Below are 288,358 nucleotides of genomic sequence, written 5' to 3'. Positions count from 1 at the left end.
TCAGCCAAGTCATGACTCACCTCATGTTGGTCCCCCTCAGACGATGGTCCTCTGCCATTTTGATCAGAGGCCATCTGCCCGGAGCACTGCGACCTCAAATGCCTCTTGATATCTCCGGAAGCCTTCATTTTAAGTTGTTCTGGCATCTTACACAGACAGTAACTCTTTAGAGCTGCAACAGTGATAAAATAGACTGTGAAAGCGAATTTTTAAACGATAATTATATACCACCGGCATGGATCACTGTTCTAAGCAGCCATCTCTGTCATTGCGTCACGTGACTCCTTCCCAAGAACATCTTTTTTTGTGTTGAATAACTTGTGAATCTCACGGGTCATCCTGATCAAGCTAGAATCTTTTCAGAGAGTTAGTTACAGTGGGCATCAGTGGGTTCCAGACACTCTGGATACGCTGGACCTCCTGTTGCTGGTCTGAGGAGCATGTTTCTTGCAGGACCTCTCTCCTACTGCAACTCCCTAACTTTCCATCCTGCAGCCTAGCCCAAACTTCAAAAATCTCCCAGTAAACCTTGGGGGATATCTCCCTACCTGATAATGCCTGATGCTGGGCAGTGTTGGATCTCCTGTTAGGGAATGAGATAGGTCAGGTGACAGAGGTATCTGTTGGGGAGCACTTCGGGTCCAGTGATCACAATGCCATTAGTTTCAATATAATTATGGAGAAGGATAGGACTGGACCCAGGGTTGAGATTTTTGATTGGAGAAAGGCTAACTTTGAGGAGATGTGAAAGGATTTAGAAGGGGTGGATTGGGACAATTTGTTTTATGGGAAGGATGTAATAGAGAAATGGAGGTCATTTAAAAGTGAAAATTGAAGGGTACAGAAACTTCATGTTCCTGTTAGGTTGAAAGAAAAGGTTAAAAGTTTGAGAGAGCCACGGTTTTCAAGGGATATTGGAAACTTGGTTTGGAAAAAGAGAGAGAGCTACAATAAATATAGGCAGCTTGGAGTAAATGAGGTGCTCGAGGAATATAAAGAATGTAAAAAGAATCTTAAGAAAGAAATTAGAAAGGCTAAAAGAAGATATGAGGTTGCTTTGGCAAGTAAGGTGAAAATAAATCCAAAGGGTTTCTACAGTTATATTAATAGCAAAAGGATAGTGAGGGATAAAATTGGTCCCTTAGAGAATCGGAGTGGACAGCTATATGCGGAGCCAAAAGAGATGGGGGAGATTTTGAACAATTTCTTTTCTTCAGTATTCACTAAGGAGAAGGATATTGAATTGTATAAGGTAAGGGAAACAAGTAGGGTAGTTATGGAACTATGATGATTAACGAAGAGGAAGTACTGGCGCTATTAAGGAATATAAAAGTGGATAAGTCTCCCGGTCCTGACAGGATATTCCCTAGGACCTTGAAGGAAGTTAGTGTGGAAATAGCAGGGGCTCTGACAGAAATATTTCAAATGACATTAGAAACAGGGATGGTGCCAGAGGATTGGTGTATTGCTCATGTTGTTCCATTGTTTAAAAAGGATTCTAAGAGTAAACCTAACAACTATCGGCCTGTGAGTTTGACGTCAGTGGTGGGTAAATTGATGGAAAGTATTCTTAGAGATGGTATATATAATTATCTGGATAGAAAGGGTCTGATTAGGAACAGCCAACATGGATTTGTACGTGGAAGGTCATGTCTGACAAATCTTACTGAATTTTTTGAAGAGCTTACTAGGAAAGTTGACGAGGGTAAAGCAGTGGATGTTGTCTATATGGACTTCAGTAAGGCCTTTGACAAGGTTCCACACAAAAGGTTAGTTAGGAAGGTTCAATCGTTAGGTATTAATATTGAAGTAGTAAAATGGATTCAGCAGTGGTTGGATGGGAGATGCCAGAGAGTGGTGGTGGATAACTGTTTGTCAGATTGGAGGCCGGTGACGAGTGGTGTGCCTCAGGGATCTGTACTGGGTCCAATGTTGTTTGTCATATATTTTAATTATCTGGATGATGGGGTGGTAAATTGGATTAGTAAGTATGCAGATGATACTAAGATAGGTGGAGTTGTGGAAAATGAAGTAGGTTTTCAAAGCTTGCAGGGAGATTTAGGCCAGTTAGAAGAGTGGGCTGAAAGATGGCAGATGGAGTTTAATGCTGATAGATGTGAGGTGCTACATTTTGGTAAGACTAATCAAAATAGGACATACATGGTAAGTGGTAGGGCATTGAAGAATGCAGTAGAACAGACGGATCTAGGAATAACAGTGCACATTTCCCTGAAGTTGGAATCTCATGTGGGTAGGGTGGTGATGCTGGGCTTTATAAATCAGAGCATTGAGTACAGCAATTGGGATGTAATATTGAAATTGTACAAGGCATTGGTAAGGCCAAATTTGGAGTATTGTGTACAGTTCTGGTCACTGAATTATAGGAAAGATGTCAATAAAATTTAGAGAGTAAAGAGAAGATTTACTAGAATGTTACCTGGGTTTCATCTCCTAAGTTACAGAGAAAGGTTAAATAAGTTGTCTCTTTATTCTTTGGAGCATAGAAGGTTGAGGGAGGATTTGATAGAGGTATTTAATATTAAGAGTGGAATAGATAGAGTTGACATGATAGGCTTTTTCCATTGAGAGTGGGGGAGATTCAAACAAGAGGACATGAGTTGAGAGTTAAAGGGCAAAAGTTTAGGGATAACATGAGGGGGTACTTCTTTACTCAGAGAGTGGTAGCTATGTGGAACGAGCTTCCAGCAGAAGTGGTTGAGGCAGGTTCGATGTTGTCATTTAAAGTTAAATTGGATAGCTATATGGACAGGAAAGGAATGGAGGGTTATGGGCTGAGTGCAGGTCGGTGGGACCAGGTGAGGGTAAGACTAGCATGGACTAGAAGGGCCAAGATGGCCTGTTTCCAAGCTGTAATTGTTATATGGTTATATGGTGGTTTTGGTGAGTCCTCAAATTGCAAGTACAGATACCACCATGAGTGCCTGAAACCCAAGCAACCTCTGTCTCTGGTGCTGGGAGTCAGGGTTCAAAAATTAGAAGAGAAGTTAGAAGAAGACAGCATTGAAAACTGATGCTTTGTGCACACCAGCCATGATATTGACTTCACCCAGTGAGGTTTTGATGTTGCAGCAAAATTAATGGACACCAGTCTCTATTGGACAGACACATTAACCTAAATGTTTTTGCATCTATGTATAAGAGTTCAAACATTCCTCCTTAACTTGTGTTGACAGAACCCCTCTGGATTTAAGCGCAAAGGCTCTTGATTTAGCAATAACAACAGAGACATCCTGAGACATTGCAGCCAAAGATTCTTTGCTTTAGGAAATTGCAGATAAAGTCAATAAAATGATTATGACAGCTACCTTCTGATAATTATCCAGTTATAGATATTACTATGTACCAAATTCAACAATTAAGGTATTTTGTATTTTATACTTAAGGAAGTAATGGTTATTCAAACTACGTCCAAGAAAATTCAACTATGATTTTTCTACAGACACAGTTAATCTAAGAGTCCATTACATAGCATTGCAGAGAACAAGTTGCTACCGTAATCCTCTCTGTAGCTTTTATTGTCGGATTCAAGCTACAAAACAAGAAAATGATACAGATGCTCAGCATCCATAGGGAGACAGAGTTATATCCTGTCATCAGAACCAGGATAATTCAGAAATCATGTTTTGAGTTAGAGAAGTGTGAGAAGGGCGTCAAGAGAGCAAAAGTGATGTCTGTGATAGGGTGTAGTCACAGAGAGAGAGAGAGAGAGAGAATTATTTAGATAGTGCCGGTGTCAGCTGAGAGGGGCTTATTAATTAAAACTCAACTAAAGGAGGTATGAATAATGAATGGACGAGGGCAGAAGAAAGATAATTAAAATCAAATGATGTTGGAACTGAGATGCTGAACACTACAGTCGTGGGAAAGCTAAAATGGAAGAGAATTCTGGAGAAGAAAACAGGTCAATGAGCATCCATGGAGAAAGGAAGATTTAATTAATGTTGCAGATTGATGACCTTTTATCAAAACTGGACATTGCTAAACAAGCTGGAAGGGCTGGCTAAGTGAAATTTGTTGAATTCATATAGAGATAAGATCAGGAATACGAAAGGACAAGTTGAGCAGTTCCACTAAGCAGTTATCCATTGCGCATGTGGTTTCTCTAAGTCAAATTCAAAGTACATTTATTATCAAAGTACGTATGCAGTGTTCAACCCTGAGGATTTAAGGAAAGTTAATTAATCTGAAATATTAGCTTGGAGTTTTTCCCCTTTCCACAGATGCTACCCCAGCAATTGCAGCTTTTCACTTATTTGTTAAGTTGCATAAACTAATATTGTGGTAGATATCAGATAACCTTTAATTCCTGAGTGTTCTCCCCATAACCATGGCGATGGAACAGCTAAAATACCAAAACTCATAATGAGAAGGTGGATGGAAAATGAAACCTCTGTGCTTTGAATACATTGAATTACACAACATGATGGATTCAGAGTCTGAAAAATCATAGCTTGCTAATAAGATGTCAGGGCAGCCTCTGTTTACAGATAATTCATTAAACTTGTTACCCGAGTAAAGAGAAATTTCCAAAGGCAGGTTCTTCCTTTCCAATTTTGGACAAAAAAACTGTTGTTACTCCCAATTATCCCGTGACGCATTTGATCCTCAGCCACTCTTACTGATACAGGAAGTCTCAAATGAATAAGCTATTAAATCATTAGTTAGTGACAGTAAATACGGCCAAAAAAAAGGGAGTTACATAGTGGTTTGGAAAGAAAGAATCTTAAACGGACTAGGTCATGAACAAGAGAGGGGGCCAGAATGGGTACTTTATATGGAGAAACTCACCACAATAAACTTATTGGAACAAAAGCTCTGTTTTTGCACTGTAATGTCCTACTTTTACTGGGTGCCTAGATCAGCCTGTTCATATTGGCTTCCCATTATATTCCCCAGATAATTTTACTTTATTAAATTGTCATTACATGAAAAGTGAAATTCTGGAAACCAACGGTAGTTCTAGTGACAAATTGTAGGCTAATGGGAACTCGTACATTGTTACTAGCCCAGCAACTTCTTCATAAATCTCCAGGATGGTGCTCACCATTGTACATATATAATGCCCTGGTTAAGGTTTCTACTGCTATGCTGTGAGGTATTTTATTTTAGCAGTTTTCTGTAAAAGCAGTGTGCCCTGCTGGCAAGAGTGTTTTGGCTTCAGCTAAAGATAAGGAGCCATGCTGTCCAACTTGGGAATGTTGTGTCAGCCAATCAGGAGCGGGGTGGCATGGAACATTCCCGAGAGCTGGGCTGGAGGAGTTTTCTGAAGGACAGTAGTCTGGTTTTGGGTCTTTTTGGGTGGGAGGTGCAGAGAGAAGAGCACCGAGGAAGACGCCTGGGGGATCCCATCTGAGGGGAAACCCCATTGCAAGGAGTGCTTCATGAGGTGGAGGGTTTCAAGAAGGGAAGTTCTACCTGTGGTTGCTCAGGAGAATTCAGTGCCGTAAGCAAAGCTACTCCCAGCAACTACAGAAACGAGCTCAAACGTTTATGTGCACATTTAGACTAGCTTAACTGTAATGGGCCCTTTAAACTTTTTTTTTCTCTGTTAACTGTTTGATAAAGTTAAAAATTAGTAAATATAATTCCTTTATAATTTTATGCTGGTATACAATCTTGCATTTCTGGGCTACCAATAACTGTGTATGAACAGTATTTACACAGCATTTGCTCAGAACGAGGTTCCTTTAATTGGAACATCCTGACGTTCCTGTCTGGTTGACTCCAAAATCATACCGACCCGAGACATGTATTGGTTATGAAAGGTGGCCTTCTCACCACTGAATCACATGGCTGTTAGCTGATGAGCCAAGTTGGTCTACGAGTCCACTGAGAGGGTTGCACACTTAAGGTAAAAGTGGACTTGCATCTTGCTCAAATAGTTCATAGGTACTGAAGCTTGACTCTAAAAAGGGTCACAGTACATGTGAGGTAGAGAGGGGGAGGGGTAGTAGATAAAAAAAACAGTACAAGTATAACGAAAACTTTGGATTGGGAGCATTTATTCTAGGATCCAAAAGCTTTATGGAAAGCATTGCAGCCAAAGTTCCTTCCCTGCCCTTCAGTCGTCCAATGGGAAGCTACTGCAGCGTAGAAGGAAATGCGATGCTACCAAGCGGACCAATCACAGTTGTTGCGGACTGCGTTGCCGTGACACGTAGTTACATTTTGGGAGAGGTGCATGTCAGGTTATGGCATAGGGATCCATGTAGGCACTGTGTAGGTTTCGCGGCTACGCCGTACCTATGGTGTCGATTTGACGCAGAAGTGTAAATTAGCCTTTACGGGGAGAAGGCAGGCGAATGGTGTTGAGAAGGGAAAGGGTCAGCCAGGGTGAAATGGAGGAGCAGACTTGATGAACTAAATGGCCTAATTCTGCTCCTATGTCTTATGGATTAAATATTAATCATTTCCAGCAAGCTTCTCACTGAAACAAGTCTACAGGACTAATGGGAAATTGTTCATGTGTCTCCTATCCCAAACCAAGGTCACCCAACCTCACAATATACATCTGGCACCCAGTTGAGCTCCAAGGCATTGTCAACTTGATCAGTGTTTGAGGAGGACTCTCCCTGTGGCAGAAGGCAGGGTGATACCAATCAGCCTCTTCCTGTGAAAATAGAAAGGGGGAAAGGTAGCTGCAAAGGTGCCTCATTGTCCTTCTCCTCAAAACACTGACAACCACAGTTCCACAGGCAGCCCCCAGGTTACATAAGGGTTCCAGTCAGCTTTACTGCCCTTAGGCTGATTCCTCCTTAAATCATTTTCTATAGCAAACCTTATTGTACCACTCTACAAATAATTGATATAATTCTCTCATTTTATAAAATAATTAGCCAGACACTATCCTTAATTAAACTATTGTAAGATTTACTGTATCTAGTCACAAATCAGCACAATGAAATATTATTACTATTTTGAGAAATTCTCTAAAATCTACAGAACAATTTGGGTAGAGTTGGCTACCTATAACTCAGGTATCCCATAACGTGCGCCTCTGCCTGTACGCCAGGAACAGTACAGCAGGTGATTGGACATGCCAAAGTGCTGACACAGGATGGCACAGTAAGTGTTCTAGAGGATGGAGTTACAGTGGTCGAGTGTGTTGGTTCCTCTGGTTCCACAGCTGATATGTTGCTGGTGTTTAGTCTGAGACTTTTGCTGAAAACACACACAAAATGCTGGAGGAACTCAGCAGGCCAAGCAGCATCTGGGGAAATGACATTTTGGGCCGAGACCCTTCTTCAGGTCTGGGAAGGAAGGGGGAAGACGACAGAATAAAAAGGTGGCGGGAGGGGAAGGAAGATTGCTAGAAGGTGATAGATGAAGCCAGGTGGATAGAAACGGTAAATTGGCTGGAGAGGAAGGAATGTGATAGGAGAGGAGAGTGGACCACAGGAGAAAGGGAAGGAGGGGGGGGGACCCATAAGACCATGAGATATAGGAGCAGAAGTAGGCCGTTCGGCCCATCGAGTCTGCTCCACCATGGGCTGATCCAGTTTTTCCAGTCATTGCCACCCCCTGCCTTCACCCCATACCCTTTGACGCCCTATGTATCGCTGCCTTAAATACACCCAATGACTTGGCCTCCACAGCTGCTCATGGCAACAAATTCCACAGATTTACCACCCCCTGACTAAAGTAATTTCTCCGCATCTCAGTTCTAAATGGACGTCCTTCAATCCTGAAGTTGTGCCCTCTTGTCCTAGAATCCCCTACCATGGGAAATAACTTTGCCATATCTAATCTGTTCAGGCCTTTTAACATTCAGAATGTTTCTATGAGATCCCCCCTCATTCTCCTGAACGCCAGGGAATACAGCCCAAGAGCTGTCAAGCATTCCTCATATGATAACCTTTTCATCTCTGGAATCATTCTCGTGAATCTTCTCTGAACCTTTTCCAATGTCAGTATATCTTTTCTAAAATAAGGAGCCCAAAACTGCACACAATACTCCAAGTGTGGTCTCACGAGTGCCTTATAGAGCCTCAACATAACATCCCTGCTCTTATACTCTGTACCTCTAGAAATGAATGCCAACATTGCATTCGCCTTCGTCACAACCAACTCAAGCTGGAGGTTAACCTTTAGGGTATCCTGCACAAGGACTCCCAAGTCCCTTTGCATCTCTGCATTTTGAATTCTCTCTCCATCTAAATAATAGTCTATCCATTTATTTCTTCTAACAAAGTGCATGACTTTCCAACATTGTATTTCATTTGTCACTTCTTTGCCCATTCCCCTAAAATATATAAGTCTCTCTGCAGGGTCTCTGTTTCCTCAACACTACCCACTCCTCCACCTATCTTTGTATCATCGGCAAATTTAGCAGCAAATCCATTAATACTGTAGTCCAAATCATTGACGTACATCTTAAAAAGCAGTGGTCCCAATACTGATCCCTGTGGAACTCCACTGGTAACCGGCAGCCAGCCAGAATAGGATCCCTTTATTCCCACTCTGTGTTGTCTGCCGACCAGCCAATGCTCCACTCATGCTAATAGCTCCCCTGTAATTACATGGGCTCTTATCTTGCTAAGCAGCCTCATGTGCCGCACCTTGTCAAAGGCCTTCTGAAAATCCAATTACACCCCGTCTACTGCATCTCCTTTGTCTACCCTGCTTGTAATTTCCTCAAAGAATTGCAGTAGATTTGTCAGGTGGGATTTCTCTTTCAGGAAACCATGCTAGCTTTGGCCTATCTTTCCATGTGCCTTCAGATACTCCGTAATCTCATCCCTAACAATCGACTCCAACAACTTCCCAACCATCGATGTCAGGCTAACAGGTCTATAGTTTCCTTTCTGCTGCCTCCTACCCTTCTTAAGAAGCAGAGTAACATTTGTAATTTTCCAGTCATCCGGTACAATGCCAGAATTTATCGATTCTTGAAATATCATCGTTAATGCCTCCGCAATCTCTCCAGCTATTTCCTTGAGAATCCAAGGGTACATTCCATCAGGTCCAGGAGATTTATCCACCCTCAGACCATTAAGCTTCCTGAGCACCTTCTCAAAGTCAAGTCAAGTCAAGTCAAGTCAGATTTATTTATAAAGCACATTTAAAAACAACCCGTTGACCAAAGTGCTGTACAAGCCATAACAGGTAGCTAAAATCACAAATACATGAAACACAGATATAAACAACAAGGCACGCAGTTTATAGGGCCAAAATAAACAACACATGAGGCTAGACACAAGCCAGAAATCAGCCACACCAGGAAGATTCAAACGCTAGTGAATAAAGGTAAGTTTTGAGCCTGGACTTAAAAGAGTCAGTGGAGGGGGCAGATCTGATGGGGAGGGGAATGCTGTTCCACAGTCTAGGGGCTACGACAGCAAAGGCGTGGTCACCCCTGAACTTAAATTTAGATCGCGGGACAGTCAGGAGCCCCAAGTCAGCCGACCTGAGGGACCTGGAAGTAGAATAAGGGGTTAGAAGGTCTGTGATATAGGAGGGGGCCAGCCCATTTAGAGCTTCATAAGCAAACAGGAGAATCTTAAAATCAATTCTGAACCGTACTGGTAGCCAGGGGAGAGAGGCCAGGATAGAAGTAATATGGTCCCTCTTCCAGGCACCTGTCAGGAGCCTGGCTGCGGCGTTCTGGACCAGTTGCAGGCGGGACAGGGACGACTGACTAATTCCAGTATACAGGGAGTTGGAGCAGTCCAAGCGGGAGGATACAAACATAGAAACATAGAAAATAGGTGCAGGAGTAGGCTATTCGGCCCTTCGAGCCATTCAGTATGATCATGGCTGATCATCCAACTCAGAACCCTGTACCAGCCTTCCCTCCATACCCCCTGATCCCTTTAGCCACAAGGGCCATATCTAACTCCCTTTTAAATATAGCCAATGAACTGGCCTCAACTGTTTCCTGTGGCAGAGAATTCCACAGATTCACCACTCTCTGTGTAAAGAAGTTTTTCCTAATCTCGGTCCTAAAAGGCTTCCCCTTTATCCTCAATCTGTGACCCCTCGTTCTGGACTTCCCCAACATCGGGAACAATCTTCCTGCATCTAGCCTGTCCAATCCCTTTAGGATTTTATACGTTTCAATAAGATCCCCCCTTAATCTTCTAAATTCCAACGAGTATAAGCCTAGTCGATCCAGTCTTTCATCATATGAAAGTCCTGCCATCCCAGGAATCAATCTGGTGAACCTTCTTTGTACTCCCTCTATGGCAAGAGTGTCCTTCCTCAGATTAGGGGACCAAAACTGCACACAGTACTCCAGGTGTGGTCTCACCAAGGCCTTGTACAACTGCAGTAGTACCTCCCTGCCCCTGTACTCGAATCCTCTTGCTATGAATGCCAGCAAACCATTCGCCTTTTTCACCACCTGCTGTACCTGCATGCCCACTTTCAATGACTGGTGTATAATGACACCCAGGTCTCATTGCACCTCCCCTTTTCCTAATCGGCCACCATTCAGATAATAATCTGTTTTCCTGTTTTTGACACCAAAGTGGATAACCTCACATTTATCCACATTAAATTGCATCTGCCATGAATCTGCCCACTCATCTAACCTATCCAAGTCATCCTGCATCCTCTTAGCATCCTCCTCACAGCTAACACTACCGCCCAGCTTCGTGTCATCTCTTTGCTTCCTGTCTGCCAACCAATTCTCTATCCACATCAATACCTTACCCCCAATACCGTGTGCTTTAAGTTTGCACACTAATCTCCTGTGTGGGACCTTGTCAAAAGCCTTCTGAAAATCCAAATATACCACATCCACTGGTTCTCCCCTATCCACTCTACTAGTTACATACTCAAAAAATTCTATGAGATTCGTCAGACATGATTTTCCTTTCACAAATCCATGCTGACTTTGTCCGATGATTTCACCGCTTTCCAAATGTGCTGTTATCACATCTTTGATAACTGACTCTAGCATTTTCCCCACCACCGATGTTAGGCTAACCGATCTATAATTCCCCAGTTTCTCTCTCCCTCCTTTTTTAAAAAGCGGGGTTACATTAGCCACCCTCCAATCCTCAGGAACTAGTCCAGAATCTAAAGAGTTTTGAAAAATTATCACTAATGCATCCACTATTTCTTGGGCTACTTCCTTAAGCACTCTGGGATGTAGACCATCTGGCCCTGGGGATTTATCTGCCTTTAATCCCTTCAATTTACCTAACACCACTTCCCTACTAGCATGTATTTCCCTCAGTCCCTCCATCTTACTGGACCCTCTGTCCCCTACTATTTCCAGAAGATTATTTATGTCCTCCTTAGTGAAGACAGAACCAAAGTAGTTATTCAATTGGTCTGCCATGTCCTTGCTCCCCATAATCAATTCACCTGTTTCTGTCTGTAGGGGACCTACATTTGTCTTAACCAATCTTTTTTTTCACATATCTATAAAAGCTTTTACAGTCAGTTTTTATGTTCCCTGCCAGTTTTCTCTCATAATCTTTTTTCCCTTTCCTAATTAAGCCCTTTGTCCTCCTCTGCTGGACTCCCAGTCCTCAGGTGAGCTGCTTTTTCTGGCTAATTTGTATGCTTCTTCTTTGGAATTGATACTATCTCTAATTTCCCTTGTCAGCCATGGGTGCACTTCCTTCCTTGATTTATTCTTTTGCCACACTGGGATGAACAATTGTTGTAGTTCATCCATGCGATCTTTCAATGCTTGCCATTGCATATCCACCGTCAACCCTTTAAGTATCATTTGCCAGTCTATCTTAGCTAATTCACGTTTCATACCTTCAAAGTTACCCTTCTTTAAGTTCAGAACCTTTGTTTCTGAATTAACTACGTCACTCTCCATCTTAATGAAGAATTCCACCATATTATGGTCACTCTTACCCAAGGGGCCTCTCACAACAAGATTGCTAATTAACCCTTCCTCATTGCTCAATACTCAGTCCAGAATAGCCTGCTCTCTAGTTGGTTCCTCGACATGTTGGTTCAAAAAACCATCCCGCATACATTCAAAGAAATCCTCTTCCTCAGCACCCTTACCAATTTGGTTCACCCAATCTATATGTAGATTGAAGTCACCCATTATAACTGCTGTTCCTTTATTGCACTCATTTCTAATTTCCTGTTTAATGCCATCCCCAATCTCACTACTACTGTTAGGTGGCCTGTACGCAACTCCCACCACTTAGTGTTATGCAGCTCTACTCATATCGATTCACATCCTCCCGGCTAATGTCCTTCCTTTCTATTGCGTTAATCTCCTCTCTAACCAGCAATGCTACCCCACCTCCTTTTCTTTCATGTCTATCCCTCCTGAATATTGAATATCCCTGAATGTTGAGCTCCCATCCTTGGTCTCCCTGGAGCCATGTCTCTGTGATCCCAACTATATCATAATCATTAATAACAATCTGCACTTTCAATTCATCCACCTTATTACGAATGTTCCTTGCATTGACACACAAAGCCTTCAGGCTTGCTTTTACAACACACTTAGCCCTTATACAATTATGTCGAAAAGCGGCCCTTTTTGATTTTTGCCCTGGATTTGCTGGCCTGCCACTTTTACTTTTCACCTTACTATTTTTTGCTTCTACCCTCACTTTACACCCCTCTGTTTCTCTGCACTGGTTCCCATCCCCCTCTTGTGAACTAACCTCCTCTCTCCTAGTCTCTTTAATTTGATTCCCACCCCCCCAACCATTCTAGTTTAAAGTCACCTCAGTACCCCTCACAAATCTCCCCGCCAGGATATTGGTCCCGCTAGGATTCAAGTGTAACCCGTCCTTTTTGTACAGATTACGCCTGCACCAAAAGAGGTCCCAATGATCCAAAAACTTGAATCCCTGCCCCCTGCTGCAATCCCTCAGCCACGCATTTATCCTCCAGCTCATCGCATTCCTACTCTCACTGTCGCGTAGCACAGGTAGTAATCCTGAGATTAATACCTTCGCAGTCCTTTTTCTCAACTTCCTTCCTAACTCCCTATATTCTCCTTTCAGGACCTCTTCCCTTTTCCTACTTATGTCATTGGTACCTGTATGTACCAAGACCTCTGGCTCCTCACCCTCCCACTTCAGGATATCTTGGACACAATCAGAAATATCCCAGACCCTGGCACCAGGGAGGCAAACTACCATCCGGGTCTCTGGACTGCGTCCACAGAATTGCCTATCTGACCCCCTTACTATCGAGTCCCCTAGTACTACTGCCCTCCTCTTCCTTTCCCCACCCTTCTGAGCTACAAGGTTGGACTCTGTGCCGGAGGCACGGCCACTGTCGCTTCCCCCAGGTAAGCTGTCCCCCCCAACAGTACGCAAACAGGAGTACTTATTGTCAAGGGACACAGCCACTGGGGTATTCTCTAGTACCTGACCCTTCCCCTTCCCCTTCCTAACCATGACCCACTTGTCTGCCTCCCATGGCCCCGATGTGACCACCTGCCTGTAACTCCTCTCTAGCAACTCCTCACTCTCCCTGACCAGACGAAGGTCATCGAGCTGCAGCTCCAGTTCCCTAACGCAGTCCCTTAGGAGCTGCATCTCGGCGCACCTGGTGCAGATGTGGATGTCCGGGAGGCTTGGAGACTCCAGGACCTCCCACATCCGGCACCGAGAACAACAAGCTGCCCTCACGCTCATACTGCCCCTCTCCTCAAATAACAACAAAAAATGAATATCAATCCTTCCTCGCCTCGCCTATTTCCGCCTAAGCCCATTGAGCCGAAGCCCTTAAGCCTTCACTCTGCTCCCGCCTCACTCCGTAGCCCGCAAACTACGCTGCCCGCTGTATAACGCTCTGTTCCTTTTAAATCTTCCGCGCTTCACTGCCCAACGTCACACGCCTGCGCAGTCCCGCTTCTCTGAACGCCGATGGAAAAAAACCGAAAAATTCAAAAATGGCCTCCTCCGCACTCCCGCTCCGATTCTCAGACTTCCTTCTCCGAATTAATCCCAAATCAGGATTTCTGTCCTTTCTATCCCGAGATCTTTGAAAGAGAGAAATGACTTGATTTTGGCAATAGTACGAAGCTGGAAAAACAGGCTTTTACTACTGCATTAGCTTTCTTCCCAAACTTAAAGGCAGAATCAAATATCACACCAAGGTTGTTGACATGGGGTTTGACAAAGTTGGCAGGTTACCAGGGCTGTTGGTAATCACTTTGATGGAGTCAGGGGGGCTAAATAGGACAACTTCAGACCTGCCTTCATTCAGCTGTAGGAAGTTTTGTGCCATCCAACACTTTATGTCTTCAAGGCAGTTCATGAGGCTGACTAGATTTGACTGGTCGTTTGGTTTCAAGGAGAGACAAAGCTGTGTGTCGTCAGCACAATGGAAGGAAATGTCATGTTTTTGAATGATTTGACCGAGGAGAAGCGTGTATATAAAGAAAAGAATGGGACCTAGGATGTAACCTTGTGGGACCCTGCAGGAGAAATTAGCTGGAGAAGAGGAATATTTGCCTATGTTGATGGAGAAGCTTCTATTTTTGAGGTAGGATGTGAACCAGTTCAAGGCAGTGCCATCAACACCAACCCTGTACCGGAGACAGTCTATTACAATGGCATGATTGAATGTTGCGCTGAGCTCATGAAGAATTAGGATGTCAGGGTCACCTGAGTTGGTAGAGAGAAGCAGGTCATTGTACGCTTTCAGCAGGGCAGACTCTGTGCTATGATAAGCCTTAAAACCTGACTGAAATCTTTCCAAGATGTTGTTTTGATATAGGTAGGGCAGCAATTGACTAAGGATAACCTTTTCGAGAACCTTTGACAGGAATGGAAGTTTAGAAATAGGTCTGTAGTTACTAGGTAAGGCAGGGACTAAGTTGGGTTTTTTCAGGAGAGGCTGGACCACGGCGCACTCGAAGCAGGTTGGAATGGTCCCAGTGGCCAGGGAGCTATTAATAATAGAGAGGATGCTGGGACCCGCTATGTCAAAGACATCCTTCAGGAGGGCAGTGGGGACAACGTCAAGGGGGCAGGCTGCAGGTTTCATGGTGGAAACAATTTTTGTAAGGGAGGGTAGCGTGATGGGTTGGAAACAATCCAGTTTCGATGAACAGACCAGCGAGACGGTTAGGTCAAGGCCGGGGGGGGGGGGGGGAGTGTTCATTCTAATGTCTTCAGCTTTGCTAATGAAGAATTTTAAAAATTCTTCGCACTTAGCAGGAGACACATCTAAACTAATACTGGGGGCGGGACAAGTGACAGAATTTATAGTGCTGAATAAGACCTTGGGATTATGAGAGTTGTTAGAAATTAGGTCAGAAAAGTATTTTGCTCTCGCTGCCTTAACTGCATCCTGATATTTGTGAAGATTGTATCTCAAAATTCAAAGGAATTTGAAGCTTATTATGCTTCCACTTTCGTTCGGATATTCTGCACTTCCTCCTCAGGGCTCTGGTGGTGTCATTGAGCCAAGGCAGACCTTTAGGATTAGGCTTTCTGAATTTAAGGGGAGCAAGAGTATTCAGAATAGAAGAGCAGGTGGTATTAAATAAGGAAGTAAGTTCCTCAGTGCTGAGATGGGGAGGAGAAGCCTCAATTGTGCAGGTATCAGGAGCAGCCATGAGAGCCTTAGAGAACTTATTGGCAGTCAAAGACTTAATGTAACGAGAGCAACGTACAGGAAGATGAAATTTAGTAGGGGAAAAAGGCAGGGAAGCATCAAACATAACAGCACTATGATCCGATAGACACACATCAATTCTCAGTCGTAATTTTCACTGCACATACTTCACTTCCCTGACACTCTTGAATGTCCGGCATACTGCAGGCCTCTTCCACTGTGAAAACTGATGCATAATGAGACTGCTAGACACGTGTATGGAGGAATTTAAGGTGGGGGCTTATATGGGAGGCAGGATTTGAGGGTCGGCACAACATTGTGGGCCAAAGGGCCTGTAATCTGCTGTACTTTTCTATGTTCTATGTTCTATAATACACATTCAGTTCCTCTGCCATCTCTGCATCTCTCATTACAGGATCTCCTGCATCATTTTGTATTGGCCCTATATCTACGCTCGACTCTCTTTTACCCTTTATATACTTAAAAAAGCTTTTAGTATCTTCTTTGATATTAGTCACCAGCTTCCTTTCATAATTCATCTTTTCCTTCCTAATGACCTTCTTAGTTTCCTTCCGCAAGTTTTCAAAAGCTTCCCATTCCTCTATCTTCCCACTACCTCTGGCTTCCTTGTATGCCCTCTCTTTTGCTTTTACTTTGGCTCTGACTTCACTTGTCAGCCACGGTAGTGTCCTTCTTCCCTGTGAAAATTTCTTCAAAGTTTTGGGGAAGGTGATAGGCAGGTGAGAAGAGGTAAGGGGCCAGAGTGGAGAATAAAAGAAGAGGGGAAGGGGAGGGAAAAATATTTTCTTTACCAGAAGGAGAAATCAATATTCATGCTATCAAGTTGGAGGCTACCTCTGGTTGAAGTCCCCTGTAATGATTAGGAAGGCATCAGGGTGCAGCGTCTTGTGACTGCTGATCACGGTGCTCAGCTCCTCCAGTGCTAGCCTGACATTGGCCAGGGGTGGAATGTCCACTGCCACCAGGATGATGGCAGAAAACTCCCTTGGCAGATAAAATGGAATAGAACTTGAGAATGTCTATTTTTGGAGTCCAGTGAAGAACATGCAAATGTTCTAGCCTGCCCAATGGAGCAGAGTGTAAGTATGTCCACAATGCTCCAGCTGTTTGTCTGGAGAGGATGCAAACATCGTTTGCTTCTCGTTAAGTTGATTTGGAGGATTTTGCAAAGACTACTTTGATGATATCTCTTCTGTTCTTTGTGGGCCCTGCTAAAACATGTGGGTGGGCAGGGCTCTCATGCTGCCCAATAACCCATAAGTTTTGTGTCAGGATTGATCTTCAAACACTACCTTTCCCAGCCTGTCAAAGACTGTGCAGGTTCAATGGAAATAATGGAAAATGACATCATTAATGTCTGGCTTCAGAGAAATGGAAAGTGGTCATTGTTCCCTAGGATCTTGCTATTACGTTGGCTGAAGATCCGCATCTTGAAGGTATTGAGTGTATTGACAACAACCTGGCCCTTAACACCCAGAGGATCAAGGAGATCATTGTGGACTTCAGGCATGCTAGGAGCCGCACCCACGTACCCATCCACATCAATGGAGCTGTAATTGAGCGTGTATCAAGCTTCACATTCCTTGGTGTCCACGTTTCCGAGGATCTCACCTGGTCCCTGAACTCCTCCATCCTGGTCATAAAGGCACAACAGCGCCTTTATTTCCTGTGGCGCATCAGGAAAGCTCAGCTCTGTCCCAGGATACTGACGGACTTTTACTGCTGTACCACTGAGAGCATATTCATCAACTGCATCTCAGTGTGGTATGGCAATTGTCCCGTATCGGACCGCAAAGCACTCCAGCGTGTGATGAAAACTGCCCAGCGGATTGTCGGCACCCAATTGCCCACCATTGAGAACATCTACTATAAACGCTGCCTGGGCAGGGCGAAAAGCATTATCAAGGATGCATTTCACCCTAACCATGGACTTTTTACCCTTCTCCCATCCAGTAGGCACTACAGGAGCCTCCGCTCCCGCACCAGCAGACACAGGAAGAGATTCTTCCCTGAGGCTGTGACCCTGCTGAACCTCACATCACAACGCTAAGCAGTATTGCACCCATATTGTACTGTCTCAGTACTTTTATATTTGTGTGCTGTAGCACTTACTTTTTATTTGCAGTTATTTTGTAAATAACACTATTCCTTGCATTTCTGGTCAGATGCCAATTGCATTTCATTGGCTTTGTATCTGTACTTGACACAATGACAATAAAGTTGAATCTAATCTAATCTAATCTAATGTCTATCCTCTAAAATGCTTCAATGGTCAAGATGACAATGCCTAGAAGTTTGACTCCTGAATATGTACACGTTCAAGCACTATCTGCATATTGTGGCTCCCTCAAAGAGAGGTTGGAATGGAGGCACTAGTGAACAAATTCCCATTAGTCTTGTAGACCTTTTAACTTCCAGTAGGATGTTTGCAGGAGATGTTGTGCTATATTGGATAAAGTATTGGGGTACTGGTTAGTACTCTGATTGGCTGCGCTGTAGAAGCATTGGTTATCATCACGGATTGTATAGAGCAAATGTAAGATGGAGGCAAATTTCTTCAGACAAGCACAGTTGAGTGTGCTCCACAGTCCTTCCTAATAAATAATATCAAAAGCTTAAGTAAGGTATACAGTGGCTGATGCTGCTTAGAGCTGCTGAACAGTTCAGATCATGTCCATTGTGCTTCTAATCAACCAGAAGCCTCACTGTGTTTGGGAGAAGCCCTTCAGCCACCGGAAGATGCTTGAGGAGAACTGAAGCAACGACTTTTCCTGCAACACATAGCAGGACGGCCTATTTGTCATTACTGTAGATGGACTTCCGCTTTCAGAATCAGATTTATAGCCACTGACATATGACATGATAGTTGTTGTTTTGCAGTGACAATGCAGTACAAATATATAAAATTGATAAATTATAAAAACAACTAGTGCAAATTAAAGGTATGAGGTAGTGTTCATGGGTTCATAGACCATTTGGAATCTAATAGTGGAGGGGAAGAAACTAATCTGAAATCATTGAGTGTGTATTTTCCAGCAACCGTGCCTCCTTCTTGATGGTGGTAAAGAGAAGAGGGCATGTCCTGGATGATGAAGTTCTTCAATGATGGATGCTGCCTTCTTGAGGCACGACCTGTTGAAGCTGTCCTTGACGGTGGGGAGGTTTGTGCCTGAGATGGAGCTGGCTGAGTCAATGACAACCCTACAGCCTCTTTCGTTCCTGTGCATTCCTGGCATTGGAAGTTCCATACCAGGCTATAGAAACATAGAAAACCTACAGCACAATAAAGGCCCTTCAGCCAACAAAGCTGTGCCAAACATGCTCTTACCTTAGAAATTACCTACAGTTATCCATAGCCCTCTATTTTTCTGAGCTCCATGTACTTGACAAGGAGTCTCTTAAAAGACCCTATCGTATCCAACTCCACCGCTGTCGCCAGCAGCTCATTCCACACACTCACTGCTCTCTACGTAAAAAACATCACTGACACCTCCTCTGTACCTGCTTCCAAGCACCTTAAAACTGTGCCCTCTCGTGCTAGCCACTTCAGCCCTGGGAAAAAGCCTCTGACTATCCACACGATCACTGCCTCTCATCAACTTATACACCTCTATCAGGTCACCTCTCATCCTCCGTCACTCCAAGGAAAAAAGGCTAGGTTCACTCAACCTATTCTCATAAGGCATGCTCCCCAATCCAGGCAACATCCTTGTAAATCTCCTCTGCACCCTTTCTATGGTTTCCACATTCTTCCTATAGTGAGGCAAACAGAACTGAGCACAGTACTCCAAGTGGGGTCTGACCAGGGTCTTATATAGCTGCAACGTTACCTCTCTGCTCCTAAACTCAATCCCATGATCGATGAAGGCCTACACACCGTATGCTCTCTTAACCACAGAGTCAACTGCATAGCAGCTTTGAGTGCCCTATGGACTTGGACCCCAAGATCCCTCTGATCCTCCACGCTGTCAAGAATCTTACCATTAATACGATATTCTGCCATCATATTTGACCTACCAAAATGACCCACCTCACACTTAAGTGGGTTGAATTCCATCTGCCACTTCTCAGCCCAGTTTTGAATCCTGTCAATATGCCGCTGTAATATCTGACAGCCCTCCACACTATCCACAACACCTCCTACCTTTGTGTCATCAGCAAATTTACTAACCCATCTCTCCACTTCCTCATCCAGGTCATTTTTAAAAATCATGAAGAGTAGGGGTCCCAGAACAGATCCCTCAAGCCACTGGTCACCGACCTCCATACAGAATATGACCCATCTGCAACCACTCTTTGCATTCTGTGGGCAAGCCAGTTTTGGATCCACAAAGGAATGTCCCCTTGGATCCCATGCCTCCTTACTTTCTTAATAAGCCTTGCATGGGGTACGTTATCAAATGCCTTGCTGAAATCCATACACACTGCATCTACCTTCATCAATGTGTTTAGTCACATCCTCAAAAAAATTCAATCAGGCTCGTAAGGCACGACTTGCATTTCACAAAGCCATGCTGACTATTCCTTATCATATTATGCCTCCAAATGCTCATAAATCCTGCCCCTCAGGATCTTCTCCATCAACTTGCCAACCACTGAAGTAAGACTCACTGGTCTATAATTTCCTGGGCTATCTATATTCCCTTTCTTGAATAATGGATCAACATCCGCAACCTTCCAATCCAACGGAACCCCTCCCATCCACATTGATGATGCAAAGATCATCGCCAAAGGCTCAGCAATCTCCTCCCTTGCCTCCCACAGTAGCCTGGGGTACATCTCATCTGGTCTCGATGACTTATCCAACTTGATGCTTTCCAAAATCTCCCGCACATCCTCTTTCTTAATATCTACATGCGCAAGCTTTTCAGTCCGCTGTAAGTCATCCCTACAATCACCAAGATACTTTTCCGTAGTGAATACTGAAGCAAAGTACTCATTAAGTACCTCTGGTTCCGTACACATTTTTTCACTGTCACACTTGATTGGTCCTATTCTCTCATGTCTTATCCTCTTGCTCTTCACATACTTGTAGAATGCCTTGGGGTTTTCCTTAATCCTGTCCACTAAGTCCTTCTCAAGGCCCCTTCTGGTTCTCCTAATTTCTTTCTTAAACTCCTTCCTGCTAGCTTTATAGTCTTCTATATCTTTATCATTACTGAGTTTTTTTAACCTTTCGTAAGCTCTTCTTTTCTTCTTGACTAGATTTGCATCACCCTTTGTACACTACGGTTCCTGTACCCTACCATCCTTTCTCTGTCTCATTGGAATGTACCTATGCAGAACTCAACGCAAATATCCCCTGAACATTTGCCACATTTCTTCCGTACGTTTCCCTGAAAACATCTGTTCCCAATTTATGCTTGCAAGTTTTTGCCTGATAGCCTCATATTTCCCCTTACTCTAATTAAATGTTTTCCTAACTTGTCTGTTCCTATCCCTCTCCAATGCGATGGTAAAGGAGATAGAATTGTGATCACTGTCTCCAAAAAGCTCTTCCACTGAGAGATCTGACACCTGACCAGGTTCATTTCCCAATACCAGATCAAGTACAGCCTCTCCTCTTGTAGGCTTATCTACATATTGTGTCAAGAAACCTTCTTGAACACACCCAACAAACACCTCCCCATCTAACCCCCTTGCTCTAGGGACATGCCAATCGATATTTGGGAAATTAAAATCTCCCACCACAACACCCTGTTATTATTACACCTTTCCAGAATATGTCTCCCCATCTGCTCCTTGATGTCCCTGTTAGTATTGGGTGGTCTATAAAAACCACCCAGTGGAGTTATTGACCCCTTCCTGTTCCTAACTTCCACCCACAGAGACTCCGTAGACAACCCCTCCGTGTCTTCCTCCTTTTCTGCAGCCTTGACACTATCTCTGATCAACAGTGCCACACCCCACCTCTTTTCCTCCCTTCCTGTCCTTTCTAACCGGCTGGTGGCATAGTGGCATCAGTGCCGGACTTCGGAGCAAAGGCTCCCGAGTTCGAATCCAGCCAGCTCCCTTGCACTTTTTCTATCTGTGCTGGGTTGAGCATCGAGCTAGCAACTTGACCTCCTAAAAATAAGAAAGCCTGCTAGAAAAAGCTGTCATGACGGCGTCCCAATGACTCCACTCGGAGTTAAGGGCTTTCTTCTTCTTCTTCTCCTGTCCTTTCCGAAACATCTAAAGCCTGGCCCTTAAAGTAACCATTCCTGCCCCTGAGCCATCCAGGTCTCTGTAATGGCCACAACATCATAGCTCCAAGTACTGATCCACCCTCTAAGCTCATCCGCTTTGTTCATAATACTCCTTGCATTAAAATAGACACATCTCAAACCATTGGTCTGAGCATGTCCCTTCTCTACCACCTACCTATCATCCCTCTCACACTGTCTCCAAGTTTTCTCTATTTGTGAGCCAATCACCTCTTCCTCCATCCCCCCAGCAATCCTAGTTTAAACTCTCCCCAATAGCCTTAGCAAACCTCCCTGTCAGGATATTGGTTCCCCGGGATTCAAGTGCAACCCATCCAACTCCTGCCTTCTATTGGTTAACCAATCCACTATCCATGCCAATACACTTCCTCTGACTCCACGCATCCGTGTCTTATTTATAAGTCTCTTGTGCGGCACCTTATCGAACGCCTTCTGGAAATCCAAGTATACGACATCCACCTGTTCCCCACTATCCAATGCGCTCATTATATCCTCAAAGAACTCCAGTAAGTTTGTCAAACAGGACCTGCCCTTTCTGAATCCATGCTGCGTCTGTCTAATGGAACCATTCCTTTCTAAATGTTTCGCTATTTCTTCCTTAATGACAGTTTCAAGCATTTTCCCAACTACAGATGTTAAGTTAACTGACCTATAGTTGCTCGTCTTTTGCCTACATCTTCATCACCATCCAGGACATGTCTTCTTCTCACTACTAGCATGCCATAGCAAAGAATGTCAAAATACAACTCAGACCGAAACTGGAAAGTGATGTTACTCAAGAACGGCATTCCTCTTAATCTAGCCAAACTACTTTTCAATATGCTCGTGCACACAAGGAAGAACACAAGTATTATGGCAACAAATTTTCTGCAAATTCTGTGCCAACTGCTCCTTAACTTAGGAGCTTTTCCTGAGCGTCAAAACATAATCACTCACCAGCATACTGCAGCTGCAAGATGAGTGCATGCTCCCGGAAACTGATACAAATAGTGATGACAGAGAAGCCTATTCACAACTTTAACAGGAAGAGAACAAGAACACAATATCAAAGGGGACAGAGATAGGAAAAAGCACTATATCCAACAGCTAATCATGGCAATGCTAATAATGAGCTGGAGGACAGATATCTAGAATAAATTATTTTATTTTACTCTACTTTTTATTATTAACTGATCGATTGAGATAGAGTGCGGAATCAGCCCTTCCGACTCCTCGAGCGCGTTGCCCAGCAACCCCCGATTTAACCCTAGCCTACTCACAGGACAATTTACAATGACTAATCAACCTGTCAGCCAGTATGTCTTTGGATTGTGGAAGGAAACCCACACAGTCACAAGGAGAACATACAAACTCCTGACAGACAGCAGCAGGAAATTAACCCGAGTCACTGTTTTGCAATACAGTTAAAATACCGGCAGATGCCAACATCTGAGCTGGAGGCTATGAACGTCGGGTTGAGTATTAGGATGTTTTCGTCTCCACTTTTTATGACTCAACCAAGAGGCCAAAGGGAATCTTAGTTATGAACCAGTTTGGCCATTCTCCTCTGACCTTGCCACATAACTGCACGTTTTTTTGTTTCTTACACCATTCTCTGTTCTAGAGACTCCTGTGCATGAAAATCCCAGGAGATCAGCAGTTTCTCAAGAAATATTTAAACCACTCCACTTAGCACCAACAATTATTCTAAGGTCAAAGTCACTTAAATCACATTTCTTCCCTATTCCAATGTTTGGTCTGAACAACAACTGAACCTCTAGATCACACTGTGCTGCACCAATGGCTTTTGGGACCATCTGCTGAAGGAGCCATTGAACTAAGACCAGGGAATAACAATTTTAACAAAGACGAATGTCTCGCTCCAAGTAACCATAGGAACATGATTTTAAGCAAGGTGGGACAGTGGAAACCGGATTGGTTGAGGACTAACCAATCAGGAGGGAGGGACAACGGGAGGTGAGTATATACCACTGGACTAGGCATGCGTAGGCCTCCTCCCTGATGAAGGTGGCGGAGTTTGTTATCGAAATGTCATTTAAAATTGATGCTTGTACCCGGCTGGAAGCCCAAGAAGAGCGTATTCTTCTTGACCATGTCTGTACGATTTTATGCAATGAGTTTCTGCCACATGATTGGCTGATTAGATATTTGGATTAACGAGCAGGTATACCTATAAAGTGGCCACCGATGTATTCACTGGTTAGGATTTCCTTACTTGGTCTCAGAAATCTATTGTGATTGGTAAGAAATTTCCTTCTCATACATATACTTGAATGTTACTGGCTGAAGAAAAGTGTGCTGAGAAACTGAATCACACAATTTAATGGAATACTTTCCTCTGGGAACCAGCTAGTACTGTAACTGAATGATGGAATGAAAGCCTCCTGCTGCTGAAATTTGTCTCAAAAGAAATGAGTTCAGCAGTCCCAGTCAAAGAGTTTTCCATGAATCACTGTAGCTTGCGGCAACCTCACAAGTACTGAAGAATAACTGTGTCCAATGCTGTTTTGCTAGGGATGGGGTTAATTATATTTGGTGGAGAATGCTATAAAGTATTGCCCTTTCACCGTTTGACATGAGTTAAACATGTTTGCTGCCAAGACTGATATAAATGCTTTATTTTTTATGACTTCTTTGTAATAATTTCAAGATCATATGTTTTTAGCATTCCTTTAATGCAGGGGTTCCCAACCCAGGGTCCACAGACCCATTGCTTAATGGCATTGGTCCATGACATTAAAAAAAGGTTGGGAACCCCTGCTTTAAATTGAAGATAATTTAATTTAGGTTTGTGGTCAGAATGATTGTAACAAGGTCAAAGTTGTTGTGAAAGCAATTCAATTTTAGTAGAAAGTTTGCAGATTAAATCTAACAGCATTCATAGTTACTGTAGTTATTATGGTTGAATTCTACAGGAATGTTTTCAGGTCGTTCATTTTGTTGTTTTCCAGCATTTGCAAGATACCTTATTTTGTTTTATGAGATACCAGTTAATCTTGAAACGTGGGTGTTCCAAATAGAGAGGCTTCAGTTGCTCACAAAATCCCTTTGAAGGTAAGCTCAGTATTTAAAGGCTGAGAAGCCGCTTGCTATGCTGTACACTAGACCAGTGCTGACACGGAAGTATACCAAAAGATGAGAAACATTATAATTTACAGAAACCAAAACAATAGTAAATAGTAAAAGACATCACGCTGGTCAGGGCAAGCTTGAACCCAGTTCAAAGTTGGAGCTTACAATATGCTAATTGAAGATTGATGTTAAGATAGTGGAGCTTCCGTTTTCTGTTCTTCCTGCAGAGCAACTCCATACCAGTGAGGTGTTTATAGCAGGTAAGGTGCAGATTACAAACAGGGAAGTTGAGAATGAGAATTTCAGGATGACTCAGCCTTGCTTGATCCCACTTTGCACTGGGATTAGAACATAGAAATTTAAAGCACATTACAGGTCCTTCAGCCCACAATGTTGTGCCGACCATGTAACCTATTCTAGAAACTGTCTAGAATAAGATTAGGTCTATGATGTATCCATCGTTGAGAATCTCAGACTTCATGTCACCGTGTAGCAACTGAAAATGGTAATGAATTCCTGAGGGCAGCCAAAGTTGCAAAAGATTTTCTGCAGTTCCTCTCAGTTGATAAAATCAATGGTTTTAATAAGATCAATAAAGGCTGTGATCCAATTACCTACAATTTCCTTGGATTTATCCCACAGTGAATATTGTGTTAGTTATATCTTCTGAAGGACAAAATCCATATTGTGACATTGGTAGAGCGCTTTGGCCATAGGGTCAAGGCAATCAGGCAATCATCTGCCATGTGATAGCCAACTGAAACCACTTTCCCACACACACCACTTTACCTCTGACTTCCGAAAATGGATGTGTCTTCTTCCTTGCCAATGATGATTATTATATCTTGTTCTGCTTTGCCCAAATATTCTGTACTTCATTAACTGTCAGTTCGTGTTTTCATCCTCTTGCTGAACTGGCCCAGCACCAAGTACAGATAATATGCTCTAGGATAAGGAAAGGACATTCACATCAAAGACAAGGTTTCTTTTTTGAGGAGATTGTTGAACCATCTCTTACAGCAGGCATTGATTGACCCAAGTTCGGAAAGACATCCTCCTGTTTCTTGGCTCAATACAGTGACAAAATGTTTGGACTATAGCCGGTTTTCACAGAACTCAAGAATCCACACATATCATGGTAATTGGATAGTTGCTGGATATCCTGCCATCAGCCACCTTTCCTTTGGACAACGAGTTTTATTTAAAGTGGACTTTATAGCCAAACTAGCAGCAAACATGCATTTAACTACACCAACATTAAAGAGGGTGCTGTAATGTGAAGACCCACTCATAAGTCCTGACGACATATTAATGTAGTATACAGTGCAAACTCCACAATAAGCTTCTAAATCATGATTTGTAAGCTGAAAGTGCTGGAAAAGCTCCCAAACTAAATTTACTGTTAAAGTAAATTCTCAAAGTGCATATATACATTACCATCTATTATCTTGAGATTAATTTTCTTGCAGGCATTTACAGAAAAAAGAAGAAATTGAACATAGAACATCAGGGCACAGTCTAGGCTCTTCTGCCAATGGTGTTTGCTGACCTTATAATTTACTCTAAGATCAATCTAACCCTTCCCTCCTACATATCACTCCATTTTTCCATCATCCATATGCTTATCTAAGTGTTTCTTAAATATCCCTAAATGTGTCTGCCTCTATCACCACCCCTGGTGGTAGATAGATACAATAAAAGCAAGAGAATTTATGAAAAATCATACATAAACAAAGACTGACAAGCAACCAATATACAAAAGATAAACTGCAAATAAATAAAAATTACTGAGAACATGAGTTGTACAGAGTCCTTGAAAGTGAATCTGAAGGTCATAAAATCAGAGTTGTAATGACTGAAGTTATCCACACCGGTTCAGGAGCTTGATGGTTGTAGACTAATAACTGTTCCTGCGCCTGGTGATGCGGGACCCAAGACTCTTGTTCCCCCTGCCTGATGATAGTAGTAAGAAGAGGGTATTGTCCGGATGATGGGGGGTCTTTGATGATGAATGCTCCTTTTTTGTAGCAACACTCTATGCAAGCGTGCTTAATGATGGGGAGAGCTTTACCTGTGATGGACTGGCTGTATCGACCACTTTGTGATTTTTTCCATTCCCTGGCGATGGTGTTTCCATACCAGACAGTGATGCAACCAGTCCCGATTCTCTCCACTGAGCATCTATACAAATTTGTCGAAGTTTTTGGTGTCATGCCAAATCTGTACAATCATAGAAGAAAGTAGAGATGCTCTCCTGCCTTCTTTGTAATGGCACTTTGGTGCTGGTCGCCGGATGGATCCTCCGATATGTTAACATAGAATTTAAAGCTACTGACCTTCTCTGCATTTGTTCCCTAAATGAGACTGCCTGATAGACCTCTGGTTTCTTCCTCCTGTAGTTGATGATCAGTGCTTTGGTTTTGCTGTTGTTAATTGCAGGGTTGCCATGGCAACACTCAGTTGGATTTGCAATCTCCCTTCCATATGTATGTGATGAAGTTTAACTATTTTCTTCTCTAACCTTCTGCTTTGGCTCTGCCTGATTCAAGTTTTCAGCCTTAGGTCCACACAGTCAGTATTCATCCTCAAAACTCTTTGGAAATCTTAATGCTCTGATTGTTACTGGCATGAAACCCATTCAGAAGCTATTCAAATGCTGATAAATCCAGACATTTTCCTCACCGAAAACACATTCGAGGTAATTATCAATTTTATATAACAGAACACAATTACATTAATAACAATGGACTCACTAATTTGTGGTCTTAGACAAACAGGGAAAATTGTATAATCTACAGTAGGTGCAGTAAGAGATGCATGCATTTTCTGATGTATTTTACAACATAGAGTGCAACTTTGTGGATCTGTGTTCTACTGAAAGTCAAGTGTAAGGCTGACACAAGATAGACAAAGATATCACACTGAGAAAATTTCTTGCATACTCCTTCAGGTTTTCTGGAGATTTGAGAAACTGAATTTTCAATGTGTGGCTACAGGAAGTGGTGAGATCATGTGAAATTTAGCCGAAGTATAAAGAACAGGCTGCAAACACAGCCGACAGTTGCCAGGAAAAGTTGCCAGGGGAGTTTGCTTTGAAAGAAATGCTAAGGCATTACAGAAAGCTAAGGGAGACCTATTAATTACCAAAAGATGAGTCAGTCAACTGCATTTGGGAGAGGAGAGCCATCATTAAGATATATATTACTGGATTATTGATACATCGCAAGAAAACAGAGCAAGGATACGCTCAGAACCTTAGAGACCAGAAGTATTGAGAATTGTAGTACGTATATGCTATTAAATTGTTCCTGTGGCCTCTCGGCTTAACTAAGGATAAGTCACGCAATGAAAAGGAAATCCAGCTTGCCATAATTCATTGAAATGCTGGTCCAGACTCTTGTACTGCTACCCTCAGTGGGGAAACTCCTTCAACATCAAGGCCTTCAGATGACTCTAGATCTGTCCTCCCCCACACCATCCCTTGTAAGATGAGGTTTCCAGTCCCAGAAAGGCACATGATTGGTTTAATTCCCAGAATTTGAGGGTCCAGGTAAAAATTAACCATGCTAGTTAAAGGTTAAATTTGTTTAAACTAAACTTCATGTTTCCTGGTGCAGTAACAAAAAAAACCCCAAGAAGGAAGATGGAGGAATACAGTAAGATACTCTAAATCTGTTCTCCAATATAAGAAAATGGGAAAATTGGTGAAAAATATCTCAGATTCTTACAATAAGCAGACAAGCTGCCAAAATAATGAGTCAGTGTTTAACTTCCTAGGGAATTAAAGCAACCACCCATCTCACGGCATAGTTGAGAAAATCAATATTGCTATAACTTCTACCTCAAATGTGAACTTGAATAAGAATTTTTCCTGTCTGTTGCAAAGCACATTTAATCCTATCCTTATGATTGTTCTTTCTAAACTCAGTTGCTGGAAATTTTCTTGTATTGATAAAATATTAAGATTTATTGCATTGCCCCAAAATGTGAGTCACATAGGTGATTTTTAAAACATTTCCTTATTTGTTAACTATTGACTGTAAATTGCATTCCTCCAAAATATCTCTGCGGAATTAAGCCTAAGACTGTCCCCAGTATGCAACAATTTCTTTTATTTTGGATTCCTGCTACAGATTGACATCATACCTATATTGTAAGATGAAGACAAATATTTTACCAGCTTTAATATATTAGATCAAAGAGGTATCATAAGCATTCTACAAATCTTTCAAATCTGTTTAATTCTCCACTGCTGAGTATATCTTTAGAAGAAAAGCTTTGAAGATTTTTTTTTTTTTTTTTTAAAAGATGTAAACCAAATGTTAACCATAATCTTGACTTACTACAACTGTTCATAGAACTGTGCAGGCCATTCTGCCCATGACATTGTACTGAATTTTTAACCAACTCAAAGATCAATCTAACCCGCCCCTCCCCCATAGCTCTCCATTTTCTGTCATGTATGTGCCTAAGTCTTTTAAATGTTTGTAGCGTATTTATCTCCACCACCACTGCTGGCAACACATTCCAAGCACCTACTACTCTGTAAAAACTATCCATTGACATCTCTGCTGCATTGCTCCCATCACCTTAAAATTATGTTCCCCTGTATTAACCATTTCCACGCTGAGAAAATGTCTCTGGCTGTTTCCCCTAACTATGCCTCTTATCATCTTGGACATCTCTATCAAGTCACCTCTCATTCACTCAAGAGAATAGCCCCCACTCACTCACCCTTTCCTCATAAGACATCCTCTCTAATCCAGCCAGCATCTGAGTAAATCTCCTCTGCACCCTGCCTAAAGATTCCAATTCCTTCCTACAATAATGATTCCAGAGCACAAAACAATACTCCAAATGTGGTCAAACCTCAGTTTTATAGAGTTGCAATGTTGCCTCTTGTACTCAATCCCCTAATAAAGGCCAACACGCTATTGCCTTCTTAATCACCCTCTCAAATTGTGCAGCACATTTGATAGATCTTTTTAGGTAGAACCCAAGATCCTTCTATTCCTCCATACTGCTAAGAACTTACCATTAACCTTGTATTCTACCTCAACCTTCCAAAGAATATTGCTTGTCTGGATTAGAGTCCATCTGCCACTTCTCAGCTCAGCTCTGCATCCTATTAATGACCCGTTGCACCTTACAACAACCTTCTACACTATTGACATCTTTACTAACCATCATATCATCTGGAAACCTACTAACCTACCCTTCCATTTCCTTATCCAAGTAATTCCTAAAAATCCCAAAGGGCAGTGCTTCCAGTACAGATCCCTGCAGAATATTACTAGTCACCAGCCTCTAGGCAGAATACACTCAATGCTTTACTATCCGCTGCCTTCTGTAGGCAAGCCAATTCTGAACCTACACAGCTACGTTTCCCTGGATCGCACAGCTCTACTTTCTAGATAAGCCTACCATAAGGAACCCGTCAAAAACCTTACTAAAGTCTATGTACACTGCTCTACATCACTTCCTCAAAAGTCTGAAATTTACTTATTCTCATTCATCTTTTATTGTAATAGCCTGACTTAAAAAATAATTCTATCATCTATATCAATTTCAGATATTTATTAGATCATTAATGTATTGATCTGGGAAGGTTTAGTACTGTAGTGGGCAAAGCCACCACTATTTTAAGAGCACAGTGGTCATAGAAGCATAGAGCAAGTAAATAGGGCTCTGGCCCAGGGGGTCCAAAACCCTGTTTGTATCACTTTTTTTTTTTTGATTTCTCAAGTGCCTGCAATACCATACAGCCCTCATTGCTGGGGGGAAAGCTCCATTCAATGCAGATTGGCACTTCCATTGTATCCTGGATAATGGACCACCTGACTGGCAGACGACAGCATGTACAGTTTCAGAGCTGTAAGACAGAGATGGCTATAAGCAGCACTCGGGCTCCATGTAGGACTGTATTGCTCCTTTCCTGTTTACCCCGTATACTTTGGCCTTTAGGAACAACACTGAGTCATGCCATCAGCAGAAATCCTCTGACACAGCAATAGTTGGATGTATAAAGGGAAGATGGGAGGATGAATACAGGGCTCTGGTGGAGGACTTTGTCAAATGGTACAAGTTGGATCATCTGCAGCTCAGCATCAGTAAGACAAAGGAGATGGTGATGGACTTTAGGAAGACTAAGCCCACATTGCACCCTGTTACTCTTGATGAGGACATAGGAGTGGCAAGGACCTACAAGTACTTGGGGGTGCACCTGGATGACAGACTTGAGTGGAGCACCAACACAGAGGCAACACAAGAAAGGACAGATTCACCTTTACTTCCTGAGAAGACTGAGGTCCTTTGGAGCATGTGGGCCTCTCCTTCACATGTTCTACATATTCTGCACTCTATTGTTTTATCTTGTTCAACTTCAATGATTTGATTCGTATCAACAGTGTTCAAGTTAAGCCTTTCACTATCTCAGTATGTGACAATAATAAACCAATTCCAATTATCTAATGGGAAATTTACAAGTTTGATAACTAAATTAGGTTGAAATATTTTAAACTATGAAAAATGGTCATTTACAATGCCATCAATATTTATAAAATACACCATAACAGCTGTTTGTTTTCTGTTTCCTCAAATGTTTTCCCAGCTGAAAGTTTCAGCATGAATCAGCTCATACCAGCTTGCTCAGAGTATATCTACACACCCATCAACATTTGTCTGTATGTAAGGCTCAGCAGTCTTACTTATGCATTTTGGTCCAGTCCCAAATTAACATTTTTTTTTTAAAAACATAATTATTTTGACAAGTATTGGCAAACCTTAATACTTTGTCACATGGCATTTGAACAGGAGTCCTTGAAATACAGTGTGGAAAAAAAAAGCAGTATTTCTGGGTATTTTCCTGTTTAGGTAATCTATACTAATTAGAAATTTGAACCTTCTGATATAGGCAGGGATAGAGAGTTGGAGTACAGTTCTTGTCTTTTTGAAGGTGGTCTGGATAAGTATAACAAAATTCATTTTGTAGGGATACAAGTTACAATCTCTCAGTCATCCAGCCATACATTTTTTTTTAATATAAATAAATTTTAATCGCTGTGAAGATTGGGACTGTGTTGACTAGTTATCAAATATCATCTTCATAAAACCACATTCAATTTGATTGCCATTACTGCACAGTCCAGGGAACTACTGAAGAGCAGAGAAAGAGATTATCTAACATCAGAGCAACTGTAGCATCAACAATCCTAAATGGGTACAAAAGATTAGATTATACTATTGCAAACGAAATAAAGTGGAGTTATCCCCGGTCCCTTCACAATATTTATTTCAAAACCAATGGAATTGAAACAACTAGGCTATACTAACCTTGGTGCATTCATCCCACACCATGTGTTTTGTGCCTCACATATACCAATCTGGAAGATCATAATCTGCTTTGACATAGAAAACCCAAGAGGTGATGAGAGCTCAAGCATTGGAAACGAGCACCCTGAAGGGCTTCATTTCCAACGCTCTAGTCTCATTACCTCCAAGGATGTCCAGACTGCGAATTGACAATTTACCCTTAGCATAAGGCATGTGCCTGATTTTGAAGTATGTTTGGTAATCAGATATTTAACAGTTCTATTATGTTTAAATAAGTTACAAGAAACTGAAAGCACATAAAGAAAGAAACATGTCCTTCTAATCATGACTTGCTAATCCTATTCCATGGATCCTAAGAGGAAATTTTTTAGAATACCTAACAAAATGTCTTTTTAGAGCAGCTTGTGGGTGGCCATTCTGGGTGAGAGTTGTGTAATGAAAGATTTTCAGGGAGCTTAAGGGTAAAGGAATCTTTGGGAGGCAGGGAACAGAATGATAGAATTCACCCTGCAATTTGAGAGGGAGAAGATAAAAGTCAGATGTAGCAGTATTATAGTGGAGGAAAAAAATGGAATACCGAGGCATGAGAGAGGACTTGGTCAAAGTTGATTGGAAGAGAACACTGGCAGGGATGACATCAGAACAGCAAAGGCTGGAGTTTCTGTGGGTAATTTGAATGGCGCAGAATAGATACATCACAAAATTGAAATAGTATTCTAAAGGGGGGGGGGGGAGATGAGGCAACCATGAGTGACTAGGGAAGTCAAAGACAGCATAAAAGCAAAAACAATGGCACTAAAATAAGCCCAAAGAGAAAGATGAAATATGAAGGCAAGTTATCTAAAAATATAAAAGAGGATGCAAGAAGTTTTAAATACAGAAGTAAATTGTAAAAACTAGAGATGGGAATGGATACAGGATTGACCACTGGCAAATGATACTGGAGAATTAGTAACTGGGGACCAAAAATAAAAAAAAAAAAAAAAAAGGTGAAAGAGCTTAATAAGTATTTTGTGTCAAGTCTTCATGGTGGAAGACATTAGCAGTATACCAGAAGTTCAAATATCAGTGGGCAGTAGGGAGTATCATTGCTTTTACTAAGGAGCCAGTTCTTGGGAAGCAGAAAGGTCTGAAGGTAGATGCCTCACCTGGACCATAAGATATAGAAGCAGAATTAGGCCACTTGGTCCATCGAGTCTTCTCCACTATTACATCATGGCTGGCCCATTTACCCTCTCAGCTCCAGTCTCCTGCTATTTCCTTGTATTGCTTCATGCCCTGACTAATCAAGAATCTATCAACCCTTAAATATACCCGATGACTTGGTCTCCACAGATGCCTGTCGCGAAAAATTCTACAGATTCACTACTCTCTGGCTAAAGGGGAAATCTCATTAAAGCCTATTGAATATTGAGATGTCTCAATAGGGTGGGTGTGGAGAGGACATCTCCAACAGCAGGTGAGTCTAAGACTAAAGAGCACAGCTTCAGTAGAGTGACACCCACTTAGAACAGGAATTTCTTCAGCCAGGTAGTGAATCTGTAGAATTCATTTCCACAGATGACTGTGGGGGCCAAGTCATTGATTCATTGATAGTTTCTTGGTTGAGACACAGAGATTCTGCAGATTCTGTGTGTTGCTGTGGAACACATCTAGTTCCCCACCTCAGTTTGTGTTGTGTCACTAGATGTGTTGTGTTCAATTTTAGAACTGGATATCAAACACTGCAGCTGATGTCTAGTTTGCTTTTTTTTTTTGCACTTCACTGCCCATGCATGGAAATTAAGAGTAGCAGTGACTTGCAAGTAAGATCCACCAACTAGAAGGTTCACTTTGGCTGGTTTTCTGATTGTAATATTGCAATGGAGGCATTGGTTGTTACTGTTCAAAGTTCAGTTTACAGAATGGTGGCTGCAGGTTGGAGATGGCAAATGGAAACTAATTAGAAAAGGGGAAAGGACAAACCAATTAGACTAACTTGAACAGTGTGTAAAAGGATAGGCTACTATAAATGACAGAATACATATGAACAAAGAAGAATTCATGGGGTACAGGGAGATGAAGGGTCAGCCAGACTCCCACTGAATGGTGGAATAAGATCCAAGTGCCAAATGGGTTTTACTGATGTTCCATCTGAGTGTAAACTGATTTGTACATCTCGCATTAAAATAAAAATGAATAAAGCTTCGATGAACTTGGGCTGCCAGTTCCCTTGATTCTTAAAATTCCTCAGAACAAAAACATTTATTTTCTATTTCATTCTATTCTTGTCACCAGATATGATAGAAGGACTAAGTATTTGACTCTTCTCCCCCCCACAAAAAGACATTCATATTTGAAAGCTAAGATTTATACCCAAAATAATTTAGAATCATCTATAAGAAAAGTTATGTTCATCTCAACACCAGCCTGGTTTCAGAGTACAACTTTTGCAGATTTAAGTCTGCATAGTCTGGATACCAGACTGTGACTGAAATCATTTTGGTTGGTCTATATATAAAGAGGGTTCTATTCTGGATGTTTGTCTACCAGGCAACATCCACTGCAGAAGGGCGAGCCAACAGCCAGCCTGACTAAAACTTTGGCAATAGCCTAGTACACAAGCAGCAGGAGAATTACCACGATAAAGCTTTGCCCAATACACAATGACCAGGATACACCTGTGTACCATTCTTCTTGCAAACCCTGAACAGATTGTAAATCACAATCCACATAAAGGCTTCATTGCCAACTATTCCCACTCCAACAACACTCCAACTCCCACAAACATGACTCCTCTAAACCAAAACAGCCTCACCTGGAGCAATCTGGAATTTGTACATTTCTCACTACAGCAGGCAGTTAAATCAATACACCCCTACTTCAGTTTTAAATGCACATTTGTTATCAAGAGTAACTACGTAATTACTAGACAAACTTTAAGAAAACAATTAAGCATTATTCGATGCTCTGATAGATTACAAAGCTCAATAAAATGCAGGCAGCACAAATGTAAAGAAAGTAATTTTGGACTTTATTAATTATGTTTTGAAGTACAAGTTAAATTTTGATTATGTTGGCAAGATTCTCAAACATTGAATAAAATTAATATCTAACAAAACAAAAACATTTTTTGCAAGTTATTTTCAAATTTTGCCAAAAAATCCTGGACCTCAAGACAAATAGTTTTAAATATTAAAGACTTATTAAATTATAGAGAAGGTTGGTTGCCAGTTTGGAAGGACTATTTGTTGACAATGCTTCAAACATTTGTCCATAGATCATGACAAATCATGTCACACATTTTCTGGCTCACTTGCTTCAATGTGGAATGCTTCATTAAGGCAGTTTCACATGTAGGACATGGGAACAACAATGACAGACGGAAGCACAAATATAAAATTCCATGCACTTCAGCAATTCCATAGCTCCTTCATCAGGACCATGGAGCAGCACCTGAAGTTAAGACAGAAATTAATGGCCCTGACCAGTCAAACAAGCACAACATTTTACAAAATATTAAACTATCAAAAACTTGCAGAATTATTAATTCAATATATTAATTTGATTTGATCTTATAAATGATCTAAAGATCATGATTTCCAAAAGGTTTAAGCATTGAAAAAAAAATGCTCAAACTGGGAAGATTACACAAGGTTGTTACAGTTTCCCTTTATTTTTCCTCCCCCCCCCCATTATTTTGTCAGGTAAACATTTTACAAATTTGCTGGTCAATGGACTTCAGGAATAGCCATTTGCCAATGATTATTTTCAGGATTGTGCACAGCACTGCATGGTTTTCATATATTCCTAAAAGGTTAAGGACTGACATTCATCCAAATACCATGTCCACCATTACAATATAATCAGACAACAGACCTTGGTGGTTTCATTACTAGAACATCTACTGTCGAGTTTCCTAACAAAAAACAAGGGCGATAATCCACCTCTAAATGCAAGTTTCTTACCAAAATGGATTGTAACAGCAACCTTTTGGTTGAAAAGCTCAACTTTGAACTGACACAAGAAAGAGGCATCACCAAATTGCTTGCTTCACCTCCTACCCTTAGAAATGGCACCAGAACCAATAATCTTGCACTTAAATTCAGGTCAAAAAGATCCTTTATTTCAAATCAGAAACAAGGATGCAATCTATCTGGCAGCAAACCAAGTCAAGGGCAGGATCTCGGAAATTTGACTCCTGCTATTCATCAGCAGCCAAAAATCAATACTGTAATAAAATATCCTGATTTGGGGCAATGAGAATGGGGAATCTCAGTATTTGATTCGATTAATGTTATGCACAATTACAGTCAATCATTGAGCTATATTAAATCAAACACCTGTTGTCATGGTAGAAGTTTTTTCTTAATATAAAAGGGCTGGGATGGGAATGGAAAGGAACAACGATTGACATTTGGTTTGGTTTTAAAGTTAAAATTATTCCTTTTCAAACCGGAGTCTGAGAAATCAGTATCATTTAAGCTGCAAATCATTTTTGCTACATTAATTTTACTCCTATATCCTTGTCACCAAGTGCTACCTAGTGTCATTATTCAAATCACATTTAACCAGTCTTCTAAAGCTATTGTTTTCATCTGTAAAAATAGAGACAAGTGGCTCTCAGCCTCTGATTCGGGTCCCCTCTCTTAAAAGAACTCGGTGCCAATTGATAACTTATTTGTGGATGTTACAGAGTGTAAAAATAAACTTCAAAAATATACAATTCTTACTTTTTAAAAGTACCTTTACTCAGTTTATCCACACTCAAAACATAAGAGCTGAAGAACTCTCACCATACACACCAAGCTGATTCTAAACAATTCGTTCCAAACTTACACCAAATACCTACATTTCTAATGTACAGGGAAGTCTGGAATCAAGTTATTCAGTGAGATTACACATTTAGGTTTATAAAATATTTCTTGGCACAGATGAGGGTTCGGTTGTGGACAGTGTTCCACATCGTCAGCAAGCCCTTGGGGCTGAGTTTATGGATAACCACCAAATTCTTGTAGAAGCAGGGATCACTATTCATGGGGCTCACCCGGCGCTTGACGACCCCAAACGTCCTGAAGGCGTAATGCAGTTGTGGCTCGACGCCTACCTTCTGCAGGCACATGCCCAGGTACACGTCGTCGATGGGGTAGAGCTCGATGCTCTCCGAGGCGGCCACCAGGCGCCTGGCAAGTGGACCAGCCATGAGGAAACCGCCGCCGCCCGCGTACGGCGGATAGGGTTTGTCGTGCAATTGCTTGGGAATGAAGTACTTGCTCTGATGGTTCCTGATGGGCAGTGCCCTGAAAATGATGTCGCCCACGAAGAGGGTGTCGTGCTGGGGGCCGTCGGTTTGCGAGTCCAGGAACTCCATCAGGTTCTCGGTGTGGACGAAGACGTCGTCGTCACCCTTGAAGACGAAGCGGGTGCGGCGGCAGTAGATGTCGAACCACTTGAGGAAATTGACCTCCTTGAGGGTCAAATTGAAGAAAGTGTCCATGAAGTCCCACTGCAGGATGTCGCCGTACAAACGGTCCTCGTATTCCAGAAGCTTCTGCAGGTTGTGCTGATCCTTGCCGTCGCTCGGTGTGCCTAGCAGGAAAAGAGTCCTGATGTTGCGACCTCCGATGCTGCGTTCCCGGCCCCACGTTTCCCTGACGGCAGCCCGCCGGTCGTGCTGCTCGATCACCGACTTGACAACGATGAGGAGGTCGGTGGGCTCTGCGCACTTCTCGGGATGGTTGAGCAGCATGGGGAAGTAACGGCAGTGGCGGTACAGCACGTACGCCTGGAACTTGGCGTCCAGCGCCGAGAACCAGCTCAGGCCACGCACCGACTCATTCTGGCTGCAGTTGGTCACCGTCACGGTCCAGGTCCGGGGAGCGGCGACAGCGGCTGGGCTGCCGGACACAGCCGCCCCCGCCTCCACCTCCCCGCCTCCGTTAGTGCTGCCATTAGTCCGTGCCGGGCCGCTCTCGGTACCGTGCCAGGCCGGGATCAACCTGGCGTCCGCCGCCTCCCGCAGCCCCAGGCCCACCCCGTCACCCAACTTCAGCTTCTGGATGAAGGCTACGGTGGCGAAGAACAGCGACAGGCTGAGCAGCGTCTTGAGCAGCTTCCTCTTGCGGAACATATATTCCATGACCAGCGAATAACGCCCCTCCAGCCCCCGGCTGCGACCACCCGAGGCGGCGGGGCTTCTCTACAGCTGTCCAGGCACCGAGAGGTATAACTGTTGCCGTGGCGAGCCCAGCCCCGAGGCACATGGGCAGCTGAAACGGGGGCACATGGCCCTTGCCGCGGCGGCAAGACCGGGAGGTGAGCTGTTAACTCAGGAGACGAACCCTCTGTACCGGCGCAACAGGAGCTGCTCACTCGGGGATGTCGGCGATCAGACTGAAATAGGTGCCAGAAGAGGAGGAGAGACGACTCCTCGCAGCCCGACGGAGAGATTCTGTGCCAGCAGTTTATATTAACCCCTTCTCCTTTAGCAGTTCGATCTCACTTGTCTCCTCCCACCTTTAAGTGCGAGCAGCCTCAATGGAAATATACTCAATGAAGCAGCAATTTGTCACGCCTTCTTTGAACCGCCGCAGCTGCATCCTTAGCTGGACCTACCGTCTCCGCCCCTCCCTCCCGTTAATTAGCTCCGGACGTCGCATTTATGTGATGTGTAAATCTGTTTGTGGACCTGTAAGGGGCATATATATACACAGTTGCCTCCCAACACCACATTAAAACCAGTTACAATAAAGTCGTAGAACTAGATCGCAGGATAACACTCAAACGGTTAAATGAGCAACCGATATGCAGCTACGGTTCAAAAAAACTGCCTCCTACTGAACTCCTGCCTCAGCAAGGACCTGGACCCACTACAATTTGCCTGTCGCCACAATAGGTCAACGGCAGACGCGATCTCAATGGCTCTTCACACGGCCTTAGACCACCTGGACAATACAAGCACCTATGCCAGAATCCTGTTATCGATTATGGCTCAGCGTTTAACACCATCATTCCCACAATCCTGATTGAGGGGTCACAGAACCTGGGTCTCTGTACCTCCCTCTGCAATTGGATCCTTGACTTTCTAACCGGAAGACCACAGTCTGAGCGGATGGGTGATAATAGCTCCTCCTCGCTGACGATCAACACTGGTGTACCTCAGGGGTGTGGGCTTAGCCCACTGCTCTACTCTCTCTATACCCATGACTGTATGATTAGGCATAACTCAAATGCCATCTATAAATTTGCTGATGACACAACGATTGTTGGTAGAATCTCAGGTGGAGACAAGAGCGAGATCTGCCAACTAGTGGAGCGGTGTCGCAGCAACAACTTTAACGTCAGTATGACGAAAGAGCTGATTGTAGACTCCAGGAATGGTAAAACGAGGGAACACGAGCCAATCATCATCAGAAGTGGAGAGAGTGAGCAATTTTAAGTTCCTGGGTGTCAAGATCTCAGAGGATCAAACCTAGTCCCAACATATCGATGTAGTTATAAAGAAGGCAAGGCAGCGTCCATCCTTCATTAGGAGTTTGAAGAGATTTGTTATGTCAACAAATACACTCAAAAAACGTCTATAGATGTACCGTGGAGAACATTCTGACAGGCTGCATCACTGTCTGGTGGGGGGGGGGGGGGTGGCTACTGCACAGGACTGAAAGAAGCTGCGGAGGGTTGTAAATTTAGTCAGCTCCCCAAGTACTAGCCGACAAAGTACCCAGGACATTTGCAAGGAGCGGTGTCTCAGAAAGGCAGCGTCCATTATTAAGGATCCCCAGCACCCAGGGCATACTGTTTCTCACTGTTAACTATCAGGTAGGAGGTACAGAAGCCTGAAGGCACACACTCAGCGATTCAGGAGCAGCTTCTTCCCCTCTGCCATCCGATTCCTAAATGGACATTGATCCCGTGAACACTACCTCACTTTTTAATATATATATTATTTCTATTTTTGCACGATTTTTAATCTATTCAATATGCATATACTGTAACTGATTTAGTTATTTATTACTGTTTTCTTCTATATTATGTATTGCATTGAACTGCTGCTGATAAGTTAACAAATTTCACGACACATGCCGGTGATAATAAACCTGATTCTGATTCTGAAATAATTCGTAAGTAGCAGACGACTATGTAACAAATCCAGGGCAAGCATTAAAAAGGGCCACTTTTCAGCATAATTGTATAAGCGCTAAGAGAGTTGTAAAAGAGCGCCTGAAGGCTTTGTGTGTCAATGCAAGGAGCATTCGTAATAAGGTGGATGAATTGAAAGTGCAGATTGTTATTAATGATTATGATATAGTTGGGATCACAGAGACATGGCTCCAGGGTGACCAAGGATGGGAGCTCAACGTTCAGGGGTATTCAATATTCAGGTGGGATAGACATGAAGGAAGGGGAGGTGGGGTGGCGTTGCTGGTTAAAGAAGAGATTAACACAATAGAAAGGAAGGACATAAGCCGGGAAGATGTGGAATCGATATGGGTAGAGCTGCGTAACACTAAGGGGCAGAAGACGCTGGTGGGAGTTGTGTACAGGCCACCTAACAGTAGTAGTGAGGTCGGAGATGGTATTAAACAGGAAATTAGAAATGTGTGCAATAAAGGAACAGCAGTTATAATGGGTGACTTCAATCTATATGTAGATTGGGTGAACCAAATTGGTAAAGGTGCTGAGGAAGAGGATTTCTTGGAATGTATGCGGGATGGTTTTTTGAACCAACATGTCGAGGAACCAACTAGAGAGCAGGCTATTCTGGACTGGGTTTTGAGCAATGAGGAAGGGTTAATTAGCAATCTTGTCGTGAGAGGCCCCTTGGGTAAGAGTGACCATAATATGGTGGAATTCTTCATTAAGATGGAGAGTGACATAGTTAATTCAGAAACAAAGGTTCTGAACTTAAAGAGGGGTAACTTTGAAGGTATGGGACGTGAATTAGCTAAGACAGACTGGCAAATGACACTTAAAGGATTGACGGTGGATATGCAATGGCAAGCATTTAAAGGTTGCATGGATGAACTACAACAATTGTTCATCCCAGTTTGGCAAAAGAATAAATCAAGGAAGGTAGTGCACCCGTGGCTGACAAAAGAAATTAGGGATATTATCAATTCCAAAGAAGAAGCATACAAATTAGCCAGAGAAAGTGGCTCACCTGAGGACTGGGAGAAATTCAGAGTTCAGCAGAGGAGGACAAAGGGCTTAATTAGGAAGGGGAAAAAAGATTATGAGAGAAAACTGGCAGGAAACATAAAAACAGACTGTAAAAGCTTTTATAGATATGTAAAAAGGAAAAGACTGGTAAAGACAAATGTAGGTCCCCTGCAGACAGAAACAGGTGAATTGATTATGGGGAGCAAGGACATGGCAGACCAATTGAATAATTACTTTGGTTCTGTCTTCACTAAGGAGGACATAAATAATCTTCCAGAAATAGTAGGGGACAGAGGGCCCAGTGAGATGGAGGAACTGAGCGAAATACATGTTAGTAGGGAAGTGGTGTTAGGTAAATTGAAGGGATTGAAGGCAGATAAATCCCCAGGGCCAGATGGTCTGCATCCCAGGGTGCTTAAGGAAGTAGCCCAAGAAATAGTGGATGCATTAGTGATAATTTTTCAAAACTCGTTAGATTCTGGATTAGTTCCTGAGGATTGGAGGGTGGCTAATGTAACTCCACTTTTTTAAAAAGGAGGGAGAGAGAAACCGGGGAATTATAGACCGGTTAGCCGAACGTCGGTGGTGGGGAAACTGCTGGAGTCAGTTATCAAGGATGTGATAACAGCACATTTGGAAAGCGATGAAATGATCGGACAAAGTCAGCATGGATTTGTGAAAGTAAAATCATGTCTGACGAATCTCATAGAATTTTTTGAGTATGTAACTAGTAGAGTGGATAGGGGAGAACCAGTGGATGTGGTATATTTGGATTTTCAGAAGGCTTTTGACAAGGTCCCACACAGGAGATTAGTGTGCAAACTTAAAGCACACGGTATTGGGGGTAAGGTATTGGTGTGGGTGGAGAGTTGGTTAGCAGACAGGAAGCAAAGAGTGGGAATAAATGGGACCTTTTCAGAATGGCAGGCGGTGACTAGTGGGGTACCGCAAGGCTCAGTGCTGGGACCCCAGTTGTTTACAATAAATATTAATGACTTGGATGAGGGAATTAAATGCAGCATCTCCAAGTTTGCGGATGACACGAAGCTGGGTGGCAGTGTTAGCTGTGAGGAGGATGCTAAGAGGATGCAGGGTGACTTGGATAGGTTGGGTGAGTGGGCAAATTCATGGCAGATGCAATTTAATGTGGATAAATGTGTTATCCACTTTGGTGGCAAAAATAGGAAAACAAATTATTATCTGAATGGTGGCCGATTAGGAAAAGGGGAGGTGCAACGAGACCTGGGTGTCATTATACACCAGTCATTGAAAGTGGGCATGCAGGTACAGCAGGCGGTGAAAAAGGCGAATGGTATGCTGGCATTTATAGCGAGAGGATTCGAGTACAGGAGCAGGGAGGTACTACTGCAGTTGTACAAGGCCTTGGTGAGACCACACCTGGAGTATTGTGTGCAGTTTTGGTCCCCTAATCTGAGGAAAGACGTCCTTGCCATAGAGGGAGTACAAAGAAGGTTCACCAGATTGATTCCTGGGATGGCAGGACTTTCATATGAAGAAAGACTGGATGAACTGGGCTTGTACTTGTTGGAATTTAGAAGATTGAGGGGGGATCTGATTGAAACGTATAAGATCCTAAAGGGATTGGACAGGCTAGATGCAGGAAGATTGTTCCCGATGTTGGGGAAGTCCAGAACGAGGGGCCACAGTTTGAGGATAGAGGGGAAGCCTTTTAGGGCCGAGATTAGGAAAAACTTCTTCACACAGAGAGTGGTGAATCTGTGGAATTCTCTGCCACAGGAAACAGTTGAGGCCAGTTCATTGGCTATATTTAAGAGGGAGTTAGATATGGCCCTTGTGGCTAAAGGGATCATGGGGTATGGAGGGAAGGCTGGTGCAGGGTTCTGAGTTGGATGATCAGCCATGATCATAATAAATGGCGGTGCAGGCTCGAAGGGCCGAATGGCCTACTCCTGCACCTATTTTCTATGTTTCTATGTATAATTCAACAAACATTAAATCATAAATAGAAAAAAAAATCATATTCAAACTGAATAAGACCCCGGTTCAGGGGGATTCACAGTGCATTTTTCAAGAATTTATGAAAGCTGCACCAGACTATTGCTATAGAAAGTTAATAATTCAATTGTCTAGGAGCCAACATATTACAATTTACAGTATATAGATTACTAGTCAGATTATCCAGATGCTTGCCTTTGTCATGACATAAGTCCAGGATTGATTTTAGCACGGGTTACAATTGATTTGATAGGATTTATGTGTGCGACACAGTTTCGATTAACTTAAGTGTGTGTGTGCCTAGCCCACTGAGTACACACTACGCTTGGGCAATTTGCCGGTGGTCTGCCGCAAATATCTGATGACTGAAGATGATGGTGGGGGCGGAGAATACTAGAGTGGGAGTCTGACCCCCGTCTGAACACTTTGCGATCTCAAAAACTCATTCATGGGAGCTTCTTAGTAACTGCCGTTCAGAAGAATAGGTTTAACAACCCCTTAAGTGCATGACTCGCGGAGTTACGAATAGCACAAGGGAATACAAGGAAGTTATTATTTTATGAATAAGGAAGCCTAACATTAAATTATAAAGGAAGGTAATCGTTGTTGACACGTGAAAATCTGCAGATGCTGGAAATCCAAAGCAACACACACAGAATGCTGGAGGAACTCAGCAGGTCAGGCAGCAGCTGTGGAAGAGAGTAAAGAGAAAAGAAAACAGTCGACGTTTCGGGCTGAGACTCCACTTCATTATCGTAGAACGTTGTACTAAGTCATCAATAAAGAGGCCATAAGGAATCATTTAGCCAACGGACAAGAAAGTCGACATTGTAGATGGTGACTGAAATGCCGTGACTATGGGCTAAATGCTTGAAATAGGATTGATATTGTATAGCTGACGCACAGTAGAGCAAATATAGCGAGCCATGCTGTATGTCACCGCAACTCGAAAGAAAGGACTATGGCATAGTAACTAAATGTGTCAATGACACTAACGCAGCTAGGAATATATTGTGAAGAGCACAAGTTTCTAAAGATATAAATGTGTTTTGGGCAAATTCTGGCAGAGTATAATTTGGAAAAGTATGAAGTCATAGAATCCATAGATTCTATTTGTAAACTGAAGAGTGCAAGTGTTACCACTTCTGGATTAGCCTTCATTGAGGGACTTTGTCAAACACCTTGCTAAAGTCCATGTAGACAACATCAGTCTCTCTCATCACCTTGTCAAAAAACTCAATCAAGTTGGTAAGGCCCAACCTGACACATACTAAGCCATACTGGCTTTCCCTAATTAGGTCATGTATCCTATGCCTGTCATGGTCCAGATCGGGGTCCCTTTAAATTTACTTTGTTTATGTTACAATCCGGACCGTTGACTCCCTGTTTCCCTTTGGTTCCCTGTTTTCCCGTGTCCCTCGGCTTTGGTGATTGGAGGCAATTTACTCTCGGCTGAACTGGTAGTTTATAATCTCTGGCTTTCAGCCGTTCGGCGCGGGAGCATCTGTAAAGTCACCAAAGGTACGGTGTGCCAGTGTCATCTGGCCGGAGTAAGCCTAGTCTCTGCCCGAAGCGAGCGCCTTTCCTCACCACAGCAACCCTGCCAGGTTACCTCGCTAAAGCGAGCCTGCAGTTTCCTCACCCAGGTGGGTCCGTCAGTTAACCCGCCGGAGGGAATCAAGAATCGCTGTCTACTGTTCCAAGTTCTGAGTCAAGTTCTGAGTCAAGTCCTGTCCCTAGCAGCACCCACATACCGAGTCAGTCCTGGTCCTGGCGGCACCCATGTACCGAGTCAAGTCCTGGCCTTGGCGGTCTGTGATTCCTTCTCTGCCCCTCTTGCCTCTAGCCCTCGTCTGCAGCCCTCACCTGCATCTCGGTCTAGTTCTATCGCTGGAACTAGATAGGTACTGTCTGGTGTTCTTTCATGTTGGTCTTGTCTTGTCCTCATCTCTGTGGGGTAAGTCAGGCTGTCTTGCTGTTGCCCTGTGGGGGCCATGTCTTGTCGTGTCTTGTCCTCGCCTCTGTGGGGTAAGTCAGACCATCTTGCCATTGCCCGCGGGGGGTCATGAGTCCCAGCCCTATGTCTTGTACCCAAGGAGGGGTCCTGACTCTGTGTTCTACGTATGTGTCCATGGTTCCATGTACCTGCTCTCCTGAGACCAAGGCTCTGTTTTTCCATGTACCTCCTCTCCCTAGCCCATGTCATGTCCTTGCCTGGTTTTGGTGTCCGAGCCCGGGGCAAGACCCAGGTACTCGGTCCTTGCCCAGTCTCTGGCTCGGAGTCCATACCGTAGCCTCTTCATGTCGCCTCTAGTTTTGGGATCCGATTCCGAGTCCTAGCCCAGACCCTTAGTCCCAGCCTAGTCATAGTCCTGAGTCCTTGTCCAGTTCGCTATTCCTGCTCCTGCCTTGCTCTCCTGGTATTGAACAATAAACTCAATTTAATTAACCTCACAAGATGTGCCTTGCATTTGGGTCCACCCTTGCTCCCAATGCCTCACCATTGTGACAATGCCTAAGAACTTTCTCCACAAATTTCTCAATAACTGTCATGAGGCTCACCAGTCTATAGTTTCTTGGATTTTCCATTATCCTCTTCTTAAATAGAAGTACAATATTAGCCACTCGTCAGTCCTCCTGGACCTCACCTGTGGCTAGAGAGGACACAAAGATACTGGTCAAGGGGCCAGCAATCTCATCTCTTGCATCCTTCAATAACCTGGGGAAAATCCCATCAGGCCCTGAGGATTTATCCACCTTAATACACATTAAGAGACCCAACACTTCCTCCTCCTTGACGTCTAAATGTCCTAACATATTTATATACTCTACACTGATCTCCTGATCCTCTATATCCTTTTCCTTGGTAAATACTGAAGCAAGATACTCATAAGGTATCTCACCTACATTCTCCACATTGAAGCAAATGTTCCCCTTTATCCTTGAGTGGTCCCACTCTCTCCCAAGGTACCCTCTTGCTCTTGATGTATGTATAGTATGCCTTGGGATTCACCTTGATGCTACTTGCTGAAGACTTTACAGGGCCCCTTGACTTTCCTAATTCTTTAGTTCTTTTCTGGGTTCTTTATACTCCTCATGTGCTTCATGTGATACTAACTTCTGAATTTTTACTTATTTTTCCTTTTTCTTCATCATCTCTCTAGACATCCAAGGTTCTTTGATCTTTTTGTCTCTGTCCTTCTAACAGGAATATATCTTTCCTGTACTTCATGCAATTGATCTTTAAACATCCTCTACATGTCTGATGTGCACTTGCCAGAAAAAAGGTGTTCCAAATCCATTCTTCCTAGTTCCTGCCTAGTGCCCTCTTATTTAATTTGACCTATTCCAATTTAAAACTCTCCCACAAAGACCATTCCTATCCTTATCTACAGTTAACCTGAAAGTTGTAGTCACTGTTCCCTTAACTATTCACCCGCAGAAAGATCAGTCACCTGGCCAGGCTCATCACCCAACACTAGGTCCACTACTCTTCATATTGATTGGATTATCCACATATTGATTTAAGAAACCTTCCTGTATAGACTTAACAATTCTGCTCCTTCTGAATCCCTTGCACTAAGAAGGTCCCAGTTTCTATTAGGGAAGTTGAAATCCCCCATAACAACCACCATATTATTTTTACATATTTCCTTAATCTGATTACATATCTGTTCCTCAATGTCCCAGTGTCTATTAGGGCATCTGCAGTACAATCCCATCAGTGTGATTGCACCCTTCCTATTCCTGAGTTCTACCCAAATGGACTTGGTATCTGACCTTTCCATTAGTCTCCCCTAAATGCAGCTCTGAAATTGTCCCCAATTAGTAGTGCAATTCCCCCCCCCCCCCCCCACCGCCTTACCTTTTGTTTGTGGATACTCAGGAAGGTTGTCAGCAGGATATAGATCAGTTGGAGATTTGGTTGGAGAAATGGCAGGCAGAGTTTAGTCTGGACAAGTGTCAGGTGCACATTTAAGGAAGTCAAATGCAAAAGGAAAGTATACAACAAAATGGCAAGCCCCTTAGGAGCATTGATATACAGAGGTTTCTTGGTGTCATGAGCCCTGAAGGCCTGTGGCTAGCTGTAGAGCATTGAGCTTCTAGGTTTCTTAAGCACCTGTATTTACTAATCTTTATCTTAACTAGAACTGTTAGCTCTTTTGGTTTAATCTTGTCAAGATAATTGACAAGATACAGTTTTTTCTGCATTCCATGATTATTTAAAAAGAACTCTTGTTTGAAGTCATTGTGTTGGAGGAAATGATTTTACCTCATTCTTCAATCATTCCTCTGAGTCACTGCTTGCCCTCAGTAAGTGGAGCACTGAGTAAAAAAAGAAAGTCACACTCATGTTGCAACTGTATAGAATTTTAGTCGTGGCACACTTTGAGTATTATGATTTCTTGTGGAATACTTTGTTTCAGTTCAAACCACCCAACTCCTTTAACTCCTTTTCCAGTGGATCAACACACCACTGGTGTTGCTTCCTGTACTCATGCAAGACTCAAAAATTCTATCTCTTTTGTAATCAATTTCCACCCTGCTTGCAACTTCACGTGATCCATCTCTCTTTCTGTCTCAAGGGTTAGGCTAGTTATCAATATCCTTTTCAAGCTGACAGCTACCTTGGTTATATTTCCTACCACACTGTCTCCTCTAAGGACCAGTTCCTCCGTCAATATCACAATTTGCTCCAAAGATGCCTATGAATTATCTTCTTCCTTAATCGTGGGTTCTCCACTACATGGTCAATAGAACAATTGACTGCAACTCATCCATTTTCTGTAGCTTTGTCGTTTGTTGTCTATTTTAACAATCTGGATGTACAAGGCATGGTTAGCAAGTTTGCTGCTAAAAGGTTATCAAGATCAAGGAGGAATCTTCATCAGCTGAGTAAGTGGCCAAAGAATGGCAAATTATTTTAGTTTAGATAAGAGCGAGGATTGCATTTTGTAAAGTCAAATCAAGATAGGACATTCACAGTGAATGCCAGAGCTTGGGGAGTGTTGTAGAACAGAGAGACCTTGGAGTTCAGGTACAGGGTTCCCTGAAAGTGTCACAGGTAGAAAGGGTGGTGAAGAAGGCTTTTGGTGTGCTGGTCTTCATTGGTCAGGACACTGAGCACAGAAATTGTAAGGTCATGGTGAGGTTGCACTTGGAGTGTCTGTTCAGTTCTCATCACCCTGCTATTGGAAAAAAAATAATTAAATTGGATGGGGCCAGAAAAGATTTACAAGGGTGTTGCCAGTACTCATGGACTATAAGTTATAGAGATGGGTTGGACAGGCTAGGATTTTATTTCTTGAGGTATAGGAGACTAAGAGGAGACCTTATAAAGGTGTATAGAATGATGAGAGGCATAGATGGGGTGAACGCACTCAAAAGAGAAACAGTCTACTGGATTGAGGAAGATTGACATCAAAGTCATGCATTGGACCACAAGGATGTCTTTTCTACTGATGTTGGTTTCTCCAAAAGTACTTGCCACATTATTAGAGTGACTGAGGACACCCCTTTCTGAGAGAGGTCTTGCTGGTTACACCATCGGAGGTTAATGATCTTCGGCAGCACCTGCTTAAATTGAAGAAAGCTAAGTTCAGTCTTGGGGCGGGGTCCCAAACTGCCCGAAGGTATGAGTAATAGACGGGGGAAGGCATCTTCTAGTAGACAGGAAAGGTCACAAGGATTGGCTGAAGCTGGAGAAGCTTGTTAGAGTGGATTTCTTTTTGGGTAGATGATTTGTTTACACTTAAAGACTTTGGCCACCAGGCTTCTATTTTAACTGTTTGACAAAGGACTGTGGATTGAGTCCACCACAATGGGCTTCCTAAAAGATACTTCTGGTAGTTTGACCTGATGCTGTAGTTTCGAAGGCAGTATCGCCTATACATTATAAATATTAACTGTCTTCTACATTAGCACGGGAAATGCCAAATAAATGTATCGTAGACTTAACTTACATTCCTAAAGACTGTGGACACCAACCCAGACATGTTGACGTCAGAAGGAAAGGATGAAATCCGAAGGTGTGATGTTTGTATGTAGCTTCAAAAGGAAGCATTGTCTAAGTATTGTCTATAACTTTTAAGTAGCGATTGCCTTTGTGTTTAGCATATAAATATCGAGCCCACATTTTAGCTAGCAGACCTTTTTGCGGAAAGCGTCTCCGTCCGCATGGTGCCTACTGTACCTTCTTGTGTCTAATAAAGAAGCTGCTTTGTATTTACCAGTGACTGTCTCGCCGGTAATTTCATCCATGTTACAACATTTGGTGTCAGGAGTGGGATACCTTCGTGACCCGTCGTGTGGCCAGCGTTGCTAGCAGTCTTAAGCTGGTGAGTATTTTTCTAAAATAACACTCACACTAGGATCTGTTCGGTCGGTGGTGCACGGGTCACGAGGTAATCACGAACGTGGAGAGCTGAACTGGTAGATATAAAAGTAGTGTGTGCGTGTGCATGTGTGTTTATGTAAGTGAGGAATCTTTGCATGTTAACTTGGTTAACTTGGTGAGAGTTGGACCACCAGTTGCGAAAGGTGGTAACCAACGGTACGGATCGAGACGCCAGCTTAGGGGCGTGTATACTGCGTTTTAGTGTATGCGTTCGCAAGTGTGATGCAAAGGAATACAGTAGGCATCATGAGTTCAGGTACCCAAAATTGGCAGATTGTGGAATAATACTCTGTGGTTTTAAGTATGTACTGTTTTAACTGCTACCCGTGGGAATTAGTGCGGGGATATCTCGGAGAGAGGTTTTACCCAGAGAGATCTACCAGAATGGCACGTATTGAGGTCAGGCAATGTCAGGTTGAGAACCCTGACGATCCGAGCCAGCCCTTGACCTTGATTACGACTACTCATAAACTCTTCACCGCCGGGGAGAAACAGAGCATTTTGCCCGAGCTGCCCTCACTTAAAGTTGCCTGTGGGAATTCTGGCGCAAACTCGAGGAAATGGTTGAAATTCACCAGATGCATCCTAAAGATATACATGTGTTAGTGAAAGCGAAGTGCCCAAGGAATATGTGGGACAGAATGGCCCAGGGGGTGCGGGATGGTACATGGGCAACTACCGGGAGCGCCAGTAATGAAGAAAGATATCGCTCCTTTAAAGGGGAAGTGAGGCAGCGGCTGGGGGGAGGCGAGAGTAGCTGGGGAACGATAATGGCAGTGATTCAAAAAGCTGACGAGACAACCATGGATTAGGCAGAATGTAAATACCGAGTGTACGAGGAGTATTCCGGGTTGGATAATCCAGGGAGGGATGACAAAGTCTTCCTAAAAATGCTGAAAGAAGGCCTGAGCTCAGCCCACCAGGACGTTTTAGATTTAGGCATAACGGTAGGGTCCGACTACTCTGCGATAGTTTCATGGGCCAGTGAGATAGACCAAAGAAAAGGGAAGGGAAATCGTAAAGTGGGTATAGTGGATGCAGCCGCTGTGATGTCCCGGAGAGTTTGTTTTGCTTGCCAACAGCCAGGGCCCTTTGCAAAGGACTGCCGGACCAGGTATAAGGTAGTGAAGGAGTTGATATGCTACAGCTGTGGCCTATCGGGACATAGCTGGAGACAGTGGCCAAAAGGGAGGGGGAAAACCCAGGCGAAGGTGACGGCAGACACTCAGTCACCCACCCCATTAGCAACCAGTCTGACTGTTGATCAGATCAAAGAGCACCTCTTAAGGCAGAAAAGGATGTGGCAGCGGGCTCCATGGCCAGCTCTGATGACTCACGGATGTACATAACGGCATTGTTGGGGGACGGCAATGCAATACGTTAGTGGGCACAGGGGCATCGGTATCATTAACAGACTTGTCCTTACCAACATCTGGACAGGTCAGTTATATCAGGGGTGTAGGAGGGAAAACAGTAAAAGCGGAACGAAGCGAGAAGCAAATACTAAAAATCGGGGGGGGGGGTGCAGCTTCCAGTGTATTTCTGGGTATGTCCAAATAATGAAGGCATAATGATTGGAATAGACATCCTCAGGGAAACAGGAGCTGTTATAGATTCAGGAAAGGGAGAAGTAAAATGGACGAGTCAGGGGTAGCGAACGCGCACAACCAACAGAATACACGGCCTGGCTAGCATAGTCGCAGCTACCCCGATCATTAAAGACTGGAGCCAGGATGGTGTCTATGGGTTACCTTGTCAGCAGTTCCCAGCAGTGTGGGCTAGAGACAAGCAAGATTGTGGGCAGGTGAAGATAGACCCAGTTAAAATAGAGGAGGGTCTGTATAAACCCCTTAAGCAGGACCCAATACAAAATGACACACTGACCGCTGTTCAGGGTATAGTGAAGGAACAAAAACACCAGGGGATACTCAGAGACTGCGGCCACTCCAGAAACATAAAGTTTTCCCAGTTCCCTCGAGGGCAGACATTACTGCGAATAAAGCCCCAGGGTCAAGAGGCAATTGAAATTGCAAGTGTGCAGGAGGAAATGACAGAAGCCAGCTTAGTAAAATTATATGAAGAGGTAGAGGCAGAAGAGAAGAAAAAATGGAGGAGAAAAGGAGGAAAGGAGGGATCAGATGGGTGCTGGACACATGGGGAGGAAAGAGTCGCGGTGGCCCCACCCTGTATTAGACAGATACTACTGAAGTTATATCATGGGGCGATGCATCAGGGAGGGCAGAGCATGATCACAACCCTCCGGCAGGACTGGTGGTGGCCAGGGATGGGCAGGGATGGTGAGAAATTCTGCCGCCGTTGTATCATTTGTGCCCAGCATAACCCTGGTAAGGGCAGAAAGCTACAGCTGGCAAATCAGCCTCGGCTGAGGCCGAGGCGACCCTGGGAAAACATCCAGATAGACTTCACAGGGCCTCTGCCAAAAAGCAGGGGGAAAAGTTACTGTAAAGGACCGAGCGAAACAACAGCGAATCACTGATCAGAAAGAGCGAGAGGGAAAGGGGATAGTTCTTCCACAGCCCGGCGACCAAGTTATGGTGAGGGTGCTGCCAGAAAGGCCGGGGTTTACCCCCAGGTGGACAGGACCACAGACGGTACTCTTAACCAATGATACATGTGTCTGTGTACAGACTCGGCGAGGCAGCCAGTGGAAACACTGGACCCAGATTAAAGCATACGACTCACCCTCTTGTTGCTCCCACAGACGGAGTGGGGAACCAAGTGTACCCAGTAACCATGTAATTACAGAGAACCTAAGAGAGGAACACCAGCCGGCCATGTCAGACCTGACCACAGCTGATGAAAACATACCCGGAGAAAACGCTGAGAGCGTGGCAAAAGACACTGAGAACGTGTTGGAAAACCATGAATAGCCTGCTAAAGTGTGATGACGATGGTACTCTGTAAAGAAGGCTGATTGCTGAAGGTAGATGATTAATTTTATAGCATAGTAAAAAATATTTGGGAAATAGATGGGGAGGGATATTTGAGTTAAAGCAGAGATGGCAATTTCCACCACTCGATGGCATTTCAGACTGCACACGGCATCTGGAAGCAGTCACCCGGAGTCTGAGGAGCTGGGCCCTTTTCAGCAATTGAGCCAGTGATCAACGGAACAGTTCGGAAGGGGGTGCCACCGGGGAGAGATCCTTGCAGACATTTACGTAGAGGCCACCCCAACCCCTTCCTGTACATCGATGAGAGAGCCCATGGGTGCTCCTGGAAGGAGAGTTTCAGCGACCAGAGGATAAAGGACTGAAGACAAACGAATGTGATTAAGATGCAGTCAGCCTGCAGGGAAAGAGCAGGCACACCAAAGGAGCTGCATTCCTAACGACCTGGAACAGCCTCTCTGGTAGGTAATGCTAGGATAGATATCGAGGTACATAAAATTGGGGGGAGAATTTCGAGACAGGGCATTTTTGCTGCCCTATTTGAGCAGATCCTCCTAGGCTGGCCTTTCCTGATACAAATTTAATTTGTCCAGGAGGGCCAAGAGGGGAGACTGGTAGAGTGGATTTCTTTTGGGTAGATGATTTGTTTACACTTAAATGACTTTGGCCACCAGACTTCTATTTTAACTGTTTGACAAAGGACTGTGGATTGAGTCCACCACAATGGGCTTCCTAAAAGGTGTAAATACCAAATGCTTCTGGTAGTTTGACCTGATGCTGTAGTTTCGAAGGCAGTATCACCTATACATTATAAATATTAATTGTCTTCTATGTTAGCATGGGAAATGCCAAATAAATATATCGTAGACTTAAACTTACATTCCTAAAGGCTGTGGATACCAACCCAGACATGTTGATGTCAGAAGGAAAGGATGAAATCCGAAGATGTGATGTTTGTATGTAGCTTCAAAAGGAAGCATTGTCTAAGTATTATCTATAACTTATAAGTAGCGATTGCCTTTGTGTTTAGCATATAAATATCGAGCCCACATTTTAGCTAGCAGACATTTTTGCGGAAGGCGTCTCCGTCCATAAGATGCCTACTGTACCTTGTGTCTAATAAAGAAGCTGCTTTGTATCTACCAGTGACTCTGTCTCTCCGGTAATTTCATCCACGCTACAACAAAGCTGAATGTGAGATAAGGGGGTCTCAGAGAGATAAGAAACCCTGAGCTAGGCTGGCAGAAGATGCCCCTGGGAAACAGTCATTCCCATGGTGAGATGTGTCACTTCCTTTTACAAATGCACGGGGGGGGCATGAAACCACAAAGTTCATTTGAATACTCTGTTATTAATAATTGTTTAATAAGTTCCACAGCCATGAGGACATGACTATTTTTGGTGGGGAAGGAGCGTGTGAAATGCTCTGCTTAAAATTTCTTCTGCTCTGCAGGTATTTCATTCAGCAGTTTTCTGCAAAAACTATACCTTCACTGGTTGATAAAAGCTAAAGTTATCTTAAGCTGGGAGTGTTCTCTGCAGTCAAGCCCATACTCGATGGGGAAGAAGAGGATGAGGTTTGAGCAAAGCAGACATATCAGGTAATAGATGAATGGCAGTGCTCAGATAATATATCAAAACAGAGACCAGTTTGGCTAAAGATGAGAAACCTGTTGTAGAATTTAGGAATGTTGCATCAGCCAATCAAGTTCTGAAGGACAGTAGACCGGTTTGGGGAATTTTGGTTGGAGCTGTGGAGAAGGACAGAAGGAAAGATGCCACAGAATGCCATTGGAAAGAGTCCCTTTTGCAAAAAGTGGCAAAAAGAGGGAGGGGAGGGGAGAGGGAGGGAGGGGGAGGGGGAAGGTGGAATATATATATCCCTGAATACTCCAGTATGAGCTCCAATGCTTACGCACGCATTGGACTGGTTTAACTGTAATCGGTCCTTTTCTTTATAATTTTATGCAGTGTATGATCAGTTATTTCTTGCTGACTGATATTTGTATATGGGCAATATTTCTTTTTAAATCCTTTTATTAAATTAGTACACAAAAGGTAAACCACGTAGACACTAATACACTGTTGCAATCTAGATTTGCAAGAGATATTAATACACAAAAAAAATTAGTACAAACAGTGCAGTTTAGATATAAAATAACAAGGTAATATAATAGTATACTAATTTTCCATACATATCAATAAAGAGAAGAAAAAACCAAAAAAAAAAACCCACCGTGCAACTAATCTAAAAAGCAAAGCAATGGGCTAACTAGGTATCAAGTAGAGTTAAACAACTTAAAACAATCACGTCCTCAAACCCGACCTCCATCAAAAACAGTTAAAAAAGCAAGAAGGGAATGTAAATATGGCCAGAGAAAGAAAAAAAATTACATTAAATGAAAATGTTGAATAAAAGATCTCCAGGTCCATTCAAATTTAACTGAAGTATCATAAAGATTACTTCTGATTTTCTCCAAATTTATACATGGTATCGTCTGAGAAAACCAAAAGAACGTAATTGGGGCATTAATCTCCTTCCAATGTTGTAAAATACATCTTTTCGCCATTAAAGTAAGAAATGCAATCTTTCTACGGGCTGAAGGGGAAAGATTATTGGAAATTTTAGGTAATCCAAAGATAGCAGTAATAGGATGGGGAGAAATATCTATATTCAATACCTTTGAAATAATATTAAAAATGTCTTTCCAAAATGTTTCCAAAGTAGGACAGGACCAAAACATATGAGTTAAGGAGGCTATCTCCCCATGACATCTGTCACAAAGAGGGTTAATATGAGAATAAAAATGAGCTAATTTATCTTTTGACATATGTGCTCTATGAACAACTTTAAATTGAATTAGGGAATGTTTGGAACAGATAGAGGAAGTATTGACTAGTTGTAAAATATGTGCCCAGTCATCCACCGAGATAATAAAGCCCAATTCCTTTTCCCAATCTGATCTAATCTTATCGAATGGAGCTATCCTACGTTTTGTGATAGTATTATAAATAATAGCCATTACACCTTTCTGACATGGGTTAAGGTTAATTATAGTATCTAAAATATATGTAGATGGTAACGTTGGAAAAGAAGAGAGTATAGTACTTAGGAAATTTCTAACTTGGAGATATCTAAAAAAGTGTATTCTTGGTAAGTTATATTTGTTAAATAATTGTTCAAAAGACATAAGGGAGCCTTCTAAAAATAAATCCAAAAACCGTGATATACCATTAGTCTTCCAAATTTGAAAGGCACGGTCCGTGGAAGAGGGAGGAAAGAATATGTTGCCTAAAATAGGAATTGCAAGCCCAAATTGATTAAGATAGAAAAGTTTTCAGAATTGAAACCAAATATGTAAGGTATATTTAACTATCGGGTTACAAACCTGTTTGTGGCGTTTCAAATCGAAAGGAAGAGAAGAACCTAAAATGGAGCCACATGCATAACCTTGAGCAGATTGTAATTCCAATACTACCCATTTAGGAATGGATAGTGTATCTTGGTCAAGTAACCAAAATTTCATGTGTTGAATATTAATTGCCCAATAATAGAATCTAAAGTTAGGTAATGCCAAACCTCCATCTCTGTTAGCATTCTGTAGATGTATTCTACCTAATCTCGGGTTTTTATTTTGCCAAATAAATGAAGAAATTTTAGAGTCAACTTTGTCAAAAAAGGATTTTGGAACAAAAATTGGTAGTGCCTGAAATACATATAAAACATTTTGGCAGAATAAACATCTTAACAGCATTAATACGACCAATCAAAGTTAAATAAAGTGGAGACCTTTTAAATGAAAGTTGAGTAATGTGATCAATTAAGGGTAGGAAATTAGTCTTAAATAAATCCTTATGTTCACAGATAATTTTAATCCTAAAATATGAAAAATAGTTATTAACCAATTTAAACGGAAGATTCTGATATAAGGGAACTTGCTTATTAATCGGAAAAAGTTCACTCTTACCGAGATTTAACTTATAACCTGAAAAAAGACTAAATTGTTCTAATAAATCTAAAGCAGCAGGAATAGATTTTTGAGGATTAGAAATATATAAAAGTAAGTCATCAGCATAAAGTGATACTTTATGAGACTTTAAACAATGAATTATGCCAATAATATTTGGAGATTCTCGAATAGCAATTGCAAGAGGTTCTAATGCAATATCAAATAATAAGGGACTAAGAGGACAACCTTGTCTGGTGCCTCGAAAAAGAGGAAAAAAAGGTGAGTTTAAAGAGTTAGTACGGACTGAGGCCATAGGAGAATGATATAACAATTTGATCCAGGATATAAATCTTGGGCTGAAATTGAACATTTGAAGCACCTTAAATAAGTAAGGCCATTCGACTCTGTCGAAGGCTTTTTCAGCGTATAAGGAAATGACGCATTCAGGATCATTTTGTGACGGGGGATAGACAATGTTTAACAGTGTACAAATATTATAAAAAGAGTAACGACCTTTAATAAAACCCATTTGGTCTTTCAAAATAATATAAGGAAGTGCTTTTTCTAATCTGTTTGCTAATAATTTAGAAAAAATTTTAGAGTCAACATTTAATAAGGATATTGGTCTATAAGATGCACACTGAACAGGATCTTTATCCTTCTTTAATGTTAAAGAGATCGATGCTCTATAAGAGGATTCAGGAAGTTTACCAAGTTTTAATGAGGCCTCCAGAACCCTGAATAACCAATGGATTAATGAGGATGCAAAAAATTTATAAAATTCCGTGGTAAACCCATCAGGACCAGGAGCTTTCCCCGGTTCATAGAAAAAATAACATTCTTAATCTCATCAGTAGTAAAGGAAGAGTCTAACATAGAAGATATATCATGTGAAATCTTAGGGAAATCTAGGTTATCTAAAAAGTCATACATATGTTTAGAGTCTCGTGGAGACTCTGATTGATATAAGGAGGAATAAAAGTCAAAAAAGGATTGATTAATCTCAGCTTGATCAAATATCAGTTGATCTTTTTGATTATAAATCTGATTAATTTGAAATCTAGTATAGTTAGTCTTCAACTGATTAGCCAACAGTTTACCAACTTTGTCATTATGTATATAAAATTCACTTCCTGTTTTCATTAATTGATCTGCAATAGAGGACGAAAGTAATAAACTGTGTTCCATTTGAAGTTCAGTTCTTTGTCTATACAACTTCTCAGACGGAGCTGTAGCATATTTCTTATCAATTTCCTTAATCTTGTCCACAATAACCAGCTCCTCCTCCTTCAACCTCTTCCTCAAAGCAGCAGAATACGAGATGATCTGACGAAGAAGATAAGCTTTAAAAGTATCCCAAAGGGTGTTCATGGATATATCCTCTGTACAGTTCATTCATAAAGTTAACAAAATCCAAGTCCTGAAGCAACAGCGAATTAAAACGCCATTGTCTATTATTTTGTGTATTGGCCGATATTTTAATAGAAAGCTTAAGTGGAGCATAATCCGAAATGGTTATCGAGTCATATTCACATTTAACCACTGAAGAAATAAGACGAGAGTCAATAAAAAAATAATCAATTCTTGAATAAGAATGATGAACATGTGGGAAAAAAAAGAAAAATCTTTTTCCTGAGGATGCAAAAAACGCCAAAATGACGTCGATCCGGAATCTGAGAGAAATGAATTAATCACGGTTGCAGATTTATTGGGTAGAGTCCATAAAGGAGCTGAACGGTCCAATAATGGGGATAAACAAGTATTAAGGTCCCCGCCCTAGATTAGTGAAAACTCATTCAAATTTGGGAACAAATTAAATTATGATTTGTAAAATTCCGGACAATCCATGTTGGGAGCATAGACGTTAACCAAACCTACCTTTTTATTAAAGAGTAAACCACTAACCAATAGAAATCTACCATTTGGATCAGAAATAATATCGTGTTGTACAAAAGTGATTGAGGGATCTATAAAAATAGAAACTCCTCGAATTTTAGCATTGGAATTCGAATGGAAGTGTTGATTCTTCCAGAACTTAAAAAAACATAGTCTGTCCGCCCTCCGCACATAGGTCTCTTGTAAAAATAGAATATGTGCTTTAAGTCTCCGGAATACTTGAAAGACTTTTTTCCTTTTTATTGGATGATTAAGACCGTTAGTCTTCCAAGAGGCAAAATAAATAGTAGACTCCATAATCCCTAAAGTCAACCCTCAAATAAAGGAGGATTGACAATAGGTTTGACTCACGAACCCGGAAAGGGAACAGAATAAACAAGAGATAACGGGAAAGGGAACACGACCAATACTTCGGTAATATAAGTAGCCCAAGAAGAAAGAAAAACTAAAAAGTGAAGCCCCCCCCCTCACCCCGTACCCCCAAAGCTAAATCTAAGATAGACCAGCCAGAAAGAAGCGAGCACTAGAACTAGCCCCATGACTTCCGATAGACGCTCACTTAAAAAAAAGTGTATATATAAAAAGATCAGCTGAAGTTATAAAACAGTAAAGGAATAAAAAAAAAGTACACCAATTAAAACAAAAAACAATATAATACAAAGAAAGGACAGGTACATATAAGGAAAACCGTTAACCTACAACAGACCGTATACTTAAACAAGAAAATGAAATATTAGCATAGACTAGCCACGAAAACTACAAAAGGTACGTTTGAAAACTACAAAGTTTAAGGCCTCCAGGGACATATGTAAAATGACGCTGAGGGAATAGCCACCCAGAATCCCCAAGGAAGAAGAAAGGAATGACGCAGTTAAAAAGAAGTTTGGCAACCATATTAATTAAACCGAAAAAAAACTTCTCTGCCCTCATATAAAGCAAAAAAAATTAAACCCAACAGATGAACTGCCTCCGATCAAACAGAGATGATTTAATAGTGCGATTAAGATGTTGAAGGCAAGAGTTGATCCAGGTAACTCTGGGCTTCCAATGGAGAGTCGAAAAAACGGGAAGACCCATCAGACAATCGAATCCTCAAACGTGCGGGATAAAGCAACACTGGTTTTAAATCCATATTGCAGAATTCCGACATCACAGATCTGTAACGGACACATTGATCACGAACCTGTTTACTAAAATCTTCCACCAAATGAAAGCGAAGATCCGAGAAATCAATGTAACCTTTAGAACGAGCAAAGCGAAGCAACTTCTCCTTGTCTTGAAAATAATGAAATCGTAAGATAACATGCCGAGGTTTATCTGACTAAGGTGAATATAATGGGACTCTGTGAGCCCGATCCAATAGTGGTGGTTGATCAGGAAATAAGGTGGGAAATGAATCTTTTAAAAGTTGAGAGAAAAACTTTAGAGTGTCACCAGATTCAGCAGCTTCATGAATACCAATAATTCGAATGTTCTGTTGTCGCATTCTGCATTCTAAGTCAGAATTTTTAAAGGTCAGAAGGTCAAGTTTTTTCTTCATTACAGTAATTGTTTCTTCAATTTTCCCCATCTTGAGTTCATTTTGTTGCGTGGATTTTTGGAGGTTTGATATAGCAGTCTGATGTTCCCTGATAGATGTTTTCATTTTATCAATTTCATCGATAATTTTCTGCAGTTTAGTTGAAATTTCCGCACGAATCAGATCGGATATAGTAATTGAGATTTCCACACGAATCAGATCCAATATAGCTTGCATAGTTACCGCTGGTTCAATCAGAGGGGGGTCGGTAACTTTCGGTTTAACTGGAGGTTTGCCGTCTTTCCCGTTCTTAGACATGGCGGACCTTAAACGCATCCAATTATATAATAGCAATCCGCTGCAGGGTATTGTAAAAATCATTGCCTTAAAAGTTAGCTTAAACATAGCTGATCATAGGATAAAGCTCAGAGGTAATGGAGCGAGTCAAGAACACGACTTCACTCCATGAGCTCTACTGGAAGTCCTCCTATGGGCAATATTTACACAGCATTCGCTCAGAATCGAGGTTCCGTTAACTGGAACATCCTAACTTTCCTGTTTGGTTGAACCCCAAATCATATCAACCTTAGACGTATATAAAGAGATTTATATCGGAGATTTCAGATGCAGTTTGAATGCTGTTTTAAGATTGGTTAAGCAGTTTGTGTTTTTGAGTCAGTGTTTAAACTAGTGTCGTGGAAAGTGATTAAGGTACTTACTATGGATGCCACAGGGATTAAGGTTTGCTGTGATTCAAAGAGATTATACATAAATAATGCTTCTGTTCTGAGCCAGGTGGTTACTCAGCCTGAAATGTCATTTGTACTCTTTTTCTAGATGCTGAGTTCCTCCAACATTTTGTGTGTGGTGCTCGGATTTCCAGTATCTGCAGATCTTCTCTTGTTTGTTACCCAGAGTGCTGAGTTCTGCAAAAGTATTGGGGAAAGTTATGCGGATTGAACAGCATTTTGACCAGTCAGCTGGTACAGATGTCTTTGTAGTCCAGCCTAGCAGTGATGCAACTGAAGTCACGCTGCATGATATGGAGACCCCAGAGAGGTGGGGCCATGGGCAGTCCATTTTTTTTAGAGAGGAGGGGTAAAGGAGCTGTGGGCGAAGACTTTAACGACCAGTTGTTCTCATTTCTGTGAGGTGAGGGAAAGGAGTTGTCTGATGTTAAGGTCTAATGAATTCTTCAGTGGCTGATAGAAATTCTGAGCTGGTGTCGGCTATTATGTTGCTGGTTTGCAAATGTTAAAGTTATCGTAGGCTGGGAGTGTTCTCTGCAGTCTAGCCCACACCTGATGGGGAAAGAGTATGAGGTTTGGGTGAAGCTGGCATCTCAGATGATGGATGAGTGGCAGTGCTCAGAGACTGGTTTTGGCTCAAGATAAGAAGCCTGTTCAACTTGGGAATGTGTGTCAGCCAATCAAGATGATGGGATCTGGAGAAGGTTCTAGAGAAAGTAGGGCAGAGAGCGTTTTCTGAAGGACAGTAGTCTGGTTTGGGGAATTTTTGGCAGGAGCTGTGGAGCGGAACAGAAGGAAAAATGCCACAGAATGCCATTCTTGCAAAAAGAGAGTCCCTTTCGCAGGGAGTGCTTTGTGCAGATGAAGGTCTCCAAGGAGAAAGTGCAATACGAAGTGGAGGGGGAGGGGATGACCTTTGGTGGAATATTCACATGTCCTTCCTTCATAGGATTGTGAACACCCAACTCTCAAAGAATGTGTCTCTGCTGCTAATACCTTTGACTATCGCCTCTCCTTGTATTCCTACGAAACCTGGCTGTGGCCCATAATATCTTAGCAAATTTTCTACCTTGGAGCCAACAGGTAAGCCTTCAACTTTTTAAGTAATCTTATCTGTGTGCTCTTAATGTGTGTTCCCAAGGTTGTTGGTTTTATATTGTAAAATACTTCAGATTTATTCAATAAGATAAGGGCATTGCGCAAGCCCAAGAGCTATTGCATTTACTGGAAATCTTGAGCAACGCATGTAAAATTCTGGAGAGACTCAACCAGTCAGGCAGCTTCTATAGAGGAGAATAAATGGTGATTGTTTAAACTGAGACATTTCATCAGGATTGGAGAAGGGACAGAAGCCAGAATAAGAAGGTGGGGGGGGGGGCTGGCAGATGATAGGTGAGACCAGGTGAGGGGGAAAGTGGGATGAAGTAAGAAGCTGGGAGCGAATAGGTGGAAGAGATAAAGGGCTGAAGAAGAAGGAATCTGATAGCAGAGGTCAGTGGACTATGCATTCCTCCACTGCAAGCCTGAGGCCAAATTCAGAAGCAACACCTCATATCCCATTTAATTAGCTTCTAACCTGATGGCATGAACATCAATTTCTCTAACTTCCAGTAAGCCCCCTGCTCCTTCCCTTTTACTCTTCATATATCTGAAAAGCTTTTAGTATCCTGCTTTACACTATTGTCTAGTTTGCCCTCATATTTAATTTTTTCCCTTCTTATAGCTTTTTTAGTTGCCTTTTGTTGGATATTAAAAGCTTCCCAATCATCCAACTTCCCATTCACTTTTGCTCCCTTCTATTCTGTTTCCTTGGCTTTTATATAGTCCTTAACTTCTCTTGTCAGACACGATTGCCTACCCCTGCCATTTGAGAACAACTTCTTCTGTGGGACTTATCTATCCTGCGCCTTGTGAACTATTCCTAGAAACTTCAGCCTTGCCTTGGCATTGTCCACCACCATGATCCTTTACAAAAAAAATGCAGCTGCTCAATCAGGGAGCCTCAGTATTTCATTTCCATGTTTGTTTATAACGGCAATCTGGACCAATCTGCCTCTACCAGAGGCCCCAATGTTCATTTGCCCCACAGCTTGGAGGATCCCCGCGAGTAAAAGTGGTCAACTTCATTTAAACTAACTTTATAAAACAACTTCTTCCAAAGGACTACAACCTTGTCATGGTTTGGAAACTTGAATGCCTCAATATCCCAGAGATCCATGTTGATTGGAGTTAGGACATGATGCTTTGGATCTTGGTAGGGTCATCAACGCAAAACAGGTCAAAGAGTAGAGGCCTGACTAAGAGTGATCCTTCAGGTTCGGGGGTTAGCTCAGGGCTATCAACCTTGATTGGTAAAGCAAAATTATTACGGAAATATCAATGAAGATTCCCTCTACATCTGAGAGTCCACGGACAGACAAAGATGAAGGACCTTCATTGCTACCCTAAATGCCGCTGATGTCATGGGCAGTAAGTAATAATACAACTTGAAATTTCATAACGACATCCTGATCTTTGAGAGACAAATGTATTTGCACATACAGTGCCTATAAAAAGTATTCACCGCCTTGGAGGTTTTCATGTATTACTGATTTAAAACATTGAATCATTAATTTGGCTTTTTTGATACTGATCGACAGAAAAGACTTTTGTGTCAAAGTGAAAACAAATTTCTACAAATTGGCTTACATTTATTACAATTATTAAACACAAAAAACATTGCATAAGTATTCATCCCCTTCAAGTTAGTACTTAGTAGGTGCACCTATGGCAGCAATTACAGCCTTGAGTCTGTGTGGATAGGTCTCTATCAGCTTTGCACTTCTGGACCCTGCAATTTTTCCCCATTCTTCTTTACAAAACTACTCAAGTTTTGCTCTGTTAGATTGCATGGGGATCATCAGAGAATAGCCCTTTTCAAGTCCAGCCACGAATTCTCAACTGGATTAAAATCTAGACACTGACTTGGCCTGCTCCAGGCAGATTTACAGTTGTGGCATTTTCTTTCCATTTCTTGATGATTGACTTAACTGTATTCCAACGGATAGTCAGTGACTTGGAAATGTTCTTGTATCCATCTCCCAACTTGTGTTTCATGGTGTAGTTTTTGCCAGGATATTGATTCACCAGCAGTCGGACCTTCCAGATACGGTGTATTTTTACTACAATCAATTGAAATACCGCGATTACACACAGGTGATCTCTATTTAACTAATTATGTGACTTTTGAAACCAATTGGCTGCACCAGTGATGATTGGGTGTATCATATTAAAGAGGGTGAATACTTACGCAGTCAATTATTTTGTGTTTTATATTTGTAATTAATTTAGATCACTTTGTAGAGATCTCTTTTCACTTTGACACGAAAGAGTCTTTTTCTGTTGATCAGTGCCAAAAAAAGCCAAATTAAATCCACTGTGATTCAATGTTGTAAAGCAATAAAACATGAAAACTTTCGGGGGGGGGGGGTGAATACTTCCTTAGGTACTGTATTTATGGGTTTAATCAATCAAGATTTTCCATTTTGAAATCCTCAGTGACTATTCATTATGATACTTTCTATTTCTAGACCTTTTTTCATTTTTGTCCTTTAGTAGGAATTCTATTATTTTTTCCTACCACTGAAATTAAGTTTTATGAGGTTTATAGTATATTGGACATATCCCATACACCTCTCTTGTATATAGTTTTGTATTAGCTGTCTGCACATCCGTCACTTTGCCTGTTTCAGATTAGTTATTAAGAATGTTCATTAAAGTCTTTGCTAACTCTTCTCCAGGTTATTCTAAGATGAGTGTATACATCTGTATGGATTGTGTAATTTCTGATTGTGATTTTACTCCTTGAGTCCAATTACCATTCTGGTGTATTTGCAATATACTCACTCCAAAGTAAATAATTCTCTGAAGTGATGGTTGTCATTGTCATAGATCTTCAAATGGTTTCAATTTAATATCAGAGAACGTACAGAGTGTACAACCTGAAATTCTTGCTCTTCACAGCCATCCACAAAAAACAGAGAACCCCAAAGAATGAATGACAGAAAAACATTAGAACCTCCTCTCACACACAAGCAACAGCAAAGCATCAACCTACCCACTCCTCCCCACCCATTCAGCAAAAGCTTCAGTGCCTACCACCCACCAAGCAACAGCAAGGCCCCCAAAGAGAGACATTGCTCTGCAGTCAACAAAAAACTATTGTTTATCTGACAGTTTGACATGCCACAGGCGCGCGCGCTCTCTCACTCACTCTCACTGGACGGAGAGGTGACGCCCACTTCACGGCAAAAGTGGAGCATAACAGTCACTGTTAAGGTGTTACAATCGGCCGTGTCGCTTTTTATTTCGAGATTCTCCGACTCGAGAGTCGGCAGCAAACTCTTCCCCACCATCAAGAGAGAAAGCGGGCACGATCACCTGAGTACGGAGACCTCCATCTGCCGCCGCAAAATTCTGATGTTCCTCCGCCTGTGATGCCTCAGTTAGGATAACATGTCTTCAGATATGCTTTAACCAGAAGTTTATTTTAATGTTGCATATCACCTGTTTTATTGTTCTCCAACCTTCCTGACATAAAGCCTAACATTTTGTTAACCTTTTTGGTTGTTTGGTGCACCTGCCCATTGCATTTGAATGCTCCGTGGACCTGGATCCCAGGCTATTTAGAGAACAACTAATGGTAGACTTTAGCCATTTGGAAGCTAGCCTGTTCTGGTTTAAGTCCAAAGTGGATGATTTCATAATCTAGCTCCAGTGAAGTCCATTATAAAAATGTTCCTCACTTGCTTAATGTATTAATACGTCTATATTTTGTATATCTCCAATTTTGATTTTAATTTTTTTTTAATCCTGTCTACCCTGCTGTTGTAACACAATTTTTATTTGGTTTCGTTCAATGAGATGTGGCCTGTCAACCATAATGTATGCCTGGACATGATGCCATTGACTACCAAAGGTGGATGGTTAGTCTCCCTCTGGCTGAAGGTGAACGTTACTTGCCGCGTATCTGTTGCCCAGTTTTTTCTTGCATGTAAGCATCATTTTTTAAACAAATTACAAGTGAAATTGGATGTTGTGTAATCATCAGCAAATCTCCCATTTCTAAGTCTGGCAGAAATCAAACTGAGCAATTGAGTAATTTATTGCTAAGTAACCTCCACTTGACAGCATTGCAGATAACATTTCCAACACTTTTGATGTTAATTGGTATTGGTATTGTTGTTACATTACATGTACCAAGATTGAGTAAAATAACTTTTGGAATGCATACATAAGTTCATTAACGTCATAAAAAGGCAACTAGAATGCAGATTATCGTGATTCAGATTTAACTGATTTGGTGGCAACTGGCCAAATTTATTTTGTAGATTAAAAATGAAAGATTATCTATATTTGTTACAAATATTTGTACTGAAACATAGTGAAATGAGTCATTTGCAGCAATAACCAGCACAGTCCGAGGATGTGCTGGGGCAGCCCCTGAGTGACTTCATGCTTCCGGTATCAACACAGCATGCCCATAACTTACTGACCTTTTTGGAATGTGGGAGGAAAGAAGCACTCCCGGAGGAAACCCACATAGTCATGAGGAGAATATACAAGCGGTTTGTGGGAGCTCAAGTCCCAGTCATACCCTCCCCTTCCATACACAATTCCATTTTGATGTTTTGGAATTTTACATTTAATACCCCTTTGACTTTAGAGTTGAGATCAATGTACACTGATCATTAATAAGAGATTAACTAAATGGTGCCAAGAGGAATCAATTTACATTGCAAGAATTTCCATCGTATAAATTACAAGATCTTATCCAAAGATCACTACGGAATTGTAGTTGGAATTTACACTACAGACTCCTTTTCTATAGATGGATTTAATGTGTATATCAGGCTAAACAAAGTGATCTTATTTTTTCATTTATAAATTGAAGTTTATAAGAGAATCCTTTCAGCTGAACGAATTGGCTACAGAGAGAAAATAAATTGCTATTGAAAATGTAAAAATTAGATAAACGTAATGGAGATCGGAGTAGATACTAATAAATTCATTCCTGAATGAAACACGTTTAATAGATATTTCTGCTCTTCTAACTGCCATTAGAGTTAGCAATCAGAAATTTACATTTTTATTGGAATAATTTTAAATGCAAATATAAAAATGCACGAGTTACTTTTTTTGAGAAATTGCTTAGAATAAGATTAAACAATGAAGATCTGTTAAGAATCAAGTACTGTTCAGGAGGGGGAAAAGGAATAGGCAGCCAGTGCAGAGTATCCCTGTGACCGTGCCGCTCAATAACAGGTATACTGTTTGGATACTGTTGGCGGGGATGATGTAGCAGAGGAAAGCCACAGTGGTTGTGTCTCTGACACTGTGTCTGGCTCTGTGGCTCTGAAGAGAAGGGGTAGGGGAGAAGAGGGAAATGGTAATGATTCAGTGGTTAGGGGAACAGACAGCAGGTTCTGTGGATGAGAACGAGATTCCTGGAAAATATGTTGCCTCCTAGGTGCCAAGGCCAGGAACATCTCAGATTGAGTTCACAGCATTCTTAAGTGGGAGGATGAGCAGCCGGAAGTTGTGGTCCACATCACAGCCAATGATATGGGCAAGAAGGGTGACAGGACCTGCAAAGTGAGTTCAGGCAGCTGGGTGCTAAGTCAAAGGACAGGACCTCCAGTGTTGTGATCTCAGGATTGTTAGCCATGCCACCCGCTAGTGAGGCCAGAAATGGGAAGATAATACAGTTTAACATTTGCCCAAAGAAATGGTGCAAGAGAGAGGGCTTCAGATTTTTGGTTCATTGGGCTCTCTTCCAGGGAAGTTGGGGCTTGTACAGATGGGATGGTTTGCACCTGAATTGGAGGCAGATAATATCCTTGTGGGAAGGTTTGCTAGTACTGCACAGGGTGTGTTAAAATTAGAGTTGCAGGCCTATGGACAGAGCACTAGAACAGATTGTGGAGTGATTGTGGGGAAAGATGTTGTTAAGCCACCATACTAAATCAAAAGGTTGAGCATGGGGTGGTGGTGGTGGGGGGGGGGGGACTAATGTTTTGTGTTGTGTATATTTCAACACAAGGAGTACTGTAGGAGAGGCAGATTAGTTTAAGGCATGGATCAGCACGTGGGATTATGACATTGTAACCATTAGTGAGCTTTGATCACAGGAAGGACAGGAGTTCAGTGTTCTGGGATTCTATTGTTTTAGACATGATAAAGTGGGAGGAATTAAAGGGGGATGGGTAGCATTACAAGTTAGAGAAAACATTAGGGAAGTGCTTAGACAGCATAGACTGGAGAACTCATCTACTGAAGCTAGTTAGGTGGAACTAAGGAATTAGAAAGGGATGACCACGTTAATATTATAGATCACTCAATAGCCAGCAGGATTTAAAGGAGCAAATTTGTAGGGACATCACAGACTGTTCTAAGAAGCATAATGTTTTGATAATAGGTAATTTTAAATTTCCACATATTGACTGGGACAAAAGGGCTGGATGGAATAGAGTCTGTCAATTGCATTTGGGAAAGTTTCCTTAAAACATAAAGATCCCAACTACAGAGAGTGTGATACCAGATCTCTTATTAGAGAATGATACGAGGACAGATAACAAAAGTTTGTCTAGGGAAACACTTTGCATCTAGTGATCAAAATGCCATTAGCTTCAAGATAATTACAGAGAAGGCTAGGGTTTCGTCCTTGTGTTGAGATGTTAAATTGGAGAAAGGCCAATTTTGATGGTATCAGAAAGGATCTGGCAAGTGTGGATTGGGACAGATTGTTTTCTAGCAAAGTTGTGCTCAGTAAGTGAGAAGCTTTCAAAAGTGAAATTTGAGAGTACAGGGTTTGTATATTCCTGTCAAAATAAAAGGCAAGTCCAACAGGTTTAGGGAACTTTGCTTTTTGAAAGATACTAAGACCCGGATTAAGAAGAAGGAAGCAGTGCATAACAGGTATAGGCAACAGGGAACAAATGAGGTGCTTGAGGAGTATAACTTCCAAGAGAACCACAACTTTGTCGTGGTTTGGAGGCTCGTGTGCATCAATGACCCAGAAAGCTATGTTGGCTGGAGTCAGGGCTTTATCTTTGCCTCTTATCTTTATCTCACTCATGCCAAATGGTAGAGGCCAGACTGAGAGCGGTCCATCGGTCCTCCAGGTTCGGGGGGTTCAGCTTAGGGCTAACAGCCCAGACTGGTTAAACAAAATAGATATAGAAGGATTCATTTTTGTTTCTGTAACAGAGTGGCCAAGGACGGAGAAAGATGGAGGACCTTCATTGCTGTCCTTCATTGCTTCAGTGGCATAACGGACAATTAATAAGAAGTAAGGAGTAGAAAAAATGCAAAAAAAACACTTAAGGAGGAAATCAGGAGGACTAAAAGAAGGCATGTTTGCTCTAGCAGACAGGGTGAAGGAGAATCCCAAGGGGCTTCTACCGATATATTAAGAACAAAAGGATTACAAGGGACAAAATTTCACTTTGAGAGGACCAACCAGGGTAGGTCTTGCACAGTGAGTGGTCGGAGTGTAATAAAACCGGGGGAATCAGGGAATACAGTTCCATAATTCCTTGAAAGTGTCATTACAGGTAGGTAGGGTTGTAAGGAGAGCTTTTCGCACATCTGCCTTCATAATTCAAAGTACTGAATATAGGAGTTGGGTTGTAAGGTTGATATTGTATAAGATATTGGTGAGGCTGAATTTGGAGTATTGTGTCCCATTCTGATCATCTACTGTACCTACAGGAAAAATATCAATAAGATTGGAAGAATGTCGAGGAAATTTGCAAGGATGTTGCCGGGACTTGAGGACCTGAGTTATAGGGAAAGGCTGGATCGGTTAGGACTTCATTCCCTAGAGCATATGAGAATGAAGGGAGATTTGACAGAAGTGCACAAAATTAAGAGGGATGTAGAGAGGATAAATGCAAGCAAGCTTTTTCCACTGAGGTTGAGTGAGACTAGAATTAGAGGTCATGGATTAAAGGTGAAAGGTGAAATGCTTAAGGGGAACATGAGAGGGTATTCCTTCACTCAGAGGGTTGAGAGAGTGTGGAAGGAGCTGCCATCAGAAATGGAGGATGCGGGTTTGATTTCAATACTTAAGAGAAATTTAGATAAGTACATGAATGGAAGGAGTATGAAGGTTATGGTCTGGGTGTAGGTCAATGGGAATAGGCAGATTAATAGTTTGGCATGAACTAAATGGGCCAAAGGGCCTGTTTCTGTTCTGTAGTATTCTATGACACTATGATTTTAAGCAGTGCCGAAGCTGATACTGATGCTGCTTTTAACACGGATGTATGTATTCTCTTGAATTTACATAGTCAACAAATCTGAAAAAATAAACTGGAGGCATATGGTTAAATTCCAACCAGGAATTTATTTTTTCAGATTTGTTGACTATCTGTTCTATAATTTAACCCCAATGCCTCCATACCCTATTTACTAACTTCTCCCTAGCCTCCTCTTTTAATATAGAACAGCGACACTCACAAAATGCTGGAGGAACTCAACAGGCCAGGCAGCATCTATGGAAAAGAGTAAACAGTTGACATTGCCGGCTGAGACCCTTCACCAGAACTGGTGAAAAAAGATGGGAAGTCAGAGTAAGAAGGTAAGGAGAAGGGAGGAAGAAATACAAGGAGTAGATGATAAGTGAAACTTGTGCGGGGGGAGAGGTGAAGTGTAAAGAGCTGGGAAGTCAATTGGTGAAAGAGATCAAGGGCTGGAGAAGGAGGAATATGATAGGAGAGGACAGAAGGCCATGGAAGAAAGAGAAGGGGGAGGACCACCTGAAGGAGGTGATAGGCAGGTAATGAGGTAAGTTGAGAGAGGGAAATGGGAATGGGGAGTGGTGAGGTATTACCAGAAGTTCGAGAATCAATGTTCATGCCATCAAGTTGGAGGCTACCAAGACAGACTATAAGGTGTTGTTGCTCCAACCTTCGTGTGACCTCATCACGGTAGTAGAGGAAGCCATGGACTAACATGCCGGAAAGGGAATGGGAAGTGGAATTAAAATGAATACCTCAGGAAGACAGCAGCAACTACGTCTGTGACACCATTGCTTCGCCCTGCTGCACAGGAAGGAGGCAGTTACAGGAAGGGGAGGAATGTTTGGCAGAAGGCCAGAAGAGTTGTAGTGAAAGAAGACTTCATTGTAAGGGGAACAGACAAGCTCTTCTAGGGTCACAAATAAAATTTTTGAAGAAATGTTGCCACCTGGTGCCACGATCAGGGATGTCTCCAAACAGCTACAGTAGAAAAGGGGAGGAGAAAGAGACCGAAGTTGCATTGGTATTCACGACATGGGCAAAAAGAGGGGCGAGGTCCTGCAACATGAATTTGGAGAGCTCAGTCATAGATTAAAGAGCAAGGCCTTTAAGATTATATTCTCTGGGTACTTACCGTAGCACAAGATGAAGAATATAGTAATAAATAGAGGCACAGCTTTAGATATTTGAATCATTTGGTCCTTTCCTGGGGAAGGTGAGACCCGTATAAGCTGGGTTGGTTCCATCTGAAAAAGAATGGTTCTGAACTCCTTGCTGAGTTCTTTACTTGTGTTTTGTGTATGTGTGTGTGTGTGTGTGTGTGTGTGTGTGTGTGTGTGTGTGTGTGTGTGTGTGTGTGTGTGTGTGTGAAGAACTAAAGTAACTTAACAAAAACATAGTAGGTGTACGATTAAGTGTAAAAGAGGGTGGGTATAGGGAAATACATTTTTAAAAATACAGTAATATGGAGTCATAGAGAGATACAACACAGAAACAGGCCCTTTGGCCCACTGACCATGAACTACCCATTTAGACTTACCCTACAATAACCCGTTGTAATTCTCCTCACGGTTTCAACTTCCACCAGATTGTACCATAAATCCACACATTGAGGCAATTTAGAGAGGCCAATTAATCTATCAGTCAATATGTCTTTGAGATCAGGGAAGAGATTGGAAACCCATGCAGTCACAAAGAAAACCTAGAAATTCTGCATGGATAGTTTTGAGGTCAGAGTTGAATCCAGGTATTTAGAACTGCGAAATAGCAACTCCGTCAGCTGTGTCACTGTGCCATCTGCACTCTGGCAAAAAACTATAGACCAGGTGCTGTAAGGCTGTCCAGCCCACTTAGTGTTTCTTGGATGACGTCATTGTTACCAGTAAGGAACATCTCCAAAATCTCAAGACAGTGTTAAAAAGATTAGAAGATTATGGGTTCAGAACACAATACAACAAGTGTGAATTCTTTAAACCAAGCGCCAGTTACAGTGGTCACACTATTGACGCACAAGAATTACACCAGGGTGCTGCGAAAATTCAAGCAGTGGTAGATGCCCCAAGGCCAAAGGGTGTGTCACAGTTGTGGTCCTTTTTAGGATTTGTCAATTATTATAACAGGTTCCTGCCAAACCTGGCTACTGTGCTCCACCCCTTGAACTCGTTACTATAGAGCGGGAAGAAATCGCCATGACCAAGGCAGTGTGAGGTGGTTTTCCAAAAGGCAAGGGAAGTAGTGGCACTAGTCACTGTACTCACACATTATGACCCACACATCTAGAAAAAAGGTACTCAGAGCTGTCAGAACCACTTCCTGCAGTCGCAGAGTCAACTCCTACAATCAACAAGGAGGAGACCCCTGAGATTATTTCACAGCCGTGTCTCAGTTGCCAAGTAGTGATCCCTTTTGTCAGGAAAGACATAATCCAAAAGAGCAAGAAAGCCTCCACAGCAATTAAATCTTTATGCCTGGGGACTATTTAAATTTACTATGCTGTGGATGTCTGAATGATATACTGTGTATATAGCAACACACACAAAATGCTGGAGGAACTCAGCAGGCCAGGCAGCGTCTATGGAAAAGAGGACCTGAAGAAGGGTCTCAGCCCAAAATGTTACTGTTTACTCTTTTCCACAGGTGCTGCCTGGCCTGCTGAGTTTCTCCAGCATTCTGTGTGTGTTGCCTTGGATTTCCAGCATCTGCTGATTTTCTCAGGTTTGTGATACTGCGTATATCGTTGAAATGCATTCTATATTGAGTTGGAGCTTATAGCTGAGCAGGGAAGAGTGTTGTGTATTTAATATTTCAGAAGTATTTAAGTAATATTGTAAATATATTGTTTGCTTAAGAATTCTTGTTCGTTTAAATAATTCGTTACGGGTTATTTGTAAAAATAGGTGAATTTCATATGTCATGACGCTTCCACATTATATGTTAGCACTTTGCTTAAAGTAACATTGAAGTAAAAACAAAACTAAGACCTGTTCTCCTGGGCTGCCATCTTTTTCTTGCAATTAGATTCATGTTTTGGAGTTACAAAACAGAGCACCTAATAAAGCGTCCACTGAGAGTATATTCATGATCTTCTCCTGCTCTTAACCATCCATTTCAAGGTTCTGAAGAGGGGTCTCATTTCCATAGATGCTGCCTGATTTGCTGAGTTCCTCCAGAATTTTGTGAGTGTCACTTTAAGGGTTGACGTGTTGTGCTTTTAGAAATGCTCTTCTGCACACCACTGTTATAAAGCATGGTTAATTGATTTACTGTCAACTTTCTGTTAGCTTGAACCAGTACAGTCATTCTCTCTGACTGCTCTCATTAACAAGACATTTTTACCCACAGTGAAGTCATTAGACTTTCCTTTTGTTTTTCACACCATTCTTTGTAAACTCTAGAGACTGCGTATGTGAAAAATCCCCAGAGTTCAGCAGTTTCTGAGATACTCAAACCACTCCACCTAACACCAACAATTATTCCACAGTCAAAGTCACCTAGATAACATTTCTTCCCTATTCTGATATTTAGTCTGAGCAATAACTTATCTTCTTGACCATGTCTGCATTCTTTTATGCATTGAATAGCTGCCCCATGATTGGCTGATTTGATATTTGCATTTACGAGCTGGTGGACAGATGTAGCTAATAAAATGGCCACTAAGTGTTCATAAAACACAAATATCAAGAGGGATATAAAAAGTTGGTTAAGTGGTTAAATATATTGGTTAAAATATATTTAAACATATAAAATATATAAGTTCCAGAAATGAAATAATGAGAAAGTTTATTCTAGATAGCAATTCAATTGAGATCATGTAAGTATAGCTTTGGAATAAAAGGGGCAATTTCTGCAGATCTCCTAACAGACTGCAGGATAAAGAGGTTATAGATATGTAGACAAATCACAGAGAAAGGCAAGAGCAGTAGATGTGTATTAGTAATTGTACTTTTATTAGTAGCAGTAATAATTGGTGATTTCAACTAACTTTCTTAATATCAGCTGGAAACATAATAGTGTGAAAGGCTGGGAGGAATTGAAGTTGGTTTATTTATTGTTATGTATACAGAGATATAGTGAATAAATTTGTTTGTGTGCTAGCCGGCAGTTATGCCAAAAAATAAGTACACTTTTGAGATCATTTAAAAGAAAATAGAATGCAGAATATATGTACAGTGGTGCTAGAAAGTTTCTGAACCCTGTAGAATTTTCTTTATTTCTGCATAAATATGACCTAAAATGTGATCAGATCTTCATGTAAGTCCTAAAACTAGATAAAGAGAGCCTAATGAAATAAATAACACAAAAATATAATACTTGTTCATTTATTTATTGATAAAAATGATCTAATGTTACATGTATTTGTACTCCCTTCAAAACTAATCAATAAGCTTCAAGTCCTAGGCCTTAATACCTCCTTGTGCAACTGGATCCTCGATTTTCTCACTTGCAGGCTCCAGGGAATTCAAGACAAGTCAAGTCAAATCGCTTTATATTGTCATTTTGACCATAGACTGCTGGTACAGTACACAGTAAAAACAAAACAATGTTCCTCCAGGACCATAGTGCTGCATGAAACAACACAAAACTACGCTAGACTATAGACCTACACAGGACTACATGAAGTGCACAAAACAGTGCAGGGCAGTACAATAAATAATGAACAAGACAATAGGCACAGTAGAGGACAAATTACAATAATAAATGATGTAGATATCAGTCTAGACTCCGGGTATTAACAACATCTTCTCTACAATCTCCATTTACACTGGTGCACCACAAGGCTGTGTATTCAGCCCCTTGCTCGACTCACATTATACTTGTGACTGTGAAAATAAACACAGTTGCAATGTCATATTTAAATTCACTATCACTGGCTGAATCAAAGGTGGTGATGAACTCACTTTCAAGGACTCATCTCATGTTCTTGATACTTATTATTTATTTATGATTGTTATTTTGTTTGTTTTATTTATTTTTGTATTTGCATTGTTTGTTTACTTTTGCACATTAGTTGTTTGTTCATCTTGCTGTGTGCAATTTTTCATTGGTTCTATTATGTTTCTTTGTATTTACTGTGACTGTCCGCAAGTAAATGAATCTTAGGGTGACATAAATTTACTTTGAACTTTGAGAAGCAGTGGTGAGAGGTCAATAGGTGCCTTTTTAAAGAAATGCCCTGAAAATGTACATCGCATAGCCTCCTATACCAGTGTGTGGACAATGATGCAAAGACATGCTGGGACTCAATCAGAATTTTCATTATTTCAACATGCAGACCCAGAGTCACAGGTGCCTAGAAGCAGGGCAATAGTTTCAAAATAAGGGGTCGTTTGTCAGAACAAAGTTAAGGAGAAATTTCTTCACCCAGTCAGTAATAAATTTTTGTAATCCCCTCCGATGGACTTTGAGACTTGACCTTTGAGTATATTCATGACACGAATCAATATATTCTTGGATATTAGGGGAACGTGTGTTGGCATGTGGCGAAGTGGTTAAGGCGTTCGTCTAGTGATTTGAAGGTCGCTAGTTCAAGTCTTGGCTGAGGCAGCGAGTGTGCCCTTGAGCAAGGCACTTAACCACTCATTGCTCTGTGACGACACCCGTGCCAACCTGTTTGGGTCCTTCCCTTGGACAACATCGGTGGCCTGGAGAGGGGAGACTTGCAGCATGGGCAACTGCTGGTCTTCCATACAACCTTGCCCAGGCCTGTGCCTTGGAAACCTTCCAAGGCACAAATCCACGGTCTCATGAGATTGACGGATGCCTATATTAGGGGAATAGAGGGATATGGGCCAGTATGTTAGGGACTAGTCATGAGGGCCTGAATGGCTTACTGCTGCTTCATATTTTTATGTTCATCTCAGTAACTTAGTCGGTTCCAGAAGTTAACCAAATCACAATGAAGGAATTGCTGTTCCCTCATGAGCTCTTCTCCCCATTTTACTAAATCTAAGTTATCAAAACTATCACGTTCAATCCTTTCCAGCAGGATGCTGGCCAGTCTTGCTGAAGGGTCTTAGCCAGAAATGTTAACTGTCCTTTTTTCCCATAGATGTTGCGTTCCTCCAGCATTGTGTGTGTGTGTGTGTGTGTGTGTGTGTGTGTGTGTGTGTGTGTGTGTGTGTGTGTGTGCCTTAATAGTTTATTTTTTTTTTACTCCCTTCAGTTAGGTTAATGTATGAAATCCCCTCATACTTTGCCCATTTAGCCATTCTTTGTGCAAAATCTAAATCAGGTATCAGGGACAATGCCCCAGCTCTCACGGTGGATTCACTTTGGCAGGGGTTCTAGATACAAAAAAGAATGACTTAACTCATGTAACCCACAACGCCAAAGACGGAGATGAAAGAACTTCAGTGGGTTTGCAGTTGTTCTCTGTGTAACTCTATCTTACACCAGATACTGCATCACACACAGATGAAGGGGAGGCTGGATGGATATAAGAAGCTTCTTCATTCCACTTTAAACCTGTTATATTCTTTTTCTCAAGAAGACTAGAACACCTCATTTCTCTTTAAACTTTATTGTGGATATTTACAGAACAGCACAGATATTAAAAACAAGACAATTAATGTAATTTAATTAACATACTCAATACATATATTAGTTCTGTCATTAATACATAGTTAAAAGTCTTCTTTGTACAAATTTGAGAACAATTATGTCCATTTCCTCCTAACCTCATTTTCATTCAAATTTCATTTCATTGAAATTTATTATTCATCTTCCATCATTTAAAAAAAAATTCCCATTTTAAGCATTGTTAGTCAGTTAAAATTCTAATATTGTAAAATGAAGCCAGCTATGCTATAGTCTTCAATGGCAGGCTATGATAGAATTTGTCTACATGTCTAGCTCTATTCAACTTTTAGTGAAATTAATAATAATATATCTTGCAGCACCCTGAATGTACACAATTACTTTTCATGTTCCAATTCCTAGCCTCATTCCTTTCAGCAAATCTTATTGACTTTACTTATTTTCAGAAGATAGTTCCAAAGGTATCTGGCAATTATCAGGACAAGCATCAACTACAGAGAGAAATTTGATTCAGTTCCCATGAATCAACTGCATGCTACTTGCAGTAAGAATCACAGGATGTATGCCCACTTAATCTGCTCAGTCCCTCACTTACAGAGCTGTGACCAACTACAGCAGCCTAATGACTCTGATTCATTGGAGGTTAGCTAATTCATCTTCCTTCTCTTAATAGCTCATTATAAATTTTGGGCAGTGAGATTTCCTATCGGATCACCAAAGAAACTTCAGTAATCTTTGCATGTCTGTAGGTGTTGAATCAAATTCTACACAATTAAACACAATGTGCAGAGGGAAGGGTTAAGATGTCAGTGCAGAGTAAAGGCAAGTTCTTCAATATGACCATCATCTCTGGCCCACTGTGAAGACTCATGGTAACAGCTTACCTGAGCAGCTCATAAGGTTGTTATACTGCAGAAAATCCTGACAAGTCTAACACGAAGTTCCATTTAACAAACACAAAGTATCACTCGATTCTAATTTAGCCCAGCCCACAGCCACTAAAATTAATCTTATCAGCCCAATTCAACTCAGCTGATCATCATTAGCTCATGCTGATGATTAAACTTAAGAGCCTGTAAGCTTGAGAGTTCAATGTTACATTATGCAAAATATTTATCTGCAAAGTTATTAGTTAAACCAAGAAACAGTCATTGGTATCAAAGAGGTACCCAGAGAATGACCAATTATTATTTTTGAATGGAAAGTGCTTGTCTCTGTTTACTTGTAACAGCAAATACAAAAACACAGCAACAATAATTTCAGCAATGAGTGATATTGGCAAAGGCTTTATGCTGGCAGCAGTATTTGTGTAACATTACTAAAGGCAACAAATATATATCAGACTTCCTGCTCCTATTCCCTAAAGAATCATCGTAGTTAGCAGGAAGCATAGACAGTAAATTTTTATAGTTACAAGCCTTTCACTTGCTGTACACTTCATGACTGTGCTCAAGGCTATGTTCTTTTTTTAAACTATAGGTCAGCTTCAATCTCCAGTTTTTAATTTAAGTTAAAACAACATAATTTGTGGAAGCACCTCAGTGTGACAAATATGTGAAAAGTAGAATTGTTTACAATGATACAGCAGATTTAGAGAGGGTTCACAGCTTTACCTGACATAAGGTTGACAAAAACGAGACATACACATTAAGAGGATTGGATAATGAAGTTGGAAGTAAACTAAGGATTCCCTCTAAGATGTTAGATGCATATCAATTTCAAAACTGTGAGGACTGAAGCCAGAGTCTGGTGAAGAAAGGATGGATAAGTATGGGTTATAGTATTCCTAATAAAGAGAATGAAATAAATTTGTGTCTATTGAGGTTAAAGTAAAAATACTTCTTGCTTATTATTTTTTTCAGTCCTTATCCGAGGTCTGAGTGCCTGAGGCTAATTTGCACATTTAAGAAATAAATCATTGTTTTATCACATGAAAATCTATTCATGGTGTTTCATGCAACAATGTTACTTGTCTTGAAAACCTTTCTAAATTTGGCAATAATATTGAACTGTTCGATAACACTTAAAACAAATGACAGATTTCAGAAGAATATCCATTTAACATAAAGGTGAACCTAAGCATTTTGAAAGCTGGTTTGTTAGTGGGTGAAGTATGAGCATTCATTTTGTTATTAGAGGTGAGGATGAAGGTAATGATTTCTGTATGTAAAAACAAACTAAAGAGAAAGCCTGGAAACCTATAAAGCATTAACTGTTGATCAGAATTGTGGACAATTGACTTGCCAGAACCGAAAAAAGACAGCTACTGTTTTCAGAAAAGTAGGGAGGAGATTAACATGCAATAATTCAGTTATCAATCACTGAGAGGGAAATTGAAGTTTAAAATGTGTCTGATTTGGAAGCAAGTTTAGATTTCTTAAATATGTTATGAATAGTAATAAATGGTTTGAAGTAATTAAAGAGCAGAATGAAATAGAAGCAATTATTTTAACAAGATGTAGTAATGATTTGGTGACATTGAGATTGATAAAATATAGTTTTGATGACATGAGCTACATGGAAGATTACACTTAGAATTTTAACTTTAGATGTATTTAAATACATCTACAATAAGGATAGCAATATACAATATTGAGGTGTGTTGCTTTGAAAAGAAATGCTATATTAGACCACAATAGGACACAAGTCTCAATCAGTAACCCACAGACAACATCTCATACAGGAAAGCATTTGTAGGGAGGTTAAGACGCCATCTGACAAAAATAAGCCTTTGGTACAGTAGCATTAATTTTCTCAAACATCTGAGCGGTTGGTATTACAGCAGCATTGGGAGAGGTCTATGAACAGGCTTATGCCAGGTTGCTGTTTGCAGTAGTAAAAGCATAATGGAGAAGAACCTAACAAATACCTTAAAAGCGATATTTATTGTAACTGTTGTGCATCAGGCAGTGTCCATGAAAAAATTACTTTTGTTTTTCTTGCGTTTGGTTTTGGCAGAGGACGTATGAAGTTCCAGTGATTCCAAACGGAAAGGCCTTGGTGTCGGCATATCAGATGGCTGGGTTGGAGACACTGTATTTAGATTGGAGATAGTGTGGGAAGATGACCCATTGTTAAGAGACACATTATGCATAGATGTCTGATTGTGCACTGTTACAGGAGAGAATAAAATAATATGAAAAATTGTTTGATGCAACACAGTGATACTGATTTAAATAATCTTAGCCACACAAGTTGTTTACAAGAGGGAAAATATACTGTACATTAGGAGAGTTTGGCCATTTTAATTACAGGTGTAGTATTCTTAGCTAAGTTCCACATGATTGACTCAATTAATATAAATATAATCTTACACTGAAAAGTTTTCTTTTAAAAAAATTGACAAAATGATTTGGAGATTAAATCCAGTAGCCACATTGCTCATTTTATGTGTCAGCAGGTAATTTGAAATTGCTTAACGTTCAAACTTATAAATCTGCCAGAGAAATCACAAAACAAAAGCGAGTTGGTCACTGACACTTCCTTTGGGGATTTTAATATAATCCCAAGTCTGCTGATGAAAAAAGACATTACCCCAGGTCTAAACCAATCAATTTTGCATTTAGAACTGATGCACTTTTTCTTTTAACTTCTGGGAGAATTTATGTATTTGATATAATTCTAACATTAAAGATATGTAACTATATCACTGTCTGATTTTTTTTTATCTCGTGTGGAATTGTACACCCAATTTTTGCACATGTTCAGAGGGTTCAAAGGAGGTTCACAAAAGCAATTCCAGGATTGAACAACTTGTCATATGAAAAGTGTTTGATGGCTCTAGGCCAGTATTCACTAGATTTCATTAGAATGAGGGGTGACCTAATTGAAGCCTATCGAATGGTGAAAGGCCTTGATAGAATGGATGTAGAGAGGATTTTTCCTATGGTGTAGTCTAGGACCAGAGGACATAGCCTCAGATTAGAGGAGTGTTTTAGAACGGAGATGAGGAGCAATTTCTTTAGCCAGAAAGTGGTGAATCTGTGGAATTTGTTGCCACAGGCAGTTCTGGAAGTCTTTATGTATATTTAAGGCAGAGGTTGATTTTTTTCTTGATTGATCAGGGCATGAAGGGATACAGAGAGAAGGCAGGATCTTGGGGCTGAGAGGGAAAATGGATCGGCCATGATGAAATAGCGGAGCAGACTCGATGGCCAAATGGCCTAAGTCTGCTCCTGTATTTTATGGTCTTATAAGTGAGGACATTTGATGATCATCTGAGCTGAGTAAGTTTTAATTGTGCTTGAACAATTGTAAAAAGACAACTTTCAGTCTTCTAGTCTTCTATGTAATTTATTGTCATTATCGTTGTACAATTGCAGACATCCCACCTCTCTCGGAAATTCCGGGAGTCTCCTGCATATTGATGGCAGCTCCCTGACACCCGCAAATTATATACAATATCCTGGAAATTGATTTTTTTGAGAGGGACAGCAAGAGCAGGAGCAGGAGCGGGATCGAGAGTGGGATTGAGAGCGAGCATCCCGATTGGTCTCTCTTTGTGCTAAGTAGACCTATCAGTTTTCTCTGTGGGCGGGCTTTACAGTCGACCTCTGTCTCTCCATCAGTTCAGTCTCGTATCCTGCAATGCCATGGCAGAGTGTTTCAAAAAAATATACAAAACGCATTTCACCCCAGACTACACTAAAGTGTACCCCTGCCTAATAGGGGTCAAAAATAATGACAGTGTTGCTCACTGCACTGTTTGCAACAGTGACTTTTCTATTGCCCAAATAACTGTAAAAGACATGTTGAGGTGAGGTTAACAGGTGTCATTCATTCATTAGCATAGCTAACATTATTTAAACTAGCTGGCTAGCAGCTAAGGAACCACTCTATTGATGTCCTACGTGATGAGGCCAAACTCCCTGTAGACGTGCTTAAAGTTGTAATAGAATGAAAAAAACGACTCCATGACAGAGATAGCAGAGTGAAGGGATATGGGGAGAAGGCAGGAACAGGTACTGATGTGGATGATCAGCCATGATCACAGTGAATGGCGGTACTGGCTCGAAGGGCCGAATGGCCTACTCCTGCACCTATTGTCTATTGATAATGTAATATAAGTACAGATATAGCAAAAAACTATGGCTGCTCATCAACCAAGACAGCAGCTATTGTGAACATGGCACTGGAACCTGAATGTTCAGAGGATCTGCACAAGTTCATCCGGACAGAAAAAAGGCCATACAGTATTTTGGTTGATGAAAGCAACGATATCATGTGTGACAAGGAATGTGCCATTTTAGCCAGATATTAGAATGAAACACAGGATTAGGTAACAGTTGGATTTGTAGGCATGCCAGTGTGCAATGATGCCAAAGCTGAAAACATATTCAACTGTATTGCATCATCCATGCATGACAAAGGCCTTGAATGGTCTAGTTGTGTAGGATTTAGCAGTGACAACTGCAATGTGACGATTGGCAAAAACAACTCTGTCTTATCAAGAGTGAAAGCACAGGCCCATCATATTTACAGCGTTGGCTGTCCAAGTCACCTGGTCAACATTTGTGCCAAAACTGCTGCTAAGGAGGTCTCAATGTCACCTGAAGAACGGCTCATTGACATCTACCACTACTTTGAGAAAAGTTCCAAACGAAGAGAAGACCTAAAACAGTTTCAAGAGTTCTGCAATGTTGCCCAGCAGAGAGTACAAAAGCATTGTCCTACACGCTGGCTTTCTTTAGGAAAAGGTTTGGACCATCTGCTCCACCAATGGCCAGCCTTTATTTCATATTTTGAGTCAAAGAGTGAAAATCAGAAGTCAACTCATATTCAGAAGAGGCTGAAAGACCCCCAAATGAAAATATACACATGCTTTCTCCATAATGTCACACAATATTTTGATAAATTCAGTTTGATTTTTCAAAACAAGGCACCTCTCCTCTTCAAGTTGGATCAGAGTGTGGAAGAGCTCCTGCATGACATAGCGAGCAGATTTATTGAGCCAAAGGTATTGAGAGAGCAGAACATTCAGGAGGTAGATGTGAGTAACCCTGAAATTCACCACCCAGATGAGGAGCTTTTTACTGGGTACCTGGCAAGGAGGCAGTTGCTAAGCGAGGAAGCACAAGAGATCCCCAATTACAAGACAAAGCAGTTCTTCAAAGATGCCCGAGCATTGTATGTCAGGTGCTTTCAAAAATTACTTATAATTTAAGAGATAAATATGTAACATTTCTGAATATTTGGCGCCCTTATTTACAAAAAATAGGATGGCATATTTAAGTGCTCCGATAAAGATCTTGGTCCCTTGGGGAAAGTAATGAATAAGTATACCAAATTTATTTTGAACTCCATGGAGCATGTGGAAACCTTCCAACACCCAGGCGGTTCTTCTTTTTTTGCTGCTTCTTTTTTAGGTAGGACTATATGGGGGGGGGGAGGGGGGAGGGTAGACACTATCTTTTCATGTATTCATTTTGAAAATTCAATAAAAATTATATTTAAAAAAAATCTTGGAAAAATTCCCAATGAGAGACCAAATCTTGAAAAATCTGTCAGTGGTCAGTACAGAGAGCTAAGATGAGGTGAATCCAGAACAGATTTTGACTTTGGCAGAGAGATTTCCAAATGTGATCAAGGCAAATGCAAGAGAACAGCTCCACTTGGAAGTCCTGGATTATGTCTCAATTAACCTTGAAGGACTGGTGCCAAAGTACACAAGTTTGCCAGTTGAGTTCTGGGGGAAGCTGTTCAATGTAAAATCTGTGAGCACAGGGCAGTTGAGATTCAAAGAGCTCTACCAGTTGATGAAGCTGCTTTTGGTGCTGCCAAATTCTATTTGTGATGTAGAAAGGGCATTCAGCTTGGTGTGTCACATTAAGACAGAATTTAGAAGTCAGCTGTCTCACAAAACACTTACGAATCTGATGTCTTGCAAAATTAACAAATTCATTGACACAGACTGCTGTAAGGTTGAGACTCCCAGCAAAATGCTCAAATCTGCCAAGCAAGCCACATCACAGTGCAAGGAAAGTTTGCAAAAGAAATAGAAGAGCTATTTGCATCAGCATTTAGCTATTAGCATCGAGACTGCCAACAAAATACTCAACAAGGAATATATATATGTGAGTGTGTGTAAATAGTTTCAATATGCAATCAAATAAATTGTTGTGTTCTTTCATAATCAAATGTCCTGTATACATGCACCCTTGGAGGTTGACCCGGGGGGGGGGGGATATGTGGTTGCAGGGGGAGGAGCAGGGGTGCTTCCTCCCTGAAATGGTGGTGATACCTCCCTGAAATTAGTTTTTGCAGGGTGGGATGTCTGCAATTAAAAAGCCTGATTAGCCATTTCAAAAAGTAGGTACAGATGAACTACTTTGCTTTATACTCAGATTAAACTAAAATAACATGAGTATGCAGTTACATTTATGATGATTATGATCCCAGTAGTACCATTGTTATTATAATAAATACTTATTTCCAGATTTGTTTAATTAACTGTATTCTGGCTTGCAGCTGCCACAGCGGGATTTGAAATTTAAGTTTCTAGGCCAATGACAATATCAACATTCACTGTGCGTATATTCAATTTCAAATCAATTGGTTTATAAACTGTAATCTGAGCCCAATTCAGCCAGGTCTAATTATCAAGCATTAAGTGCTGGTAAAAATTGAAGACCATCTTTTTAGGAAGCAACTTTTTCATTCACCTCAAACCTGTTCAATTTATTTAAAAATTGACTGTCCATTTACAACAGCAGACTAAACAGGACACTGTGTAGGCTTACAGGAATGATATCAATAAGATGAGAAAATTTACAAGTATGTTGCTGGGACGTGAGGACCTCATTTATAGGAAAAGGACTTTATTCTAGGAGTGTTGGAGAATGAAGGGACATTTGATAGAGGTATACAAAATTATGAGGGATATAGTTAGGGGAAATGCCAGCAAGCTTTCTTTCACTGAGATGGGGTGAGACTAGGTTATAGGTTAAGGGTTTAAGATGAAATATTTAAGGGAAACCTGAAAGGGAACTTCTTCACTCAGAGGGTGGTGAGAGTGTGGAATATGTTGCCAGTGAAAGTAGCAGATATGTGTTTGATTTCAATATTTAAGAGACATTTAGACAAGAGGGATACAGAGGGCTATGGTCTAGGTGTGGGTTAATGGGACTAAACAGAATAATGGTTTGGCGCAAACTGGATAGGCCAAAGGTCCTATTTTTGTGCTGCAGCGTTCCATGGATCTTTAACTGTGTACACAGAGAACCACTCAATTTTAAATGGTATTGGCAGGAGAAGTTGGGAAACAGAATTCAAAGATTCAAAAGTACATTCATTATCAAAGTACCCATGCAATATACAGCACTGAGGTTCATCTTCCCAGGCCAGCCATGAAACAAAGATGTAGTGCAGTAAAGCAGGAAGCATACCTTGTGACTCAAGCAATCATAAAAGTTGCTCTTTATTTGTTCCCGGAATCTCAGCTTTAGTCAGATAGATCACCTGACCATGATTTTTCAGGACATTTATTTGTTTACATTTGGAAGGGGGCTATGTTCATGGGGCTTGCTGATTGCTGAACTGGCCACTTTAAATGCACTCACTTCTAGGTAATGCTGATCACCAAGTGAAATCACCTTTACACCCATGGTTGCTCTCACTATTCAACAGTTGAGTGCTGCTGAGAACTTTCAGGGTAGCAGGATGGCTGAATGGCAAGGGGAATATTACTATGTCAGAGAAACAATAGGCTTTGCAATGATCAAGAACAAAATCTATCTCTTTACAGTTTTTCTCAGTTGCCCAGACACTTTGATCAAGACAGCAGCACATGGGTCAATTCTAAACTCCATATGAGCAAAACAGCAAGCACCTCAGTACAACAGTCAATTATTTCTCACTACATGTACACAAGTCTCAATGCTAATGAACTTTCTGTAAAACACCAGATACAATAGACATCAGAAGACACAAAAATCAATTGGAAGTGTCAGGTCAAGCAAAGCACAATAAATGCCATAGCTGACAGCAATCAACCCCAAATTAATGACTCAAAGTGGTTCCATTTGTAAGGAGTTAATCAATCATTGCAAATCTGTGATACACCAACCTTGCCTGAGACAAGAATGTGAGGGAGGAATGTTGTAGGACAAAGAGTAACAGTCCAGGTACCAAATTCAAAGTAAATTTCTTACCAAAGTACTTATATATCATCATATACAACCTTGAGAAAAATTTTCCTGCAGGCATACTTAATAAGTCCAATAACCATGCCAGAGAGGTTCAAACTTTACCATGCGTGTAGCCATATCAAACACTGGTGGTCTGACATGCATTCCAGCGAGTAGGTCATATAACATCCAGATGGAATTTAATGCTGGGAAATGTTTCATTTTGGTAGGCCCAATGAAAAATGCAATATAAATGAGTGGACATTATATAAAAGGGGTCAAAGGGAGATATACGTGGACAGTTTATTGAAAGTAGAAGTAAGGATAAGGAAGTGGTTAAAAAATGTATCTTGGATCCTGCGCTTTATAAGCAGAGATACAGAGTACAAGAGACAGCCCTTTATTAAAAAAATAGATCTGACTACAACTGCAGTGGTGTAGTCCAATTCTGGGGGCCATGGTTTAGAAAATACATGAAGGCTTTGAAGAAAGTGTGTAAGGGATTTATCAAAATGATTATATGGATGATTGACTTTCATACTTGGATAGCCTGGGGAAGCTGTGCTCCTTAGCACAGAAAGGGCTTTCAGGAGATTTGATAGGGATATTTAAAATCATGATGGATATAGACAACTCAGAAACTATTCCCATAGGAGAAGGGAGCCAAGAAATGGAACAAACAATAAAGGCAGTTGGCATGAGGAAAAGTTTTTTTCTGTGGTGAATTATGAGGGTCTTTGATCCACTGCGAGGGGTGGTAATGGAAGCAGATTGAATTGTAGTATTCAAAAGGGGGCTGGATAATTATCTGAAAGGAAAGAAATTGCAAGGTTGTGGGGATAGGGTGGGGGAGATGGATGAGCTGGATTGAGCTCTATGAGCTGAATAGCCCCTTACCACATTGTAACTATTCTATGATTCTGTAATTCAGCTGAATTCTGTTACACTCTTTTACCACTATTCAAAATATTTTCTTGCTTAGAAAAGTGACCTGGATCTGATCCTGACCTCACATGCTGTCTGTGTAGAATATGCAAATTCTCCCTGTGCCCCATGGGTTTTCTCCAGGTTCTCCATTTTCCACCAACATCCCAAGGATGTGCTGGTAGATTAATTGACATATGAGTAAGGATAGGTAAAAAAAAGTTGGAGGGATAGTCAATGGGAATGCATTGAGATCTAAATATATGTCTGCCATACATTTACTGTGCTTGATCAGTGTCACAAGAAAATATGAGGAAAAAAAATCATTGTGAAAATATTTAAAAAATAAGAAAATATTCAAGATAGCTTGACTCCTCTGCCAACCCTCTAAGAAGGCTACCGGACCTCATTCTATCCAAATAATTCCCTATGTATTTGCAACTCCTGACTACTGCCTTGGTGATCCCTCAATATTACAGTTTTCTGAAGCCAGTCTGCTTACAAAACAAGACCAGAACCCAGAGTTGTCTGGTTCCATGACCAACATGATTGTCAGAGATCACAAGCATCGTCTACAGTAATTTCCCCACTGATACTAACGTTTACTCATTACAGTGTTCCCTTCCTGATGCTGGGGCTCAGTCATAATACCATTTGACCGCAAGCTCAATCATGACAAACCTTAAGTCACTTTTCCGATCTACAAAGTAAGAGTTTAATATAATTGTTATTAGTACCGTTTGTAGAACCACTCTATTCTAATTATTCTATATCAATTCAATCAGTATGGTACTGCAAATTGCTTGGGAGATGCAGCTATAAATCATGAGTTAATACAAATGCGAGGTAGATTTCAAACTGTTTTCAATAGCCTTGAAATTAGTTCAGCTGCATAAACAAACAGCATCATCTTTAAAGAAAGAAGACCATCGGCTAACAACAGATATAACAGCTAAGGGATATGTTTTGGAAATCTGCACGAGCATGAAATATTTGCAAAAGCATAGGACAAACTTGTAGACATTAAGAGCTATATTAACTAGACTACATGGAAATACAATCAAAGATCTTAAGATCATGTTAAGATCAGAGATCATGATGATTGGTGTCAGTGGGTATAGGTATGCTAGCAGCTAATCTGAAGCATGTGGGGACAGCAGCCTGGATGAGTGAAGTGTGGAAGATGTCCACCCATTCTTAATGTGAACCTCCCATGATAACACCTCCACCTACTAACCCACCCCACCAGCACTTTATCATTTCCTGTCAGTCACCTTATGTACAGACACTCCTGTATCTAGCATCATTGAATTAGATATAATCAATCTATGGAGCTAAACTATCTTGTGTATATATATATATATATATATATATACTTATTGTGTCCTTTTATTATTGTGTTATTTATCTTGGTGTATTTTTTTCTATATATATGCTGCCTCAGATCCAGAGTAACAATTATTTTTTTGTTCTTCTTTACACTGGAAGTGGCATTAAACAAACTTGAATCTTGAAGATGTTTGGCCTTCTTTGTGACAAAGATCAAGCAAGGTTCCCAACTGGTTATTTATAGTCATAGTCATACTTTATTGATCCCGGGGGAACTGGATTTTCATTACAGTTGCTCCAAAAATAATAAATAGTAATAAAACCATAAATAGTTAAATAGTGAAATGTAAATTATGCCAGGAAATAAGTCCAGGACCAGCCTATTGGCTCAGGGGTAGTCATGTTGGGTCAGTCATGTTGGTACTAAGTATCTAGATGGCACCAAAAGCTATAGACTGAGCACCTGATTTATGGAATAAATCCAGGAGGATACCCACTGGTTGGAGTGGATGAATTGGGCAGAATGGAGTGTTTCCATGCTGTACTATTCTACAACAATGACTATTCTCACATCTCATCTCTCCTTGAGTATTTGTGCTGAATAAAGGCTTGGCACATTCACAATTCCACTCTCCATGTGGATCATTAATAATCACAACAGACGTAACACTTCTTTAAAAAGTAAACTAGGATTATCATGCAGTGGTCAATCCTTCTGTTATTGTGGCCAACTAGATCTAACAATGTGCTACCATACAGAAGTCTACTTTCTCACAAGAAGAAAGTAAGTTGGTATACAGTTCAGGAAAATAAAGGGAATTTAGAAAGTGTCTACAGCAAAAAAAATAATCTAAATGTCAAACTAATGTTTTGCAAGTTACAGTAAGTGAAGTAAGCTACTTCACATTTTCAATAACATTTGGGCCAAAATTCTCTCGTTTTAAAAGCCACCTTCATCAATGCAATCATGGGGAATAGTAAAACAAAATTTGAATTTGTAATCATTAATCAGAAAAAAATTCTTCTGTTAAAGCGATGAGCTATCTAATTTATAATATTTTATCAGACTTCCACAGCTAACTTTTGACTTGATAGTTAACATTTCTGAATGTTTGGAATAATGTTTCATCTGGTACAAGTGGTTTAACTGTTTTAATTACGAACTGTAATGATACTTAACAGAGACTTCGCGCAGGATCTGTGTTCAAGATTTGAATGGCACGCTTTGACTTGAAATAGTTGTTGGCAATATTTTCACTGTCACTGCGGTTGAGCATTTGTCTGTAACGATCTTCTTCCTGTAAACCAATCAAGAATATTATCCACACATTTGTTCTTTATCTGAGCAGGAGCAATGGAGTCTCTGATAAAAATGCTATTTAAGCAGGAAGTAGTGAGAAGATGAGGATATTGTAGAGAAAAGGCTGACGAGGAGAAAGAAGAGGGACTGCAAAAATTTCAGGGACCCTTCCTCGGAACTGTAACTGAAGCTCCCTCTTTAATGCCGGACTGTATTCAAGGAACTATAGGTGCTCCCTGGGTTACTGACTTGACTTGTCAAAACTCAACTTTTTAAACCATTTTTCAAAACAAGAAATTTGGTTATAGATATGCAAACATCTCCAGGAGTCATGGAATAGGGATAGCAGCTATTTAGTTCAAAGGTCTTTAAAAATAATTCTACATGTGACCTCTTCACAATAATTAAACTGATGCATTGTTTTTCAGAACATAGCTGCCAGTTCACAGTGGGAGGCCACTGAAGAGATTCTCTTTGGAAACTGACAAGACACATCTCTTCTATTGACATTTGTAAAATATGAATATGAGGCATGTAATTCTATACCAGTGTAACTAAATAGGAGAAAGATAATAAATAAATGTCCTGACTTACAGAAAAAAATGATTTACAGACACTTCTCAGGAATGAAGCCACTATATAACCTAGGGTTTATATTTTAAATGCAGTATCACTAATCTTAGTGCTAATTCCCCAATCATCAAGAATCACATCATTCTCATCTTTCTTTTGATTCTTACTATCACTGTTCTCCTGATTATAATGTAAAAATAAAAGTCATCACAATTTCCACCCTAATATAAATTTATAAATGGAATTATCTCACATTGTATTACACCTTATCACCCTAGTATATCACTTTTGTGTCTGCCTGGTGCATTGATTTAATGGTTTTGCTTGTTGGAATTACACTGTGGAGTATTACCACAGTGGCCGCAGTGTGACTAGTGGAAGATGAATTATATTTGGATTAATGAGGTCACACTCCTGGTTTAGTCGCATTCTCTTTCTGCTGCTCTTTCAGTGTATCTGGGGGGCCACCTGGCTCCTTGCAGAATAAGGTCATCTGTGATTTCCAACAGTTCTATTGTTCAGTATTGTAAAGCGATGGTGCTTGCCCTCTCTTACATCGTAGCTTCCCTTTACTTCTTCCTAGGCAGTTCTTTGGGATCAGGAATGACTTCTTTCACTCTGGTTCTGTGAGTTGTCATTGGTTGATGAGACCAATGTGGGAACCACAGATCTACCCACTGATGGATAGGAACAGCTGGTTTCCTGTTATGAGGTGCTGTGCTCCTTCTGCTGCATATACAGGGCTCCTATGCACTTCTAATTAATAATAATCGAATTGAATTGACTTTATTTCTTTCATCCATCACATACACAAGGAGTAAAAACCTTTACGTTACGTCTCTGTCTAAATGTGCAATGTGCAATCATAGTAATTTATAATAAATAGAACAGTCAATGTAACATAGAAATACACTCAATCAGTGTGAGTTAATCAGTCTGGTGGCCTGGTGGAAGAAGCTGTCCCGGAGCCTGTTGGTCCTGGCTTTTATGCTGTGGTACCGTTTCCTGGATGGTAGCAGCGAGAATAGATTGTAGTTGGGGTGACTCGGGTCCCTGATGATCATATGGGCCCTTTTTAACACACCTGTCTTTGTAAATGTCCTGAATCATGGGAAGTTCACAATTACAGATGCGCTAGGCTGTCCGCACCACTCTCTGCAGAGTCCTGTGATTAAGGGAGGTACAGTTCCCGTACCAGGCAGTGATGCAGCCAGTTAGGATGCTCTCAATTGTGCCCCTGTAGAAAGTCCTTAGGATCTGGGGGACCAACTCAAACTTGGGGTAAGAGGTGAAAGAGGCGCTGTTGTGTCTTTTTCACCACACAGCTGGTGTGTACAGATCATGTGAGGTCCCCGGTGATGTGGATGCCAAGGAACTTAAAGCTGCTTACCCTCTCAACCCCAGATCCATTGATGTCAATAGGGGTCAGCCCATCTCCACTCCTCCTGTAATCCACAACTAGCTCCTTTGTTTTTGCTACATTGAGGGAGAGGTTGTTTTCTTGACACCACTGTGTCAGAGAGATGACATAATAATAATAAATACTTTATTGATCCCAATTGAGAAATTAATAGCCTTGAGGTCTACAATATCATCCTGAGTGCTCCCTTTTCACTTTGAGCAATCATGGGCCAAGGGTTTTCAGGAGTCAGTTGGTGATACTGCATTTCTTGAAGAAAGCCTTGAGTACATCATTGACTCATTTTCTATGCCCATTGGTAATGTCTTCTATTACAGAGCTTAAAACAAAATGTTTTTTCAGGGATTTAGCATTGGGCATATGAATGATATGGCTTGCAAAACATAATGGACTGAGTTTACCTAGGACCTCAGTGCTGGAGGTGCAACCTGTTTCACAGGTCCAAGGACCTGGGTTTGATCCTGATCTCTTCTTCAATTAGTGTCTTGCTATCTTTTGGGCTTACTTTAACCAAAAAAAAAAATAGGCATGGGAGTGCACACTTAACATTGCAATCAAAACTCTGGTGGCAAATCACCCCCTTAATTACTATATTAAAATCTCAGCATAGAGTCTGTTCTCAAGTCATATCATGGACTAGAACCTACAACCTTCTGACCTGATAATGTAAACTAATACTGAGAATTTTATTTTAGTATTGATGTTTTATTGGCTATTGATTTAATTTTGCATTTTCTGAAGTATTTTCAGGCAGCATCTTCTCCATCTAAAATCCTTTATTAAATAATCTTTGTACAATGGTATTTTATTGTTTAATTATTCATTCACAGTGTGTGGACATGGATGCTAAAGTCAATGTTTAGTATCCAACACTAATTGTCCATGAGAAGTTGAGGTGAGCCTCCTTCTTAAGACACCGCAGCGATGGCATAACAATACACATCTGGCTGTCCTTGTCCATGTGTCACTGAAAATTAATATTCAGCAAGCAATTGGGAAGGCAAGGGTATGTTAGACTCCACTGCAAGAGGATTTGTGTGGAGATATTTAGCAATGCTTATGAATAATGGTGTTCAGTAAAGTTTCCCAGACTGGTTCCTGGAATGGCTTGATGTAAAGGATTTGACCTGCATAACATTTCCACTAGCTGAAGTCTCTAGAACTGGGGCAGATGTAAGAAGAAAATTCTTCACCAGACAGTAGAGAAAGTTTAGAATTCTCTATGCAATAAGTCTGTGGAGGCTTAGTCAATTTCACAGAAAAATTGATAATTTTTAGTTAGTGGAGAATAAGTTAGTTCAGGAATGTGGTGCTGAGATTAAAAAACAGCTATGTTCTAATTACATAGTGGGGTGGGTAGGAAGGACCAACTCTGCTTTAGTTCTTATGTTCATCTCTATAACATACACAGTTACAGAATTTTAACCACGTTACCACCAAAGAATGGGAACACATTTCCAATACTGTGTGCAACTTGGAGGGAGTAAAATAACCAATGTAAAAGATACCTTTGACACCAGATGATAGCGGTCACAGACTAGAGGTGTGGTTGGAAAAAAAAACTTGTTGAAACACTCAAGTACAACCATAATGGGCTGATTATAATGAGAATAAATATTTAAAATGATGGGTCAGGTACTATCAGGAGAAATGTCAATACCCATCAGGCTCTAGGAGAACAGAACTGCTGGGAAGAGGGATGCTGTGATCCAAGAACAAAGAAACATAGGTGAAGGAATGGCAGGTCATGTAATCCACTGCTGGGCAGTATCAACATGAGAACATCATTGAGATACCTTTAGATCCCACTTGGAACTATCTGGAGAACAGAACAAATAAATGGAGACAAAGAAACAAGTTGTTGGAGGAACTTGTTGCAAGTTGTGCAGCGTTGGTGTGGGATGTTTCAAGTCAAGACCTGCCTCACAACTAAGAGTGGAGGAAGAAGATTAGGACTCTTAATCTTAGCTCAGGATCTTTTCCTGAAATGGCCACAGTTTCTTTCCCCCACAGATGCTGCCTGACCGACTAAGCTTCACCATTTTTTTTTTTGCTTCAGATTCCAGTATCTGCAGTCTCTTGTGTCTCTAAACAAATGGGGATATTTTGGTAACTGATATCTTGTGAAAGGGACAGTCTAGCAAATTGTGAATCATAAACAGACACTTTGGTAACTGAAGACCACGTCACTAAAGTGATTGGGGAATGGTATCAACAAGAATTTGAAAGTGTCAAAGCAAATGTTTAGAATGTATGTGAAGAAATGGATGAAGAAGTGGATCATTAAGAGAATCTGCACCAGTGACTCCAAATATGAACCGATACAGAAGTCATCCCCAAATTGGGGACTCGGAAAAGAACTCACCAAGATTGAACCCCAGCCAGCTTCATCACATGGGTGTTATCTGAATACAAATAAAGGATTTTGGAAGTTGTGACACTAAAGAGTTAAAGAGTTGTTTGAACTATGTAGTGAATATTTTAGTTGTTTCAACTAATCACAATAAAGAAGTATAGTTATTGGGCAAAGCTGCATGATGGGCTCCCCACCATTGAAGACACCTTCAAAATGCGATGACTCAGGAAGGTGGCATCCATCATTAAGGACCCTCACCATCTTGGAAATGCCCTCTTCTCATTATTACTATCAGAGAGGAGGTACAGGAGTCTGAAGACGCACACTCAACATTTTAGAAACAGCTTCTTCCCCTCCACCATCAGATTTTGGAATGGTCCATGGACTCAGAATACTACCTCACTATTCCTCTTTGCATGACTTACTTATGCTCATTGCAACCTGAAGTAATTTTATATGTCGTGCACTGTACTGCTGCCACAAACAACAAATTTCACAACATATATCAGAAATAATAAATCTGATTCCAACTCCAATTTGATTCAATATCTGCTGTTTATCATGTGCTGCATTTAATTAGCAACACAATCAATCAGCATGTTTCATGCTGGATAGAGTTCAGTTTCTTAAATGCTGGAGCCTCACTCATCTCAGCAACTGAAGACTTTTTCACTACACTTGGAGTTGTGCTTTATTGACAATTAGAAAAGCTTTGAAAATCAGGAGATGAGTTGTTAAATACTTGCTCTCTGATGTAATTATGTGGCTAGTCTAATCACATCTCAGGTTACTAATTTGGATTAATTAAAACTTAAACTTCTGCTTTAACATCGTAAATACTCAAATAAAATTAATCCCAATGGAGCTTAAGGTCAAGTTATTCTAATAGTCTTTAGAGTTTGAATAAATCTGAAACTGAGGCTTACCATTGAGCAATCTGTAATATCATTAGCAGAGACTCTCACCCCTTGCTTAGTTGATGCTGCACAGGAGCCAGCTGAAAAAAATATTAGAGTGTTAAAAGATAATTTGTAAATCTACTACACTTATTTTTTTTTAACCACTTAGCAGTATGGCATCTCTTTTTTTGCACCTGATTAAAAACAAATAATTTTCAAACTCTGCTTTGCAAGGTAGTCATATTCAAGCTCAATAGAGTCTCCAGTAACATTTCAAATTTTATATCAGGCATGAAGTGAATATGATGAAACTGGTTATCCATTTACCAATGATTTGGAAATTCCAGGTGATGTTTGCCGCTTCCCTTGTGCTCACTGGGGCCCTGGTTTCTGCACCGTCTTTCAAATCACTGCTGACCTGGTTCCCATGCTCCCTTTAAACTTACCTGGTTCACTGCAAAGTTAATTATAAAACTATTTAACATCCAAAATAATAACTAATGTGTAGGGGTATTAGGAGACATAGCTTAGCACAATCAAGATCCTGAGGATGGCAGATTAAACAAGGTTTACTATATTTCACTGTAAGACACAATCTAATTTACTGTGATCTTGGTGGCATAGATTTTATGAGCTGCCAATCACTTTTCCATTCCTAGGGGTAAAGATTGCCTTACTGCTAGATTGTTTCATTGAAGATAATACCAGCAGTTAATTCACTTTTTGGAATATAAATGAGAAGACAGCGCAAATCATCAGAAATATATTTGATTTACATATATTTTAAAGACATTGTTCGAACCATAAAAAATAATGCAGTGCAATTTTCAGAACCTTTCAGTTGAATTTTTGATGAAATTATCAATAGCATTGTATCTCTATAGAGTTTTCCCTACTGCTCCAATACAGAAAATAGCACCTGAGCATTGAAAAACTGATTTAATAATGATATTTCCCCAATGGACAGCAGTTCCCTGAGGAACACTGTGAACAGGATTGTCTTCTACTGGCATGGAATAATTAATTAGATTGAAGGAGCATGGGTAATGCTTCCTCTTCTCTTTACTGATTTAATTTCCTTTTGCTTTCTGACATATGTAAAAAGGCAACTGTGTGATCCATCAAGTTTTCTGAGCTTTCCATTTAGGTCTTATTAAAATTGTTTTTTTTAGGATATAATAATTGATACCCAGCCATTGAACTCTACACTTTAATCTTAGAAAGGCCACCCAAAAGCTCCAAAACTCTTTCTTCTTTATGGTGCTCCTAAGACTCTCCATAAAACCTGTCTCCTTTATGTTCCAATATCCCATTGTTTAACTCTTATAAAACAGTGAAAATATTTCTGTAAAGCCATAGTTGTTATGTAAATGCTAATTTTTGCTCGCTTTAAAGGTGAGCAAATGTGTAGAATTTAACCTGTGTACATGTGTTCAAGTTGCCAATGCTAAGTTAGTAACAATGGAATTTCAAATAATGAACCAATGTTTGGCCAATTTAAGTGCTGAACCATATTAAAAAGGTTAAGGCATCGAGGCCAAGGGTGGGGAATGGACTGGTGTTCAGCTCACTATTCCATGAGGCTTCACTTGCCTTAGTGTTGAACTCATTCTGCAGCTGTGGCCTGCGACCATTGGCACTCGCCTCAGCGCTGAACCTGGTTCTGCAGCTGTAGTATCTGCAGCCATCGGGCTCCTGGACTGGCTGCAGTGTTGAACTGGCTACATGGCTGTGGACTTACCTCTGGAGACTCTGCAGTTCATCTTCTGTGAATTATTTGTTTTTTATTATTTGCACGATGTGTTTTTTTGCACAATAGATGTTTGACTGTCTTTGTGGTGCAGAGTTTTTTTTGTGAATTCTATTCTGTTTCTTTGTTTTGTGGCTGCCCGCAAGAAGATGACTCTCAAGGTTGTATATCGTGTACATACTTTGATAATAAATGTACTTTGTACTTTAACCATAGATGTCCACTTACCAAATGGAAGAGAGATCTTTTGCAGAACCATTTCTGGTAGCTTCCAGCAACCACTTTCTTCATCCCAAACACTTTCCCGCTTCATTCTGTCTATATTACTGTAGTTACATTCACGTCGAATTAACGGCTGGATCCTTTCCAGGACTTGCTGCAGTAGAATGTTTTCTCGTTCCTGCCTCCTTATGGTGGACAGATAATCAATGCGCTCAAACTCAAACTCAGTTTGAAGATCAGAGATTTCTATCTCAGCAATCTTTAGCTTAAATTAAATGAATGATAAACAGATTAATACCCTGAGGTTGCTTATCAGCCATCATTAGAATAAATCAATTTCAGAAATTAATTCTTTCACTCAATGATGAGAATGTCACTAACACATGGAATAAAGGAAATTAGATACGTAATTCCATGCGGGGAAAACAAGATATATGGATAGAGTAAGGTAAAGTACAGTAGAGAAGAGCCATTTTAAGAGTAAAAACAACACTCTGTTTCTGTACTGTAATTTATATCTCATTTCATTTAAATGCAGTGAGATTATTCTGAATTTTGGTATTTTCAAAATGATTTGTTTTAAGACCCCACTTTATCTACATTATACATGACGAATAGATCGAATATCTATATACTACTAAAACTCTCATGCTCTGTCTGTCTGTTTGTCTGTTTGTGACCAATTAGCGCAAACGCTGCATTACACCGGCACTTTTTTTGGCTAAGTTGAATTAAAATGCGCTAACTTACAGAATGCAGGCAAAGTTCAGGGTTATAGATTCGTATAAAATTGCTCATTCGCCAAAAATCAACAGGCTGCCTTTCACCTGAGACCTGATCGGCCATCATGGAAATCGAGTCACCACAGCCTGAAACATGCGCACAGCCAGCCTCAACAGCGCCTCAAGATGCTCACAAAGCCACTTCCACCTTCCATGGAGACCGCGACGCCACAGCCCAACGCGTGCTCACGGCCAGCCTCAACAGCTTGGACGCTTTGGTGTTACTGCTTCCTATCTTCTATCAAGCATTAGGATAAAAATATATGGATAGCCTAATTATGCCACGTGGAAAGAGAAGGGGGACATTATGGTCAAGAAAGGACGCCAAACGTCATCGGGAAGCGGCAAGGAGAGATAGAGAACAACAATCGGATGAGGCCAGGGCCGCACGACTCCAGGATCAGAGAGTCAGGACAAAAAAGATGAGAGAAGACGAGACAGAGGAGGACAGGCATGCACATCTCCAAAATGACAACAATATGCACAGACGGAGGAGAGAACAAGAATCCAATCAGGCCAGGACCACACAACTCCAGGATCTGAGAGAAAGAACAAATGGTAGAAGAGATGAGGAGACGAAGGATGAAAGGGCTGCGCATCTCCAGAATGACAAAAACAGGCAGAGAAGGAGGAGAGAGGAAGAGACAGAGGAGAAAAGGAAAGATCAACTTGAGAATATGTGCCACAGAGTAATTATTGCAAGAGTTGCTGAAAACGACAATGGCCGCTTTCGTCGACAATACCTCGACAGAGAAGGAGCAAGGCAAGATGCACGACTCGTATGCCATCACATTTCTGCTGATGTTGGTTCGATAACGAGAGTATACCCTCACTGTCGTGCCTTCCTATTCACTGGAGAAACCACACACTTCTGCTGTATGAAGGGAAAGGCCAGGATAGGCAATTTGCAGCCCCTACCTAATGAACTCCTCAATTTGTACAGCAATGATGAACCTACTGCAAACGAGTTCAGGAAGAACATCAGACAATACAATTGCCTTTTCCAAATGATATCCTTTGGTACCAAAGAAGTCATTCCAACTAGGATTCGGTGGAATCCTTCTTTGATTATTCAAGGCCAAATCCGTCATTACATCGGACAGTTAATTCCACACCCGACCCAGCAAGCCCGATTCCTTCAAATTTACTTCATGGATATTTAATGTTCATTCTGGTCACATATTTGGCTTGCTATGCATCTTTCTTCTTTAATAAGCTGAGTTTTTCTTCTTTAACTTCCAAATCAAAGAGATAGCAATAGCATTCAGGAAAATTTAATGTTCATTCTGGTCACATCAGACTGCACTACCCTTCTCTCAAAGGGTGCCCCAACGGGTCACCCCGTTGTCTAGTTTTTCACTAAATCTAACATTGCATACTTCAACAGTAATTTCAGACTGAAGCAGGAAATGTTAGACGTGTGATGGGTACACTTTACATGATGCCTTTAAGTTGACAGCAGTTCGGAAAGCTGGCTTAACAAATCTTTATTAAGCAAATTGAACATTTTTTAGGCTTCTTGAGACTCAGTAGTATGGAAGTTGAGTGGTATGAAATATCTCATTGAAATATGGGGACACGCCGCAAACATGAATAACGATGCTTGTTAAAAACTCCACCACTAAAGCCAAACAGCATGATAATGAATCACCTTTTCATTTATTCTGAAGATATTTCAGTTCTGGTGCCTGAAACAAGCTGGAACGTGCTTCAGTTCACAACAGCCTGCATCTGCAGAATAGTCACGTGCAATTTTGAGCAGGAGTAAAATTTGTAAAAAGAGTAATAAGCAAAGAGCGTCCTAACGGATGTTGCAGACAGGGAGAGTAACGAGAGCTATGCACCCCATACTCACATTGGTGCATATGATGCCATTGGATTTGTTAATTCAGAATTAAACTGGTATATTTATATAATCTGAAATGCTTACTGACTACCTTCCACTTCAACTCTTCCCCACCCCACTTGTCACAGCAGTGACACAAAACAGTTCTACTGTCAACCAAGCACCTTATGAGTATCACTCATTGGTCCCACCAATTCTTCACATGACCTATCATCAAACAAGTTTGAAGAGCAACTGAAAGCAGCACCAAGAAAGGACATATGGACCAGCAATGTATTTTTCAATGCTAAATTATTAAGTAAAATATACATTCTATTGTTCCTGATCAATTATAACTATAATTTGTCAATGGCATCACTATCAAAACTGTCCACTTTTGCTCTTTTTTCCTTCTCAGGTGCAAGAAGGACAAATAGAGAAAAACAATGAAAGTTTTTGAGTAACACACAAAAAATGCTGGAGGAATTCAGTAGGCTAGGCAGCATCTATGGAAACAAGTATAGTCGACATTTTGGGCCAAGACCGTTTATCAGGACTCACAGAAAAATATTACCTTTCTCTGCAAGTTTTCTATATTTTTGCTTTTTGCTCTAACTTCATCTTGAATAGATTCATATACGTTGATCAGGATGGTAGGATCATCCATGTCTGTGTGTTTCAGTGCTTCTGCAAGCTGATTCTTTCGTTCATCAGCATATTTTTTCCGCCGTTTTCGTTTCTCCTTCAACTCTGTATTTTTGGCCTGTTCTCCCCCAACTACTTCATTCTCCAACATCTTCAGCCTATAAGAGAACAATATAGCATTTTGTTAACTTGTCTTTCACAAATAATTGACTTTGACTTTTGCATGGCCACCCTTTGGTGTACCTTAGTTTATTATCCATGTCTAGGATGAAGAAATAGCTGTTATTTTAAGATACCAACATCACTTACATTAGGCCAGGGAAATATGCTATGCCTGAGGCTTCAGTCTATCAATTATTCCACTTCTGGAAAAGGGAATAGACTAATGAATCTGTTTTATGGTATATCTTGAGTCACAAATGTTGGATGTGATACAACTTTCTGCTTTTCTTCAAATAGTGCCATAATATCATTTCTATCCACGTGGTGAGGGAGTCAATTAAACATCTCATCTGAAAGATGATACTTCCAACAGTGTGACAATTACATGATATCCTGTCAGTCTACATTATACTGTAGTCCACGAGTGGGATTTCAACACGGTCTTCTGAGGAATCAATGCTACATACTAACACTTTATCCACAAAGAATGACAATGGAACTGACACAAGAATCACACATGACTTTTATAGAAAGTAATCAAAGATCTATGAAGAAGAACCTTTCTTTTGACTGATCCCTGCATTCATATCTGCAGCTTAAAAAGATGGGAGATGATAAAAATAAGATATTTGCTATGATAAAGACATTAACTGGGCTGTTAAAGTGAACCATTTCAGTGGTGATGTAACAATATGAGAGTGTAACTTTAAAAGCCAAGTCATTTTAGGTTGAAGCCACTTTTCCACACAAGAAATTAATTCATGTTTGAACAAAGTTCTTCAAATTAGACCTGGAATAGAGCAGTAGTTGCTTCTGGGCATAATTTATAATATTACATACAATTTTAGAGGTAATAAGCATTGTTTGTAAAATTATTAAGTTGACTGAAAACAGATCAGACGATAGGCCTCTTCCAAGGCATTGGAAGTGCTGCATATGTACTGCATATGCAACATTTTCCAAAAGCAGAGTTATTTTATCTAGAAAAGAATGGCATACTTGGAGAACAGACCTTGCAAGTACCTCTTCATGATCTAATGTGGCAGGCGATGAACGTCCTGCTGCAATTTCGCCCTTTGACAGTTGCACACCTAATAGAGAATGTTGCTCTTCAGTAGGTGCTGTATCTTTCATACTTCTGCTATCTTGTTCAGTAATTTCAGGCTCTGGTTCAATCAACTTGAAAAAAATAATTTCAAAATAAAATTATTAGAACAATGTTCAGTAGTTGTCAGGAAACTGGATTCAGTTATTTTCACGCAAACACGAGGAAATCTGCAGACGCTGGAATTTCAAGCAACACACACAAAAAATGCTGGTGAACGCAACAGGCCAGGCAGCATCTATAGGAAGAGGTACAGTCAACGGGGCGGGCTGAGTCCTGACGAAGGGTCTCGGCCCAAAACGTCGACTGTACCGCTTCCTATAGATGCTGCCTGGTCTGCTGCGTTCACCAGCATTTTTTTGTGTGTGTTGTCAGTTATTTTCATATAGTATTCTAAATTTTAAAAATTGTATCCTATATACCAAGTCTGTATGTTCTCCAAGCTTTATGATAGTAATTAGTAAATCATTTATGTTAAAAAGTAAGGGGCTGCCGAATTTTCTTTAGCTTCTTTAACATTTATTGCTAACATTAATAGGCTCTAGAATCTGTGTAGCTATCTGGGATTGTTAGAACTCTCTTCATTAAATTAGCAGTGTACAGCAGTGGAACCATTGGTGATTTCTGGGCACTTGCAGACCTGTATGAGATGATCTTGTATAAAATAGCATGGGTCATATTTGGTCCATACAGAACGGCCTAAGTTGTCACTGTTTCGTTAAACATGCAGAAAATCACTTGCATCTTCATTCACAAGATTCCTCTTCAGGCTGTGCACATTTGCACTTGTATCAGAACCACTTTAAAACAATCATGTTTAAACCTATGCTCTGTTCTGGGATCTCTGCTATTTGTTTTTTTTAATAAATGACTTAGCTGAGGAAGTGGAAGAGTGGGTTAGTGGGTTTTGTGGATGACGCAAAGGTCGATTGTGTTGTGGATAGTGTAGAAGATTGTCAACGGAACATTGAAAGGATGTAGGCCTGGGCTGAGAAGTGGCAGATGGAATTCACTCTGGAGAAGCGTTAAGTGATAGACTTTTGAAGTTTGAACTTGAAGGCAGAGTACAAGATTAATGGCAGGATTCTTAGCAGTGTGGAGGAACAGTGAGATCTCGGAAACTACATCCATAGATCACTCGAAGTTGCTGCGCAAGTGATAGGGTTGTTAAAAACGTGTATGGTATGTTGGCCTTCCTTTATTAGTCAGGGAATTGAGTTCAGGAGTTGTGAGATAACGTTGCAGCTCTATAAAACTCAGGTTAGACAACACTTGGGAGCATTGTGTTCAGTTCTGGTCACCTTATTATAGGAAGGATGTGGAAGCTTTCGAGAGGGTGTAAAGGAGATTTATCAGGATGCCGCCTGGATTAAATAACATGTCTTATAAGGAAAGGTTGAGTAACCTAGGGCTTTTCTCTTTGGAGCAAAGGAGGATGAGAGGTGACTTGATAGAGGTGTATAAGATGTTAAAAGGCATAGTTGATTCCTTGTTCTCAGGGTGGCAATAAGAGGATATTAATTTAGGGTGATTGAGGAAAGTATAGGGGGGGATGTCAGAGTTATGTGCTTTTACACAGAGAATGGTGGGTGCATGGAATGCATTGGAAAGGGTGGTGGTGGAGGCATATACGTAATCTAGGACTTGGGGTCTCAGAGCACACCCATCAGTTCTATTCTCATACAACTTTGTTTTCTTCCACATTCCCCAATTCTTCTGTCACTCACCTGCATTGTGGCCAATTTACAGTACATATTTGGAATGTGGTAGGAAACTAGATTATTCTAAGCAAGCCCACATGGTCACAGGGAGTATGTGTAAAGTCCAAACAGAGTTCAACATCACGTCTGTGTCACTGGAGCTGTGCAGCAGCAGCACCAATTACTGCACCAACGGAACATTTACTTTAGCTGAAACTAGCTACCCGGGGAATGCCATTGTCTTGCCAAAGTCCTTTTTTTAATTTCTTTGTATGTCTGCTCAGCATGGCACATCGGAAGATGTGGGCATTCTCTGACACTGTGTGTCTCCTGCCATTTTATAGCACAACATCTTATTGCTCTACAGCACTAGAGGGGTGCACTCTAGCTGGAAATTCAATTCTCAGTTATCCAACACTGGTTCCATCTGTTTCAGAAGTCAATTATTAATTGATAGTGGAATATATGGACCTACTATATAATGCACTAATAATCTGAAGATGCTGATATGTTTTTTTAATTAACCACACACCCACTTTCCAGTACCAAATTATTAAATTACCTCCTATATTATTGACCTTTTATGTTCCTGCGAGGAAACAGCTTTGAACTTTCTTCACATACTTCATTACAGAGCCACTTTCTTTCACTTCACATACTAGTATTTCAAATATGTGCGTCATAAAAACGTATATAAGTGGTTGTATTAGAGAGAATTATGACTGTTAATATAACTACCTATGGACTAATAATGAGAAACACCTAATTATGCGATGGCTCTATCGTATTTCAAATTGGCTATCAGCATTTTCCTAATATTTTCTCAATTAATTAAACAGCAAAAGGACATAACAAAACTGTTACGTTTAATGACAGTTAAATAACAGTATTTACCATAGCGATAGCTAGCTTCTGTTCTACTTCACTCACATCCGCTAATTTAACATTACATGTTTGAGTTATCTCTGTGGCACGGGTGCTTTCATCAAAGGGAGGTGCATCTACGGAGACAGAATCATTCCGTTTGTAATGTTATTAATATGTATATTGGTAATCTGATAATTAAGTTAATTTATCATCCCCATCAGAAATGGGAGGACTCTATAATACGAGAACAATGTCAAAAATCATTCTAATATATTTGTTCTAACATGTTAGAACAATATCAGAAAGGCCTCAACTCTTAACAGTATACAGTCCCAACATAAGCACAGGCATGATAAAGACTTCACTGCGTACTGTGTACATTTCCATCATGAAACCAAAATCCTTTACCCAGCCAAAGTTTTGCATTCCCCCAGACAACCTGAAGTTACTTTGTATGTGCTTCGTTTCAATGTAACTAAACTCAGATAAATTGGAATACTTTTTGCACTACCAATGATTATTATTTTCTAGCTAGATAGGACAATGTTTTCATTAAGTTTAAAATAATTTATCTATCTAAATAAACATTAAATTTTGCTGTTGGTGTTCCAGTGAAGCATGTATCTTGGGAAAGTCATCTCCTGAAGGTGGTGAGATTCAGTTGTAAAACACAAAATACTTTTTAATAAAAATAGAAAATGCTACAAAACCCTCAACAAGTCAGGCAGCATCTGTGGATGGAGAAGTAAATAGATCATCAGAACTGTTAAACAGAGATTTTAAAAGACAGTTTTAAAATATGGAGAAGGTTGGGCAGAACAAATAGGGACATCTGTGAAATGGGGTACATCAGCATTCCCATGAGAATGATTTGTAGGGGTCCAACATCACGCAACTTGATTGTTAGCACTTCATTCTACCTCTGATTACAAGCATGACCCTCATTCACTAATCAATTTGGAAGCTTGACCCTCAGTCTTACCACTTGGCACCACTGCATATGCCTAGCAGTCTTTGTGCCAATGTAGATCATACAAGTATGGAACGACACCAAGTATTGGAACTGTACATAAAGGAACCCTAAAGAATAGCTGGCTTTAACTTAAATATTTTAAAAACCGCAGATGTTTGAAATCTGGAAGAAAAATTAAAATTCTTCTAAAACTCAGCAAATCAGGCAAATTCTGTAGAAAGAGAAATGGTCAACATTTCCAATACGAGACCCTTTTATTTAAGTGTTAAATTAAGTTCTGTCATGCAGCAGACAAACATGTGCGTGCAGAATTTCTAGAGCCTTTACCGAAAGATAAATTTTTCTGGCAAACAACATTTTTGCCCAGACAGTAATAATATCTGTAGCCTTAGTGAAATTGTACCATCTAATGCCTAATAAAAATAGAGTCTTGCAACAATCAGTCTACCACATTTGCACTGTGAAGTAATATTAATGGCATACAGTTTAATTCAATCTGTCAAAATGACCAATAATATATCACTCTAAACATTCTCTCATAGCCAAATAAAATTAGCCAAAATTTGGTAGATTAGTAAGCAAAAACATATTAAGGTTATCCTGAAAAATAACCATTTCTACCCCAATTCAATAAGACATGAGGAGTTCTTACATTAAAGATAACAGATGCAATGCACATTCCACATGAGAAGCCTCAAAACATTTGAAAATAAATAAATAAATCACTTGATCAAACAGATGATAGGATAAAAGTAGCAAAAGGACATAATTAAGATCACTTTGCAATCATACTATTGTAATTACAGTGCATATATATAGTAGACATCCATCATGTAGTGAATTCATTGGCTTCAATTTGATGTCCCAAGCTTCTCAGCGTCAGTGCACGTGACTCACACACACAGTATTGCTTATTTTTTCTGGAACATTCTGCTACAACTAGAAGTCACACTGGGTAGAGCACCCCAATAAAAATTGCATTGCATTGAAGAATTCAAACCCTGATCCATGCAACATACCAGTGGCCTTATCAAAAGCTTCAATGTGTGCCAGCTTCATTTCAAAAGAACTTCTTAGTTTTTCAATATCTTCTTGTAACTTAACATTGGATTTCTGTTCTGCTTCATAATCTGCTTTGATTTTTGATAATTTCTGCTCATATTCCTGTTGAAAAATTCACATTGCAATATTTGATAAAGAAAGTATTCCAAAAACTAATTTAATATCAACATTAACAGTAAATAGAAACACTTTCATAACAATTAGGTGTCCTATCTTTCAGGCACCCAGAGGAATACAAGGTTAACGATCTAGACCATTTCGTACTCACCAGCTACAGGATAGCTATCTTTCTTTTTTGTTCAAACTCTGCTTCATCAAGGGAAACATGCTTTTGATCTGATTATTATACTTTGTACCTTTTTGCCTGTCAGCTATTCACTCCCCTTATAAAATCAGAAAACACCCAAAAAACTTAGCAGGTTAGATTGCATCAATGGAAAAAGAAATAGTTAACCTTTTCAGATCAATAATATTTATATCAGAAAAGTTAGAGATCAAATATGGTTTAAGATACAGAGAAAGGGAGCACGGAAGAGACAAAGGGAACTTTACGATAGGATGGAGTTCAAGAAGTGCCAGCTGAGGGAAATAGTGAAGACAGTCAGAAGGGATCACAATTGGTAGGGAAAATGCAAGGAGACAGTGCACTGTTAAGGGCAAGATCCTTAACAGTGTTGCTGAGCAAAGAGATTTTGGGATCCAAGTTCATAGCTCCTTGAAAGTGCCTACACAGGTTGATAAGGTGGTTAAGAAGGCTTATGGAATGCTTGCTTTTATTAGTAGAGGCATTGAGTTCGAAAGTCCGGAGGTTGTTGGAACTTTATAAAACTCTGGTTAGGCCACATCTGAAGTATTGCATACAGTTCTGGTCGTTCCCCTATAGGAAGGATGTTGAGGCTTTGGAGAGGATGCAGAAGAGGTTTACCAGGATGCTGTCTGGTTTGGAGGGCATGTGCTATCACAAGAGGCTGGATAAACTTGGGTTGTTTTCTCTGGAACGCCGGAGGCTGAGGGGAATTCTGATAGAGGTTTACAGGATTATGAGAGGCATACTGTAGATAGAGTGGACAGAGAGTATCTGTTTCCCAGGGCCGAAATATCTAATACCAGAGGGCATGGACTGAAGTTGAGACGGGGTAGGTTCAAGGAGGAAGTGAGAAGTAAGTTTTTTAGTCAGAGAGTTGTGGATGCCTGGTATGGTGGTAGAGGTAAATACATTAGGAGCTTTTAAGAGGTGTTTGAATAGGCACATGGATGTAAGGAAGATGGAGGGAATGGACATGGTGTAGGTAGGGGTATTAGTTTTTTGGGCGATTTTGATTTGCTTTTTAGGTGGTTCGGCACAACATAGTGGGCCGAATGGCCTGTTCCTGTGCTGTACTGTTCTATGTTCTATGTTCTAGAAGCTGAATCAGTAGCAGATGAATGAGAGAAAAGTAAAATCAATTTTGCACTGTCCAATGAAAAATCTTGTGGTAGACAAATAAAAGGGAATTGTGACAAATAAAAGGGAAAGACAAATAAAGTGACAAATAAAAGGGAATTGTGAAAATGCTCAAAGGTCAGGAGGCATCTGTAAAGAGGGAAAAATTAAATTAATATTACAGGTTGTTGGTAATCCATTAGAATAAGTCAGTGCTGATATAAACCAGAAAAAGTTATCTGAAATTGCTAAATTCATTGTTGAGCCCAGTCAGAAGATGAGATGCAAACCTACAAACTCACCTTGAGGTTTTTTGGAACAACATAAGAAGTTAGAGGTAGAGAGATCAGCATAGGATCAGATGTTCTGCAAAGAAATAATTCAATCTGCATTTGGTTTTTCCAGTGGAGAAGATACCTCACTGTGTGTGTACTGAATATACTGTATTAAACGGGAAGTAATGCAAATGAATCACAGCTTCATCTGAAAGATGTGTTGGGTTCCTAAATAACCCTACAACTGCATGGGAAGGTGTCATAAGAAGAGGCATTGAATTTGGTGAAACTTTTTTTATCTAGTGAAAAACAAAACCATCTTGGTATCCCAGTCACAGGGCTATAGAAATACAGTTCTTTTTCATTTATGTAATTTATTGGGGTGTGGGGGTATTGCTGACAAAACTAGTATTTAATTGTCCTTGTCAAGATGGCGATGTGTTCCCTTTTTGAAGACTATTATATTCTTGGTGAAGGTAGACCCACGGTGCTGCTGTGAAGCATGTTTCAGAATTTAGACACAGTGAAGATGAAGAAATAATATACAGTATTCCCATATCAAGGTAATTAATCTGTAAGGGTGGTATTCCCGTTTTCCTACTGTTTTTGCCATTACTGGAAGTAAAGGTTATGGATTGGGAATTGCTGTAGATGTAGGGTAGGCAAGTAAGTGTAGTGCATTTTGTGGATAGTACATACTAAAGCCAGAGTACACAAGTGGTAGAGGGAGTGAATGTTTAGGGTTCTGGTTAGGGTGCCATTCTAAATGGCCGAATTTTCCTGATAGTATCAACTTTTCTGCATTTTCTCAGAGTTGCGCTCATTCAAGCAGATGGAGAGTAAGCATCATCATACTGACATGTCCTGTAGATGACAAAAAGCCTTTGTGGTATCAGAGAAAGGTCACAGACTTTATAAGACACAGCCTCCAATATGTTCTGGTAGCCATAGTATTTATGTGAAATGCTTCATTGGTCACAATGTAGTGTTCTTGACACTGAAAAAATAAAACTCAAACTGTTCAGTCAAACACCAATGTCGGCAAGAATTCTGAGTTTCTGATTGCCTGCCGATTTAATTCTCTATCCCACTCTTACTCTGAGCTCGCCATCTTCATGCTCCTATGTTGGTCCAAAAAATGCCCAATATAAGTTTGAGAAACAGTGCTTCATCTTCTGTTGGAGTAAACTACAGCCCTTGGAACTTAATGTTGAACTTAGCAATTTCAGGTAATTATCCTTTCTGTTTCTCTGTTCCCATTTTGTTTTGTTGTTTTTTCTCTCTTCTATGTCTAACTGCTGACTTCCAGTGTAATTGTTCATAGCACATTGAGTGAATTGAATTGCCTTTAATAATGTCTTCAGTAACAAACCAATTTGCATTAATAATGAGTCTTCAGGCTGAACATAGTTGTAAATATTCAACCTTGTCTTGGACAATCACATGTGGGGTCTCACTCTCACTTAGGATGGAAATGTTCCTGAAGCCTCTACCATTAATTCATGAACCAATATGGTAGTAGGACTGCATAACTTAGATGTGATCCATTGCTTGTCATTTTTGATATTTAGCATGCACATTGTCCTGCCTGGTGCTCCTCCTGGCATAGCCTTTTGCAGTCCTCACTGAATTAGGCTTGATCCCTGGCCAGACAGTAATGATACACTGAAGGTATACCAGGTAGAAGACTACAGATTATGGTGAAATTAATCCAAAAAGATTTCATGCTCTAAAATTTCACATGATTGCAATTATAACAAGCTGTTGGCTCACTCCTAATTTAGATGCAAGCCTCAATTCTCATGAAAAGTTAACATTGCATGTCCGAATCTCGTTCTTTGGTGAGATGACCTATCCAGTTTCATTTTTAAATCATTTCATTATTGTCATTTTGATGCAACTGAATGGCATAAGAGGTCATTTCAGAAGGCAGTTAAGAATCAACATTATTATCAGTCTGGAATCACATACTATAGAGGTCAAAGCTGCTGGGGATGACAAATTTCCTTCTCTGCACTATCATAGCGAACTGGATGATAGTTTCACCATCACAATTACTGAGATTACACAAACCTTTCTGGATCATTTAATTGAAAGTATTTCAATTCCAAAAGTGGTCTTTTTGGATATAAGTCCTTGCTACAGGTATGTTTGTCCATGTCTCTGGATTACTAGTCCATTAATTTAATCACTGTATCCTTCCCGATGACAAAAAAGTAAACCCAACTAGTGAACAGAAGATGACTATCACTTTTTCTGGTTTATAGGATTAAAATCAAATTTATCATAACTTCATTAGAAGTTAATAGTTTACAGTCAATGACACCATTAAAATAGTACAGACAACCTAAACGCAACAGATTTCCAATCACTGAACCATCCCTGTAACTGTTACATTACTGATAGTGAGTGCAAATGTATTTGTCCTTATTCTCACTGATACTCTACATAAGAGAAAATACACATTTGATATCCTCTAACTTTTATGCTACAGTTTTTCTCATGGGATATATTTCTTTTAACACTTTAAGAAACTCCCATACAACCTGTAATTTGATCACATCAAAACTTTGTTATTTTACCTTGGATGAATTCCAACGTTCTTTTTGCCTAGAGATAACTTATTAACAAGCAATATTGTAATAAATATTGCCAACTGAACCACTTAACTCGTGTCTCCAGATGTATAAACCTTGAGAAGGTATTTCAGTTTTTGACTTGATGTATACAAACCTGTCTCATATTTTCTTTCTCAATTTCTATTTCAGCATGGACTTCAGTATTCTTAACAGAATTATTGGTTGCTTGGGTATTACTCATTTGTACTTTATTTAGATAATCTGCAAAACCAGAATGAAAGTAATTGAACCAACAATTTGTGATACTTTGTAAAGTAAAATAAACAGATTAGATAGGCAGTCAGTTATCACATATTCATTTAGACTCAACCTTAAATCATGACAACTGATTCTGTCATGTTGGATCAGAGACTACTGTCATGTTTGTATTTAATTTATAATGATTATTTCGAGCAATCGGCATTAGGAAAACTAGTCAATTATTACAGGACCATTCATATAGCTCACCACTAATCGGGATTAGGTCAATTAACTCCACACATGCAGTATTAACCTTCCTGAAGTACCACTGCAGGAATTTAATTAAACCTGAAGAGGAACAGGTCCAGACATTTATATTTGAATTTCCCTCTGCCCCTTTCATTTTAATTCTTTGAAATACAATGATTTTCTAAATTTTAATTATGATAAAATATACCACAGACACAAGCGGTACTGCAGATGCTGGAAATCTAGAGCAATACACACAATGGGCTGGAGGAGCTCAGCAGGTCAAGGAACGCCTATGGATGGAATAAACAGTTGATGTTTCGGGCCCAGACCCCTCATGCAGGTATCTATGTTCTAAGAAATAGCAACAGGTGTAGGCCCTCCATCTCTTTGAGCCTGGCTTCCCATTCATCAGCACTATCCCCACTTCCTTTGTTTCCCTTTATATCCATGTCTAACAACCTCTGTTTTGAATAAGCATAACAACCTAGCCTCTGGGCTAGAGAATTTCAAAGGTTCACCACAGAAAGAGTGAAGAAATATCTCATTTTCTTGTTTGTAAGTGACTCCTGGTTCGCACTCCTGGTCCAAGACTCCTCAGCTATGAGAAACATCCTCTCTGCATCTAGGCTTTCAAGCAATTTAATAACTTTGTATGTTTTGATGAGACCTCCACTCTTTCTTCTAAAGTCAAATGAACATATCTCAACTTGAACTCTTATCATATGGCAAACCCAACAGTGCTGAAATCAAACTAGCAGAATCTTTGCCACTGATCTATGGTGCCTATCCTTTCTAACGTGAGGATATCAAAACTGCACACACGTCACCAGGTACAGTCTCATGTAAGGTCCTATGTAACTACAACATTTCCTTACTCTTGTATTTAATTCCTCTCCTAATAAAGGGTAACATACCACTTGTTCCTTCAATTACTTGCTCCACCTGCATGTTCACCTCCAGTGATTTCTATACAGGCACATCCAAGTCTATTTGAATATCAACACCATACAGTCTTTCCCCTTTTAACAAATATTTTCCATTTCTGCTACATGCTCTAAAATGGATAACCTCACATCTTTCCACAGTATTTTCATCTGCCATCTTCTCGTTTGTTCCTGTTCCCCTTAAGCTTCATTTCAACCTCTTCTGCACTCACAATTCCAACTAGATTACAAGTGACCACATGGGAAAATGATACGTTGATACTGACCATGAATTGTTGATATACATTGTGAGTAACTGGGGCCAAAGCATTAATCTCTGCAATATCCTGGTTGGCATAGCATCCAACCTGAAACAATCTGTTCATTCCTTTGTTTTGCTTTCTATCCAATAATTAATTCTCATCCATGTCCATATATCATGTCTAGTTCCATGTGCTCTAACATTGTTGACCGAGCTTCTGTACAGGAGCTAATGGAATGCTCGCTGGAAATCCACATACATGATGTGTACTGGTTGTCCTGTATCTATTCAACATCATATACTCAAAGAAACCAAGCAGATGATATAACATACTTTCCTAAGTCCATCTTGTTTCTGATCAATACTATTATTCTTTTCAAGGTGTTCAACTTTTCATTATACATTCCAGCATTTTCCCTGCCATTGACATCATGATAGCACATCAGTAGTTTCCCGTTTTGTCTCTTTCTCCTTCTTATACAATTGGGGCCATATTTGTTACCCTTCAAACTGCATCTGAATAAATTTGGATGATGATAACCAGATCATCCACAATCTCAAAAGTCTCTACCTATTTTCAAAGTCTGCAATGCAAGTCATTTGGTCCTGAGGATTTATCATATTTCAAGCTCATCAACTCTCTAATAATATTTTAACTAATATTTAATTCACTTAGCTCCTCATTCTCGTTTGATTCTCTAATATATCTGATTGGTTTTGTAAGTCTTCTTCCATGAGGACAGGTGCAAAGTGCTTGTTTAATTCATCTGTTATTTCCTTATTTTCCATTACAAATTTTCCTGTCCCTGTTGAAAAGGGGCCCTCACTTGCCTTCATTAGTCTTCCTTTTTAAGCAGATTGATGTGTTCTTTTAGTTTACATTTATCAGCAGTCTACACTCACATTCTGTCCTGTTTTCCTTTGCTGAGGTTTGAAATCATCCTAACTCTCAGACCTTTTGCTATTTCTGGGAAATTCAAGACTCCTCCATTGATTTGACGTTATCTTTAATTTCTCATTGTCCATGGATGAATACTTGTCCTGAAATTTTTACCATAGAAGAATATAATATTTTGTTGTTACTAATACATTATTTCATTAAATACTAACCATTGTCTATGTTCATTCCTTTTAAAGTATTCTCCTTGTCAACTCGCACAGCTTTGCAGTTTTCATTGTTTCCGATTTAAGACTCAGACTTAAGGCTACTTCACTACTTCACTTTCAAACTCAGTATCAATTCCAGGCCTAAAGGCCACTTGCAACACAATTACTAACTAACTCTTTCACATTGCACAAAATAAATGGGCAATGTTTCTGCAACTGATAACAATCAAAAATGGACATTGGACTACTACTAATTGGATAAGGTGATCAAAAATACTTATGAATTAAACATTATAATTATTTAATGCCATGAATGTGTTTCAAAAGGCTTAGAACGTAGTAAAAGAGAGACTGGGAATTCTATGAGCTCTGAAGTTAGTAAAGTACGAGTTGGATGGGAGAAAATATAATGACTTTTTGTAAAGGATTAGGAGTTCACATGATGACATATTTATGGCCTAGAAGAAACAAGAAAGGAAGATTCAAAAACAGTGACCACGATAAAATATAGACACAATGTAGAGAAAGTTAACTGAAACAAGGACAAAATTGCAAAAAAAAAACACTGAAGAAGAGAGTTTTAATACTTATAGTTGATGGATTTAGTGGAGCAAAAGAAAGAGCTGATTAATAGTCAAATCAAAGTTCAAAGTAGATTTATTATAAAATTACATATATGTGTACCATACATTTTTCTTCCAGGCCTTCACAGTAGAACAAAGAAATACAATGAAAAACTACATACAAAAACTGGCATGCAAACAATGTACAAAGTAAGACATAATGTGCAATTATAAAAAAGCACAAATAATAATAACATAATAAATAAATAAATAAATAAATAGATATATAGGTAGGATTATATTGAGAACGTGAGTTGTACAATCCTTGAAAGCAAGTCCATAGATTGTGTTCAGTGATCATTTCAGTGTCATGATTGAAGTTATCCACACTGGCTCAAGAGCCTAACACAAACAAGGGAAAATCTGCAGATGCTGGAAATCCAAGCAACACACACAAAACGCTGAAGGAATTCAGTAGGCCAGGCAGCATCTATGTTAAAAAGTACAGTCGACATTTTGGGCCAAGACCCTTTGGCAGGACCTGCTGAAAGGGCTTGATCTGAAATGTTGACTGTACTTTTTTCCATAGACGCTGCCTGACCTGCTGAGTTCCTCCAGCATTTTTTGTGTCTTGCTTGGTTCAAGAGCCTGATGGTTGAAGGGTAACAACTGTTCCTGAATCCAGTGGTATGGGAAAATTCCTAAATATAATTAATGTACTAGTCATTAATATCGAGAACAAATTAGTAATCAGGAGTTTGACATTAGATTCTACACGTTTTATCTTCATTGAATTAAGGACTTTGTGTAAAAGAAAAATATTTACTAGACAAATTACCATTTCCAAGCTGTCCAGCTAAAAGTGCCTTCAACTGTTTAATCTCCTCCTGATATTCTCTGAGCAAAGCATCCTTTGGATCTTCATTAATTCTTGGCTTGTTTTTGATGTTCTTTGCCCTATTTGCATACCGTAAAGTGCTAAGACTTTCATCATAATTGTTGTCAGCAGGAGACAGACATGCTACCATCAGAGTTTTGGTGTTACCCCCAAGGGAGTCCTGCAACATCCGTGTCAGTTTGGAGTCACGGTATGGAATATGCTTTGATCTGCCATCTACCAATGCAGAAATTACATTCCCGAGTGCTGAAAGTGACAGATTGATTTTAGTCGCCTCTTTAAGTCGATCTCCAGTTGCTCCAGTTTTTGCCTGTCTTTCACTACCTGCCAAATCAACAAGGTTTAACTTTCCTACACGGATGTGATCCTTCCCATTGTCATCTGTAAGACAAATAAAGTCATGTCATCTTATTTTTTCCATCACGATACCCATTTGCTTTTTGTGTTTTTTTTAAATGAGGCAGATAACCTGTACCTTAGTTTCTGTAATTCTATTAATTTAGTAGGAATATCTAGCAACCTTACAATTAATTATCCATTCCTAATTGTCCTGAAATACAATCAAGGAGTTAGGTAGCCAATTTTACAGGATCGTTAACGGATAACCAAATTAGTTAGTGGAAATGCATGTAGGCCAAATTTGTTTCAGACAGGTCATCTTCCATAATAAGCACAATGAGAAAACAGTCCAGTGGAACACAGAATAGCAGAGCATAATACAGGTTCTTTGTCCTGCTATGTTTTGCCAACCTTTAACCTACTTCAAGATGAATCTAACCCTTCCTTCCCACATATACCTTCATTTTTCTTTTATCCACATGCTTATCTAAGAATCACTTAAATGTCTCTTAAATTTGCTTCTACCACCACATCCAGCTGCAAATATCACACACCTACTACTCTTCGTGTAAACCTATCAATGACATCCCCTCTATACTTTTCTGCAATCACCTTAAAGATATGCCCTCTCATATTAGCCATTTCTGCCCAGGGTGAAAGTCTTTGGCTGTTCACTATGTCTCTTACCATCTCATACACCTCTATCAAGTCATTTCTCCTACTCTTTCTATCCAAACATATCCTCATAAGATTTGCTTTCTAATGCAAACAAGCAGGGTCTGTCAGGACTTGTCTGCAGAGTGAGAGATTGCTTGGGTTAATAGTAACTTAGTAAGGGCCAATAAAAAGAAGCGAGGTTTAAACAGAGCAGCCATTGTGTGAGTAGGCCAGTGTTAGAGTGGTCAGGCTTTGGCTCAACAGGCTTGGGTGAGAGCAGACTAGAAATTAAGTTTGAGAAGTTAGAGGTAAAATAAATGTAGGCAGGGTGGTAGTTCAGGGCATAGAATGCTCCTCCTGTGAAATGTGGGAGTTCAGGGTACCTAACAGTTTCCCTGATGACTACATATTGTCCTGTGGGGGTGTGCCTTATTCTGATTGTCGAAAGTCACTTCCACTGTGATTGGTTAGTTTAGAAGCTGTATCTGCTTTTCCCATTGGATAACTATCTGGTGTCCAGTTTCAAATATTATATAAAATAGCACATGGAAGGGGCTTGCTCTCTTCTTCCTTTGTTTAAGGCAAGTATGCATAAGACTATTGAGATGGTATTCTCTACGTGCACTTTTAACTAAGGATGTTTGTTGAATGTAAGTATCTTTGTCAGTATTCAGCTTTGTAGTGTCTATAACTTGGGGAACATGAATGTTTGGTCGAATTTTTACTGTTTGTAAATAAGTGATTAATGTACCTATTTGCAGAGAGTGCTTTCTGTATCACTTGCCAGACCCACGAGCCTGATTGAACATTACATCTGGCACTGCTTTGAGCAATGCCTGGCTTTTTGAGCAGAAATACATTTCTTTAAGAGGTTATTTAAAAGGGAGGACCCTCTGTTTGAGAGATGCAGAGTCCCATGGTGGGCAGATAATAGTACAGACTTTGGAAGTCTTGCTAAATTACTGAAGGGTTATGATTGAGCATTACACGTCTGCAGAAAGTGCACCCAACAACACCCACTGACTGACAAGGTCAAGGAACTGGAACTGGAGCTGAATGCACCCAGGACCATCCAGGAGGCTGGACACTTCATAAATGAGACTTTTACTGAGGTGGTCACACCCAGAGTGCAGGCTTCAGATAGTAGAATGGAGACCACCAATAGAAGTAAGGAGAGTAAGCAGTCAGTGCAGGGTTCCCCTTTGGCCATTCTCCTCTGAAACAAGTACACTCCTTTGCATACTGCTGGGGAGAGGGTAGGGGTGACCTATCAGGGCATAGCCGCAGCAGCCAAGCCAGTTTGTAGGGTTTAAACTAAGTTGGCAGAGGATTGGGAACTGGAGTGACAGGGCTGAGGATGGGGCAGTTGGAATACAAATCAATGCAGTGTGTGGTGAGAGTGTGAGGAAGAACAGGCAAATGATAGGGCAAAATTTTAGTCAGTGGGATGGGGTAAAGTGTGGGGGCACAATCAAAAAGGGTGATGAATGCAGGACTAATGATGTTATATTTGAATGCACACAGTATACGGAATAAGGCAGACTATCTTGTAGTGCAGTTAGAGATTAGCGGGTATGACGCAGTGGGCACCACTGAGTTGTGATTAATAGAAAATCATAGTTAGGAGCTTAACATCCAAGGATATATCTTCTGGCAAAAGACAGGCAGGTAGTCAAAGGGGGTGGGTGGCTCTGTGGGTAAAAAATTAAAACAAATCATTAGAAAGAGGTGATATAGGACTGGAAGATGTAGAATCCTTGAGGATAAACTTAAGAAAATGAAAGGGTAAAAAGACCCTGATGGGAGTTATATGCAGGCCTGCAAATAATAGCCATGATGTGGGATATAAATTACAACAGGAGATAGAAAAGGAATGTAATAAGGGCAATGTTATGATACTCATGGGGGATTTCAATACGCAGGTAGATTGCGAAATTCAGGTTGGTGCTGGAGCTCAAGAGAGGGAATTTGTAGAATACCTCTGGGATGGCTTATTATAGCAGCTTGTGGTTAAGCCTACTAGGGGAAAACACAATTCAGGAATGGGTGTTGTGTAATGAACCAGATTTGATTAAGGAGCTTAAGGGAAAGAAACCCTTAGTAGCCGGTGATCATAATATGATAAAATTCACCCTGCAGTTTGAGAGGGAGAAGCTAAAGTCAGATGTATCAGTATGAAAGTGGAGTAAAGGGAATTACCGAGGCATGAAGGAGGACCTGGTCAAAGTTGATTAGAAGAGTACACTAGCAGGGATGACGGCAGAACAGCTGGCTGGAGTTTCTAGGGACAATTCAGAAGGTACAGGATTGATACATTGCAAAGATGAAGAAGTATTCTAAAGAGAGGATGAGGTAACCATAGCTAACAAGGGAAGTCTCAGACAGCATAAAACCAAAAGAAAGGGCATATGATATTGAGACCGTAAGACAAAGGAACAGAATTAGGCCATTCAGCCCATCAAGTCTGCTACACCATTCCATCATGGTGATCCCGGATCCCACTCAACCTCACACACCTGCCTTCTCGCCATATCCTTTGATGCCCTGACTGATAAGGAAACTATCAACTTCCACCTTAAATACACCCATGGACTTGGCCTCCACCACAGTCTATGGCAGAGCATTCCACAGATTCACAACTCTCTGGCTAAGAAAATTCCACCTTACCTCCATTCTAAAAAGTCATCCCTCAATTTTGAGGGGGTGTCCTCTAGTTCTGGATACTCCCACCAAAGAAAACATCCTCTCCACATCCACCCTATCTGGTCCTTTCAACATTCGGTAGATTTCAATAAGATCAGCCACTCCATTCTTCTAAATTCCAGTGAGTACAGGTCCACAGCTGCCAAACGCTCCTCATATGTTCATCTCTTCATTCCTAGAATCATCCTCGTGAACTTTCTCTGGGCTCTGTCTGATGACAACACACCCTTTCTGAGATACACAGCCCAAAACTGTTGACAGTACTCCAGGTGCAGCCTAACTAGTGTGTTATAAAGCCTCGGCATTATCTCCTTGCTTTTATATTCTATTCCCCTTCAAGTAAATGCCAACATCGCATTTGCCTTCTTTATCACAGATTTAACCTATAAATTAACCTTCTGGGAGTCTACACAAGGATTCCTAAGTCCCCCTGCACCTCTGATGTTTGAAACTTCTCCCCATTTAGATAATAGTTTGCACTATTGTTCCTTTTACCAAAATGCATTATCATACATTTCTCAACACTGTATTCCATCTGCCACTTTTTTGCCCATTCTTCCAATTTGGCTAAGTCCTGCTACAATCGCATTGCTTCCTACCCCTCCACCTATCTTTGTATCATTCACAAACTTTGCCACAAAGCCATCAATTCCATTATGCAAATGATCAACAAACAATGCGAAAAGTAGCGGTCCCAACACTGACCCCTGAGGAACACTACTTGTCACTGACAGCCAACCAGAAAAGGTCCCCTTTATTTCCATTCACTGCCTCCCACCTGTCAGCCATTCCTCTATCCAAGCCAGTATCTTTCCTGTAACGCCATGGGATTTTATCTTGTTAAGCAACCTCATGTGTAGCACATCATCAAATGCCTTCTGAAAGTCTAAGTAAATGATCCACTACCTCTCCTTTGTCCACCTTGCTTGTTACTTCCTTGAAGAACTCTTAACAGATTTGTCAGGCAAGATTTCCCCTTACAGAAACCATGCTGACTTTGACTTATTTTATCATTAGTCTCCCGGTACCCCGAACCTCATTCTCATAATCGACTCCAACAATTTCCCAACCACTGAGGTTAGGCTAACTGGCCAATAATTTCCTTTCTTTTGCCTTCCTCCCTTCTTAAAGAGTGAAGTGTCATTTGCAATCTTCCAGTTCTCCAGGACCATGCCAGAATCAAATGATTTTTGAAAGATCGTAACCAATATATCTGTTATCTCTTCAACAACCTCTGTCAGGACTCTCGGATGCAGTCTGTCTGGTCCAGGTGACTTATCCACCTTAAGACCATCGAGTATACCTAGCACATTTTCCTTTGTAATAGCAATGGCACTCACTCCTGCTCCCTGACACTCAGGGACCTCTGGCACAGTGCCAGTGACTTCCAAAGTGAAGATTGATGTAAAGTACTCATTAAGTTCATCTGCCATTTCTTTGTTCCCCATCACTACCTCATCAGCATCGTTTTCCAGTGGTACAATATCAACTCTGACATCCCTTTTACTCTTTATATAACTGAAAAAGCTTTTAGTATCCTGCTTTATATGATTAGCTAGTTTGCTCTCATATTTCATCTTTTCCCTTCTTATAGCTTTTTAGTTGCCTTTTATTGGATTTTAAAAGCTTCCCAATCGTCCAACTTCCCATTCACTTTTGCTTGTTTATATTCCCTTTCCTTGACTTTTATGCAGTCCTTAACTTCCCCTGTCAGCCATGGTTGCCTATAATATTGCAAATATTATTGGCAAATCAGAGGACTGGGAAACTTATAAAATCCAACAGAAGGCAGCTAAAAAACCATTAGGAGAGAAAAGATGAAATATGAAGGTAAACTAGCTAATAATATTAAAGAGAATACCGAAAGTATTTCAGATATACTGTATAAACATTTAAAAAGAGGTGAGAATACATCATATTGGACTGCTGGAAAGTTAGGCTGGAGAGGTATTAATGGGGGACAAAGAAATGCAGACAAATTTAATAAGTATTTTGCATCAGTCAAATGCAAGTCCTCGGAGGCAAGTTTGTTACATAGTTATGCTTTATGTCCCAGGATACAAGAGTGTTGGAAGCAAATATTTGAGGTCCTATTGAAGGTACTAAAGGTTCAGATAATACCAGACCCCATTTTAATAATTTTTGGAACTTCTGCAAGGTCAAATAAATTCCAGGCTACCCAGCAACAACTCCTGACCTATAGAATACTTAATGGAAAGAAACTCATACTGATGTTCTAGAAAAAGGAGGAAACTCCATCACTCAGACAATGGCTGGCTGCATTAATGGATACCCTGCATCTAGAGAGGATCAGATACGTTATCAAGGACAGACTTAAGGAATTTGAAAAAATCTGGCAACCGTTACTGTTTTATTTAGAAGAGACTGACAGCTGAACTAAGTGTGGGGGGTGGTAGGACCTAAACAGCACATGCGGGAGGGGTGAGGGGAGGGGAGGGCTGGGAAGGGGAAAGGAGACAGGGTGGTAGGGTTTCCTTTGCTTTTTGCTTGTTTACTATACATGCATTCATTTGATTTTCATTATGTTGTTATAAGAAAGAAAAGAAAAAAGAAGCATTGTACTTTAGGACATTCTCAGTTGTGGTTAAGCTGATGTTGCTTCACAATAAAAACATTTGAAACAAAAAGAAATATTTTGCATCAGTCTTCGTGTGGAAGACACTAACAGTATGTCAGAAATTCAAGAGTGTCAGGGGGCTGAAGTGAGTGCAGTTGCTATTTCTAAGGAGAAGGTGCCTAGGAAGCTGAAAAGTCCAAAGGTAGATAACTCACCTGGAGTAGATGGACTACACTCCAGGGTCCTGAAAGAGGTAGCTGAGAAGACTGTGAAGGCATTAATAATGATCTTTCAAGAACACAAGATTCTGGAATGGTTCCGGAATACTGGAAAATTGCAAATGTCACTCCATTCTTTAAGAAAGGATGGAAGCAGAAGGAAGGAAATTATAGGGCAGTTAGCCTGTCTTCAGTGGCTGATAAGATGTTAGAGTCAGTTAATTAAGATGAGGTTTTGGGGCACATGGAGGTACATGATAAAGTTAGCCAAAGTCAGCATGGTTTCCTTAAGAGGAAATCTTGCCTGACAATTCTGTTGGAATTCTTTGAGAAAATAACAGGCAAGATAGACAAATAAGAGTCAGTGGAGGTTGTCTACTTGGATTTTCAGAAGGCTTTGGACAAGGTGGCATTCAAGAGGCTGCTTAATAAGAGCCTATGGTATTATAGGAAAGATATTAAGCATGGATAGAAGATTGGCTGACTTACAGGAGGCAAAGAGTCGGAATAAAGGGGGTCTGTTCTGGTTGGTTGCCAGTGACTTGTGATGCTCGGCAGGGATCGGTATTGGGACCACTACTTTTCACGTTATATGCCAACAATTTGAATGATGGAATTGATATCTTTGTGGCCAAGTTTGCAAACAATACAAAGGTAGGTGGAGGGGCAGGTAGTGTTGAGGAAGCAGGGTACCTGCAGAAGTCTTGCACATATTGGGAGAATGGGCAAAGATGTGGCAGATGGAATATAGCTGTAGCAGCCATGTAACTATTTTCTATCTGCATTGTATTCTGTGTTGTGCATTTACTATGTTTATTATGGTAGCTAGTCACGTGGGTGAGGCATGATAAAAGTGAAGAGTTCAGTTACATATTCATGCTTTGTCATTCTGGGGTCAGTTAGAGCTAAAGACAGCCAGGTACGATATCTTTTTGCTGACTGCTTGATTCTACTTAAGTATGCTTAATTTCACTTAATTACATTTAATATTGCTAGTTTTAGTTGCATTAGTTTTATCGCTTAAAGATGTTGGTTTTGCTAGCTGCTTAATAAAAGATTGAATATATTTTTTAAATTTTGAACCTTATTATTGGATTGGATCAGAAGGTGTATCAGACAGGACAACTCCCAGTGATTGATCTCTAACAGTGGCATTGGTTTGTTTGGTTTGTCAACAAAAATATCGACAGTTATACCAAATGAACATCAGCATTCGGACGTGTCGATGAAATTAGAAGCAATGTTGATAAACCAGGAACAGTTTGTGGCAAGTTATGGCCTTTTGTTGATTCATGCTGTGTGTTTTGTGCTGGGACACAGTTTGGAATGGTTCTATGCTGTGAGTTCCTGTGTTGACATGGCACAGAGAAAATCCAATAAACCCGATGTCAATGTGGGTACATTAGTTCTTCAAATATCAATGAGGCAGGAGTTAAGACCCCTGGAAGTAGTTCTGTGTGTTCATTCTCAGCCTGCACTAAGGAGGCACTCTGAATCTATGTGTAACGCCCTGGTTAAGATTTTACTGCTAATATTGTAGGGTATTTCATTTAATAGCTTTCCGTACAAGCAGTATGTTCTGCTAGTAGTGTTTGGGTTACCATTAAAGATAAGGGGTTGTGATGTTCATGCTTAGGAATGTTGTGTCATCCAATCAGGATGGTGGAATTGAGAGAAGTTTCTAGAGAATGCTGGACGCTGAGATTTTATGATGGACGATGAGGTGGGTCGAAGTCTTTTTTGGCGGGAGATGGAGAGAGAAGCTTGAGAGAACTGGCTGTAGGATTTGATCCAATGGGAATGTGTGACTTGATGGAGTCCAAGAGGGAAAATCCTACCAGTGATCAGTGATTAGGAGTTGGTGCCATGAGTACATCTGATACAACAGCTTTTTGCATGATTTGAGCACATTTGACTGTTTAGTTATGATGGGCCCTTTTGTTTTTTTCTTCTTTTTTTCTTTCTTCTTTAATAACAGTTTGGTTAAGTTAACAGTTTATATATAATACTTTCTTTATAGTTCTATGCAGTGTACAATCTGTTATTCCTTGCCAATGGGCAATTGCATGGGGCCAGTATTTACACAGACCGGGGTTTGGTCTGTTGACCCTATTGACCCTAGATGTATTGAGTCTGATAAAGGTAGTTTTCTCACCTTTGAGTCCAGTAGCTGTTAGTGAGGGGCTAATGTGCCACACCTTCAGAGGTGTCCAGTAAAAAAGGGATTCATTTGTAATATCCAAAAGCATAAGGCGCGTCTGGGACATTAACTTACAGTATGGTAACACTCATGTTTCAGATTATAGAAGTCTAAGTAGTGCACTGGAAGCCATAAGGATGTGAAAGGAAATACCAACCTTCGGGTGCAACAACAACGCATTGCATCGCTGCCTAAGAGAGAGATTCAAATCTTTGATGGTGATCCATTCCAATATCATGCATTTATGAAGGATTTCAAGAATAGTGTTGAAGGCAAGACTGGTGACCATCTCTATTTCCTCAAACAGTGTACTGGAGGACACCGTAGGGAGTTTGTCAAAAGTTGCCAGCAAGTCAACCAGCTTTGCTACAGGAACATTTTAATAATGAGCAGAAAAATGCATCAGCCTATATGGAAAAGGCTCTTATTTGGCCACCTATCAAATCTGAACATGAGAGGGCTCCTCAAGACCACAGTCTTTTTCTTCAAGGCTGTTGTAATGCAATAGGAGATGTTTGGTATATGCACGAGCTGAACATCCCTATTAACATATCAATTGTTGTAAAGAAGTTGCCTTATCTGCTTAGGGATAAATGGAGATGTGTGGCCTCTGATCCACAAGATAATCACAACCCTAAAGTTACTTTTATCGATCTTGTCAAGTTTATTGAAAAACAGGTAAGGATTTCTACACACCAGATGCACGGAAATATATTGGATATTACATCATCTTCAGTAAGCAAAGGTGTGAACAAAACTAAGTCACAAATTTGTTCTAGGGCTAAAGGAGGCAGCTTTGCCACTACTGTGGCTACTGTGAAAAGTAAAGCTAAAACTGAGTCTAGAACTAATGAAAGGGAAATGGTCTCATCGGCCAAAAGGGTTTGTATGTTCCGCCAGGGTGAACATACTTTGGATTCGTGCTCTCAGCTGGAGAAAAAGGTTCATGATGAGATTACCTTCTCAAAAGAAAATGTTCTCTGCTTTGGTTGTTTGTGTCCGGGACACATCAACATGGATTGCAGGAAGCTTCTATCATGAAGGTATGCAGTGGCAAGCATCCCAGCATATTTCATATTCACTCTGATGAAAAGGGGGCAGATTTGTAACAAGTTATGAATGAATCAAATGCAGCAGCACGTAACGCCCTGGTATCTAATGGCCTTATGGAGACTGGCGATCATGATTGTAAAGTGTTGTCGAAGCAAGGTAACAAGACAACGGTTACTTACCCCTACTGCAACCAAGTCTCACTAACGGCTACAATATCACAATTCCACATGCTGATCCATACCCTAAGCTCATCTGGCTTTTCTTTAATACTCCTTGCATTGAAATATACACAGCTCAGAACATTAATTACAGCATGATTGATCATTTGATTCCTGACTTTGTATGCAGCTTTAACAACATCTTTCTCCAGAACCACTCCAGTATTTGTTCTTGTTCTCTGGTTCCCATCCCACTGTAACTCTAGCTCAAACCCCCTGCCCTACTGTGTAGCACTAGCACTAAGATATCAGTCCCCGCTCTCCTCCAATTCAGTGCAAATGGTCCCTTCTACATAGGTCTCATCATGCCTGGAGGACAGCCACATGTTAAGCTGTATGATCTTCCTATTTCTGGCCTTACTAGTACATGGCATGGGGAACAACCTGGAGTCCCGTCCTTTAACTTGGCACCTAATTCTCTGAACTCACTTTGCAGGACCCCTTCACCCATCCTACCCATGTCACTGGTAACAATGTGGACAATGACCCCGGGCTACTCACCCTCCCACTAAAGAATACTGTGGGCTTCCGTGACCCTGGCACCAAGGATGTAACAAACCATCTAGAAATCTTGTTCTCATCCACAGAACCTCCTTTCTTTTCCCCTAACTGATGAATCCCCTATCACTACAGCTTGTCTCTTCTTCCCACTTTCCTCCTGCACCACAGAGCCAGACCCAGTGCCAGAGACCAGATGGCTGTGGCGCTCCTCTCCTAGGTTACCCCACAACAGTATGTAAAGTGGTGTACCTTTCGAGTGGAATGGCCACGGAGGTACTCTGCACTGGCTGCCTATCCCCCCTCCCCTTTCTGATGGTCACCCAGTTACCTGTGTCCTGTAACTAGAGTGCAACTACCTCCCTGTATGTTCTGTCTATCAACCCTTTAGCCTCCTGAATGACCCAGAATTCACCCATTTCCACCTCCAACTCCTTAACACAGTCTGTTAGAAGCTGCAGCTGATGCACTTCTTGCAGGTGAAGTCATCAAGGACATTGGAGGTCTCCTTGCCTTCCCATATCCTCTAAGAGGAGCATTCCAGTATCCTACCTGGCATGCTTACTGCTCTAAATGTGCAATAAGAAAAAAAGAAAGAATAAATTATGAAAAAAATCTACCTACAGCCTACACCTCTTCTCACCAAAGCCTCAGCTGTCTACTCCAACACTGGCCCACTCACACAATGGCCTCTCTGCTTAAACCTAGTTTCATTTTATTCGTCCTTGCCAAGTGCCTAATTATGCTCAAACCAATGTCTCCTTGGGACTGTAGCTCGCAAAAATGCGCTGACTGCACCCACTTGCTTCTTTTAAACTCTCTCTGTACTTACGCAATCCAGTCTCCTTTGGACTGTGGCACACAAAAAACCTTAAAGCAGAGTTTGATAGTTTCTTGGTTTGTTGAAGTGTCAAAGGTTACAGGGAGATTGCAGGAAAATAGGGTTTGAGAGTTATGATAAATTAACCAAGATGGAATGGCAGACTTGATGGGCCAAGTGGCCTAATTCTGCTGCTATGTCAGCTTTTATAGCAGAGTCACTTGAGTACAAGGGTAGAGTCATGTTGCTCCAATAATACTGTACATGGCTCCAATAAGACTGCATCTGAAGTTTACAAAAATATTTCAGAAATAATCCATTGCAAAGAAAACATTAAGTATTCTGTCCACCTATGGTATTTAAATTACTAACCTACTGAGCACATCTCCAAATGAATGGTGAATATGGAATGTGAACGTGATGAATCTTTGTTCATGAGGGTGTATCCCACGGCGCGATTGCCCCAGCCAATATCCATGATTTTTTCACACTCTATGACACTATGCACAGTGTGCATGGAGAGGTCCTTTACGAAAATACCCTTCTCTGGATGCTCCTTGAGCTACAATCAGAAGCATAAGATAAACTAGTTAGAAACTGCGGGTTACTTCCCTCAGACTCAATACAGTAAAACTGTATTAGAAAAGAAATGATTTGCAGTTTTTTTTAACTTTTAAATCTCCAGCACTATTTAAAACTCTATTTTTAACCACTATTTTTTCCCCTTGTCTCTTGAAGGTGGCATAGTTTGACATAGTATGATGAAAGAAGAAACTTACATTTTGCACTTTATCCCATTGTAAAGTAATTTGAACAAAATTGCTTCTATGAAAAGCGCTCTATAAATAAAACACATAAAATGCTGGCTGAACTCAGCAAGCTAAGCCGCATCTATGGAAAAGAGTATAAACAATTGACATTTCGAACCAGACCCCTCTTCAAATTATTATTATTATTACATTTAAATAGCAGCTCTTGGACATTAGAAAGCAGAAAAATCAACAACTCAAAAATGCATCTGAAAAGCATCACCTGCAACAATTGGAACACACCCTCAGTTTTGAAAGAATTATTAGTATAAGCTATGAGTTCATCTTCATAATCATTTAACTAGGAAGCAGGTGTGGGCAGATTATTTGACTATGAGGAAATGCCAGGAGAAACTCCAGGATTCTCTCTCCGCCACCTGTAATGGACCTGTACAATTCTTTATCCTCTGCCATCACCTGGTGTTTTTCTCTCTCCCCTCCCTCCAATTTTCAAATCTGCTGCTCAGCACTTTTTCCACCAGTCCTGCCGAAGGGTGTCAGCCCGAAACGTCAACTGTACTTCTTTCCATAGATGCCGCCTGGCCTGCTGAGTTCCTCCAGTATTTTGTGTGTGGTGCTTGGATTTCCAGCATCTGCGGATTTTCTCTTGTTTATGAATTTAGTAATTCTTTAGCACAACAAGTAGCAAATATTATTATTCATTGGCAGAGATAAAAGGACTGGGAATTGCGGAAATCTGGAAATCAAATCAGATTAGTCAAGTACTTTGAATAGTAAGTATAGTAAACAAGTAAATGTCAAAGGATTTCATAGAGCATTTGGGTATAGGTGCACAGCAATTAAGTAACTGGATGAATAATCTGAGTTCTGGACCACTGACCCAGAAACCCTAGTTTGATTCTTTATATGGCAGTTCTAGAATTATCACTAAATAATTCTTCAATTTTAAAATAAAAATTATTTCTGAAAATGGCAATGACCTGATTGTTGTAAAATACAGTAGATGATGGAAATATCAGCAGAAAAGGCAACACCATAGTAAGAGAATAAAGTTATTGTCTCAAGTCAATGACCTTTCGTCAGATATAAAAAAAGTTTGAGAATCAAGCATGTTTTAGGTTTCAGAAAAATAGGAAGGATTGGACAGAACAAAGAATATGCCTGTGATAACGTGCAGATGGCGAGAGATTGAATGGCACAGAAAGTGCTGGTGCCAGCTGAGAGAGGCTAGTTACCTGATACCGTTTCTTTCAGTGTTAAATTCTAAGTGCTGCAACATTTTGCTAAAAACTGAGATGATATTCCTTAAGCTTAAAGTAAGCTTTGATAGATCAATGCAAGAAGCCAAAGATAAAGGAATCAGAGTGACAGTGGAGGATTAAAGTAATAGGGAAATGGCAGTGGACTGAATGGAGGTACTTGTTCTGCAAAGAGGTCATCCAATCAGCTCAATGGCCACTTTATTAGGCACCTTTTCTGCACACCACTGTTGTAGCATGTGGTTATTTGAGTTACTGTCGCCTTCCTGTCAGCTTGAATCAATCTGACCATTCACCTCTGACCTCTCTCATTATCAAGGCATTTTCACCCACAGAACTACCACTCAATGGATTTTTTGCTTATCGCACCATCATCTGTAAACTCTAGAGACTGTTATGTATGAAAATCCCAGGAGATCAGCAGTTTCAGAGATAGTCCAACCAACCATGTCTGCATGCTCTTATGCATTAAGTTGTTGCCATTTTTATTTGCTGATTAGTTATTTGCATTAACTGGCAGGTGTACATGTGTTCCTAATAAAGTGGCCACTGAGTGTCTCCATTGTCGGGAAGACTACATTGTGATATCAAAATTGGAAGAATTACAAGTTAAATAAAATAGTAAATCCTGGAAAAATTCAGCAGTTTTTGGCTGCATCTGTAGCAAGAGAAAAAATTTGAATTCAAAGTCTGAGACCCTTCATCAGAACTGTAAAATGGAATGAAGAAAATTAACTTAGATAGCACAGGAGGTGAGAGTAGGAAGGAAATTAGCTGCAAAAGAGATGAACGTTTTGGCCTGCATGATTCCAGGAAGAAGTATCAATGCAGCTTGTTGATGTATTGGAAAAAAGAGTTGAGAGAATGGGCCTGAGTAGGACTGAATCAAAGACTTTTCCATAATTCCCACAAAAAGACAGGCTCAGCAAATTCCCATACCTACACCATTGATCTGGAGATAGTGACTGGAGTTAAAAGAGAAGTCGTTTAATGTGAGGACATCCAGCCAAGTCAATGAATGATGGTGCAGGGTAACTGGTTAGGCTTCAAGAGCTCCTCAGATCTTTGTGATGTGGAATGTAAGTGTACAGTGTAATTGTACATCAATGTGAAGATGAACCAGTTAAGTCTAGAGAAAACTATTGAAATGATGAGAGGGCATTCAACATGTCATGACTGTAAGGAGGAAGGGACTGGACCATAGAGAAAGAATGGAATCAAGGTAGGAAGATATAAGTCTGCCGTGGTAAGAGCAGTGGGAGACAATGGGTCTATTTGGCAATCCAGCTTATGGTGGGAGGAGAAATTGTGCTGGAAGCAGCCTAAACAGCATCATACAGAGCTAGAGCATGACCATTCTGGGATGTATTCTGCCTGACCTACTGTGAGGCTGAACGTGCGACAGAAGCAATTTGGAACACAGAATCATAGAGCAAGGAAACAGACCTTACCGATCATTAAGCACTCACTTACACCAACCCTATATTTATCACATTATATCCCTCTTATATTTTCATCTCTCCAAACAGATTCTACACTCAACTACAAATTAGAGACAATTTACAGTGGCTAATTAACCTACCAGACCATGCTTCTTTGGGATGTGGAGGAAACTGGAACACCCAAGAGAAAACTACATACTGTATTCACGAGCAAAATATGCAAATTCCACACACACAAATTCCAAAGATCAGGAATGAACAGGGTTGAGCTTCTAGGCTGCAGCCATACTAGCTGCACTGTTGTGGCAGCCATTTGGCAGATTTCATTTCCAGTCTTTTCAGTGAAGTAAGGAACTTTCATGCATTGGTCTTTACTAAAGCTAAGGCAAGAGAACTACTCCTTGAAGACCCCTTTTGAATTTGCTGTCCTGCTAAGTGTCCTTTTCTCGCTTCTCCCTCAACTGTCAGCTTGTACTAATCTACTTAGCCTCCCTTCATTTTCCCAGTCACAAGCAATTCTCAGAGGAAATGTAACTAGATCAACCATGCATGGTAGCAGCTTCCTCCAAATGAAAATTTTACATTAACTTTAAACAACTTCACTCCCTCTCCTATGATAAAATTTTAACCAAGGAAGGCTTCAAAAACTTTTCTATCAGTAGCCAGCAGAAATTATCCAATAAACAGAAGGTAATTCCCAATAAACTAAATAACAGTGGGGTATCTCTTTTATCTTGTTTAATCATATCATATTTGTTATATTCAGCAACTTTTAAGTAAGACAGTTCATCCTGTTTAATGGCGCATTCAGTCAAAGGATGTTAAGAAGTGCATGTGAGAGTACTAAAACACATTTATGAGCCTTATACAAGCTATATAGCTCTTCAAATACTGATTAAACAAGCAAAGCTTATTTTAGCCACCATGAAGTACCCATTATTGCAATAATATGCTTCTTGTATTTAAATTGTCTTATAAGCTATGAGGGATATAAATGTCAGCGCAGACTAGTTGGATTAAATGGCCTTTTTCCATTCTACAATTTCTATGTAATCTTATACGTAAAATGTTGCTCTGATGAATATCAGAAATTGAACTGGCACTTATGTTGTCCTTTTCTGGAGACTGAAAAGAGCTTATTAAAGCCATTCTCCTTGAGTACTCATAGCAACAGTTCTGCTTTATTTGTGTTTTTCTAAGCATTTAACATACTCCCACACTTTGCCCTAGAAACTAATTATACCTGTGCTGATTTGGCAAACACTGACCCTCAATGGAAACTGTACTCTATTTACAATGTGCACTGAACACCTCAGTAACACACGTAGAATACAGAAACTTCAATGAAAGTCACACCCAAGCAAAAAAATGAGATCATGGTTAATTAATTATCAATATGTTCAATTCATGTTACTGCTTTGTTCTTTGTATCCAGGCCTTAGTTGGAATCTCTCCAATTGTATCTTTTACATTAATATTCCAGAATGACAGCTCTTGGTCTTCAGACAACAATGAGTTTAAATTTTTAAGCAAGGACAATAGTTCTCATCTTGATTACAAAAGGATTTAGCCTCCAAAATATTGTACTGATGTGACAATGGCTTATTCAAGGGTTGCATGCACAATCCTTTGATGCAGTAATTAAATTTCAGGAGATGCATTCAGAATAAACAAAAATTGATAAGATATGTAACTGGACTGTCTACATGGAAAATGCGGCTGTAGCAACGAGTCAGAGATTGGGAATTCTGCAGTGAAAGCCTCACTCTCTGACTTCCAAAATCTACCATCCACAAATCAAATTTTCAGGAGTTTGGAATTTCTATACATCCTCAGATGAATGCAATTCCAACAGTATGCTAGAAACTTAATATAATGTGAGATTGAAGAATTAGGTCTTTTGGCCCATCGAGTCTGCTTCACCATTTCATCATGGCTGATCCATTTTTCCTCTCAGCCCCAATTTCCTGCCTTACCCACCCCCCTCCATTGTATCCCTTCATGCCCTGATCAATCAAGAATCTATCAACCCTCTGCCTGAAATATACATAAAGACTTGGCCTTCACAGCTGCCTGTGAAAATGAATTCCACAGATTCACTACTCTCTGGTTAAAGAAGTTCCTCCTCATCTCCATTCTAAAAGGTCGCCCCTCTATTCTGAGGCTGTGTCCTCTAGTCTTAGACATTCCCACCAAATCCTCTCCTCATCCACTCTATCAAAGCCTTTCCCTCCCTTTCAAGTTCAACACACATAACTCGTATGTGAAATCTAATAATAATATAACAAAAATGTTGAGGTTTTTGTCACAAATGCACTGTAATCAATTAAAAGCAAAAAAAAAATTGCAAATGCTGAAATCTAAAATAAGAACAGAAAATGTTGTAGAGATAGAAACAGTTTTATTATTTTCGGTTGATGATCTGTTATAAATTGAATAGTCATGGAGAGCCAAATAGTCAGACAGAACAGAAACATGGCCTTTAGCCCACTATGCTGACAACCAATCACACACCTATAGTAATCCTGCATTATTCACATTGTATTTGATTCTCCCCACTTTTTCATCAATCCACTCCCAACACCCCCTTGACCCAGATTCTACCATTTACTTATACACAAGGGACAATTTACAATGGCTAATTAACATGCAACCCATATATTTTTTGGAATGTGGGAGAAAACCAGAATATCCAGAGGAAACCGGCGGAGTCACAGGGAGAATGTGCAAACACCAAAGAGACAGCCCTCAAGGTCAGAATTGATCCTGGATCTTATGAAACAGTGGCTCTACTAGCTGTGACACTGTGCCACCACATGTTTCAAGTTTCAGAGAAGAGGCAGGCGATTCCTTTTGATCGAATTAGTCTGAATTATATGAATGGTGCTGGTGCAAGCTGAGGAAGTGTGATGAAGGCATGGTTTGTCTGGGAGTGAAGTGAATAGGAGATGATTGGCGGTAGAGCAGAGAGCTAAAAGAAAATAGTGCCAGAACCGTGAGGTGCAAAATACTGCAGGTGCTGAAAATAAAGGAGAGTGTTAGAAGAACCAAGTAGGTCAAGCAGCATCAGTGGAAGAGGAAAAACTGAGTTAATATTGTAAATTGATGATTCTTCCTTAGAACAGACCAGTCCTGATGCAAATTGGAAAAGCTGGTTCTCTGAAATTTTTGAATTCATTGAGGGGTCATGGCTGCTTTGAATAGTACAAAAGTGTGAAGAGAGAGAGCACAGAATGGGAGTGGAATGAAGCGAGAGAAAGGACAGAATGGGAGTGGAATGGAGAATTAAAGAGAAGGCTATAAGGAGGATCACTGCTGCACATTGACCAGCTCTTCTACAAACTGGTCACCAATTTTAATTTTATTTTCCAACAGGAAGAAGACCATCTTCTGAGTGCAAAATAAAATAAGCTAATTTAAAAGAAGTATAACTAAATCATGGTTTCACTTGCAAGGTCTATTTGGATTCTTGAGTGGTGGAAAAAGAAGGGATTAAAAAGGCAGGTGTTGCATTTTCTGAAGGTCCCATGAGAAAGGTTGGTACTGGTAGAGCTGGGTATTTAGATGGTAGTCAATGAGAGATGTTCTTATCAGAAGGCTGAAAGAGGAAGGAAGGATGTAGTGGCATCATATTGTGACAGAAATGACAAAGAATGATACACTGAATGTGGAGGCTGAAGGAGTAGAACATGGGGGCTGAGGGAACCCTATCTCTTCTTTGTTTGGGAGAAGAGGTAAGAGAAGAAAGTGTGGAAAATGGAACCAATGTGATTTATATGACAACAAAAGGCAGCAGCAGTATCAGTCAACAATATGTTGCTAAAAACAGATGAGGGAAGGGGTATAATTAGACTGAAAACAAAGACAGTTTATGACAGTGGTCCCCAAACTCTGGGCCACGGACCGATACCGAGCCGCGAAGCATGCAGGGGTGCAGTGGTAGCTGGAGCGTACCCAGCACATCTTTAAGAAAAGAGCCGAAATAAATAAGCTAATTAATTAGGTGCCGCCTGGCACATAAATGTCGGCCCAGATCAAAGGCGATTGCCAATTTCACTTGCTCTACGCGATGTTCACTCCGCTTTCCAGGGCACTGGAGCCTTTAGCTGTTCCATTGTTTGGTCAATTTAAACACCAGCCCAGACAGGCTGAAAAGACAGGGCTGTCAGGATCTACACAAACTTCTAATAAAGTATAGGTGCTGCCGTGCTTTCTTTGTAATGACAGTTACGTGCTGGTCCCAGTTCAGATCCTCTGACACTTTTCAGAGAGAGAAACGTCGATCCTTAATACCAAAGAATTTAAAATTACTGACCCTCTCCACCTCAGTTCCTCTAATGAAGACTGGCTTCTGGGCGGCACCTAATTAATTAGCTTGTTTATTTCGGCTTTTTTCTTAAAGATGTGCTGGGTGCGCTCCAGCTACCGCTGCACCCCTGCATGCTTTGCGGCCCGGAGGTTAGGGACCACTGCTTTATGAATCCCAGGACTGAAAAATAAACATTCCACTGAGGAATAAAAATTTCAAAGCAGTGATATTCTAACATGGCTATCCAGAGATGTTTTTTTGTCTACTGGTGCTAATAACGTGTGACAGTTGGTACTGGTGGTACTTATTTCTGCATATGTGACTCTATTTAAGTAAAATACACCAACATTTCCAGCCAGTGCTCCTCACAAGCACTTAGCACTAATGACCAAATCAACCTATAGAATTTCTGGCATGTTTCTCAGCCTGCATTTGCATTGACACCATTGATGATACCTGCCAAAACACACTGCTCACTCAGGCTTGTAACTCAAATATTTTAAAAAATATTCACCATTCATTACGTAAAAGAATAGTACTATGACAACTTATCCTGACACAATGGTTATACAAGCACTTTACCTCTAGTTTCTGTTTTGTGTCTTTTCCCAGAAGATCACGTATCTCTTCATTGTAAATCTCCAAATATGAAGCCCTCACCAGGAACTTGGTATTTTCCGTACACTGTGGGTGAACACACAGTGGCATTGAAACCTCTTAAACTGGTTACATTTTGCTGTAAAGTAATCATAGTACTGAATGATATTAAATCTAATGTAATATTTTAAATAATAACTGATCATTTAATTATCTTAATAGATAAGAGGAAAGACATTGGAAGCATGATAAAAATCATAGAGAAAATAGCCATTAAAACACAACTTAAGATATACTTATTGTTAGGTCTCAATTTTTAATTCCTCAGTAGTAATTCTCAGATTATACTGGAGTGATTCATTATTCGGTTTTACTTTTAGAGCTGTCTTGCCTTTGTATGGGCATTCTTTTCAAGATAACCAAGATTAGGAATTCAGCATGTGATGTACTGCAAATTAAAACTCTTGATCTGTTCCATTTATAAATCACTGAAGTACATATAACTATGCCACTACTTGTGCAACAAAAGGGCATGTCCCCCACAAAGTATTATTATTCGAAAGTAGGATGAAGTTCAGTTTTGCTATAGTACCACAATGAAACACTAGATAAATTCTACAAAACTGGCAATGCTACAGGAAATTAAATGGCATTAGATCTGCAGTTCTTGAGATCCAAAGTGATTAATAATTAAATCACAGTTTTCCAATTCTTGTAAACTTTGATCAACAGCATATCTACCTGGATACTCTCAAATATATGTTCAAAAGCTCTAGGGATAACTCCTCGTTGTGATGTTGGAGAAGAAATGCCTTGCATGGTAAATGATTTCCCACTTCCTGTCTGTCCATAGGCAAATATTGTTCCATTGTAGCCTTCAGTGACACCCTAGATAAGATTAAAAAATACTTGAATTGAATTGAATTGACGTTATTTCTTATATCCTGCACATACATGAGTAAAAATATTTATGTTACATCTCCATCTAAATGTGTAACGTGCAATCATAGTAACTTATAATAATTTATGATAAATAGAACAGTCAATGTAAGATAGAAATACACTCAAATCAGCGTGAGTAAATCAGTCTGATGGCCTGGTGGAAGAAGCTGTCCCGCAGCCTGTAGGTATTGGCTTCTATGATGTGGTGCCATTTCCCAGATGGTAGCAGCTGGAATAGATTGTGGTTGGGATGACTCGAGTCCCTATTGATCCTCTGGGGCCTTTTTACACACCTGTCTTTTATAAATGTCCTGACTCATGGGAAGTTCATAACTATAGATACACTGGGCTGACTGTACCACTAGCGGCAGAGTCCTGCAATTAAGGGAGGCACTGTTCCCGTATCAGGCAGTGATGCAGCCAATCAGGATGCTCTCAATTGTGCCCCTGCAGAAGGTTCTTAGGATTTGGGGGCCCATACCAAACTTCCTCAACTGTCTGAGGTGAAAGAGGGGCTGTTGTGCCTTTTTCACCACACAACTGGTGTGTGCAGACCACATGAGGTCCTCAGTGATGTGGATGCTGAGGAACTTAAAGCTGTTCACCCTCTAAACCCTAGGTCTATTGATATCAATAGGGGTTAGCCCATCTCCATTCCTCCTGTAATTCACAACCAGCTCCTTTGTTTTTACCAATTAAGGGAATAAAACAATGTTTCAGTCAGAATAATGATTACCATATGTACCATGGAAGTAAAGATTTTTAAAAATGCTTTTTAGAATATATCCACAACAATACATACTATACATTTAGTTCAGGATGTAGGAGGATGATGGCATCTTAGGAAACAGCTTTATTTCTATCTTTGATATCTCTTCTTTGCCCATTCAAGTTTCTTTTGAAGACCCTGACCTTGTTACACGCTGACTTTGTTTCTTTGCGGAAATGTGACCCGCACTCAGGGTCTCACGACCAGCCGCTTTCCGATATGCCAAGGACCTGGCATGGAAGACTAGCGCACCTTCAGGGTGCCAGATTTTTGTGGCTCTGGAGACAGGTCGATTTGAGGCCAGTGCTGCCGCCTAATGTGTTGTGGGAATACACGGAAGTTCAAAAGCAGCGAGCTGGCTGCTGGCCACATGCCCAGGGATCCACATGCTTTGGGCACAGAGCTCGGAAAAAGTGATGCAACAGACTTTTAACACCATAAATCAGCGAGTTGTTTGTTATGTGAAACAGGGATATTTCTTTTTCCCTGGGAGAGACAGAGCCTGTGGTATGTCAAATTACTGGGTGAACGAATAGTCTTTGGGGTACTGCAAATCTGTGTCTTTATTGATGCTTTGCTGTATGCTTGAGTGCAGGGTGGAGAGTGCTGATGCCTTTTTGCTGGTGGGGGAGGGGCATCGTTGCTTTGCTGCTGCTTGTGCGTGGGAGGGGGGAGTTGGGGGGTTTTAGGGTTCTAACATTTAACTGTCATTCATTCTTTGGGGAACTCCTCTGTTTTCATGGATGTTTGCGAAGAAAAAGAGTTTCAGTATGTATATTGTATACATCTATACTGTATCTGTTTTTTTCTCACAACTCTTTTCTATTCCTTGGAATTTTATTTTTTAATGTTAAAGACTCTAAATAAATCTAAGCTTGACTGTGCAGAAACTTGAAGGCAAAGGTGCAGAATTAAAAGTTGGGCAGAAATTTTGCAGGGAAATAAATGTGATAGTTTCAGACTTGAAAATATTACTGTATAGAATGGGAGTTCAGCAATAATAAACAAAAATATCACTTTTTCCAACATGTACTACTTGCGTGAATCTCTCATGCTAGTAGCTCTGTTTCATAGAAGTTTGAGGAGATTTAGTATGTCACCAAAGACTTTTGGAAATTTCTACAGATGTGCAGTGGGGAGCATTGTGTCTGCATCACAGCCTGGTATGAAGGCTCCAACGTGCAAGATCACAAGAGGATGCAGAGGGTTGTAGAGTCAGCCAGCTCCATCACAGGCACAATGCTCCACACCCTCGAGATCATCTTTAATACGAAGTGTTTTAAGAAGGCAGCATCCAACATTAACGACCCTCACAACTGAGGACATGCCTTCTTCTCATTACTACCATCAGGAAGGAGGTAAGGAGTATGAATTTTAAGAACAGCTTCTCCACATCTCCCCCTCCCTGCACCCTCGTATTGAAGATGATCTCGAGGGTGTGGAGCGTTGTGCCTCTGATGGAGCTGGCTGACTCTACAACCCTCTGCATCCTCTTGTGATCTTGCACATTAGAGCCTTCATACCAGGCTGTGATGCAGACACAATGCTCCCCACTGCACATCTGTAGAAATTTCCAAAAGTCTTTGGTGACATACTAAATCCCCTCAAACTTCTATGAAACAGAGCTGCTAGCATGAGAGATTCACGCTAGCTGCGGGGGGGGGGGTGGAGAAGCTGTTCTTAAAATTCAGACTCCTTCCCTCCTTCCTGATGGTAGTAATGAGAAGAAGGCATGTCCTCAGTTGTGAGGGTCGTTAATGAACCCAATCCTCGTTATTCCTCTTTTGTACTATTTAGTTTTTGTAAATCACGGTAATTTTTAAGCCTTACACTGTATTACCACCGCAACACAAAAAAATTCATGACATATGTTAGTGATAATGAATCCAATTCTGACATTGGAGCTTGCGATGAACCATAGGACATTCAGTCTCTTGTACCTATTCCAGTGTTTAAAAGGTCACAACTGATCTTTTACCTTAGCACTGCTTTCTTGCCCTGTAACCTATCCAAAATCTATTAATCTTCATCAAATTAACTTCACGACTTGGCCTCCACTGCCCTCTTGGGTAGAAAATTCTAAAGATTCACTACTTTTTTGGTGATGAAACTTCTTAGTTCTGAACTGCTGATCCCTTATTTGAGACTTGTGCTTTTAGTAATAGCCATTTAGGTCAGGGGAAATGCCACCCTGCACCTATTTTATCAAGCCCACGTTTCTGCGAGTTCACTTGTTGTTCTTCTAAACTCTGGACAGCAAATGTCCAGTTTGCTCGATGTCACCTCATTAATTTCACAGATGTATTAAAAAGGTGGAAGATCCTTCAGCATTCCCCCAGCTCCAGTTATTCCACCACACCTGATTTGGCTAAGTGGCCTGGAAATGTTTTTTGAATCTTTTCACAAGTTAGAATCCCACACAGTCCTGAGCATTGGTAAGTACACAAAATATTACATTTAATTCCCTCATCAAAATCATTATGAGTAGCTAAGTGAGGGGGGTGGGGAGGAAGGCAAACTCCGATGCCTGTGATATCTAATTAGTTGTCCCAAAACAAACCCTGTTATTTCTACTCTCCATTATGTGCCATGTCATTCTTTTACTTCTAACCCCACATGCTATATTTTAACACTCTGAATAAATAAGTTGGACCAAACTAGGTGGCACAATGATATAGCAGTTAACTCTATGACCTGGGTTCAACTTTGACCCAGGTGCAGTTTGTGTGAAATTTGCACATTCTCTCTCTGACTGTGAATATTTCTTTTAGATGCTTGGTTTCTCCCAAATTCCAAATAAATTTGGGTTGGCTACTATAAATGACCACCTAGTGTCGGTTAATGGCAAAATGAAACAAATGGAAGTTGATGAGTATATGAGATAGAAAAATGAGATTATTCTAGTTAGCATGGACCTGATGGATCAAATTGTCTCCTTTTCTGCTGTGGCAATTAGTCACTTTACTGAAAGTCTTCCAAAATCAAACTATCTCCATTGATTCTCCCATCAATCTTTAAAGAACTTGCCAAGCATGATTCTCCCCATCCCTTCATAAATCCACACCAACATTTTTCTTTTAATTCCTACTTTTCATTAGGCTGTTGGTTCCCAAGTATTTCTGGGAAGTTGTTTGTGGTCAGTTCTGAGAAGTCAGAACTAAGGCATTTTTTAATTGTTGTGTTATTTCTTTGTTCCCCATTATAACATCATAACTTTTCTAATTTCTGGATTTTATGCAGTTTTTTTATACAAACACCTCTATTTTCTTTAATAATCATTTTGCAGAAGCTTTTGCAATTCCCTTTTACATTCCTTGCAAGCTTACCCTCATATTCATTTTTTCTTCTCCTAATCAATCATTCAGTCTACTTTTACTGAATTGTAAACTGCTCTTGATCCTCAGTCTTGCTACTTTCTCTGGCAATTTATATGACTCCTTGTTGAATATAACATCATCCAAATCCTCTTTTGTTATCTTAGGTCAATTTTCCTTTATTCATTTTTTTTCTCTCCAAAAAAAAATATACAATTGTTGTAATCTCTTGGTTCATTACTTAGATGGTGACCATACATTGTATTTCTTTCAGTGAAGTCCCCTAAGCTGTCATAGCCAACACATTTCTCATACCTTTATCATTTCCTTTATTTAGATTTAGAATGTTTGCTTCTGATTGATCTACATACTTTCTATCTTAACCAGACGGTCCCCCTTACCCAGTAAAGGATATAGCAACATTGGATATAGTCCAAAAGAGATTCATTAGGCTAATTCACTGCATAAAAGTCAAATATAGTATATCCTTTTTTATTGGTTTCTCAATGTATTGTCTAAAAATTATCCTGTTCATATTCTGGAATTTCACCCTCCACAGTATTATTTCTAATTTGGCTTGACCAATTTATACATATTAAAGTCCACCATGACTGCTCCAGTGCTTTCCAATTTCATGTTTGATGCCACTCCCATCAACATTTTCTGCCCCTTGTTCCACTAATTTTAATTCAAGTATTTGGTGCGACAATATATTTCACTGATTTTGTCCTCTACTAACAATATTACCCATCTCTTTGGATTTTTGCCAGTACTTCCTAAATATCAAATACTCTTGGACTTTCAACTTCCAGTTGGAGTCATTATGTGGCTATGTCTGTAATGCCATTATCCCATATCTGTTTGTATTTATTTGCACCATTAATTTATATCTCCTAGTATAAATATTATGTGCACTCCAATATTGCGCTCTTGCATTTGCCTTTTCTAACATTTTTTTTTAGAAATATTAGCATTTTTTGTATCATGAGTCTATTAGTTAGTGCACATTTTTGTTTGCTATGTCCCTTTCTGACCCAATTTGTTTGTCTTTACCCCAATCATTTTCTTGTCTAATTCCTTGTTACTGTTTTTCTCTTTGGCATTCTAAATTTCTCTCCACCAGGACCTTCCTCCACATCTTACTCCCACTGTAATTAGGTTACAGCTCCCTTGGTATTTGATTACCTCAGAAACCTGGTCTTAGGTTAATTCTAATAGTTTGTCCCTATTACTAACCCCAAAACCCCATAAATTGAACATCACACTTCTCTCACACCAACCTTTGAAGTCTGCATCATCTCTGTGATCCTATTATCCCATTACCCCTTTGTAACTTTGTTTGTAGTTCTAGCTTACAATTTAGTCGGTAGCTACTTGGACTCACTCAACCATAGATTTTAATAAAAACTCCAGATTATTTAATTAACTTTAAATTCCTCAGTTGCTGCGGTGGATTCAGATTCTCATTCTCTGGATCATTAACCGAGCGCTCTAGATTTACTAGCTACTGTTCCCAACCGCATATGCAAACATTCATTGAGATGGCTGTGCTGAGCATAAATTGAATGCTTTGGAGTTATCATTCAAATTACTCCAAATTATTTGGAGTGTCATTCTTCACCAGCTGAGGAAATGAAAAATTTAATGAAAGTAAAACTGTAAGATAAAAATTACCTCCACAAAATCACTGTTCATTGAACAATTTTAAACACTGATAAACAAACTTTAACTTACTGCCAAATTTTGTCTGTATCTAGAACTCTCTATGCATCTAGATTTCTGTATGCCAACCTGTAGATAATATAACAGTACCACAACTAGCTCGTATCTTTATGTTATAAATATGTACCCTATGCATGGCCATTACATTGTGAACTATAAGCAAAATGAACTGCAGAGAACTAATTATAAATCAAACACATGCAATAATTTTAGAGAAGAGTTACCTTTCCAGAGTACCTTTCAAAACAATTAATAAGGCACTTCACAGCATATGAACTTCATAATATAATATTACATTCTTAACAAAACACTCTATAAATATGTTCAGTTTTTGCAATTACATGAATGTATCTTTGTCCTCACTAACTTTCATAAACAATTTGTCTTTTGACCCTTAAACAAATGATTCATATGAGTAAATTAATTCTTCTCAAGCTAGCATTTAAATTAAGTAGGCAGATAAATTAATAAAGGTTTTGTTAATATTATCCAAAACCATTGCACTCCTTAACATTTAATAGATATAAGCACATTGGATGGGTGAGATTCAAAGTTTTGTGAATTCAAAGTTTTATGTCAGGCATGTTCTTGATGAGATATCAGCTCTTAAACAATTAATTTCCTGAACCGATTTCTCCTATCTGACTCCTTAAAAATGTTTACAATAATTGCATTCTTCGTACGAACTTTCCTAACATATAAAGGTCAATACCTTTACATCAAAACTCTTGTATCTTCCAATTGAGATTAATATGTTCTGCTTTGATCACAGTATTACAGCATTAACCAAAAACATCAAATCAGCACAGTTAATGGATAATACCCACTGTAAATAAAATAAATAAGAACACCCAATTAAATAATAGGCTTAAAAATGTAACAGGAACACAGGAAATTGTCAATGATATCCACCATACATTTTATAACCTGCCATTCTCACAAATCGCAGATGACTTTGGCTTCAAGTTTACAGTATCTATCCTCTCTGTGGCATTATCAGAGGGTTGGCACCAATGAGCTCCACCCACATTGCACCGATAAACAAAGGAGAATCATTTGATGTTGTGTACCTGGATTTTCAGAAGGACTTTGACAAGGTGCCACTCATGAGGCTGCTTCACATCTACGAGCCCATGGTATTACAATAAAGATCCTAGCATGGATAAAGCAATGGCTGATTGGTAGGAAGCAAAGAATGGGACTAAAGGAAGCCTTTTCTGTTTGGCTGCCGGTGCCTACTAGTCTTCCACAGGGCTCTGTGTTGGGACTGATTCTTTTTATGTTATCTGTCAATGATTTGGATGATGGAATGATGGCTTTGTTGCAAAGTTTGCAGACGATACGAAGAGAGGTGGAGAGGCAGGTAGTTCTGAGGAAATAGGGAGGCTAAGGAAGAACTTAGATTAGGAGGATGGGCAAAGAAGCGGCAGATGGAATACAGCATTGGAAAGTGTATGATCATGCACTTTGATAACAGAAATGAAAGGGTTGACTATTTTCTAAATGGAAAGAAAATACAAAAAAACTGGGGCACAAACGGACTTGGGAGAGCTTGTGCAGGATTCCCTAAAGGTTAATTTGCAGGTTGAGTCTGTGCTGAGGAAAGCAAATGTGATGTTAGCATTCATTTCAAGAGAACTAGAATATAAAAGCAAGGATATAATGCTAAGACTTTATTAAGCACTGGTGAGGCTACACTTGAAGTATTGTGAGTAATTTTGGGCCCTTTATCTTAGAAAGGATGTGTTGAAACTGGAGAGGGTTCAAGGGAGGTGAATGAAAATGATTCCAGGGTTTAACAGCTCATCACATGAAGGGTGTTTGATGGCTCTGGGCCTGTATTCACTGGAGTTCAGAAGAACGAGGGGTGACCTTATTGAAACCTATTGAATGGTGAAAGGCCTTGATAGAGTGGACGTGGAGAGGATATTTCCTATGGTGAGAGTGTCTAAGACCAGAGGGCACAACCTCAAAATAAAGAGGAATTTCTTTAGCTAGAGATTAGTGACTCTGTGGAATTCATTGCCACAGGCAGCTGTGGAGAACAAGTGTACATTTAAGGCAGAGGTTGATAGATTCTTGATTAGTCAGGCCATGAAAGGAAGGGGGGGCGGGGCGGTTGGGTTTGGAAAGGCCAGAGATTGGGACTGAGAGGAAAAATAGATCAGCCATGATGAAATGAAGAGTAGACTCAATGGGCCAAAAGCCTTAATTCTGCTCCTATATCTTATGGTCTTATGGCACCCATTCTTGGCCGTTTCCTTCAGGTGGAAATTTTCCAAAATAATAGGAAGCATTAATACCATGTGTTGGCGCGTGGCCAAGTGGTTAAGGCATCAGTCTAGTGATCTGAAGGTTGCTAGTTTGAGCCTCAGCTGAGGCAGCGTGTTGTGTCCTTGAGCAAGGTACTTAACTACACATTGCTTTGTGACGACACCGGTGCCAAGCTGTATCGGCCCTAGTGCCCTTCCCTTGGACAACATCGGTGGCGTGGAGAGGGGAGATTTGTAGCATGGGCAACTGCCGGTCTTCCACACAACTTGCCTAGGCCTGTGCCCTGGAAACCTTCCAAGGCACAAATCCATGGTCTCATGAGACTAAGGGATGCCTATTTATTAATACCATAATGACTGCGATCCATTGAAACCCTTCAGTATGCCACACAGGAAGTTTGCATGTGCAGTGTTCAAGCAATCTCACATTCACTTTTAAAAACTTAAATTGCTGAATAATAAGGTTAACTCCAACAATAATAAATAATCAAATAAGAGAAACAAATTATTGGCAAATAAGAACAAAACGTTAGTTATGTTGCTTATTCCATCTGAAATTGATGGGGACTGAAGAAAAATGATGGCATTTAAATTTAATTGCTACTTTATTGACAGCGTCTCAGTATATTTTTGCATGTACTTACTATATTAATAATGCTCTTCAAAGGACAAGAGCACTATTAAACATGGTCAGAGTACATCGGATCTTTCAAGAAAAGCTTGCTGTTATACAGCATCATCCAAAAGTCCTAAAGTTCTTTAAATTATTTTGACATTTATCACTGCTATAGTACATGCAGCAGCAAATCTGCATTAGGACAGCAATGTAATTAATGATGAACAGACTGATTTAAGTGGCGTTGATTCAGGAGTAAGTAAGTATATTTCAGGCAATCGGTAATAATTAAAACTGTGCTATTGGATCGTTTATGCATATCTGTAAGGGTAGAAAGGGATCCTGTTTTATACGAAAGATGAACGACTAATATTTCTCGGCACTGTCATCCCTGATTTCGTGCACAGGAAGAGGATATGAACCTTCTAACTCAGATGAGCTACGGTTATCTTTAATATTCCGAAAGCTGTATTTCATGATGGTGCAAACCTCTTTAAGGTCTCAATGATCTTGTATATCTGTGTGTATATTGCTCCCCCAGTGGCTCCAGTCAACCAAGTGATGGTTAAAATCCCAGTCATTTCACGCGAGCTCCCGTTTTACCTCCACCAGCGGATAGGCGATCTCATTGTACAGCTGCTCGGTGGTGCTGTCTATGTAAAAGACGCCGTCGAAAGTGAACTGTTTTGGTGGCTCGCCGGGAGCCCCAGGCTTCTGGATGAAACACTGGCCGCGGGCACTGTCCATGGAGACCACCACCTTGCAGTTCAGGTCCTTCTCGCGGCTGTTGCTTGGCCTGCATCGCACTACCACTCTCACCGTCTCCAAAGCCATCCCTCCTCCCCGATGTCGAGTTTAAGTAACAACGTCCTTTTTTTTACAGGTTCTCCATCCTGGCAACACTCGATTACTCCCGGGACCGGGACTCCGCAGTCGAGCGTCGGTTGCCTGGCAACAACTGCGAGTTTAGCTTCCGCTAATTTGCGTCATTTCCGGTTTCGTTCTCTACCCTTAATTGCCATAGAAACCGAATTAAGTGAGCAGCGACCGGAGCTTCAATGATGCTTCCTTCTCGCAGGTAGCGGTTTATCTTAATCCGGCACCCACAGATCAGAACACTGCTGAACAATATAGGCGTAGTTACCCACGGAAATTGACGGGCAGCCAGGCTGAATGTGGTTGCATTTTCTGGCATCTTTAATCAAACAATTTGCAGTTACTTATTTCCATTCCCATCCGAGAACATCCCAAATCATGTTTAACCAAACCTTGTACTTTATGCAGTGTGGTCACGTTAACTAAAGGAAGAAGCGCACCATGGAGACAATAAGTTCCAACGAACAGTTATGTAAATATTGTAAAAATGAAAGTTAAGGGTTAAAAATAGCCAAAACACTGCAGAGTATCCCGCTCTTCCCGGAGAATGTTTAACAGTTTAAACATCTTATTCAAAGCATACATTTGGCAGAGCACCACATCAGCACAATTAGGAATAGGAAGGTAAAAAGACTGCACATACTTGCAATTTATATCTCCAGCTCCAGCAAAACTTTCATTTTACTGGAGCTGGAGATAGTCAAACAGTCGGGCTTAATCGTGGAGGGGCAAAGATAGTTAATGTTTCAGGTTGGAGATTGTTCTGATGAAGAGAAATATTATTCATATGAAATAATATTCCTGCTTCACTTTGAATCGGTTGTTTTTTCCAACATATTCTGTTTTAATAGCTCATCCTTTCAATGGTAGGCAATTCTAAATACCGTATATAGCAACATCTACTTGAAGAAATTTCTCCTCATCTATGTTGCCTTTTTCATGATTTTAACTCTTGACTCTCTCTAGTCTAGAGAAAGTATCCTCTCTGCATTCAGGCTGTCAAATCCTGAAAAAAAGGTGCAAGTTTTCATGAGATAGCCTCTTTTTTAAAATTCTAGGGAATACAGCCGTGAGGCCAAAGTTTTCTACTTTACAGTCTAGCATATTACACTGACCATGTGCATCATTGACTTGTAAGTGATTGTGTTTTAAATACTTCCATGCTGTCCCCACCAGTGAATACCACTTGGAACACTGCCACATGAAAGGAGCATCTGTCTTCAAAGACCCCCACCATCCAGGCCCTGTTCCATTCTTATTACTGCCATCAGGCAGAAGGTGCAGAAGCCCTAGGTTCAGGAACAGTTATTGCTCTACAACCATCAGGCTCCTGAATTAGTGTGGTTAACTTCAATCTGAACTAATTTGATGACCTATTGATGACTAATTCAAGGACTCATTACGATTCATGCTCTCAGTATTATTTTTTATTTGTGAGTTTTTTTTGTCTTATTTTTCACATTTGATTACTTATCAGTCTTTATCTGTTCAGGTATAGTTTTTCATAAACTCTATTGTATTTCATTTTTTCTTGTAAGTCACTGCAAGAAAATAAATTGCAAGATAGTATTTGGAAACATATACATACTTTGATAATAAATTTACTTTGAACTTGCACCACTGCAGCTGCTAACTGTTCCAGTGCTCTATCTCAAACTATATGCTTAATTTTTTAAAAATCTGGTTACAGTTGACAATTTATTCTAAATATTGCGCAGATGGATAGAAACTCCTCACCAAAAAATGAAGTGTAGAATTTATTAAACAATGATTTTTATAAAAACTAAATTATTGTTGGTGATTTTAATAGCTATATGATTTTTAAATAAATAATAATTTCCAGATTATTGTGTTATTCAGAGAAAAGAATAAATATTTATCTTTAATTGTTGATCAACAAAATTATTTCAATAAAGTTGGCCAGGGTTAAAATATACTTGTCCTGCATTGATTAATGGTTGCTCCATCTTCTTAAGATGATTATTGCTATATTACATCCAGAAATACATATCTATATATAAAATCAAACATTTTCTTGATCCTTCCTGTTTTCGGAATATAAGAACATAAGTAGGAGTAGATGATACAGCATTATGAACTTGTTTATGATCTTTAGCCACTCTTCCACTTCCCTGTCTGATTGTCATTACCTTAGGTTCTCCAAAAATCTATCTTAGACTTAATGTACTTAATGAAACTATAAGTATAACCTTATTAAGGTAGAGAATTCCAAAGATGCATAATCTTATGAACAAAGAAATCCTTTCTCTGATTAAATATTGACCCCTTACCTTGAGATGATTCTACATCTGAGATGTCGTCCTCTCACCAGAGAAAACATTCTCACGGACCACCCTGTCAGAATCTAATACATTTAAAGAGTTCACTTCTTCTAAACATATCCAAATTATTTACTCTTTTATCAGAGATCAATCTTTTTATCCCAGGAATGTGTCTTCTGTACCTTCACTCTACTGTCTTCAAGGCAAGTATATTCCTTCTTAAATAAGGAACCACAACAGTGTGGAATCATCCAGATATGGTCACACCATAACCCTACATAGATGTAACAAGGCATGCCCATTTTTTATACGTACTGGTGACCTTTACAGAAAAGACCAATATTGAATTTTCTTTCTGAATTACATGCTCTACCTACAGTCTAACTTTCTGTGTATCTTGTAGGAGAACATACTGTACTGTGCAAAAGACTTGAGTACATGCAAAAAAAAATTATAAAGAAAAGATGCTTTCAAAAATAATGAAATTGAGTTTCTAAATATCAAAAAAAAACTATAAAGATTAGTAAATAGTAAAAACTAAATCTAATCCTTATTTGATGTGACGACTCTTTACCTTTAAAACTGGATCAATTCTTTTAGGTACACGGTCATGCAGTTTTATGTGTTAAAAAAACTTGGCTGGTTTCAGAATGTAAGGAGAAAAGTAGGAGTAGATCATACAGCATTATGAACTTGGTTTGATAATACTAAACTAAAAGGTGAGGGTATGGCAGATGTGATGGTTTAACTTTCAAATCATCAATTCTTACACAATGGCAAGAGTGAGCACAGCAACAAGAAATAAGGTGGTCATCCTGCATCAGCAATTTCTCTCCCAAGCAGAAATTTTGCAGCAGGCAAGAGTCTCAAGATATGTTGTCCAAGCTTTTCTGAAAACGCACAAAGAAATGGGCAAGGTTGAGGGACCGAAACACAGTGATTGGTCACAGGAGCTGAGTACAGCAGTCAAGAGATACATCAAATTGATGTCCCTCCTAAATTGGAAGATCTTGGAGCACTTGCCACAGTTCTGCAGATTTTGACTGCCTTGCTTGCTTCTATCCACCCAAGTAAACCCAGACAGACTCAATGATGTTGCAATCAGGACCCTGGAGGCCATACCAATTGTTGCAGAACTCCTTGTTCTGCTTTTTGCTGAGTAGAGTTCTTTATGACCTTAACCATGTACTTGGGGTCATTGTCCTGCTGCAGAATTAGGTTGGGACCGATCAAACATCTCCCTAATGGTATCCAAGATGGATGAGGATCTACTTGTACTTCTCAGCTTTGAGGATTCCATTAATTCCAACCAGATCACCAAATCCATTTGCCTCTTGGGACTTCCGGTAAGATGGCGATAGGTTAATCACTTAAAATTATCGCCCTGTTTCATTTCTTACCTCCGCACTTCTTACCTTCCTTTTTCTACTCCAGACTGATAATTTTTTTTTTGTTCTCCTACCTGCCTGCGAATACGTCTGTCTTACAATGGCCTTCAAGCCCTCTAAAGCTGGGAAAAAAGAAGTCTCTGCGACTGCCTCCGGCTCTGCTGACATTATTGCCATTCTGGATCAGCACCATCAAGAGATTATATCTGAATTTAAGGCTTCCTTCGGTTCGTTGGAGTCAAAATTGGATCAAATCAATTCCAAAGTGGAGGAACATGCCATTCGTCTCTCATCTTGACTCAGAAACCGGAGATTTAAAATGTGGTGCTCAGCAGCTGGAAGCCGTTTGTTCTAATTTGAGTGAGAATAACACCAAGTTATTATCAAAAATAGCTGATCTCAAAGGTCGGAGAAGGAGGCATAATCTACGTATCCTCGGTCTGCCAGAGGCTATCGAAAGCGGAGTTCCAGTTGAATTTTTTTCCTTTATACTTTGTGAGGTTTTTGGGAAAGATACTCTTCCGAATTTACCTGAGTTAGACAGAGCCCACCGTGTTTCGTTCTAAACCCAAGTTGGGCTCCTGGCCACACCCAGTTATGCTTTGTTTTCATCGCTATCAGGTGAAAAACCTTTTGATTATGGAAGCTCGTTGGAGAGGAAAATTGCTTTATCAGGGCCATCCCATTCATATTGTTGAAGATTATGCTCCTCAAGTTTTGAGGTTGCACACCAAATGCAAAAGTGTAATGAAAGAGTTTTACAATCGTGGACTTAGGCCTTCGCTACATTACCCCCCTCATCTTCGAATAACTCTTAGTACTGGGGACAAAAAATGGTTCAACTCCGTTACAGAAGCTCAGGAATTCATTGAAAGTTTCCCTGCTGTTACGACTTCTTCAGACTCGATCTGATTATTTAAAATGGCTGATTACTATTTGTTTTTTTCTTTTTTTTTGTTTACCTTTTAAATTAAATTTTTTAATTACTGAAAATGGTTTATTTCTGTTATAAGAAGTTCAAAAAGTTATCGAAAGTTTCCTTGCCATTGTGATTTCTTCAGACTCAATTATTTTAAATGGCCGATTGCTTTTTTTTCTCTCTGTTTTTTCATATTTTTTGTTTTCCTTTTAAATTTAATTTATAAATTACTGAAATTGGTTTAACTCTGCTATAAGAAGTTCAGAAATTTTTCGAAAGTCTCTTTGCTATGGTGTCTCCTTCAGACTCGATTTGGTTATTTAAAATGGCCGATTGGTAATTTTTTTCCTCTTTTTCCCCCTATTTTCTTTTTAAATTTTATTTTTTTTTAATTACTATTTTTTTTCTTCCATGGGTATGGTAATCTGGATTATTATTTCAAGTTAAGTCTAATACTTTTTGATGGTACTGTTTTCTTTTTATTCTTTATGTACAATTTTAATTCCAAGTGCATAAGCTTTCTGTTTTTTTTAAACTGTTAATTAATCAGAGCTCATGAAGCTATACAGAAACTGGAAGTTGGGGTTAGGGATAGTTTTTTTCTGAAGAACTTGCTGCTGTTCTTTTGTAGCCTTCTTGCTTTGGGTTCTAGGCGGTGGCGGGGGTGGGGGGGGGAGGGTTTCCTAGTGCCAACAATATTTAAACAACCCTTAGTTATTCTTTGTTATTCAGGACTTTTTTTGTCCTGATTTTCTTGTTTTTCTCTTCGCCCCAGAGCTGTTATTAGAATGTTTGTCCATATTTATGCCTACTGCCCTATATGTTTTTTTTATATGACAATGGTTTGCCCATTGAATCTTATAAGCTGGAATGTTAAGGGATTGAACCATCCTGTTAAAAGAAGGAAGGTGTTTTCACATCTCAAGCAGCTCAAAGCTGACATTGCTTTTTTGCAAGAAACACATATTCGTAGTTTTGATAACTCTTGCCTTATGTCTAGGTGGGTGGGACAGCACTTCCATTCTGCTTTTCTGGCTAAAGCCAGGGGAGTTTCAATTCTTATTAACCAGAATGTTCCCTTTGAGATCACCCATGTCTATGACCTCTCCACCTTCACCTTCACCCCATTCCCTTGCCTCCTTTTACAACATGGTTTAAACTAGTTTTATGGTACACAGCCATTTCAACCTTCTGAAGGGAGCTTCAGACTTGATTCCTAAGAGGCACATTTTTGTTAGTGAAAACGATTGATAGCAGTAGTTAGACAGCAATTAAAAAGGATTCCTTGTGGCTTGCCTCAGTGGCCATGTAATGCAAGTCATTGAGACTACTGAAACTGTTAATTTTCAGGTCCTTCTCACTTATTTGTTTTAAATCTCTGCCATTACTTTATTTCTCCTGTTTCATCTTCTATGAAATTAGTATTTACTTTTGCTGCTCCCACAGTGGATTCCGGTTAATTGGGCCATCAGTTAATCGGGGCAGCTGCTCATTTGGCACAACTCTTAGAGTCTTATCGAGAAAATAGCTGGGATTCCCTTTATTTATTTGGGACACTCTGCCCCTTAATTGGGGCAAGAGGTTGTTGCTGAACAGTTTCTAACTAGCATCAGACACGTCACTTGTGTGGCTACCAGCCCTACACTATGTTTGGAGCAGATTGTTTTTAAATAGCATCATTTGTGTGTGCTTGTTCAAAAGCAGTGATTTTTGTCACTGGTGGTTGCTGAGAAATAAGCCATAAGACAATTCAGAACTGTTTTGCTCCTATGGTTTCAAGCATTCAAGCTTGGAGATGCCAGAATTGGCCGGGAGCGAAAGTGAAACGATTTCACTACTTCAACATGTTAGGAACTACAAAGAATTTGAAAATATCAGCAATCATCTTGAATATTACAATGAAAATGAAGATTTGGAGGATGCAATTGTCAAATGCATTGTATGAAAGCAGTCCATTATCCACACTAGGTGTCTGCACTGATTTTGTTCATTTACAGCGTACACTCGATTAATTCTTCTGTCGATAACAATGAGGGACTAATACCCAGCTTTATAGTATGCTAGTAGTACCGATAGTGTTTTAATTTGTTCTCTTCCATTTAAGTACATAATTTGTTACTCAGTTAACCGGTAGTTTATCTTTTTTATACCTTTTTTACTATTTCCATGAAACTTCGACTAATTGGGGTGGTCGCTTAATTAGGCCAAAATATACTGGTCCTTTTGTGTCCCAAATAACCGGAATTGACAGTATTTGTAGAAACTCATTTTAATTTTATTATTTTATTGAGATACAGCGTGGAGAGGCTCTTCGAGACACACCACCCAACAATTCCCCAATTTAACCCTGGCCTAATCATGGGACAATTTACAATGACCAATTAACCTACCAACTGGTATGTCTTTGGACTGTAGGAGGAAACCCATGTGGTCATGGGGAGAATGTTCAGACTCCTTTCAGGCAGGGATTGGATAGAATCTGATTATATATTACTTGCTACTTTGTTCTTGTATTCTGTTCTCTCCCTCTTTATGTATCTTACTGTCATTTTTCAGTAATTTCTACAGTTCATACTATCTGCAGGTCTCTTGTTAATTACAAGCTCACAGCCTTTTCTTTCAGTCTAGTTAGCTACAGACAGCTTTTTTTGCCCATGGAGTGTTTTTATTGCAATGGAACCCTTTAGCTATGAACTTACATAGTCTCAGTGTGCATGAACAGAAATAATCCTGTTCCCATGTTGTTCCAAAAATCTGCTTGCATGTAACTGCAAGGATTCTTTGAATGCTCTGAGTCAAGAGTGACAACAGGGTTGTGAATAATCAGGTTCAATTACAGGCTATAACGAATGGCACATTGTTGAAAGAAAAATGAAAGAGTTATGAGGGAGAGAAGAGATAGACTGATCTGGAGTAGGTTAAAAGGTTGGCACAACATCATGGTCTGAAGGGTTTGTGCAGTGATGTACTGTTCTATCACTGTTCAATGAGCAGGATAGAATTAGTCGATAGGGAATGGAATATATGTTGGAGGTCAAAAACAAGGTCTTCTGGTTTTTCCAATATTTAATTCAGGAGATCATAAAGTATCTGCTTGCCACATGAAAGCAGTACAATTACCTGCACTGCAGTTCAGATAAAAATCAATAGCTTAACAAGAAAAAGTGAGGATCTAACTCAATTTTTTAATTTATAAATTTTTAAAGGGCAAAAGTGAGCAGGTGACAACAATTGCTGTTCAAAAGTGCTGATATAAAGTACTTACATGAAGGAATAAGAGAAAGAAAGACTATTTACAAATGAGATCACAAGATCATTTGCAAGATCAGTCATTCACTTCCAGTCTTCTTTCAAAATTCAAAGTAAAATTTATTATCAAAGTACACATATGTCACCATATACTATCTTGCAATTCATTTTCTTTCAGGCATTCACAGTAATGCAAAGAAATACATTGGAATCAATGATAAGCTGTAAACAAACAATGACTGACAAACAACAAGTGTGCAAAAGAAGACAAACTGTGTATAAATAGATAGATAGATAGAAAGATAGATAACACAATCACTAAATACTGAGACCATGACTTGAAAAGTCCTTGAAAGTGGGACTATAGGTTGTGGAATCATTTAAGAGTTGAGGTGAGTGAAGTTAACCACACATCATTCAGGAGCATCATAGTGTTGCAATTATTTTCTCCCTCAAATATTCTTCCAGTTTAGATTTTAGCTTTATATATTTTATTTGTCCCATGAAGCCTAAAACCTGCACTGCCAGTTCATTATTGAGTCTGTGTTAGTTTAGGTAAATTGCATATTAAATTCTATGAAAAAATATTTAATGATAGATACAGCAGATAACCCTACAACTTATAAAATTATACATACTTTTCAACTTGTTTGACTAATACCAGCTTCCTTAAAAATCAGGCACAGGAATGAGCAATCCGGCATGTTGAGCTTGCTTCATTCGTCATCAAGGTTATAGCTGATCTACCTCAGCTTCATTTTCCTATCCCCATATATCATGATTCCCTTAATATACAGATATTTGTTGATGCAAACACGAGGAAATCTGCAGATGCTGGAATCTCAAGCAACACACATAAAAATTGCTGGTGAACACAGCAGGTCAGGCAGCATCTGTAGGAAGAGGTACCGTCGATGTTTTGGGCCGAGACCCTTCGTCAGGACTAACTGTCCGCCAGAGAAAGCAGGATCTCCCAGTGGCCACACATTTTAATTCCACATCCCATTCCCATTCTGACATGTCTATCCACGGCCTCCTCTACTGTAAAGATGAAGCCACACTCAGGTTGGAGGAACAACACCTTATATGCCGTCTGGGTAGCCTCCAACCTGATGACATTAACATTGACTTCTCAAACTTCCGCTAATGCCCCACCTCCCCCTCGTACCCCATCCGTTATTTATTTATTTATATACGTACATTCTTCTTCTCTCTCTCCTTTTTCTCCCTCTGTTCCTCTCACTATACCCCTTGCCCATCCTCTGGATTCCCCCCTCCCCCTTTCTTTCTCCCTAGGCTTCCTGTCCCATGATCCTCTCATATCCCTTTTGCCAATCACCTGTCCAGCTCTTGGCTCCATCCCTCCCCCTCCTGTCTTCTCCTATTATTTCAGATCTCCCCCTCCCCCATTCAAATCTCTTACTAGCTCTTCCTTCAGTTAGTCCTGACGAAGGGTCTCAGCCCGAAATGTCGACTGTACCTCTTCCTACAGATGCTGCCTGGCCTGCTGCATTCACCAGCAATTTTTATGTGAGATATTTATTGATACCTGTTTTGAATGACTCAACTTTAACTCCTTTCCAGAATAGAGAATTCAAAGAATGTACCATACTCTGAATGAAGAATTTTTCCCTTGTCTCAGTTCTATATGGTGTTCTATTACACCTGTTATACCCTTGGTGAAAAATAGAATGTATTTAACATTAAAGTGAATAATTCTGCCATCCATTCTATTGCTGATCCTCTATTGCCTCTCTCCTTTCCCTATTGCTTACTTTGATAAAAACTTAGTTCTTGGTTACTCTGAGAATATCCTACCAACCTGCATCCAAACTGTCAAGTCTTATAAAAACATTCTGAGTTTCAATGGAATTGCTTCTCTTCTTCAGCAATAGGAAATACAGGCCTAGTCTACTAACTGTACCTGTAACAGCAAACCTACAATCCCTAAAAACAATCTCATGAATGTTTTCAGAACTTCCTCTATAGCAAGACTGTATGCAGTCTTTTGTAGGACACTAAGATTGTGCACAATACCCTATGTGTTGTGTCATCAATCCCCGATACAATTGCAGCAAGACTTCCTCACACCTGTGTTATATTTCTCCCACTCTGAAGGAGTTGCCTGTTAATCACCTGTTGTACCTGCAAGTTGACTTTTGTGTAAGGACACCCAGGTTTCTTTGAATATCAATGCAGCTTCCAATACATTTGCATTTAAATTTGGAGTAAAATATATAGAGCAAAGAGCAGTTTTGTGTGGTAGGAACTGTAACAAATTTATATGGAACTTTTCAGGAGCTCATGATGTTGTAAAATACTTTATCAACAACCAATCACTTTATAAAATGCAGTCACTGCTGCAATGCAGAGTGCACAGTAGCTAATTTGAATACAGAAAACCCCTATAAATAACATTATAATAATTATCTATTTTTTTTAATATTTGGTTCAAAGAAATGTCCTAGTGGACCACAAACTTGTTGTAGGAGTTGGAGGCTTGTATACCTCGGAGACCCGGAGTGATATGTTGGTTGGAGTCAAAGCCATGTGCTTTTGCTCTTGGTAGGGTCATCCATGCCGAACAGGTGAAAGGGTAGAGGCCAAACTAAGAGTGATGAGATTGCCGAGAAAACACCTCTGATCTGGGGCAGCATCTAATTAATTTGCTTGTTTATTTTGGCTTGTTTCTTAAAGATGTGCTGGGTGCGTCCCGGCTACCGCTGCACCACTGCATGCTTCACAGCCCGGAGGTTGGGGAGCACTGCTCTAGTTTACACTTAAATTGCAATTGTCCTTGATTGCATTCAATTAATTCTCCAAGACTTTGCAGGTGTCCAATTAAATATCCTTGGACTTCAGTCTCTTATTAGAATAGTTACTTGTTAGCTTGTAATTAGTATGCGGTTTTATCAACTGGGCCCAGATTCTTTCATGCCCTGGTTTGTGTTTAAAGGGGCAGTGCTAATCCTTTGTTTGCTCCTGATCCTTGCCGAGTGAAATCCTTGAGTTATTACCAGTTATCCAAGACCTTGTAAGTTCTATTGGTTTGCTTTGTACCTTTTGTTAATAAAATTCCTAGTATTGTTTAGCCCTTCTGAGTCTCTGTGTGATCCTGTGCTTGGGTCCAAAGATGCAGCACGAGACAATCTGTAGATGTGACGACCTAATGTAAATTACAGAGGAGGAGATGTTTGATATCTTGAGGCAAGTTAGGGTGGATAAATCCCCAGTGCCTGACAAAGTGTTCCCTTGGACCCTGGGAGGCCAGTGCAGGAATTGCAGGAGTCCTAGCAGATATTTAAAACATCATTAGCCACAGGTGAAGTGCCAGAGTGCTGGAGGATAGCTAATGCTGTTCCATTGTTTAAGAATAAACCGAGAAAATATAGGTTACTGACGCTGACATCTGTAGTGAGAAAGTTATTGGAAACTATTCTAAGGGACTGGGTATGTAAGTATTTGGATAGACAGGGACTGATTAGGGATAGTTAACATGGCTTTGTGTGTGCTAAGTCATGCCTAACCAATCTTGTGGTGTTTTTTTTTGAAGAAGTTATCAGGAAATTTGAAGGCAAGGCAGTGGATGTCTACACAGACTTCAAGGCCATTGACAAGGTCCCACATGGAAGGTTGGTTGCTTTGTATTCAAAATGAGGTAATAAATTGGGTTAGGCATTGGCTTCATGGAAGTTGCCAGATAGTAGATGTAGATAGTTGCCTTTCTGGCTGGATGATTGTGACTAGAAGTGTGCTTCAGGGATCAGTGATGGGTCTGATGTTGTTTGTTATCTATATCGGAGGTTCCCAAACTTTTTTATGCTATGGAGCCTTGCCATTAACTGAGGGGTCTGTGAGCCCCAGGTTGAGAACTCCTGAATGATATGGATGATAACGTGGTACATAGGATCAGCAAATTTGCAGATGACATGACGGCTGAGGGTGTAGTGAACAGGATAGTAAACTATCAAAGTTTGCAGCGGGATATGCACCAGCTGCAGGAACTCAGCACGTCAGGCAGCAGAAATGGAAAAGAGTTGACAGTTAATGTTTTGTACCAAGAACCTTCATCTGGACTGAAAAGGAAGGGGGAAGGTGCCAGAATAAAAAGGAGTGGGGAGGGGAAAGAGGCTAGCTGTAAGGTGATGGGTGAAGGGCTGGAGAAGAGAGTGAACAACAGGAGAAAGGGAAGGAGGAGGGGACCCAGGGGAAGTAATAGGCAGGTGAGAAGAAGTGAAATAAACATGGAACAGTCTGCATAGTGCAGGCACTTTGGCCCATGATGTTATGATGACCAATGTTAACCTACTCCATGATCAATCTAACCTTTCTTACATCCACATGATAATCAAAGAGTCCCTAATTTGAAATGTCCCCACTGTCTCAGCCTCTGTCACTGCATCCAGTAATACGTTCTAGGCGCCTACTGTTTTCTGTTTTAAATAAAAAACCTATACATATTTCCAACATCTACCCTAAACTTTCCTCCACTTCCATTAAATGGATCTCCTCTAGTATTAGCCATTACCAGTGTGTGTAATAGGTGCTGATTTTCCAGTCTATGCCTCTCAATATCTTGTACACCTCTATCAAATCGCTTTCCATTCTTCTTCACTCCAAAGAGAAGAGCCCTAGATTGCTCATCCTTGCTTCATAAGACATTGAACCTCAAAGCATTGAACCTAATCCTGAATTAACTAAGGCCAAAACACTTCTTAACCACCCTGTTGATTATGCTTGGCAACTTCAAAGAAACTTTGGACTTCCTCCACTACTGAAAACAATGCCATTAACCTGGTACTCTATCTTCAAGTTAAGTCTTCCAAATGTACCACTTCACACTTTTCTGGATTGAACTCCAAATGTCACTTTTTGGTCTAACTCTTGTTTATATCCCGTTGTAACGTACGACAACCATCTACACTATCCATAACACCTCCAACCTTTGTGCCATCTGCAAACTTACTAACCTACCCATCCACTTCCTCATCTAACTCACTTATTAAAAATCACAAAGAGTAGGAATCCCAGAACTGATCCCTCCAGAACACCATTAGTCACTGACATCCAACCAGAAGTCGCTCCATCTACTATTACCCTCTACCTTGTGTGAAGGCCAATTCTGAATCCATGCATCCAAGTTTCATGGATCCCATGCCTTTTGACTTCTGAATGAGCTTGCCATGAGGCAACTTGTGAAATGCCTTACTAAAGTCCATATATAACTATATCCACTGCTCTACCTCCATCGATTTGTCACTTCCTCAAAGCCTCACTTAGGCACCTAAGACATGACCTGTCACAAAGACTATCCTTAAGACTATGCTTCTCCAAATGCTTATAAATTCTGTTCCTAAGAATCTTCTCCAATGGTTCACCCACCACTGACATAAGACACATATGCCATCCTCCAGTCCTCTGGTACCACTCCTAGGGCCAGGGAGGATGCAAAGATCATCAATGTCTGAGCAGCCTCTTCCTTCAATTTATGTAGTAACTGGGGGTCTGTCCCATCTGGTTCCAGGGATGTAGCTATCATAATGTTTTTCAGAAGGTTCAACATCACCTCCTACTTTTCATCTACAGCATATTAACCTGGTCTACAAACACCTCATATTCGTTAAAGTCCCTCTCCCTGGTGAATGCACTAAGTATTCATTAAGGCCCTCACATATCTCTTTCAAATCCAAGCAGATTATTCCTGAATAATCCTATCCTCACTGTCCTCATTCTCTTGTTTTTCATGTATGTGTAGAAAATCTTGAGGTTTTCCTTAGTCTTATTCACCAAGGCTTTCTTGTGTCCCCTTTAGCTCTCCTAAGGGTTCTTGGAGATTTATTTTGTAATAAAATTCATTCTCAAAATATCTTGAACTCACCAGGCAAACAATGTACTTTTCTGAGCAATATCTTGGCAACTACAATTGTTTGTTAGGCAGTACACAATTAAGTAAGACAATCGAACAAAGGTGAGCCAAAAATAGAAATGAAACAGTAGAATGTGTTGTATTTATGTCCAATGTGGTCAGTAAAGTGATTGAAAAACAAAATGCCTGAAATGTGCAAATAACACTCAAAAAGGAAATGGTCAGAAAAGAAAGGATGTCAACATTAACTTATCTTTCTCTGTTGGATGCTGACCCACCAGCTGTGCACCTTTAGTATTATATAACAATATTCATATCAGGTGCTTTTGTTCTTTTATAGTCTTGATGCAGAGTAGTTATTTAAATAACATAAAAAAACTAGTATCTAACAAAAGATTCAGTATTTTGCTTTAAATTTATACACTCTGATAGAAATATAGGTATTCAAAAGACTGTAATTATACCGAAGAGTAGCAACTACTGAGCTTCTTGCACTCAGCTATCTTAGAAGAATAAGAATAACCGTATTCAAGGTAGCACTGAGGACTTAAGATGAACGTATTAAGAATTTGTATTCAAGTATGCATTGCGTTGAGTAAGTGTAAATGTGCTGTATAATGCTTAAGAAGCATAAGCAAGTATAACTGCAATAAAACATTAAATTTTTAAAACTCAATTTAAAACAATTGATATTTGAAGATACAGCAAAGAGCCATGTAATATAATTGTTCTGAAATATTATGTCTATAAAGACGATGATCGGTTTCTCAATGTATATGTGATTTATTTGACATAAATCAAGTTCTTGTCTATAATTTATCTCGTGAGTGTGCAAACCCACAGATAGTAAATCAGTGGATATCAAGGACAGTGTGCAGCGCAACAAACAGTTGCTTAAAAAAAGGACATGGTAAAAATCAGAAATAGGGTTTGAAGGAAGAATGATTCCCCTCTCTGAGGGATCTGGAATCAGAATCTCAGAATAAGAAGTGTATCATTTAGCAATGAGAAGAATTTCTTAATCCAAAGGGTAGTGAATCTTTAGAATGTTCTATGCAACAGGACTGTGGAGGCGCAATCACTGTTATTTTAACATGAATCAAAGAATATGGTGATTGTGAGGAAATAGTGTTGAGATACAAACTCCAGGCATGATCTTTGTGAATTGCAGAGAAGATTCTTAAAGGCCAGATGGCATACTGCTACTCCTAGTTCATATGCTCTTAAATTTTAATAATTATATTTCTTATTCAGATGCTATTTGAAATCTTCTTGTAGACCTACTAAGAAGAACTGACACCTACACAGCACCATAGAGTGGAGAATGGATGTTTAACTCCTTGCTTTGTATTGAACTGGTGCAACCTAACAATGGGGGATTCTGCGCATGCAGTAGGTAGTTTTCTTTGGTAAGAAAAAGAGCCCAGATAAAGTGAAGTAGCGCAGATAGTGTAGGTGGTGGATAATGTGAAGGTGTATGTAAAAGAAATTAGTGGTAACAAAGCCACTAATCTACCACTAGGTTCACTGAAAGTTTATTTCCCACTCTGTCGACTACAGATGGTTTGCATAATCAGGGAAGGGAAAAAAGGATGTCAATAGATGAACTGCACTATTTTCAATACTCTCATCATTCACTCACAGTAAAACTGATATGCACCAAAGTCACTGTTCATATCTCTTTATTATACAATTTTCCATGACTACTATATAAAATATACACAACTTTAAAATATAAAATGTATAGTTATAACACACAAGTACATATCTTAAGTCAAATAGCAAAATACAGCACTTTTTTTGACACACTCAAATGTTTTAGGAACAGTTTCTTCCCCTCCACCATCAGATTTCTGAATGGTCTATGAACAATACCTCAGTATTTTGCTCGCTTTCTCAACTATTTATTTATTTTTTATATTTCTTATTGCAAATTGTAGTAATTTGTGTATTGCACTGTACTGCTGCTGCAAAGCAACAAATTTCACGACAAATGTCAATGATAATAAACCGGATTCCGATTTTCTCTGAAATCACACGGTCAGCCAAAAATAGTGAGGAACAATTAGCCCACAGTATCCTGGGTCTTTATGAGCAAACATTTAAAAAGCAAACAATTCAGATGACTTTATACTTGTACATCAATACTGTATTTATATTAGGAATCGTAATACATAAACTAAAATTAATGTCATAATTTTAGTGAAAGCAAAATGAACAAGAGTATTTATTGCTTGACCAGCTTTACCAAAACTGATTTTCATTGCAAAATAACTTCATTGTAGCCATTTAAAACTAACAAGTACTTTGCTAATATAGAAATTAAATTGAAATATTATTATTAATATTACTGGCTTTTATATATGTATGCATACTTGACAAGGCTGTTCAATGCTCCTTATTTGGCCACATGTTTAATTATTAATAACGTGAAGTTGCAATCAATCTGTTGGGGGAGCTCGGTGGCTAGAGCAGCATTTTTGAGGGGAAAGGAATTTTTGACATTTGACAATACTGATGCACGGTTTCGATATGAAACATCAACAGCTTCTTTCCAACGTTCAACGTACATTTATCAAAGTATGTGCGCATTATACAACCTTGACATTTGTCTCCTTACGGGCAGATACAAGACAAGGTAACCCATGCAGATATTGCTTGAGCTGCTGAATTCCTCTAGCAGGTGGTCGTTGCCTCAGATTCAGCATCTGCTACCTCTTGCGTCTCCAGTAATCTAAAGTTTACTGGAACATTTTAGAATTTTTATTCATGTTTTTGAGGAAAAACATTAGAAAATTAAATTATTATTTCTGTCCTTTAAATGCACAAAACATTGAAAATATTCCATTTGGACACTGCTCATGTGGGAACACAACCTGTGCTGTGAAATCCATTGATCTTTTTCAGTTTTGTCTCATGACAAACAGACAACAAAAGGACACAGGAGCAAATATCCCATCTTTTTAAACAAAAGACAGTTAATACAGTGGATTCTGGTTTATCAAGGTAGCCACTTCTCTGACAGAACAAAAATAAACCAAGAAAATTGGTGGGATTTCCTTTATTTAATTGGCCACTATACCACTTAATTGGGGCAGGAGGCTGCTGGTGAACAATTTGTAACTAGCTTCAGTCACATGTGGTCAATAGACACTACACCATGCTTAGAGCAAATAGCCTTTAAATAGCGCCACTTGCCTGTGTTTGTGTTCAAAAAGCTGTAATTTTTGTCACTGATAATTAGTGAGTATTAAACAGTAAGATAATTCAGAACTATTTTGCTCACTGTGGTTTCAAGCACTCAGGCTTGCAGATGCCAGAAATGGTCGGAAGTGAAAATGAAATGATTTTACTACTTCAGTGACTCAGGAGTTGCAAAGAATTTGAGATATTGACCATCATCTTGATTTTTACAATGGAAGCGAAGATTTGGAGGATGCACTTGAAAGAATTGTTTGAAGGTTGTCCTTTATCTGCACTAGGTGTCTGTGCTGAGTTTGTTCATTTAGACAATCTGTTCTGTATTTCATTTAAATACATAATTTCAAGGTCAAGTTTATGTTTATTTGTCATTCAACCATCCATGAAAACACCCAAATGAAAGTGTGTCACTCTGGGGCCAAGGTACAAAACACGGTGCTAACAGTCATTCACAGCACAAGGAACATATAGGATATATAAGACAACAATAAAACATAGTCACACACAAAGAAATATATAGTCCAAGTCTCTGAATCCATGAATGTTAATACATGCAGTCAAACATAATCTATCTTATCTTCTGCCAAGCAAATACTGAAGAGCAGCACCAAGTCCAGCATGGACACCATGCCTCCTGCACTCCAGTGAAGTACACTGACTTCAATGCCTCTCTCATGAGTGGCTGCAAACAGGCGACACTTGTGTTTGAGGCCTAATCCTCACTACGACTGAGGCCACACAGCTGCCTGCTGTTCACCAATAAAACAGTGAATCAGACTTGCAGTATTCCACATTACCAATGTCCAACAATGTCGTCCAATCAAAAGAAAAGTGAGTAAGACACTCACTCGCTATTAGACTGCACCCTGCCTTTATCCGTACACCAACCTGATACAGGCAACAGTGTGATCCCCACCAGGTCCAGCTCCTTCGGTTCCTCTGCTGATGAGCAACTAACTCACTGATGGCGTCGACCAGCCATACTTGAAGTTCTTAATATACAGCAGGGTCTTTCAATTATAACAAATATTTTAAAAAGGCAATAGCACCTTCAGTTAGCCCCATAGAAGCAGCTGCATCTGAGCATCCCACCATTTTAATTTGTTATTCAGTTAAATGGCAGTTTGTCTTTTTTATTCCTTTTTAACTATTTCTATGAAACTTCAGCTAATTGGGGCAACCACTTAAGTGGGCAAAATGTACTGGTCCCAATGTAGTCCAATTAACCAGAATCCACAGTATTTATTAAGATGAAGCTGAGAAGCCTTCTACTGATAGTGAAATATATGAGAGGGTCAAAACACCTAGCCCACATTACATTACATTGTGGGGAATCTGCAACATTATTTTATGATTATGAAAGAAATACTTTCTATCAATTGAATTGCTTTATACTAATCTGATTATAACTGTTGCTATCAATGTCTATTTGTAGTGAAATAAAGCAACATCTTTATCTTACCTCATCATGTCAACTCAGTCAGGCTTTGGAAAGATTGATAAAATACATGTAAAGGTACAGATATCCAGTTAAAGTCATAAGCAAGTACAATTATTACAGCATGCTACTGTATAAAGTGTCACTCTAGAACAGCTGCAAAAGTGAATAACATTACTAAAAGTCAAGAAGCTGTCTGTGGCAAATTCAAGTTTATTGACGGCTGAAACATTGTGCACATCATAATCTGCAGGGAGTCTTTTGTTATGACCAGCAGAAACTAACACTTATAACTTATGGATGATTTACTCTGTGGTCTGAAGCAACCTCCCTTCAGGTTTGGTTTGGGCTGGGGACAAGCCATCATATTCCATAGAATCCTGCTCTTCATAACAATGGTTTATCCTTGAAGCACTTAAGCAACAAAATAGACCATCATCAATTGTTGTGTAATGTTCTATCAGGGCTCTTAAGCTGGGGAATTCTGTGTTCAGATGCTGAAAGACATCAAGCACACATTATGAATATTAAAAAATTACCATAGCAAGAATGTTAAGAATTTTTTAAATGTAATCTTACCTCAAGATAATATTTGCCTTCATCATTTTTCCAAATCATGTAGTTTATTACACCAAACGGGGTCCGCATCATTAGTGTCCAGCACTTCAGAGGGCCAGGATTCACCCAAAGTAAGAAAGCTCCCAGAACATCACGTTTTAAAAGTTCTATAGCACAATCCCTTTACCAAAAATAGAAAAAGATATTTGTGAAAAACAAACTCATTAAAGAGTAAAAAATTGCATTGGCAACAGTAAGACCTATAGTTGGTGGCAACAGTAAGTGGAAGAGGACCCACAAGGGAATAGGAGATAACCAACGGTTTACAGGCAGTAGGTGGTGGCAGCAAAGTCTGCAACCAGCTCCAGCAGGGAGAAGCTAATGACCAGCAAGACAGATTATCCAACTCAGCAACTAGCAGAGTTGGAGCTGATGCCATGATTCAGAAAGTGACAGGTGTTGGGGGACATGACTAATTCATAACTAAGAGCAGATAATTTGCCTATTAACTTGGGGACATAAAAGCACACCAAATAGGAGGTATTCCTAACCAGAGCAAGTGGGTGGACAAGTCAGTGATGGGTGAAAGAGATAGCATCTTATAGTTAGTTCTATTTCCCATGTTAATCCTTTTGCAAATTCAGCTGACAACTTAGTGTCACCTTTGCCCCATGCTATGCCATCTACCAGCTTCTAACAGAGCAGAAAGGGATGAAAATGTGTTGACAAGTAAAAATAAGTTGAGGAGTAGAAGAGATACATTGGCAGAGAAAAAAAAATCAAGAGTAACATGAAAACAAGAAATAAAGAAAAGACCAATCCTTAAAAATTGATGGCAATTTTCATACAAGGCCTCTTCAGCTTTTATTGTGTTGGGAAAAAAGAACACATGATTATTTGAACTAGAAATGTACCATCTGATATACTGAGCACAAGTAAAAGATGAAAATGTGTCCCTGTCCTTATCTGAAATAGATCAGCAATTTTTTTTTATCATACTCCCCATAAGCATCTTGTTAGGCAAACTCAGAATTGGTTATGAGATCACCAGAGAACATTAGGTAAACATTAGGTACTGTAATCTTCCTGTTTGGGGTAAACAGATGTTTCAACTAATCACAAACAAGAGAAAATCTACAGATGCTGGAAATCCAAGCACTACACACAAAATGCTGGAGGAACTCAGCAGGCCAGGCAGCAGCCTTTGATTCCTTTAAGAATTGATTAATATTAGCATCAAATGTACTAGATAACTGAAGATCCATAAGCCCCTGTGTAGAAAATTTCAAAGATTTGCAAGCTTTTAAATTGGAAAGAAAGTATTTGTCACCCAGGGGAACAACTTCTAGGTATATATTTCTCAGAATTTTGTATGCTTTAATGAAATCTCACTTATTGTTCCAGTGAACTTAAGATCGATCCTGTTCCATTTCTCCAAAGAACTCTCCTAAGAATCAATCTAATTACCATTATTTTGTTGAAGATGTTAATTTTCAAAAGAATTACCAAGGAAATCTCACTGACAAACTAACCTGGGTATCCCAGCACTGGCCCAGACAGTGTCCATTAGGAGTTCTTCATGCTGTAGTGGAGCAAGTGCTTTCCAAGATTCCAGGAGTTCATCTCCCCACCTGCAACTGTCTGTGAAAGATATAATAATTAACCTTTTGGGCACACTGGCAATACTTCAACTATTCATGACATTTATTTCAAGTATAATTTTGATTTTAAAAAAATGAACATTCTATAATCATACAAAATGCTGGAGGAACTCAGCAGGCCAGGCAGCATCTATGGAAAAGAGTACAGACGGCATTTCAGACCGAGACGTCCTGCTGAAGGGTCTCGGCCCAAAATGTCGACTGTACTCTTTTCCATAGATGCTGCCTGGCCTGCTGAGTTCCTTCAGCCTTGTCTGTGCATGGCTTTGTATTTCCAGCATCAGCAGATTTTCTCGTTTGTTTTTTAATCAGTTATTCAGCAAAAACAAGAAAACCTGCAGATGCTGGAAATCCAAAGCAACACACACAATGCATCAGTCTTCACTGAGAAAGACATCAGCAGTATACTGGACACTCAAGGGTGGCAGGGAAGAGAAGTGTGCGCAGTCACAATTACGACAGAGAAAGTACTCAGGAAGCTGAATAGCCGAAAGGTAGATAAATCTCCCGGACCAGATGGAATGCACCCGCGTGTTCTGAAGGAAGTAGCTGTGGAGATTGCGGAGGCATTAGCGATGATCTTTCAAAAGTCGATTGATTCTGGCATGGTTCCGGAGGACTGGAAGATTGCAAATGTCACTCCACTATTTAAGAAGGGGGCAAGGAAGCAAAAAGGAAATTATAGACCTGTTAGCTTGACCTCGGTGGTTGGGAAGTTGTTGGAGTCAATTGTCAAGGATGAGGTTACAGAGTACCTGGAGGCATATGACAAGGTAGGCAGAACTCAGCATGGATTCCTTAAAGGAAAATCCTGCCTGACAAACCTATTACAATTTTTTGAGGAAATTACCAGTAAGCTAGACAAGGGAGATGCAGTGGATGTTGTATATTTGGATTTTCAGAAGGCCTTTGACAAGGTGCCACACATGAGGCTACTTAACAAGATAAGAACCCATGGAATTACGGGGAAGTTACATATGTGGATAGAGCGTTGGCTGATTGGCAGTAAACAGAGAGTGGGAATAAAGGGATCCTATTCTGGTTGGCTGCCGGTTACCAGTGGTGTTCCACAGGGGTCCGTATTGGGGCCGCTTCTTTTTACATTGTACATCAATGATTTGGATTATGGAATAGATGGCTTTGTGGCTAAGATTGCTGACGATACGAAGATAGGTGGAGGGGCCGGTAGTGCTGAGGAAATGGAGAGTCTGCAGAGAGACTTGGATAGATTGGAAGAATGGGCAAAGAAGTGGCAAATGAAATACAATGTTGGAAAGTGTATGGTTATGCACTTTGGCAGAAGAAATAAATGGGTAGACTATTATTTAAATGGGGAAAGAATTCAAAGTTCTGAGATGCAAGGGGACTTGGGAGTCCTCGTACAGGATACCCTTAAGGTTAACCTCCAGGTTGAGTCGTAGTGAAGAAGGCGAATGCAATGTTGGCATTCATTTCAAGAGGAATAGAGTATAGGAGCAGGGATGTGATGTTGAGGCTCTATAAGGTGCTGGTGAGACCTCACTTGGAGTACTGTGGGCAGTTTTGGTCTCCTTATTTAAGAAAGGATGTGCTGACATTGGAGAGGGTACAGAGAAGATTCACTAGAATGATTCCGGGAATGAGAGGGTTAACATATGTGGAACGTTTGTCCGCTCTTGGACTGTATTCCTTGGAGTTTAAAAGAATAAGGGGGGACCTCATAGAAACATTTCGAATGTTGAAAGGCATGGACAGGGTGGATGTGGCAAAGTTGTTTCCCATGATGGGGGAGTCTAGTACAAGAGGGCATGACTTAAGGATTGAAGGGTGCCCATTCAGAACAGAAATGCAAAGACATTTTTTTAGTCAGAGGGTGGTGAATCTATGGAATTTGTTGCCACGGGCAGCAGTGGAGGCCAAGTCATTGGGTGTATTTAAGGCAGAGATTGATAGGTATCTGAATAGCCAGGGCATCAAAGGTTATGGTGAGAAGGCGGGGGAGTGGGACTAAATGGGAGAATGGATCAACTCATGATAAAATGGTGGAGCAGACTCGATGGGCCGAATGGCTGACTTCTGCTCCTTTGTCTTATGGTCTAAAATGCTGGAGGAACTCAGCAGGCCAGGCAGCATTTATGGAAAAGAATATACAGACGTTTCTGGCCCTTCACCAGTTATTCAGTAAAGTATGTTGAAAGAACACCAACTTGAACCAGAATTGGGCATATTAAAATTACAATATTAACCCTAGCTTTATGCCAAGCTCAGTTTGAAAACCATTTGAAGGATACTACATGCTGCTTATTTCACTTCAATATTCCTTGAATTAAACTGTTTTAAGTGCTGAGTATGAGAGAAATTTGCAGTTCAGACCTCATCCAATATCTCAACAAAAAAGTGATAGATTAGCCTTTTAAAGCCTTCTGCTTCTTTCTTTCTCAATAAAAGAACCAACCAGTTCCACTCCACTACCACCCTCCTATATCTGGCAAAACTGGTCCTCATCCTCATCAATTTCTACTTCAGCTCTTCCCACTTTCGCTAGACTCAAGGGATAGTCATGGGCATCTGCATGGGTCCACATTATGCCTGTCTTTTTGTTGGCTAAGTAGAATAGTCCATGTACTAACGTTTCCCAGGTAATGCTTCCCAACTCTTCCTCCGCTACATTGATGACTATGCTGATCTCATCAATATCATCAGCATCCTCCAACTTCCATCCTGTCCTTAAATTCATTTGGTCCATTACTGACACCTCCTCCCCACCCCCACCCCCTCGATCTCTCTGTCTCCATCTCTGGAGCAAAATGTCGACCGACATCTTTTATAAACCAACTGATTCACACAGCTATCTTGACTATATCTCTTCCCTTTTCTCAGTTCCTTCATCTCTGCCACATCTGTTCCCATGATGAGGCTTTGCTTTCCAGAGCATCAGAGATGTCGCCATTCTTCATAGAATGGGGTTTCCCTTCCTCCACCATCGATGCTGTCTTCAATCACATCTCCTTCATTTCCCAAGTATCCCCAGTTATTCCATCTTCCCGCCGTCTTAATAGACAGAGTTCCTCTTGTCCTTATCTACTACATGCAATTAACACATTATTTTCTGCAACTTCCGCCATCTCCAAAGGGATTAAACACATTTTAACTTCCCCTCCACTCTCCATTTTCCACATGGATCGCACCTTCCGTGATTCCCTTGTCCATTTGTTCTCCTCCCCCCCCCCCATTAATATCTCTCTTGGCACATATCCTTGCAAGTATAGTGCTACACCTGCGCAATCACCTCCTTCCTCTTCTCCATTCAGGGCCCTGAACAGTCCTTCTGGTGGGCAATCTTTCACCCACAAATCTGCTGTGGTTGTTTATTGTATCCAGTGGTCCTAATGTGGTCTCCTCAACATTGGAGAAAACTGCCATAAATTGGGGGACCGCTTCGTCAAGCAGCTCCACTCCGTCTACCTAAAGCAGAACTTGCTGGTGGCCAAATATTTTAATTCCAATTCCCATTCCCATTTTGACATGTCGATCCTCTTGTGCCATGATGAGGCCACCCTCAGGGTGGAGCAGCAACACCTTATGTTCCGTTTGGGTAGCCTCCAACCTAATGGCATGAATATCTATTTCTCCTTCTGGTAACAATAAAAATCCCTCTCCCTTCCCACTTCTTTTATTCCCCATTCTGGCCTCTTACCTCTTCTCACCTGCCTATTAGCTTCCCCTGATGCCGCTCTTCCTTCCCGTTCTCCTTTGGTCCACTCTGCTCTCTAGCCCTTTACCTTTCCCACCCACCTGGTTTCACCTATCATTTACTAGTTGTCCTCCTTCCCCTTCCCACACCTTTTTATTCTGGGATCTTCCCCCTTCCTTCCCAGCCCTGAAGAAGAAACTCAGCCAGAAACCTCAACTGTTTGTTATATTTCCATGGATGCTGTCTGACCTGCTGATTTCCTCCAGTGTTTTATGTGTGTTGCTCTGGTAGATTTATATATTCAATAACCAAAAACCTGAACACTTTTCTATGTTCAGAATATAGTGGCTTGCTGCAAAATTGAAAAGCATTATTTCTCTATTATTGGAGGCACTGAAGATTAAATAGGATAGATACTTTATCCTCTGAAATGCATATAAACACATTGGATAATATTGCTCAAGCTAAATCTCTTGAATTTGTTTATAAAGTAACATTATTCCATTTGAACTAAACTAAGCACAATGTCAGAAATGCTTAATATCTACAATGGAAAAAAAGGACTTCAATGTTTTGCATGTACTGCGCAAATATTTTGATGAAGTGTCATGGAAGGGACTCCACGGTCTCCCAAATCCTGTTAATACATGTATAGGACATAAAAGAATATGAAACACGAAAAGTATTCAAAGACACACTTTAACACCCTAGAAAAAGGAGTTCTTCACATCTAGCAGGCAATCGCTTTATTTACAAAATTTGCCACAATTATGGTGTATATCTAGTTGTGATTCCAACGCAGGTTCTAGTCAAGACAGTAATGCATCTTGTTAATTTAAAATTCGGTTAAAGGAGTAGGGGCATTTGGGGGCCAGAGAGGGGAATCCTCTTCTGCCATGATGAGGCAGATTGTACGAGTAAGAACTTATAGTCTGTCCAGGTAGTCTCCAACCTGATGGTATGAACATCAATTTCTCCAAATTTCGGTAATTTTCCCCCTCCCCTTTCCCTCTTCTTCAATTCCCCACTCTGGCCCACTCTTATATCTTCTCAACTGCCAGTCACCTCTCACTGGTGCTCACCTTCCTTCCTTTCATCCCATGGTCCACTCTCCTCTCCTGTCAGATTCTTCTCCAGCCCTTAACCTTTTCCAACTACTACCTCCCAGCTTCTTACTTCATCTATCTGGTATCACCAATCACCTTCTAGCTTGTACTCCATTCCCTCCCTCCACCTTCTTATTCTGGCATCTCCCTGCTTCATTTCCAGCCCTGATGAAGGGTACCAGCCTGAAATATTGACTATTTGTTCATTTCCATAAATACTGCCTGACCTGCTGAGTTCCTCCATCATTTTGTGTGTGTTGCTCTGGATTTCCAGCATCTGCAGAATCTCTGTTACAGAGAACTTGAAGGTTTGGTTTCACAGTCTAGTACTGGGTCTGCTCAATGGAGTCATCTGAGTGTAAACAGGACCTCGATTATGAGGACATTGGCCTGGATCAGAATGCTGATATTGGGTGCTTGTATCTGTATGAACCATTCTGGGGAGTCAGCATTGGCATTGACATTCCAGTGACTTGAGGTGCCTGTGCTAAGTTCAAACCTCAGTAATAAACAAAATACAGTGATCATGCTGTTCAATAGACTGTGATCTTTGTGTCAGGTTTGAGATTTGAGCTGCAGCCTTTTTCCTCATATAGTCAAAAGCTATGCAAGCATATTAAAATAATGTTAAATTTTTTTTTATTTCAAAATATACTTTATTCAAAAATAAATATATACAATAAACCATTCAATAACTTTTCATCCTTTACATACGTTTCCATTATACTCAGTAAAATACCCGTGTTTATAGCCACCCAAGTGGCACTCCAGTAGTTCAGCTTAGCATCTCATTGTTGAGGGGTATACTCCCCGCCCACCGACCCCTCCCACTCCCACGGGTGGAGAAACCTATACTGTGGTCCTTCCCCACCGGGCCCTTGCGGTGGCTGCACCAAGTTTCAGTGCGTCCCTCAGCACGTACTCCTGCAGCCGAGAGTGTACCGTTAGTGAGATCTGGCGATGAGGCATTTTGCCAGATGAACTGGACAGTCTGCTCAGGGAACCACCCCACTGTGTCCATCACGTCCTTCTCCTGCAGTGCCTGCAGGACACTTCGTGCCGACCACTGCCTGATGGCCTTGTGGTCAAAGGCGTTCTCCTGGAAGAACTTTGCTACGTGGGATAGGTATGCCGGCAACGACCAGCTGACTGGGGCGTTGCGCGGGAGTGGGGCCAGACCCATCCTTCGTAGCCAGGGCGACAAGTAGAACCTGGGCACATAGTGGTACTTGGTGCCCACATACCTGGGCTCTACACACAACCTGATGCAGCCACATACGAAGCTGGCCATCAGGGTGAGGGCGACATTGGGGACGTTCTTGCCCCCGTTGTCCAGGGACTTGTGCATGGCGGTCCGTCTCACCCGCTCCATCTTGGATCCCCAGACGAATCTGAAGACAGCTCGGGTGATTTCCGAGCTGTAGGAGCGGGGGACGGGCCAGACCTGCGCCAAGTACAGCAGCCCTGAGAGCACCTCACACCTGATGACCAGGTTCTTGCCCGTTATCGACAGGGAGCGCCCTCCCCACAGTCCCAGTTTCTGTTTCACCTTGGCAGTCCGCTCCTGCCAGTTCTTGTTGCACGCCTCAGCCCCTCCGAACCAGATCCCCAACACCTTCACGTGGTCAGACCTGATGGTGAAGGGGACGCTGGATCGGTCGGGCCAGTTGCCAAAGAGCATGGCTTCGCTCTTTGTGCGGTTGACCCTGGCCCCCGACGCTAGCTCGAACTGTTCGCAGGTGCCAATCAACCTGCGAACTGACCTCGGATCAGAGCAGAAGACGGTGACGTCGTCCATGTACAGGGAGGTTTTCACTTGGGTCCCTCCACTGCCTGGCAGCGTCACCCCTCTTATGCCCCCATCCCTCCTGATGGCTTCCACAAAGGGTTCTATGCAGCAGACAAACAAGACAGGGGAGAGGGGGCAGCCCTGCCTGACTCCAGACCTGATGGGGAAGCTGTCTGTTTCCCACCCGTTGACCTGGACTGCACTACGGATGTCTGTGTAGAGCAGTCTGATCCAATTCCGGATTCCCTCCCCAAATCTCATTTTGGAGAGCACGTCCGCCATGTACGTGTGCGATATCCTGTCGAAGGCTTTCTCCTGGTCCAAGCTGACCAGGCAGGCGTCCACCCCCCTGTCCTGCACGTAGGCGATGGTGTCCCTCAGCAGCGCGAGGCTGTCTGAGATCTTCCTGCCCGGTACAGCACAGGTTTGGTCCGGGTGGATCACCTGTCCCAGAGCAGACTTGACCCTGTTGGCGATAGCCTTGGACAGGATCTTGTAGTCCACATTCAGGAGAGAGATGGGTCTCCAATTCCTAATGTCCTCCCTTTCCCCCTTCTGCTTGTAGATGAGGGTGATGATGCCCTTCCTCATGGACTCAGACATACTGCCGGCCAGAAGCATAGCGTTGTACACTTCCGGCAGGTCTGGGCCCATCCAGTTCCACAGAGCCGAGTACAACTCAGCCGGTAAGCCGTCGCTTCCAGGAGTCTTACCCGACCCAAAGGAACGGATGGAGCCTGTCAGCTCGTCCAGGGTCAGTGGCTGATCCAGACTCTCCCGCTTGCCGTCGTCTAAGACCTGCGTGATAGACGACAGGAAGTTGCGGGAGGCTGTGGATTCTGTGGCCTTTTCCTCGTACAGACCGGCATAGAAGGACTTGCAGATCCTCAGTATGTCGGTCTGCGAGGATGCGACTGAGCCGTCCTCTTCCTTAAGGTTGTGGATCACAGAGCTCCCCCTGTGCACCTTTTGGAAGAAGAAGCGTGAGCACGTCTCGTCCTGCTCCACGGTTTGGACCCTTGATCGGAAGATGATCTTGGAGGATTCAGCGGCGAGGTGCTGGGCTTGCCGGCCCTTCACCTCTCGCAGTTCCTCCCTGACATCCACCCCCTTCGACTGCAGAAGGAGAAGTTGCTGCAACTCTGTCTGGAGTTTACGCAGTTCCCTCTGCTCCTGCCTTGCCTTCTGAATACCCTTGCGGATGAAGAACCTCTTAATGTTCTCCTTGGTGGCTTCCCACCAGTGAACCGGGGAATCAAAGAAGGCTTTCAAGGTTCTGCAACCTGTGTACTCCCTCTCTAGTTCCTCGATGTTCTCTGGGGTCAGCAGCTTTACGTTCAGCTTCCACGTCCCCCTGCCTGCCTTCTGGTCCTCCCGTAAGTGACAGGTGGCTCTCAGAAGGCAGTGGTCAGAGAAGAACACCGGCGTGACGTCGGTGGACCTGACCGTGAGGGACTCAGACAGGAAGAGGAAGTCGATCCGGGAGCGGGCTGAGCCGTCCGATCGTGTCCAGGTGGCTTGCGGCTGTGCTCCACCTGTGGGGGTGCCAAAGGCGTCGCGCAGCTTGGCTGTCTTCACCATTTCCCTCAGGAGTCTAGAGGTACTGTCTAGCCTGCCGTCGGCACTGCCGGGTCCTCCAGCCGCATCAATGGTGCAATTGAAGTCTCCGGCCAGAACGACCGGCTGGGTCGTCACCAGCAGCTGTGGGAGCTGCTCGAAGACGGCCAGCCGCTCGCTCCGCACGGGGGAGGCGTACATGTTGATCAGCCGGAGCGGAGTGCCCCGGTATTTCACGTCTGCTACCAGGAGGCGCCCCGCAACCACCTCTTTAACTTGGGTGATTGAGAAGTTGCCTCCCCGCAGCAGAATCCCCAGGCCGGAAGCGCGACAATCGTTGCCCCCCGACCACACCGACAAACCTTTTTTCCACCACCGTGACCACCTCCGGTAGTTACGGAGATGTGGTAGTCCACACTCCTGGAGGAAGGTCACATCGGCCTTTACAGTGTCCAGGTACTGGAGCGTGCTGACGCATCGCCCAGTACTCTTCAAACTTCGCACATTCAAGCACGCCAATTTAAGGTCTGCCATTGTTGTAAGTCTTTTATTTTGGCTGCTCTCCGTCCTCACCCTTGCCATCCTGAGCCTTCATTCCCACCGCCTTTGTGAAGTTTTCCACCTCCTGTGGGCTCAGGTACTGCTGGTAGTACTCCTCCGTGTGTGGCCGTTCTGGTTCTGGGTCTGGGCCCGGGGGGGGGGGGGGGGGGTTGCTGACTTCCTGGGCTGCTTCCCCTTCCGGCTGCTGGGTGCCAGCCGTGGCCCTGCTCCCGGATTCCCGGAGCTCTGTGCGTCTGCTGCTCTCCGCCTCCTGTACTTGGGGGGTGGCCAGCAGACTTTCTCCCCTCTCTCTCCTCCTCTCCACCTGTTCTGCCAGCCGCTTCTTCCGCCGGGGCTGCTGGCCTCCCCCAACTCCTTCCTCCTCTGAAGAGGACAGGGTACCAGGGGCTGTGTGGTTCCCTGCCCTTTTCTGGCGTTGCTCCGCCTTCTGTCGCTTGGCCGCCGCCTTTTGGGTCTTTTTTCGTTTCACGACCTTCCATTCGGTTTCCCCCTCAGCTCTCCCCTCCTCCATGGACTCCTGCTCGTCGTTTGCCTGGTCCTGGAGGGTCTGCAGTGGGGTGGCAGGACTTGGGGTGCTTGCACCTTCCTCCCTGGTCTCGTCATCCGTCCTGTCGGGTGCCTCATCTGCAGCGCTGGCGGGTACGTCCGCATCTGCCTGGGCCCTTTCAGGGCCAGCACCTCCCCTGGTCGCCTGTGCGTAGGTGCCCCGACGCCTCGGGCAGGCTCTGTACAGGTGGCCGGCCTGTCCGCAGAGGTTGCAGGCCTTGGCCTGCGTGCAGTCTTTGGTCAGGTGGCCTTCGATTTTACAGTTCTTGCACATCACCACCCTGCACTGGGCTGCGATGTGCCCTTCCTTGCCGCAGTTTCGGCACACCCTGGGTTGTCCCGTGTACACCATGTACCCTCGGTTCCCTCCGATGGCGAAGACGGAGGGGGGGTGGATGATGCCGCCATTGGAATCCAACCTCAGCTTCACCTTCACCTGCCGTTTGCTGGTCCAGATTCCCAGTCCGTCCTTCACGTCCGCTGGTGTTCCTACGCTCTCCACATACCGAGCGAGGAACGTAAGGACATCTACCACTGGCACGTGCGGGTTGAACATGTGCACCGTGATTGTCCTTTCCTGTTGCGTAGCCGTTGCAAAGAGGGGCTGTGCTTTCAGCAGCGACAGCGGCGCCTCTGTCCCCTTCAGCTGAAGCTGCTGGTACAGCTTCTGCCACCCTGCAGCCTGCCGGAAAGTAATTACATCATCGATGGCGGCTTCACTGCATAGTAGCCCTGAGAAATGAAGAAATGATAACCGGTCCACATTTTTTTTCAAGCACTTGTCATTAATGTTGGATTAGACAGTATAATTATTTCCTTTGCAGTTTAATTCTTTACTCCTGTTTGTATTTATATAATTACCTATATCCATGTAATTCAGTGCGAACCCTAGAATTACAGTTCTTTCTCTTTCTGGATGCTTCTTTGGTATTGTATTATTTGAGTAGGGGTTTTCTGATTGGTCAACTCTTATCTACAGATTTGAATTCTTCTCTACTGTATAGTATAAAAAGGGCAGAGCATATTGGCCCACCATCTTGTCTTCTTTTTCTTCCCTTACCAGCCTCTTACTACTCTCTATTTCCAATTCCTTTGTTCCCTTAATACATAATAAAATGATAATGAAGCAACAAGTTTTATGCCTTTTTCTTGACTTCTGAAAGAACCTTGCATCAAAAATACCAGAATCCAACAATTTGGTGTAGTCAGGAATGATGGTTGCAAAGATCTAAGTACTTGGAAAAGTGCCAGACAAAGTGGATTTTTTTTGCACAAAGTTAAAAATGAGCTAAGAGCTTACTCAAATTCCAAATCATCCGGAAAAAAAGTGACTAGTGCTGTTTCAATATGTCATCTGGTGGAAGTGTAGCCATGAGGAAACTACGTTGCTATTTTGAAAAAAAAATGTTGGTTACAATCTATTGAAACTTTGTTTGCAATCTGTTGATACTTCGGATCACAGTCAAAGGAATCAAAAGAATGTACAAGTTAAGTGTTAGCATGAGATTCTATTATGACAATGACCAAAGTCGAGAAACTGAGCTCTTACCTGAATAAAATATCTCAGTTTAACAAGATCAATGAAAAAGTCTGGATGAAAAATACCATCAATGTTAAGTTTATTAAGAAGGCATTGGATAAGATCTGGAGAATGCCATACGGAAAGGAAAAACCTAGAAAATGTATGTTAAAGATATCAACACATGGTCAGTTTGATTGAATATATGAGCGAGTGATAAAAGTTGCGTAAGCAAGTAAAGAAGTTGACTAAACAATTGGGAAAGAAATGTGAAACACATGATAAACTATGACAGAGACAATAAAAAAGTCTAAAGAACATACTTCTCTATTAACTGAATGAGTGAAAAAAACAACATGAGTGTAATCGAATCAAGGTGCATTGCATGGATCTAAGAAGCAACTATAGCATTATGAAAAAGCTGAGCAGGGACCTCAAGTGGGCAATCCTACTAGTCCAGTGGGTGGTCCTGCCAGTGACACCTCTTCTTGGGAAACACCCGCCATATTGGACAATCCTCTGAGATAGCACCACCATCTGACCTCTAAGGAATTACCGGATGGGCATGGCCTGAACTCTACAGCAGCCTCTAGTGACGCATCTGGGAATGACAGTGATGAAACAAGACGGACAGCTCTGTCACAGCTTGCTCCAATAAAGACCGAGGAAGTGAACATGCAGGACTGAAGATGGAACGAATGAAAGGAAACAGACAGTGGATTACACAGTTGCTAATCTATGTGTTGACAAGCTAACCCCTCTAGTAGCCAATCCATCAACAGTTTTAATGCCCTGAAGCCATCAAACAAGTGGCTTACAGTTATTGTATGGCAAATAGATTCTAGTCCATACTATTGGCAACTGAATGTCAACCATGTTTGGGCTTTAGAGTTGATGGTCAACAATACCAGTGGATGAGGCACAAGGGCTCCACAAGAGTATCACTGTCTAGCACATGACTTTAAGACGATGTCTTAGGACTTAACAGACATTGATTCGACTATCAAAGAAAATGTGAAAGATGTTCTGATTACATCCAAAGCTACAGACCAGCATAAGCATGATGTGCTTTATTTGCTCAATTATATATCATCCAGAGGTCAGAAAGCAAATCTAGACAAGGCTCAACTGCAACAAGAAGAAGTAATTTACTTGGGACAGTAAATTCCCAAGACAAACAGGAAATCACTGAGAATCATGCAAAAACCTTTACGTCAGCCAGGCTGCCTAAAACAGTTCAACAACTCAACAACTCTACTCATTTCTGGATTTGTGTAACTACAACAGAGTATGGGTTGATTCATATGCTGAAATGCCCAATCACTCAACAATCTGCTGAAGGGATGTCCATTTAGAACAGATAAGAAGGAATTTTTTTAGCCAGAGAGTGATGAATCTGTGGAATCCATTGCTACAGGGGGCTGCGGAGGCCAAGTCATTGGGTATATTTAAGGCAGAGGCTGATAGGCTCTTGGTTAGTCAGGGCATGAATGGATACAGGGAGAAGGCAGGAGATTAGGACTGAGGGGTAAACAGATCATCCATGATGAACTGGTGGAGCAGACTCAATTGGCCAAATGGCCTAATTCTGCTCCTATATTTTATGGTCTTATAGCCTAAGTAATTCCGAGAGATGCAAGCTCAATGGTCTAACCAAGAAAAGTGGTTCTGAATGGAGAATGGTGGGAGGTTAAACAGTGATGAAGCATGGAGATATGGCACTAGCCATAGACTAATAGCTCCACTATGTTGCTTCCTTATCTGGCACAGCTGATACACTCTCTAGGACACATTGGGGTGGAAAAGATCGTGGTGGAATCCAAAGTCCAAAGCACAAGCTTGACAAATGTTTGAAAGATGCATATCAGTAAATGGATCACTGAGCAGCTGAAAAGTAACCACAATTAAGTGCTTCTGCCCCATCCGGTCCATTTTTGCACTTACAAGTGGACTACATTACTTTGCCAAAATGTCAAGGATACTCAGACGTACTGGTAATCGTGGCCAAGTTTTCATAACGGATGGGAGCCATTCCTGCAAGGAAAGTCACTGCCACACACACAACAACATATCTGATCAAGGAGTATATTCCCAGATGGGGATCGCCATGTCACAGTGACTCTGATCAAGGAATACATTTCACTGGGAGCGTTTATCAGGAATTATGTCAGCTGATGAACATTCAATGGTCTTTTCATTGTTGATTTCACCCAGAGTCATTAGGACAAGTTGAACAAATCATCAGACAATGACTATGTATCATGAAAAAGGCTTACCATGGCCTATGGTTCTTCCTATGCTCTTACGTAGCATCAGCGCAACTCCAAACAAAAAGATTAAATTAAGTCCATTTGAGATAGTAACAGGGCATCCTATGTCACTGCTGGGAGCTTCTGATATCAGAGAGGTTGATATACATATATGGCCAACAGTTTCAGAACTATTGTGTGGAATTAGCCCAAGTTGTCCAGTCTGCTTCTCAACAGGTTCCTGCTGCTTGGAGTGATCCAACAGAAGGAGGACACACCGTGATTCCTGGCAAGTCAGTCCTGACTAAGATATCACATAAGAAACCACTGGGAGCTCAGTGGGAAGGTCCTTATCAAGTGCTGTTAATTACTAATTCGGCGGTGAAAGTAGCAGATAAAAGTAAGTGGATACACGACAGGCACTGCAAGTGAGCTAAAGTGGTACCAACGAGGACAACAAACACTGTGGTTAATTTGCTAGTAACCTCTGACTCAGTGTCTAAGCTGCTGGGCTACAGCGAGAAAATCACTAACCAGCCAGAAGACTTCAAACAGAGTCAACAGCTACTAGACATCATGAAGCTTATTCTAAAATTAATTGTTGTTACATTTTTGCTAATTTTACATCCCAAGTCTAGAAGTAAATGTGACATTTCAGGAGGAGCTCATTTTGCACCAATTTTATTCCCATTTTATGGTGTTGCAGGGAGTATAAGAGAGAAAGGGGAAGCAATGACACCACTGATGCCTTGGGAAAAGTAACAACAAATATAGTCACCATGTGGCAGATAGTTCTTCAAAACAGTATGGCATTAGATCTTAGCAGTTAAAGGGGGAGCATGCTGTTATAGGCAAGCAGTGTTGTACTTATATAGCTGACATGTCAGAAAACGTAACAAATTTGGTTGATCATATTCATAAAGAGGCATCTAAAATACATCAATGTGATGGATAGGGTTTCTTTGATTGAATTCATTTAAGTCTAGGAATCTGGTGTTACTCAATATTCTGAGTCACAATATTTCTCCTGATACGCTTTATCAAAATTTATATATTATTTTACCTGTATAATGGTGTTCCTTAATAAAGTACTTTAAATTCACGTAAGTCTGCCTACTAATCTATCCAGCAATGACATAATCCTGTGAATAACCTTTGATATTTTCATAATTTGGGTAGTTTTAAAAAATTATTTTATACATAACGTAGTTACCACAAGTTTATTTGCATCTGAATTTTCAGATGTGTGACTTAGAATCAAATGGAGGACTGTTGGACTAGACTATAATTGATATTTTCCTTGCAGTTTAACTTTTTGTGCCTGCTTGTATTTTAAATAATTACCTATATACATGTAATTGTTCATTGTTGGAGGGTGGCATTGTGCAGTGATTATAGAGAGCCTTTATTGTTCGAACACTTTGATTTTGTGAATGTTTCATTTTCACATATGCTTAAGGGAACAAGTAAATGATGAAGTCCAACTTGGTCTTCAATCACGTGTGTCATCTATATGCTGCAGTTCAGTTAATATGGTAGAATATCCGTGCTTCCATAATGGAGGTGATGTAGGGGTAATACCTGGACAACAGTAATCCTTGCCCTCAAGTATGCTTCTCTAGGAGTAGACAGATGGCTAATGTTGTCTCTAGAAGATTGAGAGGAGATTTGATAGAGGTATACAAAATTATGAGGGGTATAGATAGGGTAAATGGAAGCAGGCTTTTTCCACTGAGTTTGGGTGGGACTACAACCAGAGCTCTTGGGCTAAGGGTGAAAGATTAAAAGTCTAAGGGGAACATGAGGGGAAACTTCTTCACTTAGAGGGTCATGAGAGTGTGGAATAAGCTGCTGGCACAAGTGGTGCATGCATGTTCGATTTCAACGTTAAACAGAAGATTGGATAATTACATGGATGGTAGGGGTATGGACAGTTATGGTCCCAGTGCATGTTGATGGGAGTAGGCAGTTTAAATGGCTCAGCATGGACTAGATGGGCTGAAGGATCTGCTTCTGTGTTGTACTTTTCTATGACTATGACTTTAAAAGCCTCCAAATCTACTGGAGGAAACTAAAGTCAGCATCCCTTCCCAGTCCATCACATTGAGTGTATAGACCCTAATTACACTTATTTAGCTCAATTGGACAGATTGTTATTTACATGACAACACAAGAGTTTGTCTTGAAGTGGAAGCAATACAAGGCTAGTGGGCAACAGTGATCTCTTCACTCTTAAGACTTAATCTACTTACAGCAAACACCCCAAATACTGGAGAATCATGAAACTGTATTGCACGAAAACACATCTTTCAGCCCAACTTGTTCATGCTAACCAGAGGACACACTTCAGTGTTAAACCCCATTAAAAATACAACATTTGTCCATACAACACACATCAAAGTTGCTGGTGAATGCAGCAGGCCAGGCAGCATCTCTAGGAAGAGGTGCAGTCGACGTTTCAGGCCAAGACCCTTTGTCCATAGTTGTCCATACCTAAATAATTCAAATGCTCATCTAAACTCTTCTTAAATGCTTTCAGTGATCTAGCCTCAACCATTCTCTGAGGCAGTACATTCCTGATATTTATCACTTTCTGGATGAAGAAGGTCTACTCATATCCCCTCTGAATCAATTCTCCCTACACAATACTTATGTCCACTAGTTTTATCTACTGCTGATATGAGGAAAAGATGCCTGTAGTATACTCCACCTTTCTCACAATGTTGTCCTTGCAGAATCCTCCAAAGACTCACCTCCACTTCAGTAGCTTGTAACTCCTCTAGAACTGTCACAGGCCTCCCTTACTAGTCCCCTTCTTGCACGATCACTCAGGTTTTGAGGACAGCCTGCTCTAGTCAGATTTACAACTGTGCCATATTCTTTCCATTTCTTGATGATTAACTGAACTGTTCTACACGGGATATTCAGTGACTGGAAATTTTCTTGTATCCATCTCCTTTTCAATAACCTTTTCACGGAGTTGCTTGGAGTGTTCTTTTGTCTTCATTGTGTAGTTTTTGCCAGGATACTGACTCACCAGCAGTTAGACCTTCTTTACTACAATCAATTGAAACACCTTGACTGCACATGGTGATCTCCATTTAATTAATTATGTGACTTCTAAAATCAATTGTCTGCACCAGTGATGATCTGGTGTGCTGTATTAAAGGGGGTGAATACTTATGCAATCAATTATTTTGTGTTTTATATTTGTAACTAATTTAGATCACTTTGTAGAAATCTGTTTTCACTTTGATACAAAAGAGTCGTGATCAGTGTCAAAAAAGTCAAAATAAGTCCACTGTGATTCAATGTTGTAAAACAATAAAACATGAAAACTTCCTAGGGAGTGACTATTTTTTATAGGTACTGTAAGTTAATTTAAAATACGATTTTAAAGTAACAATGAGAAATTTTCTTCTTCACATGAACATCAATGACAAGAAGTCGATTGAACGTGCTAAGGTAGGTGGAATAGGCTTTCTCAAGTACACCTATGATAATGATGAGGAACCACTATGAGTATCAATAATAAAGATACTTAGAAATAGTTATATGAATAACTCTCCTCTATATTTTGATTAGAGGGAATGAATAACAATATTTTGCAAAATACTATCTAAGCTCTCTATGTAGCTTAAAATAATGCATTCCTTACATATACATTAACAAATGCAAGTTAAATAATGAAAATCCTTCTGTATGCTCCCAGTTTTAACTTTTCAATAACCTTGCTAACAATAACTTACAGCCATCTGCAAGTGCTTGTTGAAATTGTCTCTTGAAGGTAGAGCTCCTGTAAGCTCCTGACCTGATTCCTTTGTTTCGTATAGCTTTCTTTCGTACCAGTGTTAATGAAGAGAATGGACATTCTTCCAGTGGATCCAATTCTTTTGTTTTGGCCTAAAGGGAAAAGCAAGTAGACATGAGTTTAGTTGAGCTTTCATTTGTTAAGGGATCATTTCACCTTCCATTCCTCCAAGTTTTGATAATAAGTTTAAATTACAGGAAAAATGAATATGCAGAAATGAATAATACTTTACAGTAATTATTTTAACCTGTTCAAGCTACTTGGATGAGATTACTAATAATAACCCTCTTGAGCAACAATCTCCTGGTACTTCTGCAGGCATTATTAAAATCAGAATTACTTTTGTGTGTAAATATGAGTATAACAGATGTTGACTAACTATTATTTGGCAGAGAATCTAACCTCTTTAATATATAGGCCTAATTTTGTGGTAGGTAAAGAACATAGAAGAGTACACAATGTTATTGACCCACTAAGTTATGCCAACCTTTACTCCAAGATTAATCTAACCATTCCCTCCTACATAGCCCAAGACCCTCCATTTTTTTTCAACCATGTGCCTATCCAAGAATCTCCTACATGTCCCTAAAGTTCTACCACCACCAGAGGCAAAAGCGTATACTGCTGACCTTGAAAGAAGAAGAGTAGCCATAACAGGATAAAGACAGGTTGAGTGACCGCGTGAAAACATGGCAAGCAGAGTTTAATGTGAGAAAGTGTGAGTTAATGACGTTGGTAAGAAGCAGACCTTTATGTTCATGGAGAGAGATTACAAATGAGCGAAGTGCAGAAGGATCTAGTGTTTTTGTACACAAATCACAAAGGGTTACCTGATAGTTGCAGCACGTAGTTATGAAGGGAAATGGCATATTGGCTGAAATGTAATTGGTTTGGAGTTTAGAAATAAATTAGAAATGTTACAATTATATAGGGTATTATGGAGGTCACATCTGGAATACTAGGCACAGTTTTGGTACTCATATTTAAGATAAAGCTCCAATAATCAAGAATGCATGGGACTTAGGTGGAGCAGGACTGATGGGGTTTCCAGCCTGTTAATACCCTGACACATTTTTATTTTTTTATATGTCATACAGTATTACAGTATAATAAACTACCCAGTAAACTCAGTGAGTCAGGAGAGTGCAGGGAAACCATAGCCAGAGGGAATGATAAGCAAGTGCCAGAACCAGTGCCTTTGGCAATTGGGAAGTGAGTGTAGGAACCACAGACCAGGCCAGGAGGAGTAGAGCACAGGAAATGGGGCCCCAGCAGATGGAATGGGAGTACAGTAACCGGAGACCCAGCCAGTAGGAAGACATTGCAGAAACTGGATCGCCAATAAACAGTGAGGAAAAGATAGGGACACTTAACTTGTTGAGACATGGGGAAGATTACCATGATCATACTGAATGGTGGGCAGGTCTCAGGGGCAAGGTGGCCAACTCCTGCTCCTATTTTCTCATATTCCCATATACATGTATACAAAACAATTATGTATACAATCAGTATCCTCCCACAATTCCTTTCCTTATTGCTTGTACATAATGACAGAGACGCAACATAAAGATTTTTACTCCCTCATGTTGTGAGATGGAGGTAAGAAATAAAAGTTCTAATTCTAATTCCAAACACTACCCATGGTGGTCTGGTGATCTCCCTAGCAGAGGTTTCTTCCTCCATTTTGTTTTCTGCTCTCAGCAGTGGCAGATTTCTGGTTAGAGCAACAATCATGTAATTTGGAAAAGGTTATGTAATAACACTGTTATTAGCTAAATACATTGAAAAATTCTCACACACAGAAAATCAGGAAATGAAAAGCGTTAATCTTTAACATACATTTTATTCAGAAGGAAATAAATTTGCTCATTTGTAACAGCTGAAATATCAAAAATTTTAAAAATTAGAATATAGGTCATGAGACAGTATATAAAACAAGAGCAAGTCCTTCGACCCACAGGTCCCGAACCAATTAAATTAGTAATCAAATGGCTAACTAATCTCTTCTGCCCACACAATGTCCATATCCTTCCTTTTTCCTCAGATTCCTGTGCCTAACTAAACATCTCTTGAAAGTTTCTAATGTTTCCACCTCAACCACCACCCTAGGCTGTGCATTCTAGGCACTCACCACCCTCAATGTGAAAAAAACTTGCCTCTCATATCTCCTTTGAAATTACCCCCTCTCACCTTAAATGCATGTCCTCTGTTATTAGATATTTCAACCCTGGAAAAAAGACATTGTCTGTCTACTGTATCTATGCCTCGCATAATCTTATAAACCTCTATCAGATCTTCCCTCAGCTTTAGCCACTCTAGAGAAAGCAATCCAGATTTGTCCACCCTCTCCTTAAATCACATGCCCTCTAATCTGGGCAACATCCTGGTAAACTTCTGCATTCTCTCCAAAGCTTTGACATCCTTCCTATAATGGGGTGACCAGAACTGTATGAAAAACTCCAGATGCAGCCTAACTAGAGTTTTATAAAGCTGCAACATTAATTCCTGACTTCTGAACTCAATTTCTCGACTAATAAAGATGAGTATGCATTATGCTTTCTTAAACACTCTGTTATGATATGTAAAAATAGTTTATGTATGCTAACAGAATGGAAACCAGGCTGAACATATGAAGTTCAGACAGGAAGGAAAAAGGAAGTAGAGGCAAATAGAGCACAAGAAAATACTGAACAGTAAAATAAAAGACAGAGCAAACATAAGAGATAATCCAGAAATATTCAAGAAAATGAATAAACAGGGGAAGGATTGTTTTTATTTATTTTATTTAGAGATACAGCGTGGTAACGGGCTCTTCTAGTCGAATGAGCCCATGCTCCTCAAATACACCCATATGACCTTCTAACCCATATGGCTTTGGAATGTGGGAGGTAATCAGAGCACCAGGAGGAAACCCTCGCTGTCATGGCAGAGTGTACAAATTCCTTACAGACAGTGGGGGAACTCAACCTGATTTGCTGGTGCTGTAATAGCATTATGGGGGCTATGCTACTGTTCCACCTCCTTGTTAGGCAACAGGTAAAATTGATCTAAGGCTAGAGAAGAAATCTAGTCATAGAGGCATACGTACAAAGAAAGTACTCTACATTAATCTTTATCAAGGAAGAAGATGCTGCTGGATTTTCAGCAAAGAAAAATGTTTCTGAGGTTCTCTATAGGTCGAAAATTAATAAAGAGAAGTTATTAGAAAAGCTGACGGATCAACAAATTGGCCCAGATAGAATGCATCCTTCTAGAAGGGGGGATTAAATTTGTGAGGTCCTGTCCAAAATTTTCCATACATCTTTAAATTCACCAAGTGGTACTTGAAATCTGCAAAACTGCAAATATTATACCCTTGTTCAAAAAGAGGGTTAGGGACAAATCCAGTAACTGTAGAATAGTTTTGGAGATGAGGAAAGCTCAAGAAACAATAATCAGGGATAGAAATGTGGTTACTTGGTCAAATAGGGATTGTGTAGAGAAAGCCAGAATGAATTTGTTAATACTGAATCATGCCTGACTAATTTGTTAGGAATGTTTGTTGAAAGAACAAAGAATCAAGAGAGAAATGAGGTTATTGTAATAAATATACATTTTTTAAAAATTGAGATATAATGTGGAACAGGCCCTACGAGTCATGCCGTTCACCAACCTAATTCATCCTTAGTTTAATTTACAATGACCAATTAACCTACTAACCGATACGTCTTTGGATTGTGGGAGGAGACTGGAGCACCTGGAGGAAATCCATGTGGTCATGGGGAGAACATACAAACTCCTTAGAGGCAGCAGCAAGAATTGAACCTGGGTCACTGGTATTGTAAAGCATTGTGCTAACCACTACACTACCGTGCTGCCCTTTGTGCAAATGGTATCTGTTAAAGTGGTACATTATAGGCTTAGATTAAGATTGAAGCCCATGGAATGAAAGTCATCTGCATACGCAATAATGATTTTAAATACCCCTACCAGATCTCCTTGCATCTTCCTCTACTCATACAATTTATACGGAAAGGCTGGAGATACTGGTATATTCACAAGTGGTACTAGATATCAGAAATTCAGTTTTAAAAATGACTTGCAGCACCACAAACCATCAAATGTCCAATGACAGTTTAAACACATCCATTTATTTGTGTATGACTTTATCATTTTCTAAATGTTGTGATTCTTAGATATTTTCTCTCAAGTGGCCCTGGATTGAAAAAAAACTCATTTTCTTTCTTTAATTCCAAATCACTTTTTGAAATGCTTCTTCAAAAGCCTATAGGGAAAGGAAGAAGAGAATACATGAAAGAAAGGGGGACCTAAATTCAGAAAAGAACTTGCTTGCTGCTAAGATTGTTATTTATTCTCCAGGTAGTTACAAAAAAAAATTAAAGTGGCTGAAATAAATCTGAAAACAACATAGTTTATCTCATTAGAATACCCCTCTGCAGCTAAGATATGAGAGGAATCAAGAAAAGCTTTAATTGAGCAGTCGTTCACAGCTCATGATCATAAAGAACAGTATGTTTTACATTTACATAATTAGGACACATTGGAGACTTATTTTTCAACAAGTTACTTTAAATGGATTTGCTCTATTGTCAGTAGATTTCCCCTCTTCCAGATCATTTGGTGAGCTGAGGAGAGGAAATCATAATTGACCCATGTGGCTACCAAACCAATTTATTAAACAATCTCTTTAATTAGCATTTTCATTTTTTGATCCACTCTATTCGCACAATATTCACAACATTCTAAACCTGTCAATTTCTAATTGTATAAATTAATCAGAGGGTGTTCATTAAAGCAATTGTATGAATGCATATCCTTACTCATTGAAGCAACAGTAATATCAAATGCAGAAGCGACATAAACACTAATATTAAGGTCTAGTCTATGATGCAGATTCAGGTGGAAGAACTTGTAATTTTTTACATTACGTACCTTAGGTCCACTTGAAGGATCATATGCATTTGGACTACTTGTTGGATATCCACATTCTTCACTTTTAAAGGTTTCCTCTGAATCCTGCAAGTGACAAAATATTATTTTCAAATGATTTGGAGAGAAGTTAAGTCTGTGAAAGCCAGGAGACTGAGTGACTAGCATGTTGTTGTTTCTAGAAATACACTTCTTCATAGCAATTATCTTTGGGTACCCCTTTGTGAGATTTGTTCTTTCTTTGCACTTTGGGGGTTTGATGTTTTTCTTTGAATGGGTTCCATGGTTTTCTTTATTTTGTGACTGTCTGTGGGAAGACAAATCTCAGGGTTGTATACTGCATACATGCTTTGATAATAAATGTATTTTGAATCTTTGAAGAATGGCATTTTTGCATATTGGAAACTAAAAATGTCTATCCCTGCCTGCATGCAATTTGCCACTCTAAATAGATTTTATATCCTCTAATAACAGCTTTACTGAACAAAATGATTCTTAGCAATAATAAAAAAAAACAAATTTCAATACGGTAAAATGAGGTAATAATGTTTACTTAATTCACTGTTACTTTAATTAGTGTTATAAAATTAACAATCTAAGTTTGTGCAATCTGGCACTTACTTAAAATAATCTATATGCACTATACCTGTTCATTTTGCTTTACAACTTCTTTTGATCTGATTTCGTCTTGTTGTGGAATTCTCCTAAAGGTCACCAAGGCACTGACGTTCAGGGAAACCTCCAAATCACCATACCGCTCTTTCACGTGTTTTGTGGAAAGTACTGGGGAGCTTGGTTCCAAGACAGTTTCTTGAGTAGTGCAATTAATGACAGGTGCACTACTCTCTTGCTCTTTTTCATATTTCATGCAGTAAGCAACCTGGAACATCCGGCACAGCTGCAAATTGAGAATCATTGCCTATGGAAGAGAGAACAGTGTAAGAGAGAGAGATGTAAACTAAAATTACCAATGCAATGAACTGGTGAGTCCAAATAACTTACAAAAACTGTACAGTGTGCAAAAAATTGCTTCCATTTTGGGCCTATCACTGTAAAATTTGGCAATGCTAGGCTCATGGGTCAATGGAAGGCTGACATTTGGAAACTTAATTGAGGTTTAAGTAGGGAAAGCAGTTAATGCACTGAATATCAGGCGAGGTGGGGCAAAGGAAGTAAGAAATATTCCAGATGAGTTCATAGTTGGATATCTTCAAGCATCAGTTCAGTATCTTTGAAATGCTGTTCAAGCTCATTTTGTGGAATGACTGAAACAGCTGAGCCAGTGTTCAGTTCCATTTAAATTAATTGTCTGTTCACTACTGGTGTAAGCCATATTGCTTGTCTATTGTTAGTTTTCACATTGTAAATCTTAAAACTACCTAATACTATGTCACCCTCATCATTATCAGATTTTTCATCAACAGCCTGCAGATTAGTGCTCTTTCGGAAACTGCAACTTGACTTTTTATCTTTATCTCTTCCCTTATCTCTTCTCTTTAAATTTACATTGGTCTGGTGTATATGAGCCCCTGACACAATGGTTAACACAATTTGTTCAGCTAGGCAGGTTTCTGTCTAGATGCTGCAATTTTGTACATGGTCACTTTCATTCCTGACTGCAACTCACTTGTGCCTCTCTCTGCTGTTTCCATTGATATAGCTATAAATATAAGTTGTGCTTCAGTTAGAGCCATTTTTGAATGCTTTTTGTAAGATTCCACAAACTAAACAATCTCTCAGTACATCATTAAGCCAATCACTGAACTGACAATGCTTGGACAATTTCTTCAATTCAGCCACAAAAATTGAAATGGACCTCCCTTCCTTTTAATTCCACTTATGAAACCTAAAACGTTCTGCAATCAACAATGGTTTCAGTTCTAAATGTTCCTGTATGTATTACATTCATGAAATCAGCAAAGCTCATTTTGGCTGGTTTGGTTGGAGCCATTAAACTTATAAGCAAACTGTATTCTTCTTCACCTATTGCACTCAGTAACACTGGCACTCACCTTTCATTGGTTATTTTATTTATTTCAAAATATTGCTCAATTCATTCAGTATATATCTTCCAGTTATCTGTTATGCAATCGAAATCATCTATCTTTCCAATGTAGCCTACCATGTCTGCTTTTAGTTTGTTTATTATTATTATTATTATTATCACTTGATACTCACTGTGAATTTTGTCCTTTTTCTGACTTTTATTTAGCTCAAATGTCTCTCTTCCCTTGAAACAAATGTGTTTTTTTAAACTTGAGCATCTCCCTCACCTTCCTATGAAAAAAATACATGCCGTGCTTCATGAGATAGATAGTTGGCTCAGGTTCATTTTAAAACTTCCTTGTTGCCACTGTTATGTTTTGTAACTCCATAAATTAATTGAAAGATCAACACAGGACCCCAAGAAATTGTGTCTACTTAGGTCTTTAGTGAAGTGTCACATATGACATGGTGATGTAATGACTTATGCCATTCACATATTTGCTACATATAACCCATAATAAATTATGTAAACAAAGAATGCTTAATCAAACAATATATTTACAATATTACTCAAATATTACTAAAATATTGAATATACTACAGGCCCCAGTTATGCCTGCCTTTTCGTTAGCCATATGGAATGGTCCATGTTCAAAGCCTTCACTTGTCGTGCTTTCCAACTTTTTCTGTGCTACATTGACAATTGCATTGATGCTGCTTTATGCATCCAAGCTGAACTCATCAATTTCTTCAACTTTTGACTTGCAACTCACATTCTGCCCTTAAATTTACTTGCTCAATTACTCTCCCCTTTCTCGATCTCTCTGTATCCATCTTCAGAAACAGATTGTCCACTGATGTATTTTGTAAACTTACCAACTCTCACAGCCATCTTGACCATACTTCTTCCCACCCTGTCACTTGTAAAAAAAAGTCATTCCCTTTTTTTGGTTCCTCCATCTCAGCAGCATCAGTTCCAGAACATCAAAGATGTCCTCCTTCTCCAAAAACAGAGTTTCCCTTCCTTCACCATTGCTGCTGCCCTCAGCCGCGTTTCCTCTGTTTCCCAGATATCCATGCTCACCCCATCTCCCAGCTACCTTAACAGAGATAGTGTTTCTCTTGTCCTTACGTACCACCCCATGAGCTTGAATGTGTGTGTGTATGTATATTCCTTTCCATGCCTTGTGATGCACTGGGTGGCACTATGCCATTTTGTTAGTATTTGTCTGTTCTTTACGAGGCCGAGTTGCTAGCTCGACACTCAATGCAGCACGAATAGAAAGTGTGCAAGGAGCTGGTTGGATTTGAACTGGGATCATTCGCCTTGAAGTTAGGTGCTGATGCCACTACACCACCGGCCAGTTTACTGCCAATAATGATAGCTTGTTTTTCGCTTAATTACAGATTAAATACTCACAGCTGCCATTGTGGGTTTTAACTCAGGTTTCTGACATACCATATCAGTGACTCAGCCACCAAGCTACTAAAGCATTGTATACACAACCACTATCCATAAGTAGACAATTTCTCACGTCCTGTGTCTGTTGGAAGGGCTGGAGAAAGAGCAAGGAGGGAGGCAATGTTCAGAGGCCTTTTGTGATCATGTAGCTAATTGCAGCTGCTCACCATGTGGTTCTGCTGAGGGCACTACTCCACAGCATAAACGCTAATATGAAGAGCATTCTGTTTCCACATCCAGAAATCTCCGGTCAATATCACACTTGGACCAGTAACAGAAACGTTAAGTTTGTGCCACTCAAGTGCCAGGAAAAAATCATCTTTAATAAGAAGAAGTCTAATTACTTCTCCTTCACCTTCAACATCAATTCCACCCTGATTCTCAACCCTACTAGGGCTAACATACAGGAACCAGCTAGCTAGCTAATTGGTACATCTAGGGGAATTCCACATAATCACAGGATAACTTGAAAGTGCTACACAAAATCGGAGGTCAGAATACATCCCAGTTCTCTGGAATGTTAAACCAGCTGCCCAACCTACCTCACAACCTCATTTGCAATCATAGCACTGGTAATATTAACAAGGCTCAAACCTTTTGTGTGATATAGTAAAACAGCTAGATGTCCCTGTATTTATGCACAGTCCTAGACTGGCTAATATCCTGAAAGACTTTATGGATTCCAGGATCAGTACTAATTTATATTCAAGTTGGAATCCATTTTACTAAATCCTCAAAATAAATTCATTAGTTTTGGTTAAAAACTAGAAAATTGAAATACAACAATATTGGAAACCTGAAACATATACACAGAAATTTTGAATACTTAGCAAATTATGCGGCATCTGTGGAGAGATATCTAGAGTTAACTTTGCAGCTTAGAGAACTTTCATTAGAGCAGGTTTTTTTCAAGCTGATCAGCAGATTGATAAGAGAATATAAAAATACCACTTATTGCACTATCTTGTAAAACGGATCTGGTTTCCAGATGTCTGTCAGTGAAGGGAGTCTGTACTGCTTACTGATCTGGCAGTTCCTCATAACACATGGAAAATATTTGGGAATGAGTAATAAATATCCCCAACATAAAGTCAGATGAAGAAAGAATGACATGCTTTTTTGCAAGAAGCTCACATCTGTCTAGCCTCGTCATCCCAATGTATCCCACTGTCCGCTATTTTGAAATTTAATCACTGCTGTAATGTAGGAAATATGGTAGTCTATTAGATTCCAGTTTACTCTCTCAGCCAGCAAAGTGAAAATGGCCAGGTAATTTTGTTTTATATTGTTGATGGGGGGATAAATAATGCCCAGAACACAAATAACAAATATGCTGCAGTTCCTTACATTTCATTGTGTCTGGAAGTTCTTAGCACAGCTGCTTCCTAAAGCAAATGAGAGGTAGACCTAACTAGCAAACCTGCTGTATAGAAAGCAGCCAACTCATCGATCAGCAGCTCTGAATAATGTTTCAAAAATCATGCCATTATGGCACACTGTATTTTTAATGATACTCTGATATTCATCTACTTTAAATATGGGAACTTTGGTATCCATCTGCAAAGCAAAACAGTCTGAATACAATGACTAATTCAAAACATAATACCTCCAACTGTGCTCTACACCTTCAGAAACACACTAAGGTGTCAGGCTGTGTTTTGTGCTACAATCTCTGCTGTGACTTGAAACAACAAATTCTCTGCTCAAAATTGAGATTATTAACAGAATCAGGTTTTATATTACCAGCATATGTCATGAAATTTGTTGTTTTTATCCACAATGCAACATATAATAATAACAGTGAATTACAGTGTATATATTAGTTAAATTAAATAAGTAGTATAAAATAGTAATGAGGTAGTATTTATGGGTTCAATGTCCATTCAGAAAGTGGGTGGCAGAGGGGAAGAAGCTGTCCCTGAATCACTGAATGTGTATCTTCTGGATCCTGTACCTCCTTCCTGATGGTAGCAATATGAAGAGGGCATGTCCTAGGTGATGGGGGTCCTTAATGATAGATGCTGTCTTTTTGAAGCATTGCTGCTTGATGTCCTGGACCCTATAGAGGCTATTGCTCATTATGAAGGTGACTGAGTTCAATTAAAGTACAGCTAATACTAAAAATATGCATCTGTATTTTTCTGCTGGATTTGAGTGCATGGTAACCCATCCAAAAGCAACAAATTTCTCTTTAGCCATGCAACAAAAATTATAGATCTAATGTATTTCAACATCCTGGCCACTTGCTTTAGTACCAAAAGTTTTCTGAGGGATCTGGTGAAAACTTCTTGGCAACGAAACTGATCAGCCCACCAAAATTATGTCACAATAATTTATTGTAATTGTAATGCATGCAGAAAGCTACTTTAATGCTAACTGTGATTTACAATGATCCCTGGATACTGGTAGCACTAAATAGATTCTGTATTTGGTACATACCAGCAGAGGGCCCAAATACATAAATAGTTTTCTTTTTAAAGTTAACCTCCATGGATCTTAAAGGTACAAGGAATGTATTTTGCCTCACGCAGCAGCCAGCTATCTTACACTACAAGTTTACCAAACTGAGAAGAATACTACAACTTGGGTGATAGTGGCTGCAAAGCTTTTGGCGGAGGCCTTGTTGTGCAATTGGAGAGCAACAGAGACAAACTGTATCTGCAAGACATCTTTAGCCACTCCTAAAACTTGTCAAAAGGGCAGTGTGTGCAATTAGGCATGAAGTGCCACAATGCAATTTCACAAATAATTGTAGTTTACACAAGTCGTTAGCATCAGTAAATGCAGTTCCACACAGCACCTCCTCTCAAATGCTATGTTAATTTCCAACACTGCTTACTTCATTATGCACCTCCGCTCTTCAAAGTTCAAAGTAAATTTATTGTCAAGGTATATAAGTTACCATATACAACTGTGAGAGTCACTTTCTTGTGGGCAATTACATTAAATACAAAAAAACACAATAGAATCAATGAAATACAGCACCCAACAGGACAAACAGCCAATGTTCAAGTACAAAAAAAGTTAAAAAGAAATAATAATAATAATAATAATGAAGGTGGTTAACACAACAAACATCAGAAATGCATAATAAAAGACCAAGAAATTCAAGACAATAAATGCAGAAAATGCCAAGAGAAACCAGAAATCGAACACAATACAGAATTCTGCAGCAGTTTAAATCAATCAGATGACTTACATATAGTCATAGTCATAGTCATAGTCATACTTTATTGATCCCAAGGGAAATTGGTTAGAAAAGTTTGAATAACAAAGGACAGTTCTTGTCGGAACATTGCAGTCCACACAGAAGTTAATGTAACCAGTGATGCACTCTGTGAGCCCATCAATATCCTCTCCATGTGGCTCACAGAGTGCCTGCCAGTCTGTCACCTCAAAACAACCCTGGAGTGCCTCATAAGCCTCCTCCGACCATTTCCTCACTGTCCTTGAGGTTGCAGGTTTACTCTTCACCAGAGGCACGTAGCAGGGTTTTAGATGCACCAGGTTGTGATCTGACCTTCCCAATGGGGGGAGGGGAGAGGAGCTGTATGCATCCTTAACGTTAGCATACATCAAATCCAGAGTCCTCTCCCCTCTGGTTGTACAGCTCACATACTGCGTGAAGTTGGGCAGTGTTCTAGCCATGGTAACATGGTTGAAGTCACCCGAGATGGTAATGAGGGCACTCGGGTGCTGGGTTTGTAATCTGGCTATGACGGTGTAAATAATGTTACACGCCGACATCAGGTTGGCAGAGGGAGGGACCTAATTAAAGTATTCACCCCTCTATTTAAAGTATAGTACCCATTTAAAGTATTCACCCCTCTTGGAAGTTTTCATTTGTTATTGTTTTACAACATTGAATCCCAGTGGATTTTATTTGGCTTTTTTGCCACTGATCAAGAGAAAATGACTCTTTTGGGTCAGAGTGAAAACAGATCCTACAAAGTGATCTAAATTAATTACAAATCTAAAGCACAAAATTACTAACTGCATAAGTATTCACCCCCTTCAAATCAGTATTTAGTAGGTGCACCTTTGACAGCAATTACAGCCTTGAGTCTCTGTGGATAGGTCTCTAACAGCTTTGCACATCTGGACACTGCAATTTTTCCCCAATCTTCTTTACAAAACTGCTCAAGCTCTGTCAGATTGCACGGGGATCGTGACTGAACAGCCCTTTCAAGGCCAGTCACAAATTCTCAATTGGATTGAGGTCTGGACTCTGACTTGGCCACTCCAGGACATTAACTTTGTTGGTTTTAAGCTATTCCTGTGTAGCTTTGGTTTTATGCTCGGGGTCATTGTCTTGCTGGAAAACAAACTTCTCCCAAGTCGCAGTTCTCTTGCAGACTGCATCAGGTTTTCCTTCAGGATTTCCCTTTATTTTGCTGCATTCATTTTACCCGCTACCTTTACAAGCCTTCCAGGGCCTGCTGCAGTGAAGCATCCCCACAGCATGATGCAGCCAACGTCATGCTTAATGGTAGGGATGATGTGTTCTTGATGATATGTGGTTTTTGGCTTATGCCAAACATAATGTTTAGTCTGATGGGCAAAAAGCTCAATTTTGGTTTCATCAGACCATAGAACCTTCTTCTGGCTGACTTCAGAGTTTCCTACATGCCTTCTGACAAACTCTAGCCAAGATTTCATGAGAGTTTTTTTCAACAGTGGCTTTCTCTTTGCCATTCTCCCATGAAGCTGGGGCTGGTGAAGCACCCGGGCAACAGTTGTTGTATGCACAGTCTCTCCCATCTTAGCCACTGAAGCTTGTAACTCCTCCAGAGTTGTCATAGGTCTCTTGGTGGCCTCCCTCACTGGTCCCCTTCTTGCTCAGTGACTGAGTTTTTGAGGACAGCCTGCTCTAGGCAGATTTACAGCTATGCCATATTAACCATGGAAACCATAGAAATTACAGCACAGAAACAGGCCTTTTGGCCCTTCTTGGCTGTGCCAATCCATCTTCTGCCTAGTCCCACTGACCTGCACACGGACCATATCCCTCCATACACCTCCCATCCATGTATCTGTCCAATTTATTCTTAAGTGTTCAAAAAGAACCCGCTTTTACCACCTCGTCTGGCAGCTCATTCCATACTCCCACCACTCTCTGTGTGAAGAAGCCCCCACTAATGTTCCCTTTAAACTTTTCCCCCCTCACCCTAAACCCATGTCCTCCGGTTTTTTTCTCCCCTTGCCTCAGTGGAAAAAGCCTGCTTGCATTCATTCTGTCTATACCCATCATAATTTTATATACCTCTATCAAATCTCCCCTCATTCTTCTACACTCCAGGGAATAAAGTCCCAACTTATTCAACCTTTCTCTGTAACTGAGTTTCTCAAGTCCTGGCAACATCCTTGTAAACCTTCTCCGCACTCTTTCAACCTTGTTTATATCCTTCCTGTAATTTGGTGACCAAAACTGAACACAATACTCCAGATTCGGCCTCACCAATGCCTTATACAACCTCATCATAACATTCCAGCTCTCATACTCAATACTTTGATTAATAAAGGCCAATGTACCAAAGCTCTCTTTACGACCCTATCTACCTGTGACGCCACTTTTAGGGAATTTTGTATCTGTATTCCCAGATCCCTCTGTTTCACTGCAATCCTCAGTGCCTTACCATTAACCCTGTATGTTCTACCTTGGTTGGTCCTTCCAACGTGCAATACCTCACACTTGTCAGTATTAAACTCCATCTGCCATCTTTTAGCCCATTTTTCCAGCTGGTCCAAGTCCCTCTGCAGGCTCTGAAAACCTTCCTCACTGTCTACCACACCTCCAATCTTTGTATCATCAGCAAACTTGCTGATCCAATTTACCACATTATCATCCAGATCATTGATATAGATGACAAATAACAATGGACCCAGCACTGATCCCTGTGGCACACCACTAGTCACAGGCCTCCACTCAGAGAAGCAATTCTCTACCACCACTCTCTGGCTTCTTCTATCGAGCCAATGTCTAATCCAATTTACCACCTCTCCATGTATACCTAGCGACTGAATTTTCCTAACTAACCTCCCATGCGGGACCTTGTCAAAGGCCTTACTGATGTAGACAATATCCACTGCCTTCCCTTCATCCACTTTCCTGGTAACCTCCTCGAAAAACTCCAATAGATTGGTCAAACATGACCTACCACGCACAAAGCCATGTTGACTCTCCCTAATAAGTCCCAGTCTATCCAAATGCTTGTAGATTCTGTCTCTTAGTACTCCCTCCAATAACTTACCTATTACCGACGTTAAACTTACTGGCCTATAATTACCCAGATTACTTTTCGATCCTTTTTTAAACAACGGAACAACATAAGCCACTCTCCAATCCTCCGGCACCTCACCTGTAGACAGTGACATTTTAAATATTTCAGCCAGGGCCCCTGCAATTTCAACACTAGTCTCCTTCAAGGTCCGAGGGAACATCCTGTCAGGTCCCGGGGATTTATCCACTTTAATTTTCCTCGACAGCAAGGACCTCCTTCTTTTTATTTCCATGATCTCACTACTTGTTTCCCTTAATTCCATAGACTTCATGCCAGTTTCCTTAGTAAACACAGACACAAAAAACCTATTTAAGATCTCCCCCATTTCCTTTGGTTCCGCACATAGCCGACCACTCTGATCTTCAAGAGGACCAATTTTATCCCTTACAATCCTTTTGCTCTTAATATACCTGTAAAAGCTCTTTGGATTATCCTTCATTTTGACTGCCAAGGCAACCTCATGTCTCCTTTTAGCCCTCCTGATTTCTTTCTTAAGTATTTTCTTGCACTTCTTATAATCCTCAAGCACCTTATTTACTCCCTGCTTCCTATACACGTCATACAACTCCCTCTTCTTCTTTATCAGAGTTGCAATATCCCTTGAGAACCAAGGTTCCTTATTCCTATTCACCTTGCCTTTAATCCTGACAGGAACATACAAATTCTGCACTCTCAAAATTTCTGCTTTGAAGGCTTCCCACCTACCGATCACATCCATGCCAGAGAACAACCTGTCTCAATCCACGCTTTTTAGATCCTTTCTCATTTCTTAAAATTTGGCCTTCTTCCAGTTAAGAACCTCAACCCTAGGACCAGATCTATCCTTGTCCATGATCAAGTTGAAACTAATGGTGTTATGATCACTGGAACCAAAGTGCTCCCCTACACAGACTTCTATCACTTGTCCTAACTCGTTTCCTAACAGGAGATCCAATATTGCAGCCCCTCTAGTTGGTCCCTCTATATATTGATTTAGAAAACTTTCCTGAACACTTTTTACAAACTCTAAACCATCTAGACCCCTAACAGTATGGGAGACCCAATCAATATATGGAAAATTAAAATTCCCAACCACCACAACTTTCATGTTTCCTGCAGTTGCCTGCTATCTCTCTGCAGATTTGCACTTCCAATTCTCTTTGACTATTGGGTGGTCTGTAATACAATCCCACTAATGTGGCCATACCTTTCCTGTTTCTCAGCTCCACCAACAAGGACTCAGTAGACAAGCCCTCTAATCTGTCCTGCCTGAGCACTGCTGTAATATTTTCCCTAACAAGCAATGCCACTCCCCCACCTTTCATTCCTCTGCCTCGATCACATCTGAAACATCAGAACCCTGGAATATTAAGCTGCCAGTCCTGCCCCTCCTGTAGCTAAGTTTCACTAATTGCTACAACGTCATAATTCCACGTGTCAATCCATGCCCTCAACTCATCCGCCTTCCCCGCAATACTCCTAGCATTGAAATATATACACCTCAGAAGATTTTTACCACCACTCACAACCTTTCTATTAGTGGATTTGCTTGAACTTTTAACATCATTTATTTTCACCCCAGCCACACTGTCAGCTCTGGTACTGTGGTTCCCATCCCCCTGCAAATCTAGTTTAAAGCCCCCCCAATAGCATTAACAAACCTCCCTGAAAGGATATTGGTCCCCCTGTGGTTCAAGTGTAACCCGTCTCTCTTGTACAGGTCCCATCTGCCCCAGAAGAGATCCCAATTATCCTGAAATCTGAAACCCTGCTCCCTACACCAGTTCCTCAGCCACTTGTTCATCCTCCAGAGCATCCTATTCCTACCCTCACTGGCACGTAGCACAGGTAGCAATCCTGAGATTACCACCCTCGAGGTCCTGCTTTTCAACTTCCCACCAAGCTCTCTATACTCACTCTCCAGGACCTCCTCACTCTTCCTTGCTATGTCATTGGTACCGATGAGCACCACGACATTCTTTCCATTTCTTGATGATTGAGTTAACTGGACTCCAAGGGATATTCAGTGACTTGGAAATGTTCTTGTATCCATCTCCCGACTTGTGGTTTTCAATGACCTTTTCGTGGAATTGCTTGAAGTGCTCTTTTGTCTTCATGGTGTAGTTTTAGCCAGGATACTGACTCACTAGCAGTTTCAGATACACATGCATTTTTACTACAATCATTTGAAACACTTTGATCGTACACAGTGTTCTCCATTTAACTAATTGTGTGATTTCTAAATCCAATTGGCTGCACTAGTAATGAATTGGTGTGTCATATTAAAGGGGGCGAATACTTATGCAATCAATTATTTTGTATATTTTCTATTTGTAATTAACTTAGATCACTTTGTAGAGATCTGTTTTCAGTTTGACACAACAATCTTTTTCTGTTGATCATTGTCAAAAAAAATTAAATCTACTATGATTCAATACTGTAAAACAATAAAAAAGGAAAACTTCCAAGGGGAGGTGAATACTTTTTATAGGCACTGTAGGCACAATCAAGTGGCTAATGTCATTCACCAAAACTTTGCTTTGAAATGCAAGATCATAAAAGACACCATACTTTACTATAAATAAAAGCCTGATTCATTTTTAGAGTCAGAGTCCTACAAATTATGTAACGACTAATCCATTATTACAGATCAGACAATCCATAATAACGGTCCATATATAATATTACAAGATAAACAAGAACACCTAATACATATAACCATTCCAAACACACATACCATAGAGAAATCAACTGAAAAACATCAGAAATATGCTGAATTAAAGGAGAAAATTGAAAGACTATGGAACACGGTCAGGGTATATACTTTGTCCCAGTAGTAATATCTACAACTGGAGTCATTCCAAAATCGCTACATTATATCATTAAACAATTTGGCCAACGCACCAATATTTATATAAATCTTCTGAAAACCACAACACTAATCATCACTAGAATAGTCCAAAAGTTCCTAGCAATTGAATGTGCTTGGCTCTGTCCCTAACTCAAGTTTTACCAGCATAAGCTGAGAAAAAAATAAAATTAATAAATAAGGAGTAAGTATCGAGAACAAGAGATGAAAACTCCTTGAAATTGAGTCCATAGGCTGTGGAACAGTTCAGCAATAGGGTGAGTGAAGTTATCCCCTCTGGTTCGAGAGCTAATAGTGTAACAACTCAACCATAACTGCTGGGGGATGTACTCACAGAATTCAGAGTGGATAGTCATGGTTCACCTCACCCTTATACATTAGCATTGCTGCACATCTTTCACCTACAATAACAGTTTGATCAGACAGACAGCTATTGATCACCACAGCTACCTCACACATCCTGGTGCGCAATAGTCACTGATATACAGTTAATTTGGGCTCATCGGGACAAGTACATTTTGGTCCAAATAAGCTGCTGCCCAATTAGTTGAAGTTGCATGGAAGTAGGTATAAAAAAGACAAACTATCTTTTAACTAAGTAACAAATTTTGTATTTAAATGAATACAAAACAAATTGGAACACTGCCAATACCACTACAGTACTATAAAACAGTGTATAAGTTCCTAATAGTTATCAATAGAGTTCATCCCATGTATGCTATGCTGCTGTGTTCTATTGATTGACTGTAAATGAACAAAATCAGTGCAGTCACCCGTGTAGATAATAGACTGCCTTCATAAAATGCTTTTGATGATTGCATCCTCCAAATCTTCATTCTCATTTTAACATTCAAGATGATTGTCGATCCCTTCAAATTCTTCATTGTTCCTAACCTACTGAAGTAGTGAAATTGTTCCATTTTCACTACCGGCCGTTTCTCGCAACTCCAAGCCTAAATGCTTGAAACTGCAGTGAGCAAAACAGTTCTGAATTGTCTTAATGCTTATCAATGCTTTTTTAACACAAACACAAGTAACTGATACTACTAAAAAACTGTTTGCTTTAAGCACGGTATGGTGTCAAATAGCCGTAAAGGTGCATGCAACTGACGCTAGTTAGAAAGTGTTCAGCAACAGTCTCCTGTCCCAGTTAAGTGGCAGAGTGTCCCAAATAAGCGAAGGAACTCCCAGCTATTTTCTTGATTCATTTTTGCTCCTTAAGAGTTGTCTCAAATAAGCGGCTGCCCCAATTAACCGATGGCCCAATTAAAGAGAATCCACTGTAAATCTTTGTCTCAGGAAGCAGACGTACCCTAATTTAGATTAAAAGGTGTCAGTATTACCTCCAAGATAGGAGTCTGTGCTTGCCTTCCTCAACTTTGTAACACTCAGCCTGAAGAAAAAAAATTATTTGAAATATTTCTGGTACCTATTCTGTGCTCTAACTAATTGACTTGCTGTGGTGTCATTAGATGTACTGATCATGGTGCTCTGAATTGATAATGTGGTTATTAAGTTACTGTAGTTGTTCCCCTCTTCAAGTAGTCAATCAGTTCTATTCATCATTTCTTCTGTTTCCAGCTCTTCACCCTCTGATGAAGGTGCATGACTGGTATCTCAGTAGATTTGTTTTACACTTTGGTAGACTTCAATTCAGGACAAACAATACCTGCAGTCTTTCAAAGCAATTACTTTCTTCATAGACGATAACCCCATGCAAGGTATTTTCTTCTATGGCAACTAAATCATTTGGTCATTCTGAATCCAAGTAGCTGTTATAACATTCCTAGCAAGTCTGCATTTCCCTGCTCTTCTGCATCAATGTGATTTGTAGCCTTCCCGTTCTCCCAGTAAATCCACTTATAGCTCCCGCATGGTTCAGCTTTGAAGACGTTGCCACTATTACTTTTTCTATTTACTTGTTCCCTGCCTGTAGTGCAAAAATGAGCTAAGCAAAGCTATATTTTTTTTAATGCCATGGTTACAGTTACTCCTGCAAATGTTTGACCCAGCTTGAGACAAACTTGAAATTGTGATGGCATTGGTTTAAAATTGTCTCATCTGGTTTGTTACTGTGTCCTCCTTTGGGTCTTGTGTTGTGGCACCAATGAACAGTATGTCCCCAGTGTCTCTGGCCTGAATCTGCATTACTAACAGTATGACCTTTTCGCTGGATTTATGATGGCTTTTGGTCTCAAAAACATCTCCCATTCCTTCCATATAAAGAGCGAAGGCTGAGATCTTGTATATTTCTCACATTTTCCAACATATGGGCCAAATCTGCTTCTTGCTGTCACCACTGCATTGCATCTCACATGATTACAGCTTTGTTCACTTCCTCAATCAGCAAATTTCCAACCCTGTCAGCAGTGTTTCTGTTCCTGTGTTTTTTTTTCTGTCACTGTTCATTGAGGCAAATATGAAAATTAGCGCTAACATAAAATCCTTTATTCAAAGTTAGTCAACATTCAGTTAAGAGTGGCTTTGGTGCAACAACCAGACCATAAGACCATAAGATATAAGAGCAGAATTAGGCCATTTGGTGTGTCTACTCTGCCATTTCATCATGGCCAATTCACTTACCCTCTCATCCCCAATCTCCTGCCTTCTCCTTGTATCCCTTAAGACCCTGACCAATCAAGAATCTATCCTCTACTTTAAATATACATAAAATCTTGGTCTCCACAGCCACTTGTGGCAACGAATTCTACAGATTCACCACTCTCTGACTAAAGAAATTCCTCCTCATCTCCATTCTAAAGGGATACTCCTCTGTTCTGAGGCTGTGTCCTCTAGTCCTAGACTCTCTCACCATAAGAAACATCTTCTTCACATCCACTCTATTGAGGCCTTTCAATAATATATCATACTAAATGTTACACAAAATTCTTAATGGCAAACTCACGCTATAACCATGTAAAACACTAATTTTCTGTGGTTCATTTATGAGAATGCCTAGATCCTCTTGTACATGGCTAACTATTATCTCTCTTTAAACAATTCTATGCTTTTCTATTCTTCTGTTTTTATAAATTTGGTAAGATCTAACCCCCGATTATTCTAAATTTTGGTTAAAATAGGCCCAGTCTACTCAACCTTTCCTCATTATGCACACTTGCCTTATCAGCCTCCAGACTGGTGAATCCCTATTACACTCTTTCTATGGCAAAAGTACACCTTTCTCCAGGTAGAGAGATCAAAATTGTTCAAAATACTCCAGGTGTGATCTCAACAAGCCCAAAAGAACTGTCAAAAGACATATTTACTTCTGCACTCAAATTTGCTTGTAAGCTTTCAATGACCTGTGGACAAGGTCCTTTGAATATCAGCATTTCACAATTTGTGGCCATTTAAAAAATAATTTATTTTCTGTTTTGGGCAGGAAAGTAGACAATCCCATATTTTTTACACAGTTTATTCCATCTACCACATTTCCTGTCCAATCATTTAACTTACCTTTATCCCTTTGAAGCCTCCTTACCACCTCTATCCTATTCACAATCTCACTTAGTTTTGTATCATCCACAAACTAGGAAATATGACAGTTGGTCCCTCAGCCAAATGGTTCAAAGTTCAAAGTAAATTTTATTATCAAAATACAAATATGTCACCATATACAATCCTGAGATTCAGTGTGGCCATACTCAACAAATCTGTGGAATAGTAACTATAACAGAATTGATGGAAGTCTACCCAACTAGAGCACTCAATCAAAGTGCAGAAGACAACAAACTATGCAAATACAAAAAGAAGAAGCAATACTATAAATAAATAAGCAATAAATATCAAGAACTTGAGATGAAGACTCCTTGAAAGTGAGTCCATTAGTTGTGGGAACTTTTCAATGATGGGGCAGGTGAAGCTGAGTGAAGTTATCACCTTTTGTTCAAGAGCCTTATAGTTGAGGGGTGGTAGCTGTTCCTGAACATGGTGGTGCGAGTCCTGAGGCTCTTGTACCTTTTTCAGAAGAGCATGTCCTGGGTAGTGGGGTTCCTGGATGACGGATGCTGCTTTCCTGCGACAGCATTTCGTGTAGATTTGCTCAATGGTTGGGAGGGCTTTACTCTTGATGGACTAGGTTGTATCCAGTACTTTTTTGTCAGATTTTCTGTTCAAGGCATTGTGTAGATTGGTATAGATTCTCTATAAATGGCATCTGATCTCACCTTTGTACACCATCAGTCAACCTGCCAACCTGAGAATGATTTTTATTCCCATTCTTTCCTTCCTGCCTGTTAATTAATTTTTAATCAGCGTGTTATCAATTCCATGCCCTCTATCCTTGCCAACCAAAATATCATTGACTTTATGGTATTTGAGATTAAACTGGCTAAGTCTAAGTACAGGTCCAATGCCATATTTATGTTTACTGATGACACCACTGTTGTGGGCTGAATCAGTGTGTAGGATGGAGACTGGAAATCTGGCTGAATGATGCCACAACAACAACCGCTCACTCAGTGTCAGCAAAACCAAAGAGTTGATTATTGTCAACAGGAAGAAGAAACCACAGGTCCATGAGCCAGTCCTCATCAAGGTGAAGAGAGTCAGCAACTTTAAATTCCTCTGTGTTATCATTTCAGACCATCTGTCGTGGGTCCAGAATGTAGCTGCAATTACAAAAAAGGCACCACACACTTCAACTTTCTAAGAAGTTTGCGCCAATTTGGCATGTCATCTAATGTTCTGATGAACTTCTATAAGTGCGTAGTGAGGAGTATAATGATTGATTGCATCACAGCCTGGAATGGGAATATCAATATCCTTCAATTTAAAAAACTACAAAAAGTAGTAGACACAGCCAACTTCATCACAGGTAAAGCCCTCCCCATCACTGAGCACATCTTCAAGGAGTGTTGTCACAAGAAAGCAGCGTCTATCATCAAGGACCCACCATCCAGGTCATGCTCTCTTCTTGATGCTGCCATCAGGAATGAGGTACAGGAGCCTCACACCAATAGGTTCAGGAACAGTTATTACCCCTCAACCATCAGGATATCGAACTGGTGGGGATAGCTTCACTCACCCCAACACTGAATTGACAACACAACCTTTGGGCTCTCTTCTCAGGGCTTTACAACTTATGTTCCTGTTATTTACTGCTTATCTATTTATTATATTTTGTTCTCTTTTCCTTTTGATTTGCACATTGGTTATTTGAGCTTCTGTGTTGTGTGATGTTTGTCATTGATTGTATTGTGTTTCTTTCTAATTACTGTGAATGCCTGCAGGAAAATGAATCTTAGGGTAGCATAGGGTGACATATATGCACTTTGATACAGGTTGAGCACCCATTATCCAAAACGCTTGGGAGCAGAATTTTTTAGGATTTCAAATTTTTTCAGATGTTGGAATATTTGCATCTATGTAATAAATAACTTGGGGGTGGGACTCAAGTCTAAACACAAATCCATTTATGTTGCATATATAGATTGTACATATACCCTGAAGGTAGTTTTATATAATATTTTAAATAATTTTGTGCATAAAGTAATAATGTGTACATTAAACCATCAGAAAGGTAAGCTAACAATACCTCGGCCATCCAGGTGGACCATCAGTGTCTGTTCGGCATCGCCATTATTCCCAACTCTGAATTTATGTGCTACTGGTAAGCAGTGTTTGTCTTACACTTGTTATTCACAGATATGTACGGGTGCAGCTCTTCAGCATGTTAGATTTTCATCAGCGATGATCTTGGCAAACTCGTCAATGAATTTCTCTATTACTTCATGATCAATGGACATTTTATTACCACAAGTCTTTAAAAATGTAATGCCATGCCTTTTCCTAAATTTCTGCAACTATCCTGCTGAATAGTCACAACTATCTTCAATTTTAATGTCACCATAATAGATCTTCGCTTGTTTCATGATCAGCATACCGTTAAGCGGCACATGTTCGCTCCAACAATGATGAATCTACTCTTTCAATATACAATCAAGGTCTTCACTTTTCACTTTATGTAGTTTTTCTATTTTTAATCAACTTATGTTCATTACATGTGTGAAGTCACTTCTCAGAAATGCTTGTGGTGCACGGAGACCTGCACGTTGCCTGGAAACCTTCCCTGCGCCATGGAATTTTCCATTTGTGATGTCATGTCAGCGCTCTGTGACAAGAATACACATAGATTAAGATGTAGTTGGCCTGGGCTGGCACCAGTGGAATCAGCAGTTGGTCTGCCACCTGGCTTCAGGAGAGAGAGAGATAAGGAAAACAATGGAGCAGCATTTGGAGATGTTAATGAAGGAAGGAGAGCTGTCAAGATCAGCTCCCCCTTTGAACCCTGAACTGTTTGAAGTGATGGACAGGCGATACCCCGGCAGGGGGATAAAAAAGGACAGGTTCGCTAAGGCAGGACACACACGACACCTGAGGTAACAAGACCCTGGAAGCGGTGCGTCTCTCACAAGTTGGTGGGAAGTACCGGGCCATAGATGCACAGGGTGGAAAGGCACGGTCGGCGGGAACCTGGTGTGTGTCCACCCTTGCCTGGGTGCCAGGTTCACCGCAGGGAAACGATTGTATATGGAAACGGAGGGGTCACGGTCGGTGACCTCAGATGACATCACAAAGGACTCGCCCGAAAGCTGACTGCGAAGGTCTGTGTGGAAGCCTTGAATATTCATTCGTTTTGCTCTCTCTCCCCTTCCCCCCACTGTCCATCGCCACGGCAGCGATTACTGCGAACTGAACTGAACTTTGCGTCACTTTGAAACTGGTCATTTACCCCTAGACAACGATAGAACTTGATTGATCCTGTTATCTTAATTCTGTGTACATGTATGTTTATCATTGCTGAACTGTTGCATTCATTATCCTTTTGATTAGAGTACTGTGTTGCTTGTTTCTTTAATAAAACTTTCTTAGTTCTAGTAATCCAGACTCCAACTGAGTGATCCATTTCTGCTGGTTTGGCAACCCAGTTACGGGGTACGTAACAGCTCAAAAAAAATTTGGATTTTGGAGGTTTTCGGGTTTTGGAATTTCAGAAAAGGAATACTCAACTGGTAATAAATTTACTTTGAATTTTGAACATATAATTGTAAATGCAGCAGTACTTAACAAGTCTTATTAGGGCCTGGGATAAGTTTAATATTTCAATTAATGATCTAGAAAGTATGTTTTAAATGTGTGATCAAGCCAACTACTACAATAAGGGATGTAAGAATAGTACATGTTAAACTTACTATGTGACATGACTTTTGATACTTTGCTGGTCGAACTCTATCGATAGCCTGCTGTTTATGAGGTGTTGGTCCTGTGCCATAATTTCACTAGATTGCCACTTCATCTTTAAGCATAGTTGTTGCTGTTTGTGGTACACATGCCCTTCACTATTTTATTTGCACTCGGATCAGTCTGCAAACTTAATAATGGTAGGGTAATGGTTGCCAGGCTGTGGGGTTGTAGTGGTGCAGATTGTGCAGTTACTGCTGGCCCACAGTGTCTCCTGAATGCCCAGTTATTAGCTGCCATTTGTGTTTTGCATAATGTTGGTGTCACATAATACACTGGAAGGTCTCTTCATGTGAAGATGAGAGTCAATTACAATGGGAAACAAGTACCATAACTCTGCATGCCATTGGACAACTAACCATATATTGACCCAATGTATAATTGTGCAGGAGGAGATGGTTCTGTCACCTTTGACTCTCTTACAAGTAGAAAACAACCTATAGCTAAGGCAAAAAAAAAAATAGGATGTCATAAACACCAAAATAAGTGCATTTTTAACAAAAGCTATGTTGTCCTATCATTTGGACAAATGGATGATTTTTATCATTTAATTCTCTGCAACGTTTTAATATTTGCTACCTACCTCATTTGGCTGTGCAGTAACGAACAGATGGCAGAAGAGCTCACTCGGTGGCCTGTAGGGGTTGCGGGTGACAAAGGCAAACTGGCATTCTGAATGTCGGCACGTGGTATACAAGATTCTTTTCAGGGCATGAGCCATCAATAGTATCTAGTCAAAACACAGCACAGGAATCATTTGCAGCTACATAATTAAATATGTGTACAGTATTTTATGTAATATTTTAAAGACATAATTAAAATAATGTGCCCTATGTTTCAATACTTGAAACTACGTCTTCGAAAAAGCAAGGATGGTGTAGTAGTTTGTGATTCATCCAAGCGTGACCAATATTGTGCAGGGAAGCATTATTCCAATTCAATTCAGAGTACATTTATTATCAAAGAATGTATAAATTATACAGACTTGAGATTTGTTTGCTTACAGGTAGACACAAAGCAAGAAACCTGAAAGAACCCAATTAAAGAAAAATAAATTAAAAATGAAAGACCAACACCTGATGTGCAAGAGAAAGGGGAAGAAGTATAGTAGAGCTAATAGGACTTGATGTTTCAATCCCTATGATAAGTTGGCACTCTTGATGTTGGCAGTGGGCTTGGAGTGGTGACAAGGAGGGAGGGTAGGTACCTCACCGGGGTCATCGGGTGGGTACCCTCCTTCTTTGACGTTTCATTGATAAGCCCACGATGTCTCCAGAGGGCTCAGTGGTGCTACTGGTGTCCTAGATACACCTCCTTCAGTTCCATACCCTCCTGTCTTCATCTTGCAGCCCAGTTGTTGTCTTTACTTTTAATCCAAATCCAATTACTGCTTTCTTCTGCTGCATTTGACAAGGACTTGATTGCTTGTCGGAGTGAGTAACCCCTCATCCCCATCTTTTTCAATAGACTGGTCGTAGATGTAGCAACAAATCCCCTGCATCCCACTTCTACAGGGAAAAGCAACACACATCAAACTTGCTGGTGAATACAGCAGGCCAGGCAGCATCTCTAGTAAGAGGTACAGTCGACGTTTCGGGCCGAGACCCTTCATCAGGACTAACTGAAGGAAGAGCTAGTAAGAGATCTGAAAGTGGGAGGGGGAGAGGGAGATCCAAAATGATAGGAGAAGACCGGAGGGGGAGGGATGAAGCCAAGAGCTGGACAGGTGATTGGCAAAAGGGATATGAGAGGATCAAGGGACAGGAGGCCCAGGGAGAAGGAAAGGCCGGGGGGAACCCAGAGGATGGGCAAGGGGTATAGTCAGAGAGACAGAGGGTCTGCAGAATTCCTTGTGTCTACAGGGAAAATCTTGGTCTTCCAGCTATTCTGGGCAGCTTCAGTTGCCAGTTCAGAGTAGTTGGTCTTTTTCCTCTCATTAGCTTCTTCAACACCATCTTCCCATGGTACTGTCAATTCCACAACATATGCCAGCTTGGCTGTTGTGGACCACAGGACCATGTCTGGCTGGAGTGTTGTAGCCACAATGTCTGGGGGAAACACAAGCTTTTTTTTTCTAAGTCCACGTCCATTTTCCAATCCCAAGCAACCTGCAGAATGTTTACCTCTTTTGACGTTGTATGCTGCTCTGGAGGTTGGCCTGCTGGTACAAATCGTGTGATCTGAACATTTCTTGCCGATGTTTGTGGGAGAGCATTTGTGGTGATTCACCTCTGTTCCAAGATTGATGCCAGCTGTCTGAGAACTTGGTTATGCCGCCAAGTGTACCGCCCCTGGGTGAGGCTCGTGGTGGATCCTGTTAAAATGTGCCTTAGTGATCCAGGTGCTTGACAAAGAGAGCAAGCGGGGTCTTCTCCCCACCACTGGTTCAGGTTCTGGAGTGTGGGTAGGAGGTCATAAGGGGCTCTGATAACAAAACTTAGCCAAGATCCCTCCATCTCCCAGATGTCACGCCAGCTAAGTTTCCTCTTTTCCAGGCTCTCCCAATTAGTCCATTGGCCCTGCTTGATCATTGAGAAGGGCCTGGCGTTACGCTCTGCCTCCTCCTGTCTTCTCAACTCCTCCACCACGAGCCATCTCTTCTGCACTGATGTTGCCTTGTGCCATTGAGGAGCCTTTGGGACGAGCCCGAGCCCGGCTCTTCCATGTTGGACCTGGCCAACCACATCCCTGAAGTGAAGAACAGACTTAGCAGTCTGAACAGCTTCAGTTGGGGTCCACTTCCTCCCCATTACCACACGGGAGGGCGCTGTTCAAATAACAGTATCTTCAGATTCAGTGAGGGTTATGACCAACCTTGCCTTGGTGCATTTGAATTCTTCCACAAGACTTGCAGTTGGTAATTCTAGTTTGCCGTTCCCATACAGTCCAACAGGACTGTATGGTGAGTGTGCTGATCACTCTTTCGGGCTTTTCCACCTTGTTGACAGGGATTTCATACACTGCTAAAGGTCTCATGAGTCTTGGGAGTATGCCGAACTGGAAGCACCACAGCTTGAGTTTTCCTGGCAGCCAGGTCTTGTTGATGTGAGCTATGTACATGATGGTATCCTTTCTGAGTTGTTTAAACTACTCGGTGTCCTTGACCTTAGCATCATACCATCAGCCCAAGCTCTTCACTGGCATCTCTGAAACAGTTGGGATAGGTGTTCCGTCAATGTGAAATCTTTGATCCGTGACTTGACCTTTGACAATGGAGGTGCTGGGCTTGATCTTCATCCTCACCCATGTGATATTTCGATGAAGCATTTCCAGAAAACACAAATCATGCAAACAATTGAAGCGAACAATGCCATTCTGAACCAAAGTGAGTCCTCGGATCGCAAACTCAGAGCAACCTAGGGTATGTCCAAAGTCTCGCTTATCAGATCATCATATTAGCGGGCATGGAGTATCGTAGCCAGGGCGATGTTAATAGCCTCAGTGCCATCGCAGAGAGTGATTGAAATCGACTCTCGCCTTGGATCCCGACGCCCTGTCCTTTCAGTCTATATGGGTCAGCGTTTAAAATGACCAGACAGTGGAACAGCAAGGAGTTCCGGCGCCCTGGAAAGAGGAGTGAACACCTCTGATCTGGGCCATTGTTTACATTGTCTAAACAGCGGATTGTACCTCGCACTGGAACCCATCTACTGCGAAGGGTTTGGGGCCTAGACCATGCCACCCAGTGACTCATTCCTGGCCCAGATTGTGCCGCCCAGCCCTAAGCCGCTCTCAAGCTCTTCAATCAGCTCGGCAACTAGAGTGATCTAACTTTGCAACTGAGTTAGTGGCGCGTGCATCGAATCTCCTCTGCCCCAACTTCTCCTCTCAGCACCCAGGATCCAACCTTGTACCCGGGCCAGATGTACCAGTGTCAGAACTCCACTGTCCTAACTTCTCCTTTCCGAATGTTTCACTCCATCTGCATCAATCCTGCAACAAACCATCTCAGTTTCCCCTGAAACACACATCAAAGTTGCTGGTGAACACTTGAGGCCAGGCAGCATCTCTAGGAAGAGGTACAGTCGATGTTTCGGGCCGAGACCTTCGAAGGGTCTCAGCCCGAAACGTCGACTGTACCCCTTCCTAGAGGTGCGGACTGGCCTGCTGCGTTCACCAGCAACTTTGATGTGTGTTGCTTGAATTTCCAGCATCTGCAGAATTCCTCGTGTTTACAGTTTCCCCTGAACTTGCCTTGCTATCGCTCACCCCATCACTGCTTGCTTTGATAATTTAATGCAATTACCTCCTGAAAGGTGTCATAATGATGTTTTTAGTTGAACTTCTTGCCTTTTTAACTACCCATGAGCTGTCGCACACATTTGGTAGTGCCATCTTAACCAGAAGTTAACCACTTCTTATTAGAAACTCTCACCCAGATGGCTTTTGGTAACCCTATCCAAGACCTTCTTTTCCATTGTACTGAGGTGCCCCATCTCCCTTTATCATGAAGTCTTTGATTTTCTCAGTTCTGATGAAAAAGCATCAAACTGATATGTTAACAACAGGAATTCTGCAGATGTTGGAAATTCAAGCAACACACATAAAAGTTGCTGGTGAACGCAGCAGGCCAGGCAGCATCTCTAGGAAGAGGTGCAGTCGACGTTTCAGGCTGAGACCCTTCGTCAGGACTAACTGAAGGAAGAGTGAGTAAGGGATTACCTTCGAAGGTCTCGGCCCGAAACGTCGACTGCAACTCTTCCTAGAGATGCTGCCTGGCCTGCTGCGTTCACCATAAACTTTTATGTAAACTGATATGTTAACTCTGTTTCTTTCTCTATTGATACTGCCTAGTCTGTTGAGTATTTCTAGCAGTTTTAGTTTTTATTTCAGATTTCCAGCATTTGCAATATTTTGCATGTGGGTTGTAGTTGTGAAGGAGGAGGAGAACCTCAGAGAAACCAGCAAACTGGTAGCATTCGCTAATTCATTCTTTTCCAAAGGTAGATCTCCCGAGTTCTAACTCTCCTGTAATGTGTAGTTTGTCTTTACACTAGTCTTTAGTACAATAGGATTGATATGCAAGGGTGTTTTGCTACAATTGCTTGGATTATCATTTTTGGATTTCTATGTTCAGAGAAGGACATTGAAGGTCTGAAGCTGGTGGAGTGCAGATTCATTAGATTACTGAGATGGAACTGCCCTTTCATCCAGTAGAATCAGAAACGAAAACAGGAAATGCTTTTAAGAGCACACCCAGTGAATCAGCATCTGTGGAAACTTAATTAACGTTAACGGGGTTTTCTTTCTACAGATACTGCTTACCTGGCTCATTCTCCCATCATTTTCTGTTTTTGTTTCAGGTTCCAGTATTTTACTAAGTAGAATTGGCTTAAAGTCACTTTATGTTAGATAAATAAGCTCATCTCAGTGAGCCGTAGAAGGTCCTGATATATCACTGCCAGGTTCAACATTAGGTAATTCAGAACAGAACATGGAATCTTCCTGCTGTTAAACTTTCCCCATTTCCTTAACAACTGAGTGAAAATTTAAGACCCTTCGCAGTGTTTATAACAACTTGATACATTTGTCTAACTGTGTCAGTAATTTCTGACTGTGAGAAAAAGAGGAAATAACATATCTTTTCCACAGTCATACATTACAGCAATATGTTTAGCTGATTCCTAGAACTAGAAACATCTAGACTATGGTCTCAAGTTAAAAGGGAGTAATCATTTCGGACTGAGAAGAAAGAAATTTCTTTACTCAGAAAAGGCAAGACAGTGGCTATACTTTATTTGGAGTTTGAAGAGATTTGGTATGTCAACAAATACACTCAAATACTTCTATAGATGTACTGTGGAGAGCATTCTGACAGGTTGCATCACTGTCTGGTTTGGGGGGGGGGGGGTGCTACTGCACAGGACTGAAAGAAGCTGCAGAAGGTTGTAAATTTAGTCAGCTCCATCTTGGGTACTAGCCTACAAAGTACCCGGGACACCTTCAAAGAGCGGTGTCTCAGAAAAGCAGCGTCCATTATTAAGAACCTCCAGCACCCAGGGCATGTCCTTTTCTCACTGTTACCATCAGGTAGGAGGTACAGAAGCCTGAAAACACTCACTCAGCCATTCAGCAACAGCTTCTTACCCTCTGCCATCCAATTCCTAAATGGACATTGAACCCATGAACACTACCTCTTTTTTTTAAATATATAGTATTTCTGTTTTTGCACAATTTTTAATCTATTCAATATATGTATGTTGTATAAAATATACTGAATAAGATTTACTTAATTTTTTTATTATTATTATTATTTTCTTCTTCTATATTAAGTATTGCATTGAACTGCTGCTGCCAAGTTAACAAATTTTACGTCACATGCAGTGATAATAAACCTGATTCTCACTTGTAAATCTTTGGCGTTCTGTACTCCAGTGTGTTGAACGCATTCAAGGTTGAGACAGATGGATATTTGAGCACTCAGCGAATCAATGGATTGGGTTAGAGCAGGAAAATGTACATGATTTGCAGGATTAGCTATGTCTCCAGCCAAGTTCTTTCTGTACAGGTACAACTCTGCATTCAAATTTCAAGGTATTGTCAAGATTCGTCCTGGTCACAAAAAAAGCAGGACAAATCTAATCTGAAATTAATTTCCGATTAACTTTACGTTATCATGAAATAATGGCAAATGTCATTAACAGCATTGTCATCTACGTCCAGTTTTGTCAGGACCACATATCATGACAGCTTTGGACCATTATGAAATCCGGAGGTGAAGGGAGATGACTGTCCTTGACATCAAGATAGATTGAAGCAGGTGTGGCTTTGAGTTTTGCTAAAACTTAAGTGATTGGGCTTTTGGGGGAAAACACTCCAACGGGTGGAATCATGCCTGTATAAAGGAACATAGCTGAAGTTATTGGAGGGCAATCATCCCAGTCCAAGGGGGTGTTTCTCAGGCAAGTGCCTTACACCCAATCCTCTCCAGTTGCTTCATCAATAATCTAACTTCCACTATAAGATCAGAACTAGAGATGTTCACTGATGATTCTGCAATATTCGATTCATTTCGCAACTTACAGCAAATGTAGCAGACTATGTGAACATGTATCGAAACCCAAATAAATTCAGGCCTAAATTGTTACATGGCAATTAAATTTAATGCCACAAAAACACTGGATAATGGTTTTCCAACAGGGGAAGAGCTAACCAGACACACACTGCATTCAATGTCGGTGCTAACATTCTGTGAGCCACCTTTGACCAGAAAAAAAAACTTGTAATCTGCAGCCAAAACATTTTTAAGGTGATGGGACAGCATAGATAGCAATGAAAATTTTCATTTCTTGAGGAAACCAATCTGGCTGCTTCCTGCCATGTTAAACTAAATGTTAAGCTTCCTGTAACACCACTGCAGTGCATGGGATCTCCATCCTGGTCCCTATCCCTAACATCAAGATTTCTGTGTATATCCCTGAAAATTGTGAGGCTCTTTCCATCCACTGTTAAGCTCTTTGCAAGCTATAATGTGTGTTGCAGCAGTCTCGCTGCCAGGGAGGGTGTGCTTCTCAGTAACATTTTTCAGTAACTGGTGTGCAGAAAAGTGTTCGCCAATTAACCTCCCAGCATTTCACTGGATGCAAATGGAAACTTGGGCATTCAGCAAAAACCCACCAGTTATGGTGAGAACGTGCAAAATCCACAAGAATACACCCAAGGTCTGAATTGTATCCATGTCACTGGAGCGGTAGGGCAGCACTGCTAACAGCCATGTCACATTAATTCCTCCTTTGAATATTACTTCCAGATTTTGTCTTTGAGTTTTTTCCTGGAGGTTACACTTGGAATTGAATGAAAGGAAAATGGTAGACTTAAGTGTTTATGAATAAAACAGATTAAGTTGATCAGTTTATTTTCAGCTTATTTATTACTGTAATAGGTTCTAATCGCGTTTTCCCATTGTTGAAATTCTGAACTGTTAACAATAAATTTTAAGAATTGGGTCTATGGCATAATTGTATTCTCAGATGAGACTTAAGACCTGTACAACTTTACTTCTGTTACATTTTCCAATTTCCATCACGAAATTATTAATGATAGTTGCAAAATACTGACATGATTTTGGATAGAGCAAATTAGAATTTGCTGAGAACTGCATTTATGTTGCCATTTCCTTAACCTTTGGAACCTGGCTTGTTCCCTTAAAATTAGATTGTTGTTTCATTTTCAGAACAATACAAGCATTTTTTCCAAGCGTAGATCATGATTATGAGCATTTCCAGATCACACTATATCATTTGAGAAATTTAACTGGTTGTTCCAAGCATCTTTCACCTTTGTGACTCCAACGTAACTTCTACATGCCATTAACAGTAGAAGGACATTTTCCCAGATATACAGTATGTATAACATAAACAACAGAAAATCTCCAGATGCTGGAAATCCAAGGAACACACAGAAAATGCTGGAGGAACTCAGCAGGCCAGGCAGCGTCAATGGAGAAGCGTACAGTTGACATTTCGCGACAAGACCCTGCATCAGGACTGGAGAAAAAGAGGACTCAGAGGAAGAAAGTTGGGGGGAAGGAGGAACCACAGGGTGATCGGTGAAACCAGGAAGGTGAGAGGATGAAGTAAACAGCTGGGATGTTGATTAATGAAAGAGATACAGAACTGGAAAAGGGGAAATCTGATATGAGAGGACAGAAGGCCATGGAAGAAAGAAAAATGGGAAGGCAGGTAAGGAGATAGGGTTGTGAGAGGGAAATGGGAATGGGGAAGGGGAATAGTGAAGGGGGGGGCTTTACCAGAAGTTTGAGAAATTGATGTTCATACCATCAGGTTGAAGGACAGAATATAAGGAATATACTCCTCCAACGTGAATGTGGCCTCATCGTAACAGTAGAGGAGGCCATAGACTGGCATGTAGGAATGGGAATGAGAAGTGGCCACTATTCCGTTTTTCTCTCGGACGGAGTGTGGGTGCTCAGTGAGGCAATCTTCCAATCTGTGTCAGGTCACCCCGATATACAGGAAGCCACACTGGGAGCACTGAAAAGGTAAAGTGTCGCCTCACCTGGAAGGACTGTTTTGGGACCTGAATGGTAGTGAGGGAGGAGGTGTGGGGGCAAGTGAAGCACTTGTTCCGCTTGCAAGGATAAGTGCCAGGAGGGAGATCAGTGGGGAGGGACGAATGGACAAGGGAGTCGCGTAGGGAGTGACCCCTGCAAAAGCAAAAGTGGCGGGGGGGGAGAGAGAAAGGTGTATTTGGTGGTGAGATGCTGAAAGTTACAAAGGATTATGTGCTGGATTCAGAGACTGGTGGGGTGGTGGGTGAGGACAATATATAATATTGCCACAAAATCTGCAATAAACTTAGCTGAACCATCCAGTAGAGTACAGAATATGTTGACAACATGTTGGCAAACTAGGGAACAGAAAAAAAACTGATAAAAAGTAGATATACTTCTGGTCATAAAATGAAAACGTGGAGAAGTGGGGAATATTGGCAACGCAGATACAAAGATGAGCAGAAATTTCCTTATTTGGTGGAGCATTTATTTAATAATTTCTTATGATGTCACTATTTGAATGAAGTCTAGTTCCTTTTTCAAGGCATTTTCTTTTTGTTCATTTTGATTCAGCTATGGAAAGAATAAGTGCCTTGTTAATGCATTTGCACATACACTACAAACTTTATTTAGTTTGTAGCAAAACTGTACATAGGGCTGAGACATTGGGAGACAGAAGTACATGTTATGGTTGTATATCAGGCCTGAGGGGCCAAGGGAAGGATAGAGAATGAGGGGTTAGGGAATGGTGGTTTGGTGTGAGGATCAGAAACTAGTAAGGGATGATGAGGCTTTAAATTCTATAGACTGGACTATAGTTAACCCGCTCATCTTTGGAATGTGGGAGGAACCGAAGCATGTGGAGGAAACCCACATGGTTGTGGGAAGAATGTACAAACTTCTTATAGACTGTAGTGGGAATTTAACCCAAGTTGCTGGCACTGTAGTAGAGTTGTACCACTACACTGCTGTGCTGCCCTGATACAACTCCAAGTTTTTCCTGCAACTGAGATTCTCAAGTCCCAGCAACATCCTTGTAATTTTTATCTGCACTTTTTCAAGCTTATTGACATCTTTCCTGTAGGTCGATGGTCAGAACTGCACACAACAATCTAAACGAAGCCTCACCAACTTCTTATACAATTGCAATATGGCATTCCAACTCTTGTCCTCAGTGCTGTGATTTATGAAGGCCAATGTGCCAAAAGCTCTCGATCCTTTCTCGCAGTGATGCCACTTTCAGGGAATTATGGATCTGTCTTCCCACATCCATTTGTTCTACTGCACACCAGAGTGCCCTATCATGCACGGTATGAGTCCTTCCCTGCTTGGTCCTGCCAAAGTGCAACAGTTCGCGCTTGTCTGCCATTTTTCAATCCATTTTTCCAGCTGGTTCAGATTCCACTGCAAGCTTTAATAGCCTTCCCTGCTGTCCACTATGCCCCCGATCTAGGTGTCATCCAGCTTACCACATTTGTTAATATAGATAACAAACAACAACAGACCCAGCATTGGTCCCTGTGGCACACCACTAGTCACAGGCCTCCGGTCAAAGAGGCAACCATTGACTACTACTTTCTAGCTTCTTCCACTAAACAATGTTGAATTCAGTTTGCCACCTCATCCTGAATGCCAATGCCAATGAACCTTCCTGACCAGCCTCCCATGTGGCAGTTCATCAAAGGCTTTGCTAAAGTTCATGTGGACAACATCCACTGCCTTTCCTTCATAAAATTTCTTTGTAACCTCCTCGAAAAACTCCAGAAGCTTGGTTAGACACGATATACTTGGCATAAAGCCATGTTGCCTATTCATAATTAGACATTGTCTGTCCAAATACGTGTACATCCAGTCCCTTAGAATACCTTCCAATAATGTCAGGCACAGAGGCCTAAAATTTCTCAGCTTATTCTTAGAGCCTTTCCTGAACAATGGAACAACATTAGCTATCCTCCAGTCCTCCGAAACCTCACCAGTGACTAAGGACGTTTTAAATACCTCTGTCAGGGCTCCTACAGTTATATGCTAGCCTCCTAAGTTACACACACAAGTTCCTAGGGAACACATTGTCAACCCCTGGGGATTTATCTACTCAAATTTGCCTCAAGACTGCAAACACCTCCTGTTTTGTAATCCAGACACAGTCCATGACCTCACTACAGTTTTACATCAGTTCTACACACCCTGTGTCTGTCTCCTGAGTAAATCCGGATGTAAAATAATTCCGTTAAGATTTCCCCTTCTCTTTCAGCTCCATGTGAAGATGACAATGCAGATCATCAAGAGGACCAGTTTTGTCCCTTGCTATCCTTTTGCTCTTCATATAGCTGTGGAAGCCCTTGGGATTCTCCTTCACCTTCTCGGCCATAGGAACCTCCTGCCCTCTTTTAGCCCTCCTGATTTCTCTCATAATTGTTCTCTTGTACTGCTTATACTCTTTAAGTCCCTCATTTGATCCTAACTGCCTATTCCTGATATGTACCTCCTTCTTCTTAACAACATCCCTCGAAAACCGAGATTCCCTAAACCTATTAGCTTTGCCTTTTATTCTACAACAAATGTTATTCTACAAACGCATCACGAACATACAAATTTTATGCCCCCAATATTTCACTTCTGAAGGCCTCCGACTTACCAACCATCTCTTTGCGGAAAACAACCTATCGCAGACCACACTTGCCAGATCTTCTCTGAAGCCATCAAAATTGGCCTTTCTCAAATTTAGAATCTCAGCCCAAGGACTGGTCCTATCCTCCTCCATAATTATCTTCAAACTAATGGAGTTATGATCACTAGATTCAAAGTGTGCCCCTAACACACTTTTACCACCTGCCCTATCTCATTCTCTCAGAGGAAATCCAATATTGCACCTCTCAAGCTGGGACCTCTACATTGATTAAGGAAACTTTCCTGAACACTTTTGACAAACTCTATCCCATCCAGTTCTTCTAATAGTTTGGGTTCCGAGCCAGTATGCAGAAAGTTAATATCACCTACTACCACAGCCTTACTGTTTTTCAATTGTCTACTATCTCTGTACAAATTTCCCCCTCTAAGTTCTGCTAACTATTGGGAGGTTTATAATATACAACCCATTAACAGGTTGTTTCAGTTGACAAGCCCTCTAATATATCGTCTCTGAGCAGTGCTGTGACATTTTCCCTGATGAATAATGACACCTCTTCCTATTTAATACCTCCTCCTCTATCATGTCTAAATGATTGTCTTGGGACATCCTCTCTCAATCCTTAATTAATATTCCCTGGCTTTCTCCAGGAAACAACCTAAATGCAAATTGGAAGAACAACTTATATTCAGTGGCCACTTTTTTTTAGGTACATCTGTATGTTAATACAAATATTTAATCAGCCAATCATGTGGGAACAACTTAATGCATAAAAGCATGCAGACATGGTCAAGAGTTGTTGTTCAGACCAAATACCAGAATATGGAAGAAATGTAATCTAAGTGGCTTTGACTGTGGAATGATTGCTGGTGCCAGATGGGGTGGGTAGAGTATCTCAAAGGCTGCTGATCTCCTCAGATTTTCACATACAACGGTGTCTAGTGTTTATGGAGAATTGTGCGAAAAATGAACAAAAAGTCCAGTTCTGTGGGCAAAAACATTTCTTGATGAGAGAATTCAGATGAGAAAGGCCAGACTAGTTCAAGATGACAGGAAGGTAACAGTAACTCAAATAACCTGTGTTACCACAGTGGTGTGCAGAAGAACATCTCTGAACACACAACATATTGAACCTTGAAGCTGATGGGCTACAGCAGCAGAAGACCATTAACATACAGGAGATACCTAATAAAGTGGCCACTGAGTGTATATTCCACTTGGAAAGCTTTCAACTCAAAGGTGTCAATACTGGATTTTCCCAGTTTATATGCTCAAGATGTTTTCCTCCCACACACACTCAGCTGTCTACCTAGTTTTGTTCTCCCTGTACTCATCTTTGCCATCCCCACCCCATCTCATCTAAGTCCATCTGCCCAACGTCCTCTCCCCATCTGGTTTCACTATCATCTACCAACTTTCCTCCTCCCTCTCAGCTCTGGGGCAGGGTCTCATCCCGAAATGACAAGTTGCACTTTGGCCTCTACAGATCCTATTTGACCCACTGAGCTCTTCCAGCATTCTGTTTTTATTTCTTTTATAACCACACTACTGCATTATAATTTTCTGAGGTTAACAAAAACCTGCTAAGAAACTTAGCTGTTCAAAATAATCTGAAGGTTGTGGCTTTGTCATTTCATGAATGAGGAAAATTTCCATGCAGTTACGAAGATAGGCTAATAATTTACCTTCAGTATACTGTCTTTATGAAAACAACAACAATGCTTATCCCCTTTAACTTCATTTCCTCAGCCCTTTTTATTAAAACTCTCAAATATAGCTGTTTTCTAAACACTTCCAGGCGTAACAAAAAATTCAAAATATGGTAATCAGTGAAGCAATAAGTAGTTTTGCAATGCAGGGAGTCAACACAATGATTTCCTGCTCAGTTTTCTGGCCCAGCTTATGCCTTGAAAAAATGGCATAATTCAAGAAAAATAATCACTCATAATAATATTGCTGGACAACACACAGAACCACTAATTGGATAGTGTATTCATAATCACATCCCTATGGTTTGATACCAGAAAAGCATCAATATATCATTCACAATTCAATTGAGACTGTCAACACAAAAAGTTAATTTGTGCTCAATAGTTAAGTTTGTATTATAGCAATCCTAAGGCAGAAAGTCATCAGGTTTGCTAACCTTGAGAAATTATTTAGCTATTCATTTTTATCCAGGTGTCTTAGTCCATTTATTTCAAAGTAAGTCCATTATCACCGGCTGACATCAGTAAAATGAGAGGTGATATTATTGAAATATAAAAAATGTTAAGGTACTTGACAAGGTAAACGCTGAGCGAAAGTTCCCCCTTATGGAGGAGTCTATGACCAGTATAATGGATGGTCTACTAAAACTGAAATTAAGATTTCTTTTTCTCTCAAAGGGATGTGAATTACTTGCCCAGAAAGCTGCAGAGGCAGAATTCATGTTCGGTGACTGGGTGGATAGATTTCTAATTTCAAAGAACATTTTATTATCAAAGTATGTATACATTATACAACCTTGAGATTCATCTCCTAACAGGCAGCCACAAAAGAAAGAAACCCACAAACAAACCCCATAACTTCCAGCAATGAACTGAATCAGCCTGTACCTCGCTTCAGGCCTTGGATACCCTGACGTTTTCAATCTGGCCCAGCATTTAACTCTCCATCCAAGCGACTTTGGCGCTTCGATGTAAGAGGTTTCTGAGTAATGGAAATAGGTTTGAAAGGTCCATGAAAAACATTGGGTCAGCCATGATAATATTGAATGATGTTACAGACTTGAGCCATTGTTGGCCTGCTCCTGTTCTTATTTCTTATGATCTAACATATACTATATATGTACAGTATGTTATTTTAAACTAAACATACCCTATATTTTAAAATTGAGCAATTTCTTTATTGCTATAGCAATTTTAATTGCTTTGATAAGAATGAAACCAACTACTTGTCCTACACCAGTTAGCAATGTATTTATCTAATTGATCACAGACACAAGAGACAGCAGATGCTCAAAATGCTGAAGGAACTCAGTGGGTTAGGCAGTATCTGTGGAGGAAAATGAGCAGGCAACTTGGCAGGCTAAGACCCTGCATCTGGTCTTGATGAATGGTGAAGCAACTTGGCCCAAAATGAAAACAGCCCATTTTCCTCCATAGATGCTGACTGTCCTGCTGATCAACTCCAGCATTTTATGTGTGTATGTTAATCATGAACAACAAAGGTTTACTCGTCACAGTTTACAGAATAGCAGTTTGGAAGTATAATGGAGAATGATTCCTGTGTAAAGAAGCCATTGACACTATTGTAAGTATCTGGGCCTCAAAAGGTAATTAAGAGACCAGGAATTGAAAAAGGAAGACAGGGGTGGGTCACAGAAGATATCGATCATGTGAAAATTTATAAAGGTGGAATTTGGGGCAAACCAGATTGAAATTCATTGTGGCTAAAGTAAAAAAGGCATCAAGATGAGGTACAAAATTCGATTCAATGTTTTTCATTGATTGAGAAATAGAGCTCCATAAAATGGTTGTATTTTTATTCAGGAGATTTACTCAGGAAGTCACAAGTAATTCCAGAAGACATAAGCATGGGCTATCATAAATAAGTATAGGAATGGTCATGAGAGAAGGGCTCTTTGGTTTAGGTGAACTGAAACTTTAGTGCTAATCTCTTGATAAATACTGTCACTCATGACTGCATGACAGTTTCCAGTCTGGTGACTTTTGACCTTTCTTGAGAAATCGTTTGATTAATAACTTATGTAAACCATAGCACTAAATGAGATACTGGCTTAAGGAGAAGACAAAAAAATTAAGGAAGAAAGAAGAAAAACAAAACAGTGTTCAAACTTATTACAATGTCATAAGTAAAATATGTTCTAAATATTTGTATGGGCATGTTAGGTTCCACCTTCAACTTCCAGGGATTATTTTAACTTGAAACTTTAAAGTCTTGAACAAAGTAAGTAAGTAGCACATGAATGATTTTGTGGATTTTACCTCTTTATTTTCATTGTACATCTTTATTCCTTGTGATGAGAATTTCAGTATTACTGCCATTTTTCGAGGAAACTTCTATTCAGAAAGTAAAACCACATGTCAGACATAAAACACATCATACAAATTAGTCATGAAAATGCAATCAAAATATTCTTTTAAACATAGAAGAAGAGAAATAAGTTGGAACTATTAATCCCACATGAACACAGAGGCATAAGTTTGCAAAGAATCTGTGCACCTGGAATCATTTTACTTGGAAACTTGGCCACGATGAAATCAGCAGATATGCAGAAATGGCAGAATATATCATGTTTTTCTTCTTTGTTACTATGGTGATAGATTAAATGTAGCACAGGCCACAAGTGAACTGAAAAGCCCAGATCAGTTCAAGTTAGGACTATAATATCGAAAAGCAACTGTATTTCTTGCCTTATTGCCAGTTTTAAAGTAACCTTAAAAAGGAATTGAGACGAGCTTTTCTAATTGAATTCTAATGTAATAGCAACAAGGGAAAATGTGAAAAGAGGATTCAAATTAATCCTATTTTGTAGGTGAAAAAATATCACAATTATAATCAATTCAATATTTTGGTATAATTAAACTGAATTCTTCTGTTAGAAGTTATATTTATTAGATATAAAGCTATGAGCAATAATTTAATATTCATTACTAAGGTTTTTAAATTAAGCTCTATTTTTAAATTAACATTTTTATTAAATGGTAATTAGATTATTTTCCTCACCCTAAAACCTTTGAAAATGCTATGTGTGGCTTCAATTTAGTCTTTCCTTTCCAAACCTTAGTTGGCTTTGAAACGCTCGTTTTGCAGGAAAGTCTCCATCAGCCTGGTAACAAATGCTGAACGATATTTCAAGCCCACGTTGTGGAAGCTGTGGTTTATTCACATGGCACAAATTGTTCTGGCAGCTCCAGATGTTATCAAGTTTGGTTTTCGGCAGTAAGTTTCTCAAATAAGTTAATTTTTATGTCAGCAGCCATTTTCTGCAGCTTTTCTTATTTTCTAATTTCCGGACTTACTTCCCCTCGTTCCCCATTCATACTTGTGGTATAGGTCCATCTGTACTTTTCATCCATGGCTTCTCACATTTAACCTATCCAGTTTCATTCATCCATACAGAATCTATCTCTTCCCCATCCTCTAGCCTTTAATGACTTCTAAATTTTTTTTATCTCTACAAATGTAAATGGAAGTCGATCTGTTGATTATCCCTTGTATGAAGAACTTCCTGACATACTTTTTTTTTGGCTAGTTTAAAACTTATCCTACTGTCATAGTTCACAATACCACTCCCAGATTGCATGGAATCTTATCTACAACATGGAGGCCTAGAACTTTAATCAGATGCAGGTTGCTTTGATAATTACCTTCAGAAAATGAAGCTGTTGATGAATGCGCCATGTTATTCCTTCAAGATCTTGATCCTCCACAGTGAAGGAACCTATGTACTGTGAGAATAATTCCAAAGAACATTTTCAACATCCATGACATAGATTTGAAATACCACTCAGTATTTAGTATCAGAAAGCATTAACTGAATCCAGTGACAGGAAATCAATTTTCTGAGTGCATGCAGCGTACAATCTTTCCCAGCTGATGGTTCATAGGCTCCCAGGGGTCTGAAAATTTTGCTTTATACTTGTTGCTCACTGAAGGTGTAGAGGGGTGTCTCTTCCTCCCATGGGAAAACTATCTCACTTCCATTCTGAGCTCTCTAACTGATATTTAGAGCTCACTACCAAGTAGTCACAGAATATTTATTTATTGAGATACAGAACGGAAAAGGCTCTTCAGCCCTTCGAGCCATGCTACCCAGCAATCCTCTGATTTAAAACCAGCCTTATCAGGGGATAATTTATAATGACCAATTAACCTCCCAGCCGTTACATCTTTGGACTGTGGGAGGAAACCGGAGGCCCAGAGGAAACCCACACAGTCACAGTAAGGAGAACGTACAGGCATCTCAGCATTGCTTGTATTGATTACACTGATAGTTCAAAGTTACTTCTTGTTGCAGTGACCTTTGGATGCAAGAGTTTTTGGGGTTGGGAAGTAAGGAAGGTAGAGGCACAGCAGCACGGACTCAGCATGTCATCTAAAACTTTGACAAACTGCTATAGATGCACAGTGGAGAAGATCCTGACTGGATGCATCACAGCCTGATATGGGAACACCAGTGGTGAAGACCAGAAAACTCCACAGGAAATGGTGGACACAGACAGAGACATGAAGAGCCTTCCCCATCATTAGGCACATCTACAAGGCGCACGGCCATAAGAAAGCAGCATGAATTATCAAGGATGCCCGTCATCCAGGCTATGCTCTCTTCTCACTGCTGCTGTCAGAAAGGAGATACAGGAGCCTTAGGTCCCATTCCACCAGCTTCAGGAAAAAAATATTACCTTCACCAATCAGGCTCCTGAGCCAGCATGGATAGCTTCACTCACTTTAACACAACCTATGGACTCACTTTCAAGGACCCTGAAACTCACGTTTGCAGTATTATTTACTTATTTTTTTGTTGCACAGTTTGCCTTCTTTTGAAAATTGTCAGTATTTGTGTGTAGTTTTTCACTGATTCTATTGAATTTTTCTATTTTACTATGAATGCCTGCAAGGAAATGAATCTCGAGTTAATATTTGTTGAGGTGTATGTGCTTTGAAAACAATTTTACTTTGAACTTTGAATTCCCAGCAATAGTCACTAGGATGGAAGGACACAGGGGCTCATTTCTGTTGACAATTAATAAAATACTTGATGGAAGTATTCAAAATGATGATGCATTGTTTAAAAGCTAAACTAAGAAAACTACCTCTGAAGGCAATGTTGGAAGCAAACCCTGACATAACATTATACTTAATCATTAAAATTGAAAAGATTTTAGAAACGATTGAGTGTTTTTCTTAAATTGGAGCAGCAAACTTAATGGCGATGGGCTGAACTGCCTCACTCTGCTTCTATTTAATGCCGAGTAGACATGAAGGATTAATTGTCCCATTGTAATTTATTTCGTGGTATTGGAGGCTCAAGTGATGAAACTGTTTAGGAATTCTATCCTTGTTGCAGTGTAGAGCAGGGATGGCTCACGATTCAGTAGCAATGTAATCTCTCCCTAAGGTATTGTATCCAGTCTGGGCACGAAACTCTGGAAATACAATTAAGTCTAAAGAGCCTTCCGAACAATTTCAGTAACAATTTTATATTTTTCTTGGTAGCTTGATAGCTTTCCATTACAAATACGTCATTCTTTCGTTTGGATGCCCAGTGATGGAAAACTGTTAATGCATATCCTTAGTTGCAGGATATGAGTAACGTTCAACGGGGAATGTTTGTGTTTCAACGCAAGGGAGGGCATCATATAAAACATTCATGACTTGCCGCGACTTAAAAGAGCAATCAACAACAAAAAAAATGCGCCAGAGTAGGCAGGAACAGACATAGGTAAATCCAGAAGGGAACCTCGCTTTCCTACACGGATATATTTGCATGGATATGCTTTGAAGTTGGAGGTTTGATTTTTCAAACAAACAAAATTGTAGTGAAAATTTAAGGCAACTGCGGATTTTCTCTTGTTTGTGAAAATAATTGTTGTCTGTTGCAATGTAACGTGCAGGGTAAATAACTGTATAAGGAACACTCCGCGCTGCTTAACCCCCAAGCACCGCGACCACCGAATCTCACTGAACCACGAAGCCAGGCCGTGCAGAAACCTACCTCCGCGAACTTGGTCCAGATTCTGGGTTTAGTGTCTGGAGAACGGCTCTTGGCCATCACCGCAGAGATCCCTCCAGCGTCTCGGTGGGGGTTTCGCTTGATGTTGACGCTACACGCTCCGGACTAAACTTGGAGCAAGTTCTGGGGTGAGGGGAACGGGTTCCCGAGGAGCTGGGGTCACGAAGCCGCCGAGATCGGGGAGCACTGCACGGGTAAAGCTCTCACCTGGTCCTCCTTTCATCCCTGTGTTGACATCAGTGCTCGTAGAGGCGTGTGTATTTTGCCGGAAATGCTTCTCTTTTTATGAAAATGTTATTTTCACGGCTCCCAGTGTACAATATCACAGTTAGGGGAGGGCAGGCTGGAACCGTTCAGAGGGTGTCAGCCACGGCAACAGGATCCTCGCATTAAATATGCGTGTAAAGTTTCGTTTTCTCTTCCAGGGAATTTCTTTTGTTACTCCAAGCATGTAAAAACCTAAATGTCATTCAGACTCCCTGTGAAATGTCTGTCAGCAGACAGCTAAGATTCCCAGGATTCTCTTAAAGACTTGTTTAAAACATTGGCCCGGTTACTACAGCTTTTGTTTTAACTTAGATTTTCAGCAGTTATGGTTTATTTCGCTGGTTGAAGCTGTAAACTTCCAGCAGCTGTTTCACTTCTCTCTCTCCCTCATTCCCTCTTTTCAAAGAATTTGTCTTTAGGAATCAAAATGCAATGGTTGTAGCTATTTAAAAGTGGGGGGAAAAAACCAGAACTTCAAATTCTGCAAATGGAAGAAAGAAATGGTAAGTGCTGGAAATACAGTGTTCAGGCTGAACGTCTGACTTGTCATTGGATTTAACAAATGCCTGAAAAGTTTATGGGGTTTGTTCATATAGGCAAATTGATCAGCATGGACTGGTTGGGCCAAAGAGCCACTTCTGTACTGTACAGAAACTCAGTGTTCTGTACTATAACTCAATGAAAGCTTATCAAAAAGAAACATTGTTTCTCTCTCCATGGATGCTGAGTATCTCCATGGCTTATCGCTGCTCTCAGTTGTCCTCTATTGACTCTCTTAATCTGATTTCCTTTGTACATTCTTTTTTTTAGATTATGAGGACACTCAGTCCTCGTTTATTGTCATTTAGAAATGCATGCATTAAAAAATGATGCAATGTTCCTCCAGAAAGATATCACAGAAACACAGGACAAACCAAGACTAAAACTGACAAAACCACATAATTATAACATATAGTTATAACAGTGCAAAGCAATACCATGATTTGATAAAGAGCAGACCATGAGCATGGTAAAAAAAAAAGTCTCAAGTCTTGATAGCCCCATCATCTCACACAGCTGGTAGAAGGGAGAAACTCTCCCTGCCATGAACCTCCAAGCGCCGCAAACTTGCCGATGCATTGGAAGCACCCGACCGCAGAAACTTCGAGCCTCCGACCAGTCCTCCGACACCAAGCAGCGAGCACCATTTCTGCCGAGTGCTTCAACCCCACACCGGCCGCCAAGCAACAAGCAAAGCCAAGGACTCGGGGCCTTCCCCTCCGGAGATTCTGGACCACACAGTAGCAGCGGCAGCGAAACAGGCATTTCAGAAGTTTCTCCAGATGTTCCTCTGTGCTCTCACGTCTGTCTCCATCAAATCAGGATTGTGCACGGCACCCTACTTGACAGATAACAGATATCATTCACCGGAGTGGCCGGTTCTTTTACCCATCCCACAACTTTACATCCGAAAGTTTCTCCATTCTTCATGAAATCCTCAGAATTCTGATTTGCTTTTATCTTCCTTTGCTTCTGCTTGGGCACTAGCTTCTGTAGTATCCAGGACATCAATATGTGAAGCCTCAAAAAGATGGCATCCATCCTCAAGGATTGCCGTCACCCAGTCCGTGCCTTGTTCTCGTTGCTACCTTCAGGAAGGAGGTACAGGAGCCTGAAGGCACACACTCAACAATTCAGGAACAGCTTCTTCCCCTCTGCCATCTGATTTCTGAATGGACATTGAATCTATGAACACTACCTCACTACTTTTTTATTTTTATTTTTGCATGGCTTATTTAACTATTTAATAGACATATAAATTTACTGTTTTTCCTCTATTCTTATGTATTGCATTGTACTGCTGTTGCAAAGACAACATATTGCACAACATATGCCAATGATATTAAACCTGATTCTGATTCCGAATTCCTTTGGTCTTTAGAAGTAACCTTTCAAATTACATGAGGGCCGAGACTGAAACGTCGACTGTACCTTTTCCTAGAGATGCTGCCTGGCCTGCTGCATTCACCAGCAACTTTGATGTGTGTTGTTTCAAATTACATAATTGTTTTATCTTCAGTTATCTCAAATATATGTCATTTTTTCTTTTTAAAATGCTTCAAAGTATTAGACATTGCTTTTCACGTTGATGTCTGAGTTAAGCCTGAATTTCTGGTGCTGTAGTACACCCGCAACAACCTATCAGAACATCTACTTCAGAATCAGAATCAGATTTATTATCACTGGCATGTGATGTAAAATTTGTTAACTTTGCAGCAGCAGTTCAATGCAATACATAGTCCAGCAGAGAGAGAAAAAAATAATAGTAAATAAAATAAAACGTAATAATAAATGAACCAGTAAATCAATTACATATATCCAAAGCTTTAATGTCCATTTGGGAATTGGATGGCAGAGGGGAAGAAGCTGTTCCTAAATCACTGAGTGTGTGCCTTCAGGCTTCTGCACCTCCTACTTGAGAGGTAGCAGTGAGAAAAGGACATGCCCTGGGTGCTGGAGGTCCTTAATAATGGACGCTGCCTTTCTGAGATGCTGTTCCACAAAGATGTCCTGGGTATTTTGTAGGCTAGTGCCCAAGATGGAGCCGACTAGATTTACAACCTTCTGCAGCTTCTTTCGGTCCTGTGCAGTAGCCCATCCAGACCAGACAGTGATGCAGTCTGTCAGAATTCTCTCCAAGGTACGTCTATAGAAGTTTTTGAGTGTATTTGTTGACATGCCAAATCTCTTCAAACTCCTAATGAGGTATAGCCGCTGACTTGCCTTCTTTATAACTACATTGATATGTTGGGATCAGGTTAGATCCTCAGAGATGTTGACACCCAGGAACTTGAAGCTGCTCTCTCTCTCCACTTCTGGTCGCTCTATGAAGATTGGTATGTGCTCCTTCGTCTTACCCTTCCTGAAGTCCACAATCAGCTCTTTCATCTTACTGACATTGAGTGCCAGGTTGTTGTTGCGGCACCATTCCACTAGTTGGCATATCTCACTCCTGTACGTCCTCTTGTCACCACCTGAGCTTCTACCAACAATGGTTGTATCGTCAGCAAATTTGTAGATGGTTTTTGAGCTATGCCTAGCCACAGAGCCATGTGTATATAGAAAGTAGAGCAGTGGGCTAAGCATACACCCCTGAAGTGCACCAGTGTTGATTGTCAGTGAGGAGGATATGTTGTCACCAATCTGCACAGACTGTGGCCTCCCGATTAGGAAGTTGAGGATCCTATTGCAGAGGGAGGTACAGAGGCCCAGGTTCTGCAACTTCTCAATCAGGATTTTGGGAATGATGGTGTGAAATGCTGAGCAATAGTCGATGAACAGCATCCTGATGTAGGTGATTGTGTTGTCTAGGTGGTCTAAAGCTGTGTGGAGAACAATTGAGATTGTGTCTACCATTGAACTAAGAAGGAATATAACAAATAACTGGCCAGTCACCCCTCGAACATGTTCTACCAATCACAGACTCTTTCACCTGAGTTCAAAATGGCTGCTGTGAGAATACCAGGGTGTAACTGGTTGATATGGTGTCCTTCCTTAAGAGAGTACCGCTGATGTGGGTTAGAATTTGAAACTAGTTCTTTCAGCTGAGATCATGAGCTTGAACAAATTCCCTTCACACGAGGGCCTAAAATCTCAGTGTCCTTATGTATTTTATTTTTGTTTAAGTTACAGTATGAACATAGAGAAAGGGAAAGCAGGTAGACAGCAGATGGTGGAAACCATCTTAAAAATATCTTACAAGTGCCATAAGTCTCTTGTATTGTTGTGAACTGCAACAGTTTTGCCTTGCTTTCATACCTTTTGATAATAACACCCAGTTGTATTTGTCAAATCGTCCTTTTGCTCCAAGCTGTTTGTGTTTTCCACTCCTCCTGCCCCACTAAATTATCCATGTTTTTGGTCTTTTCACAGTCGTACTCTGCTCCTTCCCTTCAACTTCACCGTGTGCCACTTTTCATTTCTTGTCTCTTTTGAACATATCCCAATGCATATTTTGGCCTTATAAAGAGGTTTGTTGCCAAGAACAATCATGGTCACCCATGTCATATGACATGGCACACAATGATGATGAAAGAGGTTTGAGACATTTCTCACCTGTGCTATAAGATGGAACATAGGTCCATATCTCCACAGTTTATACCACAAAATCTAGGTTGACATTTCCAATGCGGTGCTGATAGAGAATATGGAACTGAGGCATAGTCTATATTTACAGCAAGATATAAAAATTTCATTCTTTAATTTGAAGAGGATTAAAAGACATCCCAGACTCATCCATTTCAAACACAAGATAGTCCCTCCAGAGGTTATGGGATTTGGGAAGGAATGGCCCCAAAGTAGCTTAACATTGGCTCTGTACCCATGAAGTCTCATCGCATTAAGTCAAACACAGGCAGAGAAACCACTGCATGACCCAAGCATGGAATCAAGTCGTCTTCATGTATGAAACACTTAGAAAAAGAACGAGTAGATATGGGACTAAAGAATAACCATAAATGGGGAACTTCAATATTCATCGACTGTTTTGACTTTTGGCTGTGTCCCGAAGGGCACAGTTGTCACCCTGGATCACTGGCCAACAGCTAGAGCACCAATGCACAGAATAATCATACTTTACCTTATCTGCGCCAGCCCACCGGCTGTGGATGAAGGCAGGAATGGTTGCTGCCCTACAGATAAAGTTGTGCCCTCACAACGAGGAAACCTTCCAAGGTAATGTGTAACATTAGCTTTATGCTAAATAAGCAGCTCAAAACTGTGCATTTACTGTATGAGGCACTGAGCCTGCTAGTAGCTGCTGATTGTATTCAATCATAACCTGTGGATCAGCTTTATTCACCACGTACTTTTACCTGTATTAGCTATTAGTCAGGGCACGGCATGCATCAAAAAGCAACAACATTCAACAATTACAAAGAATAAAGAGTTATATAAAAAGAGAGGTCAATGTGCAGATAAAATGTGCATAAACACATATAAATCAGCAGTATTTGCAATGTAAGCAACATGATCAAAAGTAGTTTAAGTCGTTTACAGTGTAATTCAGTAATGGGGGTGATAAAGGGGTGTGGGGGGGCATGAGTTAACTAGAGTGGCTGATCAGATGAACAGCCTGGGAAAGAAACTTTTCAGATAGAGTGAAGTTTTTGTTCTAATGCACTCGAGAAGGAAAGGTCAGTTTGCAGGGAGGGTTGTGTCCACAATGATTTTTCCTGCTCGCTCCTTTGTCCTGAACACAAATAAGTCCTTAAGTGATGGTAGACTGCTGCCAATGGCCTTTCTGCTGGCCTGACAGTTCGTTGTAGTTTTTATGTACTGTGAGAGGAGGCTGCACCAAACGAGTCAGTAATGGCTGATATGAGGATGCTCTCTATGATGGTCGTGTAGAAATCCACCAATGTTTGTTTATTTATTTATCGAGATACAACGCAGAACAGGCCCTCTTGGCCCTTCAAGCCACACCGTCTGGCAACCCCTGATTTAACCCCAGCCTAATCAATTTACAATCACCAATTCACCTACCAAGCAGTGTGTCTCTGGACTGTGGGAGAAAACCAGAGCACCCGGAGAAAATCCACGCGGTCACAGGGAGAACGTACAAACTCCTTACAAACAGTGGCAGGCACTGAACCTGGGTTGCTAGTGCTGCGAAGCGTTGTGCTAACCAATAGAATTTTACCAGCTGCCGCAAGAAGTACATCCTCTGCTGAATCCTTTCGTTAATGAAGGAAGCACGGTTCTCCCTCGTGAGGCATTCCTTCACTTTACAGGAAGGTTATTCACTGAAGATTATGTAAGGTTAATCGGCCACTGCAAATTGTCCCTGATGAGTACGTTTGCATAGGAATTTGTTGGTAAGTTAATGAGAATGTGGTGGGGGGAATAAACTGTTATTAGTGCCTGATCATTGGAGCAGACCTGAAGGCCTGAGGCCTGTGTTTGTGCTGTATGATTCTGTTCATATAATACCTTGGAATTTATTCTGCTTATCTTTACTGAAATTTTATTCAATAAATTCTGAAGATTAATTTGATTTTTCAGAACTTCCATGAATTTATTACAAAGAACATCAGAAATAGAATTAGGAGTACGCCATAGAACCCTTTGTACCTACCCTAACATTCATTAAGTTCACAACCATTTTCCTGCACTCCCCCCATATCTCACCATTCCCTTAATTCCCAGAAATCTAGCCGCCACTTCTGTTTTGAATGAACCCATGACTGAGCTTCTGCAGCCTCTGGGGTAAAGAATTCCAAACGTTCATCGCACTTGGAGGAGAAATGCCTCCACTCCTCTCATACAGCCTATCCTTAATTCTCAAATTGCTTGTGCCGCAAGTCCCAGATCCCTCACTCAGGGAACACGTCCTCCTTGTATTCGAACTGTCAACCTCTTCAGGAATTTTGTACATTTTGATAAGATCTTCTCTCATTTTTCTTTCAAGATTATAGTCCCAGTATACTTAATCTCGCCTCATATAGCAAACCTGCCAACCATACAAGGGGTGATTGATAAGTTTGTGGCCTAAGATAGAAGGAGATCAGTTAGACAGCTCTCGTTACATGCACGTGCAGTTCAACTCTTTGAGTGAAAATGCAGAAAGTTTGAAGTTAATAACTCATCTCCTTCTACCTTAGGTCACAAACTTATTAATCACCCCTGCTGTAGACCACTTCTGGAGGTCCAAGACACCAACTTCTACAAAGAAGGGATCCGTATGCTCCACGACCGCTGGACTAAGTATGTAAATGTAGGAAAAGTAAATGTGCTAGGTTTTCTAAAATTGACTGCTTGTACCTTAGGCCACGAACTTATCAATCACCCCCCCCTCCCCTGTAGAACCAAGCTAGGGAATTGCTGGTCCCCACATGGAGTGTGCGAGAAGAAGGAAACTGTACACAGTGCTCCAAGTACAATCTCATACTATTCTATAAAGTTGCAAAAGACTTCCATATTACTGCATTCAAATCCTCTCCTAACAAAGGACAATATACCACTTACTCTCTTTGATCACTTGCTGCACCAGCACGTTGGCCTTCAGTGACACCCCAGCCTCTCACTATTTAACAAATACTCTTCATCTCTGTTATGTGGACAAGTTGACACCCTCATATTTTCCATATTCCTGTTCAGTCACTCCATGTCCATATCCCTTTCAAGCCTCCTCCATATGGACAATCCCATCTAGATGAGTATTGACTCTCTGACTGTACAGGTTACAGGACTTTAGGAAGCCTGATCCCCAGATTATCTCAGTCATTCTCAATCACTCAGACTACTGTAATGTGTCTATTCAAAATAGATATAAACTATTATTTGTGGCTTCACTGAGTCACAAAACAAACATCTATTATGTTTATTAACTTGTACGGTGAACTAAATGGATGCTTACAAATTGCAATTGGTTGGCTGAAATCCCACATTGCAATGATTTCCTGCTTTTACTTTGTTGATAGCGCAAGCCATCCTTCTTTTCTGAACTGGCAGTCTGCAACAGAGACTGGAAGATGAATACTCTTAATCTCCCTGTGCTGAAGATAGCCAGCTAAGTGAGTTGATTATATAATGAGTACCCGGTATAAAATCAACCTTTCACAGGCCACTGGCATACAACCTCCTATTTTTTTCTTGACCACTGCAGTTTAGATTTCTCACACTGAAGGTATATTTTTGGTGTGACGCACTTTCCACATTCCATTTAGACTGCCCTACACTCTCCCCTCTCAAAGGGCCAACTATGGTCTCTAGCCAATTTTTTGAGTCATTACATCTTTTAATCTCTATTTCCAAGAAAAGTGTTTGTGGTGGTTATACCCTGAATTCTCCTAAGCGTGGAAGAATCTAATGCACCATCTGCAGTTGTCTCTCTCTGCTTTTTCTTACTCATTTCCTGAATAGATTTAGGGAGGTGGGAGCTTAGGTTATTGCCAAGGTGTAGAGATTTCGAGAAGAGGTCCTCTACTCTCTGTCGGTGTAGTGTGTAATGAATAGGTAAGGTTACAACATTTCAAGGTTGAAAACATCTGAATGCAGTTCATTGTAATCTGATATGTATTCTGTCTTAAGCATTACAGTTGGCATGAAAACTCTAATTCTTATGTTAGTAACAACTAAAATACTGCTGACGATGGTGAAGAAGATAATGAATATAATTTAATAACCCAATATGGATTTAGAACTTATCTTCACAACTACTTTTGTAATCATATGTGCATGCATACTTTAATGAAGGAAATCAACAATTTTACTGTTTAGAGTACATATTTTATTCATTTATATTTTCTAAATAATTTAGGATAGTGGTCTACAGGCATATTGCTATAACTTGAATCCTTCAGTGATAGCCAGTGAAAAGAGGATACGGTCTTTCACAATGTTCCGAAGTACCACATAGCCAACCTTTTAAAACTCCAGACTGTGATGTTTTCAAAGTGTCCTGAAGAAGGGTCTTGGCCCAACACATCAACTGTTTACTCTTTTCCATAATTGCTGCCTGGCCTGCAGAGATTGTCTAGCATTTTGTGTGTGTTGCTTTGGATTTCCAGCATCTGCTGATTTTCTCTTGTTTGTGACATTGTGGTAATGTTGGGACACTTGTCTGTCAGCTTATATTCATTGAGTAAGATTTCATAACAGTGAAGATATTCACAAGATTATAACAGATGGAAATAACAATAGTTAGGAATGAATATTGGACAGAATATTCATGAGAATCCTCTTATCTTTAGAGAGAAGTTGAGGGATTCTTTATGTCATTTGAGGAAGCAGATGGAACCTTATTTTAAGACCACATAAAAAGTGTTGTTTTCATTGGTAAGATGAGAACCTCAGCCTCAGAAATATGTTCAAACCTGTAATAGTGGGCATGGCGTCAAGATATTTAATTCCGCATTCCCATCTACTGATTGGAAAAACTTTCACCCTTTGCTTTTGAAGTATCTAATTACCTCCACCTTAAGAATATTCAAAGATTTTGTTCCACCTCCCAAAACTGTACAAACTTTAAGTGAATAAAAAACATTATTTCAGCTCTGTCTTAAATGAGAGATTCCTAGTTCTAAATTCTCTTGCAAGAGGAGACACCCTCTCCACATCCACCCTATAAAGAGTTGTAGGGGTTGTGTGTCCATTTAGGTATTCCCTCTCAATCTTCTAAACTCCAGCAGATAAAAGCCTAACATGTCCAATTTCTTCTCATGAGGGATACATCTGTTTATTAGTCTAATAAACTTTCTCAAAACTGCTTCATTCTATAAATACAGAGACCGATAAAAGTAGCTAAAACATTATCTCTGTATTCTTGTATTTAATTTCCTAGCAATGAACGCATTTCAAACACAAGAAATTCTGCAGATGCTGTAAATCCAGAGTAACACACACAAGATGCTGGAGGAACTCAGCTGGTCAGGCAGCATCCATGGAAATGAACAGTCAATGTTTCAGGCCGAGACAATAATATTTTGGTAGTTTTCCTAAAATATTTGCTTCTTTCCATCACGAAGAACATACAGAAGCCAGAAGGCACACACTCAGCGATTCAGGAACGGCTTCTTCCCCTCTGCTGTATGATTCCTAAATGGACAATGAACCCATGAACACTACCTCACTTTTTAAAAAATAAATTATTTCTGTTTTTGCACTATTTTAATCTATCCAATATACATATTTACTGTAATTCATTTACTTGTATATTTTTCTTCTTTCAATATTACCATGTATTGCAGTGAACTGCTGCTGCTAAGTAACAAATTTCACAACACATGCCGGTGATAATAAGCCTGATTCTGGTTCTGAGCTTGTGTACTAGCTTTCAGTAAGTAAGGCATCAGGCTTCCTGAACCCTCAGCATCTCAGAGCTCTGCAATCTCACGCCATTTATTGACTGTGCTTTTCTTTTATTCCTCCCCTGAAAATTTCCACGTTTTCCTATTTTTCAGACCTTTGCCCAGTCATGTAACCTATCTATATTTCTCGGTAATTTCCTTACTTCTTTTCCTTTGCAACTTTTTTTTCCTCTAACTATCTGTAATCAGCAAATTTAACAAACATACTTTTAATCCTTTCTTCCAAGTAAGTAAGAAGTTCAAGGCCCAACACTGATCCCTGTAGCCCACCAATCATTTCATCTCGTCAACCAGAAAAAGACTCATTAACACCTACTCTCTGTTTCCTGTTCCTGGCTCAATCTTCTATCCACACCAGTGTGCTAAATTCTAAACTATGATTTATTGTCCTCTGTAACTTCTAAAGTCTCAGCCTATCAAGCCTTCTGGAAATAGACTGGCTCCTCTTTATCCACAGCATATGTGACTCCTTTAAAGATCTGCAGCAAATTGGTCAGAAATGATATCCCTTTCATGATAACTATTTTTAATTGTCCTGTTCTTAATAACAATTTCCAACATTTTCCCTATGACTGAAGTTAGAGAACTAACTTTTGGATTTATTCTCCTTTTTCTTAAGGGGACACTAGAATCATGGATCCTAAATTTTGTCTCCCTCCTTTTTCCAATAAAGGAACCTCACTTACTGTTTTGCAACTTATTAGAACCTTACCCAAATCCATGGAATTTTAGAAAATTAAAGCCAATGGATCAGCTCACTCACTGGCTATTTCTTTCCTGGGATGAAGTCCATTAGAACTTAGAGAGATGTCAGCTCGAAGCTCCAACAGTTTGCCCAGTTTTCTGTTAAATGGAAAATATAAGGTGGAATGAATGTAGTTGAGGGGCTGCAAACCATGGTGGAGGGAGAGGAGGGAAAAGAAGGGCATATCAGATGTACTGTTACAGTAGTTGACATTGTCAGAACAAACAGAATGGAGATGCAGAAGCTCAAAGAATGGAAACAGAGCCTCATAGAAAATTGGGTAGGGGAATATAGGGCTAAAATCAGAAGCTGAGAACATCCACCACACACTGGCTGAATACTTATCTCCAGAAAAGGAAATAGGAATTAAGAATAATTCATATAAAAGACAATAAAGTCTTGAAATTTGATAGAATTTTCCAGATTGAGTTGTGAGCAAGAAACAGTTTTAATCATAAATAAGAGACCATAAGACATAGGAGCAGAATCAGGCCATTTAACCCATTGAGTTTGCTCCACCTGTCAGGGCACTGGAGCAGGGATCCAATCGCAGACCCAGTACTGTGCACACAGTGATATTAATTGATTGACAAATCCCGAGGTGCAAACAAAGTTGGCATCAAAGTTCAGGCAGAGATCAAATCATCTAGAGAAATCCAAAAACCGGAACCAAGAAACAAGCAGTGTCGATATTCAGACTGACAGAGTACAAACCCAAGGTGCAAACAAAGTTAGCATCAAAGTTTAGGCAGAGGTCAAAACATTCAGAGAAATCCAAAAACCAGAATCGTGAAACAGGCAGAGTCAATATTTATACAGACAGAGTACAGATACGAATACTGGAAAGGCTCAGGAAAATTCACTGGCACAATCTGGCAACAAACAGCTGAAAACACAGGACTGAAATACACTGAACAATAAACAGATGATAGGTGGAGAACAATGAGACACAGGTGGCAGCAATACAGGTAATAATGAGAAGCAGATGAGAGACGGAGTACTTGGTAATACAGGAGCGGGGACAGGAGCACACGGCAATACAAAACCACAGACTGACAGCTAGAAGGAAACACACAAAAAGACAGAGTTCAACTGGAGGTACTGACACCACCATTCAATCATGGCTGATCCTTTTTCCCCCTCCCCAACCCCACCCTCTGGCCTTCTTCCTGTAATCTTTGATGCTGTGGCCAATCAAGAACCAATCAATCTCCACCTTAAATACACCCAATGACCTGGACTCCACAGCTGCCTCCGGTAACAAACTTCACAAATTCACCACCCTCTGGCAAAAGAAATTTCTCTGCATCTGTGTTTTAAATGAGTAGCCCTCTATCCTGAGGCTGTGCCCTTTTGTCCTAGACTCCCCCATCATGGGAAACATCCTTTCCACATCTACTCTGTCTAGGCCTTACAACATTCGAAAGGTTTCAATGAGATCTCCCTCATCCTTCTAAATTCCAGCGAGTACAGACCCAGAGCCGTCAAATGGTCCTCACATGATAAGCCTTTCATTCCCAGGATCATCCTTGTGAACCTCCTCTAAACCCTCTCCAAAGCCATCACACCTTTTCTTAGATAAGGAGCCCAAAACTGCTCACAATACTCAAGGTGAGGCTTCACCAGTACCTCATAAAACCTCAGCATCACATCCCTGCTCTTATATTCTAGCTCTCTTGAAATGAATGCTAACATTGCATTATCCTTCCTCACCATTGACGCAACCTGCAAGTTAATCTTTCGGGTGTTCTGCACAAGCACTCCCAAGTCCTTTTGCATCTCAGATTTTTGGATTTTCTCCCTGTTTAAAAAATAGTATGCACGTTTATTTCTTCTATCAAAGTGCATGACCGTGCATTTTTCAACATTGTATTTAATTTGCCTCTCTCTTGCCCATTCTCTAATCTGTCTAAGTCCTTCTGCAGCCTTTCTGTTTCCTCTTCACTACCTGCCCCTTCACCAATCTTCGTATCGTCCGTAAATTTGGCAACAAAGCCATCTATTACATCATCAAAATCATTGATATACAGCTAAAAAGAAGTGGTCCCAACACTGATCCCTGTGAAACACCGCTAGTCACTGGCAGCCAACCAGAAAAGGATCGTTTTATTCCCACTCGCTGCCTCCTCCAATCTACTGGCTAATGCTCTAACCATTCCAGTAACTTCCCTGTAATACCATGGGCTCTTAACTTGGTAAGCAGCCTCATGTGTGGCACCTTGTCAGAAAATCTAAATATACAACATCCACTGCATCCCCTTTATCTATCCTATTTGTAATCTTCTCAAAGAATTCCAACAGGTTTCTCAGATTTTCCCTTAAGGAAAGCATACTGACTTTGTCCTATCTTATCCTGTGTCACCAAATACTCCATAACTTCACCCTTAACAATTGACACCAACATCTTCCCAACCACTGAGGACAGGCTAATTTGTCTGTAATTTCCTTTCTGCTACTTCCCTCCTTTCTTAAAGAGTGGAGTGACATTTGCAATTTTTCAGTCTTCCGGAACCATCCCAGAGTCCAATGATACTTGAAAAGATCATTATTCCTCAATCTCTACCGCTACCTCCTTCAGAACCTCAGGGTGCAGTTCAGTTGGTCTGAGTGATTTATGTACCTTTACGTCTTTAAGCTTTTGATCATCTTCTTGCTTGTAATAGTAACCGCACTCATTTCTCTTCCCTCACACCCTTCAACACCTAGCACACTACTAGTGTCTTCCACAGAAGATCTACAGATGCTAGAAATCAAAGTAATACACACAAGTTGCTGGAGGAACTCAGCAGGTCAGGCAGCACTTATGGAAAATAATAAGCAGTCAATATTTTGGGCCGAGACCTGATGAAGAGTCATAGATGCTGCCTGGCCTGCTGAGTTCCTCCAGCATTTTCTGTGCATTACTTTAATCATTATTGCGTCTGAATGAGGTGAAAAGGGATCTGGTTAAGACCAGAACAAAGAATGTTCCTCATCTCTCACAGCAAACCAGGTCTAGTTAGCATCCTTACAGATCACCTTGGTAACAGCTTCCAAATGGAGGAAGTGAGGGCCTTTTGCTTCCTTGAACAGAGGAAAAAATAGCTCCCTCTGCCACCCGGCACACCTGCTTCCCAAATTGAACAACTTCTCCTTTGACTCCATTCACTTCCTTCAAAACAATGACACAAAATACAAGAGCAGGTTTGATCATTTCATCAAAATCCTTGAAGGTATGTAACAACATATTCAAAACCCAATTTGCTTTTATCGTAGCATTGACAGTTCTTTAATGTAGTTCTTATACTGGAATTTCAACACATTCTAGTTGTTTTGAATTGCTGGCATTACATAATTGCTTTTGGAACATAGAGTTACTACATAATTGGTATAATTCAGCATCTACCAGATAGGTTCAATATGTTAAATCAAGCTGGTGATTAGGAAAGGAACAGACGGTATTCAGCCACAAGCAAGTAGGTACAACACCGTAGTTCTGCGATAAACTGGGTGGAAGCTGGGATTCCCCATTACCTGCCTTCTGATCCCAGGCCAGAAAGGCTTGGCATAGGATCACAATTCCTAATAACTTGAGATTGGAAGGGAAAAGTTAGTTTCTTTAAACTTAGTATTATTTTAATATTTTAATTACAGTACATTTATAACTTCATTTAAATGTAGAAGTATAATGAACATATATTGAATCTGAATATGCTTTAAATGTCTCTGAATATCAGAGGCATTTCGAAACTGCTTTAGAGCCTCAAAGAATCTGACAGAAGTGGAACGCTGCTATTCCCCCCCTGTCAAAATCTTACTTTATGTACAGTATTGACTTCATAGGACATGTACAACACTGACAACATTAGCACTGCTTGGCCATAACTAATTGCCCTGAACAGGAGGCAGTGGAGAATCAACAACATAGTCCAATTAGAGTCTCGTATAGGCTGGACCGAGTAAGGACTTCAGACTTTCTTTCTCTAAAAGATGGTTAACAAATCAGATAGTGTTTTATAACAATTTGAGGGTTCTGTGGTTATTGTTACTGATACTAGTCTCTTTCAAAAAATTGTCACATTTATTAAATAGCCTGAATTTAGTGCTCACTTTGTCAGAAGAGTAACTTGATGCCAGTTGTGGAACACAGATCTCCCCTTAAGTGAGGGGTTGCTTGGTCCCAAAGCCTTTGCCATATCCAGTACTCTTAACACATCGATGTTGTAATGAAATGAGTGGTTGAAGACTGGCTTGTGTGAGAGTGGGGCCTCTGGATGAAATAGAATTCGATAATCCATGGCACTTCTATTTGAACATGGCTGAGAGTGATAGATTTGTTACTAACAAATTGGGGTGTATGGGGTGTCAGGGAGGGGTAGCACCTCTGGTGGGGTAACATGTCGCGTCCTTTTCAAGGCGGTTAGTCCACCTTTGGTCCCAACCTGGCACTCAGCTCTCACCTGTGGCTCCCCGTAGCTGTTTGCATGCGACAGCGGCCACACCCTGGGCAACGGCTTCGACAAGCCGGCTAAACCAGGTGAGGGTAGCCGACGGGTCTCAAACCCTCGGTGAGATAGGGAGTTGTCTATCCCAGCATGTGAAGACAGACTCCGGCGGATTGAGCGGACGAGACCAATGCAAGGTCCAACGGTCAAGAAGGCGGTCTCTGCAAGCGTCGTGGAACGTGTAGAGCAGGACAAGACACAGAAGACGTCCTGGTCATCCACTCGACTCTGTCTTGCCACTGGATCCAGATGGGACTTGGGAAGAGAGAGTGAGGCTGACGTCGCGCAACTCTCCCTCACTTAAATCCAAGTCACGCGCTAGTCTCGACACCATCAATAAATGGTGTCGAGGTCCTCATCGACGTACGATGGACGAACAACAACAACAACTGATAACCAGATTCCATGTTGAGAATAAAGATGCTCTTAGAGCCGCTTGCTTTCTTCCTGTTGACTCTTTCTTTGTCCACCACAGTCCACAGCTGAATGTTGCATGAACCACACAGCTTTGACTTGACACATTGGTGGTGTTCTTTATGCAGTTTTGCTGTTTAGCACACATGTAATTCAGTGATACATCTTCATTAAGCTGGCATCTCACCACCTCACCATTTTCAGATACACTTGGTGTTGTTATGAGCACTTTGATCTTGGTTTAACAGTAACGATAGAATGAGGAGTGCATCAAGCCACAAGATTGCAGATTGTGGTAATGTCATCTATTCTGCCGTTGACTGTCCAGACTGCCCCAGAAATGCCCAGAGTGGCAAAATCTGGTCTGAGTCTATCCCAATCAACACAATGGTAATGGCACACAATACAATGGTAGGCATCCTGAACATGTAGGTAGGATCTGTTCTCCTTAGAACTGTGTAGTGAGATAATTTTTCTACCAAAGCTTTCATATCTGCAATAGGCAGACTGCTGAGGACAAGTTGAAGTAACTTATCCATAGGTTGGTTCACTATCTGTTCATGTCCAGCTGGACACCCTTGTCCTTCAGGTGATGCAATCAAGCCATTCTTGATGATGGGTCACTGATTCCTCACTTCAAGTATATTTTTGCATTTACTGCTACTTAGATTTTTTTCAAAGTTTTACTGACTATGGAAGAGCAAAAGTACATCATTTGAGGGAGGACAATACACAGAGGGAAGCATGCTCCATGTTTCAGTGGACACTGTGAGATTTCGCAGAGTCAGGAGTCAACTCTTATTATACCACTCTACTACCACCTCAGGTAGAACAGGGTGTACTCTCACATAGCACCTCTGAGGGCTGATTCTGTGCAACACAATGCAACTGTGTCAAGCTGTTGCTTCAATACACTGACTACAGGACACAGAAAATGGTGAGGAGAACTTTAAAAATATTGACAAGGCTGGGAGTAACTTTGTGTGGCTGAATTCAGTGCCAAGGTTAGCGCTGGGTGGTCTTTTTCATTTCAATAGAGTGACTTTAGTACATCATAGGGTAGCTTGCTAGCAAGCTTCAGAAAGTATTACAGAGTCTCTGCAGGTCTAGAGATACATATGCAGAATGGAACAGGATGGCATTTGACTCCCCTGTCAAATGAATGGAAGGAAATACCAAAATTTCAGGAAGTTTGTAGTTATTCCCAATAAGAGAGCTATTTTCAACCTCTGCAATGGTACAGCATTGTTAATACTTGTGATGCAGAGTTTCCTGCAGCTAAGATTTAACCTTCTGCTGGAAATTCTACACTTAGATTTGCTTATATAGTCCTTATCTCTGAAGATGCTTTCATTTGCAATGAATCTTAATTCCAATCTATTGTATATGTAATAAATGATTTCATAAAGATCTATTAATACCTTTTACAGTTTCACAATTTAACTTTCTCCCAATTGTTTTTATTTGTATTCAAGTAATATGCTTTCCAACATCCACGTCCATAGTTATCTGAAAATTCCAGTCTTGGACATAGCATGAAAATGAGGAGCATGTTCAAGGACCACATTTTCCATCATTCACTCCTACTCTCACTGGTAAGAGGAAAATCCAGTGAAGTGTTCCCTCACCTGGAAGAACTGAATGGAGGTGACAAAGGAGGTGAATGGGCAGATGCAGCACTTTGACCACTTACAGGGATGAGTATTGGGAGGGATGAATGGACAAGGAAACCATGGATGGAGCTATCCCCATGGAAAGCAAGGTGGGGAGGGGGGAGGCAAAGATATGTTTGGTGGTAGGATCCCTTTGGAGATGGCAGAAGTTGTGGATAGTGTGCTGAATGCGGCAGCTGACAGGGTAGTAGGTAAGGACAAGGGGAACTCTCACTGTTAAGACAGTGAATGCAGATATTTGGGAAATGGAGGAGACGTGGTTGAAGGCAGCATCACTGGCAGAGGAAGGGAAATCCCATTATTTGAAGAAAGCCACATACTGAGAACCACATGCTGCAGAGACAAAGGAGCTGGGAAAAAGGTGGGAAGAGGAATAGTCAAGATAACCATAGGAATTTGTAGGTTTATAAAAGATGTCTTTCGACAGTTTGTCTCCAGAGATGGAGTCAGAGAGACCGATCAAGAAAAGAGGAGGAGGTTCAGTTATAGACCAAATGAATTTAAGGCCAGGCTGGATGTTGGAGGCCAAGCTGATTAAATTGATCAGCATGGCTGCATGAAGCAGCACCAATGCAGTTGTCAATGTTGCAGAGGAGCAGCTAGGGAGTATTAGCAGGGAAGGCTTGGAACATGGATCGTTCCATGTAGCCAACGACAAGGCAAGCATAGATAAGGCCCGGGCAGGTACCCATGGTGTCTGGAGAGAATGGAAGGAGCTGAAGGAAAGAAATTGCTGAGGGTGAGGACCAGTTCTGCCAGTCAGAGGAGAATGGTAGCGGAAGGGAATTGGTTGGGTCTTTTATTGGCAAATAAGGGGAGAGTTTTAAGGCCTTCTTGATGGGGGATAGAAGTGTATAGGGACTGGACATCCACAGTGAAATGAGGCAGTCAGGGCCAAGGAATTGAAAGTTAATGAGGAAATCGAGAGCATGACAGGTGTCGCGGATGTAGGTGGGAAGGGACAGAACCAAGGCAGGTAGAATGGAGTCGAGGTATGAAGACATGAGCTCAGTAGGACAATGACAGGCAGAGACCGTCGGCCTACCCGGACGGTCAGGTTTGTGGATCTTCGGTAGGAGGTGGAAGTGAGGTGTGCGGGGTGAAGGAACTGTAGGAGCCATATATCTATTTTCTATCACGTGGTAAAAGAAAATGAGTATAGGTAGGTATTCTCGTTTCGTTAGTTATTTAATTTAGTGTAAAGGGGTTGAGCCACGGAGAATGATATTTTTTGCTGAACGCTGTTAGCAGTTTATCTTCGATGATTTTATTGATCGCTAATTGAGATGTTATTGGAATGCTAACGCTAGAACGCTAACGTCGCTATTTCGTTTAAATACATACAGAACGCTAACGTCACTATTAGATCGCAAGTTAGACCTTTCATCGCTATAAGATTGTTGGTCTTTGCTGGTTTCGTAGTATATGATCGAATGTACCTTTCACAAACCAGAGAAAATCTGCAGATGCTGGAATTCCAAGCAACGCTCACAAAATGCTGCCTGGCCTGCTGAGTTCCTCCAGCATTCTATGTCGAATGTACTTATTTTTCGTCTTTCGAACCGCCCTGTTCGTGAGCGCATCATACAGTGTCGAGCTCGGCGATTGTGGTTTATTTTAAATTAGCCGCTGCAGCAACAACGAGTCTGGTGGTAGAGGATTCGTAGTCTCCAGAATTGATGAGGTCAGTGTCGGACACAGTCTTCTGATGGTCCGGAGTGGGGTCCTCTTCAAGGGGTAGGTATGGGGAGGTGTCTGAGAGTTGCCGCCTGGCCTCCACAAAGTAGAGGTCAGTCCGCCACGCTACAGCAGCCCTTTTGTCTACGGGTTTGACGGTAAGGTTGGGGTTGGTGTGTGGAGAGAATGGGGGTGGGGTGGTGTGGAGGTAGGGTTCGAGGAGATAACAGCTGCTGTGATCATCCAATTTAAAAAAAAACACCAGTTGCTACTTACAATCAGTTTGGAAAGGAGAAAACACAAGAGGGATTGGTAAATGGAGTCATACACACAAGAGATGCTGGAAATCTAGAGATACACACACACACACACACAATGCTGGAGGAACTCAGCAGGTCAGGTAGTGTCAACGGAAATGAATAAACGAACAGTCGACGTTTCGGACTGGGATTCTTCCTAGGCAGGATAGGAAGGGGGATACGCCAGATTTAAAAGGTGGGAGGGAGGGAAGGAGGACTAACTGGAAGGTGAGAGGTGAAGCCTGGTGGGTCGGAAAGATCAAGGGCTGGAGAAGAAGGAATCTGAAAGGATAGGAGAGTGGACCATGGGGGAAGGGGAAGAAGGCGGGGCACCGGGGGTGGCGGTGGGCAGGTGAGGAGAGAGTGAAAGGTCTGAGGAGTGGGGGAATTGAAGAAGAGGGAAGGGGAAAATTATGGTAAGGAGATATCGATGTTCATGCCATCAGCTCGGAGACTACCGAAGTGGAATATGAGGCGTTGCTCCTTCACCCTGAGATGGCCCTCGTCGTTTTTAAAAGAGGAGGCATTGAGCGACATGTCGGGACGGGAATGGGGATAGGTATTAAAATTGTTGGCCAAGGGGTAATTCCGCTTTTGACGGATAGAGCGGAGGTCCTGCTTCGGTGCTGTATTCTGATTCTTACGTCGGGTCTCACCCATGTAGAGCAGGGGTCCCCAACCTTTTTTGCACTGCGGACCGGTTTAATATTGTCAATATTCTTGCGGACCGGCCGACCGTGGGGGGGATGTTCAAGTAGGGTTAAACTCACCTCAGCATGTCTTTTACAGTTAAGTTTGCCAACTTTCTCTCTCCCAAACAAGGGACAAAAGTAGCAGTCAAATCCTGGGACACTTTGTCCCAGGAAAGACTACCATGACCATGAAGCCTTGCGTGGGCACCTGTGTGCGCATGCGTGACGTGCGCATATAATGTGCGCGTGCGTGCCGATCCCCCCCTCACCACCAATCGGTTTTGCCTTCATCTTCCCGACTATACTGTACATGCATTATTTCTACTTTATATAGTCTGTGTATTTATCACATAATTCCTGCTTTTACTATATGTTAGTGTTATTTATTTTCGGTTTTATGTGTTATTTGGTATGATTTGTTAGGTTATTTTTTGGGTCTGGGAACGCTCAAAAATTTTTCCCATATAAATTAATGGTAATTGCTTCTGCGCTTTACGCCATTTCGGCACGAAAGGTTTCATAGTAACGCTCTACCCTAGCGGGGGAAATACGGGATAAACCAATTTAGCCCAATATACGGGATGTCCCGGCAAACATGGGACAGTTGGCAACCCTATGTTCAAGTTCAACAGTGCGTGACAGGGAATGAGGAAAGGTGCAGCTGACTCATATCGTTTCCTCCCGGCCCGGTAGCAAATGCTTTGCGGCCCGGTGGTTGGGGACCGCTGAAGCCGCATCGGAGCACTAGGTACAATTGACGGCCCCAACAGGCTCACAGGTGAAGTGCTGCCTCACCTGGAAGGACTGTTTTGGGCGCCGAATGGGCAAGGGAACCACAGAGGAAGGGATCTCTCCAGAAAGCAGAGTTGGTGGGGGCAAGAGGAACTCTATCCCCATGGATGTCCGGGAAATGGAGATGTGGGTGAGGGTAACAGCAATGGTGGAGGAAGGGAAACTCCGTGTCTTTTAAGGTGGAAAACATCTCTGACATCTTGGAAAGGAAAGCCTAATCCTGAGAACAGATGCGGCAGAGACGAAAGAACTGAGAAAAGAGAATGGCATATTTACAGGAGAAGGGGTAGGAAGACGTGTAGCCAATGTAGCTGTGGAAATCGGTAGGTTTATAAAAGTCGATAGACAGTTTGTCTTCAAAGATGGAGATGGGGAGAGTAGTGTCTGATGTGTCGAGCTCAGCGTGGGCGCATGAAGGAGCATCAATTTGGTCGGTAACGTAATGCAGGGAGCATTACCAGGGAGATTTGAAGCGTAGACTGTTTTACGTAGCCAATAAGAAGGCAGGCATTGATGGGAGCCTATGCGGGTGCCTGTGGCTACTCTTTAAGTTAGGAGAAAGTGGGAGGAACAAGGAGAAATTGTGAAGATGAGGACCCGGTTCTGCTAGATGGAGGAGGTTGGTGGTGGAGGCGAACTGGTCGGATCTTCTGTTCAGAAAGAAGCGGAGAGATTTAAGGCCAGTTTGATTGGGGGTAGAGTGTACAGGGACTGCACATCCACGGAGTAAATGATGCGGTCAGGGGTAGGGAATTGAAAGTTGTTGTGAGATTGAGACCGTGTGAAGTGGTGGGAAGGGACTGAACCAAATGGGGTAGAATGCAGACACGAGTTGCACGGGGCATGAGCAAGCAGAGATAATGGGCCTACCCGGACAGTCAGGGTTTGTGAATCTTGGGTGGGAGTTAGAAACGAGTAGTGCTCAGTAAGGAAACTATAGATCTAAACAGTATCACTCGTCGAACAAATCTGCAAAAACTGTGGATACATTAACATCCACAAGATAGTGATTTTAATGCTCATTGTTTAGAATGTCCAGAACTGTTAATGAACTGTAAATAACACGACAAAACACTGAAATTCAGGTCACAGCTCACTGCATTATTTGCTTCTTGTTCTTTGGTAGCTATCTGAAAATAAGCTCAGCTGCTAATAACTTGTAGAATTTGTTTTTATCTATGTAACTAAAAATATCAGTGTCTGGTTACATCTGGTTAAAATAAAATGCTTCATGAGTCAGCCTCAGAGGTGACTTTGCCAATATGATCTTCCCCACAAAATACTTGTGCTCTGGAGAGAAGATAGTTGTTACTCTATAAATCAAGATCTCTTTACTCATCATCCCTACTATAGTAAACCCATGCTTACCCCAAATTATTCCAGGGTCAGGTCAGAATGCATCTCTAAAGAACTGAATAAAAGACAATGGATTTTATTTAGAGTTTACAGGTGGCCCACCCTAACAGCTGAGTGCTCACAACACTTCCCTTCTTAACCCAAATCTCAGCATGTTTCTATTTCTTTTGCCCTCATATACTTTACAGCTTCCTTTAAGAGCAGGGGGTTCCCAACCTTTTTATGCCATGGAGTCTTACCGTTAAGGTCCATGGACCCCAGGTTGTGAACCGGTGACTTAGATGATCCATAGCTACCTCAATTCCAGGTGATAAAATGCTCCACATTCTAAAGCTTTCTGGGTAGATGCCTCCACCAGCGTGGAGTGGGCAGTTTTTGGGAGTGCGACCTACTCTGAAGGCTGGATCAGGACAGAAACCGGGGTTGCACTTCAGAAGGCTTCCCATCCCAGTGCAATCCCGCTCTCTCTTTACGCGTGGTAATGACAGTGGATGAAGAATAACAGTTGGCTGTCAACAACACATTATCGGCAAGTATAATGTTTTTAAAGATTTAAAAGGGTGTTCATACAGTCAAAGCCATTTTGCTCACAATAAACAAACGTGGCTCCTGAATTTGAAAAATTACAATGTTTAAGAGAAAAATATTGTGGGATAGACCGGTTTTGCTCTTTTAATTCGGATAGAATTACGAGACGTAGTTTACTTGGCGGCCACACAGCGCCATCTATGGCAGTAGAGTAGAGCTACTAGGACTTGCTGTTTCAATCCCTATGGTAAATCGGCGCTCTCGATGTTGGCAGTGGGCTTGGAGTGGTGACAGGGAGGGAGGTTCGGTACCTCATTGGGGTCATCAGGTGGGTACCCTCCTTCTTTGACGTTTCGTTGATACGCCCACGACGTCTCCGGAGGGCTCAACGGTGCTACCTGGCGTCCCAGATACACCCCCCTCAGTTCCATACCCTCCTGTCTTCATCTTGCAGCCCAGTTGTTGTCTTTCCTTTTAATCCAAATCCAATTGCTGCTTTCTTCTGCTGCATTTGACAAGGACTTGATTGCTTGTTGGAAGGAGTGACCGCTCACCCCCATCGTCTTCAGTAGACCGGCCGTAGATGTAGCAACAAATTCCATGCATCCCACTTCTATAGGGAAAATCTTGGTCTTTCCGCCATTCTGGGCAGCTTCAGTTGCCAGTTCAGAGTACTTGGTTTTTTTCCTCTCATAAGCTGCTTCAACACCATCTTCCCATGGTACTGTCAATTCCACAACATGTGCCAGTTTGGCTGTTGTGGACCACAGGACCATGTCTGGCCGGAGTGTTGTAGCCGCAAAGTCTGCGGGAACTACAAGCTTTTTTTTCCAAGTCCACATCCATTTTCCAATCCCGAGCAACCTGCTGAATGCTTACCTCTTTTGATGTTATATGGTGCTCTGGAGGTTGGTCTGCTGGTACAAATCGTGTGATGTGGATATTTCCTGCCGATGTTTGTGGGAGAGCATTTGTGGTGGTTCGCCTCTGTTCCAAGATTGATGCCAGCTGTCTGAGAACTTGGTTATGCCGCCAAGTGTACCGCCCCTGGGTGAGGCTTGTGGTGGATTCTGTTAAAATGTGCCTTAGTGATCCAGGTGCTTGACAAAGAGAGCAAGCGGGGTCTTCTCCCCACCACTGGTTCAGGTTCTGGCGTGTGGGTAGGAGGTCATAAGTGGCTCTGATGATAAAACAGCCGAGATCCCGCCATTTCGCTGACGTCACGCCAGCTAAGTTTCCTCCTTTCCAAACTCTCCCAATTAGACCATTGGCCTTGCTTGGCCATTGAGACGGGTCTGGTGTTTCGCTCTGCCCCCTCCTGCCTTCTCAACTCCTTCACCACGAGCCGTCTCTTCTGCACTGATGTTGCCTTGTGCCACTGAGGAGCTTTAGGGACGAGCTCGAGCCCGGCTCTCCCATGTTGGACTTGGCCAACCACATCCCTGAAGCGAAGAGAAGACGAGACTCATTTTGACAAAAACACGCTATTTTTATTCTTTGCATTGCACAAATTGGTGGTAGTCCCAAAATTTTGTGCTTATTTTTGCATATTTTAGGCAAATTTAACCCTAGCTATGGCTTCTAAGATAAGTGCAAATACCAGTGTTGGTGGCAAACGTAAACATCAGTCCATATCGAGCCAAGAGAAGGTTGAAACGTTGAAAAATAAACTGGAACACGGTGTACGGAGAAAAACGGACTGCAAACCATGACGGAACTACTCAGTACAGACGAATTTGCGAAGCTCATTACCGACGAAAACCTCAGTCCTGAGCAGGTGTACATTGCAGATGGAACTGCATTATACAGGGGATGCACACTTAGCAAAACATTAGCAACAGAAGGCAAAGATCCCACAGAATTCAAACAATCTAAGGACACAGTTACCATTTTAGGATGCTTGAACGCAGCAGGTACTCACTGGTGATCAGAAACTGTACATGTCCTAGGGCCTTGAAAGGTGTTAAAATTGACCCAGTAACATAGAAAACCTACAGCACAATACAGGCCCTTCGGCCCACAAAGTTGTGCCGAACACATCCCTACCTTAGAAATTACTAGGCTTACGTACAGCCCTCTATTTTTTCTAAGCTCAATGTACCTATCCAAAAGTCTCTTAAAAGACTCTATCGTATCCATCTCCACCACAGTTGCCGGCAGCCCATTCCACGCACGAAAAAAACTTACCCCGACGTCTCCTCTGTACCTACTCCCCAGCACCTTAAACCTGTGTCCTCCTGTGGCAACCATTTCAGCCCTGCGAAAAAGCCTCTGACTATCCACATGATCAATGCCCTCTCATCATCTTATACAACTCTATCAGGTCACCTCTCATCCTCCGTCGCTCCAAGGAGAAAAGGCCAGGTTCACGCAACCTATTCTCATAAGCCATACTCCCCAATAAAAAATAGCTGGATTACCACCGATATTATGTTAGAGTAGTTTGAAAAATATTTTGTGCCAGGAGCCGGAGCAATTGCACATCTATAGGGCTACTCAAATATTGCAAAATTACTATTTTGGGTAACTGTTCAGCTCATCCCAAAGCTGAACACGTGTGTGAAAATAGTGTTTGTACAGTGTACTTACCACCAAACTGTACATTGCTTATACAATCCCAAGACCACTCTCTAAAGGCCAAGTATTGTTTGCTTTTCACTAAACTCCTGTTAGATGAGGTTGAATGCTGGCAATTCTGTACAGACATTTATTAAAGAATCTAATATGAAGGACGTTCATTGTATAAATCCTAAAGGGATTGGACAGGCTAGATGCAGGAAGATTGTTCCCGATGTTGGGGAAGTCCAGAACGAGGGGTCACAGTTTGAGGATAAAGGGGAAGCCTTTTAGGACCAAGATTAGGAAAAACTTTTTCACACAGAGAGTGGTGAATCTGTGGAATTCTCTGCCACAGGAAACAGTTGAGGCCAGTTCATTGGCTATATTGAAGAGGGAGTTAGATATGGCCCTTGTGGCTAAGGGATCAGGGGGTATGGAGAGAAGACTGGTACAGGGTTCTGGGTTGGATGATCAGCCATGATCATACTGAATGGCGGTGCGGGCTCGAAGGGCCGAATGGCCTACTCCTGCACCTATTTTCTATGTTTCTATGCTCGAGGGTGGGAGAAGGCCTGCCTTGATGTTTGTTAATGCGCCTGAAGAAAAGGTTGACAATGATTTTACAGGATTTTGTGTACCAAAGGAGAAAGTTCACGATTTGTTTGCGTGTACAAAAGGTGTTACAGGATCTGCTTTCAAAGATATAGCAAGTAGTCTTAATGAAGAAGATCTACATGAGTGGATGATTGTCGACGACGAAAGACCTGCTGTGCATCACCTTACAGACTCGGAAATTATAGACAGTGGTCTGATAGAAACTGCAAGTTATGACGATGGCAGCGATGATGATGATGAAGTGGATGGAACGGGAAGATGTACTATCGACAAGTTAATAGAGTTGTTGGGTGATTTGATCGGAGTTGGAGAAAGGTACCTTCGTGAAGGAGCAGAAGCTAATCAATTTTTATTTGATGCAAGAAAAATTACACGGAGAGATAAAAACACATGAAACTACTGCGCTAGGTTGAAATGTTTACGATAACCTAGAGCAACATTCTTTGTAAGCACAGTAATTAATAAATATACATTAATTTTTAATTAATAAAACCTTAAACTCTACAGTCCATTTCTGCCAATATCAGTGCGTGGCTTCTTTTAATCCGGCAAGGCTTAGAACCAAAGGTGCCAGAAAATCGGCACCTGGTATTACCTTTCTCTACTTCTGCTTGGAACTCATTAACAACGTTTTTTTGAAATTCATTCTACAAATTAGGTGGGACCTGGAAAGCTTCCTCCGTCAATAAAAGCTCCAGCCAACAATAGTCTTGTTAACTATTCATTCACTTCTCATTAATAAGACCATAAGACATAGGAGCAGAATTAAGCTATTTGGCCTATCGAGTCTGCTCCGCCATTCAATCATGGCCGATCATTTTTCCTCTCCTCAACCCGTTCCCGGCTTTCTCCCTGTAACCTTCAATGCCATGTCCAATTAAGAACCTATCAATCTCTGCCTTAAATACACCCAACGACCTGGCCTCCACAGCTGCATGTGGCAACAAATTCCACAAATTCTCCACCCTTTGGTGAAAGAAATTTCTCCACATCTGTATTGAAAGGGCACCCCTCTGTCCTGAGGCTGTGCCCTCTTTGTCATAGCCTCCCCCACCATGGGAAACAGCCTTTCTGCATCTACTCTAAGTCTTTCACTATGTCTAATAAGCATTCTGAGAATTGAATATCAAAGCCATCCCCAGTTCAGAGTAACCTTGAGTTTACATTTGTCACTTTAATTTCCCATCACATTGCCACCTTGACCCCTGGGTGTTTGGCCTTCTACATTGGTCTAAGGATGCTCCACAAGCCTGAGGAACACAATCTCATTTTCAACTGGGCACATTAAAGCTTTCTCAACACATCAAATTTGACTTCTAACATTTGTTTCCCTTACAATTTCAGAAAAAAATTAAGATTTTGTTCAGTCTCCTATTTTGACTTTGCCAAACTTACCTTCACCAGCACTTGCATCAATCACTTTGTCTCATTCACGTCACATTCCTTTTCCTCTTCACATTTACCTTTTTTATGTTTAAACCATTTTATAATTGCTTTCATGTAATTATGTATAACTTACCTAATTCTGGTGTAGAATTACTGAGCTGAATAAAGTGGTAGTTACATTTCTCTCTCCCCACAGGTGCTACCTGTTGTGAAATTTCTACTATTTATTTTAAATTTTAGATTTCCATTTTAAAAATTGGGATTTTCATTCACAATCTGCAAGTAACCGCTTTCACTTCCCAGAATATGTTCAGCTTTCCGAGATAGTCATAAAGCAGTAGCTTTGGTATTGATCTTCTGTTTTCAGCAGTACTTCCATTTCACTCACAGGACTCCAAATACTTGCCATTAACCTCCATGCTTTCACAGTGTATTAATTTGCACTGATGTATTAATGATGTAGCTGTATCCAATTGTGAAGAACCTGATTCTCTCCAATAGTTTCTTATTTGTTTTAAAGGTCTATCATGTGGAAATCTTCTTTGAATAAGATTATCTTCCCACAGAATAGATTATGAACCTATTGTATTTTATTCTAGATCTGCTTGACTCCCCATGTATTGAGAATGGTACCTTTAATAATTGGACATTTGTAGCAAATTAAAAGCTTCGGTTTATGCATAATTTTTCACAAGATATTTTCCTGATGCATAGAACAGGTAGGTCCTACATGTATTGGTCTAAAAGACAACCATTAGAAGTACATTTCTTTTCCTCTCCAATGAAACACATTCAATTCAGCATGGATCATACTAGCATCTTATTTAAGACCCACTTTTCAGCACCAATTTTAGAATTGCATTTATAAGAGTGATGTACAAAGAATGCATTCAATCACAGTGGCTGTTTGCTGGAGATTACTGTTCCAAGAATATTACACATTTATCAGCTTTGCTCTACAATTAATTATTTTTGCTGCTTTAGATTAATTGCAAGTGCAACTGAATTTTCATTGCTCCAACCACGTAGACCTTTTAAAGACTGTGCTTGGAATGATAACACAATGAAGATACTTTTCCTTTCTCATATCTCCATAGTGTACAAACATCCTCATTTCTGTAGCTTACAGACCTTTTAGATTTATACATTTAATAAACAAGAAATAACATGCTGTTATTATTGGATATCTCCCATTCTCCACATCGTAATTTCAAATAATGCCACATATAGCTAGAAAGTGAACAGTACTTTCAAAAACTATGGAAGTCGAAACCTCAATAAATGAGTGATATAGCTTGGCCTACCAGCAAGAGATAAGTACATGTACTCATAAAAGACTATCAAAATCTTTTGCCACTTATGCACACTGCTTTTGCAAACAATTATGTCCTATCTGGGAGTTGGAAGAGAGATGGGAAGAAAGCTGGACTATAATAAACTGGCAACATTTCCTCATACTTTAATGGAAAAAGGGATGAAGTTTCTTTTTAAGATTTACTGAAATACTTATTTCAGCAGCACTAAATACCCAGTCTTCTCTCATTAGTAAGTTATTGTAACCTGCCAATAGCAGAATGAATGCCAAGTCTACATTTCACCATGAGTACTGCAAGAAGGTAGACATTTTAACAAATGCTGTGAAAGAGCAGCCCAATTCCTTGTAAAATTGATGATATATTGACTCAGGGCAACAAGGCTTATAAATTCCAAGAAACTGGTTTAATATGCAAATGATTAAATTACAAATGCAAATTTGTAGACAAGATACTTTAAATAATGATATGCATTATTATAATTTTTTGTATTAATTGAGTTAGCCCCCTTAAGATGATCATTTCAATAAACATTGGGTACTGTATCACCTCATCTTTGTCATACCTGGCCCCCAGTCTGATTCCAGCAGGCTCTTCCAGTTTTCAGATTATGGTGGCAACAATATAACTAATATTTTATCAAATAATACATTCTAAAATGGGTTGATAGCTTATATACATAATCTAAATCCAATTCAGGTCTTCCTAGCTAACAAAGGGATTAATCTCCTAAAGAACCCTTTGTTATGCAAACACATACAATGGGGGACACAACAAAACCTTAATTTTCACAATGGATACCCATAGCTGGAAATGATTTAAAGTCAGAAGCACTTCAAACTCTTCCCTTTAAAGATGCAGTATATTAAAAGTAAACCACTCTTATTTTGAAAAGCTGAAACATAAAAACCCAAATCAAAATACTTGGCTTTTGTTGCCAGATTGAAGTGGTGATGCTCAGGGGACCACTTCCATTAATCAGATCAAAAAGTCTTAAATTTTACAGGTTTTCACAGAACTGTGTTTGAAAGAGTGTTTACAAATGTGTTCTCTATCATTTGTTTTAGCAAGCAAAACCCTTGTAAAAGAACAAATTAAATTATTGCTGGAGCAAAGATTTTAGTGAATGTTCACTAATGATAGCCCAGGAAATTAGAGACCTGTGAGTCTTACTTCAGTGGTTGGTAAGTTGATGGAAAAGATCCTGAGAGGCAGGGTATGATTAGGAATAGTCAGCATGGCTTTGTCAAAGGCTTACAAGCCTGATTGAATTTTTTCAGGATGTGACTAAACACATCGATGAAGCTAGAGCAGTAAATGTAGTGTATATGGATTTCAGCAAGGCATTTGATAAGGTACCCCTTATCAAGGCTTATTAAGTCATAAGGCATGGGATCCAAGGGAACATTCCTTTGTGGATCCAAAACTGGCTTGCACACAGAAGGCAAAGAGTGGTTGTAGACAGGTCATATTCTGCATGGAGGCCAGTGACCAGTGGTGTGCCTCAGGGATCTGTTCTGGGACCCCTTTTTTTTGTGATTTTTATAAATGACCTGGATGAGGAAGTGGAGGGATGGGTTAGTAAATTTGCTGATGACACAAAGATTGGGTGTGTTGTGCATAGTGTGGAGGCCTGGAGGTTACAGCAGGACATCGATGGGATGCAAAACTGGGCTGAGAAGTGGCAGATGGAGTTCAACCCAGATAGGTGTGAGGTGGTTCATTTTGGTAGGTCAGATATAATGGCAGAATATAGTATTAATAGTAAGACTCTTGGCAGTGTGGAAGATCAGAAGGATCTTGGGGTCCGAGTCCATAGGACACTCAAAGCTGCTGCGCAGGTTAACTGTGCGGTTAAGGCATACGGTGTATTGGCCTTCATCAACTGTGGGATTGAGTTCAAGAAGCCAGAGGTAGTGTTACAACTATATAGGACCCCTTCAGACCCCACTTGGAGTACTGTGCTCAGTTCTGGTCACCTCACTACAAGAAGGATGTGGAAACCATAGAAAGGGTGCAGAGGAGACTTACAAGGATGTTGCCTGGATTGGGAAGCATGCCTTATGAAAATAGATTGAGAGAACTTGGCCTTTTTTCCTTGGAGCAACAGAGGATGAGAGGTGACCTGATAGAGGTGTTTAAGATGATGAGAGGCATTGATCGTGTGGATAGTCAGAGGCTTTTAGCCAGGGTTGAAATGGCTAACATGAGAGGACACAGTTTAAGGTACTTGGAAGTAGGTACAGAGGAAATGTCAGGGGCAATTTTTTTTTAACACGCAGAGCAGTGAGTGTGTGGAATGGGCTGCCAGCGACGGTGGTGAAGGCAGATAACATGTTCAGCACAGCATTGTGGGCCGAAGGGCCTGTATCATGCTGTAGGTTTTCTATGTTCTAATGGAGATGGGCATCAGATGGCAAAACATGGAAGATGCAAGAAATCCAATTTTCACACAGAAATCAGAAAAAAAACTTAGCAAAGACACTGTTGAATACAACCAACCCGAATCTCTGCTTCTGTTCAGATGTTGCCCCATTTATTGAGTGCTCTAATACCTACTGTTTTAACATCTTTTGAAAATATTATAAACCAAAACTCACTTGTTTGGTTTGAGAGGGTAGCTTGAGGGTAAGTGTTACCTGCTGTTTAATGAGGGTAATATTAGACATAATGGACGGAAAATCTGTTCCAATAGTTCTTCCTTCTTTGTCATGTTTATTTTACATTGAATGTCAGAAGTGATGGAGAACCAAAAGGAACAATTCTGAAACAATTCATGTGAATTTGTAGACAAAAGATTGTTGACAACAATATACAATGTACAGTATTTTTACTAAGTGAGACAAGATTACAGAAAAAATGCTTAACAAAATGGTGCTGCATGCAAGTACTGTACTTACAAATCTGACACTAATGCAATTATCAAAAGAGTAGCAACATTCAGTAAATACACATACTGTGTACAGGCCAATTTCTTAAGACTAATCTCCAATACAAATCATACAAGGATTTTGAACAATGAACTTGTAATACCCGACTTCAAAAGGGCAAAAACACACCAAAATGCTTCCATTTTCACTCTGTAGTTACCTCATTAAGTTTTCATGTCTCAGCAGTAATGTCAAAACTCAATATACTATGGCACAGATAAACTTTTGTATTAGCTTAGGAGGATTCTCCCCTTGCCTCCCCAAAGTATTTATCAACTGTACATACCAGTTACCTTATTTAGAAGAAAATTCCAATGAATTAACTTTCCATTACCATAATTTCCATTTAATTCAACAGGCATTTTGGTTTGCTCCCCACTTAAAAGGTAAAAATTGAGTGTGTTGCCTATAATTTTGTTAAAAGGTCACACACTTAAATATAAACCCATTAAACTAAAAAACATTCTTGAAACAAGTTGATGTCCAACAGCTTATCTAAAATAGCATTCTACTGAATTATCTAAAAATAAGTATCTACTTTTTTTTTCTAGGTTAGCTGCAGAAAAGTATCGTGTCACGTGGCGCATTTCAAATGAGAAAACATGCACCACTGAGTAAGAGCATTCCAGCCTTGCTGTTACTTTCTCTGCCTCTGTGAATACCTTGTGGTGGCCTTGTCAGGTCCTTTCACCTTCTTTGGGGTTGCAGCAGACTTTTTAGGAGACCCACGCCGAGGCTTTTGAGGTGCTGCTGGCTTTTTAGCCAATTTTGAAGAAGACGGCCTTGATTTTTTAGCTGTTTTTTTTGCAGGTACTTTCTTTGACAGCATGCTCTTCTTAGCAGTAACTTCTTTCTTCGGTTTGGCAGCTTTTCGCTTCTGCAACTTGGCCTTGGCTTGTGGAATTGGCTTCTGTCTATTTTGGGTTACAAATATGATAGCATTAATATTGGTAGTTCAGCAAAATGGCTCGACTGACTGCTCATGGTTACAGTACAACTCTGTTTTTGGCATCCATCAGGGAAAGGAAGTATCAAATGGTTAAATCAAAGGACATTGGTTTAAAATCAAATGCACTATTTTGTTGCTCTTTCCAGGTATTAAACCAATGAGTAACAGTAGCATTCTATTTTTGTTTCAGATTTCCAGTTTTTCTTCATACCCAAGGGCTTTGTAATTTTTCAATGCTGATGCTCTTCATACTTATAAAATTACTAAATGACTGGGCAATCTTGTCAATATATTAAAAATGCAGCCACAAACATTCTCAAAATTAAAATAATTTAATGGCAAATACATACCTTTTTTTAGGAGGTTCATCTTCATCAGATTCTTCTTCTGACTCTGATACCTCATCCTCATCTTCCTCTTCTACCTCAGATTCATCCTCATTCTGATGCTGCTTTTCAGGAAAAAGGACACTAGGACTAAAGAAAAAGAAAAATATTTAGTTACAGTTAAGGAATATTACTCAACAGCAGGAAAGCTTAGTCCCTACATTGTCATCTAAATGGAAACAGCCTGCAGTAGCATAGGCAATCCTATTACAATTTAGACAGCAAACTACTGGAAATAAAGATGATAGAGAAAATTAGACAGCAGAGCAGAAAGAATTCAAGAAAGAGACAGAAAAAGACAAATATGAAAATTTGAAGCCTCATTGTATCTCTCAGCACTTAAAAGTCAGTAAAATTGTAGTCAATTGTAATGTAAAAAAATAATCTAAGGGTTCAAGGCCTTTAGGCTGCGTTTAGATTGTCCCTTCATGAAAACGCCAAGCTGTCCCGTCTAGATTTGAAATACAATGATCAACTTCCAGAGTAACAGAATATATTTCAAAACAAAAAGCTCCAGTTAACACATTAGAAATATGGAATGAAGGAAATGTTACAGTGCTCAATAGAAAGAAACACACTGCCTAACACAGATATCAAATTCATATTATCCAACTTCCATAAGTATACCAAATTAAAACAAAAGCCAGTGGTGTCAAAGAGATGAGAATGAAAAACCAGCATTGAAATACTAGTTCAAAATTGTTCGACTAAAACAATGCTGTTTGCTCAAAGCATGCTAATTATCTTAAACCTCAATTACCTTGCAAATATTCAATCCCCTCTGTTGGCCAGATAGTAGTTATGAAACAGACTGAACAATCTAATCTCCTCTGATGAATCCTGCTACTCGAGATATCACCACAAGGACTCAGAATTAACTTGCCGATCCATCAGCAGCTTCATGAAAATCAGCTGTTGCAGGGATGACACCAGGCAGAAATGGTCCAGGCCTGGGTTCTACAGATGCAACTAAGAATGAAACAGCACAGATGTCTGCTGTTGGTCACCAAGTTAACTCACACTCTGGGAGCATCAAGAGAATGGTCAGTTGGTCAAAATCTAAGCTAGGGAAATGTAAAATTAAAAATTACTTGCCACTTAAAAGTTACTGTTGCAAATTCACTAAAAGAAAATGGAAGTATAAATCTTAAAACTAATTTGCCAAAGGGCAATTACTGACCAAGATGGTGACTTTGGGCTTCTGAGGACCAGAACTACCAAATCAAATCCCACCATTCACACAACCAAAATGTAAACAATGCAAAACATCTTACTTTCAGCAAAATATTCAAGCCTTTGAATTTTCTTTAGATTTCAACAATCAAGCCTTATGCTGAACATTTAAAAAATTAGTATTGGACAAACCAAAATAACAAACTTCATACAGAAGTAAGTCCTGATGCTGACCCATTCACTGTACCACTTTTAATGGCTGTAGCTACCTGCAAGCAGATGATCAACAAATGAATATTTGGTGTTTCTAAATATGGAAACAAGCAAACCCTCTGACCAAAACTATATGCCAATCTGTTACTGGAATTTTACAATTTTCTGTTATTAATTAAAATCATTCTTGCCTGGGGTAAAATGGAAAACAGAGCTGGAAGGAGCCACTGAATCCTTTGCCAGAAATCTGTTCAATCCATCCATTTTTTTCACATTTCTGCAGTGTTCTCTTCAACATATGCACTGGAAAAAAATAAGCACAAGACAATTAAAATACTAACACTGAAAAATGCAGTCATTTTGGTTACAGTGGTATAATGGGTAAAAGGAGAGGCTCAAATCCATTCTTCCATGCAGAATTAACTTTACTCTCTTTGGAAGAGAGAATAACTATTAGTACTTTTTTAAAAATGCCACTCCAATTTTCAATTATAAATGTTTAAATTTATCTTCTGCATGCCAAGTATTATATCTTGTTGCAACATTGATGTAAAATTTTCCCAAAGCAGGTTCAATCTTTTGTGATTATATGCTTCTCCTATAATAATCAATATATTATTTGCTTTTGTAGAAAAAAATGAAAGCCATTTTAATCATCTCTATTTATTTCTGCTCTCAAGTACACAGGTTAAATACTGATTGGTACCACTGCTAACATTCATTTCATGAAACCTGGTGAGATATCTGGGTAATTGTAACACTCCTTCCATAATTGTGATATTCCATTCCTAGGCAAGGTATAATGAATATTAATGTAGACAATTTCTCCCCGAAGTGCGCTGAAGCATGAGAAATGATTTTATTCCTTGGTCTTATCCAAAAGCCTAAGAGGGAGAACATGATCCGCGTCTTCTACATTATTAAGGGAATTATTAACATAAGTTAATTTGATAACATAGGAGCTGGCACATTGAGACTTACTTGGAAAGGGTTAGTTGTGCAGTTTCAATTAGTTGGTGTGCATTCAACTAGGAAGATCAACTCTTTGTTAGAGTAGCAATAGTCACCTTGGAAAATAAGATTAGGACAAGAAGGTACTTATATTTTTAAGTACAGGTCGACCTTCACTAATCCGGCACCATTGGGAGCTGAGAAGTGCCGGATTAGTGAAAATGCTGAATTACAGAAGGATCATGTTTAGCATAAATCAGTGCAGGATTATTGAAGGAACCAGATTACAGGTAGTCCGATTATTGAAGGTCGACCTGTATTAAGTAAACACCGCTGTCTTTCCAAATCTAGACATTATCATTAATGAATAAAGGAAGAATCTCTGATTTGTTGAGATGTGCAGAACTGGCTTTTGATCTCTTTACAACTCAACCAGAAAGATGTTGTATGGATGGGAGCAAACTGTCAAACAACAAATTTTTAAAATCTGATTTCAATTTAGATTTCTTTACATCTAGAGGAGTATGGGGTGTCAAATGGTTGTTGTGATGTGTCTAGTGTGGTAGTGTAGTGAGTGGTGCTAGTCACTCTCGTTTTCAGCTTCCACCACTGGCTAGCAGTCTCGCAAAAAGCAGAGCTGAATGTGCAAGTCTCTCCCAGCCTGTAAATCAGGGGTCCCCAACCTTTTTTGCACCGCGGACCGGTTTAATATTGACGATATTCTTGCGGACCGGCTGACCCGGGGGTGGGGGGTGGGGGGGTGGGGTGTGTTAATCACAACCGCAACATAGGTGAAACTATAGTCACTTATAAGTGGCTAATAAAGTCAATTAAAAGTCACTTATAACTCAATAGCATCATAACATTTTAAGTTACGTTTGGATATTAAACACAGCGCATATTTTCCTCGTATGAACATATAAAATCATTGCAACACACCAATATCGCTGAATCATTGGGAGCCCTGGGCTTGTTTTCCTGCAACAAGGCGGTCCCATCGAGGGGTGACGGGAGACAGTGATACTCGAAGGGGGTTCCTTATGTCCAGTCTATTCCGCAATTTAGTTTTCGTTATATTCATTGCAGAAAATCCTGCTTTGCAAAGGTATGATGTTGGAAATGGAAGCAACATTTTCAGTGCTTTCGTGGCTATCTCAGGATATTCAGCCTTGACTTTGATCCAGAATGCCAGCAGAGATGTTATGTCAAACATACTTTTCAGCCCGTCATTTGCAAGCTCCAGGAATTGATCTTCTTCCCATGCTGACATGGATGATTCACCGGGAACATTCACAAATGGGTCATGGACCCACTCCTTTGCACGTCTTGGGTCATTTGCGGTTGGGAAGTAACGCTCAAATTCTGTCAACAGCAAAGATAGGTGATCGCGCACCAGCTGTGAGAAAGACGGTGCAGCCTCAGTTTCTCCCAAAATCCCAGTTAATGTTGGGAACAAGTCAAATATGCCCCTGTCCACTCGTCATCCCCACAGTTCCAGTTTGGCTTTGAAAGCATTTTATCTGCCAACTTGAAGACAGTTGTCATTCTCCCCTGAAGTGACAAACTGATTTCATTGAGCAGGTTGAAGATGTCACACAGATAGCCACTAAGTACGACGCTCTCAGAACAGCAGCATTTGTGGAGGTGGTTGCTCTCAGTACTTGCTTCTGTCCCGCTTGCTCACGTTCTTTGCCTCTCAAAAAACTCAACAGGTTTGTCTTTAAGTGCAGGGTGCTTGGACTCAAGGTTCCGAAGCAGTTTTGAGGGCTTCATTGCCTTATTAGACAGTTTGTCTCCACATATTACACACAGGGAGCTTGGAGCGTGCGAGTCACCAGTCGCAATAAAGCCATATTTTATGTACGACTTGTAGTATTTTCTGTTGAAGGAAGCTTTCTTTTTCTTTTTTTTTTTGCAGTCTCTGCCTCAGCTGTCTCTGCATTATCATCATCGTGAGGCCTTTTATGTCCCCTACCACATCTTCCAAAGAAACTCTCAAGCGACATTTGTTTCTGACTCATACCAACTGATGACCTCGCGTACGTTCAAGTTCAACAGTGGACGTGACAGGGAATGAGGAAAGGTGCAGCTGACTCGTATCGCTTCATACCGCCAAATAATATCATTTCCTTGTGACCCAGTGGTTGGGGACCACTGCTGTACATAGCCTCTCCAACAGCAAGCCTCCCATGGTGCCTCCTCACTGGCAACACACAGAAACTGAACTTCTTTCAGACTCGGGCTGAACTAGAGGATGGGGAGAAGATCTGGCCCCTACACATGTAGCACGCAGGCTGGACTCGTCCTGGTGCTTGTGAACAAAATCCTTAGCTATGGGTAAATAATCCCACTGCCTTGTGGACAGCTTCAGGAGAGACGAAGTCTACGGGAGTAAACCCAGACAGAAAATCCAGAGTGGAGCCCCTAAGGCAGCTGAATGTCACTGAACATCTAGTTGGCAGCTCCTGCAGCCAAGCTGGTGCCAAATATATTGCTTCACTTTCCTTTGGACTATGCCAGTGAGGCAGAGAGGGGGATCTTGACGACTGGGCATCCCAGGATCTCTGTACCTTCTGCCCAGGCTTATGCCCTGGAGAGGTCACTCCTTCATCACAGGAGTATGAATGACTGCATGTTTGTGACTTGCACTGGCAGAGATGACTAATCTTGATATTTATGGCTAGGATCTAATGCAATAAACAACATCTATAATAATTCATCTTAGGATGAGACTCTGCATTCTAGAAAACCCAAGATGTCCTGAATTTTCAGAGAATGGGGTTTCTCTATGCTGCCCTCACCTGCATCTCCTTCATTTCCCATACATCTGCCTCATTCCATCCTTCACTGCCATAATAGTAATAGGGTTCCCCTTATGCATACCTAACACCCTACGAGCTTTCATATCTACATCATCTTCCGGAACCAACACGATCTACAACGGGGTCCTACTGCTCAGCTCATCTTTCCCTCCCCCAACCTATATAGTCTCTACATGACTCTCTTGTCCTCTCATCTCTCTCCACTGATCTTCCTCCTGGCACTTATCCCTGTAAATAGGACAAGTGCTACACTTCACCTGCAAATCTGTCAGAGATTTCTCGGTGGCCACCCACCTCAATTTGATTTCCCATTCCAATGTCAGTCCTCGGCATCCTCTACTGCTACGATGAGGCCACACTCAAGTTGGAGGAACAACACATCACATTTCATCTGGGTAGCCTCCAACAATGGCATTAACACTAATTTCTCTTAACTTTCTGTAAATGCTCTGCCCTCTCTTCTTCTCACATTTTCCAAACACCATTCTGGTTACCCTCACACCCCTTCTCTTCTCTCCATCTACCTATCACCCCCCCTTTGATGCCCCTCCTCCTTCCCTTTCTTTCATAGTTCACTGCCCTTTCCCATTAGATTCCTTCTTCAGCCTTTTATCCCATTCACCTATGACCTCCCAGCTTCTTATTTCATCACTATTCCCCCACCCAACTCCCCCCTCATCTGGTTTCACCTATCACTTGGCAGCTTGTATTCCTTGCTCTCCCACCTTCTAAATCTGGATTCTTCCTCTTCCTTTCCAGTCCTGATGAAGGGTTTCAGCCCAAAACATAGACGGTTAATTCCTCTCCTGGTATTGTCTGATTTGTTGAGTTTTTCCAACACACCGGTGCTACTGTAATAAAGATCTATTAGTAATGATACAAGTTTCTTTCACCTTTAAGATTAGATGTCCAAGTTCTTCCATCTTTCAACACCTGAAGATAATGGATTTCCTAGAAAACAGTGCCATTTTCACTCAGATCTTTTCAGCATTTTTGCAGGTGGGTTTTGTCCTTAAACTTCTCCAGTATATCAAACTTGGCCTGCAAATGACCCTATCCTAACACAGGAAATAAATTGCCCTGTTCCTCACCACCTAACCCAAAGAGAATACACTCTAGATAATTCTACTTAAAATACGCCAGTCAATAAGGGTCGTTGGCTTGCTGCTGACTGGAAGATGTTGCCCAATTTTTCTCAGTCTTGTACTCCTTTCTTTAACATATCAACTTTTTTTTTGCCCTGGAATGATTTTTCTTTTAAGTAGTTTAAAATAAAAGCACCTTGGAAGTAAGGTTTCCCATGAACCTAATTCCTTCATTCCCTGTCTTGGTACTGATACCACAGAAACATAGAAAACCTAAAGCACAATACAGGCCCTTCAGCCCACAGTGCTGTGCCAAACACGTACTTTAGAAATTACCTCAGGTTACCCATAGCCCTCTATTTTTCTAAGCTCCATGTACCTATCCAGGAGTCTCTTAAAAGACCCTATTGTATCCACCTTCACTACCGTTGCTGGCAGCCCATTCCACGTTCTCACCACTCTGCGTAAAAAACTTACCCCTGACATCTCCTCTGTACCTACTTCCAAGCACCATAAAACTGTGTCCTCTTGTGTTAGCCATTTCAGACCTGGGAAAAAGCCTCTGATTATCCACACGATCAAAGCCTCTCATCTTATACACCTGTATTAGGTCACCTCTCATCCTCTGTCGCTCCAAGGAGAAAAGGCCAAGTTCTCTGAACCTATTCTCATATGTTGTGCTCGCCAATCCAGGCAACATCCTTGTAAATCTCCTCTGCTCACTTTCTATAGTTTCCAAATCCTTCCTGTAGTGAGGTGACCAGAACTGAGAAGCATACTCCAAGTGGGGTGTGACCTGGTCCTATATAGCTGTAACATTACCTCTCGGCTCTTGAACTCAATCCCACAGTTGATGAAGGCCAATACACCATAGGCTTCTTAACCACACAGTCAACCTGCGCAGCAGCTTTGAACGTCCTATGGACTCGGACCCCAAGATGCCTCTGATCCTCTACACTGCCAAGAGTCTTACCACTAATACTATATTTGACCTACCAAAATGAACCACCTCACACTTATCTGGGTTGAACTCCATCTGCCGCTTCTCAGCCCAGTTTTGCATCCTATCGATGACCCACTGTAACCCCTGACAGCCCTCCACACTATCCACAACACCCACAACCTTTGTGACATCAGCAAATTTATTAACCCATCCCTCCACTTACTCATCCAGGTCATTTATAAAACTTACGAAAGGAAGGAATCACAGAACAGATCCCTGAGGCACACCATTGGTCACCAACCTCCATGCAGAATATGAGCCGTTTAAAACCATTCTTTGCCTTCTGTGTGCAAGCCAGTTCTGAATCCACAAAGCAAGGTCCCCTTGGATCCCATGCTTCCTTACTTTCTCAATAAGTCTTGGGGTACCTTATCAAATGCCTTGCTGAAATCCATATACACATCTACTGCTCTACCTTCATCAATGTGTTTAGTCACATCCTCAAAAAATTCAATCAGGCTCATAAGGCACGACCTGCTTTTGACAAAGCCATGCTGACTATTAATCATATTATGCCTCTCCAAATGTTCATAAATCCTGCCTCTCAGGATCTTCTCCATCAACTTATCAATCACTGAACTAAGAACCACTGGTCTACAATTTCCTGAGCTATCTCTACTCCCTTTCTTGAATAAGGGAACAACATCTGAAACCCTCCAATCCTCTGGAACCTCTCCCAACCCCATGGATGATGCAAGGATCATTGTCAGAGGCTCAGCAATCTCCTCCCTCACTTCCCACAGTAGCCTGGGGTATATCTCGTCCAATCCCGGTGAGTTATACAACTTGACGGTTTCCAAATGCTCCAGCACATCCTCTTTCTTAATGTCTCAAGCTTTTCAGTCTGCTGTACATCCCTACGATCGTTAAGGTCCTTTTCTGTAGTGAATATTGAAGCAAAGTATTCATTAAGTACCTCCCTAATTTATAAAACACCCAGTGATGTTTGTTTACATTGAAGCAAACCAAGCAAACGTTGTCATATCCCTACTTTCAAACAGATTGACAAACTATATTCTTTAATAGTAGTACCAATCAATTCAGAGGATTGGGTTATGCACTCTGCATTATATAGATTCATACTGATGCCATACATAAAGCTTCAAGTAACCTTAAAAACACAGACACAGCATCTATCACCAAATGTTTAAGGTTCATTAAGTCTCACCTAAACTATGTTTATTCATTACTAGATAATATTTCAAACAACTGTCCACAGTCAATATACAATTTGTTGCAACATGCAAGTGTTAAGAATGCCAACTTGTCAAACTTCAGCAGCAACTTAAGTCAGCCATAACTACTTTCACAATTACACCAGATGTTTCCAGAAGGGCATCATAAAATTAGATCTCAAATAACTATTTTTAATGAAGTAATTGTGAACTAAAGATAGGAAAGATAATGTTCAACTTACTCTGGAAATTTGAATTTGTTGCAGGAACTTTCTCTGACACATATTTTTTAAGTGCTGTAGTTGAACAGGTTTTTGGTTCATTCATGGCAGTTATAGCACTTAGAATTGCGTCCTCGAATGGACCTCCAGTCAACAATGGCTTGTCTCCAGCCTTTTTAAGCTGCAACAGGAAGATGGAAGCAGTAAAACCTAACAAAAGATTCTAAACACTAATCAAGTTTCAATGTTATGTAACAAGTGGATCTAAGGTGCAGATCTTTGTGTTCATTAAGCAAATTGCACAACCCTGGCTAACACCAGGACAATGGGATGGTTCTGCCCAGCTTAACCAAGTTAAAGCCTCCATGTGAGAACTCATCCCCACCCAAATTCACTAACCAATTGTCCAACTGCAGTTATATAATCCAGTGGTTCTCAACCTTTTTCTGCTCGTGCCCAATTTGTGACTTTCATTTACTTCTGTGACCATAGTCTCCTAGTTGCTACTGTTATTTTTGGTCAACTGTACTAACTATTCTAATATACAGTCAATATTTATGTTTTAACATGTTTTTAGATAATATGTTAAATATAGTGTTACGGGTATATATGAAAACTAAATCTATTTCAAAGCTCCAAATAAGCTGCTTTATTTATATTTATAAAATATTCTTCCAAGCAGCAACAATAAAGTGCTTAACATTGTTATTTAAGAGTATTTATTGAGATCCTTGTGACGGATGCAAACTAGCCAGTTTTTGAATTATCTGTTTGCAACTTGGTTAAAGATAATCAAAGATCACCTCTCTTTACATCAAGATGATTACAAGCTTTTGATAGCAGGTGAAGAGCTCAACTAAAACCACACCGAACTAGAAGAGGTGGAAAATCCAATTGAAAACAACTTTGCTTTCTCCCAGAACTGTGGAAACTTATTTTGAATATATCTTATTATCCAGAAATTTTACTTGCTGCATTTGAATTTTGCTTGAACTGTTAGAACGTCATTCACTTTCACCCCAAATGGATCCATCACCCAATCTAGAATATGCATCTCCAGCAGGTTGCCGAACCAAAATTTATATCAATGTGCAGTTGTTTCAAATGATTAAGATATACAATCAGATCATCATCTTGCAATTCTATTTTAAGGAAATTGCATAAACTCGTGACGTCCAATATTGAGTTTCCCAAGGAAAGCAGTAGTAGTATCTTTGCATGATATGAGATTGCAATTTTTTTTTCAACTAACTGTTTGTTTAATAAATTCAGTTTTTCAAATATATCCAACAGGTAAAATGTCAGACTTAGCAGGGACAATGTGTTGTTATAACTTAGAAATGCTACAATACTATCCCAAAGTACAACAATTATCTTTTGATAACCTTCAAGCAGGAAGCTGGGATAATGATTGACCCCCCCACCCCCAAAACACACAACGCTGTTTTGCTGCCTCATTTGCATCACCTAGCATTATTTTCCCATCCATTTCATTTAGGGTTACAATTAAATCACAAGTGTCCATTTTCAGAAATGTGTATGTATGTATATATGTAATATATACATATATATATGTAATAATATGTATTTCTTGTTTCTGTTTTACTTGTGGCCCTTATGAAATCCAGCGGGGGGGGGGGGGGGTTATATTGCCCATATTGAGACCCACTGATTTAATAAAAAACAACTTATTTCAAAGTTTAGTTCATTCTTCTTCTGCTCTCTAATAATTAACACCAAACATCAGTATCCATTCAGGAAGTAGTAGTAGTGTGATCACTCCAGTCGAGTAATAAGTTCTCTTAAGGGATTGTCGATTGTTAGGTCCTCTGGTGGCTGTAGTTAGTGGTTGGATCTTTTGGCTGTTCAATAACAAGAGTCCTGCAACAACTACATGTCAGTTTCCTTTACTCTCAGGATCTTTGTGAAGGAATAAAAATTAAAATGATAAATGATATATACAATGAAATTTATGTTTCAAGGATATTCCAACAAATTAATAAAATCCCAAACTGGGTTGGGAGCAGAGGTTGACATAAAACCTTCATGATAATTTCCAAAAGGTGGTGAGACTGAAGTGCACTTCAATGTAGTAGAACACATGTACCTTAAACTGACAACCTTGCCCATCCATTTTTCACATCTAGCATCAGTGGTTCTTACCTGGAATGTGCCCGATGCTCCCTTGCCAGTGATCTGCTCCAGCTGACCCTTATCTACAGCTCTTTGCAAAGCCTGTTTGAGTAAATATGGCCTGCAAATCAATCACATGCAAAATAATTGTCAATGGTAGAAATGCAACAGGAAAAAAAATCAACATTACAACCCCACATCATGCATGCCTCAGAGAAATGAACAGCCTATTTCATGTACTGAGGATGGCAGAATTTTGTAGCAAGGCTAAGAAAGGTTCAGTAGCACCCTGATGCACTTTTCTTGACCATTAGTCATTTAATTTCTATTGTGTTCTTCCCAGTGAAAGGGAAGATGATCATGCTCACCAGTGAATGGGACAGATGGATGGAAAAGGTAAAAGAAAACAGAGCAATGCAGAGGGAAAAGAAATCACACAGAGGGGAAAACACTAGGCCACAAGAAAAAAGTTGCTAAGAAGTAACATTGCTGCTCTGAACTTCTTCCTTCCCTTTTGTATGCATGTAACTTTATGTTCTCTCTCTCTCCCACTATGACGAACGTTTGGTGACTGTGGTTAAATTAGAAAACTATTCCTCTTTTTTTGCCTCTACTGTCTATGATCCTAATTTGGAGGAAAACTCACTTGGCTAAAATTCAGTTTACTCAGCAGAAGTAGTCAGTTATCTAACCGATTAAGATTGAAAATACAATTTTACCTTGACAAATGACCTGAGCAATGGGTGCATCTGGTGACCAATCTTCAAAAATGAAAAACAGACCATGCTAAGAGAATCCATGGTCTTTCAAGCTCAATCTTAAAGTAGGAGTTTACACTTTAGTTGTAGCCTTGGGCAAATGCACGAATATAAATCTTTACTTTCCTACCTGCTCTCAGCATTCAGTTTGGGGTAATATTGAAGGAGATACTTCTTGATAAGACTGTATGATGCCTCTTTAGGTTCACATAGCTTTGTAAATGCCAGTGGTAGAGCATCCTCCAGTTTTATTGGCTGCTCCGTTGGTCCAGATGAAGCAGATTTCTATTAAAAAAGAATAGTATGCCTGATTAAAAACAACTTTTCTTAAATCCATTTAAATTGTCAGCACAGAGGTACAAAATGCAGGGTTTGAGGCAAGATCCAACTCCAACTCAGACTAATGGACTGAAAAGTGAAAAAAAGGTTATCAATATGGCAATTTTTTTGAATCAGTGGAAAATTGTGGAAAAGAAAGTGCAAAAAAAAGTGAAAGTTTAGAGGTCATTTCTGCTAATGCTTACAAGGTCTATTCACTAGTATGAAGCAGAGCCTGGTAACCTGATTATAGACAAGAACCAATTGTATGATAAAATATTTGATCCGAGTTGGATGCACCATGCTGACCTAACTCAGTACTTTATTCAGGGAAAGATGATTTGGTTGATTTACAATGTCCTATATAATCAATATTTGGTGCTTCACCCTTAGACGAGAATGTTTAAGATTCTCATGCTTGTGGTCAGATATGAAAAAAAAATAAGACCAATGCTCAGGCTGGGTCTGCACTGACCAAGTAGACTTCAATATGAAAGACCAGAGCTCAACTAAAATTCCCCAGTTCTTGTATGAGGGACTCTCCCGCATACAGAGACAAAATAATATACAGTTTACAACAAAAATTGACCCAAGAAGCCACTGTCAGTTAACAATCAACGCATCACAATAAAACTAAAATTGTTTCTTGCTGAACATGTTGTGATCTTCAGTCAGACGAAGTTCTGAAGTTCAGCAGAACTGGACTGAAGTTGTATCATTCTCAATTTTCTCTAAGTTAAGCTTCATTTCGTTCAACCTTACACATGTATACAGCTAAATGAAATGTTCCTCAGGGACCAAGGTGCAAAACACAGTACATATATCACATAAAATATCAACAGAAAAAAAAGCACTCTGTAGATGTACAAGTTGACATAAAGTGCATATACAAAATATAGTTAAATATACAAAGCTACATGTGCAAAAAAATGTTTGTGAACCCTTTGCAATTACCTGGTCTTCTGCATTAATTACTCATAAAATGTGGGCTGATCTTCATCTAAGTCACAATAATAGACCAGCACAATCTGCCAAAACTAATAACACACAATTGTACTGCTTCTCATCAATACTGAGCACACCATTTAAACAATCACAGCCTAGTTCAAAAAAGTATGTGAACCTCTGGGGTAATGCCTTCTACAAAAGCTATTTGGAGTCAGGTGTTCCAATCAATGAGATGAGATTGGAGGTGTGGGTTGTCAAAGTGCCCTTCACTATAAAACAAAGACATATAGTCAGGTTACTGACAGAGGCTGCTCTTCTCAAGAAAGATCTGTTTAGGTGCACCATGCCTCGATCAAAAACACCTTTCAGAGGACCTCAGAAGAATTGTAGAGATGCATTAAGCTAAAAAAGGCTACAAAAACATTTCTAAAGACCTGAGTGCTCATCTGTCCACTGTAAGAGAAACTGTCCACAAATGGAGAGAATTCAGTACAGTTGCTACTCTCCGTAGGAGTGGGTGTTCTGCAAAGACCACACCAAGAACACAACGTGCAATGCTGAAGGAGGTAAAAAGCAAAAGACCTGCAGAAATCTTTAGAAATTGTCCTATTCATGTGTCCACTATAAGAAAAACACTAAACAAGAATTGGTTTAATGGAAGGACAATACGGAGGAAACTAATGCTCTCCAAAAAAAAAAATGATGCATGTCCCAAAATTGCAGAAGACCACCTGAATGTCCCACAACACTTCTGGGACTGTGGACAGATGAAACAAAAGTTGAACTTTTTGGCAGAAGGCACACCGCTATGATTGGAGGAAAAAGGGCACTGCACACAAACACCAAAACCTCATTGCAATTGTGAAGAATGGTGGAAGGAGCATCATGATTTGGGGCTGCTTTACTGTTTCAGGGCCTGGATAGCTTGCAATCGTGGCAACAATGAATTGAAAACTGTATCAAGACATCTTACAGGAGCAGGCCATCACCTGAAGCTTAATAGAAGTTGGTTGGTGCAACAAGACAGTGATCCGAAACACAAGATGAAATCAACAGAATGGTGTAAAAAGAAGAAAATTCATGTATTGGAATGGCCAAGTCAGAGTTCAGACCTTAATCTAGTTGAGATCTGAAGAGGGCTGTTCATGCAAGGCATCCCAGAAATACTGATGAACTGAAACAGTTTTGTATGGAAGAATGGTCTAAAATTCTTCTTGTCATTGTGCAAGTCTGATCAGCTGCTACAGGGAACATCTGTTGAAGGTTATTGCTGCTAAAGGAGGTTCCACCAGTTACTAAATACAGGGTTCACATACGTTTTCCAGTGTGGACTGTAAATGATTAAACAATGTGTTCAATAAAGAAAAGTACAATTGTTTGTCTGTTATTAGTTTAGGCAGATTGTGTTTGTCTATTATTGTGACTTAAATAAAGATCAGACCACATTTTATGAGTAATTAATGCAGAAAACCAGGTAATTGCACAAAGGGTTCCCCAACCTTTTCTTGCCACTGTATGCTGTTATTCGCACTGTCATTAAGTAACGTGTACTAGGTGGTAGCAGGATGTTCAGAAGTCTCACAGCCTGGAGTAAGAAGCCGTTATCCAGCAGAGTCCTTGTTCTGCAGTAGCTTCCACCTACTAGTAAGGGGTCAAAGAGATTGTAGGATGGATAGGAAGGGTCCTTAACAATCCTGAGGGCTCTGTGTCCACAATCATCTCCTTAATCGTGTCCACGTCGAGACTCAGTTGGTGTGTTCGCACCAGTCCACAAGCCGCTCTACTTCCTCTCCGTAGTCCAAGGCATCATAGTTGCTGATGAGGCCAACCACTGTTGTGTCATCAGCGAACTTAATGATGAGGTTAGAGTTGGATCTAGCAGAACAGTTGTGCATCATCTGTGTGAACAGTAGTGGGTAGTATGCAAGTCTGAGGGGATCAGTGTTCACCGTGATAGAGATGCTGCTGCAACCACTGACTCAAGTCACTCTGTCAAAAAGTCCAATATCCAGCGAAGGCAGTTTACCCACCAGCTTCTGAGGGATGATTGTATTGAATGATTAAATATTTTCTTAAGCAATTTAGGACATTGAAGCAATAATAAACCCTAGCACCTAAATACTGTTAGGCAATGAACAAATCATTCCAAAATAAATTCCAAGTAGAAATATTCCACCTGTGACCCAAATACTTGCAATGTGTACATGTAAATGCATCTAGCAGCCCCAAAGAAAATGCTTCAGAAGTTTCCTACTGGCCTCATACATTTCCAGTATTAATGATGAGCAAGACAAGACATGCTGAAAGAACTCACTGGATCAGGCAGCATCTATGGAGGAAAATAAGAGTCAATCCTTCATCAAACATCAACTATCCAACTTCCTCAACAGATGCTACCTGACTCGCTGAGTCCCTCCAGCATCTGCTATTTGTCTCATAATAAATTACGAGCTCAAATGCCCTAATATTAAGTACCATGGGACCCACCAGATGGAACTATGGTAAAATTCTGATAATCCAGCACCCAATTGTTCAGCAACTGCCCCACTCATCAGTCCATGGTGTCAACTATGGATCCAGTCAGTAACAAAGCGCATCTTCTTAATCTTCTGCTGCTGCAGACCATCCAGTTCAAGATTTGATATGTTATGCTCTCTTGCACACAATTATTGTAATGCATGGTTATTTAACGCCTCCTTCCAGCCAGCTTGAACCAGTCTGGCCATTCTCCTCTGACCTCTCTCATTAAGAACAAGGCATTTTTGCCTACAGAACTGCCACTCACTGGATTTTTTTTTTGTTTCTCACTCCATTCTCTGTAATCTCTAGAGATTGCTGTGCATGAAAATCCCAGAAGATCCGGTCAGTAAGTGGGGTTCGGACCGTAAGGGAATACCACAGGTCAGTCCAACACATTCAAGGTGAAATTGTTATTTCCCACTTTATTCAAACTCATCAGATTCACTGGAAAATTTATTATCCAGATAAAAGAGACTGCAAACACTGGAATCCAGAGAAACTCAATGGGTCAAGCAGCAACTATAGGAGCAAAAGGATTGTCAATGTTTGGGGTTAAAATCTTGCATGATGGCTGAAAGTCGAGGGCAGTATAGAGGATAGGGTGAACATAGAGATGGGCTGTAAGGTGATAACAAAGGGCAAAAGATCTGATATGGTAAACAGTGGAACCAGATAAAGGAGGGATGGTAGGAAGATGTAACTGGTGGGGAGAGGAGTGGTTGAGAGAACCTGGGTGGAAATGTGGGTTGAAGCTTACCTGAAATTGGAAATTTCAATGTGTATGCCATTGGGTTGCAGACCAACAAGGCAGAATAAAGTACCATTCTCCTGGCTTGCATTTGGCCTCACCGGCACAGTAAAGGACATTGATGGGTCAATGTAGGAATGGGAGGGGTAAGTGAAATGATAAATGGCTGAGAGCTCACGCGAGCCATCTCCACTTAGCAACATTCAACCCCTGATTCTACATCCACTCTCCCCCTTAGCACTAGCTGCTCATCACCTCCCACCGTACCTAGTTCTACATATACTGGTCATCTCTGCTCTACTTTCTCAGCCCCTATGTTAAGTCTTAATCCAAAACATAGATTATTTAGAGTTATAGATCTGCCAAAGCACAACTATACCTCAAGCTACACACTGCCCTCCTGACATGAACAAACTCAAAACAAAATAGTAAATGCTGTTGGTAAAAGAACAAAAGACAAGAAAAAATATTAATATTCCATTTTTACACCAATAACCATGCAATTACCTTTTTGTCTTGTTTTGATTTATGCGATTGTTTCCCTGCATTTGACACAACCACAAAACTTCCAGAGGCACCTTTTCCTTTCACCTGAAGAACAGGATGCATTCAAGATCATTCTTGTATATAATGCACTGTAAATAGTGAACTAGCTTGGGAGGTCAATAGCAATATTATTATGCATTTACAAGAAGTTATTCATCTTGTTACCGGGAACATTTTTGCAGAGGTTAACAATTATACAAAACAATCCATCACACTCTCACTTTTTTTGAAGTGGACTAAAATTTCAATGGAATTTAGACACTACTGAACTCAAAATGAGACACCAATAGTGACAGAATGCACTCAATGGCCACTTTATTAGATACCTCCTATACCTAACAAAGTAGCCATGAGTGGTCTTCTGCTGCTGTAGCGTATCCACTTCAAGGTTTGATGTGCTGTGCATTCAGAGATTCTCTTCTGCACACCACTGTTGTAACATGTGTTTGGTCATTCTCTTCCAACCTCTCAGAAGTTGCTGCCACATGATTGGCTGATTAGATATTTGCATTAACAAGGTGTACAGGTGTACCTAATAAAGTAGCCAGAGCGTAGAACTTGTTCAATGTGAATTATTTTCCAGTAGTCCCAAGTAAGCCAGAGTATATTTAGACAAATAGCAGAGTAAAGATATCAACCTCCAAATATAACCACGTCTCCCTTGCAATGTGTTTTCACCAAATCATCCTTCAGACTCCTACCCAAAACCATTGCTCTGTCATCCTTGCATGGCAACCATGTTATTACAATGTGCTGTTCTGATGTGTACTGATTCACAAGGCATTTCAGATTTCCTTGGGCCTAGCCTTGGTAAGTTTGAACCAGTCAAATAGGGAATACAAAAGACACACCTTAGCTCCAATAGCAGTATCATTTCCCATAGTCCTTCCTTTTTATTTTGCAAACATGCCCAATCTACTGAATGTTCCTCAAATTGTAATCCCTCCATTCAGCAAAATACATTTGTATTGTAGCAATTAAAACCTTACACTATGTTCTAGGTACAGATGAACCATTATTTATGAAATGTAAACATGCTCCCACTATCCTAGCAATGGAGAGGACCAATTTACAAGTAAGATAAGCAAGGCGGAAAAAAACAATACCATCCTTCCAGTGCAGAAACTTCCCTATACAGAATGCAATCCATACCAACTTATCTTGCAACCTCTGGATTTCACTTAATTTTCAAAAAACAAATACAGGAAGGCAGCTCCATAAAAAAATCTAATAGTTACCTGTTTAATAGCACCGCGTTGAAGCTCCCGTTTTAAGGCTTGCTTTAGTATATATCCCCTGCGTTCGAGTTCCAGTGATGGATACTTGTTCATGATATATTTTCTTATGGCGACAACGGAAGCACCAGACTTCTGGAAACAAGCCTGAAAAGTGTCTGAATATTTTTAAATTGTCCCATTTTCAGCGTGCATTTCAAGTTTGAAACGACTCTCATTACAATGGTCATCCTACAAAGAGGATATTTTGTTTTAACCAAATTAATTTGAACAGCAAAGAACAATAAGTCATACAATATGTGAATACAACTTGAGATCTCTTAAGAACATTTCATGATACTTGGAGCATCAATCCTGAGTTCAAGTTGAAAAGCAATCTATAATACATTGCTGAAATTTCAAAGCTTGATTTCAGATCAGTGCAAAGTTGACAGACTTCAAATAGTGTGCCTACGTAGCTGATACAAATGGCAACACCCAAGTCTAGTGTGAAATAAGACTGTTCACAACCTAACAATCCAGCCAACACTGAACTTTGCTTTAAAAAAAAGGCTTCCTATTTCTACCGCCATGTTATCCAGGTAATCAATTTGCAGCTGAATACATCCAGCTCCTTTCAATAACTTAAGACTCAACCAATTCCAATACATATCTACAGTTGAGCTCATCCTCTCTACCAACTCAGGAGAGTGTCGTTTCTCAAATAAATGTAAACAGACACCTCGTTCTCTCAGATAGATATAAAAAAAGCATAGTATTATTCTGAATGGCAGAAGCAGCGTTACTTCCAAAATCCTGGTCAATAATTGTCCCTCAATGAAAAATAGTTATTTTAAAATCACTTTCACATTACTGCTTGTGAATTTTGAGCACAAAGTATCTGCCACATGACTACAAACTACTTCATATCAACAATGTATTCAGCTACCATTAAATCCTTTCTACCTCCACATTAGATCTAATGCTTAATTCTTCACAGTTGAATTCTCAACCTGCCAGTTTGAACCACAGTACAGTCGGCTCTCCTTATCCGCGAGTTCTGCATGCGCGAATTCAACCAACCTCGAATCGTAAAAAGCCTTAGGTGCTCTTCCAGCACTTGTTGTTCGAGCATGTACAGACTTCTTTCTCTTGCCATTATTCCCCAAACAATGCAGTATAACAACTATTTTACATAGCATTTACATTGTATTAGGTATTATAAGTAATCTAGAGATGACTTAAAGTATATGGGAGGATGTGTGTAGGTTATCATGGATCGGGATCGGAAAAAAAACGGAAGTTCTCTTACTAAGTAAGTCAGAACAGGTACATCTGGTATTATTTAGCGTCAGTCAGTCAAATGTTTGTCTTAGTATATAATATACATTTTACCTTTCTATGCAAATAAAACACTTAAGAAACATATGTTTCAGCGCCAGGCTCAGGAATGGAAGTTCCCGAGTTTGATCCAGTGACAGTTCGCTCCCGAGCGCGCTCTCCATCTGTGTCGGGTTGATGTGGAGGATCAAAAAACCAAAACCCAATAATTAAACCACTGCGTTGCTTAGTAATAACTGTAGTTTTCATCAGGGCAGGGGCCTTTCTCACTTTATCCTTTAAAATTGTTCCGATCGTTGACCGACTGTAGCCTAACGCTTTTCCAATGACCGATGGCGTTTCACCTCTTTCCGGTTACTTTATTATTTCCACTTTTTCAATCGTGATCGTGATTATTTTCATGAACAGAAACACTGCGGATTCAGAGTTCCGCCACCGGGTCCTAATGTCCACTGCACTGAGACAGGTTAAATAAGGTCCGGGGTTCCGCTGGGTCCTAAGGTCTACCTCATTGAGACCGGTTGAATAAGAGACTTGAGCATCCATGTTTTTTGGTATCCGCGAGGGGTCCCGGAACCAATCCCTCGCGGATAAGGAGGGCCGACTGTACAATCACGGAGCCCAAATCAAAATTTACAGATAAACACTACAATGAGAACATTGAAATTTGAATGCAACCTTTGATGTTGCACTAACTATTAATGTGGCACAGGAAATGTCAGCAGAATTGTGTTCCAATATTTGAGTTTAGAGGAGACAAAGGACCTAAACAAGTGTTTCTTTAAAAAGGATCACAAAAGCAGGCATTAAACATTTGAGATCAAAGTACAAAAGGGAGGGAATATACATAGTAGGCGTTTCTATTGGCCCCTGTCTACCTTAATAGCTTCCAAGACAATTGCATCCATTTTTGGTCGTGCAGTGGGAGACATCTGAGAATTTTTCTGCACTCGAGCTAGTTGACTAGCAGACAAGGTAGCCCATGATGGAATGGTCTTTTTAATCTTCTTATCCTTGGTTGGTTCCTTTTCTCTGTAATAGAGGTCACAAATTATAAAACTTTACGAGTTGGTCAACACTGAGCATTCTTTCCAATATATTTTTACTAAAATGATCAAAGATTTTTTACGCCTTGCATTTTACATTAAAATTATAAAACAATGAAAATTAACATCCATTTTTAACTGATGCTTATTGAGCGACAAAGATTGCCAAATGATGACAGAGCTCATTACATATGGTTGAGCCATGAGATCCTCAATGTCCTGTATGGCAAATATGGATGAAGCAATTGTATCAATACTTCAGTTCATATATCCAATAGTGCTCATCTACTAAATAGGCTTGATGGACACGTTTCACAGTAGATTAACAGAATGATTACTGACATGCATTCAATCATTTTTCCCCTATAATGTGCTATTAAGGAAAGGTATGTTGCAAAAGAGTAGAATTGTAAACTTAATTATCACATTTGAGAAATAAGGTTAAAAATAATTTTTCACACTAACACTAACTCATACATAATTGCTGAAGACACAAAAGAGGAAATAAAAAGGCATCAGAGTAACAGTACACATAAGTGTCCATGAACTGGAAGAGGACATGTACTCCAAACATTATGTTCTTTACAGGACACACAGAACACAATATTTTGACGCCGTACTTTGGAATGTCTTCTTTCACTATCTGCCTTGGGATTAAACACCAATTGCTGCCAGTCTTAAAAATTGCTAGAGAAAAACAAAACTATGTATTGAACAATAAAAATATTTCCCCTTTCTCTGCAGCATGTCACCATACTGCAGAAAAATAAATTATTCAGATTTCCAATCTTAGCACCACACAACATTTTTGAATTGACATGGGTATACTCTTTTTTGGGCTCCTCCAAAGGTTTGGTTTCTTTCTCTTCTTCTCCATTTTTTTCGGCTTCCTTTTTTTCCTCCTCTTGAGCTGTAGTGTCGTTTTCTGGTTCCTCCTCTGCTGAGACAGATTCTTCGGAAGTCACATCTGCATCTTAATGAATAGAAAATAGAAATTATAATCTAAGCAAATTATTTATCAACTATGTTTCTCACAAATAACTACTATAATGGAAATCTCTGACGCCATCCAAGAAATTGTTTCCCTCGTCCCAACTGTACAGGAACAAGCTGTACCCAAAAGCAGAGCCAATCCCCAATCCTGTGGGCCCTCCCTCACCAAAAATGGTACAGTTAATCTAGTTAATCTTTATCAACAACACTGTGCAGTTCATTCAAGGGGAAACTTGCAGTCACCCTACTCCTCATCTAGACAATAGCCCTTTATTAGGGTCAGTTGGTGGCAGAAGTTAACAACCCCAAGAAAAAGAAACATGAAACATTACTGAACCATAAACCATAGAAAAACTACAGCACAGAAACAGGCCTTTTGGCCCTTCTTGGCTGTGCCAAACCATTTTCTGCCTAGTCCCACTGACTTGCACACGTAGAAACCAAGTCAGCTGTCAATGCACAAGCAGTGGCTCAATTTGTCTGACTCGGAATATGGAATTTCCAGCATGGGTACTTGATCTTGAAACCATTTTCAGCAACTGCAAACTATTTCCAGTAATCCCATTACATTTTGTGGGTCGCAACCAAAGTTTTGCAAATCTTTAAGGGAAAGTGTTATATAAATACAGACTTCTTTCCATTTACAGCAGATAAAAATGTATTGTAAATGGTTCAAACTTGTCATTGACACTCTCATTGTAAAGAATGGGAACGTTCTTAATATCTTTATGCCATTAGATGGCTAATTGTCTGGTACTATTCAGGACTACAGATTGTTCAGTCATCTTCAACTCTAAAACTGGTCTGCTCTGTTTAGCAAATAAACAGTTTAGCATGCATCTAATCCAGCAATGCCTTTTTGCCTGTTTCATCCTATCTTTAAAGATGCCTTGTACTACTCCTATTGCATTCATCATTGAATGAGGACTGATCCATCTTAATTGCAATGGTCCAGTGTGGGATGTATCAGGCCACAAAGTTACATATCATTACAGGGTACAATATTGCTGCAGTTAATGGTTCATAACCAACTCCCTATCGTTGCCTAATACTAAATGCCACCTCCATTCCGAGTCTATCCTAATGAGAATGCCACACAAAACAGTGCACACTTTTAACCTAGAAATTTATAGTGCGGTGGACGCTTCTAATGCAACCACTACAAAACTAGATTGGTGGCAAGATCAAGGATATTTATTGCTCATTGTGGATTCACTCACATCTGACAATTATGATAGTGATGGTGCCACTGAGCCACTCCCATCCACTGAACAACCAAAGAGGTAGTCAGCGTGTCAAATGGAATTAACAACTGAGGGAGGTGGACGGAAATCAATCTTTTCATCGTTGTGTTTGACTGAATGCAATGCGCCCTGATGCAGTCTGGAGTCAACACTGAACTATCAATGCCACATTCCACCACTGTGCCATTATAACAGTGAATCGAAGTAATGGAGATTTACCTCAGCTTTACTGAAATTGTAATTTCATTTCACTTCTGAATAGCTTTATCTTCCATGCATTTAAAGTTAAAACTTACATATTTAAAATCAAGAAATTTAAATCAAATAAACAAATTAAGCATTTCTTTCTGATCTCCTAATAACTGTTTCTTCACAATGCAATAACAACCCCACCTGATTTAATCAGGCTAAATCAGAACAGGTTCAGTGGATAGATTGATTTAACCACTGGGTAACTAAGGGACATCTGAGGAAGTCCAAAATAATCCAGGAGACTTTCGGAGACAAGCAGCATAGCAGATACATCAAATTTTGATCTGAAATCCTGACTTTCATTTCAGTTAAGGTGTGTGAAAGCCACAGTATTAATGGTAAGACTCTTGGCAATGTGGCAGATCAGAGGGATCTTGAGGTCAGTGTCCACAGGACACTCAAAGCTGCCGCGCAGGTTGACTCTGTGGTTAAGAAAGCATACCTTCATCAATCGTGGGATTGAGTTTAGGAGCCGAGAAGTAATGTTACAGCAATACAGGACCCTGGTCAGACCCCACTTGGACGACTGTGCTCAGCTCTGGTCGGCTCACCACAGGAAAGATGTGGAAATCATCAAAAGGGTGCAGAGGAGATTTAGAAGGATGTGGGCTGGATTGTTGAGCATGCCTTATGAGAATAGGTTGAGTGAACTCGGCCTTTTTTCCTTGAAGAGGTGTACAAGATGATGAAAGACAATGATTGTGTGGATAGTCAGAGGCTTTTTCCCCCAGGGCTGAAATGGCTAACACGAGGGGGCACAGTTTCAAGGTGCTTGGAAGTAGGTACAGAGATGTCACGGGTAAGTTTTTTTACAGAGAGAGTGGTGAGTGCGTGGAATGGGCTGCCGGTGACGGTGGTGGAGGTGGATACGATAGGGTCTTTTAAGAGACTCCTGGACAGGTCACTGGAGCTCAGAAAAATAGAGGGCTATGGGTAACCCTCGGTAATTGCCAAGGTAAGGACCTGTTCGGCACAGCTTTGTGGGCCGAAGGGCCTGTATTATGCAGTAGGTTTTCTATATTGATCTCATTTTCTCAAGTCTGATGTATGGAGCTATCACTTCTTGAATTGATTTACACTATCCCCTTCTAACTTGCTAAAGGACCTATTACTGGTGAAATTCTTTACCAATTTGCCTGCCCTTCCAAATGTCCTGATATCAAGGCTCATTAAATTCCCCTCAATAAATTGCTATTTATCATTAACCATGGTTGCATTCTCCACTAATTGGTCAGTTGTTCAAGCTTCTTGATCAACATGCTCATAATTGAACTGAGTTCTCTGAAATCCTTGCTGATGCTAAATCATCACCATGGTTGTCCAAGAACAAACATGAGCTTTCAGTAGATCATATGCTTCATACCGCTGGCCCATTGCTAAATGTAGCATTTAAGCCTCCAACCAATTTTGGTTACCATATCAAGGATAAAATTATCAAGAAAAGAGTGAAGCTGTAACTAGCAATTCTATCATTTATATTTGCAGTAACAGAATGGACAGCCAACCAGCTAGCCTACAGTATCATAATAGCAACAGCTGTGCAAATTGAAGTATTGCCATCTTCATCTTGTGGCTAGAGAAGTGGGGGGAAGAGGGGGTTGGATAGGCTCTGAATGAAGGGTACAAATTTTGGTAATTTGAACTGGTGCTAGAATTAGCCCATTGGAGATTTGGTACTAGTTACTTACACACAGTAATTCTATAACTACACCTCACACAACATCCCTTCAATCACCACCTCAGGCTTTCCATTAGTTACAAAGCTCAAATGATCTGATGGAATGCTTGGTGATCACTAATATCAAGTTAAAAATAAATTCAGTTAAAAACAATCCAGAACAGTTTGATTTAAAGATACAGCACAGCAACAGGCCTTACTGGCCCATGACCCTGAGCTGCCTAATTACACTCCTGTGACCAATTAAACCTCTAACCCATACATCTTTGGAATGTGAAAGGAAACTCACATGGTCATGGTAAAAACATACAGACAGCGGTGGGAAAGGAATCCAGGTCACTTCTGCTAACCACTATACCACCATGCTGCCCCCAACCTGACTGACCTAGTAGCATATCTAAATTGAATACACACACAACAAAACTACCAAGTTTTTCTAACAACACCCTTATCTTGATTAATCTCTCACACAATAAGAACACAATCATCTTGAAAAAGATTTAAAAGTGACTTTTACCTGTAGTAGGCTTGTTTCTCACTGGACTCTCCTGTGCTGAGGGACTAGCATTCCGCCGAATAGGCATGTTTACACTGATAGAATGAGTGACCTGTTAAAGAAACTGCATAATATAGTTTCAGCCAAAATATCACTGTGAACAGCAATTTTTAATAATGATGGACAGAAAACAGAAGTACTCGAAGACTGTGGTCAAAATCAGTGAATAAATAGATATCAGCTATTATAAAGAAGCATAGCCAATATTTCCATTTTATGTGCACCATTTACAGATATCCAATTGCAGTGTGTAATTGAACAAAATGTGCAGATAACATATTACCTTAAATAAATTAAATGAACTGTGTTAAAATGTTAAAAGAATGAACCAAACTTTAAACTAAGAAATACAACTGTGGTGTTTTGTCATGATAATGAGATAGAACTGTCTATTTAATAGACACTTAATATTCTTACACAATCTAAATTAGCAAGAATGGATGAAATCTTCAAGTTATTTGGATAACATGGACTTACTTCTCACTTTACAGGTGAACCCCTGTGAACAAAGTTTGAATGTCAGCATTCCCATTACTGCAAGGACCCCCAGTTTACCCTGTGAAACCAATAATGTAGGGAAAGGGAGAAGAGACAATAACAGTGGAAATAGCCAGTGATATTTTGTAGTGTGTACACAATAAGACATTTATTTAGATGCTGGTTGTCATGATCTGAGGATGAGGATGAGGATGAGCGAGAGAGAGAGAGAGAGAGAGAGAGAGAGAGAGAGAGAGAGAGAGAGAGAGAGAGAGAGAGAGAGAGAGATAGAGATTGATTGATTGAGATTGAGATTTCCCTTACAACAAGAAACTGGGTGTCTACAACTTGCTTAAGTTTTTCATATTTAGTTGGAGCAAATTTCTTGCAATCCAGCACTAGAAATTAAACAAGCAGTTTTGAATGACATGTAGATGAGATCTTAGGAAATGAAGTTAAGAGGCAAAATTTTTTATTGCTTGTCTTTCTGAATGCATAAGAAATGGCCAACTTAATTGAGGAAAATTATCAGGTTCTGCTATCAGGATATTATGGATCAAAGGCAATTAAGTGCTCCATCAAGCTAAGAAAAGTAAGCTGTCAAAAGTGTACAAATATTGTCTGCCTACCGTGCTTTAGGAAGGAACATTGCCATCTTCACCAGAACTACGTAGCTGAACCTCAACTACTTGATAGAGTGGTTCAAGCTGTCAATTTAATATATCAACTGCTACAGACCTGGACTCTTTACGACTTAAAAACAACCTGTCACAGGAACTCAGGAGACCAAGTAGCATTTGCGGAAGGAAAGGATATGCCGATGATTTGGATCATGATTTTGGCAGAATAAGGCCAGGATCTTGAGCCACCACTCAATGCACCTATTTTCTATATTTTCTGTAATAATGGGTGGGTTTTATACAATGGCCATTGTAGTAGCTCTAAGTTATGCTCCTGTATTCTCAGTTGTTTCTGAACATATAATGATCAAAAAAGTGAAACTGGCCTTGACAAACTTCAAGGATTTTTGAAGTTAGTGGCGGGAATTCATTTAGTAAATTAAGTGACCCCTGAAATGAGATCTTAACATCTCAAATATTTCACAAATGCTCTTTTGACAAAGAATTAATCTGAACCAATACAATCTTACCCACAATTACTTCTTAGCTCAAAGATCATTACCCTGGTTTAGCCTAACAGTTGCACTGGCTCATGGCAACTAGGGACGTCAAATGTCAGATCCGAAAATTGAAAAACATTAACTTGTTTTTAATGTTTTTTCAGGGTTTTTTTTGTATATGGATATTCCAGCCAATTTACATGTATCGATGTTACTTCACAATTTACAATGCCTACCAGAAATGGAGAAAAAGCCAAATTACCCCAGCTTACGCATTTAGTTATAGAAATTTTACAAGAATGACCATTGTTTAAGCCTTCTCCTAATTTTATGCCCAAGAAACTTAAATTTCTACGTAAATCTGTCACCAAGCCTAAAACATAATAGTACACTGTAAATGTTGAGATGACTTCAAGGTATAAGGGCGTGCAATACTGTTTTTGACAGATCAAGATCAGGCAAAAGCCATAAAACACAGCCTGTACCCCTCATCTGTTTCTCCAGTCCTGATGAAGGGTCTCGGCCCGAAACGTCGACTGTACCCTTTTCCACAGATGCTGCCTGGTCTGCTGGGTTCCTCCCGCATTTTGTGCGTGTTGCTTGTAGTATATAGTTTAGGCTACCCAATTCAACACACTCAAGCAGAGAGAAGAGTCTTTGATGTGCCTGCGCCGTTTCGGGGGCGGGAAGCTTTATCCTGGGGAAGGAGGGAGCCCCCCAGATGGTTGCAGGGGCGCATGCTCAGTGCATTCCGATGGAGCAGCGCCTCGACAAAAGCAAACAAATGCATTCATTCAAACTTCTGCAAATAAACAATTGCAACACCCAACTTCCCGCAGGCACACACAGCGCACACTCCGCACCACAACAGCAGGGCTAGTGGCAACGGAGGCAGTCATATGCTGTGTGCGAGCGCTGTGCAGGACGACGGCACCAAAAACCCACTCCCACATCAAAGCCACAGCATCAAAATGGCGCTCGGAGGAACACAAACATTGTAGCCTCCCACTCCACGGCTCCGACCGCCGCCGGTCAACCACCGGAACTGCACAACGCACAAGCGGGATGGCGCGCCCTGTTGTGACTTTAAAGCTTCATTGCTTACCTTAGCAGTTGCCCTACACTTTGCCTCTTGCCGCTCTGACTGCAACCCAAGCTCTAGCGCTTCTCCGCCGTACCTGCCTTGGCCGGAAACACCGTCACCCAACTGCCAACTGATTCAAATGAAAACAACAAAAAGAAACACCTCAAAATTACAAATCATAGCTTTGCCCCCAAAATCAGTGTGAAAGCAGTGTGAATTACCTTGCCCGAAATAATTTTAATTAATAAAATGGACAATTATTTTCCTGGCCGTTTATTTTTTTCATTTTACCCTCAAATATGGCGGTCGCAGGCGTTTGCCCCTTACAAAGATGGCTATGCAGTTTTTTTTGCCCCCTGACAAATAGGGCGATTACCGAGATTTGCCCCCTTACAAAATGGCGGCTAAATTGTTCTTGACCCTCACAAAGATGGCGGCTAATTCTCAAAACCGTTTTACGTTTAACATATTTGCTTCCTTGGAGTTTTAAACAAAATCCATCTAAAACTTGCAAATAAATGCTTTCTTGGAAATTTCCTGGTATTATTTTCAAGCAGAAAACAAACAGATCCTATTGCTTAATTATAATGTTAACGGACAAGACCCTCGGGGAATTGATGCCAACTCCTTCCACCCGAGAATGTGGCGAGCCATTTCCAAGCTTAGGTAATGTTTAGCCTTTATCATTACAACCTCGGGGACGCCATTTTAAAGCGTTGGCTGAACCAAAGCAGCAGCTCCGCCTCTTATTGACCACTGTTTACATTTGAAAAGGCCAATAAATGGCGGTCCGGCCCGCCATGGCCCCAAAGGGGACTACAATGAAGGCGAATCCGACTGCTATCTTCACACCAAGTCTGGTATTTGGGTTCTATTAGAAACCTGAGTGATTTGTTTTGGGAATAGAACTAACCATGGTAGGTCCTTTTCACAGAATTTTTCATAAAGAATATTTCCAAAATGGGAAAAAAGATTTGATGGGAATGTTTTCATGTTTGCAAGAGGTTCTACCAAAAAGAGAGTAATGAACAAAACCAAAATAGAAAGAGAAATACTGAAAACATTGAGTAAATCAGACACCATCTGTGGAAAATAAAAGAAAAGGGTTAGAAAAATATAGGTGAAACACAGGCAAGTGGGTAAGTAAGCTCAGTAAGACAACTTCATCAGCGGAACTAGTTCAAGAGAAGAATGTATTTCTGTGCCATACAGCTCTGTGACTCCAAAGGTCTGGGTCAAAGAACAAAAATTCTAAACATTCACGAATATTTAAGTGAATTCTTTACTCAGCATTCATCTATTTAAACAGGGCCACACTAATTACATAAACTTTGCTGAATAGTAAAATCAGGATGAATGTCTAAGAATAATGAATTTTATCCTGTATTAGTAGTTAGATCTGACTCTGTATTTGTAGAATGAAGTCACTGAGAATTATTGGGCAAATATCCCAGTCTAGATCCATATTTCACATCAAAAGAGATGGCACTTGGAAGTGACTTATTCTCCAGGTTGTAAATGCAGGACTTCCTCAGGCAGGGGTTACTCAGGATAATATGTGAAGCCCAGCTATCATCAACTGCTGCATTGATGGTCTGCATTCAATTGCAAGATCAGAAATAGGAAAGCCACTTGCAATTCTTTATAAAATAATGCAGCCCAAGCCTTGGACACCATGGGCAGATAAATGACGAACAACATTTATGCAACACATCTGCCTGGCAATGACCATCTCCAGACATTCCACCTCTCCTGGAAGTTCCGGGAGTCTCCCGCATCTGAATGGTGGCTCCCTGATGCCCGCAAATTATATACAATATCGCGGAAATCAATTTTTTTGAGAGCGCGAGAGCAAGCAAGCCAGAGAGAAAGCAAGCGAGAGCGTGAGAGAGAAAGCAAGCGAGAACACGCGAGAAAAAGCAAGTAAGATCGCGAGAGAGCGCGCCATGGCAGAGTGTTCCAAAAAAAAGAAATATAAAACGTACGTCACCCCAGACTCCACTAAAGTGTACCCCTGCCTAATAGGGGTCAAAAATAATGACTGTTGCTCGCTGCACTGTTTGCAACAGTGACTTTTCTATTGCCCATGGTGGGTT

The 288,358-nt window shown here is 40.6% G+C and overlaps 4 protein-coding genes across 10 annotated transcripts; all 4 read right to left on the bottom strand.

Moving 5' to 3' along the window:
* Nucleotides 1–35,151: 35,151 nt before the first annotated feature.
* On the bottom strand, nucleotides 35,152–38,666 carry b3gnt7l (UDP-GlcNAc:betaGal beta-1,3-N-acetylglucosaminyltransferase 7, like). The gene has a single exon (XM_072245050.1). The coding sequence runs from the start codon at nucleotides 38,275–38,277 to the stop codon at nucleotides 37,036–37,038; it is 1,242 nt and encodes a 413-aa protein (XP_072101151.1). The 5' UTR covers nucleotides 38,278–38,666; the 3' UTR covers nucleotides 35,152–37,035.
* A 40,310-nt stretch (nucleotides 38,667–78,976) lies between these two features.
* On the bottom strand, nucleotides 78,977–144,284 carry kif17 (kinesin family member 17). Of its 3 annotated transcripts, none has more exons than XM_072245113.1 (14): nucleotides 143,957–144,284; nucleotides 134,459–134,605; nucleotides 133,703–133,804; nucleotides 125,713–125,902; nucleotides 113,997–114,437; nucleotides 109,966–110,072; nucleotides 105,492–105,636; nucleotides 103,527–103,633; nucleotides 100,840–101,006; nucleotides 99,595–99,823; nucleotides 96,420–96,678; nucleotides 94,469–94,539; nucleotides 89,074–89,191; nucleotides 78,977–79,626 (listed from the first exon to the last, which is right to left on the bottom strand). In XM_072245113.1, the coding sequence occupies exons 1-14, from the start codon at nucleotides 144,185–144,187 to the stop codon at nucleotides 79,418–79,420; spliced, it is 2,523 nt and encodes an 840-aa protein (XP_072101214.1). In that variant the 5' UTR covers nucleotides 144,188–144,284; the 3' UTR covers nucleotides 78,977–79,417. The 3 variants fall into 3 exon arrangements, with proteins under 3 accessions (XP_072101214.1, XP_072101215.1, XP_072101216.1); XM_072245114.1 differs by having other exon boundaries at nucleotides 143,843–143,990; XM_072245115.1 differs by lacking the exon at nucleotides 143,957–144,284 and having other exon boundaries at nucleotides 133,703–133,856; nucleotides 134,459–134,525.
* Nucleotides 144,285–159,609: 15,325 nt separating this feature from the next.
* On the bottom strand, nucleotides 159,610–226,052 carry sh2d5 (SH2 domain containing 5). Its single transcript, XM_072245049.1, has 10 exons — nucleotides 225,713–226,052; nucleotides 223,365–223,445; nucleotides 221,979–222,053; nucleotides 206,934–207,080; nucleotides 187,178–187,450; nucleotides 186,535–186,618; nucleotides 181,541–181,694; nucleotides 164,663–164,771; nucleotides 163,152–163,311; nucleotides 159,610–163,069 (listed from the first exon to the last, which is right to left on the bottom strand). The coding sequence occupies exons 1-10, from the start codon at nucleotides 225,767–225,769 to the stop codon at nucleotides 162,878–162,880; spliced, it is 1,332 nt and encodes a 443-aa protein (XP_072101150.1). The 5' UTR covers nucleotides 225,770–226,052; the 3' UTR covers nucleotides 159,610–162,877.
* Nucleotides 226,053–257,191: 31,139 nt separating this feature from the next.
* On the bottom strand, nucleotides 257,192–286,389 carry hp1bp3 (heterochromatin protein 1, binding protein 3). Of its 5 annotated transcripts, none has more exons than XM_072245307.1 (12): nucleotides 286,284–286,388; nucleotides 283,543–283,645; nucleotides 279,687–279,831; nucleotides 278,691–278,844; nucleotides 276,496–276,639; nucleotides 275,219–275,302; nucleotides 270,308–270,462; nucleotides 269,450–269,540; nucleotides 267,308–267,467; nucleotides 260,221–260,332; nucleotides 258,608–258,733; nucleotides 257,192–258,222 (listed from the first exon to the last, which is right to left on the bottom strand). In XM_072245307.1, exons 2-12 carry the CDS (start codon nucleotides 283,607–283,609, stop codon nucleotides 257,946–257,948), a joined length of 1,515 nt encoding a protein of 504 aa, XP_072101408.1. In that variant the 5' UTR covers nucleotides 283,610–283,645; nucleotides 286,284–286,388; the 3' UTR covers nucleotides 257,192–257,945. The 5 variants fall into 5 exon arrangements, 4 of the variants coding, with proteins under 4 accessions (XP_072101408.1, XP_072101409.1, XP_072101411.1 ...); XM_072245308.1 differs by having other exon boundaries at nucleotides 283,543–283,633; nucleotides 286,284–286,386; XR_011883368.1 differs by lacking the exon at nucleotides 257,192–258,222 and adding an exon at nucleotides 259,404–259,612 and having other exon boundaries at nucleotides 258,649–258,733.
* Nucleotides 286,390–288,358: the final 1,969 nt, after the last annotated feature.

This window comes from Mobula birostris, chromosome 27 (genome assembly GCF_030028105.1).
Source record: "Mobula birostris isolate sMobBir1 chromosome 27, sMobBir1.hap1, whole genome shotgun sequence".
Classification (NCBI taxonomy): Eukaryota; Metazoa; Chordata; class Chondrichthyes; order Myliobatiformes; family Myliobatidae; genus Mobula; species Mobula birostris.
Note: the sequence above shows the minus strand (reverse complement) of the source record. Positions and strands in the feature narration are given on the sequence as shown.

What these genes read in the sequence shown, in the direction of transcription:
- hp1bp3 (XM_072245307.1), bottom strand. Translation starts at nt 283,609, where the DNA reads ATGCCTATTCGGCGGAATGCTAGTCCCTCAGCACAGGAGAGTCCAGTG. An exon ending in AACGCGGTGCTATTAAACAG is followed by an intron (nt 275,303 to 276,495) that starts GTAACTATTAGA and finishes CCTGTTCTTCAG; the next exon opens with GTGAAAGGAAAAGGTGCCTC. An exon ending in GAGCATCGGGCACATTCCAG is followed by an intron (nt 267,468 to 269,449) that starts GTAAGAACCACT and finishes TTCCTGTTGCAG; the next exon opens with CTTAAAAAGGCTGGAGACAA.
- sh2d5 (XM_072245049.1), bottom strand. Translation starts at nt 225,769, where the DNA reads ATGGCCAAGAGCCGTTCTCCAGACACTAAACCCAGAATCTGGACCAAG. An exon ending in ATCCTTCAAGTGGACCTAAG is followed by an intron (nt 181,695 to 186,534) that starts GTACGTAATGTA and finishes TTTTCCCTTTAG; the next exon opens with GCCAAAACAAAAGAATTGGA. An exon ending in GCCAGTGCTGGGATACCCAG is followed by an intron (nt 163,312 to 164,662) that starts GTTAGTTTGTCA and finishes TTTTTGGTAAAG; the next exon opens with GGATTGTGCTATAGAACTTT.
- kif17 (XM_072245113.1), bottom strand. Translation starts at nt 144,187, where the DNA reads ATGGCTTTGGAGACGGTGAGAGTGGTAGTGCGATGCAGGCCAAGCAAC. An exon ending in AGCTTTTGATAAGGCCACTG is followed by an intron (nt 103,634 to 105,491) that starts GTATGTTGCATG and finishes CTGTCTCCGTAG; the next exon opens with ATGCACCTCCCTTTGATGAA. An exon ending in TAGAAAACTTGCAGAGAAAG is followed by an intron (nt 96,679 to 99,594) that starts GTAATATTTTTC and finishes ATTTAATTTAAG; the next exon opens with CTAAAGATTGCTGAGATAGA.
- b3gnt7l (XM_072245050.1), bottom strand. Translation starts at nt 38,277, where the DNA reads ATGGAATATATGTTCCGCAAGAGGAAGCTGCTCAAGACGCTGCTCAGC.